This window comes from Tenrec ecaudatus, chromosome 1, assembly GCF_050624435.1.
Source record: "Tenrec ecaudatus isolate mTenEca1 chromosome 1, mTenEca1.hap1, whole genome shotgun sequence".
NCBI lineage: Eukaryota > Metazoa > Chordata > Mammalia > Afrosoricida > Tenrecidae > Tenrec > Tenrec ecaudatus.
The window spans coordinates 262811220-263048230 of record NC_134530.1 but is presented as its reverse complement, the minus strand read 5'-3'; the positions used below and the strand labels follow the sequence as shown (position 1 = coordinate 263048230).

Below are 237011 nucleotides of genomic sequence, written 5' to 3'. Positions count from 1 at the left end.
TACTTTTCCCCTTTGTTAATCTTTGAGTTTTTCATTTGCCTTTGACTTTCTGATCTCTATTCTGCTCTTTTTGCCTGGCACACTGACTGCCCTGAACACTACCTCACCAGTGTTAAGGGGATCCTCTTTATGATGTTCTGTGTTGGAGTGCCTGTTTCCTGGGTCCTATGTCTTCCTCTTTATCATTTTCCTTATCTTGGGGGGGGGGGGCAGTATTTCCTCCAATACTTCCTGCAACACAAAGTGTGGGTAATAAATTTCTTGGAATCAATGTCTTTATTTTACCTTCGCAGTTGATAGCGTGGCTGAAAAGAGAATTCTACTTTGAAAATATTTTCCCTTTAGTACAAAGGGACTTCAAAAATGTTGTGTAAAAGTAGAATTAAAAGACAATTAAATTTTTCCACAAACTTTTTGAAGCCCTCTAACTTTGAAGTCAGTGCCTCCCACCTTCTAATGTGGATGCTGAAAACTCTGAACCACTATTTTAATTCTTTAATAGTTTTTCTCTTATGCTTTTCATTCTATTGTGCATGGGGTTGTTATACATCTATAATTTTTTTCTTCTCTCTAGATCATTAGGATATTCTTTGACTCTAAGGCTCGCTAGTTTACAATGCGCCTTGGGCTATACCTATGTCAACTACTATGTTAGGCATTCAAACTATGAATCCATGGCCTACAGTTCTGGGAAATTGTCTGATGTAAGTAAGTCACCTCAGACAGTGGGCCTACTGCTTTGATCCTATTTTAATTTTTAGTTACAACTTGCTTTGTGCTTAACTTTGGACAATCTACAGTGTTTGCTACATGTATGCTATCATAATTTTAATTTTCGAGCACTCTTGCTTCTATATATTTTAATACATAGCCTATTTCTTTCTACTAGATACAGTATTCATACTTTAAGTTACCGTTTCTGGGAGAGATGGTATGTCTGAGGCTGGATGGTAAAGTGAAAGAAAGGATCCTTCCGGAGAAAAGACAGAACTCTGAACTCAGCTCACTGCACGGAGTCAATTCTGACTCACAAGCGCCTTAGGCCAGTGTGGAAGTGCCCCTGTGGGCTTTCCAGTCTATGGGAGTGGAAAGCTTTGCCTTTCGCTCACAGGTGCACTGGTGATTTCAAACTGCTGACCTTTCAGTTAGCAGTCCAACCTGTAATCATTATGACACCACCTGTTAACCACCTCACAAAGGACATCTTTAAGGAAGCAGTGTTTTGCTGTGTCACCAGAAGACTGCATTCCTGGGTTGAGAAAGCAAGTGAGCCCCACAAGGCTCTCACTCCTCCCTACCAAGCTACTGTCTGCGTGCCGAGCAAAGAAAGTCCTTCCAAATGAACAGGGGACAGCCATTAAAGCTATTTTAAAATGACAGTGAAGCTGATGAAAATGCTCCCCTCGATCATAAGGAAGAAATCTAGGTCTGAATTAAAATCCTTAAAGGAGGTCTTTACAGATGTAAAAATTAGCACTAAATATTTCTGAACAGAAATTGGCAAAATATTAAAAAAGATAAAATTTTATCTCAAGATTAAACTATGAGGTGCCCAAGGAAGAAAGTGGTTTGACTGAAAATATAAGGAACAGTTTAAAAATATAGATAGGAAAGCAGCCCAGAGTACACAATGGAGTAATTGAGAGCAGAAAATACGATTTGTGGAATGACTTACGCAATGAAGTACTATGTAGCAATGAGAACAATCTACATATACACATAGCTGTGATGGGACATAATGGGAAGGAGCTAGATTCTCCTCCTCTTGTGGATCTTCTATCAAATTGGTCCCAGCTCACAGCCACCCTACATACAACAAGAAAACACCACTTGTTGCTGGGCAATCTTCCAAAATGGTCATGTTCAAACCTACAGTTGAAGCCACATGTCCATATATCTTGTCCAGGGTCTTCCTCTTTTTTGCTACCCCTCCATTTTACCAAGTATGATAGCCTATTTGGATAATATTTCCAAAGTATGTGAGACCATCTCACCATGCTTTAAAGGAGCATTCTGGCCGAACTTGTCCCAAGGCAGAGTTGTGCTCTTGGCAGTCCATGGCACTTTCAATGTTCTTTGCTAGCACAATTCAAAGGCATGGATGCTTCCTTAACCACTGCCCAACTTCCACATTGCATATGAGGAGTGGAGAATACCCTGGCTGTGTCAGGCTCGGCTAAGTCCTCACAGTAACATCCTTGCTTTTCAACACTTGTAACCAAGTCTTGTGCAGCAGGTTTTCCCAATGCGATGTAATCTTTTCATTGCTGCCGCTACGAACACCGATTGTGGATCCAAGCAATGAAGTTCTTGACAACTTCAATATTGTCTCCTTTATCATGATATTATCTGTCGGTTCAGTTGTGAGGATTTGGGTTTCCTTTATATTGAGTTGTAATCCGTACTGAAGGCTGCAATCCTTGATCTTCAACAGCAAGTGTTTCAAGTCCTCACTTTAAGCAAGCAAGGTTGTGTCATCTGCAGATTGAAGGTTAATAAGCCTTCCCCGATCTTGATGCCACCTTCTCCATATAGTGCAGCTCCTGATTATTTGCTCAGCATTCAGATTGAATTAAGTATGGTTACCTCTAACACGACCCGGATGTCTGCCGTTCCTGATTAAACCGCGCGGTATTCCCTTGTTTTCTTTGCACGACTGCCTCTTGGGTCCATGTACAGGTTCCCTGTGAGCACAATTAAATGTCCTGGAATTCCCAGTCTTCTTAAGGCTATCTATAGTTTGTTACGATCCACCAACAAAATGCCCCTAAAGGCAGCTATTTATATAGTGTGTTAGGAATGCAACCAAATGAAAGTGTGAGCCCATCTTTGAATCACTGAAAATAACTTATACATGTGTTCACATAGACATGTTAATCTAAATTATAAAATTCAAAAACACTTTCACTTTTTTTAATCCCCCACCCACCCTCCTCACAAACCTTTGATCACTTTCTTGTAAATCCAGTTTTTCATACATTTAATTGACAAGGAATGACTTAACCTGGAAATGATGTGTCTAAATTGTTTCCAACTTGAAAATACACTGAAGCCGATTCTTCAGAGGAGTGCAGTCACATCACTTTACAGGGGATGTTCTGTGAAATAGGATATTATATTATTTGGACATTGGATGAACACTGTTTCTTAGCAGACAGACATTCCCAAATAGTGAGCAATAGCATTCACTACCTTCATAACCCTTTATTACCATATTAACACTTTTTTTGCTTCTTGCTGATACTAACACTAGCACTGGTTTTGAAGCATTCTGGAGCTATGATGCACTTCATAGTAATATTTTTGGAGGGAATAAAGCAGAAATAACAGTAATTGGAACACATGATACACATTAGATGTTGCTGCTTTTAAGTGGAAACAAACTTTATAAGCACGGAAAAAATTATAATCATTTTATTGGGGGCTCGTACAACTCTCATCACAATTCATACATCCATCCATTATGTCAAGCACATTTATACATTTGTAAACGGAAATTTCATAAAATAATGACAGCGTAGTACAGAAACCAGTAACAGGCACTTAGTAGTATAAAGTATTGGACTGTAACCTTATATACCTGCATTATATATTACTTTGAAGGTAAGGATTTCAGATACCTGTGTTGGATGCAGGAAGCTGTTGCATTTGCTACACCTGGTTCTGTCCACATCCCATTCTCCAATTGGGGATATCTGAGTTGCACAGTGATTCAGCCTTCAGCTGCTAACCAACCTCTATGAGAAAAAGATGTGGCAGTTCACCTGATGACAGAGCCACACTCACAAACCCCGGGCTGGTATATCACGCCACCTCCCTCATCGGAGGGTGTGTGACCTTTCCGTTAGACCAGAACATGCAGTGCTGGGTCCCTGGTTGCCAGTAGACAGATCAGTCCTTCCATAATCAGCCGTCCTGCCCCCAGGGTTTGAATTCATTCAGGGACTAAGCACCCTGACCTCACCCCACTATTTGAGCTGGCAGGACCTACTTACAGACCAGGTGCCTGGGTTTTTCATTTTCCCTACTCTTGCTTTCCTTTAAAATTCATTTCGCCTGCTGCTGTGACTACATGCTTAATTTTTTTTGTTGCATTTTTTAAATTGCCCTAAATGATGGTGGCAACTGCCCAAGTGACCCAGCCACACCGTTTGTGCAGCCCCACCTACTGTGTGAGCGCCTGTACTACATAATCATTTACAGAGCCAATACCAGCTCCTCAGCTAATGATCTGCTCTGTAACCTACATCCAATTCACAATGGTTTTTTAAAGAAAACCAAGGCACGTTTTAGTGTTTAAGAGTAAAAGGTGATATGAAAACAATTTCAGAGAGATTAAGGTGATGTGTATCAGTCCTGGTGTGAAGCAGATATTTTTGGGCCAGCTTTACCCACTCAAAGATCTTTCTTGGATCATAACCTCGCATGAATCAAAACCGGCAATTATCCTTCCAGTAGTTGGCAGGTTTCTTTTATCCAATTGACTTACCTATGATTTCAGTGAAGTTTAACCAGAGCACCACCTAGTGTTGAGGGAGACATGAGCGGTCCTCTTTTGGTACATTTAAGACCAGGACTGAGGAAATCAAGCAGCTGTTGGTTTCTATACTACAAAATTTGACATCATGATGTCGTTCCAGGGTCACTTAAGAACGTGCAATCGTTTACTTTCCATTAAAAAAAGTGAGGATGTATTTATATAAAACTAGCGTAACATTCTAATGGGTTGTTAGAAAAAGTAAGTCAGAAGTAATCTCCCCATCTCATCCTTTTCTGATTTCATTTCCCTCCCTCACTGCCCTGGGGTTGATGCCATTTGATGCTAGGCCATGGTAGAACTGCCCTGCCCCCTAGTTTCTGAGACTAATCCTTAACAGTAGAAAGGGCCCACTCTTTCCCAGGACATAGGTGGTGGTTTCAAACTTGCAGTTTAGTAGCCCAATGACACCAGGGGTCTTAGTCAATTAATGTTACAAAAATGTTTCTGCCCCACTCCCACAGTCCAGTGAAATATATTGCCACAGACTAAGAATCCATGCAAGCTACTAGTTTTCTGAAAACGTAACAGCTATTTTATTAACAATTTAAGATCCCATTGACTTTCAGGAATTCATCTCAAGAATTTGAGACAATGTTACAGTATGGAAAGTTTTTATTTCATCTACCATAGAATTTCTAGTTAATATATACATCTGAATTCTGTAAAAATACCAGAAAATTCTACTCAAAAGTAAATTTTATTAGATAATGTATAGACATACTTTAAAATGTTTCACAAACTAGTCTACTTCTCTCCCCACCCCACTTCTCTATAAATGAGGAATAGGGCAATCGCATTTAAAGATTGAACTGGAATTAAAAATGTTTTCCTTCAGTATTACAGGTAATCCCTGAGCTAAACTACAAAAGTAAAACCCTTAATTATGAACCAATAATCCCTAAAACCTATTACATTATACATTCAAAGTATAACAATGATTTGTCATAAAATGCACTAATTGATATCAAAACATTACTGTATTGTATAAATAGGTTTTGTGTATCTAAAGCCATTTCTTCCATGTTTATTATGCACAGAAAGGTCCACTATATACTAAGATAAACCTCTAAGTTCGTAATAGACTTCCAACTTACGTACAAATTCAACTTAAAGGCAGGTTTGGGAACCAAACTAGTTTAAACCAGGGACTGCCTGTAATTGAGACGTGTGCGCGCAACAGTTTTTAATAATACCTTGCATAAGTTTGTACATGGTCTATTTAATTCCAAATTTAACATTTCAGTGTTCTTGCCAGCTATTAATTCCTAGAACCTGAAACCAATTGCTGAGTTTACTAAATATTTCTCAATCTCTTTTCTGTCCATGCTCTTCATTCAATCTCTACTGCCCACACAAAAAACCCATCTGAACAAGGCGGTACCCAAAACAACTGCGCAGGGCAGAGCGGAGTTTTGTAGTACACATTTTTTCCCACTAGGTGAGCATCGGGCAACTCCCCAGTGCACCCAGTGGCATGGTCTGGAAAGGTTCTCTCTGGTCATAGTGAATTTTTTTTAGGTAAAAGGAGTTTCACTCAAACTTCATTTTTTGTCATGGATGATTTAAGAGAACAGCATGCAGCTGTGAAACTGTGTCATGCTTCGGGGACGTGGGAATAATGCTACAGAAACTCTCATGATGTTGAACACAACTTTCAAGGACAGCACTATGGGAAAAAAATCAAGTGTTCATAAGTGGTTTTCTCATTTCAAAAAAGATGAAATGTTGACCAAAAAAACCAAGTGTATGGGTGGTTGTCTTGCTTCCAAAAAAGTGAAATGTCAGCTGACAAACCTCGTTCTGGAGATCCCTCAACTTCCTGGATGAAAATGTCTAAAGTGCATTTGGAGTTCGTTCCACCTGGTCAGACTGTTAATCAACCTTTCTATTTAGAGGTTCTGAAAAGACTGGGTAACTGCAACAAAATAGGCCTATTTGTGACAGACGGTGCAATGACAACGCACCTGTTTATGCAGCCATCTATCGCAGTGTGCCAACTTTTGGCAAAAAATAAAGGCATGCTTCTCTTGCCCTAGGTACCTGAACCTGCTCCATGTGACATTTTCTGTTTCTGACAATGAAGAGGGACATGAAAGGACAGCGATTTGACAACATAGAAGAGGTGAATAGCAAGGGAGGTGCTGTCAGCCATCCAAACAGATGAGAATGAAAAACGTTTACAAGAGCTGACTAGCAGATTTGACAAATATCTTAAGTGTAATGGCATATACTTTGAAGGTGCTAGTTGTTTTGTAAAAAATAATTAGACACATGATCTTTGAGGGGAAAAAACAACTCCCTTATGAATATGTTGACAGGTTTAAAAACATGCCCAAGCCCCACTACACCACCTGCACCTGAATGAACAGATGGCTTATAGTCAACACTCTACAAACTGGATCTAGACATGCTTCCTGCCGTCTTGTTATACTCCTTTGTTAAATTTGTCCTCTTGCAGGCTTTTTACTTCTGCCCTTTTAGTCCTTGGGCACTTGGGACAGTTTACAGTCCCCCCAGTAGAATTTGCTAATCTAGCTCCATCCTTTTTCTGGTGTTACTCCTTGCAAAGCCTTTTCCACTTTGTGATACCAGACTACTAACTCGACTCACCCTCACAGACTACTCCCCGCAGCCCTGGGCTATGCCAAATGTCCTTCACACAGCACAGTGTGACAAGCGTAGCACAGCATTTACCAAACTACACCGAAATGAATCTGCTTTTGCTCTTCCCAATTAGGTGAAGTCTCTTTAGAACGATTCTCTTCAGAACCGAGAACCTTTTATCATTTGGGTCAGTTATGTGCTCAAAAAAAATTTAATTGCACGTCATTTGTTGAACTGAATTTGAGATCATTAAAATAATCCTTTCATAAAAGTATAACAGCTTTTATTCAACATAATAGAGCACCCATATATCTATAAATATTTATTAAATACTATTTTTAAACATTTTTAAGAAATACCAAGAGTTGTGAACACCAACCAGACTAAAATTTGAAAGGTCTGACAAAGTGTTGGTAAGAATGTACAGTAGCTGGGACGCAGTTCCACTCACTCACTGCTGGGAGTGCAGACTGGCAGTATCTACTCAAGTTAAATGTACACACATCCAGTGGCTTAGCAGTCCCGCTCCCGTGTGTATCGCCAACAGAGATGAATGTTGGCAACCCAGAAACAGGGCAAGACTGTGATCTTTATGGTATTATTCTTAATAGCCCCGAACTGAGAACTTGCATATTATCGTAAATTCACATAAAGACTACAGAGCAACGAAAAAATGGACTCTTGCTAATATACACAGATACTTTATAAAGTTTGACTGGAAATGTTCTGTTGCCTGGGCAGTAGCTATGCTGGTGAACACTATATAAAAACCTGTAAAACTCTATACTTGAGAGATGTGTCCAACTTATAATAAAATAAGCAAAGGAGAAACCTGTAAACGAAGATCTTGGAAACATGTATGTTAACATGCTAGTACAGCCATGACACAAAAGGTAAATTGATGAAAAGTATGTTTACACTTTGATATAGAAAAGAACATTAAAAATAGTTTGAAAAATCATAAATAGTACTCCTTTGCTTATAATGGTTTCTAGTTTAATATAATTTTTCAAGTATTTTCCTACTGCTATATAAAAACTAAGCAACTTTGTTTTATCAGTTACTTATGAGTACTTTTAACCATCCAACTTGCTAAATTTGGAAACAACAGCCAATTAATCTAAGATCTGGCCTACAAAATTGTTAGAAATATTTCAAAAGTAAGTTGCTTGTTTTATATACTCCTTAACTACCTAACTTAAAATATATGTCACATTTCCAGTCAAAGTGAAAAAAAATATTATTTAAGTAAGGAAATATATGTATTAAGATTTTGCCCCCAAAAACCCCAAAATTTCTTTTTTAACATACTTGAGTAGGCTAAAACTAGTAGATTGTGTTTTGGTCCATATGTCTGACACTCTGAAAATTAATCTCAGTCTGGGAGTGAATTTTAGTAACACACAAAAATAGATAAAAATTCCTGACAGAATTCTTTAAAATGGTATTTTAAGGTGAGTGAACAAATAAAAAGATTAACAGATTAACAAAATATGTAAGAATTATAATATGTATACCTATAGAACTGCGCTATAACATATATGACTGAATACATCACCTTAAGGTATTTTTAAGCACGCACTGAGACATATATAAAATTAAAACTTTAAGCAGAACTGCCTGACTGGCTGACACAGCAAGTGAAGTAATTCAGGTAGTATGAGATCCACACGTTGTTCAAGGATGCTTTCAGCTTTCGATTTTAATGCTTTCACCACTTTCAAGGCAGCAGTCCAAGTGCTCATTAATTTTAGACTCCAAAACTTTTTTCTGACAAACTGGACAATGAACCATTTTGTTCTGACCAGATAAACTGCTAGAATTCAGAGCTGAAGTTGTAGAATGGGAATTACCCGTTGAATCATTTCCACCATTTTGTATTTGTTCTTTCTTAATAAAAAACCTATCAAAAACAGTCCTGTCTTCTAGCCTAGGTCGTTTATTTGGGAATTTATCATCAGACCCACCATCTTCCTGGGATGCATTAAGAGATGTTGATTCCGTTACTTTTAAAGGATTTCTTGAAGATATCTTTGGAGATGTAGCCCTTCTCTGAGAACCAGAAGAGGCTGAGTTTTTATAGATGTTACCAACAGGTAAGCTTTTTGTTGGAGATCCATTCACGCTTCTGAAAGCCTTTTGGTTGGCAACTGATACTCTAGGAAAATAGTTGCTTAAAACATTTTGATGATGATGATTAAGAACATTGGAAGCAAAAGGTTTTTTACTTAAACTATTTTGATCAAATTTTGCCTCAATTTTAAAATTCGGTCTTAGAGCATTTACTGAAGAGTCTTGACTCAAAAGATCTTGTGTTTTATTAATGGCATGTGAGGTGATAACCTTCCTAGGTGAAAGTGAACTGCTCGTTTCTCCTAGAACATATCCTTTCCCAGTAAAAGGAATCAGTAACTGTGTCTCTCCTCGGCTTGGTTTATCTGAAAAATAAGAAAAGATGATTTTTCCTTGATTAAAAATTAATGAAGAAATTTTTCTTATTTAATACAAAGTATGAAACATGATGTATAAGCTACAGAAGAAATGTCACAATTTAATCCAAAACATGAAGATAAGCAAAAAGTAATGCTACAAAACCATAGAAACCTTTACTAAACAAAAATACCAAAATGTGACGTTATTGTTCCTTGCCATATCCCTAGTGTTTCCATTTTTATAACCCATCCCTGGATAATTCTGCAGGCCACAGAATAAATTTGGCATCCTCACTGTATTTCTTTTCAATGTTCTTTGAATTTGGGAAAAAAGAAGCCTGAAGGAGCAAGACTTGGGCTATAGAGTGGATGAGGCAAAGTTTCCCAGGAAAACTCTTCTAGGAGAGTCCTTACTATACCCATGAAATCTGAGCAGGCTCATTATCATGATGCAAAATATGCGCCAGACCAACTTTCATGGTCTTTTTCTCATTAACACAGTGTTTAATTTTCTTCTTCAAACCTTTAATAAACCCCATGATGGTCTCATGTCTTCTAAGAAAATCTATCATCCCTTGGGAATACTAAAATAAAAAACTGTCACTGTGGTAGTTATAATCGCTTGTCAATTTGAGAGGATTAAGAGTGAAGGGGTAGAGTCTAGCCTATCAATCAAGTCACAGCTAATGAGGCCTCTGTGTGGGCATGTTCTCCTGAGGATGGGAACTCTGATATTCCTCCTTGGAGAGGGAGACTCTCTCTACTCAGTCCCTGCATTCTCACTGACAAGCCATATGGAGAGAGATTGATGGCAGCCAGAGCCTCGGAGCTGGAGAAGCCATGTGAAGACCCCTGCCTGTGTTCAGATATGTACAACACCACTGGATCCACAAGACCTCTCACCCACTGGCCTGTGATCTTCTTGCATTCGGCATCATTGCATGTGTTTCCTGAGTCTGAAGAGGATTTTATAGATTGCTATCGAACATATGGGCTAATATCGGACTTATGGACTTGATCTGAACTGGGCTGGGCTGCTTTCTTAATGTACAATGGCTCTATATAAAGCTCTTTCTTATACACATGAGTGTCAATGAATTTGTTTCTCTAGTCTACCCAGACCAACAGTCACCCTAGTCTTCTGAGCTGATCTCTCTGCCTTGAATTAACTGGCCCAACAGATACTGTGAAAAGTCACTTTTGACTGGACCCTGCTCTCTCTGGAGTGTATTGATAAAGGCAAGGCTTGTCCCCAGTTCTGATTCATTCCATAAAACCATCTTCATTGGCTTCGATTTTGCTTAAAAGATCGATAGAAAGATGAACTCTCCAAGATAGCTGATCTTCACACAATGCTTTTGGTACTCATTCAAATGAAAGCTTGCTGAGGTCAAGAGGTTTCCTTAAAATTGAAAATGTCAAACATGTGAGATCCCGATTTCAGACGCTAACAATGGCAATTCCATGGGCTTCTACTAATTTCTGAACTTCACCCAGCCTCTTCATTCATCAGGGTTGATGCTCCTCCCTTTCTTGGCTCATCTTTTAGGTCTCTCAACCTCCTTTAAGACACTGGATTCACCTAAAAAGAGTTGTCTGAAGTGGGCAGAATTCCTGTAAACTCATTACAAAGCTACAATGATTTGGGAAGATGTCCACTTGATTTTTGTGAAAGCTTATTATCCCTGACCTCAAGTCTTTTTCGCCAAGGCATTAAAAATATCCTTTTTAAAAAAGAAAGCACTATAGTGAGATTAAAAGTATTGCTGAGAGAACTTGGATGGAGACACCTACTGATCACAAAACACGTTTAAATATGTTTTGTTTAGAATAAACCCTTCAGTGTATGAATTGGAAGCATCTTTTTGACTTACTCTCATACATATTACCATTAAAAGGTTTGTTGTTAAAATAAGACATACATGTCTAAAACCAGCAAAGCTAACGCATAATTTGGAGCTATTTAATGCGAATATCTTAAAAGCTTCAGAAGCTAAAATTATTAATATTAAAATAAATGCAAGATTTTGTATAACACTATTGCTTATAATTATTTCTTAGGTGAAGAAATAGAACATTCCAAGAAGCTCCTTTCATGTGCTTCAGCCACTCACACAAATGAGAGGGTACCAGGGGTACCCAAAAAACTCAAAAATTTTTTCAAAGCTATGTATTTAAATTTTTTTTTTTACAAAACCACCTTATCACCTTCAAAGCACTCTCGATTACACTTAAAACTTGTCAAATCTGCAGTTCCATTCTTGGAAACATTTATCAAATTCATCTGTTTGGATGGCTGACAACACCTATCTCATTTTTTCTTCACCTCTTCTCAAGTTGCCCTACCACTGTCCTTACATTTAATTAGTGGAAACCCAAAAAATGACACATGAAGAAAGGTGAGGTCAGTCAGGTGCATGGGGCAAGCGAGGCATGTAGTTTTTTGCCAAAAAACTGGCGCATTGAGATGGTTATTTGAGCAGGTGCATTGTGGTGATAATAAAGCCTGTCTGCTACAATTCAGGCTTTTTTAGTTGCACACTGTTACCCAATCTTTTCAGAACCTCTAAGTAGAAAGCTTGATTAACTGTCTGACTGGGTGGAACGAACTGCAAATGCACTATCCTCACATCAAAAAAAGCAAATGAGAATCATCTTGATTTTTTAATTCATTTGAGCTTTTTGAGGACGAGGTGATGATAGTATCTTCCATTGGCTTGACTGATTTTTGCACCATGTCTCATCACCAGCAATACCTTGGGGGCAAAAAAGGCTGGGCTGCTTCAGAGCTGTTCTTTCAAAGCACGCGTGTTTCCACACCTTGACGCTCTTTTTGCAGGTCAGTCAAATTGCTGAGGCCCAACTTTCACAGCAACCCTTCCCATTCCCAAAATTCCCGTTAAAATTCCATGAACCAAACTCTAAGTCCAGATAACTTCCCCATCACTTCAATGGTCTGTCATAAGTTTTCGACCATAAGTGCACAAATTTTGTCAACATTTTCATCCATTCAGAAAGCTGATGGATATCTAGAATGGGGTTTGTCATCGATCAACATTTCACCTTTTTTTAAAAAAAAATGCATAAGAAATGTATTTAGTTCACACAATTCTTGGAGAAACCTTTCAAATGAATTCTTAATTTTCTTATAAAGTTGACCTCAAAGGTTATTTATTAATATTAAGTCATTTTCCTGGGAGGGCTCTTACATGTAACAGTCCAAACATCCGTTATATTAAGTGGATATATACAGATATTGCCATCAACAATTTCAAAACATTATCTTTCTTCTTGAGGCCCTTGACATCAGTTCCATGTTTTTCCCTCCCTCTCCTGCCCTGTCACCCTTGTGAACCCTTAATATATACATAACATATTACGTATTATTACTCATACGTATCTTACACCGCCCCTTCTATCTTTCACCTACAATCCTGGTATTCAGCCCCCTCGAGGGAACTTATTCCACCATCATTGCTATCACTCCCCCCTCCACTTCCCCTATCTTCCTAAAGTCATTACTCCTGTTACTGCTTCTGAAAGGTTTGTCTATCCTTAATTCTGTAAACTGAAAGCTCTCATCTATACCGATGTTTAAGTATGGCATACTAACTGGATTTGCGAGGTAGGACTGAGATCATAATAGAGGGAGGAAGGAAGGATTAAGGACTTAATAAAGCTAAACTGCCCCCTGGATATATCTTCTCTTCTGTGTGGCCCCTCTAGGCTGGAATGTCCAATTAGCCCCAAATGAGCTCCGGGTCTCTTTGTCACCCTTTTTCTTCACCTCGATGAAGTTGTTTATTTTTGAACTTCTGATGCCTGTTCCCATCGACACCTGATCACACAGGCTGGGGCATTTCCCCTTGTTTGAAATGAGAAAACCATTCATACACTTGAGTTTTCCCCATAGCACTGTCCTTAGTAAGCTGTGTTCAACACAACAGTTTCTGAAGCATTTTTCCTGAGAAGGGAACAAAATTTCACAGCTACACGCCGTTTTCTTAAATCAGCCATCACAAAAAAACGAGGTTTAAGTGAAATTGCTTTTACAAAAAAATTCACTATGACCAGAGTGAACCTTGTTAGGCAATGCTACTGGGTGCACTAACTCAGAACGAGTTGCTAAATGCTCACCTAGTGGGAAAAATGGGTACTATGAAAGCTCCGCGTAGCAGAGCTTTTTTCCTATTTTTTCCTTGGGGGGGTGGAATCTTCTTGTGTGTAAGCACTTAATTACCAAAAGTATAAAACCATACTTTGTGTTACCTACTCAAGTGTTCATCCCTACCCACAATAGGTTAGTCTTGCACAATAAAAAACCTATATATGAAAAACATTAATACATTAACAAATATGAAACTAAGGAGTAAATGTTAAAACAAATGGACTTTCCCCGAAACAGGTAATATTTTACTCTTAGATCTATAGTATAGTTGCCTATTAATGGTGAAGAACAATCTTCAGAAGTCAGAGCTCGCATACTGAGAACATAAAGGATATTTTAAAATTTTCTTATATTGAGATAGAAATCTTACCAGGCCAAAGACCAATAGCAAAGTAAATTTTACTGCTCTGTGTCCTTTAAGTTTAGTTCCAGATGGGAAAAATCTGCCACCACATTCTTATCTTTTCTCCTACTCACAAAATAAACTCTCTTCCCTCATAAATTGTTGTAGCTCCTGAACTCAGTTACGATTTCAAATCTGGGAAACATAGGTTATGTTCCTAGGTTTTATCACAGTAAATTTACAAGTTCCCAATGGAAGAAGTATCAACTTCAGTAACCTTGATACTTCCAAAAAAAGGAATTAACTCTGAACTTCATAAGGAAGATAAATCCCTGAAATACTGGCAAAGATATGTCATAACTTTTCCCATTCTTCTCGAAGTGAAATCACATATATCAACTGCAGAAGCCACTTGGACAGATTCCAATCGATAGGTAGGGGGGCCGTTAGGACTTACATTCCAGACATTGTTATTTCACAACTGCTTATATTTTTCCAATCGTCATATATGCTGTCTCCTCACAAGTCAGTGAAAATCAAGACAGAGAAAGCAAACTGAAATATTATCAAAATAAATACTTTTTCCCGTTCTCATTTTTACATAAAGCAAAGTATATTTTTTCTATCGTTTCAGACAATAGGATTTTATAAGTCTACTCTTGAAAACTTTAACACTAAAACAATCCATAAAAGTACCTTAATAGTAGTTCTCTAAAGTACAATACTGTCTTCACACTGCAGCGATGGCCATGGGAAAGTTAGAATAGAGAACAAAGTACCTTTACTGTTGGTTGATGATACTAGGTGCTCTTCTAGTTTTATCTTTCCTTTGCCTTTTTTTGAATAGTTCTCTGGCTCCTTGATTTTTATGTACGTGCCTCCACAAGTACTCTGGTGCTCAGCCCACCAAAAGTCATGAGCAGAGGGGGCTCTGTTAACAGAACGCTTTACGTAGCCATAATATGGTGCTCTGTACTGACAGGGTCCATTGCAGTGCCACCAATGTCGACGATACTCATCTACCTCATCGTGAAAGGTATGGTACACCTGAGTTGAGAGAAATTTTAGCATTGAGGAGGCATGTTAACAATTTAAGGCAATACTTCATACAAGGACTCCCTACTGAAGAAACTATGTTGTTTTCCAGAACTTTCTGGGAAATTAAATTTTGGGAAAGATGGCAACTATATATAGCTTCTGTTCAATGGTTCACTTTAATGAAAAATAGAGCATTTAATTCAATACTTCCTAAATTGTGTAAAGGCAGAGATTAGAAGACAAAACCTCTTATGAATACTAAAAACTTCAGAAGTGAAAACAAAAACTTAAGATATATGCAAGATTTTGTCTAACACTTTAATAAATAAGAGTTGTTCCTACTGCTAACTGAAAATTTTCCAATAAGCAACAATACCAAAATAACTATAAATGCTTCCTTGACCCTAGAAACAAAAATGCCTTACCTTGAAGCCGCGGCTAGACCCCTAAACAGAAGGTTTTCTGGTCCACCGCACTCTCACGGCCACCTGTTCTAACTCTGCCTCTCACAAGCCTTATGGGCCAATGATTCCTCTCTTCACAGCTGTATTCCTATGACCAGACTATAAATCTCTACAAGATCCCAGTATTTTGATCTTTGTATTACTAGTGGCTAGTATTTGTTGATCAAGCTTCATTCCTTAAAAATCCTCTTCTAATCCGTTAAGCAGGATTCCTTTTTACCTTCTTACTTAGAAAACAAGCAGAAAGCAGATAGTTTTTCTGACTGCAAAAAAAGGTAACCCTCTGATAAGATGGGGACTAAGGACTTTAAAAATCATCACTCAAGAACAAGGCAGGGTTTTTTCTTCTATCCTCAGTGGAACATGACTAATGCAGATTCTTTTTTAAAACAAAGGTGTTTAAGTATGTAGCAATTTATTCTTATGGTTAAGGATGCTAAGCTTTTTAAAACTCTATAGTTTGATAAATTCTATACTAACTATAAGCAAAAAATTTTTCCACTTTCAAGCATGTAAATAATGCATTTTATTTAATACATAAAAGATTGAACAAAAATTTTTTTGAGGTAAAGGGGTACATGATATCCTGCACTCGATTTAGTTCAGGCTCTTCATTAAAAAATTTACTTACAAAAGAACCCACCAATATCGGGCTGACTTACTCCAATTCATGTAACATGGAAAGCCTGAGACTGGTAACCAACAATATAGTAAGTAAAATTGCTCTACAATGTGATTTTAGATACCCTGTGGAGTTGATTATAACAGGAGTTGATTATAACCTGTAAAAATAAGTGTTTTCACTATAAAACTTCTCCGAAATAAGAAAGGACACAGACATCCAAGATATAAAATATACATCTTCTAACTGAACAACAGGAAACACACCACAGCTTTAAGGGTAAATTTTAATGAAGAATATACAAGTTTTTATACTAGCAACTGCTAAATCTCTTGCTAATCCATCTTAAGTATGATAGTGTTTGTATGTAAGTTACTTCCGGGATGTAAAAGTACTGCATTTAATAATTAAATGAGCCCTCTGGGTAATTAAAATACATAGCTGGAAAAAATTGCACACAGAGGGGGACATTTTTCACTTCCCATCACATTATCCCTTACTGCCTTTATTCAACTTGCAGAACTTTATGTGAAAACTAATATCATTTCAGTTCATTGCTTATTAACTTGGCAAAAAAAAGGTTGATAAGGGCCAACTTGTATTCAGAAATATAATAGAATGACACATTAAAAAAGGTTAACTAGGATTTCCAGGAAGATGGTGACAGAGTAGCACATAACAGAGGAACTCCACAGAATTCAGCCTAGGAGAGTTGCTTAGAGGGAAATTCACCACTGCTAGAATGCAGGAGAAGCAACAGAAAGATAAGTAGGCAGACTCACAAGGTTCTGAGGGGCTGCGGGCTTTTAGATCACCAGAGTGGAGGCCCGCTAGGGCTTGACTTTAGCTCCGCCACTCTGCCAGAACTGGGAACATTTGGAGCCCATGAGGGGCCTTAATCTCAACACAGCTATAGTTTGCCACTGCCTGCCTTGGGGTAGGGACCCTTGCAGCCCCACTGGCAGGTTTCCGGTTTCAGCTACACTGTTACTTTCGTTTCCCTCTCTTCTCTCTATCCCCCCACAGTCTTGGAGGGCTTCACAGGGGCCTTTGCTCAACACAGCCACAGCTAGCCTCTGCAACATCGGGGCAGGGATAGGGACCCAGTTACATTGTTACTCGTTTCCCTCTCTTTTCTGTATCTCTGCACAATCTCAGCGGATTTCCTGTTTAATTTTTTTCTCTTTTATCTCTTTCCTGTTCTCTCACACGTCACTGCTGATCTCCATGCCACTCCCATTAGCCTAGGGCATTTACCCTTGTGCCACACCCAGCTAGGTGAGCTCCATACTGTGCAGCTAGCCCCCGAAAGCCCTGCTGACCTCCAGGAGATACTATGCCCAAGTTCTTACTGGGGAATTCCGGCCTATGTGCCTGGGGACCTAAGGCAGCTTGGTGAACACTCGTCAAGATTCCAAGCTGCTACAGGAACCTCTGCCCAACCTCCGCAACACTAAAGTAGGCATCCCACCAGCTTTCTGGTGCACTCCCTGGGAGAGGGAAGACACAGGAGGATAAAGTGGTAGGTTAATTCCATAGTGAATTTAGCTGTAGGCAGCTCGAAGATGCATTCCTTCAAGTCTCCTAGAGAGAGCCAGTGCTCTTCAACTACCTGGAAAATGGCACGTGGCTTTTCTAAAACAAGGCAACGCAAACAGCCATCAGCCCCAATAACCTCAACGAAAAAACAGGAGAAACAAAAGGGTATGGTAGAAGATGTCCTGAGTATAATGACATGCATAGAAGAAGCAGACATTGTGCTGCCACAAAAAGAAAATTTCAGAATGCTGCTTGGAGTCATACAGGATATGAGGGAAAAAATACAGAAAAACGATTAAATGACAGAAGAGATAAAGGCCATACCCCAAAGGGAAATACAGGAGATAACAAAAATCAGTAGCAGAAACACAGACCTCGAGAATCGACTGAAGGAAGCAGAGAACGGCATCAATGACTTGGGAGGACAGTCAAGCTGACTTTAACAAACGCGAACAAAAATCGATTAAATCCTTTAGAGAAGCTGAAGAAAACCTAAGAGCTATGTCTGATGTTATGAAGGAAACATTAGAATTGGCTTACCTGAGGAAGACAGCACACAGCAATTCAAAAACAGCAGGGGTTTCAATCCTAATCTCGGATAAAGTTGACCTCAAAGTGCAAACCATAAAAAGAGTGAAGGAAGGATACTATATAATACTCAAGGGAATGGTAGGCAAAGAACCACTAAGCATTGTAAACATATATTCCGCGAATGAGAGACCCACTGAATACATCAACCAGACCCAACAAAAGATGAAAAAAGAAATCACACCCTGAACAATTATAGTGGGTGACTTCAAAACACCGCTATCTGAGAAAGATAGATCACAGGAAAAGAAATGCAACAAGGAGGCTAGAGATCTAAACACTAGAAATAGACAATTTGACCTGATAGATATTTACAGAGCTTTTCATCTAAATATTTTAAAAATCCACATTCTTCTCAAGCCCACATGGCAGATATTCGAAGATAGATCACATGCTGGGGCATAAGGTGAATCTAGATACTAGCCAACAGAATACAAAAGTACAAAAAAAAATTCACCATGACCAACTGGGATTCATACTAGGGATGCAGGGATGGTTCAACATATGAAAGACCATTAGTATTATTCATCACGTTGACATGAAAAACTGTAAGCACATGACAATATCAATAGATGCAGAGAAAGCATTCAACAACATCCAACACCAATTCCTGTTTAAGACATTTGAGAAGATAGGTATGGAAGGGGCATCCTCAAGACAATACAAGCTGTACATGAAAAACCAACAAACAATGTGGTAGCCAATGGAGAAAAGACTAACACAATCCTACTGAAAAAGGGAACCAGACAAGGATGCCCCTTGTCACCACTCTTATTTAATATTGTACTGGAGATTTTAGTTAACAGCATAAGGCAAAGAAAAGACATCAAAGGTATTCATCTGGGGAAGGAAGAGGTGAAACAATCGTTATTTGCACATATGATTATATATATGGAAAATCCCAAAAGCTCTACAAGGGGAGTACTGGAAGCAATAGAGGAATTTGGCAAAGTGGCAGGATATAAGATCAACGAACAGAAGTTCATCGGACTGTTATGCACATGGGATAAGACCAGACAGGAGGAGATAAAAAAGGTGGTACCCTTCACAATAGCCAAACACAAATTAAAATACCTAGGGATATACCTGACTAAAAGAACAAAAAATCTATATGGGGAAAACTACAGAACACTATTACAAGAAACTAAGAGCAAACTCAACAAATGAAGACTATCCCACACTCGTGGATTGGAAGACTCAATATAGTCAAGATGTCAGTTCTGCCCAAGGCACTATATAAGTTTAATGCTATCCTGATACAATTACCCTCATCTTTCTTCAAAGAAATGGAAAAACTGATTACCAACTTCATAAGGAGAGGGAAGAAGCCCAGAATTAGCAGAGAACTCCTCATGAAGAAGGACACAGTGGGAGGGCTTGCTTTACCTGACTTTAGCACATACTATACAGCTACAGTTGTCAAAACTGCATGGTATTGGTGTGACAGATACTCAGACCAATGGAAAGGAACTGAAATCCTGAAGTAAAATCATCAGCATACAGACAACTGATTTTTGATAAGGGCCCAAAAATTTTCCAATGGGAAGCAGATGCTCTCTTTAACAAGAGGAGCTGGGGGGGAGGGGGGAAAGGATATTTGCCTGCAAAAAATGAGGCAAGATCATTATCTCACTCCATGCACAAGAATAAACTCAAGGTAGATCACAGTCCTTGAAGTGAAACCCCAAACTATTAGGGCCATCAATGAGGTAATTGGGACCAACCTAAGAACTTCGGCACAAGGAATACATAAGCTATCAGAAATAGGGAAGGACACAAACACAGAGGCGGCAAAAATTGACAAATGGCATATACTTAAGATAAAACACCTGTGAACATCGAAAGAATTCACCAAGAGTAATAAGAGAATCCATGGACTGGAAAAATACCTTTAGCAATGACACATCAGACAAAGGCTTCATTACTAAAATCTACAATACTCTGCTACCTTCCAAAAAGAAAAAAAAAATTGCCTACTGAGGAAGTGGGTAAAAACCCGAACAGAAGTTTCACAGGGCAGAAATTCGAATGGCCAACAAACATATGAGAAAATGTTTCCAAAAGAGAAATGTAGATTAAAACAACAATGAGGTACCACCTAACACCCTCAATGATAGCCCAGTTCAAAAACATCAGAAAGCAACAAGAGTTAGAGGAGCGGTGGGGAGACAGAAAATTTCATCTACTGCTGGTGGACCTGCATGGGAAGAACTGGAGGAAATAATGCTAAGCGAAGTAAGTCAGGCACAAAAGGACAACTACAACATGAGTTTGCTGAGGTAAGCTTTAAAAACAAAATGCAAAAGGGGCATAAGGAAAAAGCAACTGTATACAAACATTCCTGGGGTGAGGACCAGGTAATATGGTAGGGATCAGACCAAATACAGGGATACATATGGTAGACAACTGGAAAGGAGGTGGGGAAAGGGGAAAAAAATAATGAAAAAGAAATGGGTATTGGGGGCACAGGGCACTAACCCACCCAAGGGGAGGGTATTGTAGCTTATATCTCCACAGGAAAAGCGGGACTAGACTTGAACCCAGTGCTCCAAGATGTGAATGCAACATGCCGCCGTGGAGTAGGGAATCAGTGGAGAGGTCTGAGGGGCTGGTCCGAATCCCAAATACTACGTGGAGACTTGCCCCTCCCCCCAGAAGAATTTATTTCAAAGGATGGCATTGAATCTGCAGCTCCAGGAGAGGGACATATCTGATAGGAACACACGGGAGCATATGAAGGGGGAAGAGTGGAGGACATCCTGGTCCACCAGGCCTTGAGGACAATGTTCCGGATTCGAGCAGCTAGTCCAGAGAGGACCACATGGCTGGTCCCACTATAAGACTTGATGTTGCTCACTGACCCCTTGCCCTACAAGCAAGAGCACCGGAGACACAGTGTGGGATTTACTCCCGATATTATCCCACCACACCAAAGGAAAACACTAAGGGGCTGCAACAGAACAGCAAGGTAATGGAGCGGTGAGGTCCCCAAGGAATGCCAAAGGTGGACTTTGGGGCCAGGGCGAGGTGCTCCAACAGACTGGACAGGAAAACACTCCTAAAGGCCAACAAACAGTCCAGGAATTACAAGCTTTTCTTTCTTGTTGTATTTTGTCTTTTTGTCATTGGTTTGTTGTATATTGTTGCTTGGCTTTGCTGTCTTGTTTTTGTGCATATTATCTCCGCAGGTCTGTCTAAATAAGAGGCTAAAATCTGGAGAAAACAACGGGACTGACAGTTCTAGAGGGACATGGGAGGGGAAGGTGGACGGAAAGCTAGTAGTGTTAAAAAACCCAGGGACAAGGGAACAACAAGTGACCCAAATCGGTGGTGAGGAGGGTGTAGGAGGCCTGGTAGGGCGTGATCAAGGGTAATGTAACTGAGAGGAATCACTGAAACACAAATGAAGACTGAGCATGATAGTGGGCCAAGAGGACAGTCAATAGAAGAAAGAGCTAGGAGGCAAAGGGCATTTATAGAGGTTTAAATAAAGATGTGTACATATACAAATATATTTATATATGAGGATGGGGAAATAGATCTATGTGCATATATTTATAGGTTTAGTATTAAGATAGCAGAAGGGGATTGGGCCTCCACTCAAGTACTCCCTCAATACAAGAATACTTTCTTCTATTAAATTGGGATTCCTTGATGCTCACCTTCTAGACAACCGCTGAAGACAAACCGGGTGAATAAGCAAATGTGTGAAGAAAGCTGAGGGTGCCCAGCTATCAAAATATAAAATGTCTGGGGTTTAAAGACTTGAAGGTAAACAAGTGGCCATCTAGCTCAGAAGCAACAAAGTCCACACTGAAGAAGCACACCAAGCTGTGTGGTCACGAGGTGTAGAAGGTGATCAGGTATCAGGCTTCATCAGAACAAAAAATCTTATCATGGTGAATGAGCAGGGGAGTGCAGAGTGGAGACCCAAAGCCCATTTGTAGGCCACTGACCATCCCCTTACAGAAGGGTCTTGGGGAGGAGACTAGCCAGTCAGGGTGCGATATAGCAACGATGAAACATACAACTTTCCTCTAGTCCCTAAATGCTTCCTCCTCTTCCAGTATCATAATCCCATTTCTAATTTACAAAACTGGCTAGACCAGAGGATGTACACTGGTACAGAAAGGAACTGGAAACACAGGGAATCCAGGGCAGATGATCCCTTCAGGACCAGTGGTGTGAGCGACGATACTGGAAGGGTACAGGGAGGGTATATTGGAAAGGGGGAACCAATTACATGGATCTACATGTGACCTCCTCCCTGGGGGATTGTCAGCAGAAAAGTAGGTGAAGGGAGACATTGCACAGGGTAAGATATGCAAAATAATAATTTATAAATTATCATGGGTTCATGATGGAGAGGGAACGGGGAGGGAGGGGTGAAAATGAGGAGATGATGCCAGGGGCTTAGGTGGAGAGCAAATGTTTAGAGAATGATGAGGGCAATGAATGTACAAATAAACGTGCTTTGCACAATTGATGTATGTATGCATTGTGATAAGAATTGTAAGAGCCCCTAATAAAACGATTAAAAAAAGGTTAACTATCTGTTAAGGAGATGCATAAGAGATGTCATATCTCATCAGAAAGATGAAGTACAGGCATTCCATGATGCTTACCTTCCCAACACTATTGCTGAAGACAAAGCAAGTGCATAAGCAACTGTGGTTTAGAAAGCCGATGGGGCCTGGCTATCAAAAGATATAGCACCTGGCGACTTAAAGGCTTAAAGGCAAACAAATGGCCATCTAGCTTAGAAGCAACATAGCCCACATGAAAGAAGCGCACCAGCCTGTTTGATCAGGAGGTGCGGAAGGGATCAGGTATCATGCATCAAAAAACAGAAAATCTTATTGTGAGTGAGGGGGAGTGCAGGGATGGAAGGGAAAAAATGAGGAGCTGATATCAAGGGCTCAAATAGAAAGCAAATGTTTTGAGAATGATGAGGGCAATAAATGTACAAATGTACTTGACACAATGGATATATGTATGGATTGTGATAAGAGTTGTACGAGCCCCCAATAAAATGATTTTTTTTTAAAAAGGAAAGAAAGATGAAATACAGCCTGACAGAAACAGAAATGACATATTTTAAGGACGGGGGTACATTTGGAAAGGGACAGAAGTGAAAAGTTCAGCTAGAGACACACAGAACATAGGCAGGAGAGTTTTAAGAGGTCAGAAAAAGGGATTAAATTCTTTAAAAATGAAAACAAAACAAAAACACCCTTAACAATTAGTCCTCAAAATTTGTTAAAATGCTCTGTGTGTTTTTGTCAAAGATGAAATAGGTAACTATTGTTATTACTGCATATCACATGTGAATGAAGAGTTAAAGTCAGTCACATAATCAATAGTGTGGAGCCATGATTTGAACCCAAGCCGACTGATTCTCACTTGCTTTTTTAAACCTAAGGCTATGCTCTCCCAAAATGAGGTTTCTGTTGTAGAAGGATCAAGGATCAAGTTCAAGGATTGTAGTCTTCAGTAAAAACTACAACTCAATGTAAAGAAAACCAAAATCCTCACAACTGGGCCAATAGGTAACATCACAGTAAATGGAGCTTAACAGAAAAGGTTGATGTTATCAAGGATTATGTCTTCTTTGAATCTACAAACAATGACCACAGAAGCAGCAATCAAGATAAAAGACACATTGCATTAGGTAATTCTACTGCACAAGACCTCTTCAGAGTATTGAAAAGCAAGGAGGTTACTTTGAAGATGAAGATACGCCTGACACAAGCCATGGCATTTTCAACTGTCTTATATGATTGTGAAAGTTGGACACTGAATAAGGAAGACAGAGGAAGAATCGATGCATCTGACTTGTGGTGCAGGCAAAGAACATTAAAAGTACCATGGATTGCTAGATGAACAAACAAATCTGTCTTAGAAACAGTATAGTCAGAATGCTCTGTACAGGCAAGGCTGGCACATACTTTGGACACATTACCAGGAGAGACCAATTCCTGGAAAAGGACATTCATGCTTGTTAAAGGAAAGGGGCACTGAACAAGAGGAAGGCTACTCAACAGTAGGTTCAAGCAGAGAAACGACTGCGAGGATAGCGCAGGACTGGGCAGTATTTCATCCTGCTGTGCATTATGGGTCTGGGCAGACTTGATGGCACCTAACAACAATGAAATTTATCCTTAAATCTAAGGTGACTGTAAATTAATGAACTGTAATAAAGGGACTAATAGAAAACAGTAGAATTGAAGATGAGTCGAAAAAGACAGTATTAATCCAAAAGCTGTCTTGCAGGACTGAATTAACTACACAGAAAATAATAACCTAGGTAATGCAAGGGGAAAGATGAAAGAGCTTTGCATTCCTGGCTTACCAAGCCCAGAGGACAATGTTCCTGCTCAGAGCAGCAATGCACAGAAACAACCACAGGGCCGGCCTCAATACAGGACACAGCGTTCCTCGTTGACTCATAGCACCATTGGGGACAACACTAGAGACACACGGCAGAAATGATGCCCGCCCTGAGCTCACTATGCTGATGCCGCCTCTGGGGCCATGCAGCAGAGCAGCAGCGGGGAGCAGAGCAATGAAGTCCCCAGGGATAGATGTGGGGCCAAGGCATGGCACCCTATCAGACCCAACTGGAAAGCACTCGTGAAGGACAACAAATAGACCCTGAACTATTTATAGGTTTTGGTTTTTGTTGTTGTAGCTATTGTTTTACTTTCTATAGTTGCTTCGTTGTACTCAGTCTTGTGATGGTATATAGCATGTCTACCTGGAAGGGATAGGTGGGATAAACAAGCCAGAAGAGAGAAAATTGGGATGATAGTTCCAGGAGGACATGGGAGAGAGGAGGCGAGGGAAAGAAAGTGGGTGTTAACAAACCCAGGAAGAAGGGAACAACAAGTGATCCAAAATCAGTGGCAAGGAGGGTATAAGTGGTCTGGCACGGCTGGATCAAGGGCAATGTAACAGAATTCCTAAAACCCAAATGAAGGCTAAACATGATAGTGGGACAAGAGGAAAATACAAAGAAATAGAGGAAAGAACTAGGAGGCAAAGGATAGTCATAGAGATCTAAATACAGGCTTATACAGATAGAAATATATTTATATACAACGAGGTGGAAATAGAGATCTATGTACATGTATTTATACGTTTAGTATTAAGGAAACAGATGGACAGTGGGCCCCTGCTCAAGTACTCCCTCAACACAAGAACATTTTGTTCTAACAATTCGGCAGTCTGAGATGCTCACCTTCCTGGCACAATCGCTGAAGACAATGGGTGCACAAGAAAATGTGGTGAAGAAAGCTGATGGTGCTCGGCTACCAAGATATAGCATCTGAAGTATTAAGGGCCTGAAAAAAAAAACAAGTGGTCATCTAGCTGAGAAACAACAAAACCCACATGGAAGAAGCACACCAGACTGTCATTACTCGATCGCCGAGGACAAAGCGGATGCATAATCAAAAGTGGTGAAGAAAGCTGATAGTGCCTGGCTATCAAGATACAGAATCTGGGGTCATATAGGCTGTAAGATAAACAAGGGGCCATCTAACTGAGAAACAACAAAGCCCACATGGAAGAAGTACACCAGCCTGTGAGATCACAAGGCATCAAGGGGATCAGGTATCAGGCATCAAGGACAGAAAAAAAATCATAGCATTGTGAATAAGGGGAAGTGAGGAGTGGTGACCCAGGGCCCATCTGTGGGAAATTGAATATCCCCTTGAAGAAGGGCTGTGGAGAGGAGATGCGTCAGTCAGGGTACAGTGTAGCAATTATGAAACATACAATTTTCCTCTAGTTCTTAAATGCTTCCTCCCCTCCACTATCATGATACCAATTCTACCTTATAAATCTGGTTGGTCTGGAGGATGAACACTAACACAGATAGGAAGCGGAAACACAGGGAATCCAAAATAGATGAACCCCACAGGACCAGTGGTGAGAGTGGTGATGCTGGGGTGGGGGGAGTTTAAGGGGGGAAGGAAGGTGAGGGAGAAAGGGGGAACAGATTACAAGGATCTACATAAAACCTCCTCCCTGGGGGCGGACAGCTGAGAAGTGGGTGAGGGAGACGTCAGATGGTGTAAGATATGACAAAATAATTATTTATTTTTAAATTTATCAAAGGTTCATGGGGAAACGGGGAGCCTGGAGGGAGGGGGGGAAATGAGGAACTGATACCAAGGGCTCAAGCAGAAAGCAAATGTTAAAAAAAAAAAAGAAAGCAAATGTTTTGAGAATTATGACGGCAACATATGCACAAATGTGCTTTACACAATGGATGGATGGATGGATGGATGGATTGTGATGAGTTGTACAAGCCCCCAATAAAACAATGTTTGATCTTTGAGCAAGGAGGTGGAAGCAGTTGATTGAGAGATCCTTGGTCTCTCTGGAGATTAAGAAAAATGATGATGAAGATGGCGACTGCGTAGCTCACATAGGAGGGACTTAGCAGAGATTAGAGCTGAGGAGCCAGGGAGAAAGATAGCCTAACACTTCCAGAGCTCAAGATTATCAGCATAAAGATATGTAGACACAACTTTATCAAAATAAAAGAATAGCAACACCTGTTGATAGCTCCACTTTGTCATTGGCCCTTGGTCCTAGCCAGTGGAGCTTGGATTCTCAACTCTTCTGACCAATGTTTCCTGGTCCAGGAGCTTGCTAAGGTGATTGACCCTCTGAGCTGCAAGGGACATAGCTCTATGGGACCAGCCTGGGCTGGAAGTAAGCAGAAATAGGCTTGGTGCTTACTCCAAGCCAAGGGCGCTCCAGCCTGATACCTTTGCAACCCTAACTCCCCAATAATTAGATAGCACAGCCTACTGAGCCCTGTGGGGAGAACACTACAGAGCAGCCTGGTGCAGCTGAAAATAGTGAATAAATAGACTAACTCTCCACACAAGCTTGGAGAACTCCAGCATCACCGTGTAAAACTAACCACCCATCCCTGAGGTGCAGCTCTCCATGGTCCCCCATCAGCACAAAAGGCACAGCCATTCTACACAGGCTTTTAAAAGCACTTTGCGTACAGCTAGCACACACCTGTTCCATTAGCACAGCCCTACAAGTAGCCAAGCCAATGGACTGTCACAAAGCTAAAGCAAGTTTGGACTTGGGACAAAGACGAAACGCCTCAGGGCCCAAAAGCTACTCCTAGCTCACATACACAGGAGTACAAGGAAAAAAAACACTGGAATTTTTTTTTCTTCAAAGCTATGTATTTAAATTGTTCTATAAAACAACGTATCACCTTCAAAGTACTCTCCATTACACTTAATACAATTATCAAATCTGCGATTCCATTCTTGGAAACATTTTTCAAACTCATCTGTTTGGATGGCTGACAGAATCTACCTCGCTTTTTTCTTCACCTCTTCTACACGGTCAAATCACTGTCCTCTCATGTCCTTCTGCGCAATTGCAGAAACAAAAAGTCGCATGGAGTGAGGGCAGGTGAGTGGGCCAAGAGAGGCATGCTCTTATTTGCCAAACACAGGAGCACTGAGATGGCTGTGTGAGCAAGTACATTGCTGTGGTGGCAAAACCAGTCTCCTGTCTGCCACAAATCAGGCCGTTTTGTTGCACACTGATACTCAATCTTTTCAGAACTTCTAAATGGGAAGGTTGATTAACAGTCTGCCATGGTGGAACAAACTCCAAATGCATATATTTTCGTCCATTCAGGAAGTTGACGGACATCCAGAATAAGGTTTGTCATCAATTGACATTTCACTTTTTTTGAAACGAGAAAACCGCTTGTACAACTTGAGTTTTTCCAGTGCTGTCCTTGTAAGCTGTGTTCAATATCACAACAGTTTCTGCAGCATTTTTCCAGAGTAGGAAACATAATTTCACAGCTGCATGCTGTTCTCTTAAATCAGCCATCACAAAAAATAAGTTTACAGCGAAACTGCTTTTATGAAAAAACTTCACTGTGACCAGAGAGAACCTTCCCAGGTGACACCACTGGGTGCAGTAACTCATGGTGAGGTAGTTCCTTGATGCTTGCCTAGTGAAAAAAATGCATGCACACTACGAAAGCTCTGCCCAGTGGAGCTTTTTCCTGTTTTTTTTTTTTTGGGGGGGGGATACCCCCTTATACCTTGTCATTCACCAGCTGTCCCATGACTCCAGACCCTGGTCAGCACCCTAAGCTGCTCAGATAAGCAACCGGCTGCCCTCTGAGAAGGTTACTTCTTCAGTCTTCCCTCCTAGACCACCTAAGTAGGCAGGCAATCTAGACTTCACACACCCATCCCCATTTGGTCACCTCCATCATCATCTGAAAAGAGTGAACCCTGTCCCCTCTGACCTGATTCAGCAGAAGTCTATTTCTTTATGATAATTAACCTAAATAATAAGAATAAAGGACTCTGGACCATACCAGACACTAAAATGATTCCCCTGGCCTAAATCTCACCCTACCCTGACATCTTAAAAGACCAAAATGTAGTAAAACAACATACTACCAGACACTGTCCCTAGCTACTTAAAAGACCTCTGTTCCACAGTCCTGAACCCCTTTTCCCAGGACAAAATCTAAACCCCAGCTGTTATTTTGTTGGTAGTGTTGTTGCTGTGTTCTATCATTCCCATACCCTCCCCTTCTTTAAAACAAAGTTGTACGCTATTCTTCTAATTCATCCCTAATCAGTACTCCTCCATCTGATGGTATACATAAGGGGAAAATTATTATTTACTTTTTTGGCTTCCAATTTAATGTTTGTTTTCTAGTCTGTCAACACATCATCGATCCAGAAGTTAGCACCCACACCAGAGACAAGGCTCCTGGGCAAAGTATAAAGCCCAAACGTCTATCAGCAGCTCTTCTGCTTCTTACTCTAGTTTTATTTTAAGTACTTTTGTCTCTTCCCCTTTCCTTCTTTAATTATGATAATATAAACTTAGGACATAGTCCTTTTTACTCTTCTTTTTTTTCTTATAATCTTTCTCTTTTCTTCTCATCCTCACAACCCAAAAGCTGACACTCTTAAAATTTCTCTTCTTTTTTATCAAATCCACTTTTAGGGAGTTAATATGGATTTCGCATCATTCCACAGTTCAATCCCATCAAGCTGTATTGTACAAATGCTACCACAATCAGGTTTCTCTTCAGAGCGTATAAATCTTTCACCTTTTTTCCTATCAAATATTATTCACGCCTCCATCAGTACACAACAAGCATTTTGGGGGTCTAATTTCCTTTCCTTTAACCTACCAATTAACACTACCCGATCCCCCTTTTGCTTCCTTTTTTTTCTTCCTTTCTCCCCCACTCTAACACTTCCTCTTTCATTTTTAATCTCCCCGCAACCCTTAGTCTAACACTCTCCCCAGATATTTAATATCAAGTGTCTACCACCCCTCTGCACCCCTAACAGAATGAACTACTCCCATATAACTCTATCTTAACACCCCTTAATACCTACACCAAGACGTCAAACACACACACACACACACACACACACACACACACACACACGAGAAACTGACACACATAGCTGATTATCAACCAGATCTAAATGAAATGCCTGACATTGAACAGGCTTGGAATTACCAGAAAAATAATTTAAAAGAATGATGATTGCATTCACGCAACAGATGAGGAAGAATCTGAGAGGAAAAGTGAAAAAATAGTGAAACTAGAAACCTTACTACATGCCTTACAGATAGTGGAAGTCAAACACTACAATAGAACTATACATTATTAAAGAACAAAGAAACTAAGTTGAAGAGATGAAAACCAGAATTAGTGAGCTTCAAGACAAATCTATAGACTCCAATCCAACAGAAGAACAAACACAAGAACAACGACCTATGTCTTATAGGGATTCCAGAAGAGGAAGAAACAAAAATGCCCACACAGAGAATAGTTCAAGAACCCCTTCAAGAAAGTTTTCCTCAATGCCTAAAGGATGAAAAGGTAATTATTCAGAAAGCCAAAAGAACCCCAAACAGGAGATCCCAAAAGGAAAACTCCTGGCATACTGTAGTCAAGGTGTCTAATTTTAATGACATCTATTTCTAATAATAATGACATTATTGTGCTTGATACTAATATTATCAAGGATAAAATTCTAAGAGCAGCCAGGGAAAAAAGAACAATTACATACATCCACAATTAGAATAACCTCAGCAATCAAACAGGCAAGAAAACAATGGAGTGATGCAGAGTACTAGAGGAAAACTTTTGTACCCAGCAAAAAATATCCTTCAACTATGATGGCAAAATAAAAGTATTCCAAGACAAGGAGAAATTAAAGGTAATTCAGGGACCTCAGGTATATTTCTGGCTCTGATACCATTCGACTGTGTGGTCCAGGGAAATTCAATTAAGTTTCTTTGGATCACAAGCTCACTGTTGAAATTTGTCAGTTAAAATTTACTTCTTCCCAGTTCTCTACTTTAAATAAATGCTGGGATTTACTAAATCAATAAATATTACAAATATTGTGGCTTTACATACTGTTATGTTGGCTCCACTCAGGCGGTTGATGCGATGCATATGTTTACAAAACTCTGGACCATGCCCTTCCCAATCTTTATCGTTATCAGTGACAAATAAATAGGCATGTATCATTTCATGAAGGAGAGTCTGAAACAGAAAACAAATTAATTTGGTATAGCACATCTGGAAATAAATGTAGCCAGAAGCATTTTCTTAGTCTTCCTGGGACTCTTTGTATTCTTTGAATCACAGGTTCCTTTCAGAAAACTGGTGGAATCATGTATCTTCCTAGAAAAATTAAATGTGCACACATCTACAAAACTTTGCATACAGTATCTTCAACTGTAGAATCAGGTTAAGAATTCCATTTCACAAAGGCCCTTAAAACTATGAATCAAAACCCAGAAGAAAGGATTGGCTAATTCAACTACATAAACTTATTAAACATTCTGCCTAGTGGGAAAAACAGAATACCATAAGCAGAATAAAGTACATGGGTAACTCCTACTATATTAAGCTCCTGAAGTCAACAGAAAAATCAGCAGCTATCTATTTCTTAAGCTATCATGGATAGTTCTTTTACCTATAAATGACCCATAAAAAATGTTTGACCTCACTTATAAAGAGAAATGTATCCTAACACTATACTATATTATTTCTCGGTTATCAGTATTGGTCAAACTAAATTTTGAGTAGTACTATAGGAAAATAAACATTCCCATACACTGCTGGTGGGAGTACAAAATACTGGTACGCAAAATACTACGTATAGCATAGTACTGCAAAATACTATGGAGAATTTGGTAATATCTAAGAAATTTACAAATGCATCTATCCTTTGTCCTGGGAATACCTGGACTGATATGGCTGTACGAAAGGTCATGGGTAAAGTGTGTTCATCTTACTGTCCTTTTTAATGGCAAAAGTTTGGAAATAGCCTGTGTTTAGCAACAGGGGGCTAAATGAATATTACTGAATGTTGTGTGTCCACATAATGGAATTCTATTCTTAAGAATGAAAAGAGCCCTATCAAATGACTCGAAGAAAGCGAAAGAATATACTGTTTTATGGAAAAGGCCTAAGAAGCACAGGAATGTGTACATAGTATTTTATGTGGCAAGTAAATATTAAAAAAAAAAACAACTACTAGGAACTAGGAGTTCAGAAGAGAGAGATGGGTAGAAATAAAATTTCTGTGTATAACTCTCTATAATATTAAGAGTATTATATCAGGTCATTACAAATGAACAAAAACCCTACTCATTCCATAACGATGGGTAAGTTCAACAAGCAAAATTTACAAAAACATACAAGCTACTGCTTCATAAATTGTTCATTAAAACAAAATGAGCACATTTTTTGGCAAAATTAAAAACTCTTCAAGAGCATGCCAATTATTTTTTAGAATTCTCTACTATTATGTTTTTCAATTCTCTATTATTTTAAGGACTGAAGTGCCTCTGACCCATGATGGTATTTTCAATTACCTCATATGTTATCAGGAGAAAAAAGACAGACTTGGGAAAGTAGAAGGGCAGTGAAAAAGGAAGTTGAGACAATGGATTGACGTAGACATGGGAACTGTGAGAAAGATCTAGGACCAGGTAGTGTTTTCTTCTGTTGTGCACAAGATTGCTAGATTTGGAATCATATCACTTGATAGCACCTAACAATATATCGTATATATTCGTGTATAAGCTGTTTTTCAGCACATTTTTAATGCAGTCTCTGTGGTAAAATTAGGTGCTTCGATATGATAAAATAATAGTTATTTATAAATTATCAAGGGTTCAGGGGAAAGGGGAGTTGGAGAAGGGGGGAAATGAGGAGCTGATACCAAGGGCTCAAGTAGAAAGCAGGTGTTTTTAGAATGATGTTGCCAACATATGTACAAATGCGTTGGACACAAATGATGTATGTATATACAGATTGTAAAAAGAGTTGTATGAACCCCTAATAAAATGATAAAAAGAATTAGGTGCTTCGGCTGATATTCGGGTAGCTTATTCTCCAGTATATATGGTACATGGTACATATAAATATCTACATACATATCTGTATGGATATTTTTGTTTTTATGCTGTTTCCAAATTATATAGGCTATAGCAACTACCAATAAGTCATTTTTTTCTTATGTACATTTTAGTGACATCATTTACTTTCATCAAGCTGTGTACATTTAAGTCTCACTTGGTGTTCTCATAATTTTAAAAAAGACTTTCCATCAGAAGAAGTAGGCTAACAATAAATTCAGTTTTATATAGCAGATTGGCATTGGGCCCCCACTCAAGTAAAAAAAAAATCAGTTTTATAAAATTTATTAAACAGGAAAATGGAAGAATCTAATATTTTAATTTAGTTACTGTAGTTTAATGAATTAATGTTGCTCAGAAGCCCCCATTATATGACCTTTTCCTGATAATGTAGGCAGAGATATTGATAGGATTTAGTTGTGAGTGAACAGGATTATTTTTTATTGCTATCCACGCTAGGTGTAAAATGAGCCATCTCAGAAGCAGAAGCAAGGAATCTCCTTACCATCGAGAGAGCAGCCAGAAGTGGAGTGCATTCTGACCTTGAAATGCCAACACATTGAACCTCCTTGATCCAGGAGATAGTTTTGACACCAGAGAAAAAGCAACAGCAGAACCACAGTCAGAGCATGAGATAAAGCACTGGACTTTCTAGCCCACAGAGCTCATACAGCTCAGAACTTTTGGTCAGAAAGTTGACTTGCAGAGTACAGTGCCTCTGGGCACTTAATTGGGGTGGGAGGAAGGAGCTGATTATCGGATTACCTTCACCTTGAGTCTTATAGCTAGCTATATGGCATGCCTTTTGAGTTGTTATTTGGCAGCCCTAAAAATAACTGTCACATCTGAGCAGGGCAGAGGCCAGGCTAAAGAGGCTGAGGGCCAGAGAAAGGGTTGACTCCAGACATGGCAGAGAAGAAACTGTACTGGCTTAACAATTGTATCCTGAGCATTTCTCACCTGTTAATTTCTGTAATAAACTCCCCACCTGTAAGCATTATCTGTGTGTTCTGCGTGGGCCATTGCAATGAATTATAGAACCTAACAGAAAAGAAGGGTGCAGGGAAAATAGAGTGCCACTATTAAGAGTTAAGAAGGATGGAGGTGGGGGAGGGCACCCTTATGGTAGTCACCCTTGGGAGCCAGATTTCGCTAAAGCCCCCTATACCATGTCCTCATTTATTGTGAAAATATTCCTTTTAAAATGATCAACAGTATCTCTCAATATGAACTTTTATTTTTCAAGTAAATGATTTCTGTTCAAATGCCATTTTTTATTTCTTAAGTTTTTCAACATACTAAAATAGTGGCAAGTAACTACTCTAATAAAGGAGAAATAAATTTAGGTTCCTTATTTTAGGTTCAATTTAACACATCTTGAAAATGGTATGTGGCACCATTAACAATGATCTGTTGTTATTAAGCTCCATTACTTCGAGGACTAAGGTACACCCAACCCAAGCCAGAGTATTTTCAATCACACGCATGTGAAAGTTAAACACTGAAAAAGGAAGACTGAAGAAATAATGCATTTGTATTATGGTGCTGGTGACATGTTGAAAGTACCATGGATGACAAAAGGACATACAAATCCGTCTTGGAAGAAGTACAGCCAGAATGCTCCTTAGAAGCAAAGGCGGCAAGATTTCATGTGCTTCTAGTTGTGTAGCTGAAACCAGTTAATTACTCTCCAATGAACCATAACTGCTTTGCTTATAAAAAAAGAGGATAACCTACTACATATTGACCAACAGGATTGTGGTAGAAACCAAATACCTAGGAGGAAGTATAAAAATAAATGGTGATCATTTGTATTAACTGTTCCACAGTTAAAATTCTCCCACAAACAGGTTTTTCCTTTAATATACACACTAACTTACAAAAGTTGACATTAATGCATTTTTACATTATCAAGAATCAGGCCTGTGCAAAGAATACCTCTACAAGATCCTTTCTTGGTCTCAACTTTAAAAGAGGTTCACTGAGTCGAATGGAACATATTCCACCACTCCCTTCATAGCTGCATATCCCGGCACACCTGCAAAAAACCAACCACCATAGTAATGTGTCACAATTTTCAGTCATACACCAAGGCGAATATTGATTAATCAGCAAATTATTATATACTCTGGTACAGTTCATACTATTGACAGATGGCTTTCTTGAAAAGTATACCTTCTTAGTTATAAAATATTTGCCTTTCATCCCATTTAGGAAGACATGTGTGCGGAAATAGCTTCCCTTACCCAGGTCAGGATCCAATAGCTAAAAGGTAATCTTGTTCCAGTCTCCTCTCTATAGGCTATAAGGAAGGTTAACAGCTAACATGTTCTTGTAGTACATTCTCAAAATTATAAGCTTGTAATACAGGAAAACTACACTTTTAGACACTTTTATAACTTAACCTGTAGGTTGTTCTACAGTAATTCAAACACATGGATGATGGCAGACAACTACATCCTAAATTGGTTTTTAAGAATAAATTACTATCTCAAATCAATTTCTCCGAGTAGAAAGGCATTCTTTTGTGGTGTAAGCCTTGGACTGCTATTGGTTTGAACCCACTAGCTGCACCACAGGAAAGCGGTTATCTGCTCTCATAACGATTTATAGCCTCAGAAACGCGACATAGGGTACTATGAGTCGAGAATCAACTCAATGGCAGTGGGGTTTGGTTTTCATAAATTAGATTTGAGATTTAGGGTTTCTTTTGTCCCTATTAGGTCCCCTAATGAAAATTTTCCTTTCCACTCTATATACTTAATCAGAACCTGCATTTAACAGGATACATTTAACATGTTTGATCATCTCCAAGAATCACCTGGTGATCTGCTTAAAATGTATATTTTAACTCACTATATCTGGGGTGGGAATGCAAATTCTCAGTGGCAAAGTCGAACAGGGGAAAACCTTTGAATCTGGATTTCAACACACTAACTAGTGGCACTTTACTCAGGTGGTTTATCGACATTTTCCTCTGGTGCTTCTGTTCCTGGGTCCCAGAGCACCACACAGAAAATGCAACAAACCCAGTTGCCTGTCGAGTGGATTCACACTCATTAAGACTCTATAGTACAGATATGACAAAACAACGATGTATAAATTACCAAGGGCATATGAGGGAGGGGGGAATGGGGAGGGAGGAGGGGAAAAAAAAGAGGACCTGATGCAAGGGGCTTAAGTGGAGAGCAAATGCCTTGAGAATGATTGGGGCAGGGAATGTATGGATGTGCTTTATACAATTGATGTATGTATATGTATGGATTGTGGTAAGAGTTGTATGAGTCCCTAATAAAATGTAAAAGAAGAAAAGAGAAAAAAATGATTAGGGCAAAGACTGTACAGATGTGCTTTATACAATTGATGTATGTATATATATGAACTGTGAAAAGAATTGTATGAGCCCCAATAAATTGTTAAAATTAAAAAAAAAAGAAAAAAAAAAGACTCTATAGTACAGAACTCTCCCCATAGGTTTCCTATGCATTAAGCTTTACCTGCGTCGGCTGCTTCACTACTGCGCCACCAGGGTTCCTTTACATTGTTAGTCAAATTTTCCCAATTCATTAAAGACCTAACTTGTGGCCAGAAAACAAGAAAGACACGGTCTATAAAAAAAATCAGAAATGTGCCCATTTCTTTCCAAGCAAGGTGAGAGTAAACTTATCCCCCCTCCCCCCTCCCACGGCGGGCCTGCTCCTCAGGCCGTGGCGTGAGAGACATCAAGCATTCCCAGTAGCTGAGTTGGCGGCTCACTGGGCGGGGATTCACCTGGTCATGCGCATACTCCACTTCACCTCCACCGCCTCCAGTTGGCCCCAAAAGAACTGGTCGTTGAACTGAACGAACAGGGCCCTCACGTCCGGGGTGGGGTCCACAAGTTCCCAGGACGGGTCCACCAGCGACAAGGGTTCCTGGGCGTCGTCGTGCCGCGCAACTTGCAAGTCCCATTCCTCCTGCAGCTGCAGGGCTAAAACCATGTCTCCGTCCATGGCACGGGGCGCCGAGGCTTCTCTGCTCCTCCGGCTCCTCCCGGGCAACTCCACTGGATCCTGGTCGCTATCGCGAGAACTAGGAAACCGGGCTTCCGGCTGAGCACGGGAGCTTACTGCCCCGAAGGCCGAAACCAAGCGCCGGGTGCCAACGCGAAGCCGACACCGCCGCGTTGCCGCAGCACTAAATTCCCCTGGTTTGGCTCAGGAGTCTCCAGGACTTGATACTGATCCTTGATAACCTTACTCAGCAACTTCAAACACCACACAGCACTCTCCACGCATGCGCAGACCCGCCTCCACCGTCTCTCACTTCCGCGAGCGCGCTCCCGGCGCACGGGCTTTAAGCGGGCGGCACTTCCGCGCATGCGTATTGCCTTACAAGGCTCCTCGCGCAGGCGCAGTGTCCGATTCTCAGGCCTCGGCGCAAGCGCACTGACCTCGTTGCCTCTAGCTTCCGGGTTGGGTTCGGGCGTCCGCGGAGGCGGAGTGGGTCTCGACAGCCGCGGCGGTAGTTTCCGTGACTGCCCGCGAGCTGGCCGGCAATGGCGATGTCGGACAGCGGGGCGAGCCGTCTGAGGCGGCAGCTGGAGTCGGGCGGCTTCGAGGCACGTCTGTACGTGAAGCAGCTCTCTCAGCAGTCGGACGGGGATCGGGACCTGCAGGAGCACCGGCAGCGCATCCAGGCGTTGGCGGAGGAGACGGCGCAGAACCTGAAACGCAATGTGTACCAGAACTACCGGCAGTTTATAGAGACGGCCCGAGAGATCTCCTACTTGGAGAGCGAAATGTATCAGCTCAGCCATCTGCTCACGGAGCAGAAGAGCAGCCTGGAGAGCATCCCGCTCACGCTCCTGCCCGCCGCTGCAGCCGCTGGAGCCGCCGCGGCCTCTGCTGGGGAAGAGAGTGGAACTGGGTCGGGGGGCCGAGATCACTTCCGAGCAGGCCAAACAGGCTTTTTCTCCACCCCCGGGGGCGTCTCCCGGGACAGTTCCGGTGCCCTGGAGGAAGGAAAGCAACGCACCCTCACCACCCTGCTTGAGAAGGTGGAAGGCTGCAGGCACCTGCTAGAGACACCAGGACAGTACCTGGTGTATAACGGGGACCTAGTGGAGTACGAGGCAGACCACATGGCCCAGCTGCAGCGGGTGCATGGCTTTCTCATGAATGACTGCTTACTGGTGGCCACTTGGCTGCCACAGCGGCGCGGGATGTATCGATACAATGCCCTCTACCCCCTGGATGGATTAGCAGTGGTGAATGTCAAGGACAACCCACCCATGAAGGACATGTTCAAGCTACTCATGTTCCCCGAGAGCCGTATTTTTCAGGCAGAAAATGCTAAAATCAAACGCGAGTGGCTAGAAGTCCTAGAAGAAACCAAGAGGGCCCTGAGTGAGAAAAGACGAAGGCAGCAAGAGGAGGAGGCAGCTCCCCGGGGACCACCTCAAGTGACTTCCAAGACCAGCAATCCATTCGAGGATGAAGAAGAGGAGGAACCAGCTGTCCCTGAGGTAGAGGAAGAGAAGGTGGACCTCTCAATGGAATGGATCCAGGAATTGCCCGAAGACCTAGACGTCTGTATTGCCCAGAGGGACTTCGAAGGGGCAGTCGACCTCCTGGATAAGTTGAACCATTACCTGGACAATAAGCCCAGCCCTCCGCCCGTGAAAGAACTGCGGGCCAAAGTCGATGAGCGCGTCCGCCAGCTCACCGAGGTCTTAGTTTTTGAGCTCTCCCCAGATCGTTCTCTGAGGGGGGGTCCCAAGGCTACCCGAAGGGCAGTTTCACAATTAATCCGTCTGGGCCAGTGCACCAAGGCTTGTGAGCTGTTTTTGAGAAACAGGGCAGCCGCTGTACACACTGCAATACGACAGCTTCGGATTGAGGGGGCCACCTTACTGTACATTCATAAGTTGTGTCATGTTTTCTTTACCAGCCTTCTGGAGACGGCCAGGGAATTTGAGACTGATTTTGCCAGTACTGACAGCGGCTGCTACTCAGCCTTTGTTGTTTGGGCCCGGTCAGCCATGGGCATGTTTGTGGATGCTTTTAGCAAGCAGGTGTTTGATAGCAAAGAGAGCCTCTCAACAGCAGCAGAGTGTGTAAAGGTGGCCAAGGAGCATTGCCAGCAGCTGGGCGACATTGGCCTAGACCTCACCTTCATTATCAATGCTCTCCTGGTGAAAGACATCCAGGGAGCCCTGCACAGTTACAAAGAAATCATCATTGAAGCCACTAAGCACCGCAACTCCGAGGAAATGTGGAGGAGGATGAACTTGATGACCCCAGAGGCCCTGGGAAAGCTCAAAGAAGAGATGAAGAGTTGTGGGGTGAGTGATTTTGAGCAGTACACAGGGGATGGCTGCTGGGTTAACCTCAGCTACACAGTGGTGGCTTTCACCAAACAGACTATGAGCTTCTTGGAAGAAGCGCTGAAGCTGTATTTCCCAGAGCTGCACATGGTACTTCTGGAGAGCTTGGTAGAGATCATTTTGGTTGCTGTTCAGCATGTGGATTACAGTCTTAGGTGTGAACAAGATCCAGAGAAGAAGGCCTTCATTAGGAAAAACGCCTCATTTCTGTATGAAACTGTCCTCCCTGTTGTGGAGAAAAGGTTTGAAGAAGGTGTGGGGAAGCCTGCCAAGCAACTCCAAGACCTGAGGAATGCTTCCAGACTCATTCGTGTGAATCCGGAAAGTACAACCTCAGTGGTCTGAAGCATGGGTCCGTTTGTATATAGATATTCATATATATTGCTTATTATTTATCTTGTTACCTTAGTATATTCTTTTGATGTTTGAACAGTTTGAAATTAAATGATTCCCTCTAAGGTAGAAATGTAAGACCAGAAGAGGAAAGAAAAGCTATTCAATTAAGCAAATATAACAATGGAAATATTGAAATATATACTTTTAAATTATGTGAATTCTCTAAGGGATATATGCTTACATTTATAGTATTTCAGCTTATCCTTTGAGTTAAAAATAGATGCTCTCATGGTATATATTATGTGGTACAGAGAAATAATGTCTTTACATTGAGCTTATTTAAGCATGTTTTGGAAAATGCCCAATTTGCTAAAATGCTAAGATTTCTTGAAGTATATAATGGGTTCCATGGCAGAGAAAACACTCTGCCCCATGTACGTCTCCATCTTGAAAAGTCGGGAAATTTGGGAGGGAGTGTGCTGAAAAATTTGTTTTTAGGGCATGTAACAGCCCAAGAATTCACTGTTTAAACTAGTGTATGGACCCAGAAATGCCCTCAAATCTTTATAGAATACAGGAGGAAGCTTTCATAAAAACTGTTGAGCAAACTTTTTCAACATAATTTGAATGGTTAATTCCTTTCAGCTTTGAGGTAGTAGGTTTATAATCTTAAGGACTATGATAAAGTAGTTTTTAAAATGTATTCCCGAATTGTGTGTATTTCCACCTGGAATACTTGTTCTTGTCATATTAAAGATAATTTAAAAACAAGACATTGAGAAATTTGGCAGCTGTCAGTGATTTTAGCTGCCTCTGTTTCAGTGTGGGTTATGTAGTAGTTCAGACTTTGAAAATGGGGAGAACTTTTTCAGTGATGTATTTATTTAGATATCAGAGTGTGGGTTCATGGGAAATTGGGGTGTGTGATCACATGTAAATGACATGGTGTTCTCAAGGTGATTGTTTTGAGCAGAGATTGTTTTGTGTGTGTCTGCTCTTGGTGACAGTGGAGGACAGAGGTGAGCCAATGTTTCTAAAACAATGAAGGAGGCCTTTCATGACTTCTGTAAGAACGCTCAGTGCTGCATTTCAGTTTTTTTAGTTTTTTTTTTTTACTTTCAAGGCAATTTGAGCTTTCCAAGGTTCCTACACTTTTGCTTCCACTGTGTATATTATGTAACATTTCTTAAACTTTGCAAATGTGCTTGCTAAGATCCTTAAGTGCCATTTTTAATGCCATTAATTTTTAATGTCATTTCTGTTACCTAAATATAAATTAGTGATGTCGAGAGTGTGGGTATGATGTAAAACTTAACACAGGTCCCAAATAGTGGGTTAGGGTGGTAAGACTTCAAATTACTCTTATTCTACGCCAGCTTTTTTATCTTATTTTCAGCTCTGCATATTTAAAAGTGGAAAATGATCAAAGTCACATTTTCTTTGACTATTCTCACATCACTTTAGAATTTTCTAAATAGGGCTAACTAGATATTTCAGTTCAACGGACAGTTATAATTTTTTTTAATCATGGAGAAGTTAAATTTGATAAAATTTTGAGGTTATTTTGTGCTATTTTGGGCTTCTAAAATTGTATGAGGCATGTATAAATATTTGATGCTGAGTTCATAATATGATACTTTTAAATAAAAATGACTCTTAAAGCATGAGGTTGTAAAAACTGTATATATGCTCAGATATTTAAATGATTACTTCTTCATAGCACTCTACATTTTTACAATTGGAAGCACTGGATTTTCTTCGGTTAACTATGTGTATTCCTTAATCATAGTTGTTTGTTTTAGCTACTCAATTTGTGTAGAAATTTATTAAAGACCACCAGTGTTGTAATACACCGTAATATACATGTTCTGTGCCAAGACAGAACCACTGTGTTGCATTCCTCAAAGGGGAGTCACAACCCATCTCTCTGATTCTGTTGTTTCATTTGACTGCAAAATAATTTCTAAGACCTGAATGCAAATTTATGAACATGTTAAAATGTACCACATGTTTTCTTGTTTGTTTCAAGCCTAACACAGATCCTTCAACTTGGAATCACAGACTTGGTTGAATTAATTACAGCTGGAAAAGATATCCTGGAATTAAGTCTCTTTTTGATTAAAACCTCATTCCGTGTATAGTCTGAAAATCCATTTCCTTTTTTAAAAATACTACCTACAATTTAATGATCAGTACTTATATTTTATATCTAGAATTGGGAATTTGAGACTTAATATGTTGCTACATATTAATATGTATAAAATTAGTATGTGTTAATTTTGCTTACTGATATGATGCTATAAGGTAATCTGAGATTTTTTTAAAATAAAGCTTAAAATTTTTCTTACACTGGATAAAATCGATTGACACTGCAATCTAGTTCTCTTTAATTGAGATTTAATAGTCTTCTGTTCCTCTTAAAAAAATATTCTTTGAATAACCTGGCTGTTTTATGTTGTGTTTATTGTGGGGATGATACATGGGAAACTGTTAGCTCATTTAAGGTAGCATTATGCTTACTGAAAGAATTATGAATAAATGAATTCTCAATATTTTAGTACTCTTTTGAATGGGAAATTTTAAGTGTATACAATGCAAATTTACATTAACCTGGATTTTATACTTATATAGTCAATTAATATGACTCTTCCAACCATGGCTATGATCCCAATTTGGAGGGAATTCTGTGTTACAGGATTAAAGTGGGGCTTAGTTCTGACTTTAGTAAAGCAGGTGAACCAAACCACACCCTTGTTTCCTTGGAATTAATTTATTTTAAATCATTTTATTGGGGGCTCGTACAAGTCATCATAATCCATATATACATCCATATGTCATGCACATTTGTACATTTTGTTGCCATCATCATTTTTAAAACATTTGCTTTCTACTTGAGCCCTGGGTACCAGGTCATTTTTTTCCCTCCCTCCCTAACCCTTCCTCCTTCATGAACCCTTGATAATTTATAAATTTTTTTTTCATGTCTTTCACTGACCAATGTTTCCTCTTCACCCACTTTTCTGTTGTCCTTGAACATCATCTGTAAATTCTACTAGAGGCTGTGACTTAAGACACTATCCTTTATTTTCCTTGGGGATGTGAGCTGCTCAAAAACAACCACACCTCCATTGCCTTTAGTGAAGTGCAGTTGATGTCAGGAGTGGGATTCTTTGCAATAGCCCCAAGCTGATGGGAATTTGTAAAAGAGAAAGATCTAACGGGGCAGAGGAATTTTTTATTGTTGTATGGTTTTCGTTGGTTATTCTTAACTGAAAAATGGCTGAAAATAAGGTAAAGGACCTTAAATTGCAGCTGGTTTTCCAGAGGCAAAATCTAAACTGTTGAGACAAAATAGCTTATAGAAAGCCAGGACCTGTTGGAGACACTGAGCCACAGGCCTAAGGCCTTATGCACATTAAATAGGATAATGTGTTTGTGAAGAAGAGAGGATTCAGCTTAGATATTTAAAGAAACTTGTTTAAAGAATTATGTTTAGCCGGCTGTACTAGGATTATAATTTTTATGTACTATTATAAACACAATGTGTGATAGAAATGATTGAACTTTTATGTCCACCTTCATCTTTACAGTTATATTTATTAAAAACAGAGTTAGAATCTGCCCCAAGGGACAAGTTTTGCTTTAAACTAAGGTAAGTAAGAGGGCTTAGAAAAGACGAGCCTCCTCCAGAACTACTAAAGCAAAGATTTGCAGAGAAAAAAAGTGACTTGGGCAATTTGAATTTTTAGCAAAGAGTAGATGCACTTAGGCTGGAAAAGCCTGTGCCCATCAGAAAAGACCCCTTTTTCTAGGACTGAAAGGTAAATGGAGCTAGAGAGTAGACTGGTACACTTGCTGTGTGGCCACCTGGATCCGCTTGTGGAGTACAAGTGGGGAAAGGTAGTAATGAAGGGATGGGCTGAGTCATATTCCACTGATGCTTGTCACTGAGTCACAGAGACCAGAGCACAAAGAGGAAGCACTGCCTGATCTGACGTCTAAAGAGTTAGGCAGCTCCTGAGTCTACGAATATGAGATGAAGCTATGTGAACGGGCCAGATTGTATATAACTGGTGCCCATTTGACCTTACAATGGCTAGGACTGAGATGATGGGAACCGGCTAGAGGAAGAGAAATATGTTGACTCTGTGAGTTGATTGCATTCTGATGAACTTGACTTGTTCATGGTTGCAGATGCTCCAAATTGCAAGTGAAATAAAGACTGTGGGATCAAAGAATTCAGATGTCTCCCTAGGCTGTTAGAATGGGCAGTTTAGAAATTGAGTATGTAAATTGGGGGGAGATAAGTGTTTGGGCCTCTTCCTCCAGCTCTCCCGAAAGATAGCCTGCTGGACTGTGTGGGCCCTCCCCCCCCCCCCATCCGCCTCTCAAGGCCAGAGCTGGACTGTGCAGTCCCTGCCTCCAGTGTCCCAAGGAGCTTATCTTTCTGTACAGCCCCTTCCCTCAGTGTTCCGGAACGATTAACTCACAGACCACTTGCGGACTCAGACCCTGCAACTGCAGCAGCAGAAGGCCTTCCTTCCCCTTATCAGTACATACCTTGGCTCAAGACCCTATAGATGTCCCACTGCCTCACTGCCAGGCGCGATTTCCCTGACCTAACTCTTGGGTCTCAGAACCCGCCCGGGGGCTCAAGATGCCCCCATCCTTCTCTGCCCTCTCTTCCCTCCCAGGAGTTCCTTCCCTCCTCAATAAAGCCTTTCCCAACTTCACATTCCTGACTAAATTCTACTCTGTTCCATTCCTCCGTTTCCAAACTCTCATCTTGGTTCCAAAAGACCCAGATCGACCGGAGGGGGCTCTGTGCTGCCTGGTCCTCCTCTGGATGGTGCATGGCACCGTCCTCCATTTTCAACCTCTCAATAAGGACATGAAGTTGCTGGTTTATAAGCTTTCCAGGGTGTATTGGGTCTTAAAATAAGTGAAACAAAGGATCCCCACTGAATAGGTTTTTCTTGATGGTTCTGGGGAAAAAGAGGGTAGGGAAAATGTTGATCAGATGATATGATTTAGGGTTGACTGTCAACAAGGTTAATACCCCAAAAAACAAACTCACTGCCATCGAGTCAATACTGACCTCATAGAGACACTAGGACAGGATAGAACTATCCCTGTGGGTTTATTGTAGAGATCCTCATTGGTCTCCCATGGAGTAGCTAGTAGTTTTTTTGTTTGTTTGTTTTTGTTGTTTATTTATTTATTTAGATCATTTTATTAGGGACTCCTACACCTCCCATCACAATGTATACATACATCAATTGTGTAAAGCACATTTGTACATCCGTTGCCCTCATCATTCTCAAAACACTTGCTCTCCACCCAAGACCCTGGTATCAGGTCTTCATTTTTCCCCTCCCTCCCTCATGAACCCCTGATAATTTATAAATTATTATTTTGTCATATCTTGCTCTGTCCCACATCTCCCTTCCCCTACTTTTCTGTTGTATGTCCCCCAGGGAGGAGGTCACATGTAGGTCCTTGAAATAGGTTCCCCCTTTCCAACCCACCCTCCATATCCCCTCCCAGTGTCGCCACTCACACCACTGGTCCCAAGGGGATCATCTGCCCTGGCTTCCCTGTGTTTCCAGTTCTCATCTGTACCAGTGTACCTCCTCTGGTCTAGTCAGGCTTGCAAGGTAGGATTCGGATCATGACAGTGGGAGGGGAGGTAAAGGAAGCATTTAGAAACTAGAGGAAAGTTGTATTTTTGATCGTTGCTACGTCGCACCCTGTCTTGTCTCCTCCTCAAGACCCTTCTGTAAGGGGATGGCCAGTGGCCTACAAATGGGCTTTGGGTCTTCACTCCACATTCCCCCGCTCATTCACTATGGTAAGATTTTTGTTCTGATGATGCCTGATACCTGATCCTTTGACACCTTGTGATCGCACAGGCTGGTATGCTTCTTCCATGTGGGCTAGTTTTGAACTACCGATCCTGAAGATCAAAGCCCAACTTGTAACCACTACACCACCAGGGTGTCTCCCACAAGGTTAATGTGGGAGGATGATTATAAAAATTGTAGTTATAGACTAATTGAAAGAGGGGGGAGCTAATTCTTCAAGTATGAATGGGTAAATGGCTAGAAGATGGGGTGACTTGAGATATAGTGGGTTAATATGACCCAGCCATAATTCCTTAATGTGGTGTTTTATTCTTTTAGAATCTATGCCTGTGACTATGATCCCTTTTGGAGGGAGTTCTCTGTTACAGGATTAAGGTGGGACTAAATCCTGATCTTAGTAAAGAGTATGAACCAAGCCACACCATTTGTTTCCTTGGAAAAATATTTACTAGAAGGTATGACCTATTTTCCTTAAGTGCGATGGAGTCTGTACTAACCCATAGCAATCCTGTGCACAACACAACACTGCACGGTCCTGCACTATCCTTGTAATTGTTCCTGTGCCTGAGTACACTGTTGCAGCCACAGTATCAATCCAACTTCCTGAGGACCTTTCACTGTTTTGCTGTTTTGTTCCTCCACTTTTTTTTTCTTATTACTTGTTTATTTCATTTCTTTCAACCATGCAACCTGCGGCTCAGAATGGCTTTCTCACATTTTTTTAACAATTTATTGGGGCTCATACAATTCTTATCACAGTTCATACATATACATACATCAATTTTATAAAGCATATCTTTACAGTCTTTGCCCTAATCATTTTTTTCTCCTCTTTTTTTACATTTTATTAGGGACTCATACAACTCTTATCACAATCCATACATATACATACATCAATTGTATAAAGCACATCCATACATTCCCTGCCCCAATCATTCTCAAGTCATTTGCTCTCCACTTAAGCCCCTTGCATCAGGTCCTCTTTTTTTTTTTCCCTCCCTCCCCTTCCCCCCTCCCTCATGTGCCCTTGGTAATTTATACATCGTTATTTTGTCATATCTTGCCCTATCCGGAGTCTCCCTTCCCCCCTTCTCTGCTGTCCCTCTCCCAGGGAAGAGGTCACATGTGGATCCTTGTAATCAGTTCCCCCTTTCCAACCCACTCACCCTCCACTCTCCCAGCATCGTCCCTCACTTATCAAGCATGTCTTTCTCCAGGGACTGGTCTCTCTTGACAATATGTCCAAAGTTGTGGGGAAAAGGAGGGTCCCCAACAAATCATCACTGGTCTGGTAGGTGCAATTGTACAGTGATAATAAGTAAAGATTGTAGTGAAGTCATAGAGAGCATGGGAGATAGAAGAGAGATTGAAGTAATGGAGTCAGACACAATTCATGGTAGCATGCTCATCTCAGCCCCACTTGGTGGACCTCATGGGGAGACCCCGGGAATGAGAACAGGAGAGCCCAACTTTATTGCTAACTAAGTGTTATAATTACTTAGGAGGGCACAATTACAGGTAACCACGTGTCACAGGAAGGGGCAGTACAATAGGCATACACATCATATGAAGGGAATGTATGATAGGCATAAGCATGACAGGAAGGGGATGAGCTAGGGGTGTGCACATAGGGATGGGAGGGACTAGAGGTATACATGTAACAAGATGGGTGGACCCTAGATTCATGATGATGGCCTAACCTTGGTCACCCTTGGGTGGGCTTGACCTCTCTGGGGTCTCCTACAAGGAAACAGTCACCTACTATCCTTATCAGAAGGGAATGGGTCCTACTTGTGGGATAAACAGTGGTGTCTGCTTGCTCTAGATGGCTGATAACCCTTAGGGAGAATAACCCCTTACCTATTTCTGTTGACCTCCAAGTGTATAGTCATTTGCCACATGTAGCAAGCAGCTAAGTTTGGCATATATTTGGGAGAGACCAATTGGGAGACATCTTTCTGCTTCCCACACAAAGTATGTAAGATAACCACACCTCCATTGCCATTTAGTAAGCCATAAAAATCTATAAACTTAATAACAAGGCTTATTTTTTATGGGGGCGGGGGTGTTCTTTTTAATTTAATTTTATATATATAATAGATACATACTGAGGGAACTATAGCATCTTATTTATTGAATGCTATGTCTAATGTGGGGTTGGGTGTACAAAATAAAGTTAAGCATGTGTTCTCCTAAGATCCTTAACATTTGGAGAAACTCAACAAAATGTAACTCAACTCATTGCCATTGAGTGGATTCTGACTCACAGTGACCCCATAGGGAAGGGTAGAACTGCCCCTGTGGGTTTCTAGACTGTAACTCTTGACAGAAGTAGAAAGCTTCATCATTGGCTGCGCACCTCCATGATAGGATCGCTGAAGACAAATGGGTGCATAAGCAAATGTGGCGAAGAAAGCTGATGGTGCCCAGCTATCAAAAGAGATAGTGTCTGGGGTCTTAAAGGCTTGAAGATAAACAAGCGGCCATCTAGCTCAGAAGCAAAAAAGCCCACATGGAAGAAGCACACCAGCCAGTGTGATCACGAGGTGCCAAAGGGACCAGGTATAAGGCATCATGCAAAAAAAAAAAAAAAGAATATGTGTGTGTGTGTGTGTGTGTGTGTATATATATATATATATATATATATATATATATATATATATATATATACCACATTGAATGAAGGGGGAAGTGCAGAGTGGAGACCCAAGGCCCAAGTGTCGGCCACTGGAGATCCCCTCATAGAGGGGTTTAGGAGAGGAGATGGGTCAGTCAGGGTGCAAGGTAGTACCGACGAAGAGCACAGCTTTCCCCCAGATCCTGGATGCTTCCTCCCCCCAACTACCATGATCCGAATTCTACCTTGCAGGGCTGGATAGGGCAGAGGTTGTACACTGACTGGTACATATGAGGGCTGGAGGCACAGGTAATCCAGGGTGGATGATACCTTCAGGACCAAGGGTGTGAGGGGCGATGCTGGGAGAGTGGAGGGTGAGTGGGTTGGAAAGGGGGAACTGATTACAAGGATCCACATGTGACCTCCTCCCTGGGAGAGGGACGACAGAGAAGGGGGCAAGGGAGACTCCGGATAGAGCAAGATATGACAAAAGAACGATGTATAAATTACAAAGGGCACATGAGGGAGGGGGGAGTGGGGAGGGAGGGGAAAAAAAAAGAGGACCTGATGCAAGGGGCTTAAGTGGAGAGCAAATGCTTTCAGAATGATTGGGGCGGGGAATGTATGGATGTGCTTTATACAATTGATGTATGTATATGTATGGATTGTGATAAGAGTTGTATGAGTCCCTAATAAAATGTAAAAAAAGAAAAGGGGAAAGAAAAGAAAATGATTAGGGCAAAGAATGTACAGATGTGCTTTATACAATTGATGTATGTATATGTATGGACTGTGATAAGAGTTGTATGAGCCCCTAATAAAACGTTAAAAAAAAAAAAAAGAAGTAGAAAGCTTCACCTTTTTGCTGAGGATTGACCTTGAAGTTAGCACCCCATCTCATAAACACTATGCCACCAGAGCTCCCTAAATATGGAGAATAATTAAATGCTGAACTATGAGGGGGCACTTCCCAAAATACCAGAAAAGTGCCTCTAGGCAGAGCTTTGGTAGTACACATTTTTCCTCACTAGGCAAACATCCAGCAACTCACTCTGAGTTAGGGCACCAAGTGGTGTTGCCTGGGAAGGTGCTGCTCACAGTGAATTTTTTCGTAAAAGCTGTTTTGCTGGAACCATGTTTTGTGTGTGTGTGTGACGGCCAATTTAACAGAACAGCGTGTGCCTGTGAAATTTTGTTTCCTGCCAGGAAAAATGCCACAGAAACTGCTGTGATGTTGAACACAGCTTACAAGGACAGCGCTATGGAAAAACTCAAGTGTATGAGTGGTTTTCTCATTTCAAAAAAGATGAAATGTTGACTGATGACAGACCTTGTTCTGGACATGTCAGCTTCCCAAACGGATGAAAATGTCAACTCGTAGTGCACTTGGAATTCATTCCACCAGGTCAGACTGTTAATCAAGCTGTCTACTTAGAGGTTCTGAAAAGATTGCATAACAGCATGTGACAAAAAAGGCCTCAATTGTGGCAGAAAGGGGACTGGTTTTGCCACCACAACACTGCACCTGCACATGCTGCCATCTCAGTGTGCCAGTTTTTGGCAGAAAACAGCTTGCCTCTCTTGCCCTGTGTACTTGACCTCACTTTGTGTCACTTCTTTTTGTTTCTGAGAAGGCAGAAGGACATGAAAGGACAGCAATTTGATGAAATAGAAGAGCTGAAGAGAAAAACAAGGGAGGTGCTGTCAACCATCCAATCAGATAAGTATGAAAAATGTTTCCAAGAATGGAATTACAGATTTTACAACTATATTAAGTGTAATGCAGAGTACTTTGAAAGTGATAAGGTTGATGTGCTGTTGGGACAAGAGGAAAGTAAAAGGAAATCAAGGAAAGAAGAGGCAAAGGACATTTATAGAAGCTTGGTATAGATACTCTTCTTGCACAAGGGAATTGGTTACAAAACAAACATCAAAGAACTTAAACATTCCTAAACTCTTATCTATGCAAATGTTACTTAACTAGTCACAGTTTCTTTACCTTAGAATAATAAAAGCAGTAGGTTCAAAGACAATCACAGGGATATGCAAGATTCATGAGAACCTCAGAGAGATCATATAACTGAGTTATCCCTCAATGCTTTTAGCAGCAAAGTCACAAATAACAGTCATTTTGCAATGCTTTTGTCTGCAGAGACACAGGGGACTAAATAGTCACCCATTAGTAAACACCTTGATCAGCTGGATGCTTCCTACACCAACCCAGTGTTTCCCAAGCCCACAAGTCCAACATTAACCCCTTTGTCCAACACCAATCCACAAAGACCTCCTCCATCTCACAAAACACACGCAATGATGCCGACTGCAGAAGTAAAACTGAGTCAGTGAATGTGTAAGCATCTCAGCGCTGGCAGGGGTCTCCACATGGCTGCTCCAGCACTCAGGGCTGAATCAGGGTAGGTCCATGTGGCTTCTCAGGGATGTCTTCCAGGAAGTGAACCTTGCCAGCTGAAGCAGAGAACTGGCTAAGGCAGCTGCACCCCATCCAACCATCAGAAAGCAATAGACTCAAGAATTATAAAGGCGAGGCTCACTGAGCCATTTCTCTCGCCACCCTTCAATCAACCCCACATGTGTTTATCAGCCAGGTTGGCACAACTAACTACCTCAGACCTGCCTGAAGGGGTTTCAGGGTGTAAGTTGGACAGCTTTGTGAAATAATGTTGTGTAAGGAGGGAGACCTATTTTAAAGACCTTTGAAAGTCAATCATTGGAGTGTAGATGATGTATAAACTTGCAGAATTCTTACAATGTTTTTATTAGAGGAAAGGAAAAATTACAAAAATAATACATACTTCTTAAGAAAGCCTGAATTCATACAGAGAGGTACAATGTCAAAGACCATATCCCTACCCACATCCTTCCACGACCCCACTTACTCGTAGTGACCACTGGTAAACATTCTTTTTTTTTTTTAAATAATTTTAACAATTTATTAGGGGCTCATACAATTCTTATCACAGTCCATACATATACATACATCAATTGTATAAAACACATCTGTACAGTCTTTGCCCTAATCATTTTTTCTCCTCTTTTCTTTTTTTACATTTTATTAGGGACTCATACAACTCTTAACACCATCCATACATATACATACATCAATTGTATAAAGCACATCCATACATTCCCTGCCCCAATCATTCTCAAGTCATTTGCTCTCCACTTAAGCCCCTTGCATCAGGTCCTCTTTTTTTTTCCCCCTCCCTCCCCTTTCCCCCCTCCCTCATGTGCCCTTGGTAATTTATACCTCGTTATTTTGTCATATCTTGCCCTATCCGGAGTCTCCCTTCCCCCCTTCTCTGCTGTCCCTCTCCCAGGGAAGAGGTCACATGTGGATCCTTGTAATCAGTTCCCCCTTTCCAACCCACTCACCCTCCACTCTCCCAGCATCGTCCCTCACACCCTTGGTCCTGAAGGTATTATCCACCCTGGATTCCCTGTACCTCCAGCCCTCATATGTACCAGTGTACAGCCTCTGTCCTATCCAGCCCTGAAAGGTAGAATTCGGATCATGGTAGTTGGGGGGGGGGGGTAAACATTCTTATACATATAGATTTCCACACAGAAATTGGATGAGATGATACATACTGTTCGGATCTTGCTTCTTTTCACGTTATGACACAATGTATTTAAGCCACATTTTCATGCCAATTCCTATAGCTATACCGCACTTTCTATGACTGAATAATAATCACATTGAATAGTCACACATGCTTCTGCCTTTCCTGATTGCTGTTTGCAGAACTGTGTAATTTTAAAAATCCCACCACAAAAAATGATCTGAATATATCTCTTTACCTATTTGTCGTATACATCTCTAGAAACTGCTCTGCCATGCTGTACATTTATATTGTCAAATTATACACCCAAAAGTTGCATTCATTTTAACAGGAGAATGCCTGTTTCCCCATAGTCACTTTATTTTTTCACGAAGAAGGCTACTCTTGTAAGTAATACAATTTATTCATGTTCACTGAATAGATGTTAGTTTTTTATTTTATAATTTTTATGTGGTTGAACAAATATGAAACCACCTGTTTGTCCTTGTCCACTTTTTCATAGATTATCTTTGTATTAAGTGTTCATTTATTGTATATTAGAATATTAACCCTTCATGTGCACATGTTATCAATTTTAAAATGATTTCTTATATTAAATTTTCATGTCACTGAGCCAGATTGATGTCTTACTTTTTCTTCATGATTTATGGTTTGTGTCAGAAAAGTTCTACTGACTCTTAGGATCTAAAAGTATTCACTCACATTTTTCTTCTAGTAACATTATATTTTAATATTTGAGGTTGTGTATGTGTAACTCAGAGCAAAAAACATTGAAGACTCTCCAACTACTCATGGTAATTAAGTTTCAGCATCAATATTTAATTTTCTTTTTCTACCAGTAATGTGAAATGCTATTTTAACAATATTATTACATTCATTTCGATGGGATCCCTAGTAGCACAGTGGTAATCACTCAGCTGGTAACCAAAATGTTGGCAGTTTGAACTTACCAGTTGTTCCACGAGAGAAAGATGAGGCAGTATGGTTGTGTGGGGATTACAACCTTGGAATCCTACAAAATAGTTCTACTTTGACCAACAGCATCTCTATGAGTTGGAGTCAAAAGAAACATGTTTGCTTTCATATATGTTGAAGGAATCTTGCTGGTAGAGTGGGTTACATGTTGGGTTGCTAACTATTAGGCAAGCAGTTTGAACTCATCAACACTCTGTGGGAGAAAGATGAGGCTTTCTGGTCCTGTAAAGATTTATAGACTCTGAAACTCCCAGGGGGCAATTCTACTCAATCCTACAGGGTTGCTGTGGGTGGAAGTTGTCTTGATAGCAGTGGGTTTGGTTAATTGGTTATATATTACAAGATTGGGTTATCTCACTGATATTTTCGGTGTCAGTATCAAACTTTTCATTAACTGTAGCTTTCTGATCGCTTGCTGGAGATGAAGATGTCTTACTGATAAAGGAAGAAAACCACGGCCTTTTGTATGTGTTCCAGTATATGTTACACTTAAGCAAAAAGAAAATCCTCCAAACTGGACTCAAAAACCACTCTTCTGTGTCAGGGGTTTGTTCCATTCTGCTGGTATCAACAACATCTTTAGAAGCAGTGATCAAGAAATCAACACATTACTGGGCAAAGTTTCTGCGGGGGAAAAAAGACTATTTAAAGTTTTTAAAAGGAAATGTGTCACTTTGATGATTAAGGTGTGCCTGAGCCAAGCTATGGACTTTTCAGTACCCTCATATATATATTCAAAAGCTGGGCCATGAAAAGGAGCCCTGGCAATATGTGTTTGGCTGCTAAAATGGATGCATATGAACTGTGGTGTTGAGTCATAATGAACATGCCAAAGACTGCCAGAACAATGACGAAATCAGTCTTTGAAGAAATACAGCAGAAAGAGTCTCTCCTTAACTTGGAGAATGGAGCTTTGTTGGCTCATTTAATTTGGACATGTCATCAGAAAAGACTAATCACTTGAAAAGGACATCATGGTTGTTCTAGTAATGGGTGAGTCAGAAAGAGGGAAACCTTCAATGTGATGGAGTGACACAACAAAACAGTGGACTCAGCAATAATCAGGATGATTGAACCAGACTGGGTACACGGCATTCAGTTTTTCTTAAGGTCGCTTTCTCCAAGTTAGAACTGACTTGATGAAACTTAACTTCAACGTTGGATGGGTTTTCAGCAGAGACCAGTTCTTGGAGAAGGGCATCATGCTCGGTAGTGTAGTGGGGCAGCAAAAACAAGGGGGATCTTTGACAAGATGGATGGACAGAGGCTGCATGGATGGGCTCAAACAAGAACAATGGTGAGGATGGCTCAAGACCAGGCAGTGTTTCACTCTGTTGTGCACGAGTCACTGTGAGATGAGTCACAAACAACAGTACCTGACAATTATAAGATTTACAAACTACTATAACTGAGGAGCCAATGGGACTGGTCTCGTCTCTCACGATTTCAGAATTTCTGTATTTGCATGTCTATTACTAAAAATGCTTTAAAAATTATAACATTCTATTTTATCTCGCCCCCAAATGGGCATTTTATTTAAATCCTACTTAGTTTAGGGAGAATTGATATCTTTACCATTGTATATCTTCCAGACTACTTACCAAGTGTTCTTTTGTATTTCAATAGCATTTTATAGTTTCTTTCACTTAGGTCTTACACATTTATCAATGTGTTATGTTCGTAAGTATTTTTTCTGCTAATGCTTTTATAAGTGAAATGTTCACTTTTATGGTGTTTTTGATTGCTTATTTGCAGGAAATGTATGGATTTTACTTACAAATGTGGTAACCAGTATATTTATTTTTAATGGATTTTAATAACCTCTTGTTTCTTTGCAATTTTCAAGGGTACAATCATATTATCTACCAAAAAGTATTCTTATCTACTTTAAGTTGAACATCTAAAATTATCTTTCTTTGATATAATGGGAATGCATTTATTTCACCTTGAAGCATGATGCTAGCTTTTGGTTATTTTAAATTGCAAAGTTACTCAAAGTTGTGGTAAGGGCATACATGCATGTTGATTTCTACTAAATTATTCAGCATCTATTGTGTTAATTGTGAATTTACTTTTTCATAATAATTTGGTGTTTACAAAATAGATTTCATCACACTTAATTAAACTTATATGTTAAGAATTACTTCTATCTGGTTTGTTGTTTACTTTGGCATCTACTAGGAAATTTTGTGTGTGTATTGTGTGTGTGTGACATTATTTTTGTCATGGATTTTTAAACAAATCATTTTATTGGGGACTCATACAACTCTTATCACAATCTATCCATTCATCCATTGTGTCAAGCACATTTGTACATTTGTTGCCATATCATTCTCAAAACATTTGCTTTCTGCTTGAGCCTTAGGTATTGGCTCCTCATTTTCCCCCTCCCTCCCCTCACCCCCTTCACTCATTACCCTTGATAATTTATAAATCATTACTATTTTGTCATATCTTACCCACTCCACCCACTTTTCTGTTGTCCGTCCCCCAGGGAGGAGGTTATATGCACATCCTTGGTAATTGGCTCCCCCTTTCCACTGGACCCTCCCTCCACAATCCCGGTATCGCAACTCTCACCACTGGTCCTAAAGGGATCATTTGCCCTGGATTCCCTGTGTTTCCAGTTGCTATCTGTACCAGTGTACATCCTCTGGTCTAGCCAGATTTGTAAGGTAGAATTGAGATCATGATAGTGGAGGTGGCGGGGGAAGTATTTAAGTATTGGAGGAAAGTTGTTATATTTCATTGTTGCTACCCTGCACCCTGACTGTCTTGTCTTCTCCCTGAGACCCTTCTATCAGGGGATGTTCATTTGCCTGCAGATGGGTGTTGGGTCCCACATCTGCACTCCCCCTCATTCACAATGATATGATTGTTTTGTTCTTGTCTGATACCTGATACCTTTGGCACCTTGTGATCACACAGGCTGGTGTGCTTCTTCCATATGTGTCCATTGTTTTTTCTGAGCTAACTTTAAGAATTTAGAAATTTTATTTATTTACATGTTGTAAAAACTTGTCCAAATCAATTTTCTCTGTATGCCCCTTAACATTCATAAGCCAACTTGTTAAAAGGTGGGTGTGTTGCGCATAACAACAGTGGTGAAATAAGACAAATTCCCATTTCTTTTAATTCTTGAACAATGAGTGAAAAATACATAACATGCTATGGATGAGTCCCATCATCACTTCAATTCATAGTGGCCCACTCTAAGCTAATGGGTTGGTTTTAGCCAGTTCCTCATGTTCTGGTGGCCCCCAACCATAAAATTATTTTTGTTGCTACTTCATAACTGTAATTTTGCTACTGTTATGAATCATAATGTAAGTATCCGATGTGCAGGATGTATTTTCATTGTTAAAAACTGAACATAATTAAAGCATAGTGATTAATCACAAAAACAATATGTCATTATAGTATTGTGAAATATTTATTTCTAATTACAAATAAATGAAATTTTGTCTTGAAGCACAGTGTAACATGGGTAACAGTCTTCATGCTGGGTACTTGTATGTGGGCATATCTGCATGTGGGCGGACCCGCCTGGAGAGGGTTAGAGGAGAGGTATCTAGGTTCCTAAGACCATCAGAAATATGTGTTTTCCAATTGTCTTAGACGACCCCTGTGAAAGGGTTGTTTGACCCCCAACGGGGTTGTGACCCACAGGTTGGGAACCGCTGGTTTAAGCATTTCCAAAAAAGTTATGTGAACACATATATATGGGTACACTTATATATCTAAACATTTAACACCTTTTTGGGGTACAAATAATATGTAAGGTGCCTTCTGGCGATGTACTGGGTGATCTGCTGGGGTGCTAACCACAGGTCGCAGTTTGAGATTACCAGCTGTTTCATGGGAGAAAGATAAGACTTTCTATTTCTGTAAATTAGTTGCAGTCTCAAAAACCCACTGGGCAATTCCACCCTATCCTATAGGGTCTCTATTAGTCAGAATTAACTTGATGCAGTGAATTTGTGTCATGTAGTCTAAATATAATGAGAAACATGCATGTTATGTAAATATACATATATTTTAATTTAATTTTTTCTTAGTAGTCAGCTTCTCTAGATTAATATTAAGCAGAACAGATAACTTATATACATTTATTAAATAAATACTATAAAATATGTTACTTTAAATAATTAATGACAGTTCTCTTTTATTAAGTCCACTTATGCATTATCTCTTTTAAGCCTCCCAATTATGCTGGAAAATACATATTTTTATTTTAAAGTGAATCAGAGAGATTGTTACTTGATTAAGGTGTCTCCTGGCTAAGACAGAAAGTCAATATTCAAGATCAGGTCTGTTAAACTATAAAAGCCAATACTCTGTGCACTCCATCTCTAACAATATTCATGTCCAGACTCATTTCAAGTTAAGTGTTTTAAATGTAAAATTACTAAAGATACATTTCTTGATATATGTTTCAATCATTAAGAAGCAGATTTGTCTGGGAAAACACCTGAGCATGACATTGTAGGAAACTTCATCTGCAAGACCATTTATCAAGTTCACTATATCCCAAGCAATGTGATGAACGTGCTTGCCACAGTGCTTGGAGCATGGTGATCACTGTTACTTGATTCAGACCTCACATCAATCCTAGGACGGAATTTAGGTTTTTTTTAATTTTTAAATAATTTGCAAGTAATTCCACTTGCAAGGGGTCCCACAATCAAGTGACCTGAATGGTCCTTGAACTCAAGAGCCTTATGCTAGAGCTCTCAACAACTGTTCTATATTATTGATGTTGATGCTTAATTATTAGAGATTACTCTATTTCTTTTTAAAATACTAGCACAGTAGTCCTTTTGTATTAAAACACATTACATTCCAAGGAACTGCTTAAAGAAGAGATTTAAACACCAAACATTGAACTGAAAACAAGAAAAATAGTCCTGCAAGAATCAGATCCTTCTTTGTCTCAACAATGAAATAAACATGAATGCCTTGAAATAAACATAAATGCCAGCTTGACTTTTAGCCCTCAGGCCTCTCCCTCCCTTCAGTAATGGCAAATACATAAGAAAGGGCCATTGGGTGAGGGTGCCCCATGGCATGGCCATTTGAATAACATAAAGGCTAATTAAGCAATGAAAGGTAGAATGGGTGGTAAGAGAAAATGGGCAAAGCCATCCTGCGCAGTAATTGGCTTCAGGTGGCACAATTTGGGGAAATCAAACTTTCTTCACGTCTGAACAGCATTCTTCTGATGTTCTACAGTAAACACAATTTATGAAAGAAAACACTCCCTTTTTTTGGGGGGCGGGGTAGGGTGGAGGGACCTGTGTTTAGATTTCGGGAGAACGGTGTTTCTACTCCCCCTAAAAATCTATCTTCTCAATAACCCCAGCGAGCTACTCTCCTGGGCCCTCTGCGTCCTGAGAAGGAGACGGGAGTTCAGGGCAGGCCGTGGTTTTAGGTCGCACGCAGGAACGGCTGGCAAGGGTAGGCTGAAGCCAGGGTCTCGGGGACCCGCTGACAATATGGAGCCGGGAACTGTTTAGTGCTCCTCGCTTTGAATAAACTAGAGTCCTTTTATCACGAAGATGCAGGGGGCGCTGAGTTTCCCTAGAAAACTCATATAAAGACTCCATTGACGAGGAAGAATGCTTTATGCGGAATTCCTCAGTAGAACATTTGCAGCGTCTACAATTTAAGCTACTTTCTCTAAGAAATGTAACAAGCAAACAAACAATGGCCTGGTACTTTTCAGCTTGGGGAAAAATGTTCCAGTGTAAAGCAAAGTCTGGAGTTGGCGTCTCTGTCAGTCCTTGAGCTATCCGGAGGAGTACTAGGCAAAACCAACTCTAAGACGGAAATGCTAAAGAAAACAAAAACAAAGATGGAAATGCTATTAAAACTCAGCTTTGACAGACTCGACCCTCTCAGTCCACAGAGCCTGCACTGGCTCCCGGGAGGACCCTGTGTTTCACTCCCTGGTCTCTTCAGAAGACTGTGCCCCCTGCCCACTCCCCTTCCTGTCCCCCACCCAGGCCTAGGGATATGGCCAAGCAGGCTCTGATCACTGTGACACCCCCCCCCCCCCACACACACACACACAGCCTGAGGGTGATATCCCCCGGGACCGATTCAAGAGCTTCCAGAAAAGGAACATGATTGAGCCGAGGGAGAGAGCCAAATTCAAGCACAAGTACAAAGTCAAATTGGTGGAGAAGCGAGCATTCCGAGAGATCCAGTTATGAAGGCTACTTGATACCTGCATTTCCAGCCTTTAATAAACCCTGCTCTGAGGTACAAAACAAAACAAAACAGAAAACAAACAAACAAAAAAAAACAAGTCAGCTTTGTTATAAGAGAATACAATTCTTCCCAGACCTAGTGGGACTTGTTTATGGTTTCCAAACTCTTACCAGCAAGAGGCTCAACAAGTGAACCGGATTCTAGAAACGATGGCGGAGAAGGGTTGCTAGCACGGATGCTAGCCAAACGTGTCACATTCTCTCCATTGTTTCACAGCCACCACGACCCCTACGTGCATCTGCGTTTTACAAGAACTGGTTGCGTGTTCTCCAAAGGTGGGGTGCTCGTTAATCCTGGCTGCCTTCGCGCCCCTGGCGTGAGCCTTCATGCCACACCACGTATAGAACGAGAGCCAGCAGCACGGCCACAACCGCAGCATAAAAATAACTCTTCCCATTGGATATGCCCAAGGCGCCTTCAAACATGTGCGACTTAGTGGTGAAGTGCAGGCCATGGGAACTGTGCTCATCAAGGCCGCGTCTTCAGGGTCAATGCTCCGGAACTTTCACTCCTGAAATTGGGCGGCTGCGGGGCATTCAGGCTTGGCCAGGCGATCCAGGGCAGCGGTGGAGCAGACACGGGGGACCAGGACGCTCCGGGATTACTCTGTTTCAAAACCCATTTATCCACAATTTTAGGTGCTCTGCTAAAATTAAAAGCACTATATTTTCATATATCAGGGCAGCGTTCTCTTAAATATGTATATATACTGTTTTTAAAAAAAGTATGGGATTTGAGTTTATGAGTTACAACCAGATGATTTCCATTAACACCAATATGTACAACATTAAATTCAGTATCCTTGATGCTATTGTACTCTCAAATTTGCAGACACTTCAGCCAGTTTTAGATAGGTAGGACTTCCAGTCTGCTACCCGCCCCCCGGCCCCCCCAAACAACAAAAAACCCACTGCCATCAAGCAGATTCCAACTCAGAGGGTGGAACAGAATCACACGTTCAGATTTCAGAGCCTTTGTATGTTCCTGGGGGCAGCCAGCCTTATCTTCCTCCCTTCGTGGGCTACTAGGTTCGAGTAGTGCACTCCACTATGTCACCAGCCCTCCTAGGGGTGGCTTCGATCCTGCAATAACTGAATGAATGTCGGTGTTGTTTAAATGGGAAAAATATCTGTCACATTTGATTACTTATGCCTAATAAGTTGACTTACTTTCAAATTGTAGCTTTCTTGTATAAACATAGTATATGCCGGAATAGGTAAGACTCCTTCGAATACTATGTGTATTCTCGTACACTGCTAATGGTAATTACTGAAAAACTTGGGCAGTTCTTCTGAATGTACATTGACAACCTTTTTTCCATTTATTTTTATTAAGAGATCATTTTATTGGGGGCTCTTATAACTCTTATAACAATCCATACATCAAGTGTATCAAGCATATTTGAACATACGTTGCCATCATTCTTTTCTAGACTTTTACTTTCTATTGAGCCCTGGGTATCAGTTCCTCCCCCCCCCCAACCCCCCCCCGACCGCTTTATAAATTATTATTTTTATATCTTACACCGACTGCTGTCTCCCTTCCCCCATGGTTTCTGTTGTTTGTTTCCATGGAGGGGTGCATCCATTTGTGTTTTTGTTAATATTTTATTGGGGCTCATACAGCTCTTATCACAATTCATACATACATGTATTGTGTCAAGCAGCATCATTTATTAAATGGGGAGCTTTCAGGTTAAGTGCTGAACTGCCAGCAAAGTTGGTGGTTCAAAACATCAGCTGATTCTTGGGAGAAAGAAGCAGTTATCTGTCCCCTATGAAAACTTACAGCCTCAGACATCCTATATAGGGTCACTGGTGGTGTACTGGGTAACGCAGTGGATTACTAACCAAAAGGTCAGCAGTTCAGGAACAACCAGCCTCTCAGTGGAAGAAAGTTGAGGCTTTTTGCACCTGTGCAGATGTATGCCTCGTAAGCCAGAAGGGGCAGTTCTACTCTCTTCTGCAGGGTCGCTTTGAGCCTGAATTGAGTCCATGGCAGTGAGAAAGGTGAAATCAGAATCAAGTCAATAGCAGCGGTTATGGTGGTACCTGCACATAATGTAATACTGTGCAACTTAGAGATAACATGGCTTCTTTATACACCAATGTGTTAAGATTTCTGAAATACGGTGATAAATATAAATCAAGGTTTGGAACAATGGTATTATATGCTTTTATAATTAAAGTGGGAGAAAATATGATTATAAATTCATATTTGACCTGCCCCTCCCCACAGAAGAATTTATTTCAGAGGACAGCACTGAAGCTGCAGCTCTGGGAGAAGGACATGTCTGATCAAAGCGCACGGGAGCAAATAAAGGAGGAGGAAGAGAGAGTGGAGCACATCCTGGCCCACCAAGCCTTGAGGACAATATTCCCGCTCAGAAGAGCCAATCCACAGAGAAGACCATATGGCCGGCCTCACTATGAGACATGATATCCCTCAATGACTCATAGCCCTACAAGGGACAACACTGGAGACACAGTGTGGGAATTCTGCCTAATCTGATCCCACCACACCGAGGCAAAACATTGAGGGCGTGCAACAACAGCAAGGGGAACAGAGCAATAAAATACCCAGGGATACCAAAAATAGACTTGGGGGCCAGGGCTTGGCACCCCAACAGGAAACACTCCTAACGGCCAACAAACAATCCTTGAGCTAAGTACAGGCTTTTCTTTTTAGTTGTTGGGGGGTTTTTGTCATTGGCTTTTTGTTGTTTTTATTTTCTTTTGTTGCTTGGTTTTGGTCTGTCTTGTTTTCGTGCATATTATTATTATATCCGCAGGTCGTCTAAATAAGATAGGCTAGATGAACAATATGGAGGAGAAAACAACAGGACTGACAGTTCCAGGGGGACATGGGAGAGGGGAAGGTGGGGGAAAGGAAGTGGTGTTAACAAATCCAGGACAAGGAACAACAAGTGATCCAAATCGATGGCGAGGAGAGTGTAGGAGGTCTGGTAGGGCGTGATCAAGGGTAATGTAACCAAGAGGAATTACTGAAATCCAAATGAAGGCTGAGCATGATAGTGGGACAAGAGGAAAGAAAAAGGAAATAGAGGAAAGAACTAGGAGGCAAAGGGCATTTATAGAGGTCTAAAGAAAGGCATGTACATATGTAAACATATTTATATATGAGGATGGAGAAATAGATCTATGTGCATATATGTATAGGTTCAGTATTAAGGTAGCAGATGGACATTGGGCCTCAAGTATTCCCTCAATGCAAGAATACTTTCTTCTATTAAACTGGCATTCCATGATGCTCACCTTCGTGACACGATCACGGAAGACAAAGCAGGTGCATAAGCAAGTGTGGTGAAGAAAGCTGATGGAGCCCAGCTATCAAAATATATAGCATCTGGGGTATTAAAGGCTTGAAGGTAAACAAGTGGCCAACTAGCTCAGAAGCAACAAAGCCCACATGGAAGAAGCACACCAGTCTGTGTGATCATGAGATGTCGAAGGGATGAGGTATCAGGCATCTAAGAACAAAAAATCCTATCATTGTGAATGAGGGGGAGTGTGGAGTGGAGACCCAAAGCCCATCTGTAGGCAACTGGACATCCCCTTTTGGAAGGGTTGCAGGGAGATGAGTCAGTCAGGGTGCAGTATAGCAACAACGAAACATACAACTTTCCTCTAGTTCCTAAATGCTTCCTTCCCCCACCCCACTATCATGATCCCAATTCTACCTTATAAATCTGACTAGACCAGAGGATGTACACTGGTACAGATGGGAACTGGAAACACAGGGAATCCAGGACAGATGATCCCTTCAGGGCCAGTGGTAAGAGGGGCGATATCAGGATGGTGGGGTGGAAAAGGGGAACCAATTACAGGGTTCTACATATAATTTCCTCCATGGGGGATGGGCAACAGAAAAGTGGGTAAAGGGAGATGGCAGACAGGTCAAGATATGACAAAATAATAATTTATAAATTATCATGTGTTCATGAGGGAGGGGGAATGAGGAGCTGATGCCAAGGGCTTAAGTGGATAGCAAATGTTTTGAGAATGATTAGGGCAATGATAATACAAATGTGCTTTACACAACTGTTGTATGTATGGACTGTGATGAGTTATATGAGCCCCAATAAAATGATTTTTAAAAATTCACATTTGATCATATTTTTCTAGACATTCTAAAATGGTAAAATGAATGACAGGGGCAGGAATAGAAACTATCAATTTTCATACTTTCTTTAATATTTGGACATATTACCTTTTTTAAAACATTAATTTTTAAAGTATGTTATCTTTATTATGGCAGACTAGTAGGTACACTAACCAGGCCCAATACAACAAAGACATGAGAGATCAACTGAACAGATAGGGATCATCTTGGAGCCCCGAGCTTACAAGTAAGGACAGATTGTGTATTGAATACTGAGTAGAGGGAACGGCTAAGCAAAAATGGTGGAAACGGGATGGATGGGATGAGTATATTGTCAGCTGGCTTGGCACAGTCTGGACATCTTGAAATTTTGCAAGCACCGTTCAGTGAAGAAATGCACCTGAAACACAGGGGCCCACACTGCTGGCTGGAGACAAGAGACTCCTCCTCTCATTCCCCAAACCCTCTTGGACACTAGAAGCATGGCCAGGTCCCACTCTCACCCACCAGCAGCAGCTCACACATACATACATACATACATACATACATACATACATACATACAGGCCTTCTAAGGGGGAGGCTGAAGCCACGTCATCATGAATTGGGCACCGGGGCACCACTGTCAAGTTTGGAAGCTTGTGAACTCTCTCTTCAGACGACCAGAAAAGCAATGCCAGCCAAGTGGCCTATTTCTGGCTATCCCTTGGAAGGCAAGGGTATCTTCCATAACCAAATACCTTCTTTGGCTCCAAAGATTTCATTCCAGGAACAAGCACTCTGGCCTGAGCCACTCCAGGAGCCACCAAAATTACTGGAACAGTTGTCCTCACCTAAGACAACCTCAAGGTCTAGGACAGGGTGTCCCACTCCAACTCTCCCTTCCCATCTCATGAGCCCCTTCCTTGGCTGGTAGTGGGTTCTGACCCTAAGGGAGTGCCCAGTTCCCCTCGGTTTTTGCCTAAGTCCTGCCTCCTCTTTTCTGTTTCTCTCTTAGTTTATTAGTCTCTTCTCTCCCTGCCTAGTTTTGTTATTTTTCCCCTTTTCCTTTCCTTTTATCCCCTTTTAGTATTTATTTTTGCTTACTATTTTTTGTGGGTTCCTCCTGCTGTTATTTATTTATTTTTATTTTTGTTTTTAGAAATATTTTATCCTGGGAACCGATGACAAGGATCTACATATAACCTCCTCCCTGGGGACGGACAACAGAAAAGTGGGTGAAGGGAGATATTGGACAGTGCAAGATATGACAAAATAATAATTTATAAATTATCAAGGGTTCATGAGGGGGGAGCGGTGAGGGAGGGGAAAAATGAGGAGCTGATGCCAGGGGCTTAGGTGGAGAGCAAATGTTTTGAGAATGATGAGGACAATGAATGTACAAATGTGCTCTACACAATTGATGTATGTATGGATTGTGATACGAGTTGTATGAGCCCCTAATAAAATTATTTTTAAAAAAGGATAAACACCAAAAAAATTTTTTTTATCCTGTCCCACCTGATAGGATATAGCAAACATGCCCACATGGCCTAACTAATATATATATATATATATATATATATATATATATATATATATATATATATATATATATATATATATATATTTGACAGAGATTTATACCCAAGTATTTACCTTTACTGAAAATGTATTCAAGGATATAGTGAACTATGAAATTATGAAAACATTTTAGACATAACTACCTTGAGGAGTGAGCTTCTGGGTGGGGACATCAGCTTAGGTCCACAGTGATAGGGGACATAAAGGTCAAATGGCATTAGAAAGAGAATAGCAAACAAAAACTTGACTTCATAATATCACTTAAATTCTGTGCACCTCAATTTTCTTGTGATAATAAAACCAAAACCAAAATCACTGCCATTAAGTAGATGCCAACTCCTAGTGACCCTATAGGGCAGGGTAGAACTGTCCCTGTGGGTTTCCAAGATTGTAACTCTTTACAGTAGAAAGCTCCATCTTTCTTCCGTGGAGTAGCTGGAGGTCTCGAACTGTTGACCTTATAGTTAGCAGCCCAACTTGTAATTACTACACCACCAGGATTCCTTTGTGATAAAAGGATTGGGGGTGGGGTAAGGTCATAATAGGAAACCCAATTGTAGTTATGAGCATGAGAGTCTATATTTGTACAACACTTAGAAAACTCCTGGTACAGAGTAAGTGTTAGTTAAATAAAACAGTCCGTCATGAGTTTTACTTCTGAGAGGAAGTACAATCAAACCAGTGAGTGGCCCTAGACCCATATCTACTTCCCTTATTTCCTTTTAGTTCAGAGGTTGCTGCTCATGACAAATATTGCACCGAATTAACTTTTTTACGCAAAACATTATCTTTCATTTTCATTCACATACTGTACACTTATGTAAGATAAAATGTCCTTCTCATAACTATATTTTGTTTCTCTGTAGCTAAGGGCAGTAGGGGTTATTAGGGATTCCACCGTGACTTCCTGAAAACAGAAAATACATTGTAAATATATTACTAGCCGAGAAGGGTGTAGTATAGAAAGTTAGGGTACCAAGAGAGCCTGTATGGGTCCTGAGATGTACGAGGACAGATAGTAAAATTTGTATAATGAATTTCTGGTGTAAAGTTTCTACCTTTTATTGAATACCATATAACTTTAATAGAAAAGTGAGGCATTAAGCAGATAGTTTGTCCAGGGTCGCAATTTCTTTGTGGCAGACTAAAATTTCTGAAACTAGAGCCAAAGCTCTACTGCTTTCACTGTCATGACCACTGTACAGACAAAGAAACGGAGGAAAGGCGCAGAGAGTACAGCGCTCACCTACAATAGAGCAACAGCAAAACCCAAATGCAGAGCCGAGTTGCGCTCAGGACACTTGCTCTTGGGAGTCGTCGGACACAGAGCTCTGCTCTGGTTCCCTTACCTAACTCCTTGCCCTTTCCCCACTGCTCAGCCTTGGTCTTCACTTTCCCCATTGTCCCCTTAGAAGGAGAGCCTTTCTCCTCAAGCCTTTTGGGTCCTTACTGCTCTGCCCAGTCAGCTCTCTCAAGCAAAATGTCTGTTTGCCTTCTAGATTCTTGATTTCCAGCAGCGTGGTTTTCGGTAAGCCATACCATGACATGATAGTAAAGTACCCTGACAGCATTATCTCAAGGATCCAAGAATGCTTGGAAAGCATGGAAATCGTGACAGGCAGAGGACGCACTTGTACACTTCATTGTCACTATTATCTGCAGCCTGTGGAGGTGCCAGAATATCTGGGCATAAATTGTCCAAATGTAAACCAGTCTGAACTTCGCAGAGTAAGCACAACATTAAGTTTCTCATAAGCACAGAGCAGTATTTTTCAGATCAGTGTGTTTTAGGAGCACAGGTGGTAGGCTGAAAACTCAAAACCAGAAAAATACACGGTTGAACTCAACTGGGATTTACTTTTTCTATTGTTACACTCTTGAACATATTCCTGAAGCAGTCTCATCGGAATCCACAAAAGAAACATCAAAAGCATCAAAAAGATAAGGAACAGTGCTTCTAAAACACCGAGTCTGCTCTGGCTAGTGGAAGTGAATTTAAAAGTGCTCCTGCTAAGGGTGCGATTTTGTTAATTAATATTCATTAATTTAAAAAAATCCACTTCTATTCTTGTGACACAATGCATGCTGGAAAAATACCAACAGCACCTCCGTTCAAAGGCATTCTCAAAGCAGTTTGGCGGAGACACTCACACATTTATCCCCTTCCTGAGTCAGGCGCTCCTTCTTTAGGCACGCTCACTGCCGTTTGAGAACAATTGGCTGGGCAAACTGCACCCATTGGTTTTAGACTCGGTGGACCTTCATGGAAGTTGGCCTCCTTGGAGCCATCAGATTTGGTGCTCGAAGATGAAGATCCATGCCCTGTGTTTAGACCACACCATCCATCCTTATGGAGTAGCCTGGGGATCAGCATGGGAATAAGCTGTCTAGGGGGTTGGCATGTAGCACTTAGGAACCACACAACTCAATTGCTGCTGTGGAGCTGACTCCAACTCACGTGGACGTCATACACGAGAGGGCCAAGGGTTGACATCTCCAGCATGTTCCTTCATTCAATTTGTCAGTGCAGCTATTGTGTCAATTAACCTTACTGAAGACCTCCTTTGCCTTGTCACCCTCCACTTCAGTAAATATGATGTCCTGTAGCAATTGAGCTCTGCTGAGGACCGATCCAGAGCAACCAAATGAGGCAATGTTTTGTTATGATCTGTAGGGGCTTAAGTAATTTTTAGAAGTAGATTGCCAAGTCTTTCTTCCTAGTCTATTTTCCTCATAGACTCTTTCAATATTTCAAAGGAATATTTTCTTTAGTCCTTTCACTGTAAGTAAGGTATGTTGAGCGTGTCCACCATGGGAGACCCTGCTGGTATTTGAAATACTGGTTGTACAGCTTCCAGCATCAGGGCCACATGCAAAACCGCTAGTCTGACAAACTGAAAGATGCATAGTAAAATAGTTCATCGTAACTATATACATATGGTCTGGTTTAACCTCAAAGCTTTCCTTGAAAAATGGGTAATGATTCTAAGAGTTTCTCCCACAATGTGGCTATGATGCTGGAAGCTAGGACACTGGTATTTCACATAGCAGCAAGATCACCCAAAGTGAACAAGCTTCAGCAGAGCTTCCAGACTAAAAACATGATGAGGTAAAGGCTGTGTTTTTTAAAAAAAAAAAAAATCATTTTATTGGGGGCTCGTACAATTCTTATCAGTCCATCCATCCATCCATTGTGTCAAGCGCATATGTACATTTGTTGCCATCAAAATTCTCAAAACATTTGCCTTCTACTTGAGCCCTTAATATCGGCTGCTCATTTCCCCCCCACTCCCCACTCCCCCTACCTCATGAACCCTTCATAATTCATAAATTATTTTGTCATTTTACACTGTCCATCTCCCCCCGCACTCTCCTCTGCTGTCCATCCCCCAGGGAGGAGGCTATACATAGATTCTTGTAATTGGTTTCCCCTTTCTATTCATTTCCTCCACCCTCCAGGCATGGCCACTGTCACCACTGATCCTGAAATAGTCATCTGTCCTGGATTCCCAGTTTCCAGTAGATATCTGTACCAATGTACATCCTCTGGTCTAGCCAGATTTGTAATGTAGAATTGGGATCGTGATAGTGGCGGGGTGGGGGAGGAATCATTTAAGAACTAGAGGAAAGTTATGTTTCATCATTGCTACCTTACACCCTGACTGGCTCATCTCCTCCCCACAACCCTTCAGTAAGGGGGTGTCCGGTTGGCTACCGATGGGTTTTGAGTCTCCACTCTGCACTCACCCATTTTCAATGATATGGTTTTTTGTTCCTTGATACTTGATACATGATCCCTTTGACAGCTCATGGTCACACAGGCTGGTGTGTTTCTTCCATGTGGGCTTTGTTGCCTTCTGAACTAGGTGGTCACTTGTTTATCTTTAAGCCTTTAAGACCCCAGACGCTGTAGCTTTTGATAGCTGGTCACCATTAGCTTTCTTCACCACATTTGCTTATGCACACGTTTGTCTTCATTGATCGTATCAGGGAGGTGGGCAGCCATTGATATTATTTTTAGTTCTTCGATGTCTGATAACTGGTCCCTTCTATACCTTGTGGTCAGACAGGTTGGTGTGCTTCTTCCATGTGGGCTTTAATGCTTTTCAGCTAGATGGCCACTTGTTTATCTTCAAGCCTTTAAGACCCCAGACGCTACATCTTTTAATAGCCAGGCACCGTCAGCTTTCTTCACCACATTTGCTTATGCACACATTTTTCTTCAGCAATCTTGTTGGGAAGGTGTGTATCCTGGAATGCCAATTTAATAGAACAATGTGTTCTTGCAGCAAGTAAGTGCTTGAGTGAAGGCCCAATAACCATTTGCTGCCTTAATAGTAGGCCTATAAATATAGGCACATAGATCTGTTTCCCCACACTTATATAACTATATTTACATATGTACATTCCAGTCTTTAGACCTCTATAAATACCCTTTGTTGCCTAGTTCTTTACTCTATTTCCTTTTACTTTCCTCTTGTTCCACTATCATACTCAGCCTTCATTTGGGTTTCAGTAATTTCTGTTACCTTGCTCTTGTTGAATTCCTCCCAGGCCTCTCACACCCTCCTTGCCACTGATTTTGGATCACTTGTTTCTCCCCTGTCCCTGGGTTGGTCAGCACCACCTCCTTACCACCTGTATTGGACAGGGTTCTCTAGAGAGACAAACCAGATTGCTAGTAATTATATATAAATATATTTATAAAGATAGATATATAATTCAAGAAATAAACTGTTAAATTATATACAGATAGATAATACAAGAAATTAACAGTTAAATTATAAAGCAGTGAGACACTAGCAGTCCTTCAAGACTTGAGAGCTGCCAGTTGCCAGTCCCTTTCTGTAGAGAGAGCTGGGCTATATATACCCAGGCAGCAAACAGCAAGGCAGGTCGCCAACTGTCATCAACTGTCAGTCCCCAGCTCCAGAGATGAACATTCCAATCATGTGGGCTTAAAGGGACCTCAAATAACAGCGACACAGTCCACAGGCTAGGCATCCCATAGGTAGTATACCCCTTTAAACTGAGGCACAGAACAACCAAGGTGCGGCTCACCGAGCCATTTATCCCTCTGCCCTTCAGTTAATCCTACTTGTGTTTATTGGCCAGGCTGGCACAATAAACTATCGCAATCCACCCCTTGCCAAACTGGCACCTGTACACAATTCTTTACCCATAGATACTTATATAATTTCCAGATATTAATGAAATCACACTTATACTTATCATCAATCATCTATCATACATGTAAATGAAAACACACTGAGTCAAATTATATCTGATATAACATACTTGAACAAAGGAAATATATGCAATAATCACATACAAAGAAAATACATTGACAATTACAAGCCTCGCTTTTGCAACTGATCACGTGGTCGTAACTGATAGGTAGAACTACCTTCTACTGCTACCCATTCTGCATTACCTTTGCCCTCAGCAAGCACCTCAGCTGGCTGTGATTTTTGGCCTGGCGGGGTGACCCAGACCTTCATTCCTGAGGGGTCTGGGTCATTATAAGTCCTGTTAGGATTGGGTTGCTGCAACTTACCATTTACTTTAGTAACAGGACATGGTAACACTAAGAGTCGGCCTATGGGATCTCCTGGATTCCAGACATATTCTTCTTTACCTCCATTATGTAGTACCAGTCCAATTTCTCCTTGGTAATCGGGATCAATCACACCACTTAGTACGGTGACACTCTTCCTGACCTGTTGATCCAAAGGCATGAGAAGTCCAAAGTGTCCAGGGGGCATTCTCAGCTGACAGTTCAGTGGAATCCATGCTGTGTTTCCAGGTGGGAGAGTCCCTTTCTTCGGGACCAGGACCTCCAGGCCTGAGGAACACAGGGTTGCTGGGACAGGAAGCAAAAATGCTGCAAGGGGATCACTAGGAGTAATAGTGAGTGGTGCCACTCCAGCTTCTGTCCCCTCTGCCCTTCAGTTAATCCTACTTGTGTTTATCGGCCAGGCTGGCACAATAAACTATAGCACCACCTGCCTCCCCCTCTCCCATGTCCCCCTGGAACCATTGGTCCCGTTGTTTTCTCCTCCAGACTATTCATCTAGACTATCTTATTTAGATAGATCTGTAGAGATAATAATATGCACCAAAAATCAAGCCATAGCAAGATAGGCGATGAGAGAACACAGCGATGACAAAAAAGGAAACCAATTACCCAGAGAAGAATAAATTAATCAAAAGAAAAAATTGTTTAAAGAAAGAAAAACCTGTAAATAGATCAAGGTCTGATTTTTTTATCTCTAGGCATGTCCTTCAGTCAGGTCCAATGGGGTACCATGCTCTAGCCCCAGAGCTCTGCTCCCACAGTTGCTCTGCTGCATGCTTTTAGTGGTTTGCCTCAGTGTCACAGGGTCAGTCTGGGCCAGTCCTAACACTGAGTCTCCAGTGTTGCCCCCCTTAGGGCCCTGAGCCATCAAGGGATGGCGTGTCTCGTAGTGGGATCAGCCATATTGTCCACTCTGTGCATTGGCTGTTCAGAGCGGGGATATCGTCCTCGAGGCGATGGGCCAGCATGCGCACCTCTCTTCCTCCCTCTTCATTGCTCCCATTTGCTCTGATCAGACATGCCCCTCTCCCCTAGCTGCCGCTTCAGTGTCGTCCTCTCAAGTAAATTCTTCTGGAGAGAGGGGCAGTTGAAGTAAAGGCTGTTTTACCTTCAAAGGAATTAGCTACTAAAATGTAGTAGTGAAACATAATCAGATACTGAAACCCTCATGAATGATAGCAAAGCATTGTCAGAGATAGTGCCAGATGATGAGCCCTCAGGTCAGGAGGCGATCAAATTATGACTGAGGCACAGCTGCTGTAATGACAAGGATGGAGTAAAGCCTTCCAGGTTAAACGCAAAATGAGAAGAAACAGTTGCAAACATCTAGGAATAATTGGAACTTGGAATAAAGTATGGATCTAGGAAAGTTGGAAGTTGTTAAAAATTAAATGGAATGCACACAGAGTGAGGCACTTGTGAGCTGAAATGGACTGCTATTAGCCATTCTGAATCAGAAAAATCATGATTTTCTAAGCTGGCAATAACAGATTTAAGAGAGCATTTCAAGATCTATCTATCTACATACCATGCTTTCTGTGATCGGATTTTATTTATCCACACACAAGACAATCCAGTGTAAATATTTTTCAGATTTATGCAATAATCACTAGTTAGTGATGCAGACATTGAAGAACTTTGCGAGCATCGTTGGTCTAAAACTGATCAAATATGCACTCACAGTAAGCTGCTAATTATTGATGACGGGAATGCAAAGGTGAAAACCACAGAGGGATGAGCAGCAGTGGAAAATATGGGGTCAGTGACAGAAATAAAGCTGGAGATCACATGATAGAATTTTTCAAGACAAGTGACTTATTCAGAACACACACACCTTTTTTCAATACCACATAAGGTGGCTATACACGTGAATTTCCCCAGATGGAATAGAGAGAAATCAATTTGACTATATCTGTGAGGAGAGGTGATGGAGCAACTAAAAGTAGGCCTAAGGTTAATTGGGGAACAGACCATTAATCACTCTGACAAGTTCAGTTGAAGCTGAAGAGAAGTAAACCAAATCCAGGAGACCAAAATAGAACCTTGGGTATCTCCCATCCTCATTTCCAGAAGATCTAAGCACGGATTTGATGTACTGAATACTAATTTCCAGGAGACTCGATGAGTTGTGGGAGGACATCAAGAACATCTTACATGAAGAAAGCAAAAGGTCATTAAAAAGACAGGCAAGAAAAGGACGAAAAATATTAAACAATGCAAAAAGCAACAAAAAAGAGGGAAAGACCAGAGCCACAGCATCAAAAAGGACTAGTGGACATTCAACCATTTCAAGGCGCAGCATATGATCGAGGATCAATAGTACTGCAGGAAGAAGTCCCAACAATAATTGGAAGCATTAGCCAAAAACAAGGTTCCAGGAATCGATGGACTACCAATCGAAATGTTTCAACAAGCTTATGAAGCATTGGAAGCACTCATTAGTCTATGCCAAGAAATATGGAAGACCTGGTTATCTGATACCCATTCCCAAAAAAGGTGACCAGACATTTTGTGCCAATTACAGAAAAATTTCATTGATATCACATGCAAGTAAAATTTTGCTGTATACCATCCGGTAATACATTGCAGTAGTACATTGACAGAGAGCTGCCAGAAATTCAGGCTGGATTCAGAAGAGGATGTGGAATAAGGGATATCATTGCTGATATCAGATAGATCTTGGCTGAAAACAGAGAATACCAGAAAGATGTTTACTTGTTTTATTTTGCATTTTGACTCTGTGGCCCATAATGCACTACGGCTTCCCTTGAAAAGAACCTGTACATGATTCAAGAGGCAGTTGTTCAGAGAACCAAGGGAACTGTGCATGGTGTAAAATCAAGAAAAGAGTGGGTCAGAGTTGTGTCCTTTCTCCATACTTATCCAATCGGTGTGCTGAGCAACTCATCAGAGAAGCTAGCTTATATGAAGAAGAGTGTGGCATCCGGATTAGAGGAATTTAGTAAAATTGCCATATGTGTGGGAAACAGAAAGAGTTCTCCCCCAGATATATGTAGACTTAGGAGAGTGCAGTTGCCAGACAACTGTCTGGACTGGTAGGGCCTCCTCCCTGCTGCTGTTGAGGACAATGGGCTACTTCCCCTAAAGGCTTGAGACCATTAGCTTGGTTCCTGTAGGTGGGGTTGACACTCTGCTGATAATGGTCTAAGTTGAGCAGGGAACAGGTCAAACCCTGCTCAGTGACATCCAAAGTTAGGATCGGCCCTTCTTGTCACATGTATACACCCAATCCCTCCTCTTCCTATTGCATGTATATCCCTAGATTGTCCCCCCTTCATTGCTGTATTACCCTATAGTGCAACCCTTTCCTGTGATGTATGTCTTTACCTGTAACTAGTGGGCTTGCATTCCCCCCAAAGGTATATAGGCCTGGGTTAGCAATCAAGAGTTCCCTCTTGGGGCTCCCCTCTTGCCCTCTCGTAGGTTCCCCCTCTCCTCTCCTGTCCTCACTCCACTGTTCCCTTTCCCCTTATCCTCCTACCCCCCTCCTCCTCGCCACATGGACCATCAAGTGGGGTTGAGGTGAGCATACTACCATGAAATGTGTCTGACTCCATTATTTCAATCTTTCCTCTATCTCTCATGCCTTCAATGACTTTAATATAATATTTATATATATCTCAACCGTACAATTGCGCCTATCAAACCCATGATTAGTGGGGGGAGGGGGGCTGGCCTTCCAACCATACGTATGTAAGAGTAACCCCTTCTTGTTTGCTGAGAGGGCTTGAGTACTTGCTAATGACAATCAAGGATTGTAACTTTCAGCATGGATTACAAGTCAAGGTAAAGAAAACCAAAAGCCTCACAACAGAACCAACAGGTAACAACATGAATAAACAAAGAATAAAATGACAAGTATTTCATCTTGCGTGGATCCACAATCAATATTCATGGAAGCAGCAGTCAAGAGATCAAACCATGCATTGTGTCATAGGAAAATATGCTGCATAAGACCTCATGTAAAGTGTTGAAAGCAAGAATGTTATTTTAAAGATGAAGGTGCAGCTGATCCAATACATGGCATTATCTTGCCTATTTTATGGTCGGTAGCTTCTAACAGGTTTCTCACTTCCTGATTCCCAGGAGCAGTTCTTACTTGGTTTTGTTCCAGACAGTAGAAAAGATGTTAGGTGTAACTTCTTGAACCTCTATGCAAGTGAGGTCTGGCCTCAGGCATATGCCTATTAAGTAGCTGCTTTGCTGACCAATAAAAACAGGTAGTTAGGGGCCAGGCTACTTTTAACCATTGTGGTGTGGTGTGTGATGGTATATTCTGATTAAACATTTCCCACCATGGAAAAGACTGGTTTTACAGTTGACCACTTATTAAAAAATCACAATAGTACAAAAATAATACCAAATTCAGAAAGGTCATTCTTTCACAAAAGATTAACACGTATGCTTTAAATTACTGAACATAGTATTTTTTAAAAAGCCAGAGCAGGCTTCAGCCTTCTACCGGCTTCCCTGCAGGGCACAGCCACACCCAAATTCACCAGCACACCAGAAAATCCTCAGCCCAAAACAATGTTCAATTGACTCAACTCTTAGCCAATCTCAACACCCACGTTTTTCCTGGTTCCCCAAACACAGAGAGTACCAGCGTCACGCATTCACAAAGAGGCTCCCCACTAATAAGGCCTGGGTGAGGTATTGGCTCTCCAATCTGAATGTGCAGTAAAAGTCAACAGGCCTCTGGAGAACATATGTACATCTCAGGGCATCTGGATATAGGGAGTCTTAGAGTCACAATAACTCCCCAAACCTAGATTCCAACTCAAAATGAGTATGTAAGTCCATGTGTATCTTGATTCTGTTTCTCTTTAATCTTATTGATGGCCAATGTTATAAACATACATGATTCACTTTTTAAAGCTGAATTTTAAAAAGTCCCATCTTCTTTCCACATCGTCTAGCTTGCATGTCTCGCTATGCATCTGCTCACAGAATATTGTTATTGACAGAACTATCCCTGATCTGATCCTTGGTCCAGTCACTATGGTTTTCTTTCAGGTCCCCCAGAACCACATCATTCTCTACCAAAGGACCACTTGATCACTATTCTTTTTCTCTAACAACCTCATTCCACTGTTCTCTCTGTCAGCTTAAATGCCACTTCCAGAGGTAGCTAGCTATAAATGTTTTTTGGGTTTGCCCATCTTGCTTCACACATGTGTACACCTTAACATCTCTCTGCTGCATACCCTCTCTCTATTTGACTAGATTAATTAGGCCTTTTAGTAGCAACATTTAATGTAAGATAGCTAAGCACATATACCTATTGTCAAATTTGTACTTGTTTGAGGCCACTTTAATTACAGAAAGCCGCGAGAAATGTTAAGATTGCCATCTTCAGTAGTGTTCCTTGAATAGCTCTAGCTTTTTAATGTCCATGTACTTTAGCTTAGAAATCAACATCAACATTTAATACATGTAATAAGTTAAACATTGTTGGTGAAATAGGAGTTGGACTTCGATTTTTCAAATGTTTCCAAAAGTCTGCTTTATTTTAAAATACACAGTAGTTGGATACAAAGGCCTGTTTTAACCATTGTGCTGGGGAAGATTACAGTGACGGCTTACGTTGATAATCTCTTCCTCTCTAGAGCCCACTCTTCTCAACGTCTTACTAAGAAGGATTTCCCTTGGCCTCCTGTCTGCTGTAACAGAGTCCTTTGATGATGGTGATTATGGGACCACATTTCCCATAACTATCTGAAGATTACTAAAGTTTTGCAGTTACTGGTTTTCCTACTGGTATCTTACAACCTAAAGAGAGAGAGAGAGAGACAATTTAGGAATTACACTGATTTTATCATTGCTTATATAACTGTTTCTTAAGCCACTGGACGCTGACATTTCTCCAGTGCTTTACAGGTTGTGAAAATACCAAGGCACAGTATGAGAGGCAGAATGTGAACACAGACATGTGTTCTGAACTTCAATTAGGGTCCAGTATGTTTATATCCATAGTGCATTTGCTTCCTGCGATTAAGAAATCAAAAAAGGAGTTTTCTTATTGTTTAGACCTCTTACCATGTCAGAAATCAAAAGCTTCAAGTTATATGTTTTGAGATTCAGATATAATATAAAGGTTTGGAATCTGAACCTGCATATAATCTTCAACCCAGTATGGTATTCTCAGCTTTCCTTTGTCAACTATTCCACCCTTTTCCTCAACCACTCTCCTCTAGCCATCTGCCCAGCCTTGCTTTTCTGCTCAGACATCATTCTGAAGTTCTTCTAATCCACAGTGAATTTAGGCGAGTGCACATCACTGAAAATAGTACTTATATGGGTATTTTCTCAATGGTATTGGGCTTACTCAATCAGCACACTGTCATTTTTCACCAAATTTTAATATGGTAAAATTCTACAAATTCCCCCATCTTTCTCATGAGGCCATTTTAAAATCTGTGTCAATTCTACGCTGTTTGCGTCCAGACTGGCTATTCTACGCTTTTTGTGTTTAGCAGTTTCCTTGGGAAAATTCTAGATTACAGTATTTTTCTGCAAATAGCACGCACAATGTGTTTTATTTTTCAAACTGTACAACCCCATCAGACATTAGTTTCCTATGTGAGCAATATGTGTTATACGCATGCACCCATAATTTATACGAGCACATTATATGTAACACAATATGGTATATAGTTTTCTGCCTATATTAAAATTCTCCATCTACATTCCATTTTATAAAGTATTTGGTAATTAATTTTTATAAGCACATTGTGAGAATGGATCATATTGCATTAAACTGCACGTACCAAGCATTCCTTCCATTTTAGATGTGGCAGGCTCATTCACATTAAGTACAGAGTCATTATTTCTAAGACAAAAGGAAAAAACAAGTTTTATTATTGTATAAACTAGGGTAAAAGACAACTATGATTATATTTTTGTTACTGGTTTTACATATATCGTTAGACTAATTTTAATAGTCTTCCTCAAGGCCAATTTTAAATAATTGAACGGCCTACTTCCTGGTTAAGTCCTTAATTCTTTTAACCAAATAAAGAATACTACTTGGGGAATTTGGCAGTAAGCTCTATCAGTCTTAAGTTTATTGACTTGAAAAAGTAAATTATCATTTACTTTGAGAGCAGATTCTCCCACTACAGGGCTTTGTTTTCTGGGGGTGAAGAGGTGGATGCTTCAAGAAGTTAGATCTCGGGACCACAGTCTCAAGGGATACATACCAAGGTCAACTGACATAAGTTAATTCACAAACACAAAGTTCTACATCCTACTTTGGTGAGTCAGAACTAAGATGCTAAAAGCTCATGAGCAGCCATCTCAAGTCCAACTGTTGGTCTCCCCTTGTCTGGAGGAAAGAAGACTGGAGAAAACCAGATACACATGGAAACAATGAGTCCAATGGACCATGTGAACACCAGTCTCTATGACTCTATGAATCCCGAAAAACTAGGTAGTGTCTGGATACTGTTAACAACTGCTCAGAAAAGGATCTCATTAGAAGGTCCTAGATAGAGTGTTAGAAGAAAAATATGGAACAAAACTCAAAATCATAAAAAATTTTTAAAAATCAGGCTTACTGGTCAGACAGAGACTGGCAGAACCCTCAAAGACTATGGCCCTCAACTGAAGAACCACTAGTTCTTATATTATGGCCCTGCTCAATACTCGCCCCCAAGAAGGGAACACAGAAGATTCAGGTGCTATAGCAAAATGTGGTACCTAGCTAGCAGATAAAATAGCATCTGGGTTCTTCAAGGCTTGTCTCCAAACAAGCAGCCAACTAAGTCCACATGGAAGAAGCCACAAGTCTTAGTCACTAAAGGATTGTAATCCATATACCGTATATACTCATGCATAAGCAGAGTTTTTCAGCACAAAAAATGAAAAAAACTGGGGTTTAGCTTAAGCATGGGTCAGTGGTACCACAGCGAGATGTAACATCTTGCTGGGCCAACCCCCTCACCTAGGTAACTGGATGAGCGCCCATTATCTCGCGGGTGATTGCCGTTTCTCCGCTGTTCATTCAAAGCCCCACTGACACTGCAAGGGTTTGAATGTTTGTTTACTCACATCTAACCAGTCAGAGCCATCCTGTGAGGTGGACGGCTCCAATTCGCAGAAGCACCCATAGTAATTCACTTACATCGGCAGCTGAACTGATAAGGATATGTCTTGGGAAGGGGGGTGGGGGCGCATTACCATGAAAGTTCTTTTTCAAAGTCTTGTTTAAAAATATTTAAATATATTACCCCACTGATGTCTCAATTTTTAGTAATTTTATTTTCATTTGTTTTTGATTATTGAAACTCACCAATAGCTTCTGCATTTCCCACCCTACGCTTATACTCGAGTCAATCAGTTTTTCTGGTTTCCCAGGTAATAATTAGGTACCTCGGCTTATACTTGGGTCGATGTATAATCGAGTATATACGAGTAATCCAAAGTAGAAGGAGGTATTAGTATCAGAGCTTAAGTTGTGAGAATCCGGTATGCAGAAGGTAATGGATGGCAGTGGGAGCCCAAGATTCATTTGTGAAACTACATAGGAAATGAACCTCCAGAGAACTCCCCCGATCTAAAACTGAGGGATGGGAGGAAAGCAGTCACTAAACAGAGTGCTTGGGAGAGAGGAGTACAGAAGATCAAAGGCATATATCTGACCTGAACAGTTAGTAAGACACCTTCCCACCCCCAACAATGCAGGCTGGACCTGATTTGGTTTTCAATATTTTTTGTATTTTTGGTTTGTATTGTTTTTGTTTTCCAGTTTTATTGGCACATAATCCACATCATATAATTTAATCACTCAATCATGTCAAGAAGAATTGTACAATCATTACCACAATGGTTTGCATTGTTTGGTTTGTTTTTTGTTCATATTAGGGTGTATCTCAGAAGTGCTATGTCATTGGAGGTCACTCTCTTGAAGTTGGGTTACATGTTTTTCCGTTTTTCGGTATATGGAACCCAGTACTGATGAACCTATAGGGACAGCAAATAGAATAAGGATTTCGGGGTGGGGGGGGAGTGGGGCACATTGGTGGTCATGGTAAAAGGGAGACGATGTCAAGGAGTCCATGTGGTTAAAGAATGTTTGGAAACTCATCCCGATGGCTCAATTTTCAGCCAAATAACAATAGACAGGCCTATAAGGAGAACAATAGCACTAGCGAGATACACAAATTTTCGAATAATCAAGGACAAAATCCAGGGGGGCAAGGGAAAAGAGGATAAATGGAATCAGGAAGTGGGGAAGAAGTGGGCTTTGCGATGCTACCTTGTGGCAGTTGCAATCACTGAGGGGAAACTAAATGTGTAAGACTTTTTGAATGGAGGGTGATCTGTTCTATAAACTTTCACCCAATAGTAGTACAAAAAAAAGAAAACAAAGACTCAAGTTTATTGAGTATTGTTTTTTGCTAATATTACACTTAGTACTTACAGTGTTATAAGGCAAATCTAGTTTTAACACCCACCAGACAGACACACATATCTTCTGCTTTTCAAAACTTTGCTTTATACCACTTTGCTTTTATGAAAAACCTGTAGTACCAATTTTGCTAACTGAAAGAAACCTATAGAAAATGTTTGCTTTTATGTAAAAAAGGCAAAAAGGAAAGCAAGTCTTCAGTCTTTGGTGGGCACAGCACTCTAAGAGAAGTAGTGTGTACCCTGGGGAGTGAGAATGGCATCGCCAGATCTCTTCCCTGGGAACTATGTTCAGCATCTCAGCATCAAGCCACTTTGAACAATGGCGAACCTATATGATATTGTTTATTGGCATCATTTAATAGGTTATTTTTTGAGCCTGGGAATGCTCACTATTTTTGTGCATATAAATTAGTGGTAATTAGTTCTTTACTGTACACTATTTCAGCTTACAAATGGTTTCACAAGAACACTCTACTTTTGGATAATGGGGGAAACTTGTATGTATCACTAAGTAGTGTGTGTGTACACATGTGCACATATGTACACATACACATTACATCCTCAAAAAACTTTCTTGTAATTGAAATACGGAATTTCAAAATTAGGTCAATAATAAAACACCTGCCTAAAGTATATATTTCATTTCCTTCACTTCAATTTCATTCAGAGAATTTACAAGGTAACTTATATTAATTAGAGGATGGATAATAAAGTACAATATATTTACTACATCAACATGCGTTTATCTGCCTCTCTCTGGATTTTGTGTTCAAATGTTAGTAGATGCTCTGGTTAAGGCCATGGAACGCTAGTAGAGTACTTACTCCTTCGTCTTCGTTACTACACCTAGTCTCACAAAAGCTGCTAAGGCATTTTTCTGCACATCAGAAGATAATACATCATAACACTGAGAGGTACCTATATAGAAGGAGAGGGAAAGTTTTATGGGTTATTCTTTGTTTTCAGTTGAAAGAAATCACCATTGAAAAAGGTGTGTGACTCACCTTGATCAAGAAGCTCAGTAGTAAATTTTCTAACTCTAGCCAAGTATTGCTTCTCAGTGAAGTAATCCTCTTCTTCATTCAAAAGGTATTTGCAAATGATCTGATTTTAAGAGGAAGAGAAAGAGAGAATGAGTAGCCAAATGTAACAGAACAGTAACTCGCTGTACATTATCCCTGTTAAGAGAACAATATACTTAGAGTGGAATGAAGACCGACCAAGATTTGAGTTGAGAAAAGCTAAAGAATTTTTATTAATTCTTTCTTGAGCTTATATTAACATTTAAAATTAGGGGGGCAGGATTGAAACAGCACAGACATTTGTTGAAATATAACTACTTTAGTGGGTTACAAGTTACTTTATATTTTTTGGGAAGAGAGAGGTCAGATTTCTTTCAAATTTAGCTTTTTTTCTCTAAATATTTTATTAAAATACCAGGTCCTAAATTATTTAGTAATTTCTACTGTAAAAATAGTGCTCAACAGCGAGAATGAACATTTATCAAGTACTTACTAAATGCTTTGTGCAAGGAGCTAAAATGGGTCATTTAAAAAAATCATTTTATTGGGGGCGCTTACAACTCTTATCACAATCCATACATCCCTCCATTGTGTCAAGCACATTTGTTGCCCTCATCATTCTCAAACTTTTTTTTTACTGGAGCCCTTGGTATCAGCTCATTTTCCCCTCCCTCCCTCCCTCATGAATCCTTGATAATTTAGAAATTATTATTATTATTTTGTCATGTCTTACACGGTCCGATGTCTCCCTTCACCTACTTTTCTGTTGTCTGTCTCCCTAGGAGGGCGTTATATGTAGATCCTTGTAATCAGTTCCCCTTTCTACCCCACCTTCCCCTTGCCCTCCTTGTGTCACTACTTGTAATATTGGTCCTGAGGGATTTATCTGACCTGGATTTCCTGTGCTTCCAGTTCTTATCTGTACCAGTGTACATCCTCTGTTCTCGCCAGATTTGTAAGGTAGAATTGGGATCATGATAGTGGGGGAGAGGAAGCATTAAAGAAAAGAGAGGAAGGTTGTATATTTCATCATTGCTACACTGCACCCTGACTGGCTTGTTTCCTCCTCGCCACCCTTCTCTAGGAGGATGTTCAGTTGCCTACAGACAGGCTTTGGTTCCCCACTGCGCATTCCCCCTCTTTCACAATGATATGATTGTTTGTTCTTTGATGCCTGATACCTGATCCCATCGACACCTCGTGATCACACAGGCTGGTATGGTTCCTCCATGTAGGCTTTGTTGCTTCTCAGCTAGCTGGTCGCTTGTTTATCTTCAAGCCTTTAAGACCTCAGACATTATACCTTTTGATAGCTGGGCACCATCAGGAAATGGGTCATTTTTTACTTTGTAAGCACTACTCTACAAGGCAGCTAGTCTCTGTCGACTCTAACTTGCGTTCATATAACAGAGTCAAGAGCCAAGAGTCCCCTCTCAGAGCGTTGGGCCCTTCCTCCAGTTTGCCTCCAAACTCCTTTCCTTCTGAATCCTAGCACCATCTTCCTGGGTGGATATATCATCTACTCGCCCTAATCACATGTAAGATTGTGGTGACCTTTCAGTTGGCTTGCACTTTATGTTCTTTGCTTTTCTAACAACAGTATTTAGTAATATAAATGACTTAATGTGTTACTCAAGTCTTGCATTTAAGTATCTCCTCTGTACCAAAGACCTTGCTACATGCCATGGACCACATTATGCTACAGTAGGCCCGATAGCTCACACCCCGTGTGCCTGTGACTGTATGAACACTGTGTTCAGGGTGTCATCCAGCTGTCATGCTCATAGGCTGGAGAGGAACCAGCCTCCGTCTGTGTGTGGGAGTACGTTCTCAACCAAACATGACACAGCTGTCACACTCACGGGTCAGAATGGAACAAGCACCCTTCTAAATGTGGAGAGTAAGGTCTCACCCGAAAGGTGAAGTCATTCCCTTCTTTCATCAATCAATATGCACTTCTATATAAACAATGAGTACATAATTCTACAATTCACTTGTGGAATAAACTGGCCCTTTAAAACAGAAACAAGTTCAGGGTGGAAAGGTCCTAGTTATATTTGATATAGGGGAATCAAGGAGAACTTACTAAATATTTACATACCTGGTAACATTCCATGAAGGGTTTGAAGAGTCCTATCAAAAATTCTAGCACAGTATGTCCTTTTTCTGTAACCAGGATGTCCTTTGTAGTTACTTGTATGACCTCACTCTTACAAAGCAGGTGACAACCTTCTTCAAAGTCCTGGACATAGGGAGGGAAAGCCATGAAGTACCCGCTAACTTAGTTGACTGGGAACATTACCAACGTGAAGACATCCAGCACCAGCAATTACATAGTCCTTCCCGGAAATCTTTGAGAAGAGCCCGACAGCAGCTGCTCTAATACTGAAAATGGCCAACACAGGACACACAAAAATATTCTAAGTCTTAGAAATCACTGCCATACTCCTTAAACAGACATGTCATATAACAAATGCTAAAAATACTTAGAAAAAGTATTCACTTTTTGCTCATAACCTTTTAAGAACACTCCCCCACCCTGGTCCCATTCACTAACAATTAAAGTAGGATGAAGAACACTGTCTTTGTTGACCACATACGCCAACTGACCTTGGTGTCCCAGAAACTATGATCAGTAGCCTACCAGTATGGATGCATCCCTTTAAGGCAGTGGTTCTCAACCTTCCTGATGCCCCGACACTTTCATACACCTCCTCATGTGGTGGGGACCCCAACCATAACATTACTTTTACTGTTATTTCATCACTGTAATTGTTACTGTGAAAGGGTCATTTGACCCCCAAAGGGGTCGTGACCCACAGATTGAGAACCACTGCTGTAAGTATTTAGTTATGGCTCAGATGTCTCCATAGCTCTGCCCCCTGTAAGCACTATTACATCCATGGATACAGTTGCAGCCTAGGTAGAACTATTCTGTCAAACTTACGTATCTATTCATGGGTATAACCTAATCTCTGCCCCCTGCCTGTTCATCTAATGACACTTCCACTTCTAGACTGTGGCTATAATAATAAGAATAGAATTTATCTCTGTTGCCTTTAATAGTTGCACTTCTTCCAGTTACTGACTTCCTTTGTGCCGGGCCTTTGTCATATTGTATGCTGCCTATGCCTTCACCCAATTCAATGTTAGTGATTTGCCCCCCTTTGTTTCAACCCCATCTTTGATAACCATAAAAAAATACTTCTTTCAGTGGGAAAGCCTTTTCTTCACTTTTACAATAGTGGTCTCATACAATATTTGTCCTTTTGTGATTGTCTAATTTCACATAGACTAATGTTCTTCAGGTTCATCTATATCATAAGGTGTCTCATCTATTTAACATCGTGTAGCATTGTACTGTTTCTAGGTACAAATGTAATTTTAAATTGTACCTACTCTAGTAAATCTGTTGTAAGCATAAGGGCTGCAGGGCCATATTTTAGAGATGAACTCTTCAAAAGAGTTCCCAAACACATAAAGTTTGAAATAGAACTTTGGCCAAAAATGTGGTTTTAAGAAATGCTAGGTATATGTGACCATTTAATTTTTAAACATTTCCCCCTTTGACAAAACATATTGTGAATTGCTAAAAGTTTACAGAGCAAGCCAGTTTTACCGAACAATTCAAACACATTCGTTTTTTCTTGTCCTTGACTGCAAGCCTCACCATGTCATATCCCTTCTGCACCCCTTCTTTCCTACCCCTGCCTGCCTTGTACACTTTGTCCTAACTTAGCAAATGTTGCTGTTTCTATCTACAACACTGGTTATTCTAAGGAGCACATACCCTCCTAGTCTTAATATTCACCTCAGAGGCCTCTTTATTGCTTGCCTGAGAATTGAGCCACAATCTCGGGTTAGTTTTGCAAGGCCATACACAATGTAAGCAGGACTTATTTAAGCAACGAGAGCAGTTGCAGGAGCAGCACTTCAAAGCTCTGCTACTAACATACCAGAAGTCATAGGTAAGAATGGGACATGACAACAATTTATGAATGATGAAGGGTTCATGAGGGAGGGGGGTGGGGAGGGAGGGGCAAACGAGTAGCTGATATTAGGGCTCAAGTGGAAGGCAAAGGTCTGAGAATGATGATGGCAACAAATGTACATATGCGCTTGACACAATGGACGGATGGAATGGACAGTGATAAGAATTGTATGAGCCCCCAATGAAATGATTTTAAAAAAAGAAGAACGGGACATAGAACAGATTCGCAAGTACTAGTTAATTCAACAGGAACGTGCAGTCATTTACCAGAAGAGACCCTAAGCTAACAGTCAGGACATCTCGGCTCTAGTTCTAGCTGTCGAAATCGCTGGTTATGATTTTGCACAAGACATATTGATATCCTGCAACCCAGACTTTTGTTTGTTTGGGGATGGCCAAATTCTGGTTGAACACACTATTTCTACGGTAAGATTGCGATTTCTTGCTTTCCCTTTAAACTCTGTGCTACTTGTTTAATGCTTCCTGTTCCACCCTGTCATCATTCCACCCCCCGCCCCGATTCAAGCCCTTCTCCCTCTGCATCTGCCTCTCCTTTTCCACCACAGCAAGCAGACTGCTTTCTCTTCGGCTCCACTGGGCCCTCTCAGAGCGTTCTCCAACTTCTTTCTTCAGTCTCATCACTTTATCTGTGCTTTTAAATTCAACATGTCCAATTTCTGTCAAGAGGCTGCTTCAGCAAATATCCATTTCTGTTCTTCAGTCTCATCTATTATTTCATTCCAACAGTCTACTGTTCAAGATTCCCTTTTCTCTAAAAACAAGAAGGTGCCTCTCAACAATTTCCTCTTGTGAAACTGTTCTTCACTTCTATTCTTTCTCCCCGACTTAACTTAGTTTTCAAATACAGTATTTTCTCAATTTTTATCCACACAACCTTCTTGCCACATCTGATATTTTAAAGCATCTTCCTTGCTGCAACTCTCCTCCTTCAGCTTCACCCACGTAATTCTATTCTTTTCGCCCCTCTCTGAAGTCCTTTTGGTGGTAGCTCTTTTGCCTTCAGTCCTTCAGGGGCCATTCAGGACTTTGTTCTCCTCACAGAAAATACTCCTTCTATGGTCAAGCTAACTGGTTTTCATGGAGTAATCTTCAATTGCTTTCTCTGTCTCACATTGTCCCTAACCTTCTATTACTGGCAAATTTGGGGGATTCTACATTCACAAAATTTCTCACATTCTTTCCTGTAAAGGCCACACACTTCACCCCTATCATTTTATACCTGGGTACAATTACATAACTCTCTGAATTGTTTTTTCTGTCTTTAGTCATTTACCTTTGCCCCAAGGATATCCTATCAACCTTTCCCATACACTACATTCTCTTATATATATATATATGTATCTGTATCTGTATCTATATATCTGTCACTCTTATACTCAAACCCCCCAAAGCTCAGGCATGCTCCACCCTATGAAATAAGACCCGTCCTTCTTACTGGAGCATACATGTACCACCTTTCATCTACTTTGCCACCCCCACCCCAAAGACCAGGACTCTAGTTCAGTAAGTCTGACTATTCATCAGTGGTCATGGTACCAGGTTAGACCACCACACTCTGTCACAGGACAAGGCACCAGCTGGTTCACTGACAAATTGTTAACAGATGGAACTGTGCTAGCAAGCATTTTTTGTTTTCACTCAAATAGAGTTGGTTTATTAACAAGGGCTGCCCTAGTCATTCAGAGGATAACTCTCCTCTCATCACACAATCCCGACCAACCTAAACTAAACAAGAATCAAGGTAGGTGTCTGTTGAAGTGTGAGCGTTCCAGTTTCTCTTAGGTCGGCTCCTCTCAGCCCTAAAGAGAGGGAAGGCATGTTGCCTAAGACTCGCCACTGAGTCTAAGACCAACACTGAGAACGCACACTGAAAACCTCTGCCCTGCTTGGCTGGGAAAACTTTACCTTTAGTGCAGTTCCTGGAAGGAAGATGAACTCATCTGAAAAGACATCACGAAGGAAGTAAAAGCAACAGTAGACATCCTCTAGAAACAAATTTATTAAATAAAATTATAATACTGTTTTTTAAACCTTCAGGGAGCACAAAAAAGTCTATGATGTCCTCAAGTCCAGTCTTTCAATGGACTGCTTTTATTCATATCCTAGAGGTAAGGATGAAGCCCGTAAGGAAACTATAAAAGGTTCAGACTACCTACAGAGCACACGACAGCATCCTATTTTATAGCTGGATCTGAATTATGCGCCTTCCTTGAATCATCGAATCATTCACTGTGGTCATGTTAAGGCAGTACATTCCTTAGAAACCAGGCACTTCCCTTTCTCTCTATCCCAATGATTCCCTGAGATAGAAAGAACTTCCTTCTCAGTTCCTGATTTCTTCCTCTGTCTTCCACACTAGAACATGCCAGTACACAGTGACAGACAATACACGCAGGATGGTCTTGCTCAGCAAACTACAGGCAGCACTTCAGGGCTCTTTTTGGGGGACATACTTTATGATGCATATGGATACAAAGCACTGCTTCCACCTCTAAGCAGGTGACAGGAACCTACAAGGCCATTCCTGGGCCTCGTAAGCATTTTTGAATTCCAGTTTAGGAAACTTTAGAACAACAATGAGATGTGAGTTTTCTATGTTCTGAACTAAATCACCTTAACCTCTCTGGCACCAGACATGAAGGCAATGGCCACAGGACTTTTCTGGCTCATTTCAAAGCTAAAAGTCTGGTTGAGACTAGTGCCTCTCAGCTCTGGCATATTTTTGAGAAAAAAACGATATTAAAACACTAATGTGTCGTCTGTACCTCAGACCAGTGAAAACAAAATCTTTGGTGGTTTGGTTGGGTGGAAAACTGCTGCCATAATGACAGGCTCCTGATGATCCAGAACTGTGCTTTACTCAGGTTCATACTGCTCATGACAACATCCCACCCTGCCCTTGTCCCTGCTCTGCCTTTGTCAGAGACGAGCACTGTGAATGTCAAAGAGCGTCAGACAAAAAATGAAGAATTGTGTTCCAATCCCAGTTCCTTCTCTAAGAAATTATGTAACTTGACAGGCCTATTATTTTTTTAAAATTTATAAATGATGAAGTTTAGATGGTTTCTTCAGTCCCTTCTAATTTCAAAACCAATGGCCATAGTTTCATGGAAAAAAATGTATGCTCTTCTGAGTACTAAGGACTCCATTCCAGTGTTGTGCATGTTGCATGCATGCATCTAAACATTAAGTTTACACAACATATTTAAACTGTACAGTTACACGATATGTGAATTATATGTCAATAAAACTATCAAACATAGAACAAAATAAAGTTATTGATAAAACAAAATTTTTAAAAAGGCTTGTGGCTTACATTAAACTGAATGTCCAGGTATTTGCCAAAACTCAAGATCACATTTCTCTACGTTACCTTTCCTGAACCCAGGTGTCATCTGTAGGGCCACAGCGACTAAGGATGGACGGACAAAAACATTGAGCAACTGGTTCCTATAAGCTGAGCACATGAGGAGAGTGAAATGCTGGCATATAAGTCCCTGGTGCTCAGAGTCCTCTTTCACAATCACCTGATCTTTGACAAGGCTGGCAATGTTGGAATGCAGAAGAATGCTGGCCTGTACAACTTCTTCAGCAGGTTCATTATCTACAGACAAAGACAGAGACCACTCAGGCAAATGGCAAAGAGGAGATGGGACCCTGAGGCACTGACTACAGTCACCTGCTTACTTGAATGATATTTATTTTTCAGTGCCAGGTATTGGTACGGGGCGCTACCAAAATTAGAAAAATCACATTTATGTGAATTTAATAATACCTAGACAAACCAAAACCAAACTCACTGCCACTGAGTCATTTCTGAAGCAAGCCAACCCTGTAGGACAGGGTAGAACTGCCCCTGGGGGCTTCCAAGACTGTTAACTAAAAAAAACCCAAACATTTTATTGGGGGCTTATATAGCTTTTATCACAATCCATACATACATCCATTGTGTCAAGCACATTTGTACATTAGTTGCCATCATCATTTTTAGAATATTTTTTTTCTACTTGAGCCCTTAGTATCAACTCCTATTATTTTTCCCCTCCCTCACCCAAGACTGTTAACTCTTTATGGGAGTAGAAAGCTCTGTCTTTCTCCCATGGAGTAGCTGGTGGTTTAAAATGGCTGACCTTGTAGATACTTATGACAAGAAGGTCCATAAATAGGTAAGAAGACCATAAATAACACGTGCATGTGCTATGTTTTTTGACAATTGCATCATACCTTAACGATATTATAGTAAACATACTATGCAAAAATTTTTATAGAAACATGTAAAAAATTATTAACAAACTGTGCTTACTTAAATACTTTGGGGGAGTATTTTATGCTTCCTTTCTCTTCCCACCAGGGCTTATCTTCGAATGTGATATTGTTTATTTTCTAAATGCCTATTTCGCCTATTTCCTTGCTTACTGTGTTATTGCTTACCGTCACCTACAGATTGTAGGTCAGGTCCCTATGGGGTGAAGACCTATATGACCCAGCCACCATCAACATCCTTTGTCTTCTGTAACTCTCCAACTCGTGACTGATATCCTAACATCATCAAACTGCTGGTAAGTCAATGAAACCAGTGTAAGCTCATAATTTCTAATTCCTATCTAGTAAGGATCCTCTTCCTTCCGAGAAGCTCCTACTTTTCCATCAAGATCGTTTCGGTTCAAATATCCCTTCCATGAAATCTTCCCAGACTGTGGACTCTTTCCTACAGTAATCACCTGGAGTTTGTCCACGGCTCTGTATTCCACTGACTCCTCATGACTAGTTTACACATGACTAGCCTACTCCACCTCCGTACACCAGAACCTATAGCACAGGAACTGCATCTCAACACTGGCTAAGTCCTCAATGTAGACTTGAGAAATGAAAACTACTTACAAACAGTAATTTATGGTCTTAAAAACGTAGTCTCTACAGTTTTGAATGGAAAGATTTAAAATACTTTAACTCTTGTCAATTGGTCATAGAACGGCGGCTGACATACTGGTGTGATGTTAGAAACTACGCCACCAGGGCTTCAAATACAAGAAGGTCACCTCTGGTAGAGAAGTGTCAGTGGAGCTTTAGCCTAAAAAGAGACGTGGAAGGAAGACCTGGTGATCTATTTCCAAACAGTGTGGCCAGTGAAAAACCTTATGAAGGGCAGTGGAACACTGTCTAATGTAGTGCCCGAGGCTTAGCCCCTCGGGTTGGCAGGCACTTCATGGGTTTCTGAGAAAAGAGATGCCTCCTCAAACAAGAATTGGCCTTAAAGAAACACGCAGAATCAAGCTTCATGACTCAAAATGAGGAGAAACATGGAAAGTTTGAGTCTAGGAAAGTATGAGTCCAAGAGAATTGGAAGTCGTCAAAAGTGAAATGGGATGAGTAAGGATAAATCTCCTAAACACTAGTGAGCGGAAATGTAAGGGTTTTGGTGTTTAGGAGTGAAATAAACATATGGTCTACTATGCTTGAAATGACAAATTGAATCTAAATGGTATCACATTCATCATCAAAAAGAACTTTTCGAGATTTATCCTAAGATACAACGTAGTCAATGATAGGATAATATTTATATACTTGTAAGGAAGACCAGTTAATGTTAATGGGAGTACCATTACGTTAACACACCAACAAATACTGCCCAAGATAAATAGAAAATGATTACTAACATCTGTGGTCTGAAATCGATCATATGTTATGCGCAAATTTGAAACAAAAAGAAGCATTGATAGTTAGAAAATATGACTTTGCGTGACAGAATCTTACAAGAACATTTTCCTCATCACAAATATCTTTTCTCGAAAACACAAAATGGTGAGTTTAATATTGTCAGTTGGAACAAGGCCAATGGCCAACAATAGAACAGACCATCAATTTCTCATGTATAAATTCAGGTAGAAGAAAATTCAAAACAAATCTACAAGAGGCAAAGTGCAACCTTGAGTATATCCTTCGTGAATTTACTGAACTCAAGAATAGATCTGACTCAGACCAGTTAAAGGATGATATCAAGGACATTGTCCATGAGGAAAGTAAAAATCATTAAAAAGATAGGAAAGAAAGGCCAATGTGGATGCCAAAAGATTCTGAAACTTGCTTTTGAACTAGGGGAGTTAAAAGTGAATGGAAGGAAAAAATGAAGTAAACTAGCTGAACAGAAAACTTCAAAGGGTGGCTATACTAGATAAAGTAAAGTAGTGTAACGAAATATGTAAAGACCTAGAGGAAGAAAACCAAAGAGAAAGGATGCCAACGGCATTTTTTTAAGTTGGAAGAACTGAAGAAAAAATTAAAGCCTTGAGTTGTAATATTTAAAGATTCAAGGGGCAAGATAGCAAATAGGTAGCATCAGAATATGGAAGGATTCAAAAACTGAATGTGGTGGTGATTGTATAACTCTTCTTGATGTGACTGAACTATTGAATTTTATGATATGTGAATTATATGGCAATAAAACTGTTGGGGAGAAAAGAGAAGGCAATGGAATAAATAGTCACTGTTGCACTGAAGGCACTGTAAAAAAACCAGACGCCCAGAAGAACTGACTGAATACCAATTAAGATGTTTCAACAATGGATGCAGTGGTGGGTACACTCTCTCATCTATGCCACAAAATGTGGAAGACTGCTACTTGGCTAACTGACTGGACTACTAATGTCCATTCCAAATAAAGGCACCCAACAGAATGCATGCATGCACATAGATAGATAGATAGTAGAGTACCACCAACATCATCCGCAAGATAATAAAAAAATACCAACAAGGAACTGCTAGAAATTCAAGCCAGATTCAAGATATAAGGGTTATCACTAATGTCGGATGGATCTTGACTGAAGGTAGAGAAATCAGAAAGATATTTATCCATGATTTATTTGACAATGAAAAGGCATTTAACTATGTGGATCATAACAAATTATAGATACTATCAAGAAAAATGGGAATTTCAGAATATTAATTATACTCATACGAAACCTGTATATAGACCAGTGGGTAGTTATTCCAACAGAACAAGACAGTTATTACAAAAGAAGCATGGTTTAAAGTCAGGAAAGATGTGCTTAGGGTTGCATCTTTCCTCATACTTATTCAATCTGTATGCTGGGTAAATAATCTGAGAAACTGGACTACATAAAGAAGACTGGAGGAAGACTCATTAACAGCCTGCGATATGCAGATGATACAATCTTGCTTCATGAAAGTGAAGAAAACTTGAAGCACTTACTGATGACAATCAAAGACTACAGACTTCTGTATGGATTATACCTCAAAATAAAGAAAACAAAACTCATTACAACTGGGCCAATACACAATAGCATGATAAACAAGGAAAAATTGAAATAGTCAAAGATTTCATTTTACTTAGATCCCAAATCAGTGTCCCTGGAAGCAGCCACCATGAAATCACACAGTGTATTGCATTTGGGCAAGTCTGTTCTTTACAGGGTCTTTTTGAAGTGTTAAAAAGCAAAGATGTCGTTTTGAGGACTGAGGTGCAGCTGACACATACCTCGGCATTTTCATCACCTCCTACGCATTGGAAAGCTAGGCAATGAAGAAGAACTGATGCCTTTGAATTAATGGCGCTTGCAAAAAATATTCTTGCCAGAAGAATGAACAAATCAGAGTTGGGAAAAACATAGTTAGAATGCTCTTCAGAAGCAAGGATTATTCTCACATACTTTATACATTTTATCAAGGGGACTAATGCCTGGGGAAGGCCACGTCTGGTCAGAGAAAGAGAGGGTCAATGAAAAAGAAGAAGCTCCTCAATGCAATGGATTGACACAACAGCTGCAAAATGAGCTTAAGCAAAACAATGATTGTTTGTTCTACTGTACATAAGCTTGCTGTGAGTTCGAACAATCCAGTAACACAGAACTACAAGAACGACATTGTCATATATAAATCCCAATCTCCCAGCATAATATTGAAAGACTGTTTTTAAAAAGTAGTTATTACGGATAATTGTATAAAGTGTACATTTGTACTTTATAATATATACAAAATATCATATTACCTAAGTTATATATGGGTGGATATGGAAGGAAGAACATACAGACCATGAAGGATTCAGGTATTTATTCTTAACTCCACCAAGTACAAAGGATAATATTCTAATGCTTGAACTTTTAAAATCCAGAAGGGAAAAATGTCATAGTAAATTATTCTCAAATAACCAACCCGGAGTGTTCAAGGTCCTATAAAACTTATCTACTGCAATTGAGTTGATTTCTACTTCAGCAATGCTGTAGGGCAGAGTCGAAATGCTCCCTGGGGTTTCCCAGGCTACGACTGGTTACAGCAGTGGAAAAGCTCGTCTTTCTCCCACAGAGGGGCTGCAGGTTTGACCTGCTGACTCTGCAGCCGATGTATAGCCAACTGCTACCAGGCTCCTTTAATGACATATATGGATTAAAACACAAAAAAACACAATAGATTTGCTTTCACTCTCTGAGCAATGCTCTGCTCAAAACCTGATATTGGTTTTTCATGTCTACGTTAAAATTCTTCAAAATTAACAAATAAATAAAGCAAGTATCCATCACGTATGTCACACATATGTACCAGGCCAGATGATAAATCCTCCAAATGCCTGTGTTACACCTTTCAGCCACAAGGTCTTTGCAACTAGAGCATCAAAGTTCATGGATGGCAAATTCTGGAGCAAAACAGCAACTATCAGGGCCCATGGGCTCAAAACCATGTTTTCAATTTGCAGAAGCTGCATTTTGTAGGCAACTTCAGTGACAAAGGTGTGCATGTCCTCTGACTGCTTCTGAGCAATGTATCTAAAAGAGAGCACAAAACAATTACAGCTCTGCTAGCTAGAGAAACGTGAATGGAAAGAGAAGACAACACAGACACTAGCGGTATCTCACAGATTCTCTTAGTCAAATACATTACGACGGTACGCAGACTTTCCTACTTCTCCAGGGTATGCTCTTGAGAGGTGATAAACTGATTTAAAGGGAGTCCCAGACTGAGAACAAAATAAAAAACTCTTTTTCTTTAGAAGTGGGCTGCATCAGATGGGTGAAGACGGCATCAGCCTGTCCAAGCAGGAGCAACTCCTTTGTCTTCTTAGGCTCTACACTATATTTAAAACATTTTGGCTGCAGAGTACACTTATCAGACTACATAATAACTGTGTGTGTTTGCATTGGATATTCTATAGGGTTTGCCTGAGTCTTACATGGCCCTCTTCCAAGAAGCTTAAAAGCATTTAGCACGAGCTACCACCATCTTCATCTGCAAGCTTCTTTGTGCAATACCCAAACCTAGAATAATGTAATACTGGGAACCCCCTGAGAGCTGGCTGGAGCAGGGATATGCACTGGCTTAAAAGCAGCCAGATGATAAAGTGGTTTAACAGAAACGCTTTAGCTAGGAGGGTGTCCTGCACTAGCTAATAACTGGGCAACTCCATTAGAGATCTATAGAGAAAACCTACAGCAACTAAAAGCAAATACAGGTTTCTGAGATGATTACTCAAACTGCCTTTGAGACACCATACCTGTCCTTGGACTGTGAGAGCTACAGGCAACTTCTTTATGACAGTGCAGTCCTGTGAAGTGAGGCTATTGTAATAATTTGTCTTCCTACTTCATATGTATATTTCTTGAAATTAAGACAACCCAAAAGTGCATCTATACCCTGTATCCTGAAAGTTTAACTGTATCCTGAAAGAATCTAAAGCATTTACTTGCTCATAAAACAGCAATTCATTTTCTTGAGAACGGGGACTCACTCTCATCCATTCATTATTCTTACTCGATTCTTTTTAGGATCAAAAATAATACTTAAATCATACTTTGACTGGACTCTCAATTCCTATACAAATACTGGTTTACAATGAATCTGACTACTTTTAAATTAGTGGGGAGCTGGCTCCCTGAGAATACACGTTGTTTGAGTTTTCAAGTTTGACATCCTGTAGTTAGTCATCTTTTGGCAAGCATACAGTTCTTCTTTAATTAGCTGCTTCGACCGGAGAAAATGTGATGCTAGTGCTTCCTCAGTCATGTGCTGTGAGACCTCGGGGAAACCAGGTTTCAAGCTGAGAAATGTCTCTCAAGTATCACAACTCAGGCTCTCAGACTTCTATGTAAGTTTTAAAAACGTACTTCATCAGTAAATATCATATGTATTTCTTCAGCAATAACATAGCAAAGAGCCTTGTACCTTGGCACCAAGTTATAAGGGCTCCGATCCATCCTCCCTGCTGCCAAAGATCGAACTGATACAGGGTCTCCAAAGTACACATGGATGCTTCCAAAATTTTCAGAGAGAATCTTCCTGGCTTTCAACAACCCCTAAGAGTAGTACAAAAGAAGAAAAGAACACAAAGAGGAGCGTGTTTAGGAGTTAATAAGTGCACAAGTTAGAACAGTCTCAAAATGAAAATAAAGTCTAATCTGGGTGGCTTTTACATACAGTTGTAGATTCTTTAGGCTTAGGAACCCCTAGAAGTTCATATACATAAAGAGATTCTTCCAATATCTTATCATAACTGATGCTAATTGGAACAAGGTAGGTATCAAAAACTTCTCTTTTAAAAAATGGTTCCATCACGATATTCAGAAGACCTGAAAACACAGGGAAAAACATTCCATTACATACACTGGAGAGGAAAGCAACTGAGGAAACAGACAGGAATATACTAAAAGTGCACAGTTTACATAAGACAATACAATACACTCGTATTTAAACATTTAAACTAGAAGAAATAGCAAAGGAAAGAAAATCTTGGCCAAAAAAATGTCAAAATCTATGTAGTTGTTATGATGAAGCCATGTTTAAAGCTTTCTTCTTTTTTTAAATTAAATCATTTTATTGGGGGCTTGTACAACTCTTATCACAACCTATCTATACATCCATTGTCTCAAATATATTTATTTGTACATATGTTGTCATCATCATTTTCAAAGCATTTCCTTTCTACTTGAGCCCTTGGTATCAGCTCCTCATTTTTCCCCCTCCCTCCCTCATGAACCCTTGATAATTAACAAATTATTATTTTTTTCATGTCTTGTACTATCCGATGTCTCCCCACACCCCCTTGTCTGTTGTCCACCCTCCTTGGGAGGAGTTTATGGGTGGGTCATTGTGATCGGTTTCCCCTTTCTCCCCCCACCTTCGCCTAACCCTCCTGGTATGGCTCCTCTCAATATTGGTCCCGAGGAGTTTATCTGTCCTGTACTCCCTGTGTTTCCAGCTCTTATCTGTACCCATGTACATGCTCTGGTCTAGCCAGATTTGTAAGGTACAACACAAAAACAATAATCTTCTAATCCACATGTGACCTACCCAATTTAGGAGTCAGTGTCTTGGCCGAACGGCTTCTTGTCCCTTCGAGGAAAAATTCAACAGGAGCATAACCATTCTTTAAAGAGAAAAAGACAAACAAAACAAAACACAAAACCCATTGCCTACTCTCAAAATGATAAATGCTTCTTTTGATGCCTTTTCCCAAGTTCCCCCACCCCCTGGCCTCTGAACAAACACTGCTTACAGTGTAATTTAAAGAAAGAACCACACAGATTAAACATTACTGAGGTTAGCAACATTCCGACAAGGGGGAAAAAACTAACCAAGCAGCTCATCCAGAAGTTACACATTGAATCAAGTCTCATAGGAACCACCAGTGAGAACATAATACAGCTGGAAAGTACTTGGTAAGACCCGTTTACCCGAAGCATGGTTTTTACATATTCGGAGAACACAGCCCAGTAGAGTCTATCGCCACCAAAGGTTCGCCGCATGAAAAAGGCACCAGACATTCGCAGCAGTTCACCAACCAGTTTCATTCCCAGGAAGTCTAAAAAATACAGAAGGGGCGAACTTGAGCTCTTGAAACTTCTCATCAAGATTTAAACTCCAAAAATGCACTATGAAGCAAGATTTCGTGTGATTCACCAAAGATACTAATAATTATGCTTAGAAATCCTTACGGTAAAGGAATGACTTTGTGGGCCAGGTGGTCACGAAGAAGCTACGGTATACACTCTTGTATAAGCTGAGTTTTCCAGCACATTTTTAATGTAGGTTCTGTGGTAAAATTAGGTGCCTTGGCTGACACTTGGGTCGGCGTATACTCAAGTATATACAGTACTTGGTGCCACTCCATGTATCACTGCTTCAACAGCCACACTGGCTAGAGACCAGGGTAACAGCAGGGAGTGAGGTACCCTTGACAATGGCGATACCAATTCCATTAGTCACACGGCTGACCTTGATATCAGGACAAGATGTGACTTTAAAGCTCTGTCTAGCCTGGCCAAATCAGTTTTCACCTTTCTCCTACTAGTTAAAAATACCAACATCATTTCAGTGGAACAGATAGAAATCTGGAATGAAAGGAAGAGTTCTACCACATTTAATATCCCTAATTTTCAAATAACTTACTCACACATCTCTACTTTTAAAGTGAGTTGATAAAAGAGTTACTTGCCTTAACTATCCTACCTGCACGAATCAATCCTACAAAAACAGAAGCATGACTATAAAAATAGATTGCAGTGAGTTTATGTTAAGGGAAAGGAGACAAGGCAGAAACTAATGAGAATAATTGTCCAACTTGGAGAATGTTATCAAATGCCACTGATCTGTATATATAGACACTTGAGTATATTCTCCACAACAAAAATAAATCAGTAAAAAAATAAATTGTCACATTTATTTTGCAGCATAGTTACGACAGCAAAACCACAAAAATATGATATATAATGCATTGCTGCATGCTATACAGCCATTAAAAGTAACAAAAAATCTACTGACCTAAAGAAATTAAAATAATAAGAAACACAAATACAAAAGACAGGTCACATAGATTCATAATATAGGCTCATTTTTCACACCAAACCTAAAATCCCATGTGTACATATGCTTGTTCGTGTCTAGGTAAGCACAATAAAACACAGCACGAGAGAATAAAACCCAACCTTGTTACACAAAGGGATTTTAAGAAAGGAGTAATCCTTCAAATACCTCAACATTATTAAAATCATTACAGGGAACATTTTGATTTTTATAATAAACAAAATGTAGAAAAAGAAACACTTACCCATTCCTGCGGCTATGACTGGAACGGGTAAATCATAGTTGTATAAAAGAAAAGACAGTATCAGAAAGTCGATGTAACTGCGGTGACTAGGCAGCAGAATAACTGGATGCTCCTGAATGGCTCGCTGTAGCTTAAAAACAAATTTCCAATTTTGAGTCATCTTTGCCCAAATCATCTAAAGTTAGATCTTAAAGTAGAGAATAGAAGAGTTCATGTATAAAATATCTATATACATTTTCCATATATGTAACTATTCCACACATATGTTTGTGTATGCTTATCTATATGTATGTACATATCTCATGTAACTAAAAAGTCACTGCCGTGGAGTCAATTCTGATCCATAGTGATCCCTAGGACAGAGGAGACCTTCCCCTGTGGATTTCTGAAACTGTAACTCTACCAGAGTAGAAATCCTCATCTTTCTCCCATAAACCAAACTGCTGACCTTGCGATTAACAGCCCACTGATGAAGAAAAGCTGATGGTGCCAGGCTATCAAAAGATACAGCATCTAGGGTCTTAAAGGCTTGAAGGTAAACAAGCAGCCATCTAGCTCAGAAGCAATAAAGCCCACATGGAAGAAGCACACCAGCCTGTGTGATCACGAGGTGTCAAGGGCTCAGTTACTAGGCATCAAAGAACAAAAAATCGTATCATTGTGTGCTCACCTCCACGATACGATCGCTGAAGACAAATGGGTGCATAAGCAAATGTGGCAAACAAAAGCTGATGGTGACTGGTTATCAAAAGATATAATATCTGGGGTCTTAAAGGCTTGAAAGTAAACAAGTGGCCATCTAGCTCAGAAGCAACAAAGCTCACATGGAATAAGCACACCAGCCTGTGCGATCACGAGGTGTCGAAGGGATCAGTTATCAGGCATCATCAGAACAAAAATCTAATCATAGTGAATGAGCGGGGGAGTGCGGAGTGGAGACCCAAAGCCCATTTGTAGGCCACTGGACATCCCCTTGCAGAGGGGTCTCAGGGAGGAGACGAGCCAGACAGGGTGCGATTAGCAACGATGAAACATACAACTTTCCTCTAGTTCCTAAATGTTTCTTCCTCCCCCACTATCATGATCCCAGTTCTACCATACAAATCTGGCTAGATCAGAGGAAGTACACTGGTACAGATAGGAACTGGAAACACAGGGAATCTAGGGCAGATGATCCCTTCAGGACCAGTGGTGTGAGTGGTGATACTGGAAGGGTACAGGGAAGGTGTGTTGGAAAGGGGTAACCGATTACAAGGACCTACATGTGACCTCCTCCCTGGGGGACGGACTACAGAAAGGTGGGTGAAGGGAGAAGTCAGACAGGGCAAGATATGACAAAATAATAATTAATAAATTATCAAGGGTTCATGAGGGAGGGTGGAATGGGGAGGAGGGAAAAAAACGAGGAGCTAATGCCAGGGGCTTAGGTGGAGAGCAAATGTTTTGAGAATGATGAGGATAATGAAAGTGTAAAAGTGCTCTACACAATTGATGAATTGATGTATGTATGGATTATAAGAGTTGTATGGAGACCCCGGGTAGGGCAAGATATGACAAAATAACGAGGTATAAATTACCAAGGGCATATGAGGGAGGGGGGAAAGGGGAGGGAGGGGAAAAAAAAAAAAAGAGGACCTGATGCAAGGAGCTTAAGTGGAGAGCAAATCCCTTGAGAATGATTGGGGCAGGGAATGTATGGATGTGCTTTATACAATTGATGTATGTATATGTATGGATTGTGGTAAGAGTTGTTTGAGTCCCTAATAAAATGTAAAAGAAGAAAAGAGAAAAAAAATGATTAGGGCAAAGACTGTACAGATGTGCTTTATACAATTGATGTATGTATATGTATGAACTGTGAAAAGAATTGTATCAGCCCCAATAAATTGTTAAAAAAAAAAAAAAAAAAGAGTTGTATGGGCCCCTAATAAAATGATTGGAAAAAAAAGCCCACTGTGTAACCACTATGTCACCAGGGCTTCTACATATCTCATATGTAATATATTCAACTCCCCCACCAAGCACACAAAGCAATTTATCCTAACCAGGTAAAATATTATTTCAGCATTCTAGATAAATAGTTTGACATAATGAAAGAATATTAAAAACATAAACTTTTGGGGCCAGTGATGGTTTAGCTGTAGAATTTTTTTCCTGAGCTAACAATGCCTCATTGGGACAGTTAAGTAACAGTCTTTTATACTCCTTCTCTAAGGGATCTTTATTGACCAATCTATCTGAAAAATGTAAACCTTTTTTTTCCAAGACAAAATGTCATTTGCAATTTGAAATAAATATTTCACAATATATAATTACATATTGTTTTTGTGATTAATAATTATGCTTTCATTTTTATTTACGTATTTAATTTTAAAAGGTGCTGGTCTTTTTAAAAATCATTTTACTGGATCAAAATAATCATGATAATGATCACGAATATATATTAGTAGGGCACCATATTAAGCATTTCATATACTAAGCATTTTACATGCATGCTTAGTATCATATGTTTAAAAGTAAGGTCTAAGCCTCAGCTACCTCATTTATAAAATAGTCATGCATCTAATAAATGGTGGAGTCAGGAGTGTGATTCAAGTCAATGACTGGTAAAATATGAATAACAATTGGATCACTAGTACTGTTTCAAGGTATATTTCAATATTTTGGTAATAAGCTATTGAGAAAAAAATTAAGGGTTTATGAGAATCTTACTCTTCATATTGCTTTTGTACTGTTAGACACATAGGCATTACATGAGGCTGTAGGTTATCAAGCCTTACTTTTACTAAGTTAGTCTAAAAGACTGGGAGCCTGAAATTAAAAGAAAAAAGCAAACCAATAAACAAACCGTAAGAAAGGTAGAACTTCTTTTGTCTAGACTAATTAGACCTTAGTTATTTATTACTAATCAAAGTGATGTTGCCTTAAATTGACTAAATTTCAAGGAGTCAAAGATATATATATATATAAAATAAATCAATACTCACTTTCTGAATACCTTCTTCATTTACACACACTTTGGAAAAAATTTGTTTAAGTACTTTGCTTAGGATGAAAGCCAAAAAACGGACAGCTCCTAGACGAAGTTTGTGACTCATTTCATCCAGTATTTCAGAAGCTTCCTCTCTGAGTATATCAACAGATTGAAGAGATTCTTTGGAAAGCTAAAAGGAAAAAAGAAGACAAAAGTAAGTTTTAACTGATACCAGAAAGATACATTTTCACAATGCCATTATTATAAAGGGGGGTAAAATGTTTTTACCAAAGGTGGGGAAAGGATACAGTCAGGGACTTAAGGAAAGAGGGTCAGTGGAAAAAGAAAAGCAGCAGCAGCTAGAATTTATTTTTATTCAAACTTCTATGACCAGTTCCAACTGGACCACTATAACTCAAATAAAGCATGTTACTTTCCAACACAGTTGAAGCACTTAAAGGATCCTACTGGAATGTTTAAAGGCTAGGTCTAATCCATACTGAAATCTATAACCTTTGACCTTTATAAGCAAGTGCTTCCTTTCCGTTTCATTTCATCAATGGGTGTGCTTGTCCTTCCCCGGCAACTCATTTGTAGTTCTTAACATGAGTAATTTTACAGCAGACAGAGGGTAAGAAGAAAAGTAACTATTAGTCTCTTCTCTTTTTATTTCAATGGCATGATTATAAGGGGTAATTTACAATTTAATATTGCCTATGATCTCTATCATCCTCCTCATTGAAAAATAGTCTAAAGTGGAATGCATAATACACATTAAAGTATTAATTTCTGCAATTACCTCCTACAATCCATTTTAATAAATGTTTATTGTCTACTTTTGTATAGGCCAGATATACCGAGAAATTGCAGAGATCTTGTTGTCTAAAGAGAAATATAAATATAGGGACTGATATTACATAGTATACTAATCGGGGAAATAAAAACTGATGCAGTAAGGACAATTAAATGAGGTTTTTTCATCCTAAAATCTAAAACTTAAGAGATAAGCAATTATCTTATAACTATTCATCGTGTCTTGTTCCTCTTCCGTCTAGTCTTCCCACATTATAAATCAGAGAGGTCCCTTAAATGCAAAAATCATCATATCTTTCCTCCACTCAAATTCTTCAATGTATGCTACTGCAGTCTGAAAGAAAAGGGCAAGCTGAATCAGGTAAGTGGTCTGCTGAGAAACAGATGGTGGTTTCAAACTGCTGACCTTACTGTGAGCGGCCCAATGTGTACCCACCATGCAACCTGGTAGGTCCATCAATAAAGAGACATAAAGGAAAAGAAGCCTGTAAGGTATGAAATTTGCTTACAGAAAATCATATGCCTTTGGCCTTAATTCCTAAAAACCTCACAAGGCAATGATGTAATTTATCTTACTGAGGCATCATATAATGAGACCTACAAGAACCTTGAATTACAAGATTCAGCTGAGCTTTCTGGTTGGCAAAATAACCATTCCATGTCTCTATTGGAAATTCTGCTCTGAGATCTCTTTTGGAGCGTACTATATGCATCTTTTCATTTGCATCTTTTTTATTGTTGTTACATTACAGCTATTATCATTGGCATGGTATTTCCTGTGCACTCTGTGAGTTGTTCCAGCAAATTATAGGCCCCTACAGCATAATAGAGGCTGACTGGTCTGTAGGTGGGGGGGGGGGTGTTTGGTGGAGGCAGTCATGTAGACTCCCAAGCTTTCGTTGGTACCCTAAGTAGGTAAAAGAATATCTTAAATGTAGGACTAGCTGATGTAAAGTGAAGGGAGTCGTGTGGACTCCCAAGCTTGTGGCTGATATAGCTGCAAATGGCTGGACATGAGGAAAAGGCTTCATGAGCAATAGAGTCTGATCTGAACAGGGAGGAGAAGCTGAGATTTCCAGAGGAGAGTGGAGTAGAGATTTGTTATCGACCCTACAATTTGGCAGTAGAAAGTGGGTGATCTTAATTTCCCTGGATTGGTTTCACACAATTGATGATGAAGATGTGGTTCACTAGAGTGAACCTGACAGTGCAAAACCCATGAAGACAACTGAAGAATGATCAATCTATAGAGAAAGAGAGAAGAAAAGTATATCATGAAAAGAAAGGAAAACAAAGTTAGTAGTGCAAAAGGCTACTACATATTTGAATGAGTTAGATTTAAGCTACAAGGAAGTCATTCACAATCTTGGAAAGAATTACTACAGTGGATTGGATACCAATGAGATCCCCAAAAGTTGAGTGCTTTAAAAAAGGGTAAAGAAATGAGTCAAACAAATACAGTAAATATAGCCACCTATTTTTTTTATCATTTTATTACGGACTCATACAACTCTGATCACAATCCATACATATACATACATCAATTGTATAAAGCACATCTGTACATTCTTTGCCCTAATCATTTTCACAGCATTTGCTCTCCACTTAAGCCCTTTGCATCAAGTCCTCTTTTTTCCCCTCCCTCCCTGCTCCCCCTTCCCTCATGCGCCCTTGATAATTTATAATTATTTTGTCATATCTTGCCCTATGCGGTGTCTCACTTCACTCCCTTTTCTGTTGTCCGTCCCCCAGGGAGAAGGTCACATCGGTTCCCCCTTTCCAACCCACTCACCCTCTACCCTTCCAGTATCGCCCCTCAAACCCCTGGTCCTGAAGGTATCATCCACCCTAGATTCCCTGTGCCTCCAGCTCCTATCTGCACCAGTGTACAACCTCGGCTCTATTCAGTCTTGCAAGGTAGAATTCGGATCATGGTAGTGGGGGGGGGGGGGAGGAAGCATTTAGGAACTGGAGGAAAGCTGTATTCCTCATTGGTGCTATGTCGCACCCTGACTGACTCATCTCCTCCCCTAGACCCCTCTGTGGGGGGATCTCTCCAGTGGCCGACAAATGGGCTTTGGGTCTCCACTCTGCACTTCCCCCTTCATTCACTAAGGTAAGATATTTTATTTTTTGATGATGCCTGATACCTGATCCCTTCAATACCTTGTGATCGCACAGGCTGGTGTGCTTCTTCCATGTGGGCTTTGTTGCTTCTGAGCTAGATGGCCGCTTGTTCACCTTCAAGACTTTAAGACCCCAGACACTATCTCTTTTGATAGCCGGGCACCATCAGCTTTCTTCACATTTGCTTATGCACCCGTTTGATCTCGGCGATCGTATCATGGAGGTGTGCAGCCAATGATATGATTTTTTGTTCTTTGATGTCTGATACTTGATCCCATTGACACCTCATGATCACACAGGCTGGTGTGTTCTTCCATGTGGGCTTTGTTGCTTCTGAGCTAGATGGCCGCTTGTTTATCTTCAAGCCTTTAAGACCCCAGACGCTACCTCTTTTGATAGCCGGGCACCATCAGCTTTCTTCACCACATTTGCTTGTTCACCCGCTTTGGCTCCAGCGGTTGTGTCGGGAGGGTGAGCATCATAGAATGCCAATTTAATAGAAGAAAGTATTCATGCATTGAGGGAGTGCTTGAGTAGAGGCCCAAGGTCCTTCCGCCACCTTAATATTAAACCTGTATAAACACATTGATCTATTTCCCCATCCTCATATATATATTTACATGTACATGTCTTTATCTAGACCTCTAGAAATGCCCTTTGCCTCCTAGCTCTTTCCTCCATTGACTTTCCTCCTGCCCCACTATCATGCTCCGCCCCCACCTGGGTTATAGCTATAATTCTTCGTTACGTTACCCTACCCTTGATCATTCCCTAGCAGGCTTGCCACTCACACCTCACCACCAATTTGGGTCCCATGTTGTTCCCTTGTCCCTGGGTTTGTTAATACCACTTCCTTACCCCCCCACCTTCCCCTATCCCAAGTCCCCCCAGAACTGTCGGTCCCCTTGTTTTTCCTCCAGATAGTTCATCCAGTCTATCTTATTTAGACAGACCTGTGGAGATAATAACATGCACAAAAACAAGAAAGAGGAAAACAAAGCAACAGTATACAACAAAACAACAACAACAAACCACTGACAAAGAACAAAACAAAACACACCAAGAAGGAAAAGCTTGTAGTTAGTTCAAGGATCGTTTGTTGGCCCTTAGGAGTGTTTTCCAGTCCAGTCTGTTGGGGCACCATGCCCTGGCCCCAAAGTCCACTTTCAGCATTCCCTGGGGACCTTGCCGCTCCATTCCCTTGCTGTTCCGCTGCATTCCCCCAGTGCTTTGCCTCGGTGTTGTGGGATCAGGTCAGGTGCAATTCCCACACTGTGTCTCCAGTGCTGTCCCCTGTATCGCCCTTAGTCACTGAGGGGCATCATGTCTCACAGTGGGGCCAGCCATGTTGTTCTCTCTGTGGACTGGCTGCTCTAATCAGAATCATCATCCTCACAGCCTGGTGGGCCAGGCTGTGCTCCACTCTCTCCTCCTCCCCCTTCATCTGCTCCAGTGTGTTCTGATCAGTTATGTCCCTCTCCCAGAGCTGCAGAATCAATGTCGTCCTTTGAAACAAATTCTTCGGGGGGTATAGCCAACTTTTTTAAAGCGGAGAAAACTGGGAGAGTAGAACTCGACAATAGAGTACAGATGGAGTAAAAGAAGGCCTATTTAAACTAGAAAAGACTGATGGTGTTAAATGTTAATGGTAAAGAAGAAGTTGAAGAAGGATGGATAGTCAATAAAGCAACCCCCCCCCCCAAATGTCAAACTCACTGACATCAAATTTCTTACGACTCAAAGTGACCCTAGATAGGGTTTCTGAGTTTGTAGTTAATAGCCTCATCTTTTTCTCACGGAGCAACTAGTTGGTTTGAACAAATGACCTTAAGGTTAGCAGTCTAATACTTACCTAACAGTGCTACCAGGGCTCCTTCAATAGAGTGGGTAAGAGCGGATAGCATTCACAGCAAAGGAGTAAAGACTTAATTTTTAATAGAAATGAAGAATGAAATTATGGGCATTGGATATCAATACATTGGTAGATCTGATCACAGGAAATTGAGGGGAAAAAAACAACTAAGCTAGCTGTGAGTTGAGTCCAACTCATAACGATCTTATAGGACAAGGGAGAACTGCCTCTGTTGGTTTCCTAGACTGTAATTGTTTACAAGGGTCGAAAGTTTCTTCTCTCCCACAGAAAGGCTGGTGGTTCAAACTGCTGACCTTGAATTTGGTAGCCCAACTCGTAACGCACCACACTACCAGGGCTCCAGAAATTGAGAGTTCTTATAATTTTTCATCCTACTTCTCAAAGGAAATTATTTCTTCAGCGTGAAAGAAGGTGAAGGTCCAAGGAAAGTGGTGATAATTGACGAGGTCATTATGTGTAATGGAAAAGAGTTAACTAGGGAAGCAAAGAATTATTAGACAACATGTAAGTCCTAATGTGCTTCATAGACATGCTTCAAATGATCTAGATGGCATGTTTTTCACCACGATTAACAGTACAGTCAAGTTTGAGACACAATGAACTAAATAAAATCTTTTAAATAAGTCACATTTAATCTGACTGCACATTAAAATTACTTAGGGACCTTTAAAAATAATCAGAAAGCAAAAATAAAAACAGGAGAAACGCCTGTGCACTAGCCCAGAACAATTAAATCAGTCTCTACAGATAAAGCCAAGACATCATTTTATTTTACATCCATTAATTCAGTAATAAGTATTTAATGCTGAAACGAGACAAAAATTCTTGCCTTCATGGGATTTATATCCTGTTAGGTAATAATAGCTAAATTTTTACAACAGTTCACCAAGTGGCCAGGGCTGAGAGCCACTCCCTTAAGCTAATTGATGATGCCCCTTTACTTCACTTAAGAAGTAATGAACAATTAAGTACTGCTGGTCATGTTGGTTAAGGTGATGTGTCAACTTGGCTAGACCATGACAATTATGTAATGATGAATTTTTTGCAGCTATGTAATGGCAATAATTTGGCAATTACATATTGATGAAGTCTTCTTCCATTTTTGCCTTACACCAATTTTCATATAATGATCTGGTCTTTGGAATACAATGACGCCATTAAGGACTGGTTGTTAGATGCCATCGAGTCAGTTCCAACTTATAGTGACCCGATGTCCGAACACTGCTTAGTCACGTGTCATCCATGTAATTGTTGTTTGGGCCCATTGCAACCACTGCGCCAATCCATCTCCTTGAGAGCTGTCTTCTTCTTCATTGCCCTTTGACTTTATCAATCATAATATCCTTTTCCTGGGACTGGTCTCGCCTGGTTAACATGTCCAAAATAAGCAAGATGAAATTTTACCATCCTTACTCCTAAGGAGTCTTCTGGCTATACTTCCAACACAGATTTGTTTGTTCTTCTGTAGCCTGTGGTACTTTCAAAATTCTTTGCCAGCACCATAATTTAAGGCTATTAATTCTTCTTCAGTCTTCCTTATTCATATATATTTTAAAATACGCCTTAAAAATATACCTACTCCTCATTTCCTGGGTAAGGAATTCAGAGGTTGTGAAGTTACCCAGTGGGTTTGATCCACATGGTCAGCAGTTCTAAACCACGAGTAGCTCCTAGGGAGAAAGACTGGGCTTTCTACTGTCATAAACAGTTACAGTCTAGGAAACCCACTGTGGGTCACTAAAGAGTCAGCACGGACTTGATGGCAGTGAGTTAGGAGAAAGCACAGGCCTTACGTACAAATCAAGGAGAATACAGACATCAGAAATAATTCTCCACCTCAAAAGAAAACTCTAGTGAAAAGTTAAAACAGCAAGCTCAACAAAGGGAAGCCTTAAGGTGGGAAAGTGAGCTTTAATATATTGAAAATTCTTTCCTCTTCACCAATCAAAACCCAGGGCAGATTCTATGAGGCCACAGAAGATGTATGGCATAACATGAAGTGTAATGCAATATCCTGAAGCTGAATCTAGAGACTGTAGGTCATAGACTGGGTCAGGGAAAGGCCTCAAAGATGAACGGTATCCAATCTTCCTACAGTAAGCAAGAATCGCCTAATCAAAGAAGTAGAGCTAAAACACTGTGTTCCTTCATATCAGACTATTGGAATTCTGAGGCAGTTCCATCTTTCATTGGAAAATACAGGACCAGTGGCATGTGTGTTTTCCTTAAAGATGTTTACTAAGAGCAACAAGACTACGTTCTCATCTGACTAGAATGAGGTCACAGAATAGGAGCACGCAGCTATTAAAATAAAGTGCATCCTAAATCATACTCCCAGAGTTATAAGTCGGATGATCTGAAAGGTATCAGAATGGTTACACATAGTTTTCAATAGCTATAATCTTATGGAAGTAGAGTAGTAGTAGATGAGGATGACTCAAGTTGTGAAATCTCTCTTACCTTTACAACCTGGCTCTTGCCTACTTCACACACACACACACACACACACACACACGAGTTTATATATTTATATATAAAACACCATTATCCTTTCTTTTTTCTCTTTGATCTGGTTCTACTGAATTACTTTCAGTACTATCAAGGTACACGTTTTCTCTTAACTATGGGTCTTAAATAAGGCCAGAAGTTCCCAACCTTTGTTATACTTTGGAATCACCTGGGCTTCTTAAAAAATATATTGATGCCTAGCTCCCTCCCCAACACTGATTTAATGGGTATGGAAGTACTGTATATACTCGAGTATACGCCGAGTTTCCCAGCACCTTTTTCATGCAGTTTTTGTGGTAAAATTAGGTGCCTAAGTTGATATTTGGGTCGGTTTATATGGTACATTTTTTAAAGTTGCATGAATGGTCCTAATATGCCACAAGGTTTGAAAACCACTAGAATTAGCTATTTCCTCTGTTAGGGGCATTGTTTCTTCCATCTAGAAATCCCTTATCATCTTTCAGGGTCCATTTAAAAAATCACTTCCCTGACTACCTAGCCAAATTAATTATCCCTTTCATAATTAATGTGAATACACATTGCATCACACTAGCATGTCTCTCTTACCATATCTTATTTAAGTGATCATACGACTGTCATCATTCCCTATTAGACTACAAACTTAAGTGGTCAGACAATATGGTGAAATTGCTTGCTTACCCTGAGTGCCTGGCAAAGAGGTTGACAATTGAGGATGAGTATTTGATAATGTGTTCAGCACAATAAATATTTAAAATATATATTAAAAATAACAAATGAAACCATGCCCATTAATAAATAAATTCATATAATCAAAAAGAGAAAATGTGTTGACAATGAACAAATCCATCTAAGCGGGGGATCATTACCTGTTTAATGATATAATGAATCTCTTCAGAACTGAGAACACTAGATTTAATATCACTTGGTGTGCAAGGAATCATTTCCCTATAAATAGGAGGCGTGTAGCATTTCATTGCAAATTTCAGGTCACTGACATGCCTTCTCTCCTCTAAAATATCTTCAAACTCCTCCCACTTCTTGAGCTCCTTCTGTGGACAAAGGAGAGAAATAACTGGTCCGTATCATAACATACATGAGGATACATTAGAAATCATAACAGTAAGATTTCACTCTTAACTAATTTTTATTCTGCAATATGTGAACAAGAGCAGTATTCGGATGCTAATAGTTTCATATAAATAGAAAAAGAAATGTAATAATTAAGGTCAATAAGCTTGGTATTAAATTATGAAAAATTTAATGATCATATTTCTGATTGTTTTCATTGTAAACTCCATACACTTTTGGGAAATTTGAAGATAGCAAAGATGATAAATTAAGCTCTAGAATATTCGGATCAATTTTACAAGTTTTCACTTACCCACACTGACAAAACTTGTTTGTCTGCCTCTTCCAACCTAGTCTTACAAAGTAAGCCCAAGTATACATTAGAAAATAAAATTACATAAAATAATGGAAATCCACATAGGTGCAAACAGGAAAATTTTTGTAAGAAAAATGGTGCTCTCATAATAAGCTACACGTAAGTAGTTGTCCGACGTACTTTAGACACACTGGGTGGGATCAGTTCCTGGGTAAGAACACCCTGCTTGGTAAATAGAGGGTCAGCAAAAAGAGGAAGACTCACAGGAGATGGACTGACACAGTGCTTGCAACAATGAACTCAAACGTCGCAGTGGGAGGATGGCACAGGACCTGGCAGTGTTCAGTTCTGTTGTATAATGGGTCATTGTGAGGCAGAAACCAGTTCATTGAACCTAACAGAAAAATGTTACCCCTACTCAAGCCAATGCAATGCAGCTTCTACCCAAGCAATCCTTAAAACTGCCACGTATCAGGCCCTAGCTGCTTGGTGCTCACAACTTTGCTCCCGGATCAAATAGAAAATTCAACTTGAAAAAAACCTGTGCAGGCGGAGAGCGAGTCACATGCCTCCTCTCGCCACTGACGCACAGGGTGACACTTCAGTCCAAGTGCCACTCTGCTCGGACAACTGGCTTAGTAGTGCCTAAATAGTCATCATTGTGCCTTTCATGTTTTACTTGCACAAAATATTATAATCGTGGCCCCAAAGAAAGTTAGTGGTCACAGCAGTAAAGCTAAGAGGAAAACTGGGAGAACCACAATAGAGTTCAAGAAATCATTGTGAAATTTGGCTCAGGTCGCCACTGTTTTAAAATTATTTTTTAATTTGGCAACTGACTACAACATCGCTAAGTTAACATTATTAACATTTTTTAGGGGAAAATGTGATTTAAGCAGCTAATGTAGCAAAAGGTGTGAAATTGTTAACCACGAAACAAAACCATTGAAGAGACTGAAAAGTTAATTTGGTTAAAGCAGAAACCACTAGATAGAGATAGCATATCAGAAAACAGTGATTGATATATGAGGAAGCTAAAAGCCTCCAGTGATTTGAAGTCCTGGAAAAATGAATTTTTAAGTGTAATTTTTAGCTTCTGAACCAATTATTTCCATTATTTCTTATGGGGGAAAATGCTCTGTTTTCGAACTTTTCAATGTTTGAACATGAATTGGGAACGAACCGGGTTTGACAACAGAGGTATCTCTGTATATATAATTTAACTTTGTGGATTGTAGTAACCCAGCTTAGCATGAGGAACTCCATTTTGTTTTAAACTGCCTTCAACCCCTTGCTAACAGCTAGTCCCCCTTCCCTGCTCGCCTGACAGACCTGGATGCTCTAGATATGTCTCTGTACTGCCTGCCCAATTAGCAAGAAATGTAAACAATCCTGTTAGACCTTGAATTATGACCTGCAATGGTGCTGTGCACCCAGCCCCCACCCCACCCCCTTTTCCCCTGCCAGTCTGGTAAGAATGTAACTGCTTGAATATCCCTCTCCTTAAGGCAGCCCACTACCTGGAACTATGAAAGTCCTGGACTTTCTTTGTCTTGGGAGGATAGTTTTCCAGGCTCTAGTCTACTCTCAAACCAGCTGTTCTCACCTAGTACATCAGATTAGGTGGAGATTTACATTTCAGATCACCATTTGTGTATGGAACAATTTAAATACCATTTCACACCTCCAATAGCTTGCCTGGACCTGTCCCCTGCCTTCTTTCTCCCTCTTCTCCCTCTCATAGACTATTACCTTCCCTTTAACCCTAGTTAACACCTGTCCACCGTCCACCGTCCACCCTTTAGCCTGTTGCTTTCCTCTTTCTCCTTTTCCCTCCTACCCATGGGAACTATCAAAACGTATTCTTTTGGTATGGAAATATTTTTCTGGATTTTTTTCTTTTACAACAATGAAAAACTTTTTTCTTTCTCATACATTATTTGGTCTTTTGTGACGAAAACTTATTTTAAATTTAAAATATGGACCATACCAAGCTGTTTATCTTGTCTTTGTTATGACTATTTTCCCATACTAAATATTGCCCTAAAATATTTTAATGGTTAGATAATAAATTTATATATGCCCTAATATCTTACAATATTTTTTCTCTAATTACCAAATGGTTCATTATTAAACTTTGGAAAGTAAAAGTAAAGCACAAGGAAAATTAAATTCACCTGTAATCCATACACAAGTTCGTGAATGATTTTGCTACTACTGTGAGTTTGGTATGAGTAGACACATTGCATTCCCACCACCACCGCCACACCTTCATTTTGCTTTGCTCCCTGACTTTTCCAATTAATTCCATAAATATCTTCCATGATATTATTTTTTATTATTCCATGATAACATTTTTCACTTTCTTCATGTATTTCCCATTTCTACTCCTCCTTCTCTCCCAACCCTTCTGAACTTTGGCTATCCTAAGGACTGTAGACCTCCTGGTGTTACCGATCCACGTATAGATCTAATGTTCAGCTGAAAACTGAGTCAGATGAGTGAGTTTGGTTGGAGGCCTGAAGAGTGACTAAGGGCCATAGTGTCAGGGATCCCAAGTTGACTTGGGCATTTTTATGGCTGAGTTTTGATCTACTTTTCTCTCCCAACTCTATCTAGGAATTTATTTTACAGTAGTTGGTTATAGTAACTGGATATCATCTAGTTCTTTGGCTCTCAAAGCTGGACAGGTCAAACTCCGAATGGTCTATTAATCCACTAAACTAATGGCTTCCATATGACTTAGATTTTCTTTAGGCTACTCTGAACAAAGAGAGAGTAATATTGTTTGTACCTTAAACGGCTGCTCAAAAGCTTTAAAGATCCCCATCACTACGGACCAAAGTAGGCTGTAGATAGATCATGGGCTTTGTGGACTAGATTATGCCAATGGACCTGGGTGATGTGTGATAACTGCTACTTTCAAGGATACCCCCCCACCCCCACCCTTACTCTGGTCTTCCTGAAAATTTTCTATTCTGCTTTTAATGTGTCACTCTTATCACAATGGAAAATCTTCCTCATTTCTCTAATTCAGTGCTTCTCAACCTGAGGGAGTTCCCTTCACCCCCCCTCCCCAAATGGCAAATATTATCTCTTTCCATGCACTTCCTTTAATATGTTAACATCTTTAAACCTCTTATCTTTGATGCACATATTATTCTCAAGTGCTCTACTGTTTTAAAATACTAATTGTACATGCTTCCAAACCTTGACCTTCTCCTGCGTTACTGTTATACACATTTAGCTGTATTTTACACTTGGCATTTTAAAAATCAAGTTTATTTCTTCTCGGCACAATCTTGCTGTTACTGTGTGCCACCGGTTCAATTCCAATTCATAATAACCCCATGGGCTAGAACAGAACTGTATACAGAGTAAAACCATAGGTTTCCCAGGCAATTATCACTGAGGGGAGCAAATTACCAGGTATTTTCTCCTTTGGAGATGTTGGTAGGTTTGAATTCCAACCTTTCGATTAGCAGCTAAGCACTTAAGCCATTGAACCACATATATTTTGTTTCTCTTTGAATCAGTTCTCCACATTGAATCAGCTCAATGACAGTGGGTTTGATTTTTTTTGTTTGTTCAGCATTGTGATCCTATCAAAATAATTATGACCAAATTATTCACGGTTTAAAACACAAACACTTCAGAATAAAACCATGACCTGGCCGTGGTTTACCTCTCCAGACCCATCTCATACCATGCCAAAAAAGCCCCCAAATCTAACCCAGTTGGTGTTGAGTTGATTTATACAGACAGAACCCAGGAGGTATAGTGGTTACACACAGGGCTGTTATCTCAAGGTCCACAGTTTAAAACCACCAATCATTTCTTGGTAGAAAGATGGAGCTTTCTACTCCTATACAGTATTACAGTCTCATGAACTCACAGGGAAGTTTTACTCTCTACTTTAGGGTCATTATGAGTCAGTAATTGCCTGAGTGGCAGTGAGGGGGAGAATCTTTCAGAAGCAATCACCAGGTCTTTCTTCTAAGATGCCTCTGGGTAGACTAAAATCACCAACCTTAGCTGCACTCTAATTGTCAGAGCTTCCCAGGGACTGCACCCATCATGCCACACTATAAATCACACAGTCTTCTGACTAGGGCGTGATGTCCATGTATCCAACACACATCACTGGTGGCATCCCTCTGTGCCTTTGCATATTCTCATCTCTCTGTTGGAATGAGTTCCTGTTCCTCTGTCATCCTATCTCACGTATTCCTCTCTGTAAATACTCTGCTTCAGTTCTCCAGAGAGACTCACTCACCCTTCTCATAAGAACTTCCCTAAAAAACGTTCTTATCCTACTCATGTATCCCACAATGTAATTGTTTCCATGTCTGTCTTCCATACTAAAATGAAATTATGTCCAGGATAGGTTGATTTGTTTTCTCTTTGTATTCTTATATCTAGTCATGATTAGAATATGGCAGATGCTCAATAAATGGTCAATAATTAATGAGTAATTATTGCAGTAATAGGAAAATATAAGATGTTAACCTGAAATTATAATTAAGCATAAGATTAAAAAATAAAAATAATTTCTGAAGAATTTAACTATAAAAGGACAAGGGAAGGATGTTACATATACTAATATAAACATGCTTGTGCCACATATATATTTGCAATCACCTCATATGCATATGAGAGCTGGATAATGAATAAGAAAGACCAAAAAACTGATGCCTTTAAATCAACGGTTCTCAAACTATGCGTCGCGACCCCTTTGGGTGCCAAACGACCTTTCACAGGGGTCACCCAATTCACAACAGTTGCAAAATTAGAGTTATGAAGTAGCAACGAAAATAATTTTATGGTTGGGGGGGATCACCACATTAGGTCACAGCATTAGGAAGGTTGATAACCACTACTTTAAATGATGGTATTTTAAAAAAATAATGGTGTTAGTGATAATATTAAATATGCCATGGGCTGCCAAAAAAAAATATCTTTGAAGAAGTGCAGCCAGAATATGCCTTAAAAGCAAGGATGAAGAGATTTATCTCATGTACTTTGGATATGTTATCAGGTGAGACTAATTCCTGGAAAAAGCCATCATGCTTGTTGAAGTACAGGGAAAAAAGGAAGTGCTCACTGAAATGGATTGACAGGGTGGCTGTTGAAGTTACATAAGATTGTCAATTTGAGATTTAAACGCGAATGGGGTGGAGTTTAGCCTGTCAATCAGGTCACAGCTTGATGACTTCATTGGGTGACACTAAGGAGAGAAATAGATCACTCCCTGCAAGACATCCTTGCTGTCACATGGAGACCCATGCAAGTGCTGAGAGTCTTCTACTGCCACTGGATCCACAAGACTTTCCACCCACTGGCCTGTGATCTTCCTGCACTTGTCATCATCGCATGGCTGCGTAAGTCTGAAGAATTTATGGACTAGTATTAACATAAGGGGTAATATCAAATTTAAGGACTTGATCTGGGATGTTTTCTCAATATTCAATTGCTCTTATATATAAAGTTCTTTCATACATACATGAGTGTCTATGAATTTTGTTTCTCTGGTCAAGCAGACTAACACAGTGGCCGTAGTAGTTCAAATACAGTGACAGTTGTGAGGATGACACAGGACTGGGCAGAATTTCCTTTTGTTGCACAGAGTTGCTATGAGTCAGGATTGAATCAATGGCACCTAAATATGAAGGGTGAAATCTTTTAACTTTTGATGTAAAACTATACTTGTTATAACATATTGACATACTCTTGGTTATAAGACTGGAGAATTTTTTTCAAATTTCACATTTCCCACCATTAAAGTAATACATAATTATATATGCTCTGATACAATGCAAGATACAATTCTTATGTTGTATACTTTGCATGCACACACGCACATATATGGACTTCTAAAACTTTGTAGGAAAATTCCATTGTTTTTTTAAAATTAGTTTTAGTTTTTAATTAGTTTATTTTTAACAGTTTCCCCAACATACAAGTCACATATCATTCATTTCAAGAGTTCAATTACATTCATAAGAGTTGAGCAACCGATGGTGCCCGGCTATCAAAAGAGATAGTGTCTGGGGTCTTAAAGGCTTGAAGGTGAACAAGCGGCCATCTAGCTCAGAAGCAAATAAGCCCACATGGAAGAAGCACACCGGCCAGTGTGATCACGAGGTGCCCAAGGGACCAGGTATAAGGCATCATGCAAAAAAAAAAAGATATAAGTGTGTGTATGTATGTGTATATGTATATATGCATGTATATATATGTATATATATCATATTAAATGAAGGGGGAAGTGCAGAGTGGAGACCCAAGGCCCAAGTGTCGACCAATGGAGATCCCCTCATAGAGGGGTTTAGGAGAGGAGATGGGTTAATTAGGGTGTGAGGTAGTATCGATGAAGAACACAGCTTTCCCCCGGATCCTGGATGCTTCCTCCCCCCAACTACCATGATCCGAATTCTACCTTGCAGGGCTGGATAGGACAGAGGCTGTACACTGGTGCATATGAGGGTTGGAGGTACAGGGAATCCAGGGTGGATGATACCTTCAGGACCAAGGGTGTGAGGGAGGATGCTGGGAGAGTGGAGGGTGAGTGGGTTGGAAAGGGGGAACTGATTACAAGGATCCACATGTGACCTCTTCCCTGGGAGAGGGACAGCAGAGAAGGGGGGAAGGGAGACTCCGGATAGGGCAAGATATGACAAAACAACGATGTATAAATTACCAAGGGCATATGAGGGAGGGGGGAAGGGGGAGGGAGGAGGGGAAAAAAAAGAGGACCTGATGCAAGGGGCTTAAGTGGAGAGCAAATGCCTTGAGAATGATTGGGGCAGGGAATGTATGGATGTGCTTTATACAATTGATGTATGTATATGTATGGATTGTGGTAAGAGTTGTATGAGTCCCTAATAAAATGTAAAAGAAGAAAAGAGAAAAAATGATTAGGGCAAAGACTGTACAGATGTGCTTTATACAATTGATGTATGTATATATATGAACTGTGAAAAGAATTGTATGAGCCCCAATAAATTGTTAAAATTAAAAAAAAAAAGAATTGGAAAAAAAAAAGAAAAATTAATAAATAATTTAAAAAAAGAAAAAAAAAAAAGAGTTGAGCAACCATAACCACAATCAATTTCAGGACAGTTCTTCTTCCTTGTATTTATTGTTAGCTCCCCATTTCCACCAGCCTCTCTGCCATGTCCCTTTGAATCCAGTTGTTGTCTACAAGTTTACCTAGTCTGGGTTTCAAATATAGAGAAACACAATCAAGGAAAAACCAAAACAAAGAGCCTAGCAACAATGATAGAATAAAACAGATAACCCTCAATCAAAAACAAAGCACAATATATTAAAAACTGGATCAATTATACATGTGGAAATCTAGGGGAGGGAATGGTATTAGGGCTTGATGCATTACCTTTTAATTCAATTTTCCACAAACTTTTGTAGCCCCTTTGTATGTACAGAAGGATCCCTGGTAGTGGATTGGTTAAACTTTGGGATGCTAACTGAAAGTTCAGCAGTTCAAACCCACCAGCTGCTCTGAGGAATAAAGATTAGGTAGTAGTTTTACTCTGTATTACCGGGATGCTAACACACACACACACACAGACACACACACACACACACACACACACACACACACAAAATGAGAGAATGAAAACACCCCATCAGGACAAATAAGGGGTATAGTAGGCATGTATATTTTGAAAATGTTTGCCAAATATGATTATCTAAGAACATTCAATGGTTCTCTGTAAGATTCTGTCCTATACTTCTTTACCTCTGTCCAAGAGAGGGGCATAAAGGTAGAGAGAAGCTCAGTTAAAAAAATTCCCTTATCGAATATTTATCTTTTTGTAATTAATCTATTTCACTCAACATAATAACCTCAAGGTTCATCTGTGCTATGAGAGGTTCCACGGCTTCATCCTTATTCTTCAACATTGTACACTACCCCGTTGCTTTGTATATACCATAGTTTGATTTTCCATACACCACTATTGGGAACTCTATTTTTGTTACTTCTCTCTTACAGGTGTCTTGCCAGACTTCGGTTTCATGAATTTTATGTATATTGCATAGCCTATATTTTAACTGTCCTAGTGTTGGTGAAAATCTGCCCAGCATTTGTATTCAGTAATAAACAAAAACTTATAAATAAATTACTTCCCTAGGTGTCCACTCACTGTCCCAAACAAGTCGTGTTTTCCTTGGCTCCAAGTCTTTGCACTCACTATCCTACTAATCAAAATCACCTTCACCCAGAAAGGCTTACATGATCTCTAAAATGTCTAATCTCCCCTACCTCATTTGGCTTTCAAGTTTCCTTATTTTTGCTTCTATGATTAAATATATTAATTGATAAAGCACAGTCTAATTCAAAGAATGAGACATCCTTCTTCTGTTAAACGAACACTGCAAACACAGAGGTTAAAGTGTAATGCTGCTAACCAGTAAGTCAGCAATTTGAATCCAGCAATCTGAACCTAAGGGAGAAAGATGCAGCAATCTGCGCCGGTATAGACTTAGAACCTAGGAAACCCTATGGAGCAGCTCTAAATGGTCCTATATGGTCACTATGTGCCAGAATCAATTTGACAGAAAAGGGTACTCCAATAATTTAGTCTAACTGAAGTTTATGTTTTTATAATATTCGTCTACATTCAGCCAAAGAAAATCTCTTTTATATGCTAGAATTGAGTCTTCAAACAGGGAGACAACACAGAGAACATCTCATCCCAATAGTTGTTTAAATATTCTGTTAAGGCATTTGATTTTCCTTGAAAGCAAGAAACTGCTCCATAGGATTTCCAAGGTTGTTAATCTTCTGAGCAGCAGACATTCCTCTATTTCTTTCTCCAAGTGAGCAGCTGGTGGGGTTAAACCTGCAGACCTTGCCCAAAGCATAACCCTAGACCACCAGGGCTCTTAGAATCTGGTAGGTACCATTAATGTTTGCTGCAAGCAGCAGTAGCTTAAATGGCTCAGAAGTACTATTTCAGATTAGACAGAAAGCATTGAACGACAGTGTGGATGAGGAAATAAACAAGGGAAAATGAAATAGTAAGGATAACTTCAGGTTATAATGAAAGTCAAAGTTAGGCAGTCACAAGAGTAAGAACCACTGTTGAAGAAAAGGTTGCTGTCCAGTGATCAGAAGTAGAAAAGCTCAAATAAAAAGCCTAACTTTCACATTTAAAAAATTGGCAAAAGTTTTCCCATAAAAAAAAACAACAACCCCAAAATTGACCTCAAAGTGCTAACCATAAAAAGAGATAAGGAGGGACACTATATAATGCTCAAGGGGATGGTAGACAATGAAACACTAAGAATTTTAAACATATATTCCCCAAACAAGAGACCCAATGAATAGTTAACAAAATGCTCCAAAAGATGAAAAAAGAAATCACAGGCTTAACAATTATAGGTGACTTCAATACATCCCTCTGAGAAAGATAGGTCATAGGGAAACTCAACTAGGAGGCTAGAGATCTAAACACTGCAATTAGACATTTTGACCTGATAGATACTCACAGAGCTCTTCACTCAAATACAAATACAAAAAAAATATGTCATTCTTTGCAAGCCCACATGGCACATATTCAAAGACAGACCACATGCTGGGGCATAAGTAGAATCTGCATAAATTTAAGCACATTGATATCATACAGACCTCTCTCTCTGATCATTGTGCCACAAAGCTGGAAATCAAAAAAGGAAGATGAAGAAAACAAGGGCAAACTATTGGAAAATGAATAACTCTCTCTTGAAAAAGGAGTGTGTACTGACCAGATCGGCGATAAAATTAGGATATTCCTAGAAACCATAGAGAATGAAAACATAACCTAGCAAAACCTATGGGGTACACCAAAGGCAGTTATCAGAGGAAGTGTCACAGCAATACACTCACACATGGAAAAGGAAGAGCTACTAAGGAATGACATGCTGACACAAAATTTACAGCAACTAGAACAGAGACAGCAGGACAATTCTACTAATACAAAAGAAAAGAAACAATAAAAATCAGGGTTGAGATTAAGGAAAGGAAAACAATGAAAAAATAATGCTGCTAAAAGTTGGCTCTTTGAAAGGATAAACAGACTCGATAGACCACTGGCAAACCAAAGAAAGGACGGAACAAATTTCAATAGCAAGGATGAGGGATGAAAGAGGGGACATTACAACAGACCCAAATGAAATGAAAGAATAATCACAAGGGACTACGAAGGCTTGTACTCCAATAAATTCAACAACTTGGAAGACATGGACAAAACCTTGGAAAAACAATCCCTTCCTAGACCATTACCAATGGACATCAGACCCATAGCAATAAAAGAAATAGGCAAGGTTATCAAGGGAATATCAACAAAAAAAAATCCCCTGGACCAGATGGATTCACAGGAGAATTATGCCAAGTATTCATGGAAGAACTGACAGCAATGCTACACAAACTTTTCTAGAACATAGAAAAAGACGGCAAACTCCTGAACTCCTCCTATGAGAAGCTACTACAACTCTGATACTGAAACCAAGCAAGGATCCCACAAGAATCGAGAACTACAGACCAATATCCCTAATGAACATTGAAGCAAAAATCCTTGACAAAACACTGACCAATAGGATACAAAAGTATGTAAAACAAATAATTCACCATGACCAAGTGGGATTCGGATGCAGGGATGGTTCAACATATGAAAGACCATTAGTATCATTCGCCACATTGACATGAAACACTGTAAGAACCACATGATAATATCGATAGATATGGAAAAAGCATTAGACAAGATCCATCACTAATTCCTGTTTAAGACACTCAAGAAGATAGCAATGGAAAGAAAATTCCTCAATATAATATGCTACATATAAAAAACCAACAGCCAAAAAGAAGAAGAAGAAAAACCAACAGCCAACGTGGTAGTCAATGGAGAAATTACTAACATAATCCCACAGAAAAAGGTGAAAATACAAGGATACCCCTTGTCCCCACTCTTATTTAACATCGTCCTGGAGATTTTAGCTAACAGCACAAGGCAAAGAAAAGACATCACAGGTATTTGCCTGGGGAAGGAAGAGGTGAAACTATCGTTATTCAGATATGATTTTATATATGTAAAATGCCAAGGGGAGTACTGGAAGCAATAGAGGATTATGGCAGAGTGGCAGGATACAAGATCAACAAACAGAAGTCTATCAGACTGCTCTAGACAACGGACAAGAACACAGAAGAGAAGTGGTACCCTTCACAATAGTCAAGCACAAACTGAAATATCTAGGGATGTACCTGACTAAACGAATAAAAAATTTGTATGAGGAAAATTATGGAACACTATTACAAGAAACCAAAAGTGACCTTGTGGATTGGAATATAGTAAATATAGTAAAGATGTCAGTTCTGCCCAAGGCACTATATAAGTTTAAAGCAATTCCAATAAAATTCTTTGAAGAAATGGAAAAACTGATTACGAACTTCATATGGAGAGGGAAGTAGCCCAGAATTAGCAGAGAACTCCTCAAGGACAGAGTGGGAGGGCTTGCTTTACCTGACATTAGCACATACTATACAGCCACAATGGTCAAAACCGCATGATATTGGTATAATTACAGATACTCAGACCAATGGAAAAAGAACTGAAAATCCAGAAATAAAATCACAGCATAAAGACAACTGATCTTTGATAAGGACCCCAAAAATATCAAATGGGAAGTGGAGGCCCTCTTCACCAAGTGGTGCTGGAAAAAATGGGTGTCTACCTGCAGAAAAATGAAGCAAGACCCTTATCTCACTCCATGCACAAGAATAAACTCAAGGTGGATCACAGACCTAGAGGTAAAACCCCAAACTATTAGGGCCATCAATGAGGGAATTGGGACAAACCTGATAACCTTGGAACAGGGATTACATAGGCTATCGGAAATCGGGAAGGACACCAACACAGAGGAGGCACAAATTGACCAGTGGGGCATACTAAAAATAAAACACCAATGAACATCGAAAGAATTCACAAAGAGAGTAATAAGAGAGCCCACAGACTGGGAAAACATCTTTAGCAATGACACATCAGACAAATGTCTTATCACTAAAAGCTACAATACTCAGCTAGCTTCCAAAAAGAAAAAAATTAACTGTCCACTGAGGAGGTGGGCAAAGGACCTGAACCAAGTTTCACAAGGGCAGAAATCTAAATGGCCAATAAACGTATGCGAAAATGTTCGCTATTATTAGCCATAAGAGAAATGCAAATTAAAATAACAATGATATACCACATAACATGCTCAAAGATAGCCCAATTCAAAAAGTCAGAAAGCAACAAATGATGGAGGGGTGTGGGGAGAAAGGAAATCTTATCTACTGCTGGTGGACCTGTAGGTATGCACAACCACTAAATTGATTTGGCGATATCTAAAACAGACGGAAATTGAGCTACCATACGATCCAGCAATCCCCCTACTGGGCACAGACCCAGAAGAGGCAAGAAACAAACCACGGCCAGGCATCTGTGCTGCAGTGTTCATCATGGCACCATTCACAATCGCAAGGAGCTGGAAACAACCCAAATTTCCATTAACAGATGAATGGATTTAAAACCGTGGTACATACAGACAACGGAGTACTATGCATCCCTCTAAACAAAGTAAGCCAAGCACAAAAGGACAAGTACACATGAATTCACTAGGGTAAATGTAAAAATGCAAAAGGGGCATAGGTAAAAACTACTGTATACAAACATTTCCTGGGGTGAGGTCCACGTAGTATGGCAGAGGTCAGGCCAAATCCAAGGATACATATGGTAGTCAACTAAAGTGGAGGGGGGAATAGAAAAAAAGACATGGGTAGTGGGGGAACAAGGCACTAACTAACCCAAGGGGAGGGTATTGTATCTCCACAGGGAAAAAGGGACCAGACTTCAACCCGGTGCTCCAAGATGTGAATGTAACATACCATCATGAAACAGGGAACCAATAGAGAGGTCTAAGGGGCTGGCCCCAATTCCAAGTACGTGGACAGCTCCCACCCTCCTCCCCGCAGAAGAATTCACCTCAGAGGACAAAACTGAAGCTACAGCTCTGGGAGAGGGACATGTCTGATCAGAGCACAAAGGAACAAATGAAGGGAGAGGAAGGGAGAGTGGAACACATCTTGGCCTACCAAGCCCTGACGATGATATTCCTGCTCACAGCCGCCAAAGCACAGAGAGGACCATAGGGCTAGCCCCACTATGAGACATGATGTCTCTCACTAATCCATAGTGCTACAGAGGACAACAATGGCAACTGTGTGAGAATTATGCCTGATCTGACCCCACCACATTGAAGCAAAACACTGAGGGCATGCAACAGAACAGCAAGGGGAATTGGGCATACCAAAATTAGACTTTGAGGCCAGGGCATGGCACCCAATCAGACTCAACTGGAAAACACTCCTAAAGGTCACCAAACAGACCTTGAACTATTTAGAGGCTTTTATTTTTTTATGTCATCTTTGTTTTTTGTTACTTTGTTTTGCTCTGTCTTGTTTTTTGTGCATATTATTATCTCTGCAGTTCTATCCAGATAAGATAAGCAGGATAAACATTCTGAAGGAGAAAACAACTGGACTGATGGTTATGGGGGGACATGGGAGAGGGGAAGGTGGGGGAAAGGGGGTGGATGTACAAACCCAGGGACAAGGGAACAGCAAGTGATCTAAAATCGATGGCAAAGAGGGTATAGGAGGCCTAGTCGGGTTTGATCAAGGGCAATGTAACTGAGAGGAATTACTGAAACACAAATGAAGGCTGAACATGATAGTGGGACAAGAGGAACATAAAAGGAAATAGAGGAAAGAACTAGGAAGCAAATATAGAGGTCTAAATATAGGCATGTACATATATAAATATATTTTATATATGCTGATGATGAGGTAATAGATCTATGTGCATATTATTTATAGGTTTAGTATTAAGGTAGCAGATGGACATTGGGCCTAGACTCAAGTACTCCCTCAATGCAAGTACACTTTGTTTCTATTAAACTGGCATTCCATGATACTTACCTTCCCAACACGATACTGAAGAGAAAGTGGGTGCATAAGCAAATGGGGTGAAGAAAGCTGATGGTGCTCGGCTATCAAAAGATATAGCGTCTGGGGTCTTAAAGGCTTGAAGATAAACAAACAGCCATCTAGCTGAGAAGCAACAAAACCCACATGGAAGAAGCACACCAGCCTGTGTGATCATGAGGTGTCAATGGGATCAAGTATCAGGCATCAAAGACCCAGAACAAAAAATTCCATCATTTTGAATGAGGGGGAGTGCAGAGTGGAGACCCAAAGCCTATGGGTAGGCAGCTGGACACCCCCTTACAGAATGATCATGGGGAGGAGACGAGCTAGTCAGGGTGCAGTGTAGCAATGATGAAACATACAACTTTCCTTTAGTTTTTTTAATGTTTCCTTCCTCCCACTATCATGATTCCAATTCTACCTTACAAATCAGACCAGAGGATGACCAGAGGATATACACTGGTACAGATCAGAGCTGGAAACAGATCAGAGCTGGAAACACAGGCAATCCAGGACAGATAAACCCCTCAGGACCAATAATGAGTGTAACAATTCCAGGAGGGTGAGGGGTAGGTGGGGGAGAAAGGGTGAACTAATCACAATGATCTTCATATAACCCACTTCCTGGAGAACAGACAACAGAAAAGTGGGCGAAGGGAGACATCGGTCAGTGTAAGACATGAAAAAAAATCATAAATTATCAAGGGTCATGAGGGAGGGTGGGAGAGGGGAGAAAATGAGGAGCTGATACCAAGGGTTCAAGTAGAAAGCCAATGTTCTGAGAATGATGAGGGCAACAAATGTACAAATGTGCTTTACACAATGGATGGATGTATGGATTGTGATGAGTTGTACGAGCCCCCAATAAAATGATTTAAAAACCCAACAACACAGTAATGAAAGGGAAAGTAAAAAAGTAAATAAATAAAATCAACCTTTTTCTTTAATTCATTCAAGGAAAATTCCAGTCAATTAAAAATTCAGTTTGGGGTAGATAAAGCTACATATGTAGAAAGTAGAAGATGAATTGAGAGGTTAAAGTGATAATAAGCCTTGCAGAAGTGAACTGTTAATAGCAAACATAAACTCCAAATCCTTGACACCACGGGTTCAGAAGTTTCCCCATGTCCCCAAACCACATACTGATAAGAGTGCATTCCAAAAAACTCATAGAACAGTTAAATGAAATTGAGAAAAATATTAAAATTCCCCCTTCACACAACCAGGACAGTGCAGTCTCAATGTGCAGAAAGCCATGTACGAATGTATTCTTTTACAATCATTTTTTGGTTAGCTCGTTTGTGTTTTCCCTGTTTTGACCTTTCTGTAAAAATTTACACTATATTTAAGACAGATTTTAAAAATTGACACTGCCAAAATGTACCTTTAAAGTATATTATTTTATTTCTTCCAAAAGTATTTAAAAATCAAGTTTACCAGTATAACAGTTGCCCAAGAATGAAGTAATACTGAGTGTCCCAACACCTCCAGCTCATAATTTCTTCATGAAAATTATGAGGTGGTTGTGATGACAATGCCAAGTTGGCAAGAGAGTCGCAGTATTAGCTGCATAATGACTTTTGGGGAAAAAAAAAAGACGACGACGCAGGCTTTTCTTCCAGTAATATTAAAGCAGCGGTAAGGTCGGGTGGGGAGCCGCAGGTTATCTCTGGCTGGATCACATGGGTTTCTCAGGCTCGCCCAGAAAGTGGCTCAACACACCCTGCCTCTCCCTTGAGGAGGAAATCCAACCCTTGCCCATAAACTTACTCCTCCTGGCAGAGGTTCCGTACAGCAGCGTAGAACTGACCCACGGATTTTCCTAAACTGCAATCCTTACCGAAGCTTTCTTGGAGCTGACTCCTAATTTTCATCCCTAGCTCTACGGCCAGGGGGCTTCTGAAGGCCCAAGGGCCGAAGGAAAGAGAAGGAATCCACGGGAAGGAACTTGAAGAATCCACCCAAACCAGAAAACCCATTGCGGTGGAATAGATTGATAACCCTTTTAAGACCCACCGCCAAATAATCGGTTCCCACTCATTGCTATCCTAAAGGGCGGCGAACAATTGTTCTGTGGTTTTGAAACTGTGGACCTTTATCGGCGCAGAATGCATCTTTCTCCTGCAGGACAGCTGGCAGGGTCGAAACACCAACCTCGTGATAACGACAAACGCTAAACGCACCGCGCCACCAGGGACCCTACGTAAACTTCTAGATGCCTACACACCTGTAGACAGGCAGGGCGCGACACCCTGTTGCCTTGGAAACCAAGCCGGTAACCACTCCCTGCCTCCTCAGGGACCGTCCTAGGCGCCCACTCCAGGGCCTGGGACGGTGGGCTGGAGGAAGTTGGGAGCACGTAGCAGGGCGGGGGTCGTCGCCCGAGGCCCGGCGCGGAGCCTACCGAGTAGAGGTGCACCACGGCGCTGGGACTGGTGGAGCCGGCAGACAGACGAGAGCTTGATGCACTGGAGGGATCCATCGCGCGTCCGTCGTCCCAGGTGGCTCTGGGCGGCCTCGCTACACGATCAGGGTGCCGCAGCCGCTGGGGGCGGTTCTTCCGCGCTGGGCGGCCCGACTTCGCCTAGGGCGACAGCACCCTCTGCGGCCGCTCCGGAGGGCCCCGGGCGCCGCCATCTTAAGCAGGACGGAAGCCGCGTGGGGACCCGGCGCGCACGCGCGCGTGCGCAGATCCACCGGAACCCGGAAGCGGGCGCGGCGCGGTCCCTGGACAGGCTCCGCGATGGCGCACGCGGAGCCGCTGGCGTCTGGTTCTCCTGCCGCCTCCGAGACGCTTCTGGATACTTTGCTGCTGAACCTCTACGACTTCGGTGAGCCCGGGCCTCGGGAGCCCACGTGGGCAGGAGACCTGAGGAGTGAGGGTCAACGGTGCGCCCGCAAATGGTGGGAAGGGGGGCTTACCAACTGTACTGACGTGGTTCTGACTGCCCCGGGCCTGAGTCCGGTCCTGGGGCGGCGTCACCTCCCACCAACCGATCCCGAACCAGACCACATGGAATCCCAAGTAACTCTGTAATCATCTGTTTTAATTATAGAATACTGTAAGGGTTAGTTATAAATTGCCCAAATGTAATATTTCTTGGATTTTACCAGTAATAATAAAATTGTAAATTTCTTCGAATTAGGCGGTACATTATTAGTGACTTAGCCGAAGCCTTTAATTTCCCCCCTCCTTTTCCTTTAATTTTTACTTCATTCTATTAAAAATCATTGATATACTTACACAACTACTTTAGTTAGCACAGTATTATAGCTAAAACACCAGAATATTTGACAAGATCATGTACTCTGGAAAGAAAACAACCACATCACGTCCCCACCCCCAGCCAGTCCCTGGGCTTTGGGGCTCACCTCAAGGGGAGTCCCTGGGGCACATTGGGGTCCAGTGAATGGTGTGACCCTTTCCTGGGCATGCCTACACAGTAGGGTATGCTGGGCCCCTCTAGGGTTTCCAATATGGGCTCCAATAAATTTCTTCCCTTTTGCTTAAGAAAAGAAAAGAAAACAACCACATCAATTGAGTAATAATGACAACTAAAGGTTTAAAATGTAAATTAGCCAAGAGTTTTAGTCTTGTAGGTATAGTGATACATATACTGGGCTTAGGAAAGATGTTTTTGTTCTAATTACAGGGATGTTTTTTAAAATGAAATACAGATCGTTATTTTAAAATCGCCTCCTCAGACATTATCACCTGGTGCAATCTATACCCATGTTCTAGTGACAGCACTCCTGAGATTCTCCTTTTCCTGCCTCTGCAATGGACTCTGTTGAGTTATTCTTATGAATCAAGCCTGTAACCCTTCCCAGGACAAACCTGGAAAACCAGGGTTTTCAGGACTAGTCCCGGTGGTATAGTGGGCTGTGTTGAACTGCAAAGCCCAATCCACCATTTTGTGGGAGAAAGATGAGACTTTCTGTTCCTGTAAAGATTTACAGTCCAGAATCCCACATTCTACTTTGCAACTCATTCTACTTTGTTTTACAGCAGTGGTTCTCAACCGTTCTAATGCCGCAACCCTTTAAAGCAGTTCCTCATGTTGTGGTGAACAAATCCCCCAACCCCCAACCATGAAATTATTTTCATTGCTACTTCATAACTGTAATTTTGCTACTGTGATGAATCGGGCCACCCTGTGAAAGGGTCGTTCGACCCCCAAAAGGGTCGTGACCCACAGCTTGAGAATGGCTGCTTTATTTTGATGAGGAAAAGGACAATAAAAGCACTCATTATTAAAGATTACTAAAGCACCTGCTTCTAAGTAGGAAAATGGTTCCACCTGCTCAGAAGCACTTCCATAAGAAAGCCCAAATTCTTTGTGTGTGTACCAAAGACATTACTGTCTTTAAGGCATGAACACCCTTCCTAAATTTATAATGCGATGTTTTAAAAGTTATTTTTATTTTAGGTGCTCAAAATTCTAAGGTCACCTAAACAAAACACATAATAGCTTAAAATACTGAGAGTTTCCAATGTATCACATGCTTCTCACAGTGTTTACACATTTAATTTTAAGAATTCTACAAATTGGATATTGTTAGTACCTATCTACTCTCTATGCTGTCATTAAGGATCCCTGGTGGTATACCGACTTAAACACTGGGCTGCTTGCTTACCAGAAGGTTCAAACCACCAGTCACTTTGAGGGAGAAAAATGAGGCTTTCTGCTCCCATAAGATTTACAGTCTCCAAAATGAGTGCATAAGCAAATGTCTTGAAGAAAGCTGATGGTGCCCAGCTGTCAAGAGATAGAGTGTCTGTGGTCTTAAAGGTTTGAAGATAAACAAGTGGCCATCTAACTCAGAAGAGAGTCCACATGGAAGAAAGCACACCAGTCTGTGTGATCATGTGGTGTCGATGGGATTAGGTATCAGGCATCAAGGACCCAGAACAAAAAATCCTATCATGAATGAGGGAGAGTGTGGAGTGGAGACCCAAGGCCCATTGGTAGGCAACTGGACACCCCCTTACGGAAGGGTCATAGGGAGGAGAGAAGCCAGCCAGGGTGCAATATAGCACTGATGAAGCATACAACTTTCTTCTAGTTCTTTAAGGCTTCCATCTCCCCTACTATCATGATCCCAATTCTCCCTTACAAATCCGGCTAGACCAGAGCATGTACCGGTGTACAGAGAAGAGGTGGAGACACAGGGAATGAGGACAGATAAACCCCTCAGGACCAATAATGACAGTTACGATGCCAGAAGGGCTTGGGTAAGGTGGGAGGAGAAAGGGTGAACCTATCACAGTGATCTGCATATAATACCCTCCTACGGGGATGAACAATAGAAAAGTGGGTGAAGGAAGACATAGGTCAGTGTAAGACATGGGAAAATTAGAAATTATCAAGGGTTCATGAGGGAGGGAGAAAGATGAGCTGATACCAAGGGCTCAAGTAGAAAAATCTTTTGAAAATGATGGCAACATATGTACAAACATACTTGACACAATGGATGTATTTATGGATTTAGACAGCTGTACAAAATTCAGCTTCATGAGTCAGAATCAACACTAAGTTTGTATTGTGGTGGTGGTCGTTTAGTTTGTTTTTAAGAAACTGGATGCCCTGGCAGACAGTTTTGTTCAAAGCATGAGTCAGCTGAAATGACCAGTTCCCAAGGACCATGGTGGGGACTAGAGCCATTGTGCTAATGCTGTTATCAAGGAAAGAACCATGGTGTACTTTACATTCTGTCTATTATGCATGTGTAGTGCTATTCAAGGAGAACAGGCAGTTTATTTCTTTATACTTGTGGGTACTTGGTGCATTCATGTGGTTTAAGATTGGATATAGCTAAAACCAAGATTTAATTTTTTCCTTTTTGTGTTTGAACAAACAGGAGAGAGGGAAGATGAAACAAAACAGATAAAGGGAAAAGAGAAAAGGGAAAGCAAAAAGAGAGATTTGAGAACCACAGTCGTTGTGTCAGAAGAACCAGCGCCTCTTCCTAATTCTCGTGCAAGAGGCCAAAGGAAAAGTGCTTCCAGCTTCTTCAAGGAACTCACAGAAGAGCTGCATTGTTCTTCTGCTGGGACTCCGACAGATATCCCTTCACAACCACACGGCCTTGCTGCAGTCCCTTCCTGTCCCCTGAAGAACAATAGAGAGTTTGTAGAAGTGGTAGAATTCTACAGCAAGCCCCAAAAAAGAAAACCGAAGCCTGAGCAACATGAAAACACACAGGTAATGAAGTGGTTTGTATCCCTGTGCATTAAAACCATTGGTATTAGAAAGTTAGATGAGTAAGTTTATATTCCTCATGACCACGGTGAAGCTCTCGGACTTGATGCAGGATTCACAGGACTCAGCACTTGTACTCCCCTTTGCAGTTCATTACAGCAAAAGGCTACAGAGGAAAATCAGCAAAGGGGAAAAGAACAGGTAACGTGCTTAACGCCCCGCAAACCAGGATGGCAACTCATACAAAAGTATTGTGAGCTAAGTGAGTAACTAAAAAGTAAGTTAACGAAGGATGCTTTACGAGCCTGGTGCCCAGCGGTTTTATTGTGGGTCAGTCACACAGGGTCGGAGTGCTTGCGTGAAGTGACCTGTTGCTAATGGTCCAGACCTCAAGAATGAAAGCAGCTGTTAACTATAAACCAGTGTGTTTCTACTTAGTCTCTGAGCAAACCCATGTAATGTGGCTTGAGGCCTCCGTCATGCAAAAACACTTTTAAAATACAGGATATTTTAAGCTCTGTTCCCAGCAACCAGCCAAGCATTAGTTAGGAACACAGCATTTCCTTGAAAATGTGTACAATTTGATAAACCTGGGCTTCTGACTGAACCCTTTTTCATTAATTGGCCGGTTTGAGTAGTGTCAGTAAAATTCAGCCATGCAACCCAATTTCTGGTGCTCTGTTTGCCCGTCACTGGTTTAGACACCGAACATATCAGGACCCTCCAAAAACAAGCAAAGAAACCACATAAGTTGTTTTCAAAGGAATGTATTTAAATTTTTTTTTACAAAACATCACCTTCAAAGTACTCTCCATTACACTTAATACATTTGTCAAATCTGCGACTCCATTCTTGGAAACATTTTTCAAACTCATCTGTTTGGTTGACTGACAGCACCTCCCTCGTTTTTTTTCTTCACCTCTTCTACGGTTAGTCGGCAAATCTCTGTCCTTTCACGTCTGACTTAATTTGCGAAAACAAAAAGTGGCGCGGAGAAGGTCAGGTAAGTCAGAGGCATGGGACAATAGAGGCAGGCTGTTTTTGCTCCAAACTGGCAAACTGAGATGGCTTTGTGAGCAGGTGCGTTGTCATGGTGGCAAAACCAGTCCCCCGTCTGTCGCAAATCAGGCCTTTTTTGTTGCACGTTGTTATGCTGTCTTTTCAGAACCTCTAAATAGAAAGCTTGATTTAACAGTCTGACCTGATGGAACAAACTCCAAATGCACTACGAGTCGACGTTTTCTTCTGTTAGGGAACTTAACATCACAAACAAGGTTTCTCATCAATCAATACTTCACCATTTTTTAAATGAGAAAAACACTAGTACACTTGAGTTTTTCTCATAGCGCTGTCCTTGTAAGGTGTGTTCAACACCACAACAGTTTCTGTGGCATTTTTCCCGAGCAGGAAACAGAATTCCACAGCTGCACGCTGTTTTCTCAAATCAGCCATCACACAAAATGAGGGTCTAGTGAAACTGCTTTTACGAAAAAATTCACTGTGACCAAAGAGAACCTTCCCAGGTGATGCCACTGGGTGCCCTCTAACTTAGGGCGAGTTGCTTGATGTGGGAAAAATGTGTGGAGCTCCACTGGGTGGAGCTTTCCTTCCCATTTTGGGGGGTGAGTACCCCTTCATAGAGCAGTAAACAAAATATGCAAAGCCCTCACCCTTGTGGTGCATACATTCTGGTGGGGAAACAATTTGATTTCACAAAGTAATAGGGAGGTGTGGTTCCCCATCTAAGCTGTCTCTGTTCCACAGGCTATCATAAAGTCTTTGTCAGTTTCACTGCCTAATTCTAGGGAGCCATTTCTGCATGGCATATAGAATTTTGTCTATTAAAAGAGGAAGGGAAGCTTGTGTTTATTTTCTGTGGTTGCTGTTAAAATTTGTCACCAACTGGGTGGCTTATAACAGCAGAAATTTGTTATATCCCAGTTTGACAGCTCTGAAGTTCGAAATCACTAACAAGGCTTCACTTTCTTTCTTCCAATTTCTGGTGGTTGCAGCTGTCCCTCGGCTTGTGATTGCACCACTCTAATCTCTGCCTTGTCTTCATACGTATATCTGAGTCTCGAATCTCTCTCTTTTATAAAGACACCTGTCATGGGATTTATGGATCCCTGGTGGCACAGTGGGTTAGGTTGGACTGCTTATTACAGAGTTGGCGATTTAAACCCACCAGCTTTTTCTTGAGATAAATATGAAACTGTCTACTCATGTAGATTTAGATTATTGGAACCTATATAGGGTGTGTTGTTCTGGGTAGACTAAAGATACAAATCCAGAGACACACATTTGTGTAAGAGCTTTATATCAGAGTAATTATATATTAAGAAAACAGCCCAGTTAGATCAAGTCCCTAAGTCCATTCTTAACCCATATGTCTGCTACTAGTCTATATATTCCTCTTCAGACTCACACCATATATGCAATGATGCTGAATGCAGGAAGATCACAGGCCAGGGGTGGCTGTGGAAGCATCTGCGCCCTGGTGCAGGTCTTCACGTGGCTCCTCTTAGCTCCAGGGCTTTGGCTGTCATCAGCATGGCTGTATGGGGCCTGTCAACAGGAATACAAACAGAGAAAATGTATCCAGCTTCCAGGGAGGAGGAGGAATTTCCAGAATCCTTAGGAGAAGGCCATGCCCACGTAGAGACACCGTTGGCTGTGACCCGATTGACAGGCTCCCTTTCAATGAAGTTGACAAACCCTTCAGTTGATAGGAAATTATGTAACTGTCACGGGCTGCTGTGAATTAGAATCAACTTGATAGCAGTGAGTGTGGTGGGTTTGAGTAAGTAGATTTAAAGCCTGCCCTAAATCTAGGGTGATCTTAAGATCCTTAATTACACTCAAAAACTATTTTTTCCAAAATACCTTATTTGTAAGTGTTAGGGATTAGGGGACACAGACATATCTTTGGGGAACCCCCTACAGGGTTAATTTGGCTTGTGTTGTTTATAAAGGTGTGGCACCTTTGTGGTCTTAAAAATCATCTATACTCTTTTCTAAAATGTTAAAACTTCATATCTAAGTCATAAGCATCTCTTACTGGAGTATTAATTACTCACAAATGCTCTAATCCTGTCTACCAATTTAAGAATCTAGGTCAGCTTTCCAACTTTTATGTGTGCTTCAACATGCTGGTCCACAAGGAAGTGTCACAGGCAATCAAGAAACTGATCCTGTGACTATCAGGCAGCCAGAGTCCCCAAAGTGGTCCTTGTTGTTCACCCTGGTGTACCACATAAATACTGTTTTCTGTCATGGAAAACATTAAGAAACTCTCTTTTACAGTGTAATGTTGTTTGGGCAATTAAATTAATGTAATGCTGTGTTTGGAAAAAAACTAACTCACTGCCATTGTTCCAATTCTAATGCATAGCAACTGTATAGGAGAGAGAACTGCCCTTGTGGATTTCTGAGGCTTTACAGCAATAGAAAGTCTCATCGCCCTCTGAGCAACTGGTGGTTTTGAACTGCAAGCTGCTGACCTTACAGTAACAGCCCAAGTCCAACTCATAGCCCACTAGACTACCGGGGCTCCTTTTGGCAACAGTCTTGGTTTGTTCATCTGCCTTGGACTTCATTTTCTTCTTACACTCATTCACGTTCCTGTTTTTAAAATGCAGAGTTTTCTTCTTCTTTTTTTTTTTTACATTTTATTAGGGGCTCATACAACTCTTATCACAATCCATATATATACATCAATTGTATAAAGCACATCCATACATTCCCCGCCCCAATCATTCTCAAAGCATTTGCTCTCCACTTAAGCCCTTTGCATCAGGTCCTCTTTCTTTTTCCCTCCCCGCTCCCCCCTCCCTCATGTGCCCTTTGTAATTTATACATCGTTATTTTGTCATATCTTGCTCTATCCGGAGTCTCCCTTCCCCCCCTTCCCTGCCGTCCATCTCCCAGGGAGGAGGTCACATGTGGATCCTTGTAATCAGTTCCCCCTTTCCAACCCACTCACCCTCCACTCTCCCAGCCTCGCCCCTCACACCCCTGGTCCTGAAGGTATCGTCCACCCTGGGCTCCCTGTGCCGCCAGCTCCCCTATGCACCACTGTACAACCCAGAGTTTTCTTAAAGCCCAAATCAAATCCATTGCTACTAAGTGAATTCTGGCTCATAGTGATTTTTTTTTAATTGAAAAAGTTTATATTTAGCATTAGCCAGCTGGGCTCACTTTAGATGATTCCAATTTTGTTGGCAACATCTAAAGCGTCATAGTCAGGAGCCAGTCGAACATATGCCTTCTTCTCCCCGTCAGGCCTGATCAAGGTGTTGACCTTGGCTACGTCAATGTCATAGAGCTTCTTCACAGCCTGTTTGATCTGGTGTTTGTTGGCTTTGACATCCACAATGAACACAAGTGTGTTGTTATCTTCGATCTTCTTCATGGCAGACTCTGTAGTCAAGGGGAACTTGATGATGGCATGATGGTCCAGCTAATTTCTCCTGGGGTGCTCTTCCGAGGGTATTTGGGCTGCCTTCTTAGTTTCAAGGTCTTGGGCCGCCGGAAGGTGGGTGGCGTGAGGATCTTCTTTCTTTTGTGTCTGTGGGCGCCTTGCAGCATGGCCTTCTTGGCTTTTAAAGCCTTTGCTTTGGCTTCCGTTTTGGGAGGGCCAGGAGCTTCCTTCTTCACCTTTGGCGCCATCTTCGTGAAAAGGGTCTCCCAAAGTGATTTTTTTTTTAAGCATGTATATTTTTTCAAGTAACTGCCAATAGGAAACCAGCGGAGCATAGTAATCCTACATAGGATTTCTTAGAGCGAAAGCCTTTATGGGGCAGATTGTCTCATCTTCCCTCAACGCTGCTGGTAGAGTTGAACCATTGATTTTGTGGCTAGCATTCTAATGCCTAACACACAGCCCCAATTGAGCTCTCCTTTCTGGCCCCCCCACAGTTTCATTGGCATATAATTTATATGTCGTATCATTGAATAGTTCAATTGTTCAATCGGATCAAGGGGAATTGTATTAAGAAACATTAGTTCTTATATCATGGTCCTCCCACACACTCACTTTCATGAAATGATCAAAAAATGAGGGTACTACAGCCAAGTGTGGTGAAGAAACCAGACAGTGCCTATCAGTCAGAATAGTGTCTAGGATCTGGGGTTTTAAAGACTTGTATTCAAACAAACAGCCATCTACGTGAGGAGTCAGCTGAGTCCACATGGAAGAAGAAGCACGACCTCATGCTAACGATCATACAACTAAGAATTGGTACAGAAGTTAGTCCATACTAACTAATCTGATCTCCTAGTAAGAGATCAAATAAGGGACTAGACCACTTCATATCAACAGATAGATAGATGTCAACCTTGAATGTGTGAAATCATCAATATTGCTAGAAATCGGGAGGGAGGGGGAAAAAAAAAAAAGAGGACCTGATGCAAGGGGCTTAAGTGGAGAGCAAATGCCTTGAGAATGATTGGGGCAGGGAATGTATGGATGTGCTTTATACAATTGATGTATGTATATGTATGGATGGTGATAAGAGTTGTATGGGTCCCTAATAAAATGTAAAAGAAGAAAAGAGAAAAAAATGATTAGGGCAAAGACTGTACAGATATGCTTTATACAATTGATGTATGTATATGTATGAAGTGTGAAAAGAATTGTATGAGCCCCAATAAATTGTTAAAAAATATATATATATATTGCTAGAAATCTGATGTGCCGGACAGAACTGTCCAGCTCAAGAGATTCATTACCGTTACTGGGTGGGAGTAAAGAAAGGAGAGAATTATTTAAATATTCAGAAAAAGAAGGAAACACTTCATGTATTTCAAATATCTCTGTATATAATTTTGTATGTGTCTGTGCATTTTTTGGTGATCAATATGTAATCACATTTTCCATTTCAAATTTTTTTATCTTGACATTAATTGCATTCATCGATCATGTTCGACCATCACTGTATAATTTGATTTTGTGGGTTTGAACATATCCCTGAAATCAAGATCTACGCCATTTTTTCCATAAGTAGTATTAATTTTTATCACACTAAGTAGATTAGAAAAGCTATCCTAACTTCAAATAAATGTAAAACTTTTTACTTTTTAGCAACTAGGAAGTAAGATTTTTTTCCATAGGTAGATTTTTTTTTAAGTACCCAGAACACATCTTTTGTGTTCGTCTTAATGAAGACATTTAATTTTGTCAATCAGTTGGGAAATAAGATACTGTGTGAAGAGAAGTACAAGCCAAATGAGAGCAAAGCGGCTTAACAGTAGATGGAGAATGCATGTATTGTGTCTACGGCACACTAATGATAGGACTAAATCCTAACAAGGTATCCTGAGCGCTTCCTCCATGCCCATTAGCATGTTTGCTCGTGACAACTCAGTTTTGAGTGTGGTGGTGGTAGATGTGGTTAGGTGCCATTGATCCCATGCACAACAGAATGAAACACTGCCTGGCTCTGCACCATCCTCAAAATTGTTCCTATGCCTTACAGCCGCTGTGTCAATCCGTCTCGTTGAGGACCTTCCTCTTTTTTGCTGCCCCTCCACTTTTCCAATCATATCTGTTGTTGATTGGGTTTCCTTGAAGGCAGATATAGTGCTATCACAGACAGCATTGTATTTCAAGATCAATTTTGAAATATCCTTTTTGACAACGAGCCATGCCATGCCTCTTGCTTGTGTCATTCCTGGTGTCTTAAGTGATGATTTCCTGATTCCCGATGGTCAAGACCAGTCCACTTCAGCTCACTGATGCCTAGGAGTATGGTAGCAATGATACAGGGCTGCAGTGATGGCTAGTTAATAAGACTATCATTGTTCAAGTCCTCCACTTATTGACCTTGTCCTGCATACTGGTTAGGTGCCACAGAATGAAACACTGCCTGCTTCTGCACCATCCACGCAGTTCTGTTTGCACTCATTGTTGCAACCATTTTGTCGGTCCCATCTCATCAAGGATCGTTCTCTTCACTGCCCTTCTACTTTACCAAGCTTGATGCCCTTTTCCGGGGACTAATCTTTTCCAGATAACATGTCTAAAGTACATGAAATCTTGCCATCCTCGCTTTTGAGGAACAGTCTGGCTTTAATTCTTTTAAGACAAGATATGTTTATTTTGGCAGTCTATGGTACTTTAATATTTTCACCAGCACTATGATGCAAATACATCCGTTCTTTAGTCTTTCTAACGTCCAACTTTGACATGCATCTGAAGCAATTGAAAGTGCCATAGAGGTGGTGGAATGGGATATCAATAATGGTTTCCACACAAAGAGTATAATCAGTGGCACTAAATTGCATATGTAGCAGTTGTTGAATTGGAGAATGTTTTGTTGTGTATATTTTTGCCATAATTTAAAAAATTACACGAAAAAGAAAATACCATGGCTTGGATCAGGCACACCCTTGTCCTCAAGGTGTCCTCCATGCTCCTTACAATTTCAAGAGACCTTGTACAGCAGGTGTACGTGGCCTTTGATTTCTTGACTGCTGCTTCCATGAGCATTGATTGTGGATCCAAGCAAAATCAAATCCTTGACAACTTTCATCTTTTTTTTCTCCATTTAGAATGATGCTGCCTCTTGGTCCAGTTTTGAGAATTTTCTTTTTTGAGAATTTGTTTCTTTACCTTTAATTATAATCCACATTGAAGGCTGCAAGTGCTTCAAGTCCTCATTTTTTAGTAACTGAGGTTGTGTTATCTTCATACTTCAGCTTTTTAATGAGCCTTTCTCTAATCCTGATACCACATCCTCTTTCATATAACCCAGCTTCTCTGATTTCCTCAGCTTATAGATTGTATACATAGGGTGAAAGGATACAACCCTAATGCATATCTGTTCTGATGTTAAACTATGCAGTCTTCCCTTGTTCTCTTTGAATGACTGCCTCTTTCTTGATCCATGTACAAGTTCTGCAGGAGCACAATGAAGTGTTTTGGATTTCCCATTCTTCCTAATGTTATCCATAGTTAGTTATGATCCACACAGTTGAATGCCTTTGAATAATCAATAAAACAAATAATTTTCTGACTTTCTATACCTTGAGCAAAGATCCATCTGATAGCAGCAATGCTATCCTTCATGCCACATCATTTTTTGAATCACGCTTGACTTTATAGCAATTTCCTGTCAATATACTACTGTAATTGTTAAATAATCTTCATAAAAATCTTAGTTACATGCCATAGTAGGATAATATTAGATAATTTCTACATTCTGTGGGGTAACCTTTCTTTGGAGTGGGTACAAATAAAGATTTCTTCCTGTTAGTTTACCACTTAGCTGTGTCCCAGGAGGCTATCTTCCAAATTTCTTGGCATGGAAGAGTGAGTACTTCTGTTACTTCATCAGTGCATTGAGACATTTTAATTGGTGTTCCGTCAATTCCTGAAACCTTGTTTTTTCGTAATATTTTCGTAATGCCTTCAGTGCATGTTTAACGTCTTCAGTACTATCAGCATATCTTGATTATATGCTATGTATTGGACAGGGTTCTCTAGAGAGACAAACCAGATTGCTAGTAATTATATATAAATATATTTATAAAGATAGATATATAATTCAAGAAATAAACCGTTAAATAATAGACAGATAGATAATACAAGAAATTAACAGTTAAGTTATAAAGCAGTGAGACACTAGCAGTCCTTCAAGTTTTTGAGAGCTGCCAGTTACTAGTCCCCTTCTGTAGAGAGAGCTGGGCTATATATACCCAGGCAGCAAACTGCAGGGCAGGTCCCCAACTGTCATCAACTGTCAGTCCCCAGCTTCAGAGATGAACATTCCAATCGTGTGGGCTTAAAGGGACCTCAACTTACAGCGACACAGTCCACATTGCTAGGCATCCCACAGATAGTGTACCCCTTTAAACTGAGGCACAGAACAAGCAAGCCATTTATCCCTCTGCCCTTCAGTTAATCCTACATGTGTTTATCGGCCAGGCTGGCACAATAAACTATAGCATGCTATCTTTGAGAAGATTGAATAAAATAAAAAATTAAAGCCTTAAGTTGCAATATTAAATTCTATGGGCAAACTCCAGTGGCATAGTGGTTACACATTGGACTGCGATCCACAAGGTTAGCAGTTCAAAACCACCAGCTGCTCTTTGTGACTTCTGTAAACCATTAGCAGTTTCAGAAACTTGCAGCTACAGTTCTACCCTGTCCTATAGGTTTGCTATGAGTTGGCATTGACTCACTGGCAGTGAAGTAGTAAACTGTTCAATCATAGCAAGTGTACTTGAATCCTATTCAGTACTGTGAGATCACACACAAACATGTTTTATATTTATAATGTATAGGTCCTGAGTAAATAGAAGAGCCATAGTGGCTTAGTAGTTCTGAGTTGAGCTGCTAAATGTGAGCTTAACAGTTTGAATCCACCAAATGTTCCTCAGGAGAGAGATGAGGCTTTCTTCTCCCATAAAGAATTACAGTCTTGGAAACCTACTGTGGCAGTTCTACCCTGCTTTATGGGGTTGCTATGAGTCAGAATTGACTCCATGGGCATGAGTTTGGGGTTTTTTTTGTTTTGAGTAAACAGACCCCTTATGACCTCCTCTAGCTACAAAATCCAACTCCAGACAAATCCAAGGCCAAAGTCAAAACATGTCTTCACGCTTCATCCTCCTTTCAGCCTATTCCTTCCCTAACACTCTTCTGCTGGGTTCAATAATCCATTGCACTGGCCGCACACAAGTCCAGACCATAAAGTTAAGTTGGTTTATTAGAGAAGAGATTGCCACAAGTCAGGATCTGTAAACAATGAGAATGCAATCAATGGTCCAAAGCAGTACCTCACCTCAACCAGTAGCCAAGTCTTTATTCAGGCCTCAGCCTCTCAGCCATGTGTCCTTTGGCCTTTGCCTCCTCAGGCCAAGAAGTAAGCCCCATTGCTCGGATCCTCTTAGTCTCAACACTTCTCCTCTGCCGTAGCTCATGGTCTTCTTGCTTTGGCATCTGCTCACTGCCTGGCTCCTTTGCTCTGCTACATGGTCTCTGGACCACAGTTATTCTGGTCTCTGGTCTTGAATATCCTCCACTGGTGGCCCTTCCTTAATGGTCCCCGAATTCTCTCTCTCTGCTTCTGAGATGGCTCTTAAACACAGAGAAATGACTTTGATGGAGGTTTGGTTTTGTCATTCAGCAGACCATACACCAAGGAAACATCTTCTAATAAAGTGGAACTCAGAATAGAATTCCCTCCAAAATGGGATTATAACTACCAGCATAGAGGTTAGTATTTATAATACATTACAGAAGATCCCTAATTTACATCTCAGGTCTCTAAGATATTACAAACAGTTAAGTGCTTGACTGCTAACCAAAAAGTTGGTGCTCAAAGATGCCACAGAAGTAAGGTGTAGATTATCTGTTTCCTTAAAGATTACAGTTAAGAAAACTGGATTTAGTTCTACTTTGCAACACATGGAATCATCTTGAGTGGGAATCTAATTGATGGCCTTGGGTTTTTCGGTTGGCTAGTTTGACGTAAGTACAGTACTCTAAGTAGACATTTCATGAGGAAGCAAAAGTTTGTATAAGGAGAAACTAGGTTGATGCAAAGGTATGTTTTGGGCATTGTGTGGGGCAGAGCCCTTTACCATTACCACATCCTGCTTAGCAGAAATGGTATAGATGCCCTGTCTTGGTCACCAGTTCAGGAGTGACTGCCTCCCTTCCCTTGCCCTCTTCCGAGGAGAGAGGTGCCATCTCTAGAAATTAGTTTTACAGCCCATGTCCTGTTTGTATAAATGAAAAGGCTGGATTAAATAATTAGGAGTATCAGGGTTAGGCAGGATTGACTAGAGAAATATGTGTGAGAAAGAGCTTTATATCAAGGAGTAATTGGATATCAAGAAAACATACGAGCCCAGTCCAAATCAAGCACATAAATCCCTCTTCAGACTCATGGGGCAACATGTGATGACAGAATGCATGAATGTCACAGGCTGATGAGTGCAGAGTCCTGTGGATCTGGCAGTGGAAGGCATCACAAGGCTCTGACAGGTCTCAGCTGCATGAAGAAGAGAGGTAAAATTCCCCTTATGAGAAGGTCACTCCCACAAGTAGTTACTATAGGCTGTGACCTGATTGACAGGCTACACTCAACACCTGTACTCTTATATCTTCAAATTGACATGAAATTATGTAGCTACCACAATCATTGACAGAACATTGTTGTTCATTGCCATCAAATCAATCCCTGACTCAGCTCTATTCTCAATGGGACAAAATAGTCCAGAAGTTCCACAGAAACCAGTTCAGTCTAATAGAAGCTTGCAAGCCTCCACTATGCTTGGGGTATATGCTTGGGGTACATTGCTATGCTTGGGGTGACTATGCTTGGGGTACATTGACCAAGAATCAAACCTAAGCTACTCTTACAGAAGAAGAGGATTCTACCACTGAACCACCAATGTAGTTTCCTTAAAATCTCAAGCTTCTGTTCAAGTACATGGACTAATATTAGTCACAGAGGATAGATCGATATATAGTATGAGTCACATATATGTGTGTATTTTTTTTCTTTGTAATGTGTTTTGAAAATCATTTTATTGGGGCCTCTTAACATCTGTTACAGCATTGACTCATAGTGCTTTTGGCGTTTGTTCCACCAGGTCAGACTATTAATAAAGCTTTCTATTTAGAGGGTCTAAAAAGATTACATAACAGTGTGACCAAAAAAAAAAAGACCTGATTTGTGGCAAACGGGGGCTGGTTTTGCCACCACGATAATGCACCTACTCACGTAGCCATCTCGCTATGCCAGTTTTGGCACAAAACAGCCAGCCTCTCTTGTCCCACACACCTGACTCACCTGACCTCACTTCATGTGACTACTTTTTGTGAAGTGGGACATGAAAGGACAGCAATTTGATGACTGACTTAGAAGAGGTGAAGAGACAACAGATGTACAAATATGCCTGATACAATTGATGTTTGGATTGATTTAAGCAATGTAAGAGCCCTCAATAAAATGATACAAAATAATTTTAAAAGGTGAAGAGAAAAGCGAGGGAGATGCTGTCAGCCATCCAAACGGATGAGTTTGAAAAGTGTTTCCAAGAATGGAATTGCAGATTTGACAAATGTATTAAGTGTAATGGAGAATACTTTGAAGGTTATAAGATTGTTCTGTAAAAAAATTTAAATGTATAGGGTTGAAAAAAAAACACCTTTTGTGTGTGGGGGTATCCCCTTGTAAGTAGGAACTTTATTATCAAGAAGTAACTTAAAGAAAGTATACTAGCTCAGTCCAACTCAAGTCTATGAGTCTGATGCCAGAAAAGCGAATGACAGAAAAGGTGACACGAGATACAAGAAGATCATAGGCCTGTGAGTGCGGTCCTGTGCATCCAAAGTTACATGGTAGTGTGCCACCGACAGCTCTCAGAGTCAGGTGGCCTTCCTGAGGCTGCTCCTGGAGGAAGACAAACAGTCCCAGCAAGGAGGGAGGGTGCAGTGGCAGAGAGTGGAAGGATCCCCAGTATTGCTCATAAAAAGGCCACCTCCCCAAGGCAGCAGCATCAGACTGTGACCTGATTGATAGATTGGACTCTACCCCTGAAATTTCATACAAATTCAAGTTGACATAAATTCTGTCACAACTCATTTCTGTTACTTAGTGACCCTATATTACATAAAGCAGCTCCTTTGGGTTCCCGAAGCTGTGAATCTTTATGGGTACAGAAAACGTTACTCTTCTATGGAGTGGCTAGTGGGTTCAAACTACTAATCCAGTTCATAATCCACTACACCACCAGCCCCTCCTACGTTAGCATTTTATGCCCGCTTGTCTTTTTCTAATCCTTTCTCCCCTCCCCTACCAGTTTTCTGTGTGTAGTACATGAGATACAGTTAATGACCTTTCTTTTTTCTTAATTGTGACCAATCCTTTATTTAACTTTGAGACCTTAAAATTTTTTTGTTCTGTAGATCTATAGATGCAGTAACTGGATTGGGGTATGACAAAGGAGGATGGGGGAAATGGGGAGCGGACTACAATGAGCATGAGAAGAAAAATCCTGATATTGTGATGATTACACAAATCCTCAATATGAGTGAACAATTGTATGATATGAAATACACATGCCAATAAAACAATTGAAAAAAATCTCCATTTTTTCTTCTGTTGCCTCTTCACGTAGGCTTTTGTGCAGCATACTTGTATTGTGGTGAGTCTTCCAGCAGTGGGATAAATTTCAAAGCCTCTTTCGAGCATGTCTGCCCATTCGATAATAGATGGTACTTTAATGATTTTAGAAGCACAGATGATCTTTCTTATTTTTTCCAGACCAAAACCAGTGCCCTTGAGAAAGATGTGGACATGCCAGAATTTAACTTAGAAAAGGTAAATGTATGCGCTTTGAAATTTGACACCTTTCCTCCCCTAATTCCAAAAGAATTCACTATGTTCAAGCATCTAACGGGGAAATGGTTAAGTAATTGCACTGTGTTCACATGGCTGAATGTTATCTAACCATTTATAAAATGATGGTTCTGAAGACTGTGGGACTACATTGCCAACAATACAAAGGTAAGTCTTTTTAAAAATCAGAAATGTCTGTTTTCTGCGATTTTGGCTAGGCTTTTTAAAGTGCCCGAGAAAAGTGACCACGAGCAAGTAATTCAGCTACTAAAGACGGATTTTGTTGATTTTTCCTTAAGGAAAAAAAAACCCACACAAACAGGACTGTGTTTGAAACTGCTCTGATGAATGCTTTCTAGGTTTGAGAAGGTCCACTTGGAGGTGCACTTTTAAATGGAAATGATTGCCTTTTCTGGGAAATAGCTTGTTTTATAGAGCATCCTGAAGTCCCGCAAGTCTCCATTAGTTCTCTCACTGATTTGTAAAAGACTCTTTCTTTGCTTCAGCTTTCCAATCAGACCTGAGACGAAACAGCTGTCAGATGATAGCGTGTTCCTTAAACTACCATCACGGCATTATTACTAATTGTAGTCATTGCAGGCTGTGAAAACACATAAAAGTGTTTCATACTACAACACTTGGTTAAAATGCATTATTCCTAGCGATGTATTTCTTGTGTGGAATTTTTGGACTCTACTTCTGTTTTGTGTCCACAGGCTCGTCTGGAAGTGCACAGGTTTGGAATCACAGGTTATGGGAAAGGAAAAGAAAGGCTTCTGGAACAGGAACGGGCCATTATGCTGGGTGCCAAGGTGAGAGGCTGGGCTGCCTTCCATCACTAGCCAGCCAGCCAGCCAGAAAGGGGCAAGCCGTGCTCAAGTCAGAGTAAGACATTGGGAAGTTTCTGGAAAGTGAAAAAGTGATACATGTTCTTTTTCTTTCACTTCAGCCTCCCAAAAAGAGTTATGTTAATTACAAGATTTTGCAAGAGCAAATCAAGGAACAAAAGGCAGCAAAGGAGGAAGTAATGAACACGGTAAATAGAATACCCTCTTTTTCACTAAACTGGAGCTGAGAGGAACAGTTTACCACAATGTGCCCATCTCACTGAGCAACCCCAGTAATGCTTCCGTCAAATGACAAAATTCACACCATTTCTTTGATGGGCTACACTTCTGTAATGAGGCATATTGAAAGAAAAAGCTGGCTTTAAAATAGCAAGCTCCTTTTTGAATAATGTGATGGCACAGATCAAAGCTACTTTGACCTTCTACCTGTCTTCGTCATCTTTTGTGTTTTATGTAGTGTATAGTACGCAAGGGGCTATGAAAACCCACCCAAAGACTAGATGTTATGCGCCCCTATTGTGAGTGAACATGGGAGGGCTGACATTGTTACTGTCCGTGTTCTCTGGGAATGGTCTTTCACGTTCTTGAAAGTTTGTTATGTTTAACATGCCCACTAGAAACAAAAAAGTATTCAGAGTAAAGAATGGTATGACCATGACGTTTGGCCACAAATCTAACTAACTTAAATTATGAAACCAGGCCCGGGACACAGATGTTTTCAAGAAAAGGAAGAGGAAAGGTCAGGAAGACAGGTGAGCAGCACTACCAGGTTTTAGAATTGGGTGATGTGGATGCGTTTCTTAATGTTCTGAAAAGAATGCCTTGCAGTTCTTTGGTGTTTCAGCCTGTTAGAACCTTTTACTATTTCTCATTTTATCCAGACTAAGCCCTTTAGGGGGGGATATAGGATTGATAATCACCCAAGATCAAACAGCTAACCCCAGAACAGAATTAGGAACCCTCCATTTTCCTAATTCTTTAGCAGAAAAACTATTCCCTCCTAGGAGAGCCTGCAAATTGAACAACCTAGTCGCGGGCTATATTGCCTATTCATTTGCATACTGTGTAAGGTAGAACACCATACTTTTGAATAATGGAACTCTTGACTTCATTGCTTGGTGCTTGTTTCTTAACTTTTCCTCGGGTTATTTTCGTTCTTTTCCTGTCACTTTAAATGAGTGTTTCAAAGTGGACTCTTGTCATACTTCTAATGAACTTGTACATTCCATACGTTGGCCATCTTTTCTGGCCACATATATCTATTAGAGAGTGCCTATTGTGTGCCAGGCACATGAATGTGTTCAGTTGGCGCTATTGCCATGATCATTCTGATAGGCGTCCTATCCTTATGGAGCCTATATTTTAGTGAAGGGCGGCAGACTTGAACATGCAAATAAATAAGATGCTGTTGGATAGTAGCAGGAACTATGAAAAATTGAAGTTGAGCATTGTGAAAGAAAAGAATTGAGGATGTCCTTGGGTGTCACTCTAAGGAGGTGTCATCTGAGCTGGGAACTGAGTAAAGAGAAAGAAGTGGCCTGGGAAGATCTGGTAGAATACTCCAAAATTAGAAAAAGCAAGAAGGCCCTGGACAGAAGGCTTTTGGGGTGTTGAGGACTAGAGGAGGCCTGTGGAAATATATAAGGAGCAGAGGGAGGGGAGCCCAAGGAAGAGACTGGGCACTTGTAGGGCTCACAATGAGGTGGCCTTATTAATGATCCTGTGATTTTTCATCATAAGCTTGATTGTGTATCTTCCTCCCACTTTACACGTAGGAAATCCCAAAAGAAGTTGGCACCTAGTATCTTGTCAGGTGGATGTATTGGAAAGGTTGGAAAATTCAAAAATGGCACATTGATTCTGCATCCCGTTGACATCAAGAAAATAAACTCTTCCAGAGTGGCTAAATGAAGTACTTCATAAACTCAAAAGAGGAATGGAAACGTGCCATCATGCTGAACCTGAGCCTCTGCAATTGAAGTTGAAAAGATAGTTCTTAATTATTGAACGTTTTACCAACTGTGTTGTTACTGTTGGAAACAAAATCAAACAAATACTGTCTTTGTGGTTGTTCATATATTTTTTATGTTATCTAAAATATTGGGTCAGCTGTGGTGTGAGTATAGAATAAACCTACTGAAAATATTTTTTAATATTTCCCAGGAGGATCAATTTTGTTTTGTTTCACTATTGTGCTTTCGGTTTTGTATTAGTCTGGGTACTTTAGAGAAACAAACTTATTTATAAGAACTTATTTATAAGATAGTTTTATTTAAAAGGTATGTGCACATCAAGAAAACATCCTAACCCAGTGCTGCCCAAGCCCACAAGGCCAACATTAACCCATATGTCTGACACCAATTCACAAAGTCCTCCTCCTCACAAAACACACTATGATGCCGAGTCCAGGAGGAAAACCAAGTCAGTGAATGTGTAAGCATCTCAGTGCTGGCAGGGCTGTCCACACGGCTGCTCCAGCACCCAGGCCTGCATCGGGTAGGTCCAGTGGCTTCTCCTTGGGGATGTCTTGCAAGAAGTGAGCCTTGCCAGCTAAAGCAGGGAACTGGCTATGGCAGCTACACCTGATCTGACCATCAGAAAGCAAGAGACTTGAGAAAGGCGAGGCTCACTGAGCCATTTATCCCTCTCTGCTTCATTTACCCCTCTCTGCTTCATTTACCCCATGTGTTTATCGGCCAAGTTGGCACAATAAACTACCTCATGTTTTAATACAGTTACTCACAATCTTTTAGTTGCCAATATTTAACATTAAATTACTGTTTTAAACGATTTCATGTTACTGTGTAACAAAAGAGCTATGTAACAAGCAGATAATTGCTTTTTAGAAAAAGCTTAATTTTCATCTTACCAAGTATGTAAAATGTACTTTATGAGAAGTTACTTAAATAAAATATAACTTTTGTAGTTATACAAAGGGGTATCCCCCTCCAAAATTGAATTTTTTTTCAAAGCTGTGTATTAAAATTTTTTTTACAAAGCAACCATAGCACCTCAGAGTACTCTCGATTACACTTAATACGTTTGTCAAATCTGCAATTCTATTCTTGGGAACGTTTTTCATACTCATCTGCTTAGATAGCTGACAGCACCTCCCTCATTTTTTCCTTCACCTCTTTATACATCAAATCACTGTCCTTTAATGTCCCTCTTCATTCACAGAAAAAGAATTCACAGTGAGCAAGGTCAGGTGAGTCAGGTGTGTGGGACAAGAGAAGCATGTTGTTTTTGCCAAAAACTGGTGCACAGAGATGACTGTGCATTGTGGTAGCAAAACAAGTCCCTGTTTGCCCCAAATCAGGCGTTTTTTTGTCGCACACTGTTATGCAATCTTTTTAGAACCTCTAAATAGAAAGCTTGATTAACAATCTGAACTGGTGGAACAAACTCCAAATGCACTAATTTGACTTTTTCGTCTGTTCTGGAAGTTGTCAGATGTCCAGAGTGAGGTCTGTCTGCAATCAACATTTCACCTTTTTTGACATGAAAAAACTCGTACACTTGAGTTTTTCCCATAGCGCCGTCCTTGTAAGCTGTGTTTATATCACAACAGTTTGTGGCAGTTTTCCTGAGCAGGAAAAACATTTCACAGCTGCATGCTGTTTCTTAAATTTACCATCACAGAAAACCAAGGTTACAGTGAAACTGCTTTTACAAAAAAATTCACTGTGACCAGAGAACCTTCCCAGTTGACACCCTGGGTATACTAACAGAACAAGTTGCTCAATGCTCACCTAGCAGGAAAAATGTGTAGTACAAATGCTCTGCTCCGTCCAGCATAGTTCCGCTTTTTTATACCCCCTCGTATATGACTGACTGTTAAGACAACTGATGATTCGAATTCATATCCTAGGTCTTGAATTCAAGTGAAGATTTTCTTCAAAGCTGTACCATTGGGAAAACATGGAAATTTTTCATTGTATCACCCTTGGCCAAGACTTGACACATTTTTAAAGGTCTACAGTCAATTTTTTTTAATTGCCAAAACATTCAAATCCAAGCTTATTTCATGTTTTGGCTAAAAATAAAAATGATATAAATGACTTTTTGGGTTTTTTTTTTAATGTGCCTTGAGGGGAGAAGAGTTAGCCAGGTAATATTTTTCTTTTCATTTGTTTGTTTTTTTAATCATTTTATTGGGGGTTCATACAACGTATCATAATTCATAGGTCCATCCTTTTTGTCAAGCTCATTTGTACATTTGTTGCCAACATCATTTTCAAAACATTTTCTTTCTACTTGAGCCCTTGGTATCAGCTCCTCATTATTTCTCCCTTACTCTCCCACTCTTCCTCCTTCCCTCATGAACCCTTGATAATTTATAAATTATTATTTTGTCATGTCTTACACTGGACAATGTCTCCCTTCCACTCCACTTGTCCAACCCCCTGGGATGGGGTTATAGATAGATCATTGCGATCCCCTTACCCTCCTGGTATGGCTACTCTCAATATTGGTCCTGAGGGTTTTAACTGTTCTTAGCCAGGTAAATTGAAGAAACTAAGTGCACACATAGATAAGTATCAAAGAACACAACCACCACCCCCCAAAAAAGTCCAAAAAAACAATAACCCCCAAAAACCTTTGAGTTGTTTCTGACTCACATGACTCCAAATGTGTCGAAGAATAGAATTCTGCTACATGGAGTTTCCAATGATGGTTTTTATCTGAAATCTTAAGGTTTTTCTTCTGAGGTATTATGGATGGATTCAAACTACCAGCCAAGTACTTAAACCGTTTGCACAAGCCAGGAACTCCTTCAGAATGGAAGGAGGAAATATAATTTGGAAAGAGGTGAGCGATTGTCACATTCTGAATGGGAAAATCACTGTACATAATTTGACTTTTAAATGTTGTGAACATTTGATGGACCATTGAAGGATATAAGCATTAAAGTGATGTGTTGAAGAGATTAGTAGCAATGACATGGAAGAAGGGACTGGGTAGAGTCAGGTTTATTGTAAAATGTTAGGAGGTCTTGCCATCTGCAGTCAAGAATTTCAGAAAACAGCAATTTTAGGGCAGTGACACTTTTCTGCATGATGACTAGTAATAAACACCTGGCATTTATCAAAACACATAGGAATATACAGCACTAAGGATGAACCTTAATGTAAGCTATGGACTTTAGTTAATGCATCAGTATTGGTTCATCAACTGTTAAATGTATGGCATATGTGCAAGATATTGGTAGGAAAAATTACAGGAGGCAAAGGGTATATATAAGGATATATGTGGCCAATTTCTCTGTAAATTCTTTAAAAAATAACGTATTTAGGGTCAGGTCCAGGTAGTATGGCAGGGGCCAGACCAAATCCAGGGATCCATATGGTAGCCAACTAAAAAGGAAGGGAAAAGGAGAAAGAAAAAAAAAAGATGGGTAGTGGGGCAACCCAAGATATAAGTGCAACATACCTGCATGAAGCAAGGAACCAATAGGTCTGAGAGAGGCTGGCCTCATCCCAACTATGTGGACAGTCCCCTCTCCCCCCAGAAGAATTCACTTCAGAGGACAGCACTGAAGCTACAGCTCAGGGAGAGGGACATGTCTGATTAGAGTACACAGGAGCAAATAAAGGGGGAGAGGGGGAGAGTGGAGCACATACTGGCCCACCAATCCTTGAGGACGATACTCCTGTTCAGAGCAGCCAATGCACAGAGAGGACCATAGGGCCAGCCCCACAAGATATGATATCCCTCACTGACCCATAGTGCTATGGGGGACAACACTGGAGACACTGCAGGAATTGTGCCCCATCTGACCCTACCATTCCAGGGCAAAACAGTAAGGGCATGCAACAGAACAGCAAGGAGAGCAAAGCAATGAAGTCCCTGGGAAATACCAAAAATAGACTGTGGGGCCAGGGCATGGCACCCCATCAGACTCCACCAGAAAACACTCTGAAAGGTCAACAAACAGACCTTAAAACTATAGGCTTTTTTGTTGTGTTTTTTATTTTGTTGTTCTGTTTTCTTTTGTTGCTTTGTTTTGCTCTGTCTTGTTTTGTGCTTATTATTGTCTCTGCATGTCCATCTAGATAAAATAGGTGGGATAAACAATCCGAAGGAGAAAACAATGGGACTGACAGTTCTGGGGGGACACGGGAGAGGAGGAGGTGGGGGGTGGGGGATAGGGAGGAAGTGGATGTTAACAAACACAAGGGCAAGAGAACAACAAGTGGTCTAAAATCGATGGTGAGGAGGGTGGAGGAGCCCTGGTAGGGCTTGAGCAAGAGCAATGTAACTGAGAGGAGTTACTGAAACCCAAATGAAGGCCGAACATGCTAGTGGGGAAAGAGGAAAGTAAAAGTAAACAAAGGAAAGAACTAGGAGGCAAAGGGCATTTATAGAGGTCTAAATACAGGCATGTATATGTAAATACATTTATATGTAATGATAGGGAAATAGATCTATGTACATATATGTTTCTTAAATTGTTTTATTAGGGGCTCATACAACTCATCACAATTCATACGTACATCAATGTGTAAAGCATGTTTGTACACTCATTACCCTCATCATTCTCAAAACATTTGCTATCCACTTAAGCCCCTGACATCAGGTCCTCATTTTTCCCCTCCCTCCCTGTTCCCCGCTCCCTCATGAACCCTTGATAATTTATAAATTATTATTTTGTCCTATGTTGCCCTATCCGATGTCTCCCTCCACCCACTTTTCTGTTGTCCTTCCCCCAGGGAGGAAGTCACATGTAGATCCTTGTAATCGGTTCCCCCCTTCCAACCTACCCTGCTTCTACCCTCCCAGTATCGCCACTCACACCACTGGTCCTGAAGGCATCATCTGCTCTGGATTCCCTGCGTTTCCAGTTCCTATCTGTACCAGTGTGCATCCTCTGGTCTAGCCAGACTTGCAAGGTAGAACTGGGATCATGATAGTGGGGGTGGGTGGGAAGCATTTAGAAACTAAAGGAAAGTTGTATTTTTCATTGTTGCTACATCGCACCCTGACTGGCTCGTCTCCTCCCTAAGACCCTTCTTTTAGGGGATGTCCAGTGGCCTACAAATGGGCTTTGGGTCTCCACTCTGCACTCCCCACCTCATTGATTAAGATAAGATTTTTTGTTCTGATGATGCCTGATACCTGATCCCTTTGACACCTCGTGATCACATAGGCTAGTGTGCTTCTTCCATGTGGGTTTTGTTGCTTCTGAGCTAGATGGCCGCTTGTTTACCTTCAAGCCCGTAAGACCCCAGATGCTATATCTTTTGATCCGGGCACCATCAGCATTCTTCGCCACATTTGCTTATGCACCCATTTGTCTTCAGTGATTGTATCATGGAGGTGAGCACACAATGATATGATATTTTGTTCTTTGATGCCTTATAACTGATCCCTTTGACACTTCATGATTATACAGGCTGGTGTGCTTCTTCCATGTGGGCTTTGTTGCTTCAGAGCTAGATGGCCGCTTGTTTGCGGGTGATAGACCAGCTATCCTGCACCAAGCTGCATCTGAAATGAGGCATGCGGATGAAAGGAAAAGAAAGAAGAGATATGTACAAAGTATGGGATTGGGAGACAACAGTCTGATGGACTGAAGCCCTGAGTATATTCAAAGCTTGGTTTGATAATATTCTTACAAGGGAATGATTACAAAACAAACATCAAAGAACTTGCTTTAAAAACATTCTGAACCTCTTATCTATGCAAGCATTACTTAACTGGGCACACTTTCTAAACACTTGAATAATAAAAGCGCTATATTCTAAGATAAGCACAAGGACATGCAAGGTTCAAAAGAATCTTAAAGAGGTCATAAATAACTGAGTTATCTCGCAATGCTTTTAGCTGCAAAGACAACAGAGGCACAGGGGACTAATTAGTCACCCACCAAGAAACACCTGGACTAGCCAACCACCTCCTACACTTGTTTACAGATCTACGCACATATATTTATATGTTAAGTATCAAGGTAACAGATGAACATTGGGTGAGATAGTTTATTGTGCCAACCTGGCCGATAAACACATGTGGGGTTAACTGAAGGGTGGAGAGCTAAATGGCTCAGTGAGCCTGGCCTTTCTAGTTCTCAGGTCTCTTGCTTTGTGATGGTTGGACCAGCCAACCTGCTTCAACTGGCAAGGCTCACTTCCTGCAAGACATCCCCAAGGGAAAGTCACATGGACCTACCCCAGTACAGCCCTGGGTGCTAGAGCAGCTATGTGGAGAGCCCTGCCAGCGCTGAGATGCTTACACATTCACTGATTTGGCTATCCTCCTGCAGTCGGCGTCATAGTGTGTGTTTTGTGAGATGGAGGAGAACTTTGTGGATTGGTGTCAGACATATGGGTTAATGTTGGCCTTGTTGGCTTGGGCAACCCTGGGTTAGGATGTTTTCTTGATGTGCATTTAACCTTTATTATAAAACTCTCTCTTATACATGAGTTTCTGTGGATTTGTTTCTCTAAAGTACCCAGACTAACACATTGGGCCTCCACTCAAGTACTCCCTCAAGTGCAAGAACACTTTATTCTCTTAACCTGGCCCATGATGCTCATCTTCTTGACACGATCGCTGAAGACAAAGTGAGTGCATAAGCAAACGTGATGAAGAAAGCTGGTGATACCCGGCTTTCAAAAGATATACTGTCTGGGATCTTAAAGTCTTGAAGATAAATAAATAGCCATTTAGCTGAGAAGCAACAAATTCCACATGGAAGAAACACACCATCCCGTGTGATAATGAGGTGTCAATGGGATCAGGTATCAGGCCTCAAAAACCCAGAACAAAATATCATATCATTGTGAATGAGGGGGAGTGTGGAGTGGAGACTCAGCCAATCTGTAGACAATTGAACATCCCCTTACAGAAGAGTCACAAGGAAGAGATGAGCCAATCAGGGTGCAGTATAGCATTGATGAAACATATAACTTTCCTCTAGTTCTTTAATGTTTCCTACCCCCACCACTATTGTGACCTCAATTCTACCTTACAAACCTGGCTAGACCAGAGCATGTACATGGGCACAGATAAGAGCTGGAAACACAGGGAATCCAAGACAGGTAAGCCCCTCAGGGCCAATAATGAGAGTGACAATACCAGGAGGGTAAGGGGAAGGTGGGGGGAGAAAGGAGGAACCAATCACAATGATCTCTATATAACCCCTCCCAAGGGGACTGACAACAGAAAAGTGGGTGAAGGGAGATATCGGTCAGTGTAAGACATGAAAAAATAATAATTTATAAAATTTCAAGGTTTCATAAGGGAGGGAGGAGCAAAAATGAGAAGTTCATACCAAAGGCTCAAGTAGAAGAAAAGTGTTTTGAGAATGATGATGGCAACAAAAGTGCAAATGTGCTTGACACAATGGATGGATGGATGGATTTTGAAGAGTTGTATGAGCCCCAATAAAATGATTTAAAAAAAAGAAATGCCAAAAATAAAATGATGGCACCAAATGTAAATATCTATCTATCTATCTATCTATCTATCTATCTATCTATCTATCTATCTATCTATCTATCTATCTATCTACAAAACAATCCCAGATCCTGACATGCCACTGGGCTCTGACAGAGACCACACACCTGCCTTGGGACACTTAATGATTCTCTGGGCAGAACTATCCATCATGACTGAACATTGTTGGACACACTGAGTCAAAAAGCCAAGTAAACTCAGGAGTGACCTGTATGAAGATGAAAGTGGTCAAACCTAAGCAGGCTGCATGAGCCATAAGCCCATACCTGTAGGCAGCTGGTGGAGTAGGTGCATGGCTTCAACCTGAACATGGCAGCTCTCCTATAGTTCTACTAAAAATTGACCTAACTTCTGCAAGGAACAGAGGCCAACACAGAGGCCCCCATAAGCCACCATCCCCTGAGACCAACAAATTGCCTGGGTGTAAATTAGTTATGCTGGATTGTTTTCTACCCTGAAAGGGGAAATAAATTTGTTTAACAGGAATCTATGTCCCAAGTTTCCCTTTTCTGTTTGCAGTGCCTTAGCCAACACCCTTTTCCTAATGGATTAGAGAGTGCCTAGTCTGTAAGTGTGGGGTCCCACAGAACAGCACTGCATTCAACCAAGAAACCTACTTCATAGTAAAGGAGGTGCAAAGCTGGGACATGTTTTGGGGGGCCACATAGCATATCATCCTAAAACTGCTGGCCTGATAGAATGATAGGTGTTGTGATAGATAGGTGTATTATGCCAACATGGCCAATAGGAGCCGGTGGGATTAATCAGATTGCAGTTTGATTGGCAGGTAAAGAGATAAAAGACTGTGCATGGCCTGATCTCCCTTTCCTTTGCTCTCTGGTGATCAGAACTGCGGGTGTGTTTACTTTAGCTAGTTCTCTGACTCAACTTTTGAGCTACACTACCTGTGGGACCAGCCAACCCATGGATCATGTTACTAGAGCTTGAGGATCCCTTGAGCCCTACTTCACCATGCTGCTGGTGTGTATATCACTTGAGCTTGAGGCTGGTGGATCCTGTAGCCTTGGATTGTTTGTGTTCATTATCCCATCTGGGCCTGCTTCGTTAAACTCCTGAGCTGCTGATTGTTGGTGGCCTGCCATGCTGTGTGCTGCCTGTGGGCAGACTCTGCTCCCATTGCCCGAGGAAAGACTCAGCTGTCTGCTTCCTTGACCTTTCCCATGTCAGCCCTTGTGAGTTGAAGGATTTTCAGTATATTAACTGTTCCATGGAAGTGAGTTGAACTGAACCCTCTGTACTGCTTTGTGTACTAATTAGCTGTTATAGTCCTTCGTGCTGTATAAACTATCCATATATTTTTTTCCATAAGTGTCCTGATTTTGATTCTCTAGAGCACCCTGCCTAACACAAGTGGATTGTAGATTCAGCATAAGCTCCATTTCAGTGATGATAGCTTGTAAGGATAAGACAACATTTTCTAGGGATAATTTATACAAAAGCAAGCAATGCCACTTAACATGGTACCATGTCCCAATAAATGAATACACGCCCTTTCTGCTGTTACTTCTGGTGATTCACTTGAGGAATTTCCATTTTCCATCCTTCACCTTATGGACCCCCCAAGTGGGTAAGCTGGGAACACAGAAAGCATTTTGAGCTATTAGCTATTGCCTGAGCGACAAAGTCAAGTCCTAGTCTTGCAAGGAAAATTTCCTCAGGACAAGAGGAGATAGGGTTGATGTTGCACACTGAAGGCAGAAAGAGGAGTCTGCTTGCCATCTATGTAGTCCATGTGAACATCTCTTGGTACTCCCTTGTGGTAGTTACATAATCTTGTGTTTAACCTGTTAATCAGTTTGTAGCTTGATTGGAGGGTATCAGAGATAAAAGGCTTTCTGGGGCTGGCCTCCCTCTCTCTTTTTCTCTGGAGACGGGCAACACACACTTTCTATGCCTTCATCTCCCTGTTTGCCAAGCCACGTGTAGACTTGCTGAGACCTGCAAGAGCCCCCCCCTCTGTTTCACCTTACTGTTGAAGAGCCACACTTGGAAAGCTGGAGGAGCCACGTGGAGAACCATGCCAGTGCTGAGACACTTCTATTGCCATTGGATCCACAAAGCTTTGCACCCACTGGCTTGCTATCTTCCTGCAGTCTCCATCATTGCAAGTATCTGTATGAGTCTGAAGAGGGATTTGTGGACCAATGTCGGGCTTGTGGGTTAATATTGGACTTAATTTGGACTGGGCTGGGATGTTTTCACAATATACAATTACTCTCTGATATAAAGCTCTTTCTTAGACATATATGAGTATCTATGGATTGTTTCTATCATCAGCCCAGCCTAACACATCCCTGTATCCAATTTTGATGGTAAGGAAACTAGGGGAGCAACCTTGGACTGAGAAGGAATGGTATCAGTTATACCCCAAGGTCAACTGCAATGGCAGAGAATGTAGTATGTTTACTAACCTGCCTCTTCTAAGATTCTTTCATCAGAATTCTGGAAGAGCTTCTCCACAAACATATTTGAAGCATAGATCTGAGTGGCACAAAGGGTAGGCACTGTGATGTACCCCTCAGATTCCCTTTCACGAATGAAGGACTCATTCCCTCTGCTTCTGAGAATGGTAGCAGTCAATTTTCAGTGTTAGTCCTCTAGGGATTACCTTTACCCAAAGTCATCCTCCTTTCCAGTATGATCTGCAGGCAGTGCATGAACGGTATATAAAACCCAGTCCACAACTCTGCATCTTCATCCCAGCTCCAGAGGTCAATTGGCTGAGGCCTTCACTATGATGACACATCATAGCCTGACTGCTTCCTCTGCCCAATCTTGCTCCAAAGGCTTGATGCCAAGAGCACACCTGAGATAGTTTATTGTGCAAGCCTGGCCGATAAACACAAGAGGGATAAATTGAAGGGCGGAGAGATAAATGGCTCGGTGAGCCTCGCCTTTCTTGTTTCTTGCTCTTTGATCATCGGACCAGTGTGTGGCTGTCTTGCTTGTTCTGTGTCTCAATTTAGAGGCTACACTATCTGTGGGACGCCTAGCCGGTGGACTGTGTCACTGTAAGTTGAGGTCCCTTTAAGTCTGCATGATTGGAATGTTCATCTCTGGAGCTGGGGACCAACGGTTGGTGACCTGGCTGACAGTTGGTGACCTGTCTTGCTGTGTTCTGCCTATGTATATATAGCCTAGCTCTCTCCACAGAGGATGGAATGGTAGCCCTCAAGACTTGAAGGACTGCCAGTGTCTCACAACTCTCTCATGGGAGTGAGTGGCATGGAGCCATTTGTACTGCTTTATAATTTAACAGTTCATTTCTTGTGTTATATATCTATCTTTATATATATATATATCTTTATATATATAATTACTAGCAATCTAGTTTTGTCTATCTAGAGAACCCTGTCGAACACAGTACCCTAACAAATGTCCAGCTGTCTAAACTCAGGGTGGGCCTCCTGGGATACCCAGAATACACCTGTACCCTATGTAGCTGCACCCATTTAGGAGTCTGGCTATCTGAGAATGGTGCTGGACCTTAGGGACTGTCAGGACATGTGAGGTGATACTTGGGAAGCATTATTTAATACAAAACGTAGCAAGAAGTTTTCAGATAAGAAATGAACACCCTCAATCTGTGTGGCTGGATGTGCTGGTTAGTCTTCTTGATGCTCTTAGGTTAGTTAAGATGTTGTTCCCAACTTCAACGTCCATCATAACCCACTGTCAATTTAAAATTCATGAATTTAGCCAAATTACTTAAAAATTAGATTTCCAATATTATAATTTCTTGCAAAAAAAGGGAACTGTATTAACTCTCCAGTATTTGAGATAGTAGGAGGCCTGGTAGCCTGGTGGTTATGAGTTGGGCTGGGATCCACAAGTTCAGCAGTTCTCACTCCCCCAGGCACTTTGTAAGAGAACGTGGAGGCTTTCTACTCTTGAAAAGAGTAGCGGTCTTAGAAATCCACAGGGCCAGTCCAATGTATAGGGTCACTATGAGTCTGAATTCTCTCTATGGCAGTGAGTTAGTTTTGGTTTTATTTGAGATAGTACCTCATAACTGTAGAATGATATGTGATTGCCTCAAGATACCCTCTGAAGAAAATGGTAAATGTCCATCAAGAGATGAATAAATTAAAGAAAATCTGGCACATACACTGTAATGGAACAATAGCATAGTGAACTGAGCTTCTTAATGTGATTTTGAGAGATTTTATCCTTTATGGTAGCATAACGGTTACAAGTTGGACTACAAATCTCAAGGTCAACAGTTTGAAAACACTAGTCACTCCAAGGGAGAAAGATGAGACTCACTACTCCCATAAAGAGTGATGGTCTCAGAAACCCTGTCCTATAGGGTCACTATGAGTTGGGACTATGAGTCAGAACCAACTTGATGGCAGTGATTGTGACTGTGGCCTGAGGAGTTAACTTTGTGCTAGTTTTCTATCCTAGAGAGTTTGTGACTTTTGTTCACTTTGATTGACATCTCCTGGGCAGATTGAAACCAAGAATATCTTGATGACTTTTGCCTGCCCTGCGATTGATACACATCTTGCAGGGATGAGCCAGTAGATTATACAAATGAAGTTACTATGATTATGCAAATGAAATGTCTATTGTGAATGAAGTATCTGTGGTCTCTGCTGTGAGGGGCAAAACCCCAAATTCACTGCCATCCAGTCAATTCTGGTCCATAGTGACCCTCCAGGACAAGGTAGAACTGCCCTACCTTCAAAGACTGTGTCTTTACTGGAGTAGAAAGCCGCTTCTTTCTCCCTCAGAGGATCTGCTGGTTTCGAACGGCTAAGCTTGAGGTTAGCAGCCCAATGTGTAACGACTATGCCACCAGTTGCCTTGAAATTGATAGAGTTGTGTAGAAAAGCAGTCTACCCCACACAGGTTTTACAGACAGGAAGAAGGCAGCCAGAAGCAGAAGAGAGAGAAAAAGTCAAGATCTAGGCAAATTATTAAAATAAAAATTTATTGGTAGTTTCCAAAGGTGTGAGAGAGGGGGAAAGGAGGTGTTTTTGCTTAGGGGGCACGGAGTTTCTGTTAATGATGGTGTAACAATTTGGGAAGAGATAGTGGTTATATTTGACAGTATAAATGTAATTAGTGTTACTGAATTGAGTTTGCCCCATAGGGCTTTCCCAAGGCTATAAATCATTATGGAAGCAAATGGCCACATCTTTCTGCCATGGAGCAACTGGTGGGTTTGAACTGCGAGCCCTTTGGTTTTTCGCAGGTGCTTTAACCACTGCGCTACCAGTATTCTGTTATTGAACTGTACAAGGAAAAAATCTTGAATTAGCAATTATTTTGTTGTATGTATTTTTGCCCCCCAAACAACAAAAAAAAAACGATTTCTAGGGTATACAAAGAAACACAATTTTATGCCTATACTGGGTGAGAGAACAGAGAGGCATCCTGCCCTGCACCCTTGGCTTGCCTAGCATGCATTCAAGGCCAGTGTGGGAAAGACAAAGCTGGGAGCTGAGCAATAATTCTAGACCAGCCTTTATCCTTCAATTGTTGGCAGTGTCAAAACAATTTATTTCAAATCTGCTTAAGACTGGGGTAAAACTCAGGTTTTCCAAAAGGTAATACACAAAGTTCAACCAACCCCCAAATACCAGAAAACACAGTGTTTCCAATTCAAAAAATACAAACATTTGTGGATACCAATACAAAAATTAGAAAAAAGTTGCTTTCCTTCTTCCCTGTGTTTTCAGTGAAAGATGAACATCGATTGACTAGACCAAGAACTGCCATCAGATACGAAGAGCTGGTGCCAGGACATGGCTATGATGGAGGAAAACCAGGGTAAAGGAAGGCAGGGAGATGTCAGTGTTACTACAGCCAAAACAAGGACACAAAGCTTGTTGCTACTTGTTAAATTCCTTTGCCAACGTTTAAACAAACATCTTTCATGCTTAATACAACAGTTTGGTGCAAAAGCAGCAGTTCTACATCATGCATTTAACTTTCCTTTGTCTTTGCCCACTTCCTCTGAGGGTTGAGAAAGTCTAGGGTTTAGGATGTCCAGTGATCGGGTGTGACAGGAGGACAGGTCTACCCTTCTCCGGGGTCTCACTGAGGAAGTATCTCCCATGTTCCTAATTCCACAACTTTCCCCAAAGTGATGTCTGTTTGTACATTCCCTTCATATCCTTACCTGAGGGCCTGGCTTGGTTGACAGTACCCACCTCGCTTGTCCCTGAGCATACTTTGGCCCTTCCCCAGGACTAGATTTGGCGCTCCGCTTCCTCAGTGGGCTGTGCCCCTTGAGAGAATAGGGACACCTCCAAACTCCTTTGTCTCAACTCCCAATTCTTTCTTCTAACAAAGGCCAACTTTATTCATCTGAAAAACCAGGAAACCCCTCTAGGTGAAGTCCCAGAATTTATCAGTATTCAAAAATAACAAAGCAACCTTCCCACACTAGCTTAGTTGCATCTTCTCTCACTTCCAGACACCAGGTTTCTAAAGTTAGTCCCTCTGCAGGAGGCATTGGAAATGAGACATACTATTGGTTGAGGAATTCTACTGATCCCGAACTCAGTGTAAACACAGAGGCAGAAGGGTGGGTGAACCTCCCTTCCAGTGTTTAAGGAGGCTTCTGAACACAAAGGCCTTTAGGACCAACAAGGAGAAGGCTGATTTGTGACATGTCGACAGCGCTTTGTACAAAGAGTACCATTATAACAGGTTGCTCTGGATATGGGGACATTTGGAGCATCGCTCTCTGTGATCCTGAAAAGTTCACTTTAAGTGGCATTTTCATCCTCATGCTTAAAGTTAGGCATCTGAGAAACAGATAGATATCCCAGGTCACAAGGTGGCTTAATGGCAGCCCCTATGACCAACTCTCCATAAAGCCTTGATGCACTGAATGTGAACTACTAGCCGCTGACCATTAATAGATGAAAGATGGGGCTAAGAAGTGTTAGAGATGCCTTCAAAAAGTGTTATTCTATAATCCTCACAATACACCAAAGGAGGTAGGTTGGTGTGACTAGCCCCATTTTCAGGTGGGGATACTGAGGCACAGAACAATTTAAGGGATTTGTCCCCACCTATGTTGTGAACCAATACAAAGTCTTGGTTCAAAGAGATAAGTTTCTGAGGGTGAGAGTTTATGAAACCTGAACTTGGTGTCTGATCCGTACATCCTGCCCAAGCCTACTATTATCTATTTTACAGTCTATTTACAGTCAAAGCTGCTCTGATCCCTTCATCTCTGAGGAGGGCCACCAAGGATTGTGATCGATGAAAATAACTACTGGCTTGGCTCACTTGTAAGGGAAAGGCCCGGGATTTCTCAGGGTCTGCAGAGACCTTGAATATGTGCTCGCCATATCTGATTAGTTTTTTTTTTTTTTTTAGTTGTTTTGTTTTTCAAACCAGTTGAAGCCCACAAACCCATTAGAAAATTCCTGTTTCCTCTAGTAAAAAGTAGCAAGGGAAAATGAAGGTACGATTTGCCTTCTAGGATGTGGGGGAGATTTTCAGTGCATGAGATGTGAGACATGCCAGGGCGACTTCTGTTTACAGCTCACACCCTTGTTCCCTACCTGCTCCAGCTAACAATGTGCCACGGTACAGAAGAACTCTCAGAAACAATGGTCTTGATATTATGATAAAGTCTCTAAGTTCATACTTTGCACGTATTGTGACATGATGAGCTATTATAATAACGCAACAGTTTTAAACCGGGGGTAGCCTTGCCCTTCCTCCAAGGAGTCCTTGAGCAATAGCTAGAGACAGTATTGGTTGCTACTGACATGTAGTGGGTTGAGCAACCAAGGCAGAAGCCTATGGCCCTGTCACAGTCTTTCAGCATTCACATATTGAAGCCCCAGAAGGATTTGACCATCCCCATCATTTTAGAGGCAGCAGATGACCCACCACCTGCAGCAGCCCCATCTATGCGGAAGCCTTTTGCTCACTGACTCTGGAATGTTCCTTCATGGGGGAGGGGGGGGACAAAGCCTTTCACTCTGTTAGAATTAATGGGTGTAGATGCAGACATCTATGGGAGAAGTACATACTGAGTCTGCCTCTGGGGCTTCCTCTGGTGGCCAGAGAGCTTGGAGCCACCAGATGGGGTTATAAAAGAGTCTCTAAGGACCAAATAAGGGCTTAGAGCAGGGAGAAAAACCTGCTTCCATGAACACCACAGTTTTCCCCAGGTGCACCCCAGAAAGTTTAACCCTTCCTGAATTTGGCGAGCTACAGGGGGAGGCATACATGGGTGCTGTTCCAACCGTAAAGTACACATGGGGCTGATAGATTCTGTCTAGGACTATATAGAGTTTTATATATGCGGGACATTTACTAATGATGCCCTCGTTAATTGAAAGCATCAGTTTACCAAACATGACAGACAGGGAGGGACAGCAGAGCCATGAGGACTGCCGTCTCCTGCTTCACATTAGGCACTGGGATGCTTGCAATGAGGATGTTTTAAAAAGAGATTTCCAGGGAGGTTTCAATTTCAAGGGAAAGGCATATACTTTGATCCAACTGGCTCACTATCAAAGAACAAACTGTCAAACTACTTTACAAAGGCATTATTTACAATGCAATGGAACGTGACATTTTAAACTACTTGAACTTGCTTTCTTACCAAAACTGCTAGGTAAATTTGCCCAAAGTTATTCTTCAACCTACTCAACAAAAGCATCTTGATATAATTTCTATGTACAACAATGTTATCGTGTTGTCAAGTAGCAGAGAATTTAGTGGCAGGTGAGAATCCCGTGACCTGGATCCCAGGAGCTCGCTAGGAAGGCTTTGTATGGAAGGCCACAGGACGTTGGTAGGCTTCCTCTTTGTTTCTCTGAGCCTCCAAAATGACCTGTCCTTCCCTTTTGGGTCTGATCTTATCCCTGAAAGGTATGTTGTGCTGAGGACAGGAGAGGCGGCTTCAGGATAGCTTGAGATGGATCCTGGTACCAGCAGTATTGCTTATGGGCTCTTGTAAGGGTAAAAAAAAAAAAAAAGGCAGAATTTCCCCCTGCTCCCAGCGCTCACAGGGCTTCTGGACATACCTGTAAAGTAGAAAGCAGTCTCAGCAGGTCATTCTCTTCTCAAAGAGGTCACCTTAAATTGGGGGGTTTCCTTTCCCTATGTTCCACATCTCCCCAACTCAGATGCTGGCTCATGGGAAGGGGTGCAAAATTCCAGGACAGGCCAAGGTCACCATGCTCTCCAAAGATAAGTGATCTTCCTTGGGGCCAGGGTGGCTTATGATCCTGGCCTTGGTGATGCTGGAGTTCCACTGTCTTCCCTTCTGGTCTCCACTATAGAGAGCTGCCTCTGCTGCTAGCCCGGTCGCTCAGACTCCCAGTCTTGTTCTCAATTCCCAAGAGCTGGCCACAGCTTTTCCAAAAGATTATGAAACATTTTTTTCCAAATGGATGGTATTAGAACCTGCTGGACCTGCTGGTCATGGCTTTCTCAGCTTTTCTTTGCTTCCTCCAGTCTTTAGAAATCTTTCCCACATGCCAAACAATTGAACCCAGAGCTCTGGCTAACGAGCAAAGCCAAAGGGAAATAGAAGCAGAGAGATGCAGCCACACAGAACAGGACATCAGCAGCCCGCTCTTTGAATGGCCTCTCTGGCTAGAGGGTGGGGTGCTTTAGGATAGAAGGAAGGGCTCTCTTGTGTACCCAAGGATGTACTCAATGGGACAAGAATGAAGAGGTGAGGTTTTGGCTTCCATTGAGCAGATGATTCCGAGACCTTGCCATGATGGCTTAAACATGGTTCCAGGCAGTTCCTGAAGATACTGGGCAGCTGGTCTTGCTTATCACATCTCTGGGAAAAGCTGGTCCAGTCAGCTTTGCGATCAAAGAGCATGAGCTTTGAGGTAGGATTGTTGGGTCCTCTGGATAATGGGGTAAAATATCTGCACAGCATTGGCCGGTGGTTCCTCAGAAAGGAAGTACAGTATCGAAACAAGGATACAGAACCTAGTAAACACAGTTGGTGTTTGGTTTATGAATCATTGAAAAATTGTATAAAAAGGAAATACTAAAGCCAGTAAACAGATAAATTACTCCTCAGCTTGAGATTAGAAGAACCTCCTCTAGCCTGAGATTAGAAGAACTACTGGGTAGATAGATGGTGCTTGGCTGCTATTTTTTACTGTTCCGACCAGGGCCATCATAGAAAATCCTACTTAGAATGGGAGGCAAGTGGGAGAAACAGGCCCAACAAAATTCAAATTTGCACACAAAGACTAGACTTATGGGTCTGATAGACACAGGAAGAACCCCAGCACTACTGCCTAAGTCACCCTTCTCAAAAAAGCCCTGGCCACTCGTGACCTTGCGACCCAGACCCTTGCTCTGAGCACTCTGGCCCAGGGACCCCTCACTCATTATCATCCGAGATTATCCAGAAATTAATAATCCTGCCTATTTTATTTCTTGCCTTCTTCAGAGGTCCTCTGCTTCCCCACGCCTGCAGAACAGCCCTGCCCCGGGGCTACTCGGGCCTGCTCTCACAGCGAAGGGGAGGAGGGTCAGAGAGGTTTCCCCATGGTCTTCATCCTACACGCTTATTGCGAATCCGAGGGTCGCGCTGCTGAGAGGAGCGGCGCAGTACACTTTCAGTTAGCTTTTTGGGGAGGCAGTTCCAGACAGGAGAACCGACTGAGTGAACACTATCACACGGTCATTCAAATCGGGGGTTTTCACTGTGTTTGAGACTGAGTGAATGAGCGGTAGCAAGCAGACTGGTGGTGTGTGTGGTTAATAAAGGACCTAAAGAAACAATTTTAAACGGTTCTCAACAGTTCAAGGAGAGGCAAACACCAACGCTTTCTCCCAATCCCGAATGAGGTCTGTAGGAACAGTGCTTACTGAAAGGCCACAGGACCCAACATCTAAAGGGAACTTGTCCTCGCCAAGAGGAGAACTGGCAGCCTTGGACTCTGAAGGAGTGGTTTTCCAGCAAAGAGCTCAGACTGGGGAAAGAAAGGACATGCTGTTTCCTGCCTCTGCTCTAGTAATGCCAGTCCCAAAGGTTGCCCTCCATCCTCTCCCATCCTGCCCCCGAAGACAAGGTAACAACAGGGAGCCAGAAACAAGGGCATAAGACCCAAGATGGCTTCCTCCTCACTCCCTTGAGAAAGGTCCTTTTTTTCCATCAGTGTTTGTCACATGGAGGCGGTATGAATAAGAAACGCCTACTTTACAGCTGACAGTAGAATGAGTAAACACGGCCTGCAAACCCACTCTCTGTCTGCCAAAGACAATGTGTTTGTAAGATATGCAGTGGCTGGTCAGCTTGCCCCGTGGGTTATTTGAATGCGTTTAGGATGCCAGGGCTCTTCTTCCAGGAGCGCCGCAGGCTGGAGCCGCAGGTGGAGCGCCAGCCATGGGGGTTAATTGCTTGACATTTTGGGCCGGCCAAGGTTTGTGGGCACATCTAATCCTGTGTGCAGGGTGACCTGGGAAAGAAGATAGGACAAGCGTGAAAGGAGGAAGCCTCAACAGCACAACCCCTAGGCAAAATCCTCTGCCAGCTGAGTACCATCACCAGGAGCAACCAAGTACCAGCGCAATCTCGCTAGGTAGTTAAATGTGGGTTTGTTGGATAGCCCAGTAGCGGCGACACAAGGCCTAGGTGTTTCGATGACAGAGGGTTTGACCCTCTGTCCTAGTAGGCCTGGGTTCCACAATGGCCTGGGTTTTTGTTTTCCCACAGCTTCCACGTGGCTCACAACCCAACTTGTGATCCCCGTACCACCAGGGCTCCTTGCGCAGGTAAGTGTGCGGCTCTCTCACAGCAGGTGCACTGGTTCTCAGCGACTGTGCTTGTTTCTTTCCATGACCCTCTTGCCCTTCTTGGATCTAGTTCACTAACCAGGTGGAATAATGACCTCAAGTCCCTTTTGCAGTGAGTGGAGGCATAAGTAGACTAATTAGATGTATTACTAAAGACCCCGTATCCTGGGACGGTAGCCTGCCTGGGGGAAGAGGACTCTCCTAAAGATTAGTCGTCATGCTCCCTCCAGTTTTCTCATCCTCACTGGCTCTGATTGTATCTCTGTCCACTTTGGAACTCTCGGGAGCTGTCAGCATCTACCTACCTAGGTATGGGCCCCAGCCCTGACATGTAAAAGGGCAAGCTTCCTGACTGCCCCAGGGAGCAACACTGAGAAGATGGATCAGGGAGTGGTGAGAGGGGACAAAGGAAGATGCCCATCCACTTAGAAGGTCTTGCTCTCCAACTCTCCTTTATTTCTCCTCTCAGTGAAAAGTCACATGAGGTCTCAGCATCCCCCATGGGATGCCCCCCGACCCCCGACCCCACTCCCAGCAGCACATGGTGGACCATCAGGACCACTGTAGGCAAGCAACTTCTGACTTCCCTCTTCTATCGCTGCAATCTCTCCCTGGAAACTCTCCGGAGAGAGACCCCCTTAGATGGAGTTACTCTTTGTTTTTTTCCTTTATCCCTTCTTCCCCTGATGTCTTACTAATGGCCAGCCTCAGAATCCCTGCTTGTTACAAGTGAGAAAATAGAAATGTACGGTGGAAAGGGAGATGGGCTCCAGGGAATCCGCCGAAGTAGGCTGCCTGAGCGGGTACTTTGTAACTTACCGAGGGGTACTAAGGGGCATACAGGCAATCAAGGGTTTGGAAAACAGACCAGCCCTGACGGGAGCAACTGCAGTACCTGAACATTGCGGTTGAGGCTGAGAGCTGGCATGAAGACCCCATCCACATGACTGAAAGCTGTGGGGCCCTGCTGCTGCCCATTAATAAAGAAGGTCAGGGTATGCTTGTTCAGGTCCAGCAGCACGCCAACCGTGGCCCCTTTACACACCCCACCTTCTGTCCTGCAAAGACAAGTCCCAAGAACAACCATCACCACAATGAGTCTGGGATATAGTTGATAACCCCGGAGAACCATCTGAAGGATGCCGGGAGGACTTTCATCTGAAAAGCAAGGCCCATGGTAAGAAGCCTTTTCTTGACGTGCAGGAACCATTGGAAGGGCAATATGTGGAGACCTTACCTGCCATTCACACTCCCAACTCCAGGGAGTTAGGGGTTTGATGAGTAAGGTTTGGAAACGTGGCCCATGGAAAGTGGATAGAGAAGACATGGCTACCTGCCAAAGGAAGAACTGGTCACTTTTCAACTCTCTCCCTGGAGGCTGTGAAGATGGAAGGTTGAAAGGATCCCACCACTCAGCTCATCTTCCTAGAAGCAAACTTATCGTTGTTAAGTACCGCCACGTTGATTTTGACACATAGCAAACCCATGTGACATAAGAGAACTGCCCCCATACGATTTTTTTGTAGGCTATAATTTTTTATGAGACCAATCACCATCTTTTTTCTATGGAGATGCTGGGTGGGTTTGAACTGGCAACCTTTCTGGTAGCAGCTGAATGTTTAACTACTGCGCCACAGGGCTTCCTTAAAAAAATACTATGTCCATACCAAACTTATTGACATCTAGGACCCACAGAAGGCAGCTCACTACAGAAGGAGTAGGTGCTGATCTGGAATCTGGTTCTCTAAATTACCATCCAGCCCATCAGTGACAAGAAGTGTAAACTTGAAAATGTAAATTATGAAGCTCTGGCTAAGTGTTATGTGATGTTACAGCTGCTGGGTCTTAAACTCAGTAGGAATTCAAGGGCGGCAGGCAAAAATGAATCTTGTTTTTTTTTAACAGTTTCATTGGCACTTTATCCACATATCATAAAATTGAACAATTCAATCATATCGAGTTGTATAATCATTACCACAATCAATTTTGGAACAATTTCCTTTTCCTTGTACTCATTTTAATGAATGTATTTTTTTTTCAATCGTGGCAAAAATATATACAACAAAACATTCTCCAATTCAACCATTTCTGCACGTATAATTCAGTGCCATTGATTCTATTCTTTGTGTTTTGTAACCATTATTGATATCCGTTTCTAAATTGTTCCTCCAGCATTCACATAAACTCAATGCCCCTAAGCAAAAACTCTTCCACCTTCACCCATGGTGACCACAGGTCAAATTTGATCCCTTTTCTTTTCTTTCTTTCTTTTTTCCTCCATTAGTTTTCTTGATATACTATTCACATATCATACACATCCACAGTTAAATTCCTTCTAAAGAGTTGTAGATACATCATCACAATCGGTTCAAATGTCCCTAAAATAAATCTTTAATGAAGAATGCTCTCCCAGTAGGGCTTTCTGCTAACCTGGACAAATACATTAGCCTCTATCTCCCCTTAAGTACAAAGCTGGGGTCTTAGCCCCTGGCCCTTTTGCTCCTCGCTCAGGAAAGAATCACTTATGTCCTTTCCTGATTAGGAATGTGTTGATCAGCTAATGGTATGATGGGCCAGGGGTGAGGGGATGGGTTGTGGGGTGGGGGTGGGTGGAAGGGGGGTGGGTGGAGAGCTCTGGGTTTCAACACAGAAAAGCTGTTGAAAGGAATTTGTGAGATTCCAAATTTTCATGAGGATTGGCTAGAGGGAATTCTTGGACAAGTTTTGGTGAAGGTGCTAGGGGCCAATGGCACGATTCAGCAGGGGAGAAAGCAAACCAGAAATGACCCATTGGTGCCATTTGGGCAGTGGAACTAGGTGGCAGGCTGAAGGGAAAGGACGTGGTGCCTGGCCCAGGTCCTCACTGGGGCTCACCTGCCTGACTTCTGTCTTGACTGCCGTCCTCTCCTCAAGCTCCCTCACCTGCATCTTCTACACGCAGAAATAATGCAAATAAAATTGTCCACTCCCCAAATTGCCTTCTGTTTGCCCTGATATTTATGGTTTGTACTGAAGCCTCAGAGTCCCTAAGTGTTGCAAGTATGCTCGACTGCTAACTGATAAGTTAGTGGTTCACATCCACACTTTGATACTCGGAAGAAAGACCTGACAGTCTTCTTTGAAAACCCTCCTATTCTGACACATAGAGTTGCCATGAGTTAAAGTCAAATCAATGGCAACTGATTCCTGAATTAAAGCACCAAGAGATTGGAAAGGACAGTAAATCGCCAAGAAATGCTTGCTGGCCCAATTAAGAGTAGGGATACCTATGCTCAGAGAGTCTGTGTTCAGTTGGCCTGGTTCCAATTGGTTACTTAATCTTCCTAAGCCCCAGTTTCATAACCTGTAAAATGGTGATAATAAACCTTTTTTGAGGCTTGAATGACATAGCACAAGTGGTTTCTACAATGCTGGGCACACAAGAACGAAATGCTCATTGTGATTACTTGGATCACCAGGTTCTCCTTGGTGGCCATTTTGACTTTAATTGAGCAAAAGTGAGCTTTTGAACTCAGCCAAGTAGGGAAGGGCCCTTCAGGGTCGTGAGAGGATTGCCAACAGCTTCAGCCTTGGGGTCAATTTGGAGGGTACAGGGCACAGAGCAAAGAGGGCTGGGGCTGAACATGCCACTCAAACAAAAATAACCAAATTCAATTGCCATCGAGTCGATTCTGACTCATAGGAACCCTCTAGCACAGAGTAGGACTGCTCCTTTGGGTTTCCTAGGCTATGACTCTGTACAGGAAGAGAGAGACTCCAGTTACTCCCTTGGAGGGACTCATGGTTTCGAACTGCTGATTCGAGGCGGGCTTAAGCTGCTGCAAAAATGGATTTCTGCCTAGAGCACAAGAAACATAGGCAGGGTCTGGCTTCTCGATGTCAACCACATCCTAGGATCCTCCAGGCTCCTCGGGCACTAAGTGGGGATCAGACCAGGCATCCCTGGCGGTTGGCTGACTGAGAAGGGCACTCCTGGTGGTGGTCTGCAGGATAGCCAAAGCAGAAGGCAGAGGTTGACTCAGAAAGCTGAGGCCCAGTGAGATGGGCTCCCGGTAAGCACGTCACCTCTCCTACCTGGGAGATGGCTTTTTAGCAGCCCAGGACGGAGGCAGAGCCAGGCTGTGGCAACTCCATTTTCTATCATCTGCCCCACCTAACTTGACAAGGAGAAATACTGAATCCTTTTAAGGGGAAGAGAGGAAGCGCGGAGGTGGAGTCTGCCTGCGCGCTGTGTGTCCATGGAGAGACCAACGTGTCCAGAAGTTCCAGGAAGGGCCCTGGTGCACTCCTGTAGTGCAGCCCCAGAGCCCTCTTTCCTCGCAAGCATGAACCTGCCCTCTCTGTTCCTCTGAGATCCGGTCGGCCACAAGATCTATTTCCCTTAGGTCCCATGGCTCCCATGCCTACCCAAGTGCATCATTCTCAGATCCCAGCCTCAGAGGAAAGCAGCAGCTGTGGGATCTTGGCAGAGCCCTAAAAGTGACCTTGATGATCCTCCCTACCTCCCACTTCCCTGTGAGAGAGGACACTGTCTCCATGACATTGCTACATGTCCCTGAACATGTGCCAGTGGGAGGGGAAGTGTCTTGGTCCCACTTGCTAAACAGCGATCCAGCAACTGCTGCGAGGGCACCCGCCAGTTAATGCTACACTGACTGAACTTCAGAAGATGATGTATAAAGAAAGGGGTAGCAGAACCAGAAAGAATACCCAAGTTTTAGCGGAAAAAGGGCCTAGTAAATGATGACATGGGGATCCCTCTCATGTGCCTCACTGGGTAACTTTGGGAAATGAGGGGATGGGAAAAGCTATCTGGGCCAAGCCTACTCTACTCTCTCCTAATGCATACGCTCATCCTGTCTGGAGGTAACAGACACTTCCATCTGGTCCGAGTCAAATCTGGAAGAGGTGGACTAAGAGGCTAATCCACCCCCCACCCCCACCCCTCACTGCTGCCTGGCAGGAGGAAGCACAGACGAGGCACTGATCCAATGACATATCTCATTTCCAGATCCCTTTCTTCCCAAGGAGAGGAGGCAAGGTAGGGGAGCATACCTGTTGGTGTGAGAGTTGCAATGCATGAACCAGCTGCGGTTGTTGTCCACATACATGGCCCAGGCCTTGTCATCCTTGCCCAGCATCATGTCTTTGGCTACATTGACCCTGGCGACCCCAAAGGCAGGGTCAGGGTGACTGTCATAGCGGTCCACACGTAGCTCCCAGTAGTGCGCACCCTTGGAGAACGCAGCTGTGCCTAGCACCACCCGGTCGTCATAGCTGCTACACGTGGCTGTCTGGTTGTCATTGGACAAAATGATGTCTCGGTGGCCAGAGTTGGGGTCAAATGTGAACCAGGCCACTGGAGATGAAGGAGACAAGAGGAAGAGAGTCAAGGGTTGGCATTCCACCAAGAACTTTACCACCTGAGCTCCAGGATATGGAGTTCTCACCCTGCCAGAAGTAAGCAACCAGCATCAGCTATTCTTCCACGTGGAATCAACACACACACACACACACACACACACACACACACACACACACACACACACACACACACATGAAGGAGACAAGAGGAAGAGAGTCAAGGGTTGGCATTCCACCAAGAACTTTACCACCTGAGCTCCAGGATATGGAGTTCTCACCCTGCCAGAAGTAAGCAACCAGCATCAACTATTCTTCCACGTGGAATCAACACACACACACACACACACACACACACCTTTGCTTTCTAGCTTTGTGTTCATTCAAATCCCAAAGCCAGGAGCCCAGTCTTGGCTGGGAACAGAGACCATTGACTCCCAAGCCCCAAATGCAAATGCACTTCACAACACCTTGATGTTCTGCTCCCTTTCAACCGCCCCATCCCCTGGCAGGAGCTAAGAGAGAGATGTGGTGAGTCACTTTGTGGTTGTGACATTAGAAAGAGAAAAACAAAGTGATGGGCCACAAAATTCCCCTGCCCATTCGCAGTCCCTGGGTTATGTGCCCTCTACTCTTAAGAGCTCCCAGGTTGTGAGCGGCGAGACAACATGCTGATATTGTGACCACAATGCCAAGCAAGATCTGCCCACTTTCAGGACTCAAAGAGCAAAAATAATCATGGTCTCTGCGGTTTACACGACAGCTCTGTGGTTGCCATGGATTACGAGAAAACGGCACGAGGCTGTGCCCTGATGACAACGCCTGCTTCGATGATTCCTCCTGCCCTGCTCAGCGATCAGGTGTGTGGTGTTTGTCTTAAGAACACTCAAAGTAAATAAGGACAATCAACACAGGGTGAGCGCCATCTATGAACCCGTGGGAACTGAGTATCTCTGCCTTGGGCAGGCAGATCCTTTGGACTAGGCACTTTATTCACACTATTCCTTCTCACTAAGACACTCATCATCTAGCTGAATGTTAATGTGCTCCTGTTGATTCCCGGAAGGATACAACGTAGTACAGAAATCCTTAGAATTCTTTGGTTCAGTGTTGAGGAATGTGCTACCTATTAAGAAAGACCCAAACGTAAAGCAACGTACATCACTGTGAGTCACCTGATGCCACCTGATCTCCCCTGGGGCAGTTCTGTCTACCTTTCAGGCCTTCATAAGTGGGTAAAAGTTAGCCTACCTGAGTCAGTTGACTTTTAGTCTTATTTCGCAGGTCTAACGAAACTGAAGACATTTGATTTCTCCACTTGTGGTGAGGTAATGTACAAGATAAGGAGGATAGCATGTATGGAACAGAGTAGGGACGGGTAGAACGTGTGCTTTATTCTGCAGCCCGCCCCTCCACTTCACCCGTGAAGGCAATGGTTGTGTGTCAATTTGGATGGGCAGATATTCTCAGTGGTGTGGTAATTGTGTAATGATGTAGCCTTTCCCCATTCTGCAAGCTGATATAGTCTAATCACCTCCATGATGAGGTCTGCTACGAATAGCCAATCAGTTGAAAGAGTTCCTTTTTTTAAACATTCAAACAATTTAAATAAATAATTATATTGGGGGCTCTTACAGCTCTTGTAACAATCCGTATGTAGGGGAGGTCAGATGCTCACAGGCATCTTCCCTGAAGGCAGTCCCTGCCAGACTGCTGTCTCCAGGGTGGGGGCCTGAGATCATTAGCTTAGTTCCTGTAAGTGGAGTTGCCACCCCACTGATAATGGTCTCTATCAGTTGAGCCAGGGAACAGGCCAAACTGGCTCTGTGATATCCAAAGTTAGGCTGCCATCCTGTATCTAGGATCCTCCCATCTTGCCACATGTGTACCCCCAAACCCTCCTCTTCCTATTGTGTGGATATCCCTAGATCATCCCCTCCCATTACTGAATTACCTATAGCGCAATCCCTTCCTGTGACGTGGGTCCTCACCTGCAATGAGGGGACTTGCATGTCCCCAGAGACTATACAAAAGCCTGAGCTAGCATTAAAGATTCTCTCTCTCCCTCCAGTGGATCACCAAGCTGGGCTGAGGTGAGCACGCTACCATGAATTGTGTTTGACTCCATTTATTTCAATACTTCTATCTCCCATGCTCTCTATAACTTTACTATAATCTTTAGTTATTATCGCTGTACAATTTTGCCTACCGGACCCATAATGACGTGTTAGGGGCTGGCTTCCCCTGACAAATCCATACATAAACTGAATCAAGCATATTTGTACATATGTTTCCATGATCATTTTCAAAATATTTTCTTTCTGTTTGAGTCCTTGGTATCAGCACTTTCCCCCCTCCCTCACCTCCTCTCCCACCCTTGTGAACCTCTGATGTGTTATAAATTATATTATTTTCATATCTTATTCCACCCACTGCCCCCCTTTGTCCAAGTTACTGTTGTTCTTCCCCCTGAGGATGTACTCCATTGTTTTTCTCCCCTTGTTGTTCTGCTGTGCTCTCTTCGTGTCTCGCTCAGGTGCGTGTAGGGGGTCAGACCAGAAACAGTTCCCACTCTGTGTCTCCAGGGCTGTCCCCCGTAGCCCTGTGAGCCAGTGAGGGGATGCCGTGTCTCACGGTGGGGCCAGCCCCATGGTCCTCTCTGTGCATTGACTGCTCCCAGCAGGAATGTCGTCCTGGGGATCCAGGTTGCAGTCCACTCTCTTTCTCTCTTAGTTTACTTCTGTGTGGTCTGGACAGACCTGCCATTCTCTCCGAGCTGTATCTTCAGTGCTGTCCACTGTAGTGGATTCTGGGGAGGGGGTCGATGTAGCTGGGAGTGGGGCCTGAATCCACAGACCTTTCTGTTAATTTGCTGTTTCATGCTGGTCTGTTGCCCTTAAGAGTTGGAGCCCCAGGTTGAGGTCTGGTCCCTTTCTTGCTTTCCTGTGGAGACATGAAAAATACTCCCCCCAACCCTGTGTGGGTTAGTGTACTCTTCCCCCACTATCCATGGCTCCCCCCGCCCCCAACATTTCTCCTCCTTTTTAGTTGGCTGCCATATTCATCTCTAGGTTTGGTCCAACCACTTCCAGAGTGCCTGGACTTTGCCCCAAGAATTTATGCCCTTGGTGACTTTTCCCCTGTGTCCCTTGTGCTTTCAGGCTTACCTCAGTGGACTCGTGTTATTCTTGGCCTTTTGATCTTGGCTTACTTCACTTAGCATCATTTCCTCCAACCCTTCCCATGTGCTTCATGCGCTCTTCGTTGCTTTTTAGGGATGCATAGTACTCTATTGAATGTATATATCAGAGTTTTTTTTCATCTATTCATCTGTTGATGGGAATTTAGGCTGTTTCCAATTCTTTGTGATTGTGAACTGTACTGTGCTGTGCTGAACATTGGAGGACAGATGTGTGGTCGTGGACTGTCTCTTACTTCTTCTGGGTATATGCCCAGTAGGGGGATTACTGGGTCATAGGGTAGCTCACTTTCCGTTTGTTTTAGGTGTCGCCACCTCAATTTCCATAATGGCTGCACATACCTATAGGACCACCAGCAGTGGAGCAGAGTTCCTGTCTCACCACATCCCCTCCAACACTTGCTGCTTTCTGTTTTTTTTTTTTTTAACTGGGCTACTTTTGAGGGTGTCAAGTGGTTTCTCATAGTTGTTTTAATCTGCATTTCTCTTATGGCTAATGCTAGGGAACAATTTCTCATATGTTTGTTGGCCATTTGAATTTCCGCCTTTATGAAACTTCTGTTCAGGTCTTTTGCCTCAATGGGTTATTTGTTTTTTTTCTTATTGTAGGCTAGCAGAATGTTGTAGATTTTAGTGATAAGGCCTTTGTCTGATGTGTCATTGCTGAAGATGTTTTCCCAGTCTGAGGGCTCTCTATTACTCTCTTGGCGAAGGCTTTTGATGTACACAGGTGTGTCATCTTCAGTATGTTCCATTTGTTAATTTGTGCCTCTTCTGTGTTTGTGGCCTTTCCTATTTCTGGTAGCCTGTGTATTCCCTGCACCAAAGTTTTAAGGTTCTCTCATTGATGGCCCTAATGGTTTGGGGTTTTACGTTGAGGTCTGTGATCTACCTTGAATTTATTCTTGTGCATGGAGTGAGGTAAGGGTTTTGCTTCAATTTTCTGCAGGTAGATATCCATTTTTTTCCAGCACCACTAGTTGAAGAGGGCGTCAACTTCCCATATGATGTTTTTTGGGCCCTTATTGAAGATCAGTTGTCTGTATGCTGATGATTCATTTCTGGGTTTTCAGTTCTTTTCCACTGGTCTCAATGTCTGTCATTATACCAGTAACACACTGTTTTGACCACTGTGGATTGTACAGTAGGTGCCAAAGTCCGGTAAAGCAAGCCCTCCGACTTTATCCTTCTATTTGAGGGGTTCTCTAATTCTGCACTTCTTCCCCCTCCATACGAAGTTGGTCATCAATTATTCCAGTTCTTTGAAAAAGGACACTGATATTTGTATTAGGATAGCATTCAACTTGTATAGTGCCTTGGGCAGTACTGACATCTTAACTATATTAAATCTTCTGATCTACGAGCATGGGATAGTCTACCATGTGTTGAGGTCAGTCTTGGTTGCTTGTAATAGTGTTCTGTAGTTCTCCTCGTACAAATCTTTTTTCCGGTTAGGTATCTCCCTCGATATTTCCATTTGTGCTTAGCTGTTGTGAACGGCACTACCTTTATCTCCTCTTCTGTGGACTCGTGCAATGCATGTAGCAGTCTGATAGACTTATGTTTGTTGATCTCGTATCCTGCCACTCTGCCATATTACTCTACAGCTTCCAGTACTTCTCTTGTGGAGCTTTTGGGGTTTTCCATTTATAAAAACATATCATCTGTGAATAATGATTTCACCAAGAGTTTCTTATTTAGTTCAATGGGCACAGAAAAGAAGAGAGTAAACTAGAATAGTCTGACCTATGTGCTTATGGTGTAGGCTACTTGGGTCTGGTGTCCCTAGAAGTGAAATAAATAGGACACCTATTAAATACTTACTTCAGTTGTACAAGTGGAGGAATGCTAGGTAAAGTGAATGGCTGTCTAAGTGGAATTGTCCGAGTAGAGAATCATGCATGACTTCGCATTTGTTTCCCAGATTTGAGCCAGTTTATAAACCCACAGTTACTTGTCTGAAGACAGAGGCTGTATTCCCTTGGGAAGGTTGCCAGTATGCCACCAAAAATTTCTCCCTGCCTTCCACCAAGGAATCTAAGCCTTTTACGATAGTCACTGCTTATTGCAGAAAAGGAAATCATCAAACTTTTCAGGATTACTGGACATTGCCTCTGAATTGACACTAATTCCAGAAGACACAAAGCAGCCGTGTGGAGCAGGGATTCAAGATGTTGGACTGGGCAGATACATTATCCAGACCAGTACAACAACAACTTGAGAAACCAAGGGAAACGGATATGGATGATAATCCTGGAACCCAAAACTTTAGACAGAATGATAAAAAAAAGTAGGTAAAATACTGATGAGAAGAAAACGGAATCAGGGGGCATCAGGATCGGTAAACTGCCAGTTGGTGTAGCATGGCCATTTTGATGTATTGCAAAGCAATATTCTGATGGCAGCAGGATTAGGTAACCAGTTCTGTTTGTCCAGGATTGCATGAGAACTCATGAAAAAGATCAGCAATGAAAACAGTATAATCTTCTGGCTTACCTTGCACAACCTTCCAGTGAGCAGAGAGGTGCGCCCCCCCCCACCTCCACTCACCTGGAGGCCTGTCAAGCTTCCTAACCTATCCTCATACTGCCAATGTACTATTCACTTTTTTTAAAAAAAATGTTTTTTGTTAGTTTTTCCTTCTTCTTCCTTTTTATATTTTCATTTACATTTCCTTTTACATCTTCCTCCTCCTTCCCTCATCTTTTTGATTCTTCAGAGCAGACACCTCACCCCAGCACTGCCTCGTTGACTGGCGTGCCGATCCATGTCGGGGCGTCAGGGCTGGTGGAGTTTTGTTTCTTGGCCAGCACGTTCACTCATCCTGGCTTGTTTCTGTCCTTTTCTCCTTCCTGGTCCTTTCATACTCCCTTATTGTGGTTCTCTTTCTCCCTCGTTTCTCTCTCTGCTTCCTAGTTCCCTGCAGAGCAAATGCCTGCTCCATGTCTACATGTCTACCCCGCGTCTCCAGGGTGGGACCCTCCAGGGATGGTAGCATGTGCTCCCCTGGAGTGACCACCACGCTCCTGCCACAGCTATGTTTGGTGGCTAAGCCTCATGTTAGTACTGTGCCATTGTTTTCCCCTATGCCTCTTAGTTCATCCCTCTCTTTTCCCCCTCCTCTTTGCACTCCCCTTTTGAGACCATGGGGTGGGTACTCCATCACCTGTGTGTCCAGGAACACCCACCCTGACCCTTTGCATTCTGCAGTGCATACTCCCGTAGAATGAGCACCACTTTGCTGTTGCAGGCATATTTTGTGGCTAGTGTCCATGCCAACATAATCTGCTTTGGGATTTCTTTTGTACCCCCCCCCCCCCGCCTCATTTTTCTTTTCTTTCTTTTTGTTGCTGCTGCCTACTTTCTTTTAGGCCTTCCCTTTCCCTCTGTTTTATTTATTTTTTCCATCCCTGCCTTCCTTCTTTCTCTTTTCCTCCACCCGTGGGGAGCCAATGACCCTACATAGCTGTGCTCCCCACACTCACTGGCGAGCACTCGCACTCAGTCCAGCACTGCTAGGTCTATGGCCGACGATGGCCAGTACCCACTCAGCTTGCCTTCACCTGGTTTGTACAACCAGCAACCAGAGATTCCTACAGCACATGGATCTACTATCAAATCCACACTGGGATAGCTATGAGTGCCCCAGTGCTACCAGGCTAAGGACAGCTCAACTATGTTGCCCAGAAGAATTCAGAAAGACAACACAAGAATAGATCAATAAAATAAATGGCAAAAATATGAAACCATGTAAAAATAGCAAGTAGAAGTCCAGAATATGAATGTTGAAATTTCAGAAATAGATAATACATTGAAAAGGATAAGTAAAGTAGTAAAGTGAAGCACGGGGAGACAGAATTAACAGTACTCAAGACAAATCTCTTAATACCAATCTGTTAGAGGAACAACAAGAAGAAAGAATCAAAATGAAAAAAAAAAGGCCTAAGAATTATGTAATACAAAGTAAAAAAGTCCCCAAATGCATCAATTAAACTAACAGAATTGAAAAGAGAATAAGACGACGTCACAAATAATGGTAGGAAATTTTAATATACCACTTTAGGTAAAGGGCAAAATAACAAAATAACTCAACAAAGACAGAAGACTTAATGCAATCAATCAACTTGACATTCCACCCTGGTAGAGTATACATTTCCCCCCACCCCCCTAGTACACATGATGAATTCTTCTAAACAGACCACGTGCTGTAAAGTGTCACAGTCTCAGAAAGTCACAGGGGCAGGTCTACCCTGTTCTATAGGGATATTATGAGTTAGCATGAACTTGATGGAAGTGAGTTTTGTTTTTTGGTGAGGCTACAAAACAAGACTCAATAAATTGAAAACCATTGCAATACTACAAGCCATCTTTTCAGAACTCAATACTGTAAGATTAGACATGAACAAGGATCAAGGGACAACTTTAACTACATGGGATGAAATAACCCCCTGCTTAACCACTGGGTAGTAGAAGAAATTTTAAAAGAATTAAAAAATCTCTTGAATTCAATGAGAATGAAAATACAATATATCAAAAAGTTTGGACCACTGCAAAAGCAGTGCTCAGACGACCACTTACAGCAATAAATGAACACATAAAAAAAGTAGAAAGAAACAAATGAACAATTTAACCCACCATCGCTACTGTCTAGAAAAACAAACAAACAAACAAACAAACAAAAAACAGAGCCAGACAATCTTCTGGAAGAAGAAACAATAGAAATACATAAAAAGGAAGGAAAAAATTGTATAATGGATCTTCAGTAGATTGGGAGTCAGATCAAGGAAAATATAACAAAACTCTAGAAGAATTCAGGTAACCTATATACAAATAAACTGACAAAATAAAAAGAAAATTGGAAACCATATTAAAAAACAGAAATCCAGAAAAGTAATACTAAAATTATAGAAATAGGTAATACATCAGAAGGGAAAAGTAGTAAAATTGAATCTATGGGAGTCAGACTTGAAAAAATAATAATAATTTATAAATTATCAAGGGTTCATGAGGGCGAGGGGAGCAGGGAGGTAGGGGGAAAAAGTGAGGAGCTGATACCAAGGGCTCAAGTAGAAAGCAAATGTTCTGAGAATGATGATGGCAACAAATGTACAAATGTGCTTGAAACAATGGATGGATGGATGGATTGTGATAGGAGTTGTATGAGCCCCCAATAAAATGATTAAATTAAAAGCAGAAGATTGAAGGTAAATATTTTAACACTAATCTGTTAGAACAGTGGTTCTCAATCTTCCTCATGCCTCGACCCTTTAATACAGTTCTTCATGTTGTGGTGAACCCCCAACCATAACATTATTTTCGTTGCTACTTCCTAACTATAATTTTGCTACTGTTATGAATTAGACAAACCCTGTGAAGGGTCATTTGACTCCCAAAGGGATTGTCACCCACAGGTTGAAAACTGCTGTGTTAGAGGAACAATCAGGAAAAAAAAAAGAATTAAAAGAAAAAATGTATAAACCCTAAGAATTATGTGGAACCCCATGATGAAGAGTAACTTACGTGTGATCAGAATTATAGAAAAGGAGGAGAGGGAAAAAAGTACCAACATGTAATCACCTCCATGAGGAGACCTGCTCTGAGCAGCCAAGCAATTGTAAACGAGTTTCTTCAACGAGGCGGCCTGCATCTGATACATATGTTTGCTCTGATGATGTTCTCTGCCTTTTGGATCTCTCTGGATCCTGCATTTGTATCCTCATCATCCAACTGCCAGTTATTGAGAGTTGAGCCAGTGGCTTACCATGTTGCCTGCTGATGGGATTTGTCAACCGCTGTCGGCCATGAACCAGCAGTCTTTGGTTCATCGACCCCTGCAACCACTTAAGTCAGGAGAAGCTTCTGTTTCACCCTTTGGCTTCGGCCTTGTCAGCCTCTACAACTTCATGTCATTTTTGAGATAAAGATCTCTTTATATGAGAGTCCTTTAAAAAGTCCTTTATAAATAAAGGGGCTTATGGGACAAATATTTCAATTCCATTATTTCATGAACTGCCTGAAGTTCCCTCAGATACACATAGATAACATTCAGTGGTTATGTTTCCCTACTGAACCCAGTTCAAAAGACCATCTTTTCCTGTCTTAACTGTTGAAATTGCTCAGTCTATGCTACGGCCTGTGGTTTTCGTGTCACAGACCCCACCCAGAGTCTGAATGTCCTTCTCTGATCAAGACGACACACAAGACTCACCATCGGATGTCTGCAGAACAACCGTTTTACTGTAAGGCCCGACACCTGAAGAGTTGAAGGCCTTTACCCTGGCATTGTAGGTGCTGTTGAAATGAAGGCCGTCGATGGTGCACAGGGTCTCCTTGCCGACATACACTTCCTGAAGAAAGGTAAGGCCATTATGCTCACCATCCTTTGGAAAATTCATCTCAGACATCAAGTTGACATTCACAGTGCTACCTGCCACCTCCGTAGAAAACCACTGAACCAAAAAGAGTTGAAGCAATCATATCCAGGTCACGGACCATTATCAATGTAGGCCCCCAAACCCTGCTGAACTGGCTGACCTAGGGGTTCCTTTCTGAGGCTCTTAGTTTTGATGAGGTCCTAGGGAGCTAAGTGTCACACCCACCCCCCACCCCCCAACACACACACAGCCCGAGTAACTTCCTGCCTCTGGTGAGGTCAAATAATGCTAGAGAAAACCTGGGGCTCTAGAGGCCTTTGGATGTATAAATTCCTGTAAAGCTCTTGTATTTCAATGGGAATTTCGGCAAGAAAACTCGAGCTATGCAATAAATGAAAGAATCATTTTTAAAATGAAGGGTCATCACACACGAGGAGAGAAAGGAGAAGGAAGGTGTCAACAAGGACAGGTCAGCTCAAGGTTGGATCTGAGTTGGAGGCACTCTTGGAGACAGAGACATATTTCACCCCTATACCCAGGCTTCTTTCTTGGTACTTGGTCTCTCAAGAGGGCGAGGCATTTCTGCATCAATCTTTTTTTCTGGAAATTCCTTTGTTCCTCATTCACTTAAAAGTGACCCTTCTGGGCATCCTGTATGCTCCCGAGGCCTGGGCCACTCAAGTGCTGAGGCTTAGTGTAGACCTCCCTAAGCTTCTACTCGCCGGTCATGTCCAAGCGCAGGTTCAGCTGGTGGTGGCTGAAGAGGAGGAAAAGGGCCCCTGAAAAGGGTACATTCCGTTTTCCTACCCCAATGTCAACCTGTCCTGCTGAATGGTAGTGCATTCCATAGGGAAGCTACAGCAGCAAGTCTGGGGCAAGTGCTGCCCCTGAGCCTCGCCTTGCTGACACTGATCATCTGGTACGACCTGAGGCTGGAGGGCAGCAAGGATGCGTGACTGAGAGCTGGGCTGGGAACAGAGGCAGAGCCCAGTCGTATCCCCGAGGAGCTCAGAATTGGTAACAGGGCAAGGGTTTGTCGGACTTAGTGGCATGGAAACAGGCCAGTCTATTGAAGCTAGTGGCATGAGAACAGGCCACTATGTACCAATAGCCAGGGAACAGGTTTCTGCCCTGGCTCTTGGTACATACGCCCCAGCACTGCAGGCCTTGGTGAGTGCCAAGGTGACCCGCCTGAAGGCTGAACAGGGTGTCAGCAGATGAAAACCTGGGTCTTTCCAAATAACATTGTATTTGGACAAAACCCAGTGGATTTGTCCAAGACACTTTTAGCCTAGGAAAGGTTTTTCGTGTGCCATGGAGTTTTGATGTCTGTGTACATCATCACATCCCCAAAGCAATTCTGGTGACACTTTGTCACCTCATGTGGCTTTACAGACCATTTGCTCTCTGAGTCAGATACCTTGCAGAAGAGCTAAACTCACTACTTTCCGATGCACTAAGTGATGCGCATATTTAATTTGGTAGCATGTGATCAAGACAATCCCTTTTCTTTTCTATTTAAAAAAAATCGAATTTTTCTTAAAGCGATCTTGGGGCGAACAGATCATCAGAGAAACCGCCATATTTTTCTATTTCTTTGCTTTGTTTTTGCTGTGGTGGTGGTGTTTTTTAACCTAGCTTAGGAATTGAGGACAGAAACCTTAGTACAAACAGCAGAATGCATTCTCCAATGATGCCAGACGCTACACACATTCTTAGCTTTCTACAAAACTTTTAAATTAGCAAGGCAATTCTTTTTGAGTAAAATAAATGGATGAGCTCATTCTTTTAGCAAATTATGGACAGTAGTTTATATTACTTAAATGTTTCTTTGTTGTTATTGCTTCTTAGGGCAAATCAGCTTAACTCTGAACTACAAAATGAGTGAGGGGATGGTTTTACGCACTTAACCTTCTGGTGGGAGGTTTGTCTGTGGTGTGGCAGTTGCGTGGAGGCTATTTTTGACCACTCGATGTTTTGTGATAATTTACAGATATTCCCCGTCTTACAGTGGATTTGAGTTATGATCAACTGCATACACCATCCACCTGAGTTTGTTGGTAATCATGTTTCTTACTGGTAATCATGTGTACTACTATGTATAATATTGGAGTATGTAGTATAGTCGTGTTATCATTCACTTGGAGATACTCAAAGATAGGATTTTCAAAGATATTCATAATAAAAGGCTATAATGAAAATGTCAAAAAAATTAGTTATCCTTCTTCTAAAGGTAACTAAATCCATAGCTTTCCATCACTTCTGTTCCATTGTCATTTGCTTAGTTTGCCTTCTTTGTTGTTTAGGGAGGATCTATGTTCTCTTGTTATTAATAACAGATGCATACCAGGCATTATATCACGTATGTTAATCTTCACACCTCTATGACATTGTTATTGTTTTTCACCTTTTATACACAAAGAGTTCAAGACCTGAAAAGGTAGAAAAACTTGTTCAAGGTCACAACCAATCAGTTCAGGAGTCAGAATTAAAAATCCAGGTCTGTGTGGATTTTATTCCAAGCTCCCATTCTCGCCCTCCCCCAGCGTGCCATCTTATTGATCTTAAATGGACTTTTTTAGTGGCCAAATCTTATAGGGGAAAGGCCATCTATATTTCAGCTCTACGGTTAATCTTTTGAATAGCTGCCAGCACTCTTGCTTTTTCTCCTTTGAAAAACAGACTCCCTTCCGGGCTCCCAGGTGTAGAGTTTATTTGCAGAGTCAGCACTAACAGGCAGTGAGTCAGCACGCTTTCACGGCCCAAACACCTCCATTATTGCTTCTTCAAAGGACCCGTCTCACTCAGGGCTCCGTCTCCAAGGAGTGCGGAGTTTATTTCTCATTTCTCGACTCTTCCCTTCTTTCAGCAGAGCATGCAATGGCAGGAAGCCAAAGGACTGTTGGCCTTTGACAAGTATTATGAACTGTATGCAGTTCCCCGGGAGAAGAAAAGCAAAGTTTATTATGATCGTATTATCTTGTCAGAATGAGTCCAGTTTTCATGATGTTAGAATAGATGAGCTCTTAGAAGGCCAGGGCTTCCTGATGTTCGTGTCAACACAACGGCAACCTGAACTGACGAGTGTAAAATCGCAAGGGAGAGGGCTCTCAGGAGGTCTAGGGAGGGTGAGGGACGGTCCTGGGTTTTACACAAGACGGGCAGAAGAATTGCGTTTGTCCCCTCTATGCTACCGAGTCATGCAGACGAGCCCTTTGAGTGTCTTCTCCCTATCTTGCCTGGCCAGGTGGACAAGGGAATGCAAGGGAAGGCCAAGTAGTGCTTTCTACCCTTCAGAAATCTGTACTTCGAGAGAAACAAGACCACCCCCACGTGAAATAGTGGTGATCCAAAGAAGCCGGATGTTGTAAAACTTGGCACGCATGGTTGCCGTGGCCCGGGCCCACAGCACAAGGCGTGTGGCATCTGAGATGGCACTAAGGAAGAGTAACCAGGATTGGACTAACCAGTTCACTGGGGAGCAGGTGTACAGGTAGCCCTTCTTTTGAGCTCCGCCTCTCTTCCAAGCTGAGCATCTTTTAGCAGGCTTCACAGAAAGTGGCTTACATATTGTGTGGGACCAACGCTCCTGCAGCCCTCAGTGGAAACGTATGCTCTCTCCCGCGACCCCAGGCCGCCCCGAGGACCAGGCGTGAGGCCCCGTCATCCGGACGCTCAGCTCTAAGCTAAGAGACACAGCAGGATTTGGATGGAGGGAGCCAGTCTTACCCGGAACTGCCCACCGTCTCCGTCGTCCAGCTCCAGGATGTAGCCGTCCACAGGGCTGTGGGTGAAGGGAGGCATCCTCCAAGCCAGGGTGACGCTGTTGTTACGGGTGCAGCATTTCTCCAACTGCAGCAGCGGGACCGGTGGCACTGGTTGGGGGTGGGGGGAGGGTGGCGGAGGGGGAGCAGGTTAGCGCCTCTACCACCTTGTCCCGGCTCCTATGCCCCCTGTTGCCAGTCTCATAATGTACCACCCAGCCTGGGAACCACAGTCTGGACGCGCCTGGGGCTTGCACTACGGCAACTCCGAGGGTATTAGAAGCCCAGGATGAGGCTTGATAGAAGCCTCCGAGTCTGTAAACCATAAATAAGGGAGACCTTCTTCTCACCCTCCACTGAGAATCACTGGTTTGGACTCTGACTGATGGAGAACCCAAAAGAATTCCAACAAAGCCCAGAACTATGTCCCTCCTAGATCCTCTGTGGCCTTCTCTCCATAGCTCACCCCCGGGCTGGTCCCTGCTTCACTCTGTAGGAGGCATTAATACTTGTGGCCAAGCATTTAAGGGGCTGAGGGAGCCACATACAGGAAGAATAATCAATACCAAGAGTAATCAATACATGGAATGCAGGATTCAACCAGATGTCGAGTATATCGGCCCCAGTGGTCTAACAGTTATATGTTGGCTTATTAACTACAAGGTCAGCAGTTTGAAGCCACCAGTCATTCCAAGGGAGAAAGATGAGGTTTTCTACTCCCATAAAGAGTTACAGTCTCAGAAACTCCATCCACAGGGGCAGTTCTACCCTGTCCTTCAGGGTCACTATGAGTTGGAATGGGCTCGATGGCAGTGAATTTATATATTTCACATGGTTATTTATGGGGAAAGACGAGCGTCGGTTTTGTAACAACTATGTATTTCCATTTGGTTCTACATGCCCAGATTAGGACTAATCTTCTGGAATTTAGTTGACAGTTCAATGAGGTGAAATCTCTTCACTGATTACAGACTTAGTCTCAGGGATGGGCAAGCATAGCCTGATCCCCCACACCCTCATGTCACAGATATGTACGAATTTGCTCTTACCCCCCACAACTATACTGAATTCTCGTTTCTTTCCTGTGCTCTCTTGTTTCACCTCTGATTTCTACATAATCCAGGAGGGCACAAGGGTTCTTTCTTTTTTTCTTCTTCTTTTTTTTGTTGTTTTAAACATTTTATTAGGGACTCATACAACTCTTATCACAATCCATACATATACATACATCAATTGTATAAAGCACATCTGTACATTCTTTTCCCTAATCATTTTTTTTCTCTTTTCTTTTTTTACATTTTATTAGGGGCTCATACAACTCTTACCACAATCCATACCTATACATACATCAATTGTATAAAGCACATCCGCACATTCCCTGCCCCAATCATTCTCATAGCATTTGCTCTCCACTTAAGCCCTTTGCATCAGGTCCTCTTTTTTTAGGTGTGACAGAGTGATGTCTGAGTGTGGCATGAACATAGAATTATGCAAGAGACTTGTTTTTTTCTTGAATTAAAAGATGGCCAAATATTTTGCAGGCAAAGGTTTCTGAGTTCTGCAGATGTGACCCTTAGTCTGTTGATACTTTGTTCTTTTTGAAAAATGAAGAAAACAAACATACCTCTATATCCTCACCTAAATATGCACCACTGTCTCCAGGACTATAGTTCTGGCCAACACTGGCTAACTTGTGGCCTACTAGTCCCCAACTTGTTTATTCTGGTATTTTCCTCTGACATTCTTGTTGTATTTAAAATACAGAAAATATATTCCTGTCGCATGGCCTTTGCACTTGCCGTCCCTCTGTCTCCTGTAATATTCTCCCCTACATCTCCATCACTGTCTCCTTATCTTGCCTTTTTGTCATAGTACCTGTCATGATTAGACATTAAGTTACATGTTTATTTATTTAATGTCTATTTCTTCTACTACAACACAAACTCAAATCTTCTGTAGGAATCTTGTTTATTGCTATGTCCTGAGCGCTGAATCATGTCTGGCTAATGGTAATCATTTAGTAAATGTTTCTGAATGGACAAACAAGCCCTATTATACAAAGATGAATTTTAAAAAGCATTGTTACAAAATTAGAAATAGTCAATAAAAATATGAACATGTAAAGCTATTACTTTTTGTAATAGGCTTCATCAAATCCATCCACTTCTGAAAATGGTTTTTCCGTATCTTTACCCCTTCCCCAAAGCTGTTTTCCCTCTTCAGTTTACACCATACCAAAAGGGTCTCAAATCATGTTCTTTAAAAAATATTCTTTGAGTTTGGTGTTTTTAGTGGTGGTAGGTGAGGGGTGGGGCAGGTGGCGGGGGTGGGGGTGCCAGGCAGGAAGTCAGAAGAGGCAAGATCACGACTGTGGGGTATATGGAGTAAAGTTTCCAATGACATTCTCATAGGACAGCCCTTGCTACCCTTGAAGAATGTGCAAGTGCTTTGTCATGATGGGAACAAAGTTCCCCAAGGCAACCTTCCTGGCTTTTTTCTCCCTAATGTAGCTTTCAGTTTTCTTCAAACTTCTTTCTAATAAGCTCCCCTAATTGTCTTATGGCCACTATTTTGATTAGACTATTTTTTGGCAAAGGGGGGGAGACACCCTAATGATATGAAGTCAAGTGTACTAATGAAAGAACTTGTTGGAAACCATCTCCTTGTCACAGAGACGGATCCTTAAATGTTTGCTTGTCATAAACCTGTGCCTGTATGAACTAGAACCTTGGTAGTAATACTTTTTGACTTACATGAATACATGAGAAGACGAGGGTATAGGCCAGGGAATCCCCACCCTCGGTCACCCACTGAGGGGCCAGGATAGGTTGTCCTTGTCCTTGACTCAGCAAAACTCTGCCACACTCCATAGATGACCTATCACCCAGCAATTCCAATTCGTCCCCATGAATGGATGCCTTTCCCAGGAGAAGCATGGAAGTGGTGCCAACCACCGCTCACCCCTACATTTCATCTGGATGAAGTCCAGCTGGTGGATGGCCTGCAGCAGAGGCTCACTGTCCAAAGTCAGATCAAACTCCGCAGACACCTTGGGCTCCAGGGCGCCTTTCACCCACTGTTCCTGAGACACCTGGACACGCTTGATCAGGGCATCAGAGATCTTAAAGGGAGCACAGAGTTTGGGGTCTCAGTTTACAAAGGTGAAATTGTGCAGCCAGTCGTGAGGAAGCACTAGGGTTTTGTACTTAGGGCTCAGGGCTGAAGCCATATGGAAGGAGCTGGGCTAAGCATGTCCTCTCAAACCTACGTTAGAGACTAAACACTGCTTCTGCCCTTGACGGCCCTTATAAAGTACATTATATCACTTAAGCCATATTTTAAAGACATAGTCACATTCAATGTAAAGTACATGCTATAAAAGAAAGTGGGTCAACAGTTTTTATAAAGCAAATACTACTTTTTTAATATACAAAAGGATTCTTCCTTATATCTGCTTTTTTTTAGAGTCAGGCTTTTGCAAAGTGAATTATACTAATACTCTATCCCAGGGTCCGAAGAAATCAGACACCCAGAGCTTTGAAATCTCCTCTCCCTGACTCATTTCCTTGCACGTATCTTCTCTCAAAGCCTCGCAATCATACCTCTACTCTCCTTTACTGGAAGGTTTTGCTTACTCAGAGATTCGTATCTGGTCTAGCAGACTCGTGATCGCAAGTGCTAGGAGGATTCGCCATTTTCCTTAAAGACAAGTGACTGAGCTGTGAGAGTATGACTCGGAGTTACCGAGTGCGCCGGACAGAACAACCAGCATGGGTTACATGGGTCTCTGTAGGCAGCGGTCACCGGCCAGGCACGTACGATGCTGCACAATGATTATGATGTGGGTCTCCAATTTGCTTCTCTGATGCAGATCTGTCCGGCACAAAGCCTGTCCTGTTCGATTTGGTCAAGGGAGAGGGAACCATGGAGATTCAAGTATAAACGCAAAGCACTTAACTCTTAATGATTATGGCCTTTAGCATCCTTATTCACAGTCAAAGGAGAGCAGGATCACACCTATTAAGAGATGGATCCCAGGTGAGAACCTAGGTCTTCTGGAACTGCTGAACGAAAGAAAATCTACTTGATTCCAAGCCTCTGGAAGGGATCATCCCTGAAACGTCTGCTTATGTTGGGGGGACAGAAGTAGAGGTGAAAGAGAAGGTATGCCCACCTGGTGTCCTCTAGGAGTGGGCTCACCTGTAGAAACCCCGAAGGGTCATTCTCCTTGATCACTTCCAGGCAGTACTCCATCAGCCCTGTCGATTGGCGAAGCTTCAATGTACAGTGGTTGATCTGATCCCACACCATCTGCAATGAAAATGTTCCTTTAGAAATTCTTATCAGACCTAGAAGCCAGGCTTCAGCAAGTCACAGAAATAGCACAAAAGCACATGGAGGAAGGAGCCTTGGTCTGATCTGCTCTGAACATCTTCCTCTGTGCCATGCCCCTGAACGCCATGTGCACTGTGTTCCTGGGATCTTCTTCCCATTGTGGTGGTACAGGGGGTGCACAATGCTCATCAGCACAAACCTCTCAACTACGGGTGGTAAAATAGAGACAGTGCATATTCAAGGCCCCTGTGTGACCAGCTCCCAGTTGGTGGGTCTTCCTTCCGACTTGCTGAGTTGTCTTTATAAACCACGGATCGTTCCGAACTCGCCTTACTACTTTCCTTGAAAGTCATATTTTTTGATTCAGTTAGGAAATGTCTTCAAAATACATTGCACTCCTTGGCAGCGAGTCAGTCTTCCATCAATACAGAGTGTTCAGGTGCCCTTAACTAACTCTAGGGACCTAGTGTCCTTAGTGTCCTAGTCCTTAGGGACCTAGTGCCCTTAACTAACTCTAGGGACCTAGTGTCAAGTGAGGGAATCCTTGTCCTGCCCTTGGTGGAAATTGACCATATTATTATTACTGATTGTTGAATGCACTAGACATCAGAAAGAACCCGAAGAAGTGGGTAGAGCTAGAAACGCATGAAGAGGAAAATCTAGCATTGTTATGGATCACCTCTACTCTGCATGTCAGGGGAGAAAAGGAGGTGACCTTCGACAAAGGCTTAGTTGAAGATGGGAAGGGTAGGCTTATGGTTTTAAAACAGAATATGCAGGGACTTTGGGTCTAGCAGTGTAAGGAGAACCTGCGTGCTGACTGGGGGTCTCTTGTCACGGTTACAGGCGTCCTGGTGGTGTAGTGCGTTATGAATTGAGCTGCTAACCACAAGGTCAGCAGTTCAAAACCACCATATATTTCACAGGAGAAAGATGAGGTTTTCTCTGTCCCTAAAGATTTATAGCCTTGGATACCCAAAGGGGCAGTTCTACTCTGTCCTAGTGTGGCTATAAGTCAGAATCAACTAAATTGCAGTGAGTTTTGATAGTTCTTATGGTTGCATTAGTGTACCAGGTCTGGGTCCCAGCTGGTTCATCACTTCTTTGTTTCATTCATTCATTCATTCATTCATTCATTCATCCACTTACTCAACTATATTTCTCCAATGCATATGACATGCCCAATCGATGCTGGTTGTAGAGGATGTAATGGGAATAAAGTGTTCCTGCATCTCAGTACTTACCTTCAACTTGTGCTCTCTCTCTTTAGTAACCTTGGTGAGTAATTTAGCTTTCTGCCGAGTTAAGGCATCAACCAGGGCATCACACTGAGCAACCAGGCAGGCTTCATAGTCTAGTCCATTTTCCTAAGGGAAGCAGAAGAGGGTTACAGAGAATGATGCCCAAATCTGGTGAGTACTATAGACAAAGTCGTATTTCAAAGATGCTTACTCTAGAATTGAGATTTTATTAAACTTGTTTTCAGTTTAATAAAATAAACACTTGGGGAGGGGCATTGTGAAATCATGGCCCATCTATCTATCTATCTATCTATCTATCTATCTATCTATCTATCTATCTATCTATCTATCTATCTGGTTCTTATAATCTGTGTGGATTTAGACCTCGTGTCTGCAGACACTAGCATCATGCCTTTAAGGGGCTATAACTGAATTCTGCACTGTAATTGGTTAAGACTTCAAGGGCTCTCACTTCTTTTCTACACCCAGATGTCATCTGTATAAACCATTCCCCCAGATGGGTTCATTTACACAAGAGTGCATGTGTGATACAGGGCTGTGTCTCATCCATCTTTGTATCTTGTGGCTGCCTCAACATAGGCACTCAACATATGCATTCATTTGCTAAACAATGAATTAGTATTTTCATATATTTTTGATGACAAGGGCACACTTGGGTATAAAAGTACCACCTGCATCGTTTCGATAGGGTGCCCATAATGATGTATCGTGCCGTGTGAACATTTTTCAAGAACTCTAGTCTATGGCTTTCTGCTATTGACTCTGTGAAATTCCTAGGACCGTTTCTGGGACAGGGGATTTCCGTTCTCTCATTGGGTGTCAGATGGGTGCCAGTGAATTAAGCGTGCGGGGTCTTCAACCGGATAATGAAACTTACTAATGGTCACAAGACTTCTTTTCTTCTTTCTACTGCTTATACTTTGACATTCCCGACCCTGCGTGTCCCTCACCTGGATCTGCTGCAGTATGTTCTTGAGCTGAACCAGAAACTCCTTCGCTTCTTTTGCCTTGTCAGAAACTCCATTCAAGGCCTGAGATAGTTGTGACTTAAAAAACAAAACACAAAAACACATGTTAAAAATTTATAGGTATTAGAGGTACACAATTTATGCTGAATCATAAAGGTTTATGCTTATAAGAGAAGAGAAAAATGATTCCCATTTGTGAAGACACCACTGCTGACTCAGGGTCCTGACATGTACTTATTTTCCCTGTAGTGGTTCTTATTAATTGACCCAGCCTTTTCTGGACGCCTCAGCCTGAGGATCAACCAAGGTGCTATTCCTGGGAGAAGCCCTTCCTTACTCTAGTCATGTCACCATATGCCCTCCACCTTCGCTGACCTTGGGCCTCCACCCTCACCCATGTAAATCGTATTTATCCCAATCTTATACACAATAAGAACCTCCAATAGAGCTTACGGCAATGACAGAATGTTCTGTATTGGTGCTGTCCAATACGGCATCCACTGGCCAAGAGTGGGGCACTTGAAGAGTGACCAGTATGAAGAGCTAGATTTTAAATTTTATTTAGTTTAGGTTGAAGTCACCACATGTGGCTAGTGGCTACTCTGTGGGTGCCCTGGAGGCTGTACCAGGAGCCTATCTTAGGATAGGCCTATTCCCAGAAGCTTATGTGTCCTGTGGAAGGATTTTGCCTTTTCTCTGAACTTTTCAGGGGCTTACAAAATGCTCACTGATGAATGACAAGCAGATGATTGTTTGACTAGAGGTACATGCTATGAAAATGGAACAGATCACAGCAAATCCAATGCTGCTGTTGGAGACAAAACACTGAGCACACTTCCTTGCTTCTGTGTGAGCGACCGTGTTGAGTGAGGAGACAATACCCTTGACCCAGTTTTAAAAGCTGACTCAGCTTCTACCCATGTCTACTTAACTGGTTCCCGACCTATAAAGTTTTACAGCCTGGGAAACTCACAGGGAAGTTCTACTTGGTCTTGTAGCACCGGGTGACCATGCATATTTACAGTTCACACAACCTCAGAGGACTTTGTAGAGCAGCCCCAAACCTACCTTCATTTAAATCTTGGTCCCTGTTCTCTAACATTAGGATTAGCCAATGAACATGCAGAGCATAAGAGATACTTAAAAATCTCCCAAGCCCATTGCCATGGAGTCAATTCTAACTCATCGGGTTTTGGAGGCTGTAGATCTTTATGGAAGCAGATAGCCTCAAATTTCCCCCACTGAGCAGCTGGTGGGTTTGAACCACTGATAATGTCCTCCTTGTGGGCATGACCTTCTCATGAGGATTCTGGAAACTTTCTCTCTTTTTCCCTGGAGGAAAGCCACACTCTTTTTCTGCTTCATCTTCCTGCTGAGATGCTTACACTGCCACTGGATCCACAAGACTTTTCACCCACCGGCCTGAGATCTTCCTGCATTCAGCATCATTGAAAGTACTGCATGAGACTGAAGAGGAATGTATAGACTAGTATCGGATATCTGGGCTAATCTCAAACTTATGCACTTGATCTGGACTGGGCTGGGATGTTTGCTCAATATGTAATTGCTCTATGATATAAAACTTCCTCTTACATATACATAATTGTTCCTGAATTTGTTTCTCTAGTCAACCCAGATTAACACATAAGGGTTAGATACAAGGTAACAATTTCAATAACATTCATTCACTAAAGCAAAAACAATTTGTCTACAGAACTAAGGTTTATCACAAAAGAAATAAAATATGAAAAGTATCAAATATATTGTAGTTTAAATTTGCCAATTTTGGGGCAACCTCAAAAAAATAGAAATTTGAACTAAAGTCCCCAAACTTCAAAATCTACAATCTTGGAATAATAGTCTTCTGTTTATTCTTATACTAGGATATATTTTATCTTTAAGTTCAAAGGAGTATTTCAGTGCCTTTAATTTGCAACAGGTGTGTTTAAGGTAGAATCAAATTCAGGTTCTTTTGATGAGGCCAATGAAGAATATTGTATACCCCCCCCCCCAACAAAACAAAACAAAATCTAAAATCCAGGATCACCAAAGGCAGAAAACAAATTTGGTTCAAAATGCATATTAACAACATGATCAGTGTGGATTTTTCATTTACCCTCCAACAGCAGTGAAATCACTTTCTCAGAGAGAGGAAGATTCCTCTCCTCACTCCCCATCATGATTTTCCCTAGGAATTCACTGAACACTATCATCGGCATGTCTAGTAAGTTAGGTGGCTGTAGAACAATGCTATAAGGCAGGAACGATTTTCTCCTCTCTTCCATCTCCCCACAAATGAGAACCCTGACCCTAGGTAAAGTGAGGCCTTCTCCAAAGAGCTGGTTTTTGAACTGTACACTAGCTCTAGATTGGGGGTACAGGGCTCGAGACCACTTCCGAGCTGACATCTGCCACACAGACATCGACCATCCAAGGCCAGGATGGTGGATCTTACCAGAGACAGTATTAAGTCTTGTGACACAAGGCAATCCCCCTGCCCTCTGAACATGGCTACAACATGTCTGTATCCTCTTACAGGGAAGCTCCCTTATGCTGGTGACAACTAAGCCAGAACAGAAATACTAATAACTATAGAGACGCACTGAACGCTTTCATCAGTGTCATTTAAATGAACCCGCACAGCTTGTACGGGAGGTATTGTTGTTATCCCCTTTTGGAAGAAGAGTGTGCTGGGGCTCAGAGAAGTACAGTAACTTGCTCCTGATTGCGCAGCAGTGGCTCCAGGGCTCACCCCAAGGATTGGTAGAACCGAAAGCTACATTATGCTCACGAAATTACACTGTGTTTGGGACATTTCATCATGATAGTGGATGGGGGGTAAAAGGCCCCAGCTTTCCACCAAATGACTCAGAGTTGAGGTAAATAAAGTGGGATTCTGTCTCTCCTGGCAATATCATTACTCCTTTTCAGATCCATGTGCCCTGTACTCTCCAGGAGATCTGCCTTTGCTGGTGGGGACTTCTCCGGGACAGAACACTAGTCTCTTCATTCCATTGATGTTTCTCTAGGGTGGCTGCCAAAGGCAGGAGAAGCAAGAATGCATCAGACAAAAGCAGAGCACAAGGTTAAGTAAAAAGATATTGCTACCCACCCCCCAAAAAAACCCATAGCAACTTTTATTAAACAAAGATTTTAAAACATGAAGTTATTGTTTCTCAACATAGCTTCCACGTAGGCCAATATACGTCTGAAGGCAGTGTTTCATCTCTCTAACCTTCTCCCCAGATAATGATGTGTTCTTCCACGCACACCATGTCAGAATGAAAATTTTGGTATCCTTGAGGGACTTAAATCACACTCCTTTTTAATATTCTTAGCATTTTGAGAGCACAAAGAAGTCTGCAGGGGCAAGACCAGGGCTGACTGGGGAATGGGTAAGGGTTTCCAGCCAAATTCTCATAGGCTAGCCTTTCCTACTCTTGAAAAACGAACAGATGTATTGTTATAATGGGGAAAATTTGGTGGTGGTGGTGGGGGGAACTTTTCCTGGTCTTTTTCTCACCAAAGCAATTTTCAATTTTCTGTAAACATCATCCTAAGCCCAAGGATTGTTCTACCTTCTGAGATAGTCTATCAAGATAATCTCTTCAGCATTCCTCCACACAGTTGTATAACTTGCTGAGGTGCTCTTTCTGGGTTAAATTGATCTGGCCCAGCAGAGCTGCTCACAAGTCACTGTTTTCACTGGACCTTGATCCCTGGATCGTATTCATAAATAAAATATTTACCGATAAATATAAAATCCATAATATCGCTTTCACTAGCTTCAATCTTATTTAAAGACTGGTAGAAACATGAACTCTTTCGGCTAAGCTGATCTTTGAGCAATGCTTATGTAGCACGCTCCAGCCAAAAGCTTGCTGAGCTGAGATATCCCCTAAAAGGAGAAAAATGCCAACTCCTGAGATGTTGCGATTTCTGCAACTACCACTCTGATGGTAATTCCAGTCTTTCCCCACCAGTTTCAATACTTCATATGTCAAGGTTGATTATCTTCTCTCTTTTTGTTCATCTTTGAGGTTTTCCTGGCCTTATTTGAAACACGTGATCCATCTGAAAATGTTTTATGTGGGCCAACATTCTTGTCGTCATGTAACAAAACTTCAATGACTTGGAAGGATATTCACTTGAGTTTTGTTAAAGCTTGTTAACAGAATTGATCTCAAAATAGTTTTGTTGTTGTTGTTTACTCTATGGAACCTTTAAAAGAATATACCCTAGTGAGATTTAGGGAGGTGTATTATATTACTGAAAGAATTTGAAGCAGCCACCTACTGATCCCAGACACATGTTCAGAATAAACCTGTGCATATATGAACTGGAAAAGTTATCTCTACTCACATGCCATTCTCCATTGAAGAGGGTCCTAATATAATTGAGGGCTAGAAGGGTTTATGCGGAACACAAAGGACATGGATGTCAAAAAAGAGGGAAAAAAAGGTCCTAAAAGACTGGGAGGAGTATGAAGGTAGGAAAGAGATGCAGGAAACTGACATCTGGTGGGGAGGTCAGGGCGTGGGGTTGCTCTTATCTGTGAAGGGCACTTCCAACAATTCACTCTGTTACCACTAAAATTCAATTTGCTGTCCCTCAGCCTAACCGGGTCCTTAAAGGTGGCCCCCATTCCCAGTAGCACTCAGAGTGCTGCTGCAGTCCCTGTATCCGCAATCCTGGGTAAGGGACTGTGTTAGTCAGGGTTGATAGGGTAACAAATCCAGGACACTCATATGTGTATAAGAAAGAGCTTTATCGGGTGCATGGGCAAGTGCGGTCAAGAAAGCTGATGGTGCCCAGTTGTCAAAATATATAGAATCTGGGGTCCCATAGGCTGGAAGATAAACAAGGGGCCATCTAACTGAAAAACAACAAAGCCCACATGGAAAATGCACACCAGCCTGTAAGATGACAAGGCATCGAAGGGATCAAGTATCAGGTATCAAAGGAAAAAAAACCCATAGCATTGTGAATGAGGGGGAGTGCAGAGTAGGGACCCAGGGCCCATCTGGGGGAAATTGGACATCCTCTTGCAGAAGGGCTGTGGGGAGGGGGACGAACCAGTCACAGTGCAGTGTCACAACGATGAAACATACAATTTTCCTCTAGTTCTTAAATGCTTCCTCCCCCCCACTATCATGATCCCAATTCTACCTTACATAACCGGCTGGATCGGAAGATGTTCACTGGCACAGACAGGAACTGGAAATATGGGAAATCCAGGACAGATGAGCCCCTCAGGAACAGTGGTGAGAGTGGCGATATTGGGAAGGTGGAGGGAGGGTGAGGGAGAAACAGGAAACAGATGACAAGGTCTACATGTAACCTCCTCCCTGGAGGACGGACAGCAGAGAACTGGGTGAGGAAGACATTGGATGGTGTAAGATATGATAAAATAATAATAATAATTTATAAATTGTCAAGGGCTCAGGGGGAGGGGGAGTGGGGAGGGAGGGGAAAATGAGGAGCTGATACCAAGGGCTCAAGTAGAAAGCAGGTGTTTTAAGAATGATGATGGCAGCATATGTACGAATGTGCTGGACACAAATGATGTATGTACAGATTGTGAGAAGAGTTATAAGAGCCCCTAATAAAATGATTTAAAAAAAGAAAAGTGGTAGAGTACAAGATCAATGTATAAAAATCTGTCAGATTCCTCTACACTACTGAAGAAACTCTGAAAAGGAAATCAGGAAAGCATTATGATATATAATAACCACTGAAAAGATGAAACACTTAGAAATAAATCTAATGATAGACATAATTGACCCATTAAAGAAAACTGTAAAACATCAGAAACCAGAAGAGACCTCCATAAATGGAAAAACTTGCCCTGCTCATGGATTGGAAGGATTATGTGTTAGACTGAGTTTTCTAGAGAAACAAAACCAGCGACACTCATATATGTATAAGAACTTTCTATGAAGAAGATACCCTGTCTGGTCCAACACAAATCTAGGATCTGATGCTAATCAGAGCCCTCTTTTGACTCATGCAGCTGCCTGCTGATGAAGCAGGAAAGTGAAATGGGAAGTTGAGAGATCATAGGCCGGTGGGTGCAGAGTCACAAGGACCCCAGATCCATAGGAATTTCACAGGGTTCCAATAGTTCCCAGGGGCAGCTGGCAACATCAGTTGCCCAGGTGCCAGATATCCAAGCAAGCAGGAAAGTGAAATTGCATGCATGAAGGAGAGAGGTTCACAATGCCTATTTTATAGAAAGGTCACACCTCCAAGGAGTCATCACCGGGTCATTACCCGACAGAGGTTGGACTTCATCCCTGTCTCCACAAAGTATTAAATTGACATCATCACCCTTTAACCTGGTGAAAATGGCAATACTACACAAAGTGATCTACACATTTTTAAAAATTGTTTTATTAGGGGCTCATACAACTCTCTCATCACAATCCATACATACATCAATTGTGTCAAGCACATCTGTACATTCATTGCCCTCATCATTCTCAAAACATTTGCTCTCTATTTAAGCCCCTAGCATCAGGTCCAATCTACAAATTATAATGGAGTCCTAGTCCAGATTTCATCATCATTTTTTAAAGAGAAACAAAAACGAACCGCCATCTTAACATGGAAAAGAAAGGGACTTTGGACAAGCAAAGTAATATTAAAGGAGAGCAAAGGAAAGGGTCTTATTTTTGTTCCTGTTAGGTGCTCTTGAACTGGTTCTGACTCAGTAAGTGAAATGTAGTGAATAATTTAATGTGGCTCTTCTATCTATAGTCTCTGTAACTCCCTCCAAACCAGCCTTTCCTGATGGGTCTGGATAAGAGAAGGCAGGGGATGACACTGACAGGAGTCAATTGTGAGTGAAGATTAAGAGAGTTGTGACTGCTGTTCTGCTGGGTATAAAAACGAGCCATGGCAGAAAGAGGAAATGGGGATTTCACTATCAGCAAGAGAGAATAACCAGGAGGGATGGGAGCATGTCCTTTGAACCCCAAGATCCCTTCTTGATCTAGGAAAAACTGACACAAAAGGAATGACAGAAAAACACCACCAGGAGCCAGAGCATGAAACAGAGCCATAGACTTCCTACTCACAAGAAAGTAGAGTGCTTTGGGCCATAAGTTTGGCTTGTAAAGTGGGGTGCTTTGAGTATCCAGTTGTTTGAAGGAGTATATTGTTTGGTTTCCTTCGGTTTGATTTTTGTGTCAATTCTTTCTATCTTTGTTTTTTAGTTTTATAGGACTGTGGTCTGAGAAAATATGTTGTAGAATCTCTGTTTTAAAATTTATTAAGGATTGCTTGGTGGCCTAGAATCCCTGGTGATAGAGTGTTTATACATTGGACTGCTAACCACAAGGTTAATAGTTTGAATCCACAGCCACCCCATGGAAGAAAGATGAGGCTTTCTATTCCCATAAAGAATTACAATCTCAGACACCCACAGGGGAAGTTCTACCCTCTCCTACAGAGTTTCTATGAGTCAAAATCAACTCGATGGCAGTGAGAGTGAATTTATAGCCTAACATGTAGTCTATTCGAGATTGTGTTCCATGTGTGGTGGAGAAGAATGTGTACTCTGTATCTGTGGGTGGCTTGCTCTGTATAAGTCTAGGAGGTTAAATTGGTTGATTGTATTATTTAGCTCTTCTGTGTTTATGTTGAATTTCTACCCTGATGTGTCTTTTCTTGAGAGTGGTGCATTGAAGTCGCCTACTCTTATGGCTGATATGTATGTCTTTATTCAGCTCTGTGAAAATTTGCTTAATGTATTTAAAAGGGCTTTCACTGAGAGAATATATATTTAATATAATTATATCTTCTTGATCTATTGTTTCAATGTATTGTGTGTCTTTTTGTTTTTTGCCTCTCCTGATGTTTTTTGGCTCTCATAATGTTTTTTGCCTTGAAGTGTATTTTATCAGAGATTAATATTGCTACCTCAACATTTACTTTTGTCTTTTAGCTTGGTAATTTCTTCTCTATCCTTTGATTTTTCATCTATTTTTGCTTTTGTGTTCAAGGGGTGTCTCTTGCAGGCAACACACTCATGGACTCATCGATTTTTTAAATCCAGTCTGCTACTCTGTCACTTGAGTGGTGCATCTAATTTATGGACAGTTAGTGCTATAATTGATACATGTGGGTGCACTGCTGGCATTTTGCTGTGTTTTGCTGTTGTTATACTATACATTAAAAATTTTTTAGGAATTGTTTCCTCCCTTTTTATGGCTGTACTTCTTTTCCTTATGCCTACATTGTGTAGAATATTTTTTCATTATACCAATATCTGGGTGGTTTGACCTCTAATGTTTTTCTCAGGTTTGTCTGCTGTTGTGAATTCTCTGTCCAAAGTTTTCATTTTTGTATTTTTTTGTAATACTGGTGTTTTTACAAATTCCTTTAATTTTTCCTGGTCTGAGAATGCCTTATTTCTCCTTCATATTTAAAGGTTATAATTTTTCAGGATATACGATTCTTAGTTGGTAGGTGATTTTTTAAAAATCCCAAGATCCTATATATGTCGCTCCATTGTCTTCTTGCTTACATTATTTATGTTGGGAAGTCTCAGCCAATTCTTTTGTTTCCCCTTTTCCTCAAAACCATTTTATTGGGAACTCTTACTGATATCATACCAATCCACAGTTCAACCACACCAAGCAATACTGTACAATTACTATTAGTTTCCAAACACTCTCTTCCTTCCTGTACTCCTTGATATCAGTTCTCCTTTACTTCCCCCTCCACTGTGCCCCCCAGGAACACTTATTATACTCGATGCCTCTATAGGCTCATCAATCTTGGGTTTCGTACACAAAAATATATATTAAGAAAATTCAAGAGGGCTAGCCATAATGACAAAATATATCAGAGATCAATCCCATTATGAAACACACATGCACACAAGTATTGAAAACCTCACCAGCCCCAAAGTGTATCAGAGGAGGGATCAAGTACAATTTTAAAATATTCAAGTCAGGTTTATCACTTTGCTCTTCTATAATCATCTATCACATCCTCTCTGTTTGGTAATCAGTTTATTCCCATCCCTCAATTATGGATAGAGGGAAATCACTAGAGCATAATTTTTCTGTAGATCTTACAAATGTATCTTGGGCTTCAGCTGTCATCCATAGCCTACTGAAACCAGAACCTCACAGTTCCTTCCTTCAGTTTTGGATTATATAATTTGAAATCCTTGAGTCACAGATATTTGTGCATTTCTTTGATGTGGACTTAGTTGGCATCTCACTTAGATGGCTGTTTGTTTGGAAATAAGCCATTAAGATCCCAGACACTATACTCTTATCACAATCCATCCATCCATCCATCCATCCATCCATTGTATCAAGCACATTTGTACATTTGTTGCCATCATTATTTTCAAAATGTTTTCTTTCTACTTGAGCCCTTGGTATTAGCACCTCATTTTTCCCTCCCTCCCTTCCCCATTCTTCCTGCCTTACGAACCCTTGATAATCTAAAATTGTTATTATTTTTTCATGTCTTACACTGATCAATTTCTCCCTTCACCCATTTTTCTGTGGTACGTCCCCCAGAAATGGGGTTATATGTTGATCATTATGATAGGTTCTCCCTTTCTCCCCCCACCTTCCCTTTACCCATCTGGTATCGCTACTTTCATTATTGGTCCTGAGGGGGTTATCTTTTCAGGATACCCTGTGTTTCCAGCTCTGTGGGTGGCTTGCTCTGTATAAGTCTAGGAGGTTAAATTGGTTGATTGTATTATTTATGTGTACATGCTCTGGTCTAGCCAGATTTGTAAGGTAGAATTGGGATCATGATAGTAGGGGGGGCAATGCATTAAAGAACTAGAGAAAAGTTGTGTGTTTCATCGGTGCTATATTGCACCCTGACTGACTCATCTCATCCTGTGACCCTTCTGTAAGAGATGTCCAATTGTCTACAGATGGGCTTTGGGTCTCCACTCGGCACTCTCCCTCATTCACATTGATATGAATTTTTGTTCTGGGTCTTTGATGCCTGATATCTGATCCCATCGACCCCAGACGCTATTCTAACTGATAGCTAGACACTATCTAATTTCTTCACCACACTTTGCTATAGCACCTACATTTTTTATGTTTCCTCTGTTTGATCACGTATTGAGCAGGACCATGTTGTAAAAATTAATTATTCTTAAATTGGAACTAGACTTTCATGCAAGCCCCAAACTCATTCCTGGATCTATGTTTTTCATATGCCTTTGGCTCACCTTAGAGATCTCCTTGTTAATTTATGGTAGAGAATATTTCATCTCTCTGGAGCATAAAGATCTTCTGTTAATAGTGTCATTAACTAACCCCCAGTACTAATTTTTAAGACACTGTTGAGTGAGGGATATTGGACCAGTGTAGGCTAACTTCATATCACAATATCTGAGTTATTCCCCTGTACAGAATAAATCCTTCTTTGGGTGGATGCTATTTACACACATAACGGGAGTTGGTTGTCAGGTAAAATTTATAATGTCAATCACAGGTCTGCTGGAATAATACAGCAAGTAGGGCATTGATGTACTAAGTCAATGTTTGTCCACCTACCGACAATTCAAATCTCTTGGTATAGTCTCCTTCAGCTTCTTAAAACAAAAAGAATTTTCAGTTCTAAGTCCTCAGGCTATAGGTATTGTTGAGGTAGACTCCACAGGATATAGTTGTGTTTGAGATAGAGTCCAGTTCACCTTGTAGAGTTTCCACATTGGATCCTTATGGTGTGACCTTTGGAGTGTGTTGTGCACCGTGATGATTTAGGATTCAGTGCCCCAGTCTATGGACCTTGGCCTGGGTCCCCAGGTTGTATTCAGAAACTTGGGCCAATGTATAAGCCAATTCCTATTGGTGTTCCTTTTTCAGGTGACCATTCTTCCCCCCAACCCCAAATAGTATTTGTATTATCTACTTTTGCTTGATATTGGAAATTTTTACTATGTTTCTTTTAATGTCTATCTTGTTTGGGAGTCTCTCAGCTTCTTGAATAGTTATTTTCTCTTTTTTAGTGCTGGAGAAGTTTTCCTCCATAAATATTACAATTGCTCGGTAGATATTTTTCTGCATGCACTGGAATTCATAAATTGTTCCTCTGATAGTATTCCACATCATTCTTAGGCTTTCTTTGGGTTTCTTTGTTTATTGTTGTTGATTGTTTCTTTCATATCGGTTGTATCAGAAAGAATTTTCTTCAACTTCAACAATTCATTTTTTCCTTTCCTGCTATTCTATCGATAAGTTCTTTTACTATGTGGTCTAATTCTATTTCCTATTGTTTATCTTCTGGAATTCTATTTAATGTAAGGTTTCTGGTTTTTTTTTTTTTATTTCAAGCATTTTCTCCACCCATTTAAAGTACAAAACCAGTATTATAAAAAATTATATTTCAAGTAACTCCAGGGTCGTTACTTCAGGGTAATCCTTTGAGTCTTGGAGTTGTTCAGGTGTTGTGCCTCTTTCAATACATTTTCTTGTGTGTGTCATGTGACTGACTGATATTTCCATGGCACCGTGGTGAAGCTGTTATGGTTAGATGGCTACTGGGGTTATGTGAGGGTTGTTGACTTTGTCAAATGGTGCAAGAAAGGATTGATAGGAACTAGATAACAGAAAGCGGGAGAAAGGAGACAAATGAGAGTGAGGGATAAGAGCAAAGTGTAGGAGAAGTGCAGCCATAACAAAGGAAATGATTCCTCAAAATAAATTTGAAATGTGTTATAAAAAAGAAGTATATTGAAACTAATAAGAATCATGAACATGTTTTAAGAGGAAAGGAGTGAGAAAATAAAAACAGATTGTGGATGAGGAAAGAGAGGAAGGATAAACAACCAAATGGGTACATGCCACTGTCATGAGTTCCATGTGGTTGAGGCAGGTGCCACATGAGTGGGTCCTGGGAGTGGGCCCATGTGAGAAAGGCATGTGTTGCATGTTAGTGCCATACAGGCCAGATATGTGCTCTGAGGAAGACTGAAGTTGGGGTTTCCACCCTGGGAGTCTGGGTGTGCCTGTGTGCTGGGTGGCCAATCCTGCTCACTATCTGAGATGAGCTGCCAGTGGCCAATGTGACTCATCTTCAGCTGAAATGGAGGGAGTGGTAGCAGAAGATGCATCTCTTTGTGATAGGCATCAGTGGGGCCTGTAGTGCATGTGTGCAAGAGTAGGAGGTATAAAGGTTGACCTGTGCTGATGATTAGTGACAGATGGGACACACAGGAGCAGAGACTACTCCATGAAGGGACACACATGGGGGCTGCCAGTAACAGCTAGCAGTGATTTTTATACGCCACATATTTGGCGGCTCCACCTTTCTCTGCCCATTCCTACAGACTCTGATTTACAGGGACTTTGAGATGGTTTGGGGTTGGGCTGCTAACCACTAGGTCAGCAGTTCAAAACCACCACCTTCTCCGTGGTAGAAAGATGAGGCTTTCTACTCCCTTAAAGAGTTAAAGTCTTGGAAACCCACAGGGGCAGTTCTACTCTGTCCTATAGGTTTGCTGTGAGTCAGAATCACATGATTGTAGGGAGTGCATGAGTAAATGAATGAGTGAGTGACATCATTCCTGATAGATCTTGGCTAAACACAGAGAATACCAGAAAGATGTTTACTTGTGTTTTATCGAGTATTAAAAGGCATTCAACTTGGTGGACCATAACAAAACATGGATAGCCTTGACAAGAAGTGGAATTTCAGAACATTTAATTGTGCTCATGCAGAACCTGTACCTGAATCAAGAGGCAGTTGTGTGAACAGAACAAGGGAATAGAGCATCACTTAAAATCAGGACAGGTATGCATCAGGGATGTATCCTCTCGCCATTCTTATTCAATCAATATGCTGAACAAATAATCATCAAAACTGGTTTATATGAAGAAGACTGTGGCATCAGGATTGGAGGAAGGCTTAGTAACAACCTTCAATTTGCCGATGACACAACACTGCTTAGAGAAAGGAAGACTCGAAGCATTTGCTGATGAAGATGAAGAATTTCAGCTTTTACTATGGATGCCGACACAATGCAAAGAAAACAAAAATTCTTACAACTGGACCAATACATAATATTGTGATAATGTAGAAAGAATTTAAATGGTGAAAGGTTTTATTTTGCTTGGATCCACCATCAATGCTCATGGAAGCAGCAGGCAAGAGATCAAATGACACATTTCATTGGGTAAAATCTACTGCACAAGGCCTCTTTTAAGTGTTGAAAAGCAAGGATGTTATTCTGAGGACTAAGCTGTGGCTACCTCAAGCTATGGTATTTTCAATAGCCTCATATGCATGTGAAAGGACACAGAATAAGGAAGATCTAAGAAGTATCAAGACATTTGAATTATGTTGCTAGTGAAGAATATTAAAAGCACCATAATGGCCAAAAGAACAAGCTACTCTGTCTTAAAGGAAATCTACAGTAGATGTCTCCTTAGAAGCAAGGATGATTAGGTCTCTTCTTGTGTACTTTGGACATGTTATTTAGAGACACCTGGCCCTGGAAAACAATGTTATGTTTGGTAAAGTAGAAGGGCCATGAAAAATAAGACGCAAACAGAAGAACAGTTGTGAGGATAATGAAAGCTCAGGTGGTGTTTTGTTTTTGTTGTATGTAGGTTCTCGACAAGTCATAACCGACTTGACAGCACATAACAACAAGGTCAACTTAACTTTGAAGTTGCTCTATTGTCTTGTGGGACGTCTACGTTTTCCTTCTTGCTGTTTTTCCCTAATTTTTGTTGAAGATATCCTGTGTCATTGTTAGATTGTGATCATCTTTCCAGAAGTCTTCCATGTTAGCTCATTGTGGCTTTGATTTGCATTTCTCAGATGAATAATGACATTGAGCATCATTTTCATGTGCTTATGGATCATTTGTGTATCTTTGTCAATATTCAAGTACTTTGTTCATTTTTTAATTGGGTTATTTGTCTTTCCTATATTGGCTTGTGGAAGTTCTTTTTTTAAAAAAAACATTTTATTAGGGACTCATACAACTCTTATCACAATCCATCATATACATAAATCAATTGTATAAAGCACATCCGTACATTCTTTGCCCTAATCATTTTCAAAGCATTTGCTCTCCACTTAAGCCCTTTGCATCAGGTCCTCTTTTTTGTTCCCCCTCCCTCCCCGCTCCCCACTACCTCATGAACCCTTGATAATTTATAGATTGTTATTTTGTCATATTTAGCCCTATCTGGAGTCTCCCTTCCCCCCCTTCTCTGTCATCCATCTCCCAGGGAGGGGGGTCTCATGTGGATCTTTGTAATCAGTTTCCCCTTTCCAACCCACTCACCCTCCACTCTCCCAGCATCGCCCCTCACACCCCTGGTCCTAGAGGTATCGTCCACCCTGGATTCCCTGTGCCTCCAGCTCCCATATGCACCAGTGTACAACCTCTGCCCTATCCAGTCCTGCAAGGTAGAATTTGGATCATGGTAGTTGGGGGGAGGAAGCATCCAGGATCTGGGGGAAAGCTGTGTTCTTCATCGGTACTACATCGCACCCTGACTGACCCATCTCCTCTCCTAAACCCCTCTATGAGGGGATCTCCAGTGGTCGACACTTGGGCCTCGGGTCTCCACTCTGCACTTCCCACTTCATTCACTATGGTATATATATCTCTCTATATATAGATATATATATACACACCAAAATTATATATACCAAAAATATATATATATGTATAATATTTTGCATGGGCCTTGGGTCTCCACTCTGCACTTCCCCCTTCATTCACTATGGTATATATATATATATATATATATATATATATATATATATATATATATATATATATATATATATATATATATTTTTTTTTTTTGCATGATGCCTTATACCTGGTCCCTTTGGCACCTCGTGATCGCACAGGCTGGTGTGCTTCTTCCATGTGGGCTTCATTGCTTCTGAGCTAGATGGCCACTTGTTCACCTTCAAGCCTTTAAGACCCCAGACATTATCTCTTTTGATAGCCGGGCACCATCAGCTTTCTTCGCCACATTTGCTTATGCACCCGTTTGTCTTCGGTGATCGTATCATGGAGGTGTGCAGCCAGTAATATGATTTTTTTTGTTCTTTGATGCCTGATAACTGATCTCTTTGGGACCACCCGATCACACAGGCTGGTGTGTTCTTCCATGTGGGCTTTGTTGCTTCTGAGCTAGATGGCCGCTTGTTTATCTTCAAGCCTTTAAGATCCCAGACACTATCTCTTTTGATAGCCAGGCACCATCAGCTTTCTTCACCACATTTACTTGTTCACCCGCTTTGGCTTCAGCAGTTGTGTCGGGAGGGTGAGCATCGTAGAGTGCCAATTTAATACAAGAAAGTATTCATGCATTGAGGGAGTGCTTGAGTAGAGGCCCAAGGTCCTTCCACCACCTTAATACTAAACCTATAAATATAGGCACATAGATCTATTTCCCCATCCTCATATATATATTTGCATGTACATGTCTTTGTCTAGACCTCCATAAATGCCCCTTGGCTCCTAGCTCTTTCCTCCATCTCCCTTGACTTTCCTCCTGCCCTACTACCATGCTCCATCCCCACCTGGGCTACAGCTATACCTCTTCTCTACGCAACCTTACCCTTGATCATTCCCCACCAGGCCTGCCACTCCCCCCTCACTACCATTTTGGGTCCCATGTTGTTCCCTTGTCCCTGTGTTTGTTAACACCACTGTGGAAGTTCTTTATGAGAGGGGGTTTCAAAAAGTTATTAGAAAACTGGAATTAAAGTATCTTGGATTTTTTTTCCTATAAATCTTTTAAAGATCCCTTGTACATTCGATATTTTAAACCTTTATTACATATATAGTACCAAAATATTTTCTTTTACTCAACAGGTTGTTTTTTCACTCTTGGATAGTGTTTTTTTTTGATGAGTAAAAGTTATTAACTTTTATAAGTTTAATTTATACCTATGCATTTAGTGTTATATCTCAAAAAAACAAAAACCCAATGCCATCAAGTTGATTCCAACTTACAATGATCCTATAAACAGAGTAGAACAGCACCTTAGGGTTTCTGAAACTAAATCTTTTTAACCTTATTTTTTTCATGAATGTCATATTTAAGAATCCATTATTTACAACTAGATCCTTATGCATTGTTCTTACACTCCTAAGAATTTTATGGTTTTCATAATCAATTTTTGGAGATATGTATATATTATGATGTTTTATATATATATGGTATGAGGTAATAGTCTGGGTTCTTTTTTTAAAAACCACTTTATTGGGAGCTAATTCAGATATCATATCATTTCATAGTTCAATCACATCAAGCAGTATTGTACAGTTGCTACCACAATCAGTTTCAAAATATTTTCTTCCTTCTTGATATCAGTTCCCTTTTACCTCACTCATGTGCCCCCACTGTATACCTAGGAACCGTACTGTATTTGCTATCTCTATAATTTAATCAATCCTGGGTTTCATATACCCCAAACCAGGAAATCATTTAACAAAATTCAAGAGGGTTACTCCCAATGACAAAATGCATTTGAGATAAACCCCATGGGAAAACGCACAAAACAAAACAAAACAGAAAAATGTTAAAACCAGGCCCATCGTGCTTCAGAGGAATGGGGGATCAACTGACATTTATCTGTTCAAGTCAGGTTTATCATTTAGATGTCCTATAGTCATCTCTCAAATACATTTTGTTTGGTAACCTGTTTCTTCCCATCCCTCTATTATGGATAGAGGTTAGTCAGTGGAGGCTAATTTCCTGAGTAGCCCACAAATATATCTTGGGCTTCCACTGTCATCCATAGCCTTCTGCAAACAAGAAACTCACAATTTAGGCTTTGATATTATTCCCTCCTTCAGTTTCGATTATATGATTTATAATATTTTAATCACCGATGTTGGTGTGCTTTTTCAATGTAGACTTAGTTGACATCTCACTTAGCTGGCTGCTTGTTTGAAAACAAGCCTTTAAGACCCCAGATGTTATTTTATCTGATTAGCCAGATGCCATCTAATTTCTCTGCCACACTTTGTTTGACACACATATTTTCTGTGTTTCCTTCCTGCGGGAGGAATAGAGCAGGGCCATGCTGTAAGAACTAATTGTTTTTAAATTGGCACATTCTTTTTAGATATAGAAATCTAATTTGTATGCCCATTTATTGAAGAAATGATTCCTTCTCTCATCGGAGGAACTTGGTGCCCTTGTTAAAAATTAATTGACCAAAGATGTCCAGGCTTATTTATGAGCTCTTAACTATTCCATTGGTAGCTGTGTCTGTTTTTATACCAGAACCAGACTGTCATGATTACTAGAGTTTTGTGGTAAATTTTAAAATTGGAGTATGTGTCTTTCTACTCTTTCTTTTTAAAATAAATCTTATACCTCAAACACATAATTCTTCATTTTTTTAGTGCTTTAACTTTTATTATTTTAAACTTAATTTATTCCCGAGCCATGAGTTTTTGCTTCTTCAGTTTCTTCTGGGAAATCTTTTTCTTCTGTGCAACCTCGTCTTCTGGCTTGGGAACGATCTGTTCCTTCTCAGTCAGGATCATCTCAATGTGGCCACGGGGAGCTCATGTATGGGTTGATCTGACCAGGAGCTCTGTAAGTCCGCCGGCACATCTTGGGGGCTTTGTTCACCTGGATGTGCTCAATGACCAGAGAATTCCCATCTAAACCCTTAAGTGCGGCATTGCTTTCTGCATTTTTAAGCATGTGAAGCAAAAATTCAGCACTCTTTTTTGGGCCACCGACCCTGGGGTCCAACCCCATTGTTTGGCCTGGGCACACCTGCCAACACCACCATTGTACCGTTGGAAAGGCACACATTGCTTCTGCATAGTGACGTCTTTCAAGTATTTGGTGGATTTCCGGATGTGCATGCCTTTGATGGCCTGGGCAGTTTCACGGGTGTTCTTGAAGTGGACCTGGAGGTTTGACCCTCTAGATTTGCAGGATTTTGTAGGGTTTTCTGGGTCGAGTGAGTAGCGAACCATCTTGGCAGGTCATCTCAGGCCACTAGGGTTAGAGCTAATTCTTCATTTTAAACATCTAGAGAGCAAGAACTATGTTTTGTTAATTTTCATGCTCCTATTCCATAACTGAGCAGCAGCTGTTAGTATAATACAATGTATACATACTTGATAAATGAACAAATGATTGAACACGAAATTATGTTATATCAATGCCATACATTTTTCCAATGTAGTTGTTTAAAACATCATAGTGAACTATGAAAGAGCATTTTATAAACAGTATGGAACATGAAGTAATCATTCTTCCAGTCCCAGATTGAAATAGCCACTCATGTTCATTATCGTGGCAATCTCTTCACTCCTTTTCTGTAGTAGTAGTATTAAAAACAATTAGCTAATATCATAGGATGACAATAGCTAGTCATGAAATCTTGACATGATCTTTTCCAGATATTTCAAAATGTTACATTCTCTATTGTGATCCATATAGCTTCCCTGGCTGATTTTTGGAATTAGATGGCCAGTCTTTTTTTCCTGCTTCATTTTCGTTTGGAAACTCCACTGGAATGTGTTTATCATCATAGCAACACGAAAGTTTGCACTGACAGACAAGTCATGGCTATGCTATGACATTACCAGAATAAAAAATTACAGACCAATATCCCTTATGAACAGAGATGCAAAAATTCTCAATAAAATCCTGCTCAGTAGAATCCAACAATATATATTAAATACACACCCACACACAACTTTATGATTAAAGGTATGCAAGGACAGTTCACCATTAAAAACAATGAATATAATTCACTATATTTTGAAAAAGCACAAAAGAGCTAGATAGATGACCATATGATTGATGCACAAAAGGCATTCAATAAAATCCAACAACCATACATGATTTAAAAATTTAGCAAAACAGGAACGAAAGGGAAATTTCTCAGTAAATTAACGATTTTGAATACCTATATGAAAAACGAACAACCAAAATCTCACTCAATGAGAAGAAACTAAAAGTATTTATTCTTATAAAGAAGAACTAGACAGGGATGCCTTTATTAACATTCTTACTCAACATTGTGCTTGAAGTATTAGCCAGAACTATTAGACAGCAAAAACAAAGCAATGGTATCCAAACTGGTAAAGTAGTAAAACTCTCTCCACAGGTGATATTATCCTATATGTAAAAAGCCCCCCATATTGTCAAAAAATTGTTGGAAACAATCTCAAGATTAGACAATGTAGTAGGATATGAGATTAGCATACAAAATTAATCAGTTTTCTGGATACTAAAAAAAGCTTAAACAAGGAAATTGAGAGAAAAATACATTTACAATAGAAACTTAAAAGACTAAATACTTAAGAATAACTAGCCAGAAAAAAGACTTGTACAAAGAAAATAACAAAACACCATTTTAAGAAACAAAGAAAGAGAAGGGACTTCAGACAAGATGGTGACTGAGTAACACATACCAGAGGGACTCTGTGGAGATCAGCCCAGGAGAGCTACTGAGAAGGCCATTCCACACTGCGGGATCACAGGAGGAGCATCATAAAGACAAGTAGGCAAAGATCCACTAGTTTTTGAGAACCTGAGGGCTTTTGGCTTACCACAGTGGAGGCTGGCTAGAGTCTAACCCTAGCCCCATCACTGTCTCTGCCAGAGCAGGGATCATTTGGAGCTGGCCCGAGGGCTTTATTTCAACACAGCCACAGCTTGACACTGCCTCAGGCCAGGGTTTAAAGCCCTCAGGCCCCATGGTCAGGGCTCAGCTATATTGTTACTATTGTTTCTCTTTCTTCTCTCTTTCCCACCACAGTCTCAACAAGCTGTTTTTTTCCCCTTTTTCTTAATTTTCTCTTCCCTTTTATTTCACACACCACTGCCAATCTCCAGTCCACTTCACTTAGCCTAGGGCATTTAAGTCTGCCCTCCATCAGCTTGGAGAGCTCCACTGGCTGCAGTGTAACCCAAGACTGGGCCTGCCCACCTTCCTCCAGGGAAATCCCTCTCACCTTCTTCCAGGAAAATCTTGCTCACCTTCTCTCAGCTTTCTGTGGCACTTCTGTTGCACCAGGCACTCCGCACATCCTTTGTGGGACCCCAAGCTGAAGTGGGACACACCCACACAGCTTCTTGTGAGATCACCCAGTGCAACACCATCCTCGAGGGTCCACAACCACCCAACCTGTGTCCCCTTAGAGTACCAGCCAACTTGCCCTCCAAATTACAGAATACTGGTTGACTAGGGAAAGAATGAAGCCACAGGAGGAGGAAAACTGTAGGCCATTTCCATAGTGAAATTAGCTGCAGGAAGTTCAAAGAATAATTCCTACAAGTATCCCAGAAAGAGCCCAGTACTCTATGGCTCTCTGGAAAATGGTAACTGGCTCCTTTAAATCAATGCAACGCAAACAGCAACCAGCCCCAAGGACCTCCACAAAACACAAGAGAAACAAAAGGCAATGTTAGAAGATGTCCTGAACCTAATGACATGCATCGAAGAAGTGGACATTGATGTGCCACAGAAAGAAATTTTCAGGTCCCTAATAAAATGTAAAAAAAGAAAAGAGGAGAAAAAAATGATTAGGGCAAAGACTGTACAGATGTGCTTTATACAATTGATGCATGTATATGTATGAACTGTGATAAGAATTGTATGAGCCCCATTAAATTGTTAAAAAAAAAAGAAAAAATTAATTCGTCCAGTTTACATTTTATGTGGGATAGTCTATTGGTGTACAGAAAGTGTTACCAATATAAATATAGCTCCTTTTGTTAGCAATAAAGAAATTGTCTCAAGGGAGACAATTTAACAGAGAGCAGCAAATAAAATCACAAATCAATGCTAAAAAAAAAAAGAAATTTTCAGAATGCTGCTTGGCATCATACAGGATATGAGGGAGATAATACAGAAAAAAGATGAAATGATAGAGGAGATAAAGACTATACACCAAAGAGAAATACAAGAGCTTAGGGATGAGATAACAAAAACCAGTAGCAGACTCACAGACTTCGGCAATCAACTGGAGGAGACAGAGAACCACACCAGCGTCGTACAGGACAGACAAGCAGACGTTAAAAAGCATGAATGAACATCTAATACGATCATCAGAGAAGCTGAAGAAAACCTAAGAGCTATGTATGATGCTATGAAGAGGACCAACATCAGAATACTTGGATTACTGGAGGAAGAGGCAACAAAGAAGTCATCTGCAAACATAGTGAGAGAATTCTTGGAGGAAAACGTCCCCAGCTTAATGGATGAAAACCAGGCAGCCATTCCAGAGGCTGAATGAACACCAGTTAGACCAGCAGTTCTCAAACTGGGGGTTGCGACCCCTTTGGGGTCAAACAATCCTTTCCAGGGGCTGTCTGACTCATAACAGTAGCCAAATTACAGTAATGAAGTAGCAACAAAAATAATTTTGTGGTTCGGGATCACCACAACATGAGGAACTGTATTAATGTGTTGTGACATTATGAAGGTTGTGAACCACTGAGCTAGACTGAATTCCAAGAAGAAGTCACAAAGGCACATAATAGTTAAACTATCCAACTTTAAGAAAAAGAATAAAATCATGAGAGCTGTTAGGGAAAAAGAAGCAATCACATATAAAGGTTCCCCAATAAGAATATGCTCAGACCTATCAGTGGACACTATGAAGATTAGGAGAGAGTAGAATAACATATTCCAAAAATAGAAGGAAAATAATGTTAACCCAGGAATACTCTAGCCAGCCAAATTATCTGTCAAGATAGATGGAGAAGGGTCTTCCCAGACAAGATAAACCTGAAAGCATATAGTAAAAGAAACCAAGCCTTACAAAAGATCCTTACTGACCCAGTATGCGCAGAAGAACAGCACTCACCAAACACAAAGTAGTAGAGGCTGCCACATAGAACAACATACCCAGGGAGAAAAAAAAAAAAAGAAAGAAAGAAAGAAAAAAAGAAAAAGAAAGCAGTCCCTAATATAGCATTGTCTCAAGGGTGGAAAGAAGTCAAGAATGAACCACAACCACACACATGCACAACACACTAATAAGAAAGGGAGGTAGAAACCACCCAACACAAAAGATATAAGATGATATCACAGAGTCCACAGATGCTGTAATAACCCTGAATATAAATGGACTGAACTCAGGCATTAAAAGGCTACAGATAGCAGACTGGCTTAGAAAACAAAATCCATCAATCTGCTGCATACAGGAGACACATCTCAATACTACAGACAAAAATGGGCTGAGAATCAAAGGCTGGAGAAAAACATACGAAGCAAACAGCAATTTAAAAAAAAAGCAGGCATTAGAAACCTAATCTTGAATAAAATTGACCACAAAATGCAAACCATAAAAAGAGATAAGGAGGGACACTATATAATGCTCAAGGAAACGTTAGGCGGAGAACCACTAGGCATTTAAACATATATTCCCCAAATGAGAGACTCACTGAATACATCAACCAAAAACTCCCAAAGATGAAAAAAGAATTCAAAGCCTCAACCATTATAGTAGGTGACTTCAGTATACGACTCTCTGATCACAGGGAAAGAAACTCAACAAGGAGGCTAGAGATCTAAACACTGCATTGAGACAATTTGACCTGATAAATATTTACAGAGCTCTTCACCCAAATACAAATTTAATTTACATTCTTTTCAAGCCTGCATGGCACATATTCAAAGATAGACCACATGTTGGGGCATAAGGTGAATCTACATAAATTTAAGCATATTAATATCATACAGACTTCTCTCTGACAACTGTGCCATAAGGATAGAAATCAAGAAAAGGAAGATGAAGAAAACAAGGGCAAAAAATTGGAAAATGAATAACTCTATGGCAAAAGGAGTGTGTACTGGCCCTTGTTAAAGATGACATTATTTCCCATCAGGACTGAGAAGACACAACAAGTGTTGATATAAAAAGAACTTTAGAAAAATGCTGAATGTTACATTGATTTTTCCGAAAACCATTCCACCATTTCTCAGAAGCATAAGTACCAGTCTTTTTGATTATTATTTTTCCTTTCCTTTAAAAGGGGGTGTGTATATAAATAATAGTGATGAAATGGGAAAGTACAGTCAGAGGAATTTTGTTGGCACAACCTAAAAGTCTAGGTCAGAATAAAATTATGTACATGAGAAATGTTCTGTGTGGTCATTAATGGTCTTTTAAGGCTCCAAATTACCAGCATGAGTTGGTGCCACTGGTTAATTTTGAAATCAAAGGTACTGGGAAAGATAGTTGGCCCTGAAACAGATGAAACTTCTATTAGCAAAGAAAGCATAGGATTTAACACTACATTAATGCTTTTAAAAGATTTTCTTTTTGTAATTGTAAATAAAAAGTTTCCCAAATTGGAACTCGATAGAGTCTGACTCAAGGCAATAGATGGACCATCCAACACTCTACAGTCAGCAATAGCATTATTGTACCTTGCTGCAATGGCTTTGTAAATCTTAATCACTCTCTTGTATATGCGTGACATCTGGTTTACCTTTACAATTCTAACCTGAGTATATTACTCTGATTTTGAAATGACTCAGTGCAAAAATAATTTCTTTTAAAAGGTCTGATAAAATAAAAGCTAATGATGTCTCTTAAAAAAAGACGACATTAGGAAATTTCTAGAAGCCACCGAAAAAGGGAACATGATGTACTTATGGGGCATGGCAAAGGCAGTTATCAGAGGAAGTTTCATAGCAATACATGCACACATGAAGAAGGAAGAGAGACTTAAAATTGACATGCTGGCACAGAATCTACAGCAACTACAGCAGAGTCAACAGGACAATCCTACAAATAATAAAAGAAAAGAAACAATAAAAATCAGGACTGAGATTCAGGAGAAGGAAAACAAGAAAACAATGGAAAAAAATTAATGCTGCTAAAAGTTGGTTCTTTGAAAGGATAGGCAGAATTGGCAGACAGCTGGCAAACCTAACCAAAGAAAGGAAGGAACAAATTTCAATTGCAAGGATGAGGGATGAAAGGGGACATTACAGCAGACCCTAATGAAATCAAAGTATAATTACACAGTACTACTATAAATTCAATAGCTTGGAGGACATGGACAAAATCTTGGAAAAACAGTCCCTTCCTAGACTAGTCTCGATGGATGTCAAAAATCTCAACAGACCCATAGCAATAAAAGAAATAGGTAAGGTTATCAAGGGATTACCAACAAAAGAATCCCCTGGACCAGATGGATTCACAGGAGAATCTACCAAGCATTCAGGGAAAAACTAACAGCAATCCTACACAAACTTTTCCAGAGCATAGATAAAGATGGCAAAGCCCTGAATTCCTTCTATGAGAAGCTACTACAACTCTGATATTGAAACCGGGAAATGGTCTCACAAGAATTGAGAACTACAGACCAATATCCCTAACGAACATCGATGCAAAATCCTTAACAAAATACTGGCCAATAGAATACAAAAGTATATAAAACAAATAATTCACCATGACCAAGTGGGATTCATACCAGGGATACAGGGATGGTTCAACATACGGAAGACTACAATTATTCACCACATGGACATGAAAAACTATAAGAACCAAATGATAATATCGACAGATGCAGAAAAAGCATTCGACAACATCCAACACCAATTCCTGCTTAAGACACTTGAGAAGATAGGAATGGAAGGAAAATTCCTCAAGACAATACAAGCTATACATGAAAAACCAACAGCCAACGTGGTAGTCAATGGAGAAAAGACAAACACAATCCCACTGAAAAAGAGGACCAGACAAGGATGCCCCTTGTCCCCACTCTTATTTAATATCATGCTGAAGGTTTTAGCTAACAGTATAAGGCAAAGAAGAGACATCAAAGGTATTCGTCTGGGAAAGGAAGAGGTGAAACTATCGTTATTTGCAGATGATATGATTTTATATATGGAAAATCCCAAAAGTTCCACAAGGGGAGTACTGGAAGCAATAGAGGGGGTTGGCAGAGTGGCAGGATACAAGATCAACAAACAGAAGTCCATTGGACTGTTGTACACATCAGATAAGACCACAGAAGAAGAGATAAAAAATGTAGTACCCTTCACAATAGCCAAATACAAATATCTAGGGATATACCTGATTAAAAAAACAAAAAATCGATACAGGGAAAACTATAGAACACTATTACAAGAAACCAAGAGTGACCTCAACAAATGGAAGAATGTCCCATGCTCATGGATTGGAAGACTCAATATAGTTAAGATGTCAGTTCTGCCAAAGGCACTATATAAGTTTAATGCAATCCTGATGCAATTACCCTCATCTTTCTTCAAAGAAATAGAAAAACTGATTACCAACTTCATGTTGAGAGGGAAGAAGCCCAGAATTAGCAGAGAACTCCTCAAGAAGAAGGACACAGTGGGAGGGCTTGCTTTACCTGACTTTAGCACATACTATATAGCCACAGTGGTCAAAACTGCATGGTATTGGTACAATGACAGATCCTCAGACTAATGGAAAAGAACTGAAAATGCAGAAATAAAATAATCAGCATACAGACAACTGATCTTTGATAAGGGCCCCCAAAATATCAAATGAGATTCAGAGGCCCTGTTCAACAAGTGGTGCTGGAAAAAATGGATCTCTACCTGCAAAAAAAAATGAAGCAAGACCCTTCTCTCACTCCTTACACAATAATAAACTTAAGGTGCATCACAGACATTGAAGTAAAACCCCAAACTATTAGAGCCATCAGTGAAGGAATTGGGACCAACCTGAGAATTTTGGCACAGGGAATCTATAGGCTATCAGATATAGGGAAGGACACAAATACGTCTAGATCACAAATTGACAAGTGGGATATACTGAAGATAAAAAACCTGTGTACATTTAAACAATTCACCAAGAGAGTAATAGAGTCCACAGCCAGGGAAAACTTCTTTAGCAATGATACATCAGACAAAAGCCTTATCACTAAAACCTAAAATACTCTGCTAGCTTCCAAAAAGAAAAAAACTAATTGCCCACTGAGGAGGTGGGCAAAGCCCCTGAACAGAAGTTTCACAAGGGCCAGTAAAGTTTCTGAATGGCCAGTAAACATATGAGAAAGTGTTCCTGATAGCCATAAACCACAAGAGAAATGCAAATTAAAACCACAATGCAATACCACCTAACACCTTCTGAGGTGCCTCAGAAGAAAGACCTGAAAATCTGCATATGAAAAAGTAGCCCTTGAAGATCCTATAGAGCACACTTCTGAGGTCACCATGAGTTGGAATTGACTCAATGGCAAGTGGTGTGTATGGAGAGAGGAGTCTCATGTAGGGAGGGATGTAGTCTGATGGGTTTTCTTCTATGTGGTGTTCTGAGCCCTGGGTTTGTAATTGTCCCAAAATGATAGTTAGGCCACAATCTGCTAAAAGATTGGCTGGTTTGCAATCTGCACAAGAGATTTGAAAGGATTAGTCACTTTACTACCTACATAACTGGCTTGCAAGAATTTGTTGGTTTATGATCCACCTACACATGGATTGGTTGCCTACCTCCACCTCTAGTAATTGACATTCACTCAAATTAGCTGGTGAAGTTCTATTCAGTTTGACCTCTAACAGGATTGGCTAGTGGACTCTTCAGGTGATTGTTAAAAATCATAGAACATGGAGGCTCTAAGGGGGTTTCCAGATCAACAAGAGCCAGGAGAAAAGATGTTTTCTGGACATGGGGCCCTTCACTGATAACCTCCTAAAAAGCTGTAATACAGGTCAAGGGCTGTAATAACCGCTGAGCTGATAACACTGAAGAGTGGAAATGGTGGCAAGCACAGCAGAGCACGAGAGTGGCAGAAGGCACAAGACCAGCAGAAGCCATGAGACCAGCAGACAGAAGTAATGGGCAGAGCTAGATCACCAAACAGGGCAGAGCTCTTCCATGTTGGAGGATGCCAACGCAGCAGAAGTTTGGGCATGTACCATACGTGGGTTTCCCGCAACAATTTTGACTCAAGAGCTTTTGTACTGCTGGTTCAACCCTGGATAGGCCCAGAGTTCTCTCACAGTTACTGGGAATAGCTGATCCAATAAGCACAAGGACCTACATCCAGTCAAGAGAAGGCTTAGAGAGCGACGCATATGGAGAAAGCCAAAAGAGCCAGATAGAACCAGACCTTATGACACACCTACTGAGAGATAGACACCTGCTGACACCTAGTGTACAGCATGCCCATCCAGTGACACAAGAATGAACACGAGTAATTTAGGAAGGGTGAGCACGTCTTTTAGTCATAAATGATCTCTTTCCTCTGATGTTAAGGACATACATGTTGGTGTGGAGGGAACTGGATAACTTCAAATCTGTTCCTGTTTGCTTTTTATAAGGAATCGGTTCTTGTTGCTTATTGTTTATCTTCTGTAAATAATGGTATTTTAAAATTTTGAAATGGCATAACTTTAATGTGTATACACCTCAATCAGATTGAATAGTAGAGTTGTCATCCTATCAGTTTTCTTGCCGCTTGTAATTTGAGGCAACCTGCATGTGCTTATGCACACACTTCATGGGTCCAGAAAGAACTGCTTCCATTCAAAGCTGGGTCAGAAGCACAAAAGACTCAGTGTGAGACCTATGCACAGAACATATTTGAAAGGGACATGACAATAAAAAGTAGGTGAAAAACATACTTTTTTGGGAAAAGAATGCATAATAAATGTTGAGTCTTGGTGAAAAAATATGTTATGTACTCTGGAAGAAGAATTATTTCAAGAAATCAGAGTAGAATTTTAGAAAAAACACACTGTTCTTAAAACAAAAGCTTAGAACATGGATTCAAAAGAATGAGAGAGCAAAGATGTGATAAAAAGCAAACAAAAAGACAAATAAATCACTTTATAAATATAAACTACTTTAGGAACTGCACTAATAAGCCACATAGGAGCAGCATTAATCCTGAAATCTCAGACAATTAGAAGGAGAAAAATTTTAAATAAATTACATGGCAGTGTGAATAAAAATTAAGAGATAATACTAACTAGAGACAAAATGGAAATTATGCGAGTCAGAGACTCAACATAGTCAACGTTGGTATTTTAAAAGAAGAGAAAACAATAAATGGGAAAAAAAAGAGAGATATTCAGACACATACTACAAGAAAAATTTTCCAAAAGGAAGGAGGTTCTTAGAATGGAGATATATTTTACTCAACCTGAGAGACAAGGAAAGGATAATACATATGTAAGCAGAAAAAAAATCAAAGAGAAAACAGATCATCTCTGATGAAAAAACAAACCCAGCTCAGTCTTGAACTTCTTAGCAACAAAATGAATATTCTGAATATAATTCAGATGGTAATGATCATTGCTTAAGAATGTTCAGGAGGCATAAGGATCAGGATTCCATTAGAAGACAATGTGATGATATTTTGAAATGTATAAGAGTCCAGAAAACATTCATAAACTGCATTTTAAAAAACTGCATTAAAAACCTATTTGCAAGAAAAGGAAAAACCTGTTTGTAGCCATGTAATGATCTAGTCAACTGAAAAATGAACAAATGGAAATTACACAAATGTAGAGATTAAAGTATGAAAATACCTGGAGTTATAACTGAATACATAATGGATCAAACTTAAATAATAGGAATGCAAGAATAGACGATAACAAAAATTTCTGCTAGGGTCACACAACAGGGAGTTAGAGTTGGGATAGAGGTGAGGGGAGAAGAATGCTGAGCTAATTGCTCCTGTGGTTAAGAAATACTCTTTCTCTTGTGAAGTTGATAAATTGAGACGTCTGTTAAACTTATTATAGAAGCCCTACTGGCATAGTGGGTGATGACAGGGAGATTTTGTTTTTGTTTCTTAAATTACACTTGCTAAAATGAATCACACCTCAATATAAAGAAAACAAAAATCCTCACAACTGGTCCAATAAGCAACATCATGATAAACAGAGACAGACTGAAGTTGTCAATGTTTTCAGTTTACTGGGATCCACAATCAGTGCTCATGGAAGCAGCAGCCAAGAAATGCAAAGAGATATTGCATTGAGCAAAGCTACTGCAAAAGGCCTCTTTAACTAAAGCCTTTAAAAAACAAGATGTCACTGAAGGACTCTGGTGTGCTTGACCCAAGTGCTTTCCAGATGCTTCATATGTATGTTAAAGCTGGATAAACAAGGAAGACCTAAGAGGAATTGATGCCTTGAAATTATGGTGTTGATGAAGAATATTGAATATATCACAGAATGATAGAAGAACAAACAAATCTGACTTGCAAGAAATACAGCCAGATAAAGGGATTAAGCCTCCAGGGAATTCCATCTGACCGTAGACCAGGGATGTGAATAGTCTTGCTATTATGCAAAAAGCATTGGAAAGTCGATTATGGCAGATGCAGTTAGCTTATTTGCTTTACTTTTAAATATTTCCTGCTTCCTTTTCTTTTCTTTGTTTTAAAATAATTTTATTGGGGGCTCATACAACTCTTATAACAACCCATACATACATCAATTGTATAAAGCACATTTGTACATTCATTACCTTCATCATTCTCAAAACATTTGCTCTCCACTTAAGCCCCTGGCATCAGCTCCTCATTTTGCCCCTTCCCTCCCCACTACCCCCTCCATCATAAACCATTGATAATTTATTATTTTGTCATATCATACGCACTGTCCGACGTCTACCTTCACCCACTTTTCTGTTGCCCTTCCTCCAGGGAGGAGGTTATATGTAGATCCCTGTAATCAGTTCCCCCTTTCTACCCCACCTTCCCCGGTATTGCCACTCTCACCACCACTGGTCCTGAAGGGATCATCCACCCTGGATTCCCTGTGTTTCCAATTCCTGTCTGTACCAGTGTACATCCTCTGGTCTAGCCATACTTGTAAGGTAGAATTGGGATCATGATAGTGGGGAGGGAGGAAGCATTTAGGAACTAGAGGAAAGTTGTATGTTTCATCGTTGCTACATCACACCTTGACTGGCTCGTCTCCTCCCCGAGACTCTTCTGTAAGGAGATGTCCAGTGGCCTACAAATGGGCTTTGGGTACCCACTCTGCACTCCCCCTAATTCACAATTATATGATTATTTTTTTTGTTATTTGATGCCCGATACCTGATCCTTTCGACACCCTCATGATCACACAGGCTGGTGTGCTTCTTCCCTGTGGGCTTTGTTGCTTCTGAGCTAGATGGCCGCTTGTTTACCTTCAAGTCTTTAAGACCCTAGGCTATATCTTTTGATAGCCAGGCTCCATCAGTTTTTTTTTTTAAAACCACATTTGCTTATGCACCTCCATTGTCTTCAGTGATTGCATCTGGAAGGTGAGCATCATGGCCAGTTTAATAGAACAACGTATTCTAGCATTGAGGGAGTACTTGAGTGGAGGCCCAATGTCTATCTGCTACCCTAATACTAAACCTATAAACATATGCTCATAAATCCACTTCCCATCCTCATATATAAATATATTTACATATGTACATGCCTTTATTTAGACCTCTATAAATTCCTGCTTCCTTTTCTATTGAGGTTTTTCTGTTCTACTTTATTATTGTTGTTTATTTTCCATTGTTGTTTGTACATTTTTCTGTATATGAAATCCAGGATAGGTAAGTCTATACAATAACTGTAAAAATGGATTCTTAGGCGTATAGCAGGGGATGTTGGTGGGAAATGGGGAGATAATAACAATGAGTGCAAGAAAGAACAGAAGGTTCTAAAATGCAATGTGGTGATGATTGTATACATTTTCTTAATGGGATTGAACTATCCAGATGTATGGAATGAGAATTATATACCAATGAGACTATTACTAAAAAAGGAAAGTAAGAGATACAACCAAAATGTCCATTAAACGGGAGGATGATGCTTTGTCTCATGTATTTTGGACACATTATCCCTGAAGTCCCTGGAGAAGGACATCATGCTTGGTAAAACTGAGGGTCAGCAAAAAGGAGGAAGCTCCTTAATGAGATAGATTGACACAGTGCTACAAGAAGAGACTCAGGCACAGCAACGATTGAGAGGATGGAGCAGAACCCAACCATGCTTCATTTTTTTGTACGTGGGTTTGCTGTGAGTCAAAAATTACTTGACAGCAACCAATAACAACATTACATTAAAAACAGGACATGTATACCTTAAAAATTTACAAGTTGGGAGGAACAAAAATAACCAAATAAGAAGATATAACATGGAGTAAAAGGAAACTGTAAGATATAACAGGAGTCCAAATTCACTGCCATCGAGTATATGCTGACTCATAGAGTTCAAATAGGACAGGGTGGAACTGGCCCTGTGAGTTTCCAAGGCTGTAACTGTTAATGGGTGTACAAAGTCTTGTCTATCGCCCTTAGACTGGCTGCTGGTTTTGAATAAGTGACCTTTTGGATCACAGTCAAACATGTAACCACTATGCTATCAGGGTTCCCCTTAAGAAGACTCTCCCATAACAAGATTCAGACCCACGTCCATTGCACATGGCTCTAAAGCTAAATTCATACGATGTACTAATTTTAAGCTGTATGTTATTTACATGTAAATCAAAGTCATTCATAAAAATCATTCATGGATAAAAACATGGCAAACAATAAGAAAACAGGAATGTTATTTTAGTGAGAGGCAAAAACTTTAAATAGAACAGATGTTTTATTAATTTTTAAAGTAAACAGTTAACTGCCTTCTCCTAGTTGTTCCTCCATCACATTATGCAGATTAGAATATGTATAGCACTTTTTCTATTTGTTTACGTGAACATTACCTGCTGCTGATAGGTCGATTCCAACTCCTCACTACCCTCTAGGGCAGAGTAAAATTGCCCCATAGGGTTTCCAGAGCGCTAGATCTTAACAGTCGCAGCCTGCCACATCTTTCTCCTGTGGAGCTGCCGATCGGTTCCATTGACCTTTTGGTTAGCAGCTGAGAGCTTAACCAGGCCACCAGGTTCCTCCTATTTACATGAGTTGTGCATACATTAACTTGGTTATGAAAGTATCCCTCTGCTCTACTAGGCTGTGAGTTCTGCTGTGGTCTGTTTCATTTGTATTCGCAACACCTAGTACAGTTCTTGGGTTCCATAGTTGCTCAAAGAATATTCTATTGAATATTGAAAATTTTGATTGAAAAGTAACAAAAGCCATGGGATAATGTTTCTTCTTCATGTGTTAGGAGAAAAACAAACTGCTCGGGAGGGAAAGGCATCTTTATTGGACAGCTTTAATTGATAAGCTTCACTCAAGGGACCCACCACAGACATTTCATAACACATGAAACCCAGAAAACTCTGAAGTAGCAAGAACTTCAAGAGACAACAGCATAGGTCCTGCCTGCATTGCCCATGAACTACTGGAAAATAGCACCATAGTTGGTAAAGTAGGAGTTATTATTGTTAGGGAAGGCCAATCTTAGCCAGTAAATTAAAACATTAAAATCTTGTGATCTTCTTACCATTCTAACAACAATATAATAAAAATAGAAAAAAACATTTTATCATCTTGTTTCTCCCTATAGTCCCTGTCCATATTAATTTTGATTATTTATGTAATTTTAGTTTGTTATAATAAGAGGTATAACATTCATAGAAGGAAAATTTGGCAATATTAATCAGTGTCTTGTAGTCAGTACATTTTGATATAGTAATTCCAAGTCTAGAAAGTTATCCTAAGGAAATAAAGGTATGTCTACATTTATTTAACTAAAAAAAAGTATAGTAGCAAATGATTAAAAGCAGCTTAAGATCATGCAGAAATCTTATGATGAAATTACATGCAACCATCAAAATGACATACATTGATTGACAAGAAAATACTTAACACATTTTTAAAGGAAAAAAATTATCAAAGTGATATGCAGAATGATTTTAGAAGGAAAATTCCAAAACATTATGTTTTTCTAGAATTTAGGAATGATGTTTAATTTCAAACCCATTGTCAGCTCCATAGGTGAAATTTGAAGCTATCCATTCCCATAAAGATTTATGATCTCTGAAACTATATATAAGGTCATTATCAGTTAGAATCACCTCATGGCAGTGGGTTTTTAAAAGTGTTTCTTTTTTAGAATTTATAATTTTCCCACAATGAGCATTTTTAAAACAAATTTTTGTGTATAATTTATTATTAATTAGGAGTTAATACATATATCATTCCATAATTCCATCACACCAAGCAAAATTGTACAATTGCTACCGCTATCCGTTCCCAAGCATCCTTTTTCTTCCTGGACTCCTTGATATCATTTTGTTTTTGCCCCTCTCCCCGACCCCCAAAATCTTATTCTACTTGCTTTCTCTATAGGTTCAATGAGCATTTCTTAATGGTATAATAAAGAAAAGAGCTTTTATAAAATACAATAAAATCTGCAAAGAACTAGAAACCTGTTAGGGAAGGAAAACTCAAGTATTGCCTGCTAATAAAAGAACTCTAGAAGAGGGGTGCTGTAAACCTGGTAATATAAAACAAAACAAAAATGTGTGTGTGTGTGTGTGTGTGTGTGAGACTTGACGTCCTGCTTTCCTGAGTGCTCCAGGTCAATGATCTCTTTTGCTCGATGAACGTCTGATGCACTTGGAGCAGTAATCCTGCTCATTCATGAGATGGTTTGTTTGTTTGTTTGTTTTTATTTAAACATTCAGCTATTCTCAGTGGCTCCCAAGTTTCCTGAAGAAGCTCTTACTCAGCATTTCATAACCTTAGTTCAAGAATCAGCTTATCCTCATTTTAATTCAGGGTCAATTATCTATTCTGATCAGGTCAGACTCTTCCCTAGAGGAGGACTTACAAGAGATTGTTGACATCCAGTGCTAAATCAAACTAGAAAAAAGATACACTACATAGTGACCCTTCCCTGAGTTCAGGACAATAGAACTCCTTAATCAACAGGCAAAACATACAACACGCATGTGGACAGCTGTCCTATGCCCCTTCCTGTCTAGTCTGTCACAACATATAGCTTCTTCACATCACAGGCCATTTAAAGTGGTTAATCCTTTTCCATGAGAATCACATAAAAAGATGTTGGCCACCTGCTAAAGGTTTTTACACTGTTTTTAAAAGGTGATGGTGTTGTTTTAAAATAGACTTAAATGTGATATAGAACATTCTTTATTTAAGAATTCCTAATCACACCCGGTCACACCCCAGTCACACCAGAACCACATGACTGACAGTGCGATGATGACTTCCCAGTGGAAGCAGTATCAGAATGCTCGTGCTAGTTTTGCTACCACGTGAAGCTTGGCCATGGCTTCTGGGATTTTAAAAGTAAAAACAACAACGACAAATGTCAGAGGGTAGGTTCTACCAAAGAACTTAAATTGCCCCAGTGGGACTCGAAAACTGAGCATTCTAGTTGGTCTTCAAAGGGATGCCACCCTCATTAAGTCACACGGGTGGTTTACTCCCCTGGCCACAAAAACTATATGCTCCACAAGGGTTCCCTGATTTACAGTTTCTTTGATCCCTAGTTGACATGTTCATCACAAGCAGTCAATTTCCCTTTCTTTAGAAAAACAGAAGCACTCGCTGAAGGTGACCAGCAGAGCGTTCTGCTCATTCTTGAATACAGGCTGTCACAAAATTATCTCATAGCTTCTTCCATGAAGCAAGGGCACAAGATATTAAAATTGAGACCCCAGATTCTTGGCATACCCACACACTACTATGGGTTACAGTATCCTCCTCTATTGAACAGATATCACATACACTTTCCATATTTTCTTATAACTCTTCAATGCTGGTTGAAGATGGAATTTTTAAAGACAAACTGATGCCAAACCAGGAATGACCATTAATTTTTTTCTGTGCAATCTTGATTCTGGAATCCATAACCCACTAACCAATTCATTTTATCATGTAATAGAGTTAATCTCTCAAGATTGTAAACTCTTATCTCAATTCCGTTTGTGTCCCCCTCTTTACTAATTCTGAAGATTTGGGTGTCAACACCCAGAATCAGCTCCATTTCTCTAGGCTAGAAAAATTTAGTAGCTCATGAAATCTAAATACTAGATTTAGCACCTACACTTCTTGTTTTATAAATCACAGCCTCTTTGAAAATTATTTCTTTATTTGTAAAATGATATCTCTTCAGATGAAATAATCAAAGGAGCTACAATTGTGAAACAGCACACAACCAAATACTATATGAATGATACTAAACTATTTTAGGGCCCTGCAGAGACAGCATCACAAAGGACTAGTCTACCATTTTCTCCAGGTAACCGATGAGGTCAATTCAATGAGTTCAAATAAGTGCTCCTTATTGCTGTTCTCCAGCTACCTACAAGTCTAGTGGTTTTTAAATATTAAGATTATAAACATCGCAACAACAACAACAAACTCATGACTAGCTACTAGGGGTCAGATATTGCGCTAGAGACTAAACATACAGTATATCGTGCTTACAAAAATTACCTGAACTAGCTATTATTAATCAGTGCATTTAAAATTTGTGCCTCAACTCATACAACTTTATTTCAAACCCTGAGATTCCAACCTAGGATCTGTAGGTTTTCTCAACAGAGATATTATTGATATTTGAGGTTTATTTTACTGACTAGATTGTCCTTCTTCGGACCGTCTCTGCAGACTTACCTCTCCAAGATGAATTCTACAGTGTTCCCTGTTTTTTTTCTTTTCCATTTTTGAAAATGCAAAATGATCAATTACCGAAAAAGACATGTGCTTCACATAGCCGATAAACCTGTGTATGTTGTTGTTGTGTGCTGTGGAGTCAATTCTAATCGCAGACAGAGTAATACAGCACCCTGGGGTTTCGCAGGCCATAAACGTTACAGGAGTGGGCCACCAGGCCTTTGTCACATGAAGCAGCAGACCGATGTGAGCTGCTCTTTTTTTTTTTGGTTAGCAGCAAAGTACATAATCAGTGTGCCATCTGGATCCTTCAAAATTAAATTCTAGAACTGTGTATACATAAGGTTTTCTTTTTTTCAAAGATTTCATGGCAAAATGGAAACGATAATGAAAAACTTCTCTATCTATCTACATTTGGGCCAATTGGCAAATGACCTCTTGAAAGTGTTAATGAGCCAAGGTGTCATTTAGAGGACTATGGTGACCTCACCCGACCCATGGTGTTTCCCATCGTAACCATGGAAAAGTTGGACTATGAGTAAGGACACACAATTTATGCCTTTGAATTATGGTTATACACTGAATTATGGGCATACACTGCCAGAAAAACAAACAAATCGATTTTAGAGGAGGTGCAGCAAGAATGCTCCTTTGAAATCAAGATGGAGAGACTTATTCTCATGTACGTTGGAATTGTTTTCAGGAGAAGCCAGTCACTGGTAGAAAACATCATGCTTGGTAAAGTAGAGGGTCAGCAAAAAAGAGGAAAACCCTTAATGGGATGGATTGGCATAGTGGCCGCAACAATGGGCTCAAACAGAACAATGATTGTGAGAAAGACACAAGACTGGGCTGTTCTTTGTTCTGTTGTACAGAGAGTCACTGTGAATCAGAACCAACTCAAGGGCACCCCTAGCAACAGCATATCTATCTATCTATCTACCTACCTACCATCAATGCTCATGGAAGCAGCAGTCAAGAGATCAAATGATGCATTGCTTTGGGTAAATCTGCTGCACAAGACCTCTTTAACGTGTTGAAAAGCAAAGAGGTCACTTGGAGGACTAACATGTATCTGACTCAAGCCATGGTATTCTCAATTCTACGTATGTGAAAGTTGGATATTGAATAAGGAAGGTCAAAGAAAAATAGATGCATTTGAATTATGATGCTGGAGAAGAATATTCAATGCATCACGGACTGCCAAGAGAACAAACAAATTCGTCTTGGATGAAGTATAGTCAGAATGCTTCTTAGAGGCAAAGGTAGCTGGAATTGAGCTCATGTACTTTGGACTTGTTTCCAGGAGAGAGCACTCTCCAGAGAAAGACATCATGCTGGGAAAAGTAGAGTGGCAAAAAAAAAAAAAAAAATCAGGAAGACCCTTAACAAGTTGAATTGGGACAGTAGCTGCAAAAGTAGGCTCTAACTTAAGAGCAATTGTGAGGATGTCACAGGAACAGGCATGTTCCGTTCTGCTGTGCACAGGGACACTGTGAGTTGGAACTGGCATGATGGTACCTAATAACAACTATATCTATAGTACACGAGCAGCTCATATCTTCGTTTCCTTTCACCTGTGTTCCCTTTTTTTGCTTAATGGATAGAAGACACAAGATAGCCTTAACAAATTGCTTTAGTTTCTGTGTCTTTTGTCCTCTGTCAGAATACACATTTCTGGTTGGAAAGCTCTTGTCTTTGTGTAGGGAGAGAATTTACTGGGAAAAAGCCACTGAATAACAGGTATCTGAATCTGCAAAAGCATTTAAGTGCCCTTGAATAAGGGTCTAATTCTTCCAGCTATGACCCATTGATCACTGTTGGGAGGGCATCCAGATACTCAGTTTTTAGTGGAAAATAAGTTATGATATCGATTCCCACTTTTCCCAAGGGGTCTGAGCATGACGTAGTCAAATTTCGAACTGAATTTGTTTTAATTTTTCTGTATCAGGTATATTGCCAGCTACAAGTTCCTTACATTTTCTTTAAGGAGCGTACCATTTCAGTGAGGCAGTGGCACATCCCGTTCAGGCAGGCCTCAGGGAAGAAGGCTTGCGTGCAGTCTGCAAGGGTGAGTTTTCTCACAGCCTGCTATGCTGCTATTTCTCTAGAGTGGCAGGGTCACCAATCACCAAATAAGAGAAGGTCTTTGGCAGAATGGGTGCATAAGCAAATGCAAAGAAAGCTGATGGTGCCCGGCTATCAAAAGATATAGCACCTGGGGTCTTAAAGGCTTGAAAATAAACAAGCTGTCATCTAGCTAAGAAGCAACTAAGCACACATGGAAGAAGCACACCAGCCCGTGTAATCATGAGGTGTCGATGGGGGTCAGGTGTCCTGCATCAAAGACCCAGAACAAAAAAAATCACATCAATGTGAATGAAGAGGAGCAAGGAGTGGAGACCCAAAGCCCATCTGTAGATAATTGGACATCTCCTTACAGAAGGGTCACAGGAAGAGAGGAGTCAGTCAGGGTGCAGCATAGCACCTATGAAACATACAACTTTCCTCTAGTTCTTTAATGCTTCCACTCCGCACTCTCATGACACCAATTCTACCTTACAAATCCAGCTAGACCAGAGCATGAACACGGATACAAATAAGAGCTGGGAACACAGGGAATCCAGGAGCGATAAACCCCTCAGGACTAATGAGAGCAGCGATACCAGGAAGGTAAGGGGAAAGTAGGGGGAGAAAGGGGAACTGATCACAATGATCTACATATAACACCCTCCCAGGGGGACAGACAACAGAAAAGTGGGTGAAGGGAGACATTGGTCAGTGTACGACATGGAAAAAAATCTTTAAATTATCAAGGGTTCATGAGGGAGGGAAGGAAGGCGGGGAATGGGGAAAATGAGCAAATGCCAAGAGTTCAAATAGAAAGGAAATGTTTTGAAAACGATGATGGCAACATATGTACAAATGTGCTTGACACAATGGATGTGTCTATGGATTGTGATAAGAGCTATATGAGTCCCCAATAAAATGATTTCAAAAAAAGATGTGGGGGTGATAAAGAGAAGAGTTGGCCAAGAGTAAAGCCCAGGGCCATGGGAAAGGAATAGAGAGAGGGGTAGGATTGTGAAAAATCTTTATGATTATACTAAAGTCGTATGTCTTAAGACAGGACTCTGGAACCGAGAGTGTAGATAAACGGCGTTCAAAATTGTTCTCAGCAGTGGGATATTCAGCCCACAGAACATGGTAGAAAGCAAGGAACCACATAGCTGAGGGTCTGAGGACCAGAGAGGGAGACATGGCTGAGAAGAGCTGTCCTACACCAAGGAACGGAACCCTTGCCAATTTATAAGATGCTACTTTCTCTAATAAACCCCATAATCCTGATAGAGAGAGAGAGAGAGAGAGAGAGAGAGAGAGAGAGAGAGAGAGAGAGAGAGAGAGAGAGAGAGAGAGAGAGAGAGAGAGAGAGAGAGAGAAAGAGAGAGAGAGAGAGAGAGAGAGAGAGAGGTGTCTTTGGGGAAAAGGACACTCCCTCCTGAAAAAGGCACATACTCAAACTCTCAACAGACTTGGGGCACACAAGGTATGTGAAGAATCTTATCTTTCCTGCTGAGAGTGGAAAGTACTGGAGACAAGGAATAGGAAATGTTCCCCTCTGGAAGGTGATGTAGGTGATGTGAATTGTGCTCCGCAAGATAGAGCACATACTTCCTAGGGCTGGGGAGCTTCCATCCTTCCTGAAGAGGCAATAATAAGTAGGAAGGCAGCCTGTGCCCCCATGGTGAGCTGCACAAGGACCCCTGCTGGTGTAGCGAGCTATATGCATTGGGCAGCTCATGGCTCGGGGAAGATTTTACAGACTGGGGGAGTTAGAATTGATTGGATAGCAGTGAGTTTGAAGGGCTTTTTGGTTTGTTTTTGAGGAAGGCATCAGATCTTTTTCTGCAAAAGTGGTAATATTTGCACTTTTTTTTTCAGAAGGAGGAAATGGGCTTGGATGCTTTAACTCAAGAGGGACCACGAGTCTCTGAGCCCCGCCCTTTGTGTAGAATCCTATTATTTCAAGTGGGAGGAGACTCTTTTACTAAGTCATCTTCCCATTCAGTGATCAGCCCCAACATTCAGCTCAGAGTCCCTAGCACTCATTATTAGGTGATTGCCAAATAACTAACTGGTCAGAGGAACGAACGAATGAAGTCAAGCCTGCTTGCCCTTCCCGTTTTCGGCCTGCTCTCCTAGGAGGAGACCCTGGACCCTTGTCCCTCACACCTTCTTCCTTTTGTGCCCGCTGCTGCCCGCGCCCGCCCAGGGGCGACCGCTCACCTTGTGCTGCTTCCACATGGCTCCCAGGGGCTTCACTTCGTGCTTGCTGTGCCGACCTTCCTCCAGGCACTGGTAACACACGGGGGTGCGGCAGCTCACGCAGTACATGCTGTAGTTCTCCATTTCGTGCTCCGGGCACGTGGGAAACTTGCGGGGTGCGCTGCCCCCGGATGACCCAGCGCCTCCAGGGCTCTTGCAGCCCCCGCCTCCGCTGGGGGCGCCCTGGGCCGCGCCCGCGGGCCCCGCGGCTGTCTCCGCAGGCGGCGGCGGTGGTTGCACCAGGCGGTGCTTAGCAAAGGGTCCCCGGGACGGGTGGCACTTGAGCTGGCACGCGGCGCAGTAGAGCACGTCGCACTGCTCGCAGAGCGTGGCGGCTGGCTCCGGAGGGGTGCGGTCGCAGAGCTGGCAGATGGCCACTGCGGGGGCCGCGGTCGCCCCGGGCGCCGCCCCACGGCCTTGTTGGTAGCGCTGGACGATGGCTTCCAGCAGCCGGTTGCGCTGGAAGCCACGCAGGCCGCGGTGGTCCAGGGAGGCGCTGCGGTGGCACTGCGGGCACGTGATGGAGCTTGAGGAGGACGAGGACAGCGAGGAGCAGGCGGCGCCCCGGGCCGCGGCGGCGGAGGAGCCCGGGGGCGCGGGCACCATGGGCAGGACGCGAACCCCATTGGGGGACTTGAGACTTGGCGTGTAGGAGCCATAGCCGCTGTCTGTCTCACTGTACAAGCTCAGCTTGTCCGCGTGGTCTCCGCCACCTCCCGTTCCGCCGCCACTACTGCCGCCACAGCCGCTAAGGCCCCCGGCGGCGCCCCCGCCGCCCCCGCCGCCGGAGGCCGAGCCAGCAGCCGCGTCGTAGTCGGTGGGGGGCGCAGCGGCGGCGCCCGCGGGCAACCCTGAGCCCCGGGCGAGCAGGAGAGACGGTGGCAGGGGCTGCTCGTTGTCTGGGGTCTGCACCGCGATGGTGCGAGCACAAGGCAGGCAGACGTTGTGAGAACACGGCAAAATGATGGGTTCCCGAAACAGGGAGCCGCACACAGGGCACTTCAGCTCCTCCTCCATCGCGGCGCGGGCGGTCCTCGCTGCTCCCGGGAGGGTGGGGATGGTGGAAGCGCCCGAGACGGCGGGGCAGGGCAAGCGCGGTTCGCACGGGAGAGCTAAGGCGCGGCGGGCATCACGCCGCCAGCGTGCCTGCTGTACCACCGGAGGGCACACCCCTCTCGCTGTGTCTTAGGGCCACCGCCCGAAAACGATTGGGGTCAAGAGGGGAAGGAGAGTCCTCACCTGCCCGCGGGGATCCTGCACCCGGAGGCCGGCGCCAGTCCCACCTCGCTGCCCCGGCGGTGGCCTGCGGAGGCTGGCGCGCGCGGGGATGAATCGGCACTAACGTCGCCGGCGGCTGCAGCGCGCTCCTCCTCCCAACATCTGGACCAGCTGATGGGCTGCCGAAGGCGAGCTAGCGCTCTTGTTTCAACTGGACGGTGCCAATGGGCTGCGGGCTGCCTAGGAGGTCCCTTATGAATCTGCAAGGCTCAGGCACGCACGCGCGCGCGAACACACACACACACACACACACACACACACACACACACACACACACACACACACACACACGCAATCGGTAGGTGAGCAGGCAGGTGCGGCAAGGCTTCGCGGTCTTGTAGCTTGATTCCGTTCCAGGAGGCGATGGACAGCGCTAGGATCCTGAAGGTGGGAGGCCAAGTTCCGTTGTGGGTCCCTCCAGGCCGCGACCGAGCCAGAGGCGGCGGCCACAGGCAGCTCGGTGCCGCCGGGGCCAGGCCTCCCTCCCTCCTCGACTGCTGCAGACCCGAGGCCGACTGCACGCCGGGCTTTCTCCCCGCCCCCAGGATGGACTTGCTTCCCTGCGTCCCGGTCGCTACTCCTGCAGCGCTGTGACCTTGGCGGCGCGACAGCGCAGCTGGCAGCAGGAGGGCAAGCGCCGGCTGGCTCGGGAATCCCCTCCCCGCCCCCCTCCCGCCGCCGCCGCCACCTCGGCGCGCGCCACACAGAGCAGTTGTAATTTCTAGGGCACCTAGTAATGCGGAGGAGGAGGGAGGAAGCCTGGGCTCAGCAAATGGGGACTCGCCTCTTACTGGTGGGGGAGTCAAGGCGTAATTTTAAGGTTGTCCCCGCGAGGAACGTGGTTAATAGCCATCCGTTATTTGGATGGAGATTGCATCTTGAATTAGTGCTACTCCATGCCCCGCCCCGCCCTACCCCTCCCATCCTCTGCCTTGCCTACTCTGGTCCCACCCCCAACGGAACCACAGGAGAGTAAGCACCGGGACCTAAAAAGGCAGACGGGTAGAAATGAATAGGTACCATGGCTTGTCAGTGGTTTCTTAAATCTATGAGAGTTTTAAAAATGCAAATCACAAAATGTCGGACAGTCTGAAGTCCAAGGGCAGGGTTGTCTTTACGGATTGAACCACAAGCCATTTCCTTTCTTCCTTTCACCAAGGGTTGATCCGCAGTGGATGTCAGCTCTTTATGTAGACTAAGAGGAGAATCAAAGTGGGGCATCCTAGCGAAATGGAAAACCCTGCCTCCTTACTCCCCTCAGTCCTTGGAACAGAAAAAATGCCTGGGACTTGGTTTTCTGTTGGTAGTGGTGTGTGGCTGTGTGGGGAGGGTAGGAGATCACTAAACAAGGATGTATGTTTTATGAATGGAAAAATCTTCGCATTCTCAAATGCCAGCCACTAACGGCGGGAAGAGCTTCCTACCTCGTGGCCCTGGTTGTCTCTCTGTTCTTCCTTTGCTGCGGAGGAGAGGATGTGTGGGCGAGCAAGAGGGATGGTGGGTGGCCATAGCAGAAGGGAAACATTCACAGCGCAGCCGGTGATGCCTACGGAAGTTTCAAGCTGGCATGAAGCAGACACAAATTAGGAGATGGTTTGTTTAAAAACGCTATGAATATTGAAGTCACGCCTCCTCCACTTTCCCCAGGTTCTCCCATAACCCAAACAAAGACTAAACATAAGCATTGAATCCCCGTGATCCTTGGCGGCCAGTAATCTGGCGAGGGAATCACTTAGGGCAGCAGCAGTAGGAAGATAGAGTAGTTGTTGGGGTGCTAGTTCTGGGCTGCACTGCCTGCAACAAGCCAACCACTTGCTCCACGGCCGAAAGGATACACCACTGTGTCCGGGGACTATGACCCAGAACTCTGCGAGTCAGGGCTTGTCCTAACCCCTTTACTGGCCACACATTGCAGGAAGGCAGTGGTGGGATTCAACCGGCTGGCATGGGTTTAGCAGAACCACTTACTAATTTTTTGTTGAGTTTGGCGAACTGGCTGTTAACCTGGCACGTGTAATCAGATTTCTATGTAAGGTGCATGGAATGGCCAAGCAGCCTCCTAATGTGGAAATCACAAACTGACATTCCTTAACCCTTTTTTTTAACTTCATCTGAGCAACAACGTATTCTAAGCATAAGTAACAACTTTCATTTGGCCCATAGGTATGAAAAACTAGACCGAACTATGCTTGTAATATTTACTTGTTTCATAAAATTCATTATATTTTGATGAAAAACTAGACCAGACTATGCTTGTAATATTTATTTGTTTCATAAAATTCCTTATATTTTGACGAAAAACTACATTTTTGTTCTCTGTGTTTGTTACTTCAGTAAATAAACATGTAATCTAAAGAGAAAAAGAATCAAATAACCAGAGGGTAACTCACTGTCATTCGTTCACCTTTATGTTAGGCACCAAATTCCCACGAAATATTATGACTGACTTGTGCAATTCCTGAAAATGTTCATGGAACTAAAAATATTGTCAGAAAAATTCCTGTAAGTTCAGTAGAAGCAAAAAGGGTTCGCCTCCCCCCGAAAAGATGAACATAATATGTCCAGAGAAAAGTAGTCACCTGTTTCTAATCTATCAAACGTAATGACTATTATCTAATTGGCCTACTGAAAAAGGAATAGGATCCCACTACAGTGAAAAGATGGTTAAAGAGAAATCACACTGCAGATGATGCTTGCATAAAAGCAAAGAAAGTTGCAAGTAAGGATGACAATCAAGAAGCAATATGGAACTATCTTAAATAACACTTTTTAATGTTTTCATTAATATTTTAAAACTTCATAATTAATCTTGTTTGCATATTTATTTTATTGTCTTATTTAAGCATTAGTTGCATGAAATAATAAACTACCTTTTGGTGTATCTTTTTTTTGGTATTTAAAATGGTCATTAGGCAAGGGAACAACTAGGGAGTTAAGTCAACAACAAGGAGGATGAAGAGATCCTGGGGGTGTTGGAACAACAGCAATCTAGTTGACAGCAATTATAAGAGGCAAAAGAAGGGCAAGCATGATGGTGGGGCAGGAGGAAGGTAAAAGGAAACAGAGGAAAGATCTAGGAAGCAAAGCTATTGATAGAGGTATAAGCATAAGTGTGTACATATGTAAATACATTAATTCATGAAAATAGGGGTATTGGCTTAGGTACATATATTTATATGGCAATACACTGAGGTAGTGGGCAGACTTCAGCCTCTGCTCATGCCCTCCTTCATTGCAAGAACACTTTGTTCTAACAACCTGGTATTCTGTGATGCTCACCCTCCTGGTACAATCACTGAAGACAAAATGGGTGTATAAGCAAATGTGGTGAAGAAAGTGGATGGTGGCCAGCAATCAAAAGATATAGGTCTGGGATCTTAAAGGCTTGAAGTTAAACAAGTGGCCATATAGCAGAGAAGCAACAAGTCTACATGGAAGAAGCACAACAGCCTATGAGATAATGAGGTATCAACGGGACCAGGTAACAGACATCAGAAGACCATAAACAAACAAACAAACAAACAAACCAAACCTTATTGTTGAGAACAAGGGGGGCTGGAGTAGAGACCCAAAACCCATCTGGATACAAAGGGACATCCCTTCACAGAAAGGTCATAAGGAAGGGATGAGTCAACCAGGATGCAGTAAAGCACCAATGAAGCACACAATATTCCTCTGGCTCCTTGGGGCTTTCTCACCCCACTATCATGACCCCAGTCCTGCCTTTCACTGTGGGCTAGACTGGAGCATGTACAGAGGTACAGATAAGAGATAAGAGCTCACCACATGGAATACAGGAACAGGAGTGGGAGTAGCAATACCAGTAGAGTAGGGAGAAGCTGGGGAGAGAAGGGGAAGAAGAGGGAACCGATTGCAATGATGGACACGTAACCTCACCCCCCACCTCACCTCCCACCCCACCCCCCACCCTAGGGAGAAGAACAACAGAAACCATGGGGCAAGGGAGACAGTGTTTGGTGTAAAATATGAAAATAATAATAATTTATAATTTATCTAGTGGTCACAAGGGTGGGGGAGGGGAAAAAGAGGGACCAGTACCGAGGACTCAATAGAAAGTAAATGTTTAGAAAATAATGATGGAAACATATGTACAAATATGCTTGATACAATTGATGTATAGATTGGTATAAGAGTTATAAGAGCCCCCCTAAAATGATCTTTTAATTAAAAAACAAATGGAAAAATAAATACATAAATAACATGGTCATTAGGGCAGTGAACTGGTTGTTAAATTATATTTCTTCCACCACTGGCATTGATTTGAGTGGTAGAATTCTTGCCTTCCGAACAGGAATCCAAGTTCGATTCCCCGTCAATGTATTCCATGTGTGAGTTGCTATGATGGTTGCTATGCAGGGTTCAAAGGAACTTTCAGATTAAGGCCGACTAGTGGTTAACTTTGGGTTGTAAATTGCAATTTCAACAGTTCAAAACCACTAGCTGCTCCGCAGGAGAAAGACAAGGCTTTCTACTCTCGTAAACAGTTAGTATTGGAAACTCACAGGAGCCGTCCTACCCTGCCCTAAAGGGTAGCTATGGGTTGGAATCGACTCGGCAGTGAATTTGTTTGAGGAAAAATGGTCTGATGGTTTTTGAAAATCAGCCAATGAATGCCCTGTGGATCATGGCTGTCTGATATCCTTGTGAAGGAGTGTGTACATTTGTGTATGTATGTGGGGAGGTTTCTGGGGGAGCTGATTCTTGGCAGTTCACCACCACCACAACCCATGCCTTGAGAAAGTTGCTTATTTCCCCCCTAATCTTGAATCCTGCATTCATTAACAGAGTATCATAACAATGTTTACCTCATGTGTGAGAATGAGAATCAAATGAGATCGTTGTAAACCCTGATTGTTCCTACTTCGGATGAACCTTTTACAATTATTTTTATTTAATTAATTACTTTACTTTTGAGATCATTTTATTGGGGGCTCTTATGAATCTTAAGCTCTGCTTTGCCAATTGTTGGGCAACTTGTTTCCAGATTGTCCAGCACTTTTTGCCCCAGAGTTGAAGAGCAGGCCAATCTAGTGCCAGATGGAGCATCACACAGTTAGAAGACGTGATTCTGTATCCAGTCGACGGTAAGTAGCAAAGAGAAATTATTTAACCAGACATGAAAATCTTCAGATAGGAACAAACCTATCCTAATCTGTTGTTTAGACATTACTATAATGAGTTTGCAGTGTTTTTATAATCTTTCAAGAAAGTGGCTATGAAATCTACACTTTCATGCCAGAAAAGAAGTAGGTGGTTCTGTATTCAAATGCACTTCAAGATCAGTTCTGTGATTTTAGCAGTATAACCACTAACTCCATCCCAGCCATGCTGCTAATGACTATAAGGAAAGTCACAATCTCAAACTGTCCTAATGACAACATTCCACCCTGAGCAGCAGATATGCCCAAGACCCATTCATTTGGCATTTTTGTTTCCGACTGTGACAAACTGCTTGGGGAGGGTGGATGGGGCAAGGGGGGGTGGGCGAAGCTTGTCGAATAGTATATAAAAAGGATTTATAATTTGAACAATTCTGTCACACAGTCTTAGCATGGTTTTGTTTCACACAGGGAGGATCTAGTACATCATAATGTTCATATAAATAAACTTGTTCTTTGCTAACAAATTTCTGACGCACCATTCATTCCTATCATCCTAATTTCATGACCCAAATCAGCCTAG

The 237011-nt window shown here is 41.4% G+C and overlaps 5 protein-coding genes and 1 pseudogene across 9 annotated transcripts; 2 read left to right on the top strand and 4 right to left on the bottom strand.

Annotated features, from left to right (window-relative positions):
• Nucleotides 1–3416: 3416 nt before the first annotated feature.
• On the bottom strand, nucleotides 3417–37412 carry SPRTN (SprT-like N-terminal domain). The gene is made up of 5 exons (XM_075532049.1): nucleotides 36591–37412; nucleotides 34758–34857; nucleotides 30805–30933; nucleotides 14867–15134; nucleotides 3417–9582 (listed from the first exon to the last, which is right to left on the bottom strand). The coding sequence occupies exons 1-5, from the start codon at nucleotides 36809–36811 to the stop codon at nucleotides 8834–8836; spliced, it is 1467 nt and encodes a 488-aa protein (XP_075388164.1). The 5' UTR covers nucleotides 36812–37412; the 3' UTR covers nucleotides 3417–8833.
• Nucleotides 37255–42450, top strand: EXOC8 (exocyst complex component 8). Its single transcript, XM_075532040.1, has one exon. It carries the CDS (start codon nucleotides 37357–37359, stop codon nucleotides 39529–39531), a length of 2175 nt encoding a protein of 724 aa, XP_075388155.1. The 5' UTR covers nucleotides 37255–37356; the 3' UTR covers nucleotides 39532–42450.
• A 16669-nt stretch (nucleotides 42451–59119) lies between these two features.
• LOC142440278 (vacuolar ATPase assembly integral membrane protein VMA21 pseudogene) lies at nucleotides 59120–67019 on the bottom strand (annotated as a pseudogene).
• An 8568-nt stretch (nucleotides 67020–75587) lies between these two features.
• GNPAT (glyceronephosphate O-acyltransferase) lies at nucleotides 75588–125953 on the bottom strand. Of its 3 annotated transcripts, none has more exons than XM_075532009.1 (16): nucleotides 125703–125953; nucleotides 108758–108940; nucleotides 100602–100778; nucleotides 97615–97744; nucleotides 96143–96369; nucleotides 95859–95934; nucleotides 94986–95137; nucleotides 94734–94864; nucleotides 93117–93340; nucleotides 87937–88167; nucleotides 86469–86548; nucleotides 82653–82793; nucleotides 80534–80633; nucleotides 80354–80447; nucleotides 76886–76947; nucleotides 75588–75887 (listed from the first exon to the last, which is right to left on the bottom strand). In XM_075532009.1, exons 1-16 carry the CDS (start codon nucleotides 125778–125780, stop codon nucleotides 75844–75846), a joined length of 2130 nt encoding a protein of 709 aa, XP_075388124.1. In that variant the 5' UTR covers nucleotides 125781–125953; the 3' UTR covers nucleotides 75588–75843. The 3 variants fall into 3 exon arrangements, with proteins under 3 accessions (XP_075388124.1, XP_075388144.1, XP_075388133.1); XM_075532018.1 differs by having other exon boundaries at nucleotides 75589–75887; nucleotides 96242–96369; XM_075532029.1 differs by lacking the exons at nucleotides 94986–95137; nucleotides 95859–95934 and having other exon boundaries at nucleotides 96242–96369.
• A 53-nt stretch (nucleotides 125954–126006) lies between these two features.
• Nucleotides 126007–145862, top strand: FSAF1 (40S small subunit processome assembly factor 1). The gene is made up of 7 exons (XM_075531998.1): nucleotides 126007–126129; nucleotides 129161–129504; nucleotides 142785–142841; nucleotides 143576–143671; nucleotides 143809–143895; nucleotides 144407–144459; nucleotides 145483–145862. Exons 1-7 carry the CDS (start codon nucleotides 126042–126044, stop codon nucleotides 145616–145618), a joined length of 861 nt encoding a protein of 286 aa, XP_075388113.1. The 5' UTR covers nucleotides 126007–126041; the 3' UTR covers nucleotides 145619–145862.
• Nucleotides 145863–164538: 18676 nt separating this feature from the next.
• Nucleotides 164539–231047, bottom strand: TRIM67 (tripartite motif containing 67). 3 transcript variants are annotated; one of them, XM_075540605.1, is made up of 12 exons: nucleotides 230929–231047; nucleotides 230271–230805; nucleotides 229992–230213; nucleotides 190187–190282; nucleotides 189219–189341; nucleotides 187840–187950; nucleotides 186601–186760; nucleotides 183605–183750; nucleotides 179710–179848; nucleotides 169997–170300; nucleotides 165837–165999; nucleotides 164539–164604 (listed from the first exon to the last, which is right to left on the bottom strand). In XM_075540605.1, the coding sequence occupies exons 1-12, from the start codon at nucleotides 231045–231047 to the stop codon at nucleotides 164539–164541; spliced, it is 2184 nt and encodes a 727-aa protein (XP_075396720.1). The 3 variants fall into 3 exon arrangements, with proteins under 3 accessions (XP_075396720.1, XP_075396718.1, XP_075396719.1); XM_075540603.1 differs by having other exon boundaries at nucleotides 229992–231047; XM_075540604.1 differs by having other exon boundaries at nucleotides 186607–186760; nucleotides 229992–231047.
• Nucleotides 231048–237011: the final 5964 nt, after the last annotated feature.

Coding starts and splice junctions, on each gene's coding strand:
- SPRTN (XM_075532049.1), bottom strand. CDS start 36,811: ATGGACGGAGACATGGTTTTAGCCCTGCAGCTGCAGGAGGAATGGGAC. Junction 34,858..36,590: donor TGGAGTATGCGCATGACCAG/GTGAATCCCCGC, acceptor GGTTTTTTGCAG/GTGTGCCGGGATATGCAGCT. Junction 30,934..34,757: donor CAAGAAAGGATCTTGTAGAG/GTATTCTTTGCA, acceptor TTTCTGTTTCAG/ACTCTCCTTCATGAAATGAT.
- FSAF1 (XM_075531998.1), top strand. CDS start 126,042: ATGGCGCACGCGGAGCCGCTGGCGTCTGGTTCTCCTGCCGCCTCCGAG. Junction 143,672..143,808: donor CCATTATGCTGGGTGCCAAG/GTGAGAGGCTGG, acceptor CTTTCACTTCAG/CCTCCCAAAAAGAGTTATGT. Junction 144,460..145,482: donor AGGAAAGGTCAGGAAGACAG/GTGAGCAGCACT, acceptor CTTTACACGTAG/GAAATCCCAAAAGAAGTTGG.
- EXOC8 (XM_075532040.1), top strand. CDS start 37,357: ATGGCGATGTCGGACAGCGGGGCGAGCCGTCTGAGGCGGCAGCTGGAG.
- GNPAT (XM_075532009.1), bottom strand. CDS start 125,780: ATGGATCCCTCCAGTGCATCAAGCTCTCGTCTGTCTGCCGGCTCCACC. Junction 100,779..108,757: donor TTCATTATATCATTAAACAG/GTAATGATCCCC, acceptor TTTTCCTTTTAG/CTTTCCAAAGAATCTCTTCA. Junction 94,865..94,985: donor AGCCTAAAGAATCTACAACT/GTATGTAAAAGC, acceptor TACTACTCTTAG/GGGTTGTTGAAAGCCAGGAA.
- TRIM67 (XM_075540603.1), bottom strand. CDS start 231,047: ATGGAGGAGGAGCTGAAGTGCCCTGTGTGCGGCTCCCTGTTTCGGGAA. Junction 186,761..187,839: donor ACCCTTCGGGGTTTCTACAG/GTGAGCCCACTC, acceptor GCTCCCTTTAAG/ATCTCTGATGCCCTGATCAA. Junction 170,301..179,709: donor TGTTCTGCAGACATCCGATG/GTGAGTCTTGTG, acceptor CTTCATCTCCAG/TGGCCTGGTTCACATTTGAC.